This window comes from Xenopus laevis, chromosome 8L (genome assembly GCF_017654675.1).
Source record: "Xenopus laevis strain J_2021 chromosome 8L, Xenopus_laevis_v10.1, whole genome shotgun sequence".
NCBI classification, from domain to species: domain Eukaryota; kingdom Metazoa; phylum Chordata; class Amphibia; order Anura; family Pipidae; genus Xenopus; species Xenopus laevis.
The window spans coordinates 93,501,271-93,789,628 of NC_054385.1; the positions used below are offsets into that span (position 1 = coordinate 93,501,271).

A 288,358-nucleotide genomic window follows, 5' to 3' on the forward strand; every position below is an offset into this window, starting at 1 on the left:
TTGCGGGAAATTCGCGAATGTTTCCGCAGAACGCCCCAAATTCGCCCATCACTACCAGACTTGCCTTCTCCAGTTCAGACCAGGCAAAGTGCAATGGAGTGCATAGATCTTCCTCAATCTTCAGTTACTTACAACATATTTATTTATATACATAGTGGAAAAACTTCTAAGTTCACTGGCGTTTTTTTCTTTTTTCAGGGTGCAAAAGTCCTAAAAAAATATTTTGTGTAACCTGTTTCCCCCATACATTTTCTAACATATGGAACATTATTTTACAGTGGGCTCATGTGTAGGGCATTATAACAACTCTATTGACTTAATAAAGGTTCCCTGGACATACATATCAGTCTAAATATAATGTATTTGATCCAACTTGTTACATAAACTTTAATTCAACTTTAAATTTCCAGCTGTATGCAAATTAGCCTGAGCGCAAGACCTCTAATGAATTTGCGCTAAGCAGAATTGAACGCTAGCGCATCTTTGCTTTTGCGAAGTTACGCTAGCAAAAATTCACCAGCGTCCGTCAGCCAGGACGAAACTTTGCATGTTTGTAAATTAGCGTTGTCTCAGCAAATTTTGCGATGGGTGCGAAACGGTCGACGGAGACTTTTCGTTCTTCGAGTAAATATGTCCCTATACGTGCCCAGCATAAAAATAATTGCATGGTGTAATAACCTTCAAAATATCATTACTGGATAAAGATGTCTCTCTAAGGTTGGGAGCTAGATGCTATATTAGCCCACAGTTAACAACTTTCCTGTACATTTCTATATGTCTCCATTTTTTCTAACTCCTTTCCATGGAAGAAAGGATGTATTATTATAGTCAGAAACAATCAGAAAGCCATAGGAAATGTTCTTCTGTAAGGGATACGGTGCACATATTCAGTGTGCTATACATCTTAATGTTCTAACTCCAAATCTAACCTGCCCTTTGGCAATGCATTCCTTAGTCTCCCAGCTAAGAAAATCAATCAGATGCACAGACTAGTGAGGCCAATTCGGATTTCTCGAGCCAGGAAGTTTTTTGTATTATTGGTGTGACAGAGCAAACTAATTGATGAAAATGTAGAAATTACACTTTTTCATTGAAGTCTCAAGTAGGACATGTTGTTATAAATAACGAACACACACACATATTTTATTAAAAAGTCAAGGCAGTATAAAATAGGAACATTCAGTCTTACTGTAATAAATAAAAGGGTGTTTAATTTTTCCCCCCAAAGAAGCTGAGAATGGAAAAGTGTGTAATCAGAAGCTATGGGGAGTGCGGCCAAGCCTGCCAGCATATTGAGTTTCAAAAGATTTTGTTTTGGCAAATGTATTTGAGGTTTTGGAAAGAACAAATTTTGACTTTTGGACATACTAATGTAACCAGTTCCATGCCAGCAGAGCAGCGATATACAATGACCCGTCTTTGTTTTCATTTCTTAACTCAAAAACAAATGCAGTGCGGCTATGTAAAAAAATTCATTCCAGCGTTCCACTAGTATGAATCAATGTAGGAATGAAAGAGAAATAAAAACAAAGAAGAAATATTATAGGAAGATTTTTTTTCCTGAATGACAGGGGAGGTAATAAAATGTATTTGGTGAGGTCATCTATAATATGGAGACAGAAATACATTAGTGGACAATACATACCCATCTGCTTTCTGCATCTAGTGAATCATAGGTCTGTGTGAATGTCATTTTTGGAGCTATTTAAATTCATAGTATGGTTTCTTCATAAAGAAGTATTTAGAATTATTAGTACTTTTGGTACCACTTACCCTAGTAAACATACAGTTCAGAGACTGTGTGGGAAGAGGAAAGTATCTCAGTAGGAAGATAGTAGAGAAAAAAATATATATAATAACAATTAAATACATCCTCAAAATGAATCTGATCTGGTGGTTGACTGTAGCAACCATACAAAGAATGTCAGGATAAATTACATATTATTAAGCCATCACACCATTTTGGTATCCCAACAGTTACAGTGAATGAATAAAAAAACATAATAGGGCACAGTGCCTTGGCCAAGGAGATTTAACTTTCCTTATGGTCCCTGTGAACCTGAGGAATCCTGTATGCCTTTACATCCCGCTTATTACGACCTTGCTTAAATCGCAGATACTTTTTAATTTAGAAGCAATGTCCACCTTTAAAAAATTTTTCAGTTCCAAATTTTCTCTTCCCACCTATCTTGTGATCTTTACTGGATGGCTGCCCTTGTTGGCACCATTGCTGGACAGCTGCCTGGGAAGCTATTACAGTGTCTAGCTTTATAGAGCTGCCTGTTTAAAAGCCCAGATTATTGTGGCAGTGAATTGGCAGCAGTCATTTGTCAGGAAAGGAAGACTTTAAAGTGGAAAAAAGTCTCAGCAAACAGCTGAGTTTGCTCAAAGATTGATGGGTTTTAGCCAGTTCTGCCAAGCAACATTTATTTTTCTGTGTTCTCCTTACATTCAGTAAAAGGGTAGCTTAAAGAAGTAGTAGCATACATGGGGAGGGTTATTTACTAAAATCCAATTTTTTTCTGATTATTTAATAATAAAAGTCCAACCAAACTAGAAGCCATGATTTGACCTTATTTATTGTTGATTACGTTTTTTTCCCACATCGCTCAATTTCTTCTGACTCTTTCCCGAAAAGCCTGAATTTCTTGGATTTTTGCCTGAAAACCCCAAAAAGGTCAGATTTTTGGGCTAATGCCAGCGCAGACCACAGAAACGTCAAAATAGGATAGGGACCGCTGCCACTGACTTATACACAACCTCGGCAGGTCTGAGATGGCGGATTTTCAGATTCAGACTTTATGCTGCGTCGGGCTTTAATACATCTAGAGTTTTAAAAAAAAATTTAAGTTTGCCCCAAAAAGCTCAACCAGAGTTTAGTAAATACCCCCCTATATATAACTGATTTGGAAAATATAGAAGATAAACTCAGAAACTCTGATATTCTGCCTCATATTTTCAAAGCAGGCATTTTAGGAAGCCAGGTGTAGGGGATCACAAGTAATAAAATATTCCTTAATGGCCTGTTTGGCCCTCAGTGGAAAATGACAGAGAGTTATTTTTCAAGTACCACCAAGTCATGAAAGTCTCAGATTATATACAGGAAGGGAGCAGTTTGTAAAAAGTAAACAACTGTGGATTTTGGGGGCAAATACCAGAGGGGCTGCTGTAAGATGCCATAGACATTCACTATTAATTGGGCTGGTGGGCGGCTGTTTGGGTCTCTGTGTACTTGAAATGCCGGACCTGCACTTACCCATAGGCTAAAAAACACAGCCCTGTACATTTCCTTTTAAAAAGGCCTGTGATCAATGCAACAGCACTACCCACAAATAATCCACAGTTACCATTCATCTTTGTTATAAATGCCATGGAAAGGCATAATGTAGTACAGGTATGGGACCTGTTATTCAGAAAGCTTGGGACCTGGGTTTTTTTGGATAAAGGAATTTGGATACCTGTAATTTGAATACCTAAAGTCAACTAGGAAATCAATTAAACATTAAATAAACCCAAAAGGCTGGTGTTGCTTCCAGTAAGGATTAATTATATCTTAGTTTGGACCAAGTACAAGTTATTATTTTATTATTATAGAGGAAAAGGAAAGCATTTAAAAACATTTTTGGATCATTTGGATAAAATGGCATCTATGGGAGATGGGCTTCCCATAATTCAGATAATTCTGGATAACGGGTTTCTGGATACTTGTACTGCACATACAGCAACATCTTATCACTTTGATGGCGTTATATAAAAAAAATTGTTGGTGTGATGAAGGCTTATGGGGGAATGTAATAAAAGTCGCAAAGAGCAAACCAATTCGCACCAATAAGAATAAAAATCCACATCTCACAATGTAATATTGTTCCTTAAACTGTTATTACATTGCAAATTTTAATTGGGCATTGCGAATTTTAATTGCGCACTCATAAGAGGTGCTTGAAGGTGTCGTAATCATTTGGAGCAAACAACTTTTTCAGTAAGAAGTTTTATTACATTGACTGCGCATTGGCGCAAACTATAAAATTCGCAAACGGTCTTCCACTATCGGAAGTGGTCGCTAAACAGTTTCGGGGTTCACAAAAGTTATATTAAATTCGCGCAAAGGCATAACTTTTCGCATTGTGAATAGTTTTTCCGTTACCAACTTTTATTATATTCTCCTGTTTGTCCTTTATATACCCCACATTATTGCTGTAGCAATAGCTCAAGTGTAAGAAAGCCCTGTACTTAAAACTATTCTGACACGTTCCAGATTTTAACAGGAACATATCAGTATGGCTTGAAAACTAAGCAAGTATCAATTTCATCTTTCAAACCTGACAGCCTGGCTCCCCAAAGCCCCACCATTAGTTACCTCTATGGGACCTGAGAGTGCTTCCCTAGCTCTGTCTCTGGTTTGGGAGGTGAAGCAAAAACTGTAAATGTAAACCACAACCCAACCTCAGTCTTCAGATAAGGGGGAAATAGAGCTCAAAAACAGAAGAAACAGGTGCCAGGGACCACAATCAAAAAGTTTGCAATAAATTATGCATGCAAGCAAAGTTGTTTATGTGGGGGAGGGATATGCTCACAGTTCACCATAGTCCACAGGCAAATATACACGAAATTGCAACAACATTTATAAGTGCCTCACAACTATTGTTGCAATTTCGGAAATAGAGCTCAGTCAAACAATGTTCACTAATAGAGGAATGTAGTGGGGAGCAAAAGAGATAGATTTAGAAGATGCTGGGGTTGACAGATTTTTTAAGCCATACTGACATACCCACTATGGATCAGATTCAATTCAGTGAGAAAAGGTTATCTTATGGTTTATCATGTGAAAACTCAAGAGATTTGATTTTTCTTCTAGTTCATTTCCAGTTTTATTCCCATATACTTCAATAGAGTTTTCACATGATAAACAGTGAATTGAATTGCATCTCAAATTGAAATTTGTGCCACTTTTTTCACTTTGTAATCCTCCTCACAGTAAATGAGTAGGTCATTCCAAGCTTTACTCATTTTTGGGGAAGAGACAGATATGTAACTGTAACAGCTTGCCTTAATGAAAACACATGGTCTGTTTGCTATGGTGGGACAGCTGCCATTTGAACCCCATTTTACAATTGGGGTCCTATACATCTGCAGAACTTCGGGACTTTTGTATTTTACTAAAACTTTGGTGCAAAGAGCAAGACCTGTGTAGCCAGACTTCCAGGCTGTTCTGGCTAATGAACAAACTATGTAAGTTAAAGGACCAGTAACATCAAAGGGGTTGTTCACCTTCCAAACACCTTTTCTGTTCAGTTGTTTTCAGATTATTCCCCAGAAATAGACTTTTTTCAATTATTTTTTATTATTTATTTTTTACTGTTTTTCCAAAAGTTTAAAGTTGAATGTTCATGTCTCTGGCGTCTCAGTCTGGCAGATCAGTAATTCAGAAAAATGTTGTTAGGACAGCACCAGACTGGATGTCTTCTTATTTAAAAAGCCTTTATTTTAACTTAAGGGCATCACAGCAATGTTTCAGGCTGTGTGGCCTTTTATCAAGCTTCAGATCAGTAATTCAGATGCAGATTCTAAACCAGGGATCCCCAACCTTTTGAACCCGTGAGCAACAGTCAGAAGTAAAATTAGTTGGGGAGCAACACATGCATGAAAAATGTTCTTGGGGTGCCAAATAAGGACTGTGATTGGCCATTTTTAGCCCCTATGTGGATTGTCAACCTAAATGGAGGCTCTGTTTGGCAATGCACCTTGTTTTTATACAACAAAACTTGCCTCCAAGCCTGGAATTAAAAATAAGCTCCTGCTTTGAGGCCACTGGGAGCAACATCCAAGGGGTTGGAGAGCAACATGTTGCTCACGAGCTACTGGTTGGGGATCACTGTTCTAAACGGTTACAATTTTGCAAAATTTAGTTGATACATTTCTCATCAGCATCTCTGGAGTATTAGCAACTATTATATCAATTCCAACAGCTGACTATAATGAAACCCAGAAATTCTGCTCAGCAGGGACAGAGATAAGAAATGTATCAACTAAATGTATCCATTTAGAACAGAGTTGCTTTAGAAGGTGAAAAATTTAACTTTACACTTCAATATCAGGAAAACGGTGACACATAGAAAATAGAAAGTAATTGGAAAAAGTAATTATTTCTGGTGTTCTATCTGAAGACAACTACTTGCAGTTTTGGGGTGTTCCACTTTTAAATAGGAAGCCACTGTTTCATCTATGATATTATTTTATAAGTGCTTATAAAATAAGGTGATCTAATTCATTTTTGTATGTTTTTGTAGGATTAGTATCCAAATGGGTAAAAGTGTCTTTATCAGACAGTTGTCTGTCAGCCTCTTGTATGTAGTCTATTTTGTTCAATATAACTATTTGTCCTCCTTTATCCGCATTTATAATAACTATTTCGCTGTCCTTTTCTAGATATTTTAGGGCCTGTTTTTCTTTACAATTTAAGTTGTTTTGTGTGTGTTTTTTCCGTGAGATTCTAAATTATGTTTATATATATATTAAATATGTAATGTAATTAATTCAGTTTCTACACTTCTATTTACACTTTAATATTTAATGGTCATCTTTTTCCTTAGCCTTGGAGGGGGTGTCTAAAATAATCATTGGATTTGAAAGTGTCCCATTGGATTAACTCTTCCTTTTGATTTGCACATTTGGTAGCACCGCCTACTTGTCTCCCATTGGCTATTTCTCTTTTAAATACTCTGTATGTAATTTTCAATATTCAGCCTATGACTAAGTGTCCCTGGTAGACACAAAACGTGTCAGGCCTTGGTTCTTAATTATGGAGAATAGAATGTAAGCCTTTTAATCTTTTCCAATCTGACTCCGGCTTTACTACTTTATAGGCCCAGGCCTGTGCCAGGCTCTTTTGATGTTTCCTGGTGTTTGCTTCCTTTGCTGAAGGTCTGGGGTATGTTCACCCGGGCCCACCATGTACAGCGGTAAGCTCAATCAACGCATTCTAATACAGCACATACTGGTTACATATTTGTATAATCACTAAGGATAACAATGCAACTTGCAAATTTGAGGAAAAGGGGGGAAATGCAGGAGGGAGATGGGTATATACTTGCACACTTTTTACATGTAATTCACTTGGGGCAACAAGGACACAAAGAAATTCTCTACTTACTGACTGGTCAAAGCAGGTGTTAGATATAGGGCTCCTTTGTAGAAGAGAATGATGTACGTTGCCCCTCACAAACCAAAGTGAGTGTAAGCAAAAAACGTACAAATTATGGCTGATGATTGCAAGCAGGCCAATGCATATAGCTATTAAATAAGTGAATTTGATTTGTGGCCTTTCACTTTACATAAAGTTTGCAAAACTGTGGCCAGCGAATGAACTTATGTGTAGGAAGAGGTGAAATGTTATTCATAATTCTTTATTTGGGTCTAGTGCTGCCCTAGGCACTGGACCACCAACTGCCCCCCTCTTATCATGTGCTGGGAGAATTCTATATCTATATATATATATATATATATATATATATATATATATATATATATATATATATATATATATATATATATATATATATATATATATATAAGTTGCCATTTAATAGTTTAGGCTAACCTAATGCCTTGTGGGTCCTATCTGACAAATTTCACAATTGGTTTTAGCTAGCTCAGCAGAACAGGTTTAAATTGCCCTTCGGCATGTTCAGGAGCTGCCATTTCCTAAATGTGGTAATCTTATTGGCAACTTTTCACTTTTTAGGCATTCAGCTCTGCTGCAGTTTCCTTCATTATGATGTCTGAGCTCATATTGCAGCTGGTCACACTGCAGTTATTGGAAATACACTGCAAAAAAGAGATGGAAGCACATTGCCAAGAAATCCCTGCCTCCGTGTGTTTCATTAAATTAAATGAACCTAAAAAAAAACGGAAAAAATAACTTTATCCAATATTTTTTTTTTAAACAAAAGATTTGATTTGTCTTGTATCATTTCCAAGTTGTAACCATTTACATGTGATAGCAATATGTTAACATAAGCACAATTGCAGATGTTGCACACTTAAATATGTAATTATTAAAGGTAAATTATACCCTAGTTTTCAGAAAGATCTGCTTTCAAAATATTTTTCTATTTATAAACATGGAAAAAGGCAGCACTGGAGACAATAGGCATCACTGTATATTTACCCAATTATTTGCTAGCAACCTATTCCATCTAACAGCCAAAACAATGTTTTTTCATTACCTGTACACAATTAAAAGCTAATCTGGAAATAATACCTATGTATATAATATTTACATGTTATATTAATGTTTATTATTGATGACAATTATAAACCTTATGATTATGGTTGGAGGGTTAATGAAAGAGAAAAAAGAAAACATATTTTGCTGGCTAGTAAACACATATAAGGGTCCATTTTCCCCTTTTGCCCCAGAATCCATCCCCTTTGTGATGTCATTAGTATATCTTATTCACAGTTGGTATATGGACAATGTATATGTGTAGATGTCCCTGTTTTCTAAACACTCCCCAAGCATTTACCTGTGTTTTAAGGCTCTAACCCTGACCTTATTATTACAATCTCACCATGATTTATATTAATGGATGACACGATTGTTTTGTAGTTGACACACACCATACTTTTGTAGCTTTTTTTTTATTATTATTTCTCAGTGACATTTATGCATAAAAACCTCAGAATTCCCAGCCTTTCCAAACCACAAATCCTTTTGCTTTTTTTTTCAAGAGACTGGCAAAAGAACATCAAAATAATTAAAAGACAATGTCTAAAGTTCAGTGTGTACCAGCAGAGCATAGCATTCAATTAGTATAGTTTCTTAGAGAATATATTCTGTAAAAAATTATGACTCAAATTATGTTCCCATATTTCCATAAGAATGGCAATATATATATATATATATATATATATATATATATATATATATATATATATATATATATATATATATATATATATATATATATGGAAAAGATTATACTTTTAAAATACTAATAGTTGTATTTTTCTCTTCAGAATTTCTATACAATTTTCATCTCTAAATACTTATACTGTAGCTCATTATTATTGTCCTGTGTGCCTTAAGGTGGCCATACACGGGCCGTTAAAAGCTGCCGAAGACTAAGCGGCACCCATGGGCTTCCTCCAGCGACATCTTCTTCTTCGGGCGACTAATCTCCTCTAAATGCCTTCCCGCTGTCATAACTCACCCTGGTGGTCTAGTGGGAGGGGGTCTGCAGGGACGCCCGCCACACTGCCGCTCCTCTAAAAGCCCTGTTGCATGGGGCGCGCCCGGCGCGCAACTTCCCTGTTTGTTGGCGCGAAGTTTAAAAGTATTTAAAGCCACAGAATGTATTGGTGGTGCCTCTGTGCTATCTACGCTTCTGTATTTCTGCGATCTGATACTCTGTTGTGACCCCTGCCTGATACTGACGATCCTGACTTCTGAATCCTGACCCCTACCTGATAACTTACTCTGCTATATCTGTATCCCTTTATGATTGATCTCCTGGTTTGACCCTTGCCTGCCTGACTCCGTTTGTACTCTGTCTGCCCCACCTGGCCTAATCTGACTAAACTTTCTGTCTATGCCTTGTACCATGACCGTCTGCCCAAAAGACTTTGCTTTACCGTCGCGTCCCTTTGCTTGTTCAGAACCCCTCGCTTGGCACCTCTCTTAATAAGACCTGGTGGCATCCGATTAGCCGAGGGCTCCCGAGGTGAAAGGTGGCTGTTAAGCAAGAGCCGAGAACAGGGTGCTTAGCATTGGTTCTGAATTTAGTGTGCCGACCGTGACACCCGCCCACTAGAATGTAAATTGGCGGCGGGATGGCAGTCGGATCACTTTGGCTTTCCAAAGTTGTCCGAAGTTTCCTCTTCAGGCAACTTTAGGAAAACGAAGCGTTCCAAGTGCCATCCCGCCGTCAAATTACATTCTAGCCGGCTGGAAGGCATTTTGGAGAGACTAGGCACCCGAAGAAGAGACGATTTGTCATTCTAATCTCCCCCAGTTGCCTCGTCTGTCACCATCCTTAAAGTATAGGGCACACTTGTCTGTTAAGATAGTGTCAGACATTTTCTCTGCCAGCAAAGAAATGCCCCCAAACTGCCTGGCATTGGCAACCACATCTTATGATTTAGATGAAAATGGAAAGCGACAGTGTTGGGCATGAGATTTACATTTTTAAGCCTAGAAATCATCCTACTTTGTCATTACCCTCAACATAGAAATTCTAGCATGACTGTAGTAAAACCCAAGTTTATTCTTCTTTTCTCTTTATGCTCCTTAGAAAGCATGCTTGAATGTGTCTGATATTGATGCCATTTCAAATGAATTTATCCTGCTAGAGCAGTTGTCCCCAACCAGTAGCTCGTCAGCAACATGTTGCTCTTGAACCCCTTGGATATTGCTCCCAGTGGCCTCAAGGCAGGAGCTTATTTTGAATTCCAGGCAAGTTTTGGTTGCATAAAAACCAGGTGCATACCAAACAGAGCCTCAATGCAGGTTGACAATCCACACAGGGGCTACCAAATGGCCAATCACAGCACTTATTTGGCACCCCAAGAACATTTGTAATGCTAATGTTTCTCCCCAACTCCTTATACTTCTGAATGTTGTTCACTGGTTCAAAAGGTTGGGGATCCCTGTGTTAGAGGGTCCACATCCTACAGAGTTTCTACTGCTAAGGATTTAGATGGTCCCACCCCAAGTCAGTCTGAACACGGGGATACTGAGGAACGGAGGTATATTCAGTGTTAGCAAACAGTTGTATGCTGTACTATGATAATTAATTTAAACCTACTAAAGTTGTTGCCCAGAAAAGACGTTTTGTGCTATTTAAACACAAAACTGGAGATTACCTTGGCTGAGAGTTTGTTTTACTTAGTCCTGAACACAGAGGGGATTTAGCAAGGACTGAACTTCCCAGCCACGGCAATTATGTAACTATGCAGGATACGTGGGACAATTTCTTCAACACACCACTTTCGCAATCAACATTTAATCTTTCCTTTTCCCTCTCCAAACAGTCTGCTATTTGCCAGTTCTTTTTGCCTTTCTGTGTTTATGTAAACATCCCTCTGCATGGTGAATACTTTAACTGCATTTAAAATGTTTTTTAAGTGTCCCTCATAAACTGCAGACACAGACAAAAACTATCTAACTCTGCTTCCACAACATTATAAAGGTTGGTGTCACATACAAATATGGACATGGTACTTATTAATGAAGGTGCCAAAATTTAAAAAAATGTTAAAGGAAAACTTAACCCCCAAAATGAATACTGAAAACAGATAGTTTCACATTACGTGGCATACTAAATAATTGTACCAAACTGGAATATATATTTAAGTAGATATTGCCCTTTTACATCTCTTGCCTGGAGCCAGCATTTTATGATGGTCTGTGTGCTGCCTTGGAGATCACCTGACCAGAAATACTGCAACTCTCACGGTAACAGGAAGAAGTGTGGGAGTAAAAGACAAAACAGTCTAGTAATTTGCTCATGCGACCTAACATGTATGTGTGCCCTTGGCATGTTTGTGTGCACTGTGAATGGTAGGATCCCAGGGGGTGGCCCTTAGTTTTAATTTTCTATTTGAGATTACCCAATGGCACACACTACAAAAAAGTATATTATTATGAAAATGGTTTATTTACATGAAACAGGGTTGTACATATGAGCTGTTGTATGCAATATGTTTTTATAGAGATCTACATTGTTCAGAGGGTATAGTTTTCCTAAGAAGTCCTGGGACAAGTAGCAATTCCTGTAGTATTTCATTCTTAGCTTTGGCACAATGCTCAGAAAGACTTTTGTCAAAACTGTTTCCTATGGACTAGACTAGAAACTTTTATATCTGCAAGGTATGCACATGTCAGCTGCTGGCAACATTCACAAGTTGCTCGATGAGTGCAGAGTATTGAGCTACATTGCCTTTAATTGTGGCTATCCCATAATAAACCTTTTTGTTTTTTTCATATAAAGACCTGTTTGGTGCGGTTTTCTTTTTGATTATTACTATATATATACATATATATATATATATACATATATATATATATATACATATATATATATATATATATATATATATAATATACAAGAGCCATGAATATCTTGTAAATTATATCCTTATAAACTGTGCTTACTGATGTCATCAGTTAAAATTGGAGCTTAGTGATGTCATTTTTGTCGCTTGACTCACTGAAACTTGTGTATTATAATACCCCCTGTTACAAAATATGAGGATTTAGGTAATAGAACTCCTCAATAACTAATATTATGCTTATATTTTACAATAGGGGTACTTTATTCACTATACCGGTATATATATATAAATATATGGGCCATTGCTAACTGTGGCATAAGCATATTATAAGTTATTGAGGAATTCTATTACCTAAATATATATATATATAAAGTCAATTTGGTGAGCGCACTCTTACCGGATTTCTTAAGTAGTGGGTGCGTTGGTCAAGTTTTTGGATACACAATAGTAAATGGAGTAAAAGCACATTACTTTTCTTCACGAAAATATTGGAGTGCGGGTCCATTTACTATTTTATATATAAATATATATATATATATATATTATATATACACAAATACAGGGGCGTAACTATAGAGGAAGCAGACCCTGCGGTTGCAGGGGGGCCCAGGAGTGTAGGGGGCCCAGTGAGACCCTAATTAATTAGCAATTTTATGTATCTTGGTAAAATAGGCCAACTTATAAATATTTTGGGGCCCTAAATTGAATTTGCTATGGGGCCCAGTAACAACTAGTTACGCCACTGCACAAATATATATATTTCTAAACCATAAGTTCACCTATAGTTTTACCTATTGACTCTCAGCTCCCTATGTATCAAAAGATTTATAGATTAGTCTTTGGCTCATTCTAAAGTCGATCAGTTGTGTCATGTCCATGACTGCCATTACTCACTGAATAAAGGGACCCTTTGGAGTTTAGCAGAAGCCAGTCCTGGTTTGTTTTGACTCACATTCTTCCATTTGTTATGTTGTTTTTTTTTCTTTTTATTCTCTCTCTCTGTTTTTTTTCTACAAAGCTATTCAGGAAACAGGGTGACTGTACTGAAGTGGCAAATTTCTGTCTGAAGTGGAGGAAACAATGATGTCATTTCAAGCAGTTGAAGACAGAGTGATCAACGAGGCCATGAACAAAGCTTTGAAATTCCCTTGGACCCCTTTTAATTTATTGACATGACACGGAACAGAGATTTTGTCTTTTTTTTCTTGTTTCTTAACTTATTGAACAATTTTAGTTTGAAGAGAGTGTGATATTTAAACAAAACAACACAACATTTTAACTCTATAAGATCTTTCAAATTTGAATTTCTAAATATTTTAGAAAATCTTAAATGAAGGTGTTATGATAAGAGGCAAGAGTTCAGTAAGATATAAATAATAAAGTCCACGTGAATAAGCACTAGAAAGTAAGGTCCTCTACTGGAGTGAGGGATCTAGTCCATTCCCAATATTAATTGTGTGAGCAACCAAAAAATGTGTTTGGGAATATGAATGTCCCCACTCATGTATAAATACAAATATGAATAGCAAGGTCTTTTCCCACAGTTAACAATGGCCCATACCTTACATACTGCCAAATACATGATAATTATAATTTCTTCTAATAAACACGAAATTCTTTTAAGTGAACGGTCAATGCAAAATGTGATTATAGGAATTATAGTTTGCTTCCATCTTTTGTTCTTAAAAAGAAGACTGTCCCTGTCATGTTTATTATGTAGTTCATTTAAATCCCCTTATTCTATTATTAGAAAATAAAGGTAGATGCTAATTTCAATAATGAGCAGGCAAGAAAACATATTTGCTTTGTGTTTGTTCCTCAGCTGTAGTCATTAATAGAAGGTTAAAACCCCATCATTATCAGGGTATAAACTTCTGTAAACTGAGTACAGAATGCAGAAGCTGAAAACACGCAGATCCTTTGTTTAACCACTGGTGAAAGCAAACAGGTGCTCCACAGGTGGCTGATCGCCTGGAGAATTTCCATTTGAACTTTTATTTAAATCTCCCACCTGCAACAAATGTTGACAAAGTACTTACCCCACTGAAATCTTTCAAATACCTATAAACAGGCAGGTTTTCAAATAAATATTGACATAGAGAAGTTTACTACGGTAGAGACATTGAGTTCTAACAATTCTGTCACAACACTTAACGCAGTTGCTAGCATACAGGAATACTCAAATAAATAAATATGGAGTACACAAGTGTGAGATGGGGCTGCTGTATAAGGCTACACACAGAGCAACCCATATCAAAAAGGTTAGTACATACCCCTGAACCTTACAAAACATGTTGCCGCTCTGTTGTGCCAGAAGCCAAACCCATAATTAGTCTCAGGCCACTGTAGTTACATTCACAAGTGGAATTTATGCTTTCCATAGGCACAGCAAAGGGGAACACTTGGTAAAAGTGAGTTGTGATTGAGAGATTTGCCTTTCCAATCACAGATCTGCTTTATAAGTGTACCTCACAGTATTGCATAATATTGAAGGTGTAGTCTCTGTCACTCACTATACAGAATGCATATATCATCAGATATAAACTCCAAATCTACTGCCTTCCTCAGGGATTCCATGCAATCTGCTTATAGTTCATGCTCAGATAAGAGCCTGTTTCTTTCCTTTCAGTTGAGAGGCATGGTACGTGGACAGACAATGGAAAGATATATACTAACACCCCTACTTATATTGTTACAACAATGTTATCTACTGTATGTATACCACACCAATGATTTAAATGGGAGGATAAGGCACACAATTTAATGCATAAAGCAAATCATGTGCATTACATGTCAAATCCTGTACGTCTTCTGCAAAACGCTAGACACTGGCAAAATGCCTAATAAATGACACTATACTAACAGAAAGGTATTATTCAATTTATTTGCACTTTGCACTCTGCCTTCCTTGCATAAAGATATGCCATATGCAATGTTCCCTCTAAACTGTGCACTTTCAATTTTCAATTCATTTTTTCAGTTAAATTTTTGAAGCCATCGCACACAACAAATTGTGGGGCTTTATTCTGATCTGAGCACATAATTTTTAAAAATGTGCACACAAAAAAAAATGTGTGGGCGGGTGAGCACATGCGCACCAGCCCACATACCCCGTCCCCGCGAGTAGGCATGTACTCTCCCCAATGCTCCCCGGAAAGCTGCTGGGCGGCATGCCGCCCTAGGGGGGGCCATTGTGGCCTTGCCACAAATCTGGGCCTGGGCCTGTGCTCCATTTTTAAGTGCCTGTGCCCCTTTTGCAACTTATGTTGGATTGCACTCTTGCAAAGATGCAATAACCCATAGAAACCAGCATTGACCAAACATCTTATTGGTTGCTATGAGTTACTGCGTGGGGCAAAGTGAAGATGCAGCTGTCAAACTGAGGAAAAACAAACTTTTTAAAAGCATTATAGAGGTGTTTTCTTACTCCACATTGTGCTGGCAATTCTGAAGGTGATGGAGCAACAAAGGGGTAGACTGACCATATGAATATGATCACATAATAATATATGTTACAGGGCAAACTGTTTGAAATAAAAAAATAAAGTGGCATAAAGGTGATACCTTTATTGGCTAACTAAAATAATCATAGCAAGCTTTCAGAACATTTTAGTCCAGTTTAGTTAGTTTAGTTATCAGCTTGAAAAAGGAACTAAAATGTTTTGAAAGCTTGCTATAATTATCTTAGTTAGCCAATAAAGGTATCACCTTTATGCCACTTTATTTTTTATTTCAAAAGGGTTGCCCTGTAACATTTCTACTGGCTAACAACTTTTCCGGCAATAATAATATCTGTTATATATTATGAAATATTCTTATTTTTGTTTCTTTGTTAACATTGTTTACATTTATTATTTACACTGTGGCATTGATAACCAAATGATAATGTATCAGCCTGCTTGGAAGCAGATAAAAACAATTGGATTTGTATAAAATATTTGCTGCTTTCATTCCAACCACCACTGTGGCTGAAATGCCCTTTCCCATCTGCAGATGTCCTTCCATTCACATGAAAAGGAATACTCTGCCTATGACAAGTCTTGATGCTGTCAGCCATGGATCTCTTGGGATTGCTCTATTTCGCATTCTTGAGCGATCCCCTATAAGCAGTGGCTTTCCCACTGGAAAGCAGCTGCCAGCAGGGAATTCTCCCAGAGAGGACCGCAATGGTCACACAACATAACTTTCTTTATGAGAAAATGCTATGGTTTCATGGTAATTTATTCTAAAAGCAAAAAAAAACATTTGTTCACAAAAACAAAAAGTATGTGTGGGGGGGGTTGTATCTACTATGCTCAAATTCATGGACAAAATACTTATTTAGTTATTTTCTCTTATTTAGTAATTTTCTCTCTACAAAGAGCTGTTTGAACTCGCCTCCTTAACATGTAAGAAAACTCAGTTCATATTACAATATGTGCCTTTGTACCTGCATGTTATTTTAATGCTGCCTGGGGTATCAGAGTAACAAATACCTAGTGGCAAATAAAAAATGGTTTTTACTTCCTGAGCATTTCTCAGCGTTTGTGTGTTCTGCATGTACACTTGAAATCCGAGCAGCTGATAAACATGTCACAAGGTGAACTAAAAGTATTGTATTAGCACAGCGTGGGATTTTTTTTTTATGGCGAACACATCTGGAAATGTACTCAAAAAAAGAGGGTTTTTTTTAGTCTGTAAACAAAGCGTATGTTTGTGTCTGAGAACCAGCAAAAAAGTGTAAGTTATAATGTACCTTTCTATACTATTTTCTGCTATCTTTGTGAGATGTCTCTATTATAGGCCATTTTGCAAAGTGGAAACCGCTGTGTTGTTGTGGTTGTGAACTTGAAGTTTGGTGGAAATTTTTGATGCTGGTTTTGCTCACATTATCATCAGTAAGACATTTGTGTGTATAAATATATACATATTGTATATACAGCTTCCTTATGATCACGTGAGCAAAGCCAGCATCAAAAATGTCCTCCAAACTTCAGGATCAGGAAGTGGCACCACAGAACAGGAAGTGAAAGAAAAAGAACACATTCCACAGAAATAGCAACCCCACAGCTAGGGTTGCCATCTGGCTGGTATTTTACCAAATGATGGCTGACGCCAATGTTATTAATAGGGAAAAAAGATAAATATATAGGAAGGCCGGTATTTTTTTCAAGAAAAGGTGGCAACCCTACCCACAACACAAACAGAAACTGGCAAAATATAAATAAAGAGCTAACAGCAAGTGCCCAGAGCTGGGCCTGAAATACTGTGTGATTTTGTGCACTGATAAAGTCAGCAAAGTCCCAGACGTTTGCCTTTGGCTTAGCACATTCTCCAGATGATTTCACTGTAATCCTGAACATCATTTTACACATGTAATCTGTATTTTATTTATTGCCCTGCACCCCTTTTCTCGCTGCAGAGCTGACCTGCGTTTTTCATGTTATTGCTCTTCTTCGGTGATTACTCATGTTCCCTTTTTAAATTTTGTTTTATGGATCCTCTCTGTGGGGATTCGTCGTGTCATGAGGGCTTCTGCTGGCCTGCACATCTGATGTCTTCATGTGTTGATGCATTCCAGCAGCTGCTACTGGTATTTATCAACATGGCAGATTCACTGACATTTAAGCAAATAGTATCAAGAGCAGGCCCCAAGCCTCAAAAAGCATTATCTCCAGATGGGATAACCATTCTGTCTTATTGCATGAATAAGCCTTAAAGCTAGGCATGTCAAACTGTTCTCCATTCACATGTTGCTAAACATCATCTTCCAGGATCCACACCAGCATCAGCCAAGGATCAGGGATGTAGCGAACTGCCGATTTGGTGTTCGCGAACGCCGTTCGCGAACACCGGCAAAAAATGCGAACGTTCGCGGACAGTTCGCGAACTTCGAACACCCGCTAAAATCGTTCGATTCGAACGATCGAAGGATTTTAATCATTCGATCGAAGGATTTTCATTTGAATCGAACGATCGAAGCCATTCGATCGAATGCTTTTCATTCGATCGAATGCTTACAATCGTTCGAACGAATGGAAATCGTTCGATTTTTAGCGGTCGAAGGAATTCGAATGGTCGAACGATCGAACGCGAACTCAAAATGCGAACGTTCCCAAACGTTCGCGAACATTCGGCGGACGCGAACGGTCGAAGTTCGCGCGAACTAGTTCGCAGCAGAACAGTTCGCTACATCCCTACCAAGGATGATGAAAGTTGTAGTTCAGCAAACTGCTGATGGGCAGAGCATAGTTCTAATTCATGTAATCACATGTATGAGAAATTAAACAATTAGGATTGTCAGTATTTCATAGCAAATTACAGGTATTGGATAGGGACGCACCAATCAAGGATTCGGTTCAGGATTCGGCAGGATTCGGATTCTGCCGAATCCTTCTGACCAGCTGAACCGAATCGAGTCCTAATTTGCATATGCAAATTAGGGGCAGGGAGGGAAATTGCTTGACTTTTTGTCATGAAGCAAGGAAGTAAAATTAGTTTTCCCCTTCCCACCCCTAATGTGCATATGCAAATTAGGATTCAGATACGGTACGGTTTTTCGGCCAAATCTTTCGCAAAGGATTCGGGGCTTCCGCCAAATCCAAAATAGTGGATTTGGTGCATCCCTAGTATTGGACCTGTTATCCAGAATGCTACAGTCTTGGTGTTTTCTTCTGGATAATGTATGCTACAGGCTAGATTATTAAATGCTGATGCTATTTGCACTGGTTTCTGTGCTGCCATGTCATAATTATCCATATTATTACTAATCAGCCTTATATTGTGACATTTCTATTCTATGTGTACTGTATATTGTGAGTGGGTTCCTAAGCTCAGTAAGTGACAGCAACACAGAGCATGTGCAGTGAATCATCAGAAAAGAAGATGGGGAGCTACTGGGGCATCTTTGGAGACACAGATCTTTACTGCTAAATAGATATGGTTGCCTTGGACTGGTACAGAAGCCCAAAACATAATATACAACATTTCTGCCCTGCTTTTTAGGTAAGCTTTAATTCTCTTTTAAGAATAAAATAGTGCTGTTTTATGCCTTTCTTTCAGCAAATCCCGAATTTCCTGTCAACAATCCAAATTTCAGACAGCTCGCAGCTCTAGTGCAGTGCAATATGCAAAGCGCACAGAAATCAACATGGTTTTTTAACCACAATACAGCATATCCCACTACACTGTACATCGAACATACCGATTTCATGAATATTATGCAATTTAAAACCAACCCATATCATGCCACATACTTGTCTGTTGATTGATTTTAGTCTTATTTCCTACATCCTACAGCAGTGATCCCCAACCAGTAGCTCCTGAGCAACATGTTGCTCTCCAACCCCCTGGATGTTGCTCTCAGTGTCCTCAAAGCAGGAGCTTATTTTTGAATTTCTGTCATGGAGGCAAGTTTTGGCTGCATAAAAACCAGGTTCACTGCCAAACAGAACCTCAATGTAGGTTGACAATCTACATAGGGGCTACTAAATGGCCAATCACAGTGCTTATTTGGCACCCCAGGAACTTTTTTCATGCTGGTGTTGCTCCTCAACTCCTTTTACTTCTGAATGTTGCTCTCGGGTTCTAAAGGTTGGGGATCCCTGTCCTACAGCATCCTATAGCACAAAAGATTTGTTGAATTCAATTTCACTCCAAAATTGTGCCTCTTAATGTTGACCTGTTATACACACAAATGTTTCTTGGAATCTCAGAGGTCTACAAATATGATATGACTGTGGATTCAGAGAGGTCCCCACAGCTTTTACTTCAGCATATTATTATTATTCCATTTGAAATAATATTCTAAAACAGCTTGCAGGCTAGTTATGTATGGTGGAACATACCAAATGGAAAACAAAGCAGGATTTTAAACCAGGTAGCAGAAATGATTGCATTCATTCAACTGAACTTTCTTGGCAAGAAAATGCAAGATGTCAATTATGCAGCCTTGCAATTATATATTATTCATGGTAACCCAAGGCTGCCTTTAGTTCCATCAGAGTACATCATAGTGGCAAGTTAGAAGGAACCATGGTGTAACTGTAGACAAGAACTGTAACCCAATCCTCCAGAGGACATCATAAATATAAGACATCTTGTAGCATCCATACTCACTAGACTGGCCTTTTGAAATGACAGCAAATATTAGCAAAGAAAAATGACACAGCTGTTCCCATGTGATTTACAGAGCTGAACCGAGAAGGTTATTGTAAAATGTCTTCATTATATTACATTGTATAAAACCCACTAACTGCAATGAAAAAAAAGAAAAGAAAAAAAGCAATATATTATTCTACCTTATTTGTATTATGTGCTTTTCAAGGCTTTTCCTTTCCGCTTTCTCTGCTAATATTAACCCTGTTTCCCTTTACATACTCCCCATCTAACAAGGTCACCATGCCTGGCCAAGCTTAAAATATCATGTTTTCTTTATAGTTCAAACTCTTTGACAAAATTCACATAACACCATCTGCAAAACTCTACAAAGAATGGGGTCTCGTAGACTGGAGCCAGCTTTGGTCACGGTATATAACTTCACTAGAGGAGGACAGTCAAGGGGCAGCATGCAGCCAACCAGTAGAGATGAAAAAGAATGAACATACCTTTAAATAATTCCTTACACCCTGTCACTTAAGAGGGCCTCTATTGAAAGAGGCTTTTTTTTTTGCATGATGAAAAAAAAAATCTTGTTCTGAACAACTTTCCAATATATCTTTATAACAGATTTTTTAGATTTTTTTCAAAGGGGGTTGTTCACCTTTAAATTAACTTTAATTTGATGTAGAGAGTGATATTCTGAGACAATTTGCAATTGGTTTACATTTTGTATTATTTGTTGATTTTGAGTTACTTGACTTTTTATTCAGAAGCTCTCTAGTTTGCCATTGCAGTAATCTGGTTGCTATGTTCCAAATTACCCTAGTAACCATGCAGTGGTTTGAATAAGAGACTGGAATATATCTAGGGGAAAGACTACAGAACTATTAAAAATAATTAAATTAGTAACAATAAGGGGCAATAGAATAAAAAAACTTTGCATTTCGAATGTTTTTTGGCTACTTCGACCATCGAATTGACTACTTCGACTTCGAATCAAACGATTCGAACTAAAAATCGTTTGAATATTCGACCATTCGATAGTCGAAGTACTGTCGCTTTAAAAAAACTTTGACTCCCTACTTCGCCACCTAAAACCTACCGAGGTGCAATTTTTTGGTCGAAGAAAAATCGTTTGATCGACGGATTAAAATCCTTAGAATCAAACGATTTGCGGTAAATCCTTCGACTTTGATATTCGAAGCCGAAGGATTTACATTCTGCAGTCGAATATCAAGGGTTAAAAATAAATAAATAATGAAGACAATCTGAAAAGTTGCTTAGAATTGGCTATTCTATGGCATACTAAAATAGTTTTTAAAGGCGTATTTATCAAAGGGTGAACTTTTACTTTCACCCATTGATAAATGCACTTTTAAAAATCCCATAGAAATGAATGGAGAGTGGCGGAATTTCACTCTAGAGGACTGTGGTGATCTCTAACTTCACTCTTTGATAAATATACCCCATTGTCTCAACAGTTTTTATTTCCCTCTTTAATATTACCTTTTTCTTCTTCCTTCTAATAAAGAAATCTCACACTTAAAGGTGTGAATTCACAACAAACAAATAATGTAAAACAAATGGCTCATTTATTCTGTTTCATTGTTGTCCATAATACAATCATGAAATGAAGCGATTGCAATCATGGAAATCCTGCATTACAAAGAGTTAATCAATCAGCGCCTAAGGGGCAGATTTATCAAGGGTCGAAGTGAATTCGAGGGAATTTTCAAAGTAAAAAAATTAGAAATTCAAAGTAATTTTTTGGATACTTCGACCATCGAATAGGATACTAAGACATCGCATTTACTTCGACTTCAATTCGAAGTAAAAATAGTTCGAATATTCGACCATTCGATAATCGAAGTACTGTCTCTTTAAAAAAACGTCAACTTCAATACTTTGCCAAATTAAACCTGCCTATGGAGACCTTCTAGAGCAAGTCTTTTGAGGTCGAAGGAAAATCCTTTGTTTAATTTAATTTATTTGATTTAATCGTACGACCGAGCGATTTTCGTTCGATTGCCAAAGTCGGTAAAAAATCCTTTGACTTCTATATTCGAAGTCGAAGTACTTTAATTCGATGGTCGAATTTCGAAGTATTTTTTACTTCAAAATTCGACCCTTGATAAATCTGCCCCTAAGTGTTTACAAATTTCTGTAATAAGATTTAAATGTTTGGTCTCAGAAGTAATTACTTGCATAACATATACTGTATACAAAGCATGAAATATTGTATCATTTGTGTTTTCTTTTGCTGTTCTTTATTTGCTGACTTTCGTATCCCTTGAATTCTCCCTTCTCTATGAGAGATCATGGTGCCCTCCTTCATTAGTTATTCCCAACATGCCTTGTAAGTTAATATGTGGCACTTTAATGCTGAATGGGACAGCTCTGCAAATCAGAAATCAGTTTTGTAACCTAAGTAAGGTGGTATAAAAAGACCAGTGTCAGTAACTCCATTTAAGTAGCTATTATATTATTATCATTATTTTCCTCTATTTATATTGTGATTGAATTTAGCAGCTCTACATAGAGATACACCGTCTTGCCGCACTAGAGATTACAACCAAATTTTGCAACCGTCAGCAAACAAAAGTTGTGGACTATAGTCATTTTTCACAAATGATAATAATAATTAAAAATTTAAAGGACAAGAATTTAATGGCTTTGACCTCTTTATGGTTCTTTAAAAAAAACAATGTGATCAATTCTGAGCTGAAATATCTCTGGAATAAAAGCAGCTTTTGTTCTATAAGGTAGATAAATGTTTTCTTATTACCTTTCCCCTTCAAATGTTTAGAGATTTTTAATTAAACACATATTGAGTTTCACTTCAGGAAATAAATATATATAAAAAATAACTCAACACATGTTGGCTGACTTGTCGTATTAAGGTTCACACCGGAGAAATATAACAGAAACCCTACTGACTGCCAAGATGCTGCAAAACAAAATTATGGATTAAACTTGCAAAATGTATGTGTCAAACCTTTTTAAAAATAAATGATTTCATGTAAGTATGTAGTATGACAAAAATACTAATAGGTGCAATAAAGACTTCATAGCATTCAAGCAATGGCTGGGCACAGGTAAATTGGATGGTAGGGCCTTGAGCCTAACATGTATGTACTATTGATACCTACTGATACCTAAATACGTTTCATTCAAACATACAGCAAGAAATCTATATATGTTGGCAAAATGTAATGCCTATGTGGACATCCTTTAACTTAAATGCGGTGCACATATAAATAGTGTTGTATGGAATACCAAGAAAAGGTAAACCCAATATTGAGGTCCTGTTTACCTCTGGCCATATTTTTTACAGACTGCTAAAACACAGAAATGCACAAAAAGAAGGTTGAGTGAGCACTCCAAGGCTAAGTAAAGTATAATGGAAGTGCAACTGATTTGGCCAACGTGAATGTACATTAATCTATCCCCTCTCTTGTGTATGTAACATAGTAAGTTAGCTTGAAAAAAGACACATGTCCACTAAGGTGAACCTTTAAAGTCAATATAACCTGCATAACTTCTAGTTTATCCAGAAGAAGGCAAACAACCCTGTTTGAAGCCTCTCCAATTTGCCTCAACTTGTACTATAAGCTATCTTCCATAACCCTGTATTCTCTCACTTTCTAAAAAGCCATCCAACCCCTTCTTAAAGCTATCTAATGTATCAGCCAGCACAAATGTTTCGGGGAGAGAATTCCACATCTTCAGAGCTCTCACTGTAAAAAACCCCTTCCACATATTTAACCTCCTTTCTTCTAATTGGAATGGGTGCAGCTGGAAGGACCTTGCTGGTAAATAAAGCATTAGAGAGATTATTATATAATGCCCATATATATTTATACATAGTTATCATATCACCCCTTAAGTGCCTCTTCTCCAGCGTGAACATCCCCAATTTGGCCAGTCTTTCCTCATAGCTAAGATTTTCCATACCTTTTACCTGCTTAGTTGCCCTTCTATGTACCCTCTCTAATACAATAATGTCCTGTTTGAGCACTGGAGACCAAAACTGTACGGCATATTCTAGATGTGGCCTTACCAGTAGAAAAATAATCCCCTCCTTTTGTGAATCTATGCCCCTTTTAATACAGTATGCTTGTAGTTAATTTGGTTGCACTTCCATTGTACTTTACTTGGCCTTGGATTGCTCCTGCAACCCCCATTTTGTGTAGTTCAACACTGATCTTGTTCAGGCCCGGATCTGTGGAAAGGCATCAAAGGCCCAAGCATGGGGTGGCAGTATTTTAGTGGGGGGAGGCATGCTGCCTAACCCACATTGGTTTGGAAGCATTGGGGATTTGCAGATACAATAGTTTTTAACATTTCCTGGGCACCAATCCCCAGTTCTCTGGACCCAATGCTGAAAATTTGAGCATGAGCACAAAGGAAGGGGAGAGGAACAATTATTATTATTATTATTATTAACATGTATTTATATAGCGCCAACATATTGCTTAGCACTTTAAAGTAAATGTGATTATACAACTAAATCACATGAATTACATACATAGAACATATGGAGTTACATACATCACAATCAATACCCGTCAATAGGTCCTATGCAGAAAGAGCTTACACTCTAAAGGGAAGGGAGTGGGCAAGATCGAATTAAGTGGGTGAAAAATGTGGTGCTGTATGTGGTGTTGCGTTTGGTAGTTAAGCAGAGTGAGGGTAGGCTTCTCGAAAGAAGAGCATTTTAAGAGATTTCTTGAAAGCAGAAAGGTTGGGAGAAAGTCGGACAGACCGTGGGAGAGAGTTCCAGAGGAGGGGTGCAGCCCTTGCAAAGTCTTGAATGCGAGCATGTGAGGAGGTATTGAGAGAAGAGTTGAGTAGCAGGTCAGTAGAGGAGCGTAGTAATTGGTTGGGTGATTATATAGAGATGAGTTCAGAGATGTAGGGTGGGACAGATTTATGAAGTGCTTTGAATGTCAGGGTCATTAATTTGAATTTGATTCTGAAAGGTAACGGACGCCAGTGCAGGGATTGAGAATGGCGAGGCAGAGGAGGAGCGGCGCTCAAGTAGTTTAGAGATGAAAGGTAGCAGAGAGATAGGTCTCTCTCTCTTTATCAGGTCTCAAACAAAAATAAAAATTATAAAAGTTGCCCATAAAATGTCAATACATTTTCTTTCTGCACATGTCTCTCGTTTAAAAATAAAAGCAAACTCCAGAAATGCAACCTTGAACTTGTCTCCCAAACACACATTTGCTCACATTACATGTAGGGGCACATTTACTTTGCTCGAGTGAATGAATAAAATAAAAAAAAATTTGAATTTCAAATTTTTTTTTTGGCTACTTCGACCATCGAATTGGCTACTTCAACCTTCAACTATGACTTCGACTCGAACGATTCAAACTAAAAATCGTTCGAATATTCGACCATTCGATAGTTGAAGTACTGTCTCTTTAAAAAAAAACTTCGACCCCCTACTTCGCCACCTAAAACCTACCGAGGTGCAATGTTATGGGGAAGGTCCCCATAGGCTTTCTAAGGTTTTTTTGGTCTTAGAAAAATCGTTCGATCGATGGATTAAAATCCTTCGAATCCTCCTTCCTTTTTCGTTCGATCAAACTAATTGCGGTAAATCCTTCGACTTCGATATTCGAAGTTAAACGATTTACATTCGGCAGTCGAATATCGAGGGTTAATTAACCCTCAATATTCGACCATATGTAAATCTGCCCCGTAGTGTCCAAACAGTTTTGATTGATTATATCAGTGCCCGCACTACTAGGACGTACAGTGGTTTCATTGTATTTTATGACAGTTTGTAAATAAGCCTCTGTTCCACCAAATGTTACAAAAAAAGATCCCACTGAGATTCCCTTAGCAAGCAGAGGCTTACGGTTTGTTGATGCAAGAAGAAGCTGATTGCAGCGCAGCTCAGCTATATTATAAGCAAGAAATGATTTGAGTCATCTATTTTGTCCTGAAATGCTACCTGTAGTTACAGCAATGCATATAATGACTTTAGTAAATTCAGCATCAAAGAATAGTACAGAAAAGACAGCAGCAGAAGCATCATCTAGTATTTATATATGTTATCAACATAACAAGGAATAAAAAGGCGTAAATGGATATTAATGGGTACTGTGTCTAAAAATTACTAAAGTACCTATTTAGTGTATTGGATATTTTTCCAACGAGTGCTTACTGTATCTACAACAGCATAATAAGATATGTGACAGAGTACAATTCATTCCTATTGATTGGATAACTCGTTTATTTATTATGCGTAATGAAAGGAAATCTCTTTCTCCTGCAATGGAGATTTGCTTTTAATCCTCATTAATGTGTAGGAGTAAGATTTTCTTGCTTTGAATAAGAACGGTTCCAAAACCCTTTATAGACACCAATCTCAGCGTTGTTTTCTTAAACCCAGGTGTAGAAACTGCTCTGTGAATGCCGAGAATGGACGGTTCCGGAAATAAATTAAAACAAAAAAAAATGCAAAGCTGTCAATAATTGTGTTTTGGGTAAAAGGGGTTGATAAATTGGAAAAGCCGCGAACTGGGTATAAGGAAACCATGCTTAATTTCATGCAGTTACTCAACAACAGAAATGAACTTCACCCTTTATGTCCAGAAAAAAATGTAAATGTTTCCTCCTAAACATGTAAATGTTTTCTCCTAAAAGAGGAAAAAAATAGACAAAACTGACTTTGCAATAAAGTACCTAAAACGTAACTTTCCCTTCCCAAGCTCACATGAATAATGTATCCATCTTTTTCATCCTGTTACACAACAGTTTACATTTTTAAATCCCCTTTCCCTCAAATAAAGTGCACTGTCCATGGCAGACCATAGGAGATATGCAACAGCTAAAGCCCATTTATGAACTACTTGGAAAAAAAATATTCTGCTTTCTTGGGTCTTGCACATAAAGAAAATGTGAAATGGTCTTGATCATTTTAATTTACTATTATTAGTACAATGAACGGCAGCGGGCCTAGGGGCACCTGCTATGTAAATCCGCCCCTGATCTTTTTTGATAAATGTATTTGATAAATGTGTCAGTTAATTAAAGCCAAAACATAAAACCAATGAAAATATTTATGGCCCGTTTCCCTAGTGCTGAAAGATTGCACATTTTATCGTTTGCACCAATGTGCTGTTTATATAACATATATACTGAAAAAGTCCATCTATTTGTACCAATAAAGAATATTAAATATGTGCTATGTGCACTTACAATTTGCTATGTAATAATTGTCTAATACAAAATATAATATAGTTCATATGAATTGTTTGGTTTATATTCATGCAATTTTTTCTGTTTCTTGTATGACTTTTGCTGCATTTCCCAATAAGTGTCCCCAATCATTTGCACAAAAACGTAAAAAGTGTTGGGGTGCTAATTTGCCGTTTGTTAACTCCATACAGAGGTGCCATTCAGTGATGATCAAATCTGTCCCGTTTCGCTGAGAAAAAATGCATTAAAGTCAATGGGTGTTTTTTCTTATGGCGGCTTTTTTGTCTCTACGACTTTTTTCTTTCTGCAGAATTTTTTGCGGTGTATTTTTTCAAGATTCGTGAAAAAATGCACGTCAGGTCACAGCCAGGTACAGTAGAACCCCTATTTTACGTTTTTCAGGGGACCAAGAAATAATTATGTAAAATCAGGGAAATGTAAAATCAGGAAAAAGTAACTTTTTCATTAAGTATTTAAAGGATATAACCACAGTCTATTTTACTTTGAGATACAATATTTACTGTATGCAAGCATTGCAGTGTTAATGTTACACTATGGGGGCATGTGCAGGACTCTCTGTCAGTCACATACACAACCTAAAGCAATAAGTGATTGGCGCAGGACTCTATAAGGGACAGAATAATTGGAATTGACCATTTACAGGCAGAACCATGGCAAAATATACATCTGGTTAGTATTTTAAACCTCTCTATTTCACAAATAATATTCATAGAGGAAAAAAGGCAGTTTTTTGGTACAACGGGACAAAATTTTGACGTAAAATCTGGGAAAAAAATTCTTAAAATTAGGGAAATGCACCCATTAAAATGCATTATGGATTGGTGGGACCACAAATAAAAAATGTAAAATGTGGGAAAACTTAAAATCAGGGTACTTAAAATAAAGTTTTCACTTTATATATAATGCTGTGAGATACCCAAAAAATACTGATAGTTCTGTCCATGAGAACTGCCAGTCTGCAGCAGCCTCTGTCTTTCAGTATACTTACGTTTGAAGCCTCCAGGACTTGCTTCCAAGCCAGGAATTGAAAAATGAGCACCTGCTTTTAGGCCTTTGGACTAAACATCAAAGGGGATAGCAGGAGAAATATCTTTTACATGATAGTTGGAAATCAGCCCTAGTGTGTTATCAAGCTGTCTCTCCTGCTGTGTCATTATAATAGTAACTCCTACTATACCCAGCGAAGTATTTCACTCCAATGCTGCCCTAACCACTATCCAATTGCGCCCCTTTACTGATTAGCACATGTGCTGATGGCGTAAGAGAGGGTACCCCCTCATTTCCACTGTCTGGCGGCCAGCTGGGGGTAATCTTTTTCTATATGGACAAATGATGGCGAAACAGCAAGACAAAATACTTCCACAAAATGACATAACACTCTACCATTTCTTTGCTGTGCAATTATTTCTTTATTGAGCCAGACTTAATACAAAATTGCACAATGTTTTGGGGGGTCTCCCTTGTCAAGAGGTGTAGACCCCTTGAAACGTTCTGCATTTTTGTAGTTAATCTGGCTCAATAAAGGAATCATTGCACAGCAAATAAATGGTAGAGTGCTATGTACTTTTGTGGATGTTTTTGCTATATGATATTCAGCTTTATGCCTTCACAAAAATATGAGCACTTTTAATTCATCTGTTTTAGAAATGAACTATCGATATTGTACAGGAGGGCAATTATATCCTTTAGTATATCATAACACCTAGGGATAATAGGAATAACCCATTTTGCTCCAACTATATGTATTCTCATGTTGGTACCACAGTGAGCAGTGTTTTTTTTTTTTTTTTGCTAAATCAGCTGGTTCTCCTCAACTAGCACACAGTGGAAAAATGAGTGTAATATTAAGCAGGAAGTTTCCCTACAAGGCCTGGGTTATGTCAGGTTATGTCAGGTACTTAGTAATTGTTCATTCATAGAAAGCAGCCTAGAGGAAGCCTTAGGTGTCCCATCTAATCTGCAATGATGTAAATGATGTAAATAGTATGATATACTGCAGAAGAAGTCGAACCAAGCGTGTTATTAAACTCGTGGCTTATGAGCCTAACTACAAGCTAGATAATAGTAATCATTCCTTCAGTATGTGGGATATAAAATTAGTACAGCTGACAGCTTAAATGGTGAGCTTTATGCTCTAGGATTTAAGTATAACTTTACTCAAGATATGAAAACAAAATATGCATTGTACTGATACTGTCTTATATCTGTGTGTGCCCCAAGCTTCAGCCAACTGGAAGAATATCTACAGCCAGAGGTTTGTATTGAATTTGGGCAAGCAGAGTAGTTAAATGACCTGTGCATGTACTGGGGGTTCAGCAAGAATACATGCAATTGGTTTATTTGTACAACATGCCATTACAATTTTGCAAAAAGTATCTTTTTAATTTGTTACCCCAGTTTTTTTTATATAAATGAATGTAAACAGCTGTGTAACTTGTTGGTGGAACTTTCTGCTATTTATTTTATTATTTATATTATGTGGCTGTACCAATGTAGCATTCACCATAAGTTTAGATTTTGCCGTTTTTGCTAGATGAATGGCTAGTGAATATAACATGACAATGAAATCCAATAGGCACTGTTCCATTTTCTCTAGGGAAGACTGTGAAATAGATGCTCTTGTATTGGCCAACGCTCTTACTGAACATCTTTATAAAAATGCCATTTTGTGTGAAATAAATCACAAACATCACAACTAACAGAGAGTGCAGGTCCTGCTTTTTCATATATATATATATATATATATATATATATATGTATAGTCCAAATTCTGGTGCACACAAAACAAGCGCAGCTGCCTAGGTGCTGGTTATAATAAATCAATAATAGAGCAAAAAAAACGCACTCACAGGACTTTTTGAAGGTGCAAAATCAAAAATGATGTTTATTTCAACGTTTCGGCTATTCACTTAAGCTTCCTGATGACGGCTTAAGTGAATATCCGAAACGTTGAAATAAACATCATTTTTGATTTTGCACCTTCAAAAAGTCCTGTGAGTGCGGTTTTTTTGCTCTATTATAAATATATGTATATATATATATATATATATGTGTGTATATATAATGTCCAAGGGTTGCCAGCACTCTCGATAAAGTTACTTAAATTTGCCTGAGTGCAGTGCCAATAAATTATCCATAACTACTACAAGAAGGTCCGCACTCTCAGGACTTATAAAAATCATAATATTTATTCTAAATGACTAACGTTTCAGCTAGGTCCCTAGCTTTGAGAAAGGCTAGGGACCTAGCCGAAACGTTAGTCATTTATAATAAATATTATGATTTTTATAAGTCCTGAGAGTGCGGACCTTCTTGTAGTAGAGCGATATATATATTCTGATGTAAGTGAAACAGATGAAACAGATCACACGCAATACTATCATGACTTAAAATATTAAATCATCTAAACAATCAACAGAGAGATTACAGTGATATTCAAAATAGAGAACCAAGCACATGTATGTGAAATACAAGATAAAAGGCAATCTATATTTAATATGTTAAATATCTCTGAGTTATCGGATGACTGCACTTGACTTATATAAGCATTTAAAGGATGCAGATACAAGACTGACAGTACACAACAAGCCAAGCTCTGTCTGGTCATGTATCATATTTATATAGGTCAGTCATCAGACGTTCTGTTTAACAGCAGTGAGAAAGAGCACTGTTCATATTACCAAAAGTGGGCCGACCATAACAGGGTAAGGTAACAGCATGGCATATATTGGCATGGCCCTCAAAATACAATGGCGCTTTCACACTGAGGTCATAATGTATATTCTTGCTCATGTAAAATGTCACTGATATAGAAGCATTACATGTGAAGTGCTTCGTGCAATGCATTTGCCAGTATAGTTAATTAAATATTTTTTAATGTGCCAGTCCACATAGGGGTACCAAGTGGCCAATCACAGCACTTTGCACCACCCAGGAAAATGTTTCATTGGTCTCCAACTCTTTTTACATATGAATGTGGCTCAAGGTAAAAAAAAAGGTTGGCAACCCCTTCTTTAAAACCAATATCTGTTTAATTTGCCTTTTGGCACCTAAACAGTATGGTCTGACCTGGGGGAACTTTATGAATAGGGATGTAGCGAACGGCGGAAAAAATGTTTGCGAACATATTCGCGAACTTGCGTCAAAAATGCGAACGGTTCGCGAACGTCGCGAACCCCATAGACTTCAATGGGAAGGCGAATTTTAAAAGCTAGAAAAGACATTTCTGGCCAGAAAAATGATTTTAAAGTTGTTTAAAGGGTGCAACGACCTGGACAGTGGCATGCCAGAGGGGGATCAAGGGCAAAAATGTATCTGAAAAATACATTGTTGACACAGCGCTGCTTTTGTGCTGTAAAGGGCAGAAATCACACTACGTCACTCAGGTGATGTTTCTGGACACGGAATGTGAAAAAGCTCACACAGCTAGGTGGCACTTGGTTAAAGACTGGGCAAACAATGCCTGCAAGGGCAACGTATACAGTAGTGGGTACAGAATATATTATTGCTGCTGTAAAACCATCACTCAGGTGATGTTTACGGACACGGAATTATTATTGTTATTTAGACAGAATGTGAAAAAGCTCACACAGCTAGGTGGCACTTGCATACCTCCCAACTGTCCCTCTTTTGACCACTCAACCCCCTGTCCCTCTTTTGTACTGGAAAGTCCCTCTTTTCTCTGAACTGAACAGCCAGAAAAAAACCAGTTTCTAACTTAATTAGCTTTTGGCAGAGAGCTCAGAACAGCTAACAGGTGCAAAAGATACTTTGTAACAATTTTGACTCTGGTTGGTGCTGGTAGTGGTGAACTACTAGGAGGAGCAGCACACCAGTCCCACTCCCCAACACAGCTAGACTAATAGCACTGGGCTCTTATAGTAGCAAAGTAAAAAAACAAAAAAGAAAATAAAAGCAAGGACTATTGGGTTATTACAGCAGTCAGCAGATGAGATCAGAAGCAGTGCCCACAGCAGCTACATACAGAGCACTGCAGTAGAAGGTAGATTACTAGTCAGCAAAGCTAACTAACCTAAACTCACTGTCCCTCAAATCCCTGCAGAGTTCTGTCCCTACAATACAGAGCAGTATCAAGTAGATTACTAGCCAGCAAAGTTACTATCAACTGTCCCTCAAATCACTAAACAGCTCTCTCCCTACACTAGCTCTTCCAAGCACACACAGGCAGAATGAAAAAACGCTGCAGGGCTTCAGTTTATATATGGAAGGGGAGTGGTCCAGGGGGTGTGGGGGTGGTCCAGGAGGGAGAGCTTCCTGATTGGCTGCCATGTATCTGCTGCTCTGGGGTGAGAGGGCAAAAATAAGCGCCAGCTAAGGCGAACCCAAATTGGCGAACGTCGCGCGACGTTCGCGAACATTCGGCGGACGCGAACAGTCGATGTTCGCGCGAATTAGTTCGCGGGCGAACAGTCCGCGACATCCCTATTTATGAACTAAAATGTTGAAAGAATGAGAAATTTTAATATTTTGAGTTTAAATCCTATGGTCTTCATGCTCAGGCCCCCTCTAATCTCCAGTCGTTTAGGCATGACATCCTCTTTGGCAGAAAGGGGATCATTAATGATGCAGAGATGGACTTTTCTACTTGTGAAAACAAAAACAAACCCCTAAACTGATTTGAAACCTATATGAATGATTAAATGCTTTGACAAGGCAGTTCTGCTTGAACATGTGGCACAGACTAAGAGCCTTTGTGTCTGTGACTTCTGGGGTTAAAGTGACATAAGATATAAGTTATGTTTCTATCAGCAGCTTTGTTCAAAGCTCTTCCAACAACAACCAGCAAGTCCTTTGACCCAACTGGGGACTACATCATTGTCGACAACTGTTACTAAAGGATAATCCCAAATGGAAAGATGTGACCAGCGGAAACCTTATCAACTCCTATTGCTACATGCTGTGGTGTGCTCCCTTGAACTGCCTCTGCCACATCTGAGGAAACACAAAGAGAACTCAATTAAGCAAATCTATCTATTTTCTATACATCTTTGTATGTACAGCATCTCTCAATATATCTACTTCACTGGATGATGAAGGTTCCATCAAACCCAAGTTCAGAGAACAATTGCTGTTAAAGGGATTGTTCACCTTTAAATTAACTTTTAGTAATGAAGAGCAGGGGTGTCCAAAAGGTAGATCGAGATCTACCAGTAGACCTTTAGCTGGTGATCAATCAGCTTGTCTATATCAACCTCCTGTTTCATGCTTTTCAATCAGATATTCATTAAGTTAAGGTTACATAAAAAATAGTTGTTTATTAAATATAGCAATATATATTTTCTCATAAATCAATATTTAAGTAATATTTTCCATGGAAGAGAATGCTAACAATGCTTTTATGAATGTAGATCATAATGGGACAAGCTCACTAAAAGTAGACCTTATATTAGAAAAGTATGCGCAATTGTTTTTAATATTTTATTTGTGGTTTTTGCATTGTTTCGCTTTTTATTCAGCAGCTCTCAGTTTGCAGTTTCAGTTAATAGGGTCCAAATTACCCTAGCAACCATGCACCGATTTAACTAAGAGACTGGAATATGAATAGGAGAGGGCCTGAACAGAAAGATGATTAATAAAAAGTAGCAATACCAATAGATACTGCACTGCAAATTCTAGATGGGGCCTTACCAGCACTCTGTACAGTGGAAGAATAATTCCCACCTCCTGCGAATCTATGCCCTTTTACTATAGCTCAAGATCTTTTTGCCCTTGAAGCTGCTGACTGGCATTGTCTGCTACAACAAAGTTTTACATCCCAGGTGCATGACTTTACATTTATCAACATTGAATCTCATTTGCCACTTAGCTGCCCAGATTGCCAGTTTGTCAAGATCGTGTTGTAAGGATGCCACATCCTGGATGGAATTAATTGGACTGGATAGTTTTGTGTCATCAGCAAACACTGATACATTACTTACAATACCCTCCCCTAAGTCATTAATGAACAAGTTAAATAAAAGTGGACCCAATACTGAGCCCTGAGGGACCCCACTAAGAACCTTTCTCCAAGTAGAGAATGTCCCATTAACAACCACCCTCTGTTCCCGATCTAGGGTTGCCACCTGGCCGGTAAGACAGTAAGTCTACTAAAAATCATTTCAACATTAAATAAATCCAATAGGATTGTTTAGCCTCTAAAAAGGGTTGATTATATCTTAGTTTGGATCCAGTACAAGGTACTGTTTTATTATTACTGAGAACAATTTGAATTATTTGCTTATAATGGAGTCTATGGGGCTATATTCATCCAAGAGTGAAGTTAGAGATGGCTACAGTCCGTCAGAGTGAAATTCCGCCACTGTCCATTCATTTTTATTGGATTTTTTTAAAAAGTATTTATCAATGGATGAAAGCAAAAATTCACTCTTTCATAAATATGCCTTTCAAAATCCCATAGAAATTAATAGAGAGTGGCAGAATTTCACTGCAGGAGACTATGGCCATCTCTAACCTCACTCTTTGATACATATACCCCTCCCTATGAGAGTTGGCCTTCCCATAATTCTGAGCATTTTGGATAGCAGGTTTCCGATTAACGGATCCCAGACCTGTATTATATGTGCTGCTTATAAATCTGTGGGATTTGAAAATAAATGGAACATGCAATATTTGCTTTTAAGATAATAACTTCTAGTGCATCAGTTGAACAGAGGAAAAAGAATCAAGTTAAAAAATAATAAATATTCATAAATGCCATAAAATCATTATAATCTAAGCTCTCGACACAAGATTATTTCTGAATACAGCTATAAAAGCAGTTATATTAAAATAATTATACCAAATATTGCAAATCTGCAACAAAGAGACATTTATGACCAGCAAATAAGACTTTTATAACAGTCATTATAAAGCTAAACTTCCTCTTGATTGGTTCCATGTACCACCTCTGGGGGGCAGTCGCACTTCAGCCCTTGTAAAAATCCTGCCATCAGCACATACAAAAGCAGAGGTTTCCTGAGAAGAAAACAAAACCTTGATGGACATCGCATGCATATTTCTCAGACCATGAAATAAAACAAAATCCAGACTGCAAGAAATAAAGCAAAAGCCAGACTTGCTTACCTCTATTAATCACTACAGTGCTCTGGGCTTTAGAGTTCTAGTAGAAAGCTCACCGGGAGGCAAGGGGTTAAGCTAAAGAATGTAAGTCGCTTTGGGGATGGAGTCTGGTTCTGCTCTGCTTTGAGAATCATTATGAGCCAGCAGTATATATTGCAACATAGCTCTAATGAAGTTTAGGTGAAAATGACTGAACTAATATAATCCATCATTGTATTAATTACACTTTAGCACTCATGTGGTACACAGGGGGCTATTATCATATATCATAAGAGCCTGAGTCTTTACCTAACAATTCTCTGAATTAATAGTCACTCCTGTACTCAAGAGTGCCACATGGTTTGATGATTCTAAAACCAGAGGTGGGCCATAACATAACTTTCCTAATCAGTGATCAGAAGTTGATAGCTTGCTTTTTCTGTGCCAGAGAATTAGGATGTTTGAGGGTTATTCTGTCAATTTGTAGAATATACTGCTTTTGCTTCAGAAGGCCGTGCAATCTGATTATCATTTAACTTTCCCAACCAGCTAAAACAGAAGGCTGATGACTTAAAATTGGTAGTTTACCTTTAAATTAATTTTTATTTTGATGTAGACAAGGATATTCTGAGACAATCTGCAATTTGTCTTTATTGTTTGGGTTGCTTTTTCATTTTTTAAATTATCCTTTTGTTCAGCAGCTCTTCAGTTTGCTATTTTAGCAGCTGGATCTGGTTGCTAGGGGCCAATGTACCAGCCATGTACCACACATAAGCAAGCAGTCAGAAAACAAATTATGATCATTTGCAGACATAGCTTGCTTGGACACAGTTTATTCAGACAAAGCTATATGGGCATAGCTTGCTCAGTCAGACTTTGCTGTCATGGCTTCCACTCATTGGGAAATCCCTGGGAATCTTTAATGTAGGATTAAATAAATATCTTAATCCACAATCAGCCATTTTTTTTTTTGCATTCTACAAAATGCTTTCCTGTTCTGATGTATAGTTGCAGGTGTCTGCACTCTAAACATATGGGGTTACTCCCGTAAATGCTACCAGAGTTTGGCTGCACTTCATACAAGAAGGTGGATGAGGCAAGTATGGATTTTTAAAAATCTGGTATAAGAATCCACAGCAAAGTCTTTCCCTATGGCAGAAGTGCTGTGTGATTTATTACTAAGGAACTCTTGTTCTCCCCTCATGTCAATGTGGATCCCCCTTTTTATGAGTAAATAATGTTTGATCCATAATATATAGGCCTGCAGGAGGTCAATTTGCCAAACCATAGTTACTGACATGATTAGGAGATGTCATACTGCTCCTCATTGAAGTAACCACTTACATGTCACCTATAGACTCCACTGAACTATGGCTTCTAGTGGCCAAGAGTCGTAAGATATGGCAAAATGCTTACTTGGCTTACACTGCATTTCACAAACAAAGGAGAAGTTCCCATATTTAGAAACCAAAATTGGTATAAAGTCTATTTAGTAGAACACATTCACAGGCTGAGAAGTAACTTTGACTTTTGATAAAACACATCTCTAAGGAAAATGTTTGAGCTCTGATGTATATTAGGAACAAAAGATAAAGAAGAAGATGTGACAGTCTGAGAGTGGGCACAATATCTAATATGTTCATTGCGCAAGGGCAAAATATAGTGAAAGCAATGGTGCCATGGGGTTGTTGAGCAAACCAGGGCCAAAATGAATTCCTTGGTAGTCCACATTGCCTTAGGACATCAAATTTCTTGTCCAGCAAATAGTATCCCAGCAGCCACATGTATTTACTGCTGTATGTACTTTTTATGTTAGCTCTGCTATAAATTAAGGTTCGATGACAAGTAAAGTCATTAGCAGGTGTGAAGTGCCTGTGGGGTTTCAGGCACCAAATAAAATCCTAAAGAAACACCCAGAAATGTAGTAAACAGTTGGCTAACATATTGCTCTGTGCTGCAACACATTCATTGCAGACAAAAATGAAATCTTGTGTCACTCTGGGCTCTGCTGTTTTTATTGCTTTATCAGACACGTGCAGTTCTCTGTGCTGAACTGTGCATGTTGGATTATAAAGGCCTGCTAGAAATGAACTCGCTAAGTAATTAGCTGTTTTGTGCCCTTCAGACAGATTCTGCAGCTTATCTGCCCTCTGACAGGCCCACCCAACCGATATCTCACAGAATATGGGCCAGATGTTGATTGGGCAGGTTTGATTTTCTCTTAGGACCGAGCTTCACATCTGTTGATTTGGTCTTCTATCCAACCTCTGGCATAACAGCAATTATGGTCTGATTGTTGGCCCAAGCTCCAAACGATTGGATCGGTCTGATGTTTCCCAACTGAAGGTGGGTATATCTTTAAAAGATCCACTTGCCAAAAAGTAATGTAGGGATGTGAAAATTTAGACACCCTTACACATTACTGACAGGCACATCCTTAGTGATATGGACGCCTAAGTGGGTCCTTATGGGGACCTTGTGCTTATGTAACCCCTGTAGTTCTCACAGTGTACACCAGATGGCACTGTGTCAGAGTATAATGGTCTTGGGAACCATGAGGTCTGGGTTCATTACTTTAGCCCAACCAAGCAGGCTGGAAGGGAATGGGTATATGTCGACCCTAGGCGCATTGGCCCTAGTAATTAGATAGCATATTCTTTTATAGATCACTCTAGGAGTGATAGAGAGGTTATTTAGTTGAGCAGCTCAAGGCTCTGCCGAGGAGATTAGAGGGATTAAGATCCCAGAGTATTACTGACCCGGAGTAGGGACTAAAGTGTTGAGACTAGGGATGATAGGAGTTCCCCTAGACTGCCACTGGAAGATATTCTGAAAACTGGGCAATACCCCTCACACGCTGCCACACTCTCTGCTGTATATTCCCTGGCCTGCAGGGATTCAGCCTATACTGGTTCTGTGAGTATATGCTACCTTTATGCTGTCTGATTGTCCTATTCTGCATTGTGGATATCTGATATGTGCTATGTTGAATAAAGACAGTTCATGTTTAAAAGTTAAAGAACTACTGGCGCCCATCATTGTGCTATTGTACCTGGTTACAGTTACACTACACCCTGCCTCCACCCTGCTGCGAGGGCTTACCCCTGAGAGAGAGGGCCTCATTTGTGGTATAACCACACACTGATAGTAGCTACAACAAACTTATATAAAGTCAGTTTACTATAGCGCTACAGTAATATAAAAATATTATAATGTATGGGCAACTTTACACAGTCTGTAGCGCTGTTCAAACCAAGGGAAGCTGAAACTAAGACAATCAGATACGTATATTTCCCCTGATCTCTCTCAGCTCCCTTTCTGAGTTCTGTCAAGGTGGCCATACACAGGGAGATTGTATGTTGCCAAACAAGCAGCTCTCTCCCCAATATACCCACATTGAGATGGTCGAGCTGACCTGATAGTGGACCCTAGGGCCCAACAATTGGATCAGAATGGAGGCCATATGGGCAGTCGGAAGAACAGATGCAGCCAGGTCTGGACTTAGAATTAAAATAGGCCCTGGCATTTCAGGTACACAGAGGCCCAATCTGCCCACAAAGAGGCACACACAGCCCCCACCAGCCCACGAAATACTGACTTTCTATTGCACCTTATAGCAGCCCCTCTGGCATTGGATGCGGCCGCGATCTGACGGAAGTTTTTACTCTGCCCGATCGACATCTGGCCGATAAGCTGCCGACTCAGACTTTAGTCTGGTGTCCCTCCAGATCAGGGATCCTAAAAGGGGTTGGGGAGCAACACAAGAATGAAAAATGTTGTTGGAGTGCCAAATAAGTGCTGTGATTGGCTATTTTGTAGCCCCTTTGTGGATTGTCAACCTACATTGAGGCTCTATTTGGCAGTACATCTGTTTTTTATGCAACCAAAACTTGCCTCCAAACCTGGAATTCAAAAATAAGCGCCTGCTTTGAGGCCACTGGGAGCAACATCCAAGGGGTTAGAGAGCAACATGTTCCTCATGAGCTACTGGTTGGGGATCACTGCTCCAGATAAAGCGCCTACTTAATGAGACACACACATATGTGGTTTTACAGGGGGATCATTACAGCAAAGTGCCAAAATTTCACCAAATGCCTTGGAGTCGATGCCCTTTTTTTGTTGCATTTTTCTTTGGGAATTTTTCCTTGTATCAAATGCTCTGAAGTAATTTCTTGCTATTTTTGTCATGCACCATTGCACTGAAGGCAAAGGGAGCCCTTCCTCAAAATGTTCATGCATTTTTTTCTTTTTTTTCCCATGGCACAACAAAATGCATGGTAAAATTCTAGCACAGATTTGTGAAAATGTTCTCATTCATGTTAATTTTGTTACACAGCTGTATCAGGAGAAAATATGTGCTCATCCCTAGAAAAATTTTGCATACAAAAACAATTTGTTCCAGGCCAGTAAATAATTGTCAGGGTACTTTTTCCCATTGGGGAATAAGGATTCACAAGGATGTTAGCGCTCACCATGCTGTGTAAAAAGTGGAGTAAAGCATTACTGGTGATGTTGCCCAGAGCAGACAATCAGCAAATTAGATTTTAACAGTTAGAAAATAAAAGCAAAGATCTGATTGGTTGCTGTGATCAACATTACCGGTAATGTCCACTCCACGTTTCACACAGCATGATAAATAGACCCCTGAGTGTTGACACCCCATTAAACAGAATGTTTGACTGCTTAAGGTAAACAAACACAGGTTATCTTGTTTTTTATCAAACAAAAATCTGTTATGAAAACAATATGAAGATTGTAAGCAATGTACAGCTATTGCACTGCAGTGAATTAATGTCTTCACTTCTATGAGGTGGCAACTTAGTAGCTACTCTGCTTGTTTTCATTGGATTCATGACTAAAATGGTTATACTGGGACACTAAAGTGAGTAATATAGCAATGAGAAAATAGCTATATTACTTTGACAACCAGTAATTATAGTCTGTACAATCTTGATAGATCTCTAAAGTCTAGAATCACAGACATGCATAAGAAAGTGACTGTAGCTTGATCTTTGTTCTGCCCTGCATTTGTCTTCTGTAAGATCTTGTGTGTCATGTACAAATAACAATCACCATCACTACTGATTTAATAATTAATTTTGCTGTGCTTTATACTATTAGCAAGTTGTTTTAGCCTGTAGAGAAGTAGCTATTCTAATACTTGACATTATCAAGGCCCAATCTCACTGGTTGCTTTAGATGCCTAAAAATGCTGAGGTTATGTAAGAGCAAGCTAGTAGCTGTTGCAAGGTACTATAACACTTAGGGGCACATTTACTTAGCTCGAGTGAAGGAATAGAATAAAAAATACTTCAAATTTTGAAGTATTTTTTTGGCTACTTCGACCATCGAATTGGATACTTTGACTTCAAATCGAACTAAAAATCGTTTGACTATTCGACCATTCGATAGTCGAAGTACTGTCTCTTTAAAAAAAACTTTGACCTCCTACTTCGCCACCTAAAACCGAGCATCAATGTTAGCCTATGGGGAAGGTCCCCATAGACTTTCTAGCAAATTTCTGATCGAAGGAATTTCATTCGATCAATGGATTAAAATCCTTCGAATCGTTCGATTCGAAGGATTTAATCGTTCGATCGAACAATTATTCCTTCGATCGAACGAATAGCGCTAAATCCTTCGACTTCAATATTCGAAGTCGAAGGATTTAACTTCGAGGGTCGAATATCGAGGGTTTATTAACTCTCGATATTCGACCATTAGTAAATGTGCCCCTTAAAATCTAGTTGCAAATCCTTGAACTAGTGTTACATATATTTATTTTGAAATGGAAGGAATAAACAAGATCATAAAGTTCCACTTTCAGCCAATGCAATGCAAAGGAAATATAACAGAAACAGTAAATTGAGGTGTGTTCATTCTAAAGTCAAGATATGATAAATGATAGATAGATAGATAGATAGACATTGCTTGCTTGATTGAGGTCATATATTTTGAGTGTTAAATGGTGTTAGTATTTTTTGATACATCTGGAAATAACAACTTATCCCAGCACCATTCAAGACCTTTATTGACCAGTGAATATACAGTAAACACAGGTAGTGAGTACAGGATTTTCTTAGTGTTTACAAGCTCATTGGAACATTAAACATGGATGATTCAAAGAATTTTGTCCCATTAATGATTTACTAAAATTTAGATGTCCCTCCACCTTTTTTTACATAATCTATGGGTTGGCACCGTGGCTTAGTGGTTAGCATTGTTCTCCTGCAGAACTGGAGCCTTAAATTCAGTTCCAATCTGGACACTATATGCATGGTGACTGTATGTTCTTTCATGTCTGTGTGGATTTCCGTCTGGAACTTTTTGTTTGCTCATACATTCCAAAAGCATACAGGCAGGCTTGTGAAGAAACTGACCTATACGTATGAATATGAAGAGGACCTTCATAAGCTTCACTGACAAAAAAACCCAGTTGCCATGGGCCCTGCCAGCCCAGACCTGCTCCTGCCCGATCGATAAGTGAAAAGCACGTACACGCCTATGGGAGGGGTGGAGTTGCGGCTGGTGCAGGGGGTGGTGGAGGTGGCGAAGGGGGGTCGGACTCCCCATCCAATGCTGTCCACTGGGGGTGTTAACTGATTTGTATTGTGAATAATCTCTCTGCAGAGCAACCCTGACGGCCACATCCCCCATCCCCGCGGTTATGCGTAAACTGAGATGTGCGTGGACTGTTGTGTGTAAATGAGTGCCAACGGGCCTGCGTCAGCACGATTTGAAATCAGAGAGCGGCGCCCGACTAACCTTTTTCAGTGACAGACTAGGGGTAGGCTGCTTATGAGGTACGTGCCTGGCCAAAGCCGGATTTGCATCCGCGGCGCCCCGAGGCCTCTCCGTCCTATCGTCCGCTGTCTGCTAGCACACCCCGCACTGTATTCCTAATGTGGCTGGGAGACATGCCGCTCCTAAAATTTAGCCGCCCTAGAACCGGGCCTTTGTGACCTTGCCACAAATCTGGGCCTGTGCCTGGCACCCCTCAAGCTGTGCGCCCTAAGCTTGTGCCTCTTCTGCCTACCCCTAGTTCCAGTCCGTCTCTCTGTAAAGCTCTGCATCTGCATTACACCAATACATGATAGTAATAAATATATTCAGCAGGTATCATTTCCTTACCTGGACAAAATATTTACTCTGGACAAGTTCCCTGTTCCTGGAATAATGCTATAGCTGGCATTAAAATTTGCCTTAAGCTTGAGAAAATGATTCCTCTCTGCAAGTAACATTTGCAAAGAGAGAGAATTTCTCATGCATTCAAGCAGAATTGTGTGGGTTCAGATTGAATGACAAATCCCAGAGCCCCATCGTTCGTAATTTAAAGGTATTAATAGAAACTCCTTATGTGAGTGAGTAAATCTATTTAACTTTATCTTGCACAAAAATTTGTAAATATTAAGAAACTTCAAAAGGGCAGGTTCAATGACACAGTGCAAAGAAACCATGCTATTCTTTTATGCACAGTTAAGGTTTTCTCTCCCTTCTCAGTAAACCCTACTCTACCCTACTCTACTAAAAGCTTATCTCAGCAGGAGATGCAATTGCAGGCATGAAACGCAGGCTGCTAAAAAGAAAATTCAAAGCATCTGCCATTTGGGGTTGTTGATTTAAATAAATATAACATACATTCTCATAAATGAGTCCAATGTCTATATTTCTAGCAAGAACCCATAAAAGTGGCAGGCCTCAATAGGTCAGTAAATAAATGGCATTCTAGGGGTGACTTCACATATCCATCAAAACACTCATTGCTGCAAAAATGTGATGCTCCTGGGGTCTATTTTTTAACGCATGCATTCATTACAGTATTAAGAAAAAAAGCAACACTGAAAGACATATGCGGGCAATATTGTTGCAAAAACACAAATACTAATTCATCCTGTCAACAGCTCTATTTTTAGTGTAATGCTTTAATAAACTCAAGTCTCGCAGCAAAACATGTTTGTAGTCTTGTTCCTCAGCTGTGCAGATCAGTCAGCCATCTATGCAATCTACATTTTGACATTGGAGGAATTTTCAGCACAAACCTGGCACTACCATGGGTACCAAAACATCAAAAAAGCAATAGCATTAATCAAAAATGTTAATTACTGGGTGAAATATGATAGTACAATGGTTAGACAACAATTAAATACCAATTCTGGGAACACAATACTTGGAAAACCAAAGAAAAGAAGGAATTAACTTTGTTAAAACGGGCATATAACCTTTATTTAACATGAGTGCAATGGATAGGGCTTGTGCTGAACATACTTTTTGCCTACTGTTTTAATAACAAATCTATTGTTGCTGTTATTTCATGAACTAACCAATAAAACTGAAGCTACTCCATGTTTGTTCCTTGCTAGGTAGATAATTAGATTCCCAGAGCAGAAACAAGCAGACATTTATTATGCAGGGGGGTTTATATGTGCACTGGGAATCAACAACATTGTCATTATCTACTGTACCTCTCAAGGGCCAAACATGGAGTAACTTCAGTTTCCAGGTTTGACCTGGTAAGCTTGAGAAATAAACAAAAAAAAAAATAGACATTTTTATCATTGAAACTGCGCAATTTGTTAAAGAGAACAAAAGTGTTAATCACTGGGAGGTGCTAAATTGTCAGGTACCTGCCCCCATTGTTGTCCTTTAAGATAGAAAAAACTGTAGTGCAGGTATGGGATCCATTATCTGGAAAGCCGATATCCAAAAAGCTCCGAATTATGGGAAGACCATCTCCAATATATTCCACTTTAATCAAATAATTTACCTTAAAAAAGAATTTCCTTTTTCTCTGTAATAATTAAATAATACCTTGTACTTGATCCAAACTAAGATATAATGAATGCTTATAGGAGGCATAATAATTGAGTTAAATTAATATGTAATTTTAGTAGACAACGTTTTGAGATCCAATTTGCCGAAAGACCCCTTATCCAGAAATCCGCAGGTCCCTCGAATTCTGCATAACAGGTACCATACCTGTAGATGTTTAATAAATCTTTTGCAAATAATTTTATTTTAAAAATAACTATTATTTTTTCTTTCCATTTTTAGATATAGTATGAATGATAGTGTAATTCTGGGAGTCCCCAAACCATAATTTTCCCTTTGCTGCTGCTGCAAACAACTCACTCTGATTTACTAACACAGAGCCCAGCTGATAAACAGCATGACTGAGGTGTTGGATTTCGTAAAAAAATGAACTAGAGTGAGCACGCTAACAAACCATTTATACCTCAATAACTAGAAGAAAAACTAAACAAATATATCTGGGAAAAACCATTATTGAACATAGGCTACAGGTCAAGCTCAAATTTATAGCTATGCCATTTCAGTTTCTTAAAAAGGCATATTAAATGCTTTGTAAATCAGTTCAACACAAAGTGGAAAACCTCAGAGGAGAAAGGTAGAACACAATGTAGAACTTAAATTTAGCATTTGGTTTTAAACTTAGTCTGGTAAAATAATATGATGAGATGACAAGCACTATTTAAACATAAGGCTCATATTCTACATACAATGATGTCTGCACCGACAAGGGATAACTATATTTCTTACCCTAGGACAAAAGGAGATGGGCTTATTTCTCTGAAGTTAAACTCATCAGCTCTTTCTCTAGCTCAGACAGAGCACAACCACTACATTAAGCTGTCAGCTCTTCTCTAAGTCTATAATTCTAGGTTATTTCCCCTGTATGGTAATTTAAATTCACTATGTCGTCTTCCAAACATTTTTCTTTCCCCCAAGGAACCATAGACATCTAACATTCATTTAAGGGGACGTTGCCAGTGGAGAGTGTTGACCTGATGGAAAGGTTGCCCCCATGAAAGTTTTAGCCTTTATACAGGCTCGTATACACTGCATCATAAAACCCATCTTCAAAGGCACTGAATGAACCTAGACCTGGCTTCCTCTTAGGAATACTGCTCACCTCTAACGCGGACTACTGTTTTCATGCAGACGACTTATATCCCAGCCCCATTCAATAGACAGACTGTAGCCTACAATTCCATACATTCTACAGAACACTTGTAACTCAATATTGAAAGGATCTCACTACAAAGGGAAAGTTTCTTGAGTTTTTTAGAAACCCCAAGAGCCCTTTTAAGAGCATACTTAGGGTTGCAGGTGGGACAAATGGTTTATGGACATTTAAATGCTTTCTTTCAAATTCCTAGATAGAACTCATAAGGGTTTTTTTTCTTTCTTTCCTGCCCCACGGAAAAAAACAGAAGAGAGATATAAAATTGAAAATGATTTATAACGTGATTTCTGATGGCTTAAAATGCATCGATGTGTAAGGTTCAACATGCAATTAACTTTTTAAAGCTCTGTATTTTAGGCAATAACGGGGGAGATTTAGAACACAAGATCTCTGTCCAATTCCCTTCAGGGCTATTAAGTCTGCCATACTTTTGTAGTTTTGCTGAGGCAAAAAAGTGTTAAAGAATAAACATTTTCCCTATAGCCATACACTGGAAAATGTGCTCTCACACCTACAGTTAAAAATACAAGGTTCTGTTTCAAGAAGCTTGGCAAAGAGCGAACGTGCCTGCCTAATGAGGTGCTTCAGATAGTTGTAAATGAAAGAACGATTTAAAGGAAATCTTTAGAGATCAAGGCATTTTGTGTATCCTAAACATTTTGTTTTTATAGCTGGTGCTTCCCAATAAGCTCTTGAGGATAAGACTTGACATATGCATGCATCCAATGATCTATAATCAATTAGCTTTGGGAAAAATTGCCAAGTGTGGCACCTCTGCACAATTCTTGTCTCAAAAGAACAACAAGGGGCAGATTTATTACAGTTCAAATGGTACAGTAAATTCAAATTTTCGAGTTGGATTTTCGGTCAAAACTCACAAACTCAAATTTATCATACCTCGACCCTAGGAACAACTCGAATTCGATAGTACTTCACCTAAAACAAGCCGAGTTCATGTAAAAGTCAATGGCAGAGGTCTGTTGACCCATTTGAAGATGTTAATTGCCTTCCAGACATTCGAGTTTCTTCCTGAGAAAAAACTTGATTCGAGTTCCGTCAATTCGATTAGAATTCGTTTAGACTTTTCAGGTAGGTAATATTAGTTGGAATTTTTTCTTAAATAAGATACTTTTCGAGTTTCAAGGTCATTTGCATTCATACGAGGTAAAAAAATATTCTATCACTCGACCTTTGATAAATATGCCCCCAAATGTAATGCCAAAATGCTGGAGATTATATAATAAAGCTTTCAGCATATCAATAATAGTTGCTTAAGGAAAGAGAGCAGCTGCTTAGTGCAGTGCAGTAGCCTTTAGCAAACGGTCACTTTTAATATTTTAAAGGCATGAAACCAGGGCAAACTATTGCACAGTAGTGCAATGGTTAGCTCTGCTGCTTTGCGGTACTGTGATCCTAAGTTCAATTCTAGCGAGGACACGATCTGCAAGGAATTGTACGTTCTCCCTGAGTCTATAAAAGGAAGGTTAATTGGCTGCTAATAAAACTGGCCCTACTGTGTGTGAATGTGATAGGGACCTTAGATTGTAAGCTCCAATGAGTCAGGGACTTATGTGAATAATGTACAGTGAAAGTTCAATTTTACATCCCCCGATTTTAAGTTTTCCCTCATTTTATATTGTTTCTTCGTGGTCCCCCTATGCATAGTATATATCTCTGATTTTACATTGTTTTTTTTTTATGGTCCCCTGAAAAATGTAAAATAGATAAATGAAAAATAATAGGTATTGCACCAGAAAAATGTATCACAATTTTCCTTTAAAAATCAGCAAGATTAATAGGCAGATTTATAAATACATATATTTTTTTTTAAAGGAAAACTTTACACCTAAAATGAATACACCGTCATCGTTTATATCCTATTAAGAGGCCTATTAAAGAATCTTACCCAACTGGAATATAGATATCGGTAAATATTGCCCTTTTACATCTTTTACCTTGAGCCACCATTTTGTGACAATCTCTGTGCTGCCTCAGAAATCACCTGACCAGAAATACTGCAGCTCTAACTGTAACAGGAAGAAGTGTGGAAGCAAAAGACAGACCTTTGTCCATTACTTGGCTCATGTGACCTAACATGTATGGTTTGTTTGTGTGCACTGTGAATTGTAGGCTCCCAGGGGGTGGCCCTTAGTTCTTAGGAATACCCAATGGCACATACTGCTAAAAAAGTATATTATTATGAAAATTGTTTATTTACATGAAGCAGGTTTTTACATATGAGCTGTTTTATGCAATATCTTTTTTAGACGCCTACATTGTTCTGGTGTATAGTTTTCCTTTAACAATTTCTTGTGTTTCTTGAAATTTCCATATTCTTCCCTTAAATGACTTGATTAACCAAACTCGGGAATTCTCCATTAAAAATGAAATGCTGGAGTGCCCCACTGAATAGAATGGTTGTCAGCCCCCCAGTTAAGTAAGTGAAAAAAAAAATGGAAGAAAATTGCTAAGGTTCAGAGAAATCAGGCACTAGGCACCAGATCCCCGCCTCCAAAGTGTATGGGCAGGGCCAACTATGCCAGTAGCGTTATATAGGGTATCCTCCGCCTGAGCTCTGTTGCCAACCACTGAATGTCTGAATGGATGGGATTTTTTTTCAAGCTAATTTTTATTTCTATATAAGCACACATCCTAAAAGGTACAGTTTTAGATAGTAAGCTCTTGGGAGCAGGACCCTCTGATTCTATTTTATTTTGTAACTCTTAAATTATTGTAAAACCCCTGTTTGTTATTAATCAATGTAAATCTCTGCGTAACTTGCTGTCGCTATATAAATAAATGATGATGATGAGTTTTGCAGAACTTTTCCATTTTTTTTCAAGTCGACTCAAAAAAATAAACTTTGAGTAGACTTTTTTTTTGTACGGTTACTGAGGGTAATTGATTTCACATAAAAGAGCATGTTGTTTCACTCAATAATAGATCTGAAAAGGTTCCACACCTTCTTAGACAACAGCAAAATTGCAACAGAAAAAGCCCCCCCTCAGTTTCAAGTAGGAAATTAAACTCCATATCTAATTTACAGATAAAATACAAGCTGCCACTGTATGAATACATAGCTAGTACCTTTCATACCTTGTTATATACATTCTCATTGGCCCATGTGTGGATTCCCATAGCAAGACTTCTTGCACCACAAAGGATAAGCTAAAAGGAAAACTGGCCCCCTCAATGGCCTAATCTAGCACACAAGGCATAATTAGAAACTTGGAACTGCCTGGGCCCTCACTGCCTGTATATATTAGCACACTGTTTTTATTCCAGCTGGGCTGCAAAACTGCCATTATGAAGCAGACTGTTTTGATTTCTCATAACCCATCTCATGTTGCTAGCATGCCAAAAGTAAGTAAAACCTCAGCTAGCTAAAAATGTTGAAAAAGTGCAGCGCCTATCGCAGTGATCCCCAACCAGTAGCTCGTGAGCAACATGTTGCTCTCCATCCCCTTGGATGTTGCTCCCAGTGGCCTCAAAGCAGGTGCTTATTTTTGAATTCCTGGCTTGGAGGCAAGTTTTGGTTTAAAAAAACCAGGTGAACTGCCAAAAGAGCCTCAATTTAGGTTGACAATCCACATAGGGGCTACCAAATGGCCAATCACAGCACTTATTTGGCACCCCAAGAATATTTTTCATGTTAGTGTTGCTCCCCAACTCTTTTACTTCTGAATGTTGCTCACAGGTTCAAAAGGTTGGGGATCCCTGGATTAGGGTATATCACTTAATATATACTGTACTACAGGTTACCATACCTAAATGTCCAGAGAAGGTCCTCCTAAAGCGCAACATATTTTAATAACACTTATTTTCACTACTACCAAAAAAGTAATTGTGAAGGCTTGGCTCACACCGCATTTCACTTTTTCTGGATTACTATAATTGTAGCTTGACAAACTAAGTAAAGTTAAAATTGTAATTTAGCTTGCACTTTGCTGCAAATCAGATGAAGTTGAGTTAAAATGGCCTGCAGTCCACTGTAGGAACCCTGATGCTACCACCTGGTTACGAGGTTGCAGTAGCTCCAGGGTTCCCCTACATCACTAGGCACAATAGCAATTAATTCAGAACAGGAGTTTGACAGCGGCACCAATTTTTGAGCCGAAATTCGCTTTGTGTGTCTGCACCCAGGCTGACATAGTGACTTAGTGTAGGCTAAGAAATAGCAGATCATATCCAAAAAATAAATCATGAGCTCTTTATATAAAAAGACTCCATTTTCCAAGATGCAGTCCATCTCAGGTTTACAGTTAGGCATTCATTTTTTTAATTGGTGTATCTATGATCACCTACCTTCTCATCCTCCTAAAATTGCGCTAAAGAAACAGGAAATAAAAGTACTTTCAATTTTACTGCACGACCTTAAGAAATGCTTAGATATCGCTTAATAAAAACAACAGGCAAAAATGATATTCAGCCATTCAAGCCCTATTCATTGATCTCGCCTTGAACAAGGGAGTATATTGCTACTAGTTCTCAAAGCTATCTGAAAATATAATTTAAAAAAAATCTGATGTTATGTCCTTGGACTTTTTTCCAAAGAAATGTGTGCTAAATTGCTGTATCAGTGTTACTTTTTTTTTATAGTTTAAAAAATGAGCAAGAGTGAAAAATAAGTCTTATAAAGTCTTCCTGAAGCCGACATATAGCAAATTGGTTAGAAAAATATCTTTTCAGACAGCACTATGCATCATACTGCTGATTTGATTATTCATAAGCCTGAGCTAAACGCTGGAGTCTTCAGATAGTGAAGAATAATATTTGTGTTGGACTTCAGACAAGCTATGTAACCAAGATATACTCCCAAATTAATTCTTGATGATAGAACGTTGTCGGTTATGCTCTTGGAAGCTTTAGGTATTGCTTCATGGTCTCAGTACGGACAAATTGTTTTACTTTTTCTCTGGATAAGAAATCTCTTAACGACGACTGCTCCAGAGTTTATCATCTCAAATACAAAGCAGTAAGGAGTTAATTAACATTTCAGTAAACTCTGTAGACCTTCCAAGCCTGTAGCCATTTAGCTATACATTAAAATTGCCAAACCACAATTCTGTACTCTGATTATGTGGGAGTGTAACCCAGTATTTCATCACACTGGATCTCAGTAGATGATCTGAGAAGACTTGTGAAGCTCCCCTGTGATTGGCTCTAAGTCTCTGTTAATTAGAAACAGTAACACAAATAAGCCTTTCCTGTAAGTGTGCAGCCTATCACAGGTATTTACTATACACACATATTGTTTATGATGCCAGGTTGAGTTAGGTTTAATCTATCCTAATTTAGCGCACCAGTACCTATGCATATACACTGTAACTACATGTTCCCTAATTAGTGTAGCTTGCTATCAGTAAAAATAACTATATCCAAGTTTCACCATCATTCTGCTGAATTTTGATTAATTTTACACAGCAGAATATCTTGGTGAATGACCCATGCCTAGTAGACTATGCAGACTACACTGTGGGAGCTCTGCAGTCTGCAAATAACTCCCATGGTCTCTTTGTAATACCATTGGTCCCCCCCCCAATTTGAAGGCCATAGTCATTTACCTGTTTTGTCTATGCTTTGGTTGCCATCATTTATTGTAGGACTTTAATCTGGAGAATCTAAAATGAGAAATGTAATAGACCTGGTTTGTTCATTTGACCCTTTTTTTCTTCTGTTCATGGCCACTGGGCATTGTCTGCTTTGGATCCAGGCCATGTGGACAATCCCATGTATTGCCCACTGAAAGAACTTGGGTGGTCTATATACTTTCTGTAATCAGCCCTATAATGGGTGATACAGGACATGAAGGAACCCTCTCTACATATGATCTGGCTCTGATTCTTCAGACAGACCCACCTTTTTTCCTATGATGGTTCATAACTGGTTATGCTGTAGAATAGGGCTAGCTATGAACACATAGGTATACATATCATGTATGCAGGGTCAGCCGTTACAGAGGAGCTCTAGCTAGTTTTTTGTAAAGAAGAGGGGGGCACATGCAGTATGCTTTATATGCCAACAGTGTGAGCAGACTGTTATGGTAACTCTCTAGGCCCGTTAGGTTACACAATCCTACTCAACAATTCCTATACATACATGAACGTAAAGAATATTTTGGGTTAGTCAGCATTTAAGGATATTATTTACAGAGTACTCAAGAGTGATAATCATAGAAGATATTAAACATCTGCAGGAATAAAAATATGTACATACACAAATGAGCCACTGCTGCGATTAATCAATGTCTGCTCTCATATTCGCTAAAATATACTGGTAACCTAGAGAATTCACCTTCACTGTTATGCTGTGGTTGAAAATCAGGGGGAAAGGGAAGACAAAGAAGGAAAGAATTAAGTGATATTTATACAGAGAGTGAATCATACACAAACAAGGTTTAAATGGAACCAGATGCACACCCTGTCTGATATCTTATAAACACAGAATAAGCCACTAATCTGCTCAAAAGCGGCAAGGCAGAAATATTAAGTTTTGAGCATATAATGTTATAATGACAAAGACACAGAGCACACAAACAAGATTTCTTCTTCATCCTGCATGAACATTACAACTTTTTCATTTTGGCTATAAAATGGCTAGCAAAAAAAACCTTAAAGATTATTTTCTGTATTTTCAGAGGGATTTACGGTTTAGTAAATGATAATTAAAGAAAAATATAAAACTTTTTGTATGTCGTGCCAACCATATACACTCACTTGTTGCATAATGATACATAAATAAAGGTTAATTAATTTCAAACAAGAAATCTCCCCATGTCCTAACTAATCCAACTGGGCAAGAGGCCCCAAACAGCTGCTTTGGACATTAATGTTACTGCACCACAAAATAAGAACTGGATGGTCATGGACAACGGCCAACCAGAAATAAGACAGGCTTTGTATACACATGTAGTAATACAGTTGTTTAGCCCATAGGCTGATTTGTAAGATCAGTGCAATTTCACTTTCCAAGGGTTTGGCCAAAATGCAGAGTATCTGAACATTGTGCCTGTGGGCGGTTAGTGTCATATCCAGAAAAACAGCCAACTGGTCACGTGCAGAAAGACAATTGAAGGCAAATATCTGAATTGTTCCTAAGATAACGAATGAGAAATAATAAACTGTGGCACAAACTTAAACAGGCATTTAGAACTATTTTTTTTTTTTCACAAAAAAACAGATCTGTTGTTTTTAAATTTATTCATAATTTGAAAATAAAATACACTGTAGTTTGATATAGATTTTAAATGCTCCACAATTCTGAGGGTCTAGCAGTGCTAGATGTGACACAAAACACACAAACAAATTTGATATCACTGGAATATTGACTGATGAAATAATAAAAAGACAAAAGCATAATTAAAGTAAATTAAATAAACTAGCACCATGATTTTATTTCCAACGTTAGCACGACTCTCGCTGCTGTCTGGGCTCAAAGACTTTGGTTCCATTGAAATCAGAATGCTCCACTTATTACTTTTTGCCGTCTTACATATAAAGGCAACAACACAAAGTTATTTATCAAAATCCGAATTTTCCCGATTTTTTTAAAATAAAAAAAGTCTGAATCAAACTTGACCTTATTTAATATTAAAAAAAAGCTTGATTTTATCGGATCGGGGGGAAACTCGATAAAATCAAGCGAAAACCAGAAAAAAAAGGTTAAATGCTTGCATGTCGAAAATGCCCAAAATCTCGTAGTGTTCCAGTGCCCTAAGACTACAAATGCTTATATAAATTATAGGGATGCACCGAATCCACTATTTTGGATTCGGCCGAACCCCCAAATCCTTTATGAAAGATTCGCCGAATACCAAACCCTAATTTGCATATGGTGGGAAGGGGAAATTTTTTTTACTTCCTTGTTTTGGTTCAAAAAGTCACACGATTTCCCTCCCAACCCCTAATTTGCATATGCAAATTCAGATTCGGTTCAACCGGGAAGAAGGATTCGGCCGAATCCTGCTGAAAAAGGCCGAATCCCAAACCAAATCCTGGATTCGGTGCATCCCTAATAAATTACTGTGACCAGTATTAAGCAAGCAGCCACAGATATTAGACATAGGAAAGTGAGTAAACACTGGCCATACCTAACGTAATATTAAAAACAAGTTAAAAATACCAAGAGCATGAAATCAGGGACAATTATATAAACGGCAATTAAAGGAACTGGTAATTTAAAGACTATCCCCCAAAAATGGATGCATAAAGCAGCCCATATGTAAAAACCTGTTTCATCTAAATTAACCATTTCCATAAAAATATGCTTTTATAGCAGTTTGTGCTATTGTGTAATACTAAATAGAATCATATGATTCCCAGTGCACAAAAACAAACCAAGTACATACACGCTAGGTTATATCAGCCATTGGGCCAGATTCAAAGTGGTGAGAAAAAGATATCACTTGGTTTATAACGTGAAAAGTCATGGACGAGATTCTATTCTTTTCATGTGATAAACCTTTTTCTCACTGACTTGAATCTGGCCCAATGAATGGACAGAATTTACTCGTTTACTCCCACACTTCTTCCTGTTGCAGTTAAGGTGGCTATAGACGCAAAGATTCTATCATACGAATGGACGATTCATGCGATTTTCGGACCGTGTGTGGAGAGTCCCGTCATTTTTCGTCTGGCAGGGATCGGTTGTTTGGTTTTGATTTTGTCCCGACCAATCCTGCCGGAGCTTACAGTCTCCACAAAACAGTCCATACACAGTTCCTTTTTATATATATATATATATATATATATATATATATATATATATATATATATATATATATATATATATATATATACTGTAGGTTTTACAGTATATTCCAATATTCTTCTGCTAAAGGGGAAGTTCACCTTTCAATTACATTTTAATATGTTATAGAGAAACTTATTCTAAACAACTTTTCAGTTAGACCCTATTATTTATTCTATATATATATTTTAAATGATTAAATGTTCCTATTCTCCCTATTTCCAGTATGCAAGTAAGTAAACTATTTGATTATCAGGGACACTGACCCTGGCAACCTAAAACCACATGGACAAAGATGGTTGAGTTTTATGGTTATTCTGATTTTTATTGCTTATCTTTGTTTTCAGACCCTCTCCTACTGATCTTCCATCCTAACTTCCAAACTGCTGCCTAGTTGGTAGGGTAATAAAGTCCTAGCAACATCATAGCAGTTGCAATTCGAAGCCTTGAAGTTTGTAAAACAAAAAAAATTTAAACATTTAATAACATAAAAACAAAATTCCCTTACACTGAGGTCTATGTCCTTTTTAGTGAACCCAACGTTATAAAACAGGGGTTTACATGAAGATCATAAAAAATCAATTTTAGATGCTCTTTGAATAGAAGCTGAAGAACAAGATTTACAAACTATTCTCAGTTCAACAACAAATACTGATGGTCAGTAACAAATGCATACACATACGGTGTTCTTAAAATTACAACATGATTAGAAAAGAAGAATACGTTTCGGTGTTTATGAAAGTGTTAGTCTATATAAAAATATCAGTGGTTTCATTGTGCTTTATAAAGTGTATTTTCAACAGATCCACAGCGAGATTCATTACAGGTACTGCCATTTCAAGTACACAGAGACCCAAACAGCCCCAATAAAAAGTGACTGTCCATGGCATCTTACAGCAGCCCCTTTGGCATTTGCCACAATCTAAAGACAATCTGGAGAGATTTCTATCTTGATTTTGCTTTCATATTGCAACCAAGACGCTTATAAACAGACACAGAGCTGCTCTAACAGAAGTTGGTGCTGTATTTGTTGGGGGTTCCCTTATTGTCATATATATTATTGACAAATAATAAGAAAATGTTGTATTTAAGACTGGTAAATAGGCAGTGCTGAATAATCCTCAGCAGGAAGAATATATAAGAGCTAAACTTTAGCCTCTCATATAAGCTTATCTTTACAGATCTGGTGTTATTTAAGTTACATGGGGGGGGTGCAAATGACCTTGCCCGCCCCTAGCACTTTTGGCTAAATTCCTGAGCTGATTTTTGTTTTTGAAGGCGACCATCAGTAGCAGCACATTAATAAGGCACAAAGTGCATACCTATGCTTTGCCTTCTATGTACAGCATTTGATGCTGAAATGGCTGAATAACAAAATTATTTTGCTTAGCTTTTGAATTTTTTTGTTTTTGGCATCACTTTGTATTTCTTTAGCAAGAATGTAGGTTAAATCCATGCTATACAAGTAGGTAAAAATAGAGCAATTCCTTTAAGGCACTTGGTAAGAATAAAAAGTCCATTACTAAACTCAGATCAAGAAAAATACCCCCCTCCACAATTGTCTTTTCATTTTGTTTGCGATACACAATAAATTGTTTCGTATATATACATATACATATATATATATACACAATGGGTGAAATAGAATCCCTTTGGTCATTTGACATATTTGGCTTCATGGACCTTTGATCTGCTTGGATCGGATCACTACAATCCTTGGCTGATTTACACCTAATGTGCAATTAATGTAGCATGTCCAGCTTTGTAAACAACAGGTTTCCCCTCGTGTAATTTAGCGGCTGACGTTTTTACTTTCTTGAAGGCCCACTGGCAGTCAGAGTGGCGTGCTCCGAAGACAAGTCTATTTCTGAACCAATTTCTCCGGTAACTGGATACCCTTAGCTGTAAATCCTTGCACATTCTGTTAAAATGTAAAATGCAGCAGGATTCTCTTCTATTCATTGGAAGCCCAATTCATGGTAATTAGTGTTAAACTGCAGGCACCAATACAAATACCGAGAAAAAGCAAGCCACAGGCCTGGGAAATAGAGAGAAAACAAACAGAAATTAGTACTTGTGGAAGGAATCAATTTACACTTGGTGAGAACATCCATTCACTCGGGCAGCAGTTCAAAAGATCTTCTGATTGCCAGCTCTGAAAAGCAGGTACATAAACAGTTTTCTTAAGAGCAACGGCTCATTTCAAAAGTCTCTCTGCGTTCAACTGCATATTAAAGACTATACTGAAAAAAACAATATTGCATGAAGCAGCTACAAACCAACAAGAATATGTCATTAAATAAAAGATATCAGCTATGGGGCACAGTGCACTACACAGAGGAATCAAAGCAAGGCAAGATTTCTTGTTCCGCAGATATAATCCATTTGTGTTTAACAAAACTTGGCTGCTCTTGAAACAGATTAGAATATGACATTCATTTGTCTGACATGTAAAAGTAGTTACTGCTAAATATACATGGCTGCCATGGCTTTAACTATAAATGTATTTATCTACACAGGATGCATGCTTTAGGTTAATGGGAGTTTTCGCCATGCTTCAATGAATGAATTATAAACGGCTGAACATTTCCTGTTCCGATCCCTATAATCAGCCATCTAAAATTGCTGGGCGGATCCACGGAGTTCAGGCAGAGGAGATTATTTATGAAGGTGGTATTGCCCAGAATGGGGGTTTTCAGTTTTAACAGTGAGACACTGCAGCTGGACAATTCAAGGACAGACTGAGGCCAAGGTGAGTCATATATATGGTGGCTGAGAGGGACTATTAAAACACTGGAGTAACAGTCTACTTTTTTTAAAATCAGCAATAATATTTATTTGACATTATTTTACAGCACTGGTGTTAATTACACTTTCATTAAGTGCATAAACAATACTCCGTTTCCTTTAAAATATTTCAATAACAAATTTTGTTTTAGATTTTAAAGTCTCTTGCTGTGGAAGCCGGGCACAAGGAAAGCCATTTTGTTTTCGTGATCCAGCTAAAAAGTAAATGTTCCACAGAAGCCGGCATGGTGTAACGAACACAGCAAATGCATTTTTACTAATGCCATGTCGTCAATATCGCCATTTTCTATATAAAAGTAACCAACTATATAAATGCTAAACAATATAAAAGAAAAGCGGTCCGACTGGATTTTTAATGAACTCGAGATGTCCATGAGCTCCATGACTTATTCAAACCATTTTGGCTGGCAAAAATTTGGCACACAGGATTTTGGACAAAAAAAAAATATTGGACTCTGATAAAGTAAATATCACTTACCCCAAACTTTTGTGGCGATAAACAATCTTCCCTGCTAAGCTTGACATAAAATAGTCCCGGGAACACAAACAACAGACATGTAGATGTGGTAGATCCTTAAAAAAAAACAAAAAAACATGGCGAACATGAGAATATACACAGACATATAATTAACCAAAAACATTAACATAGTACTAGGTAAACTGATCTACTTCAGTCTCATGGAATCTACACACTTTCCTTGTGGATGTCTTAAAGGGGATGTAAAGGCAAAATAATAAAATCTCATTTTTACTTTCTTTAATGAAAAAGAAACCTATCTCCAATATACTTTAATTAAAAATGTCTACTGTTTTTATAAGAAACCTGACTGTATGCAGTGAAATTCCACCTTCATTTTACTTGCTCTCACAGGTGCATACGGTCCCTAACTGCTCTGCAGGGAAACAATCATACCTTCAAACGGCAGGGAGCAACCCCCCTCCCACCTTACTTCCCTGACCTCGAGTAGCTTTGTTTGTTTCCCTGTAGAAACAGCCCACGACTGTGTAGAGATTTGTATCCGCAGACCCAGTGCAGTCTGCATATCCTGATTATAAATCAGTCTTGCTGTATAGGCTTCTATGGCATATATTATTTGACTTGTGCTTTTAAATAATTTATGATGATCCCTAAGCTTAACTTCCCAACTGAAGCCCAGACCACACTGAGCATGTGCGTAGTCTTAGTCTTGCAAAGATGTTTAACAAAGTTACAAGATGATGACCTCCTGCAGATAACTTTGAAAGCATAAATCATTTGTTTAATTAGGCTTCTGGTTCAGTGAGTTCATGTTTATGCTAAGAATACAAAATACAGCATGTAAGCATTATTCTATTTTAGACTTTAGTTCTGCTTTAAAGTTAGATTTTGACAAGAGAGCATTCTGCTGGAAAGCATAAAGACTTCTAATCCCAGAAGCAATCATTTCACATTGGGACAAGGGTACAGAGCCTAAGGAGGTCATGAAGAAGGCATCTGCAGCAATGGCATACTGTTGTCAATATTTTCCCTTTACAGGACGAAGCTGGGCAATAGCTATGCTAAGAGGGCTGAGAAGTCAAGCATAGGCAGAAAATAATGAATATTTAGGGAGGCTTAGATTAACTAGCTATATATATAGGCATATATTATAAGGTCTTCAATGGAAAGCCTCCTACTGGTACCCCCTCAAACAAAGACTTCTCTAAATCAAACAGGCCTACTTCAGCACCATCTGACCACGTTCCCTCAAATTAATGTCAATAAATGTTATTCTGCTTTCCTATGGGCTGGAACTTACCCTAGTGGCTGATCATCATGTCATATAAATAGCAGGAAGGTTTCAAAAGCACTAACTGCGTTGCATGGTCCTGTGTGGGTTCCACTAGGATCTCAGAATTCAGGCTAGGGTCCAAAAATCTACTGGTAGGCTGAATACATTTTCATGGAACTAATTCACAGGGGCTGAATGAACTAAGTCAGCACTACATAAAAGATACATTTGTAACGTAAGAACTAAATCTTAGAAATACACTTACCCACAACACCAAATACGTTCCTTATGTCAGGCACATATATAGCAAGCAGCACAATAATTATGTTTAGCAGCAACGTCACGAAAATGTGACGTATGTATGAAAAAGGGTATTGAGAGAAGAACATCATCATAACAGCTTTTCTTGCCTAGAATCAGAAAAAAAACAGAAAAACCTCAAAACATGTCAATTGCTAAAATATTTCCTGTCTGGCTAAATGGAAACGTGACAGAATAGCGGTCAACGGATGAAATATCAGGTTACTTACTGGAAAATGGATAAGCGGTACTGTTAATAGAACAGCAAGTAATATGAATAACCGCACAGTAATGATAAGAACATCATTGGGCAGATATTTGCTGTATCCCTGAAGTAACTCAGAATCAACATTACCTACAAGAAAATGAAAAAGTTTATAATGAATTTGCTTTTTTGAGTTGATTTGATCAGATTAAGGATATATATAGCACAGTGACAGTAATAAAGAAGAATAAATATCCCCACACCAATGCTATTAAAGGGATCTGCAAATCAGAAAAATAGATTAGATTTTTTCAGCATTTTGTTATAGAGCCCACTCCTTTCTTTATAACATTTAGTATATGTATGGGGGCCTCATTGTTAGCATTAGGTAAATGTTTCCATACATTGGTAGAAGTCACATGATTTTAAGGTTTGCGTTCAGCCAGGCACTTGGACAGAATCGTGCAGAAAAAGGCAGAATTCTGGATTTGGTGCATAATAGAAGAACTCACAGGTACACTGTGTTCAGTATTACATGTATGGTGTAAAAACAAGAGGAGCTTGACACCTTTATCGCTCCATCTGGCTCAACCCAGAGAAGTCAGCTATTTTATTATTTAGTGCAGTCCCGCTGCCCATGCCAACCAGTATCCTTCCTCCTCTGAAACATGCAGCCATTATCCTTTGGTCAGAATCCAGCTTCCATTATGCATTACCCAGCTCCCTTCATGCATGGAATTGAAGGATTTACATGTATTCCTTTCCTTTAAATGGGCATGTTTATTAACACTGGAGATGTTGCCCATGGCAACAAATCAGAAATTGGATTTAAACAACTACTTATTAGTTAGAAAACAAAAGCAAAGATCTGATTGGTTCATCTGCAATGTTAGTAAAAATGCCCCTGCTGTTTTCAGCCACCTCGCTTCTACCTCGTTATGCAGTAAAATCATTGGTATAGACTAAGGTACAATATTAATAAAACATTCATAATGCACTGTACAATGACAGGGTGTGTACATCAAACATACCAATTAAATACAAATACTGGGTATTCTGCATCGTTTCTTAAAGGGGTATGAGTAATTCTTGTAAACTGGTGATAATCAGATAAACATTATAATACGTACCATAAAATGTGAGGTAGCCAAACAAGGCAGAAATATAATAAATGAGAAAGCTTAGACCTATCCCTACGTTGGCAACATTTTGCATCTTGCTCTTGGACGGACTAGAACAATGAAAAAAACAGGGTTAGGATTTAGGAATGCTTTTTTATCAAAATAGCCACAAAATATATGCCGTGTCCTTTTTTTCAGCAGGGAGGGTCTTATTCTGATGCTCGAGGTATCTTATTATAAGTAAATATAGATATACTATACATATATATATATATTTTTTTCTCTTTTTTTTTTTTATAACGGAGAGGTAATTTATTTCATGTCAATCTTTCACATACCTTTTAAGTTCACAGTAAATAGGCAAAACCGAAGTGTGGCACAGAAAGGAGAATGCCATAGTTGGTAAAGCAAAAGCACTCTAGAAAGGAAAAATGACATAATTTAAAACAAAAGTAACAGATTGCGCTATTGTGTAGAGTTATAGACTTTATAGTTTGGTTACAAATGTTATTAGTATATGGTTGGCCATTCCAACACTGGCCTAGAGATAACAACTATGTGGTTGTTACACATATGCAATAATCAAGATCCTTATAATCTGCTTGTAGAAGCAACGCAATGACTCCTGCATGCAAAGAATGCATGTGCAAGAAAGCATACTTTTTAGCTTTTAGTGAAGTTGTATCAATAAAGACTGCTCATTTGTAAAGTTGAAAAGTTATCAAACAGTATTGCAGGAAGTATAACAACACAATTATCATAACAATACAAGAATGCTGCTGCTCCCGCTTTGTATGCAATAAGCTACGATGGGAGCCAGGTCCCAGTCTGTCCATTGATACCCAGTTACACCCTGCCATGTACCTTTAACTAAGATCTCTCTAAAACTAAGACATCTGAGAGGTATGGGTAAGTTAGGCAATGTTCCTATATTACAGGGGCTGCAGCAAGACATGCACAAGATCATAGATGAAGCATTGCAGTCATTTAATAACAAACTGCCCAGATCATCTTGCAGAAATAATGGTGAGGGAGATATATCTGCTAACTAAAGGAAAAATACTATAATGCTCAGCTGCCTGCACCGGCTACTGTAGGCTACTATGGCTAGGTTCTCACTGCCCCAATGTCACCAAGTTGCTATGGACAGGTAGTTGTATCCCAAAGAACTACTTCTCTCTGTTGTGTTTGTAACCTTATCCTGTTTGGTTAAATCGAGCTTGACAAGAACAAGCATACTTGGATTACATTCTTGAATGTCCCCTACATTTTAAATCCTACCACAGGTCGAACTTCGTGAACTCCAAGTCTCCCTTGGGGCCCATTATCCCCAGGATACTGGCAGCTTTTGAAGTACATAAGATCAGAGGGTCTCCCTGCTCTATGATTTCATATCAATATATCATCAGTGTAATGTCAAGGAGCTCCAAATATGATAGAGCAGAGATTCACTAGCTTTCATCAGATAATATAACAATGCCATCACATGACACATACACAGTACAATAATATAATTGATGTCGTTTTACTTTAAGCCAATGATCAACCTGGTTAAACTAATTTTAACTTAAAGTAAACTCAATGTTTTAGGGGCAGATTTATCACAAAAAAAAAATCACCCACTTTCTATTAATTTCTAAGGGATTTTAAGAAGTGTATTTATCAAACGGTCAACTAACTTTAACCCACTGATAAATACAGCTCTACAAATCCCATAGGAATGAATAGAAAGTGGGTGAGTTTTTCTGTGGTGAGCTCTAAATTTCATATTTTGATAAATCTGACCCTAAGGGGCAGATTTATTAAGGGTTGAATTTAAAATTCTAACTCAAATTTTCAAACATTTTTTATGGTCAAAACTTTCAAATTCGAATTGTGAATAATCCAAACTTGATTTGAATTTTATGTTCAAACCTTGTCCCTTTTTAAATTCCAATTTGACTATTCGCCACCTAAAAACTGCTGAGGTCATGTACAAATCAATGAAGATGTTACTAGCCTTCCTGACATTCAAGTTTTTTTCCTGGAGAAAAAAAAACTCGATTCGAGTTTAGCCAAATTCAATTCTAATTCGATTTGAGTTTTCGGGTCAATAATATTCATTAGGGTTTTATATATTCCATTTTTTTATTAAATAAACCCCCAATGGAATTTCGAGTTTATTCGACTTTTGATAAATATGCCTCTAAGTAGGGATGCACCGAATATAGGATTTGGTTCGGGATTTGGCCTTTTTCAGCAGGATTCGGCCAAATCCTTCTGCCCAGCCGAACAGAATCATAATTTGCATATGCAAATTAGGGGCGGGGAGGGAAATCGCGTGACTTTTTGTCACAAAACATGGAAGTAAAAAATGTTTTCCCCTTCCCATCCCTGATTTGCATATGCAATTTTGGATTTGGTTCGGTATATGGCCGAATCATTTACAAAGGATTCGGGGGTTCGGCCGAATCCAAAATAGTGGATTCGGTGCAACCCTACCTTTAAGTGTCAAACTTCTTTTTTTATTGTTCTTGAATGATTTGCCTTTTTCATCTTCCTCTTTCCAGTTTACAAATGTGAATAACGGACTCTTACAGCCAAATAACTATTGCTCTGTGAGGCCACAAGTTTTTATTCAGGCCTCCTATGTATATATTTCATTCTCTCGTTCAAGCCACTGCCTGCCTGCTAGGGCGAATTTGACCTCCTTAGAAAAAAAAAAAAAAAAAAAAAGAGATATCCAAACTGGGGAGCTGCTTAACAAAAAGCTAAAAACTGTAAATTAAATGTTAAAAAAAACAGAAAAAAATGAAGAGCAATTGCAATCAGACTCAGAATATCGTGGACAAGACTAAAGCTGCTAGAGGGATGGTGGTACATGCAATTGTACATTTGCAGGCTTACGGCTTGTCCATTCCTTGTTAATACTAATGTTTACTGATGAAGATTCAGCCTTTTATATTTTTAAGCCAGCCATGCTTCTCCAGTTCTGGCTGATTTACCAGTGCCAGAATCCCTAAGCAGCCTGTACTTAGAAGTCATATGGTAGCTACAGCTGGAATGCCACAGGCTCTGCATCTTTTTTCTTCTGCCATATAAGGATAGTAGAGTAAATCTTCACCAGGACCTGATATCATGGGTATGGTGCATTTACTTATCAAATGCCCTATTTTTACTGTACAATAACCCAAATCCATTGCCCTAGAGCACAATCATGCAATAGGATGCCATACAAGGGATTTAAAATGCATCAGAACAGATATAAATTGATGTGAGAATGTGAATCATGAGTGAGGTTACAGTGTCTGCTTAGTATTGCATTAGCAATGCCCTTTCATTTCAATCTTAGTGAGTTTTGTTAATTACTAAATCTAAATCACTCACACATCCCATTATACGAGAACAAAACCGGTACAATAGTCAGGGTAGTGCTGATCTGATCCCATCTGCAGGCCAGTTTCATCATTATTGGTGCTCACTAAATGGGTTGTTCACCTTTAAATTAACTTTTAGTATGATGGAGAGAGTGATATTCTGAGTCAATTTGCAATTAGGTTTTATTTTTTATTATTTAAGGTTTTTGGGTTATTTAGCTTTTTTTCAGCAGCTCTCCAGTATGCAATTATAGCAATCTGGTTGCTATGGTCCAAATTACCCTAGTAACTATGAGTTGAATAAGAGACTGGAATATGAATAGGAGAGGGCCTGAATAGAAAGATAATAAAAAGTAGCAATAACAATACATGTGTAGCCTTACAGAGCATCTGGTTTTTATATGGGGTCAGTGACCACCATTTGAAAGCTGGCCAGAAGAAGGCAAATCATTCAAAAACTATAAAAAACAGAAAATGAAGGTAAATTGAAAAGTCGCTTAGAATTAGCCATTCTTTAACATACTAAAAGTTAACTTAAATCTGAACCACCGCTTTAAAGAAACAGGGGCTTTGAAGCCAAGTAGGTGGTTCCACAGCAGCACATTGTGGGGCTAAAACTTCTCAGGCCAGGTTATGGCAGTGACCTTTTGCCATTTCAGATAGCTGGCTAACCTCATGTATATATGATATATAACTATGATGTTGTAAATATGCACTTCTTTTATTTTGCATGCAAATCAGCCATGAGAATATTAGAATTAACAAAGTGCCCTAATTAAATTTTGTGTAAATTAGCCAACTTGCATTGGAGCACTCTGCTGGGACTCTGGGAACCAAAAGTGCTCCTTAAAGGTACCATATTTTTAACAACAACGGATTAATAAAATAATCCAGTTGTATATGAATTTTACTGGAACAAAATGTTATTGTTCAAGTTCAATTTTCTCCCCAGGGCATTTTGCAGGGTGCATCACCGATAGGACAGAGTAAGTGTATTGCCAAATGTGCAAAGAACACATTAAATATGTAATATAAGGCAGTAAGTTTGCCCAGGAGCAGTAACCCATGGCAACCAATAAGATGCTTGCATTTACACAGATGACTAATAAATTCTAGCAGCTGATTGGTTGCTATGGGTTACTACTCCTGGGTAAACTTAGTGCCTTTTATTACATAACCCCATAAATGTCCTACCTTTTTGTAAAAGCAGTTACGCTTTGTGTACCTTGGAGGAAACTAAAAGGATTGCTTGTTTTAAAAAAAATCCTCTTTCGCCCAGACATTTCTTTTCTCTAGGGAGAACACTGGTTCAAGTTTATTGGCTTTTGAGCACATAGGAAATCTTTTGCGGTAACATTCACAAAAACAAGGATGTAGAACAATTAAGTATATTCACATATTTATAGGATATACCAAGAGCTTAGTATTGTTAGCATTGGAAAAGCCAAGCTAGCCAAGATAAAATTCTATATTTTTTATAATTTAGTATTCATGCTACCTTTTCCGGTTAAGTAGTGTGACAGCTCCACCACATAAAAGTAAATGCACATATGAAGAAAAATAATGATGTTAAAGAACAGTTTACACCCATGTATTCTCTTGAACATGCATAGCAAAATAAAAAGAGTAATAAATATGCAGCATGGCAGTTAGCACCACTGTCTCTCAGCGCTGGGGTTATGACTTTGATCCCAACCACAACAGTAGCTGCAATAATTTTGTATAGTTCCCCTGTATATTGTGTGTGTGTGAGAACTGTATTAGCACTGCTGGACAGGGACTGGTGTGACTGATAAGCAATCTCTGTAAAGTGATGCGTAACATAGTGGTACTTAATAAATACCGCTCAATAAAATCATAATTACTTCTAATAAATATGTTAATAATACAGGTATGGGACCCGTTATCTGGAAACCCCTTATCCAGAAAGCTCTGTATTACAGAAAGGTCTTCTCCCATAGACTCAATTTTATCCAAATAATGAACATTTTTAAAAATGATTTTCTTTTTCTCTGTAATAATAAAACAGTCGCTTGTACTTGATCCAAACTAAGAAATAATTAATCCTTATTGGAAGCAAAACAGCCTATTGGGTTTATTTATTGTTTACATGATTTTCTAATAGACAAGGTAGATCCAAATTACGGAAAGACTCATTATCCGGAAAACCCTGTTAGGATAACAGGTCCTATACCTGTATTGGATGTTTATTTATGACTATAGTAAATTACAGTTCTATACAGAACTAAGAGCCATAGCGCACTTAAAAGATGGTTAGACACTATCAGGAATACATCTATTCTTTTCAGAAATCTGAAAATAAATGTAACATATGGTTATGATACAATCAAACAAAACAGAATTTGTAATGTGCACTCTGGTGATCGGTAGTAAAACCAAGAGTGATTTCTTAAAATGTGACTTTAAATTATTATAGCAGGAAATACTCACCTCCTTGGACAAATCAAATAACTTTGGTTTACACTCAGAGATGTTGGGTGCCTAAAGAGAGGGAACGGTGCATTGAAATGAAATTTGGCCAAAACAAACATGTAATAAACACAATAAAGTGTCTATACTTCTAATAAAATGATCGGCTGTGGGGCCCAAGGAATAAAACTTCAGCAAAGTAATGTTTAATTCAGGGAGAGACGAGTCAGCGAAAGGTCAGACTGAGAGGCTGGAGTTCCAAAGGAACCTGACAGATTTATGGGCCCTCTCTCAGCAGAGAAGCTCAAGGTTAGTGTTGGAAGGGACAGATACCTTGCTTGGGGCTAGAAAGCATGGGAAGGAATTCCAGAGATGTAATGTTAAATTGATGGTAAAATATCCATTATAAATTGCTCAGATTTGTGTTTGTCATGGAGTATATGGAAACACAAATAAACGGTTACCTGGAAGAAGGTCACAGTATGATTTAGTGGAGGAAGAGGACAAGGAATGTTCCATTTTTTAATTACAACCTAAAAAGAAATAATACTTGATTACACCAAGAAAGAACTGGAGGATACAGAAAATGCTATAAGCTTTAGTTCCCACTAGTGGTCGGTGACTAACCAGACATTGGCAGAGATTTTCCAAATAAAAATGTTTGAGTTCACGTTACATGAAACGCTATAACTACCTTCTCTGAAAATTGTTGTTTTGTTGACCCCACGTGAGTCTGTGGAAAAGCAACCCTTTGGAATGCATGTAATAAAAGCAACTACATTTTCCCCAAGTCTATTAACGGACAGCAACTGACCCGAAAGTATTATTTACTGGCCATTTATTTAAAAGGCAAAGGTTTTTTCCCTTCCAACTAAATAGAAGGGAGACATATACATCCCACTGTTACCTCCGTGTCCCCCAAATGAAACAGCACCAAAAGTAGTGAAATATATTTTGACTCATAACGTCAATAATCTCAAGTGTGGAAGCAACCACACAGAAAAGATAGTGCAAGAGACCTGGTTTTTAGAACAAGTTTTGGCTTGTCTGAAAAGAAGGTAGCAGTGCCAACTTTACAACAAGCAGTGACTGTATTACTGTTTAAAGCGTATATATATATATATATATATATATATATATATATATATATATATATATATATATATATATATATGTTCAAGCTTTTCCATTAAATTCTCCTCAGAGATTTCCCAAAGTCATTTTTTTGGATGTCATACTTTCTCATGTTTCTGCCACTATAACAGAGAGAAGGATGCAGACATAGAGGGGAAATGCATTTAGCAAGGAAACACACATTCTGGACTACATGGAGTCATTAAAAAAAATACAAAAAAAAAAAGCAATAAGTATTTTTGGCTATTTAAGCCAAAGAGTAATTTTAAGAACTTACCACAACAGCAAAGTACACCATAAAGAAAAATGACAAACTACTTGTGTAGCCAAGAAAGCCTGTAAAATAACAGTAAAATAAAAAGCAATTTATATGGAACCTGATCTTAATGCAGAGTTAAGGGTTTACATTTCTGGTATGTTTTATTTTACAGTGCGTGGTATCTGGAGTTTAAGGTTTGGAATAACAGCGTTCCCAGTGCCTGTCACAGATCATTTATGTTGTTTTGTAGGGCAGAATTAGAACTGGCTTACCACTAATGGCATGCTATAAGTAAAAGCTGCCCTTTAATGTTCTGCTGTAAAGATTTTATTTAAGTGTAACAGACAACATACTACTGCAACCCAAGTAATAACTTAACAAGCCAGGCCCCTGGCTGAAAATTAAAATAACCCAAATTAAATATCTCCCTCCTTTCTCTTGGGCCCCTATACACACCCAAACATCCAATTATGGAGAGTCATTGCTTCAGTTGCTTACCTATTTTGGGTAAAAGAGCCAATGGAAGCACAATGCAGACAGAAGTAATTATCAGCAGTATTCTGCCATCTAGGTACCAAGGCCTGAGATAAATAAAAAGTAAACATGTTAAAGCAGAGCAAAACAAGTTTAACAGACAGTTGATAGCTGGTGGCTTCCTTAGTGTTGCTCAAACATACAAACTTCATATACCAGCTGGAATCCATATTATTTCATTGGCCCATAAATAACATCACAATAAATGAACCAATTGCTCAGGTTGATTCCAGGTATAGGATAAGTTATCTAGAAACCGATTATCCAGAAAGCTCAGAATGATGGGAAGGCCATCTCCCATAATTAGCCAAATAATTCACATTTTTAAAAATGATATCCTTTTTCTCTGTAATAGTAAAACAGTAAAACTTGATCCCAACTATGATATAATGTATCCTCATTGAAGACAACATAGTCCTATTGTGTTTAATGTTTAAATGATTATTCAGTAGACTTGAGGTATGAAAATCCCCTTTTTCCGGAAAAGCCCAGGTCCCAAGCACTCTGGATAACTGGTCTCATATCTATATTTGCTTTATTATTGACCATTTATTGAGAGTTCATAACACAGGTATAGGACCTGTTACTTACAATGTTTCGGGATCTGGGATTTCCCCATAAGGGGTCTTTCCATAATTTTAATCTCCATACCATAAGTCTACTAAAAAATATATTTAAAAAAACCCAGCAGGATGGTTTTGCCTCCAATAATTAGATTAATTTATATCTTGATTAGGATCAAGTACACAGTGATGTTATTATTACAAATAAAAGGTAAATCATACTAAAACATTTAATTATTTCTTTAAAATGGAGTCTATGGGAGATGGTCTTCCCATAATTCAGAGCTTTCTGCATACTGGGTTTACAGATAATCGATCCTATACCTGTAATGGTTTAGCGTTGACTTTTGCAACAAGACTTAACTAAATTACCACCATAAAATCGCAATTCACCAGAACTGATGGCAACATTAGCTCTTGCATGAGACAAATTGGGTACATTTCACTGCAGGGGCCAAAATATCTGTGTATGTACCCTTTTTACAGTCAATATAATAAGCGTCCTTCTTATTAGAGAATAACTAGTATATTAGAGATGCTACAAACAGTCAATTATGTGATTTGCCCTGCAATTCTGAATCAATTTTCTCCAACTAAAGCACTGCTCCATAAAGACTTACAAAAGAATTGCAGAAAACAAACACTCTGCACATAAAAAAGCATATACTTACTCTCCATGGTCACCAGACATAAAACTTGCAATAGCAGCCGGCAGCTCTGACTTAACGATGAACAAATAGGATGCCATTGCTACAAAACAGCAAATAGAATCAACAATTACAAACAAAATATGTACGACTTTGAGGTTTGGGATTGGCTAAACATATCAAACGTTCCATTTAAACAAACAAGCAAAACATGACATGGTTTGGCTTGCAACAAAATGGCACAGTCCGACAGTTCCTGACATCAGGATGCACAGTCACAGAATGTTTAACCAGTTTTTGAAATGTGTTTATTAGTTGTAAATAAAATTAAATAAAATACACACTCTAATTATGGTACATTTAGCACTGATGTACTAGTAGAACCTATACATTATCTGTTATATTCTAATTCTTTTGTGAATGCCAACGACCTTCAGAAACAGAATCGAACATTCATCCAAACAATCTACAATCAATAACACATATGGAAAACTGAATAAAGGACTCCATAGGTCTTATTTGGAAATTGCAAATCTGAAGAATGGGGAGAATGGTCAAACTAAACACTGCATATTATTTTAAGTTTTTCTGGCCCATGTAACTAATTTCCAGCTGTAACTTAGTTCCTAGTTAAGGCTTCCATTAACAAAGAGCACATCTTTGTTTAGACTGTGACGAATGCAGAGTGTGTTTTTGCAAAAGAAATGAAAATGGTATTTTCATGCAAGAAGATTAATTGGAGAAAACAGAAGAGAATGTTATTTTACTGGAAATGAGAAATTACAAAAATGGCAAGTCATACAACTACACCACAATGGCCACAAAATCATAAAGTCAGAACTATTCCATGCCTTGCTTAGAACATCTCAACCTAGAAGAATCCCACAGATGTTAGTGGCCTCCTGAACAAAGCCGTTGCCTGGAGTTCGGCAAGACAAATTTACCAGTGTCCTCAACTTCCTAATTTCAGAGCCAACAGCAGGTCTGGTAAGAAAATAAGATCAAATTACCTGAAACCATAAATGTATTTAACCACTTAAACACCAGTACATGACAGGGGCTCTAGTGGTAAAAAGTAATTAAGTGGATTTTGTTCTCCAATAAGGGTAAACAGCAAAAAAAGAAAAAAACAGTAAAACAATGTCATATTTTCTCTTCAAACTGAAAATGTAACCAGAACAGAATAATAACAGCAGGTTTTTATAAAAGTTATTTTTTGACTATTGTACTGTGCTGCTAACACTAAACTAAAGCCTATTTATTTATGCCCCTGCCCACTGTTTTGTTTTTGCTCCACAGGCGATTCTCCCATGGGAGTTTCCTAAATCTCAAGATAAATAGGGAGTCTGTCATCACATAGTCTCTTTGATCCTTATGGTCCTTCCACTAGGCATACCAAAGTCTGATACACAATGTTCACAAAACATGGAGGACTGACCTTGAGAGAACATCGTGATAGCCAGAGCTTAACAAATACAGGTAGTAGTATTTGTGATTTGAAAAGTTTGTAGGACAAGAGCATGTTCCCAGTCTTCTGAAATGTAATATGACACACTGAATGAAGTTATTATGCTAACAGATCGGCTGATGAGGCTTTAAACACAATCACTCAAAATGGAGGTAAATATATTGTTTGCAATATATGTCTCTTTCTCTCTCCCTAAAGAGTTTGTGTGCTCTCCCTCTTTGACTTGCATGGAAATTGTTTGCAAGCTTTTGTTTGACAAAAGTTGCCTGGAAAGGAAACAATCTGAATTTTCAAGCAACACAAGTGTCCAAGCATTGCAGACAATAACCATACAAGTCAATGGGACTATTTAGGATGCTGCATTTTTGGGCCAAAGTGACCCAAACCTGTGTGCCACTATCCTCAGAGTTTGTTTGGAGTTTGCCACTAGCCTACCTCTCTCAGGCTGAAGCGGAGAACAATTTGACTAATTGTGTTACACCAAAAGGTACAATAACTTTAAAACCATTTGTTCTTCTCTAGTGAGTCCATGTTCAACCAAACACAGGATGACACAAGGTCAAGACAATACTGAAGCATGAGGTCATCGGATACAATGTTATTTTACTGCTGCCTGTGACAATACACTACTACAGTATAGTATGCTTTTTTTTTTCACCATGGAAAAACTGAAAAAAGCCAGAGGGTGGGACTTGTATGTGAAAGCGTGGACCCCCAGTGTTTCTTTTCAGGTTCTGTCTATTTTCTTTAACTGTTAACAAATGGAGGTCATATTTTAAAAAAAATGATGCAAAGAAAGTTATTACAGTTGTTCTTTTTGTCCATTGCTGTACAAGGCAGCACAAAGGGTTGCAGCAATTCCTATTAATTTGTACATTGAAACAGGTAGCCTCCACTGTATATTAGCCCCACTCAAAAAAAAATATTTATATTGGAGACTGAATTTGGTCACATGGAGTGTAGAAATTTGTAACTAGAGGAGTCCTAAGAGGCATGAGTGTAGATTTATATTGAAGAGAAGAATCAATCTCAAAACAAAATAAAAAATATGTATTTGGGGGTCAAATACACAAATAAAGTTTAAAAGCTTTTAAATCCAGTGTCTCTACAGCTAAGAGGTCCTGGTGACTGGAAATGGAAACCTTACTGCTGCCCCCTATAGACATAAGACAACTTCAGTGCTTCAGAAGCAATCACTACTGAGACACACTTATTTGTAGGAACCAGTGAGATAGCCATGCAAATCTTTTAGTGAGAAATAAGAGTACATTTTACACTGGGGAGAAATGCAGTGTAGTTCCAATCTCATAGGAAGTCCAGACTTGTTGGATGTCCAGACCAGTGTATTTACACTAAATTAAAAAGACAATCAGACTTTCAGCACTTGGTGGAGGATCATCAACTACTTATAGGATTAATTAGCCGTACCTAAACAAACAGATGCACTATGGGAGGAAGCAGTGTGTTTATCTACTGGCTTAAAGATGTTTCCCTTTATATAATATATGTTTGCAGCACATGGGTAATGATGAAAGATATGGCAGATTCTTTCACTGCATACAGCATAATCAACCTCTTATGTGCAACAGAATTTATATGCAGATAATTTCAACAAGAAAGAAAGAGTCCATAAACAAAATGTAATCTTAAATAAAGAAAATAAAACACAACTAATTAAAAATTAGGTTTCCAAAAACCTTTAAAAGATTGGGTTTACTTCTCAAACAAATGAGATTAATCGGCAAACATAAGCAGTTTCATCTAAACTGAAGGTTAACAATGGAAGCATTACACAGAGAAATCTTTTAATCTGAAATGCATACACCTCACTATGGAAAATTTCTCCCAGATGCCTGTATACTTTACTAGCATTGTTTTGTTGTTAAGGTCTGAATGTCACAATAGTATAAGTAGATGTGTGAGCAAAGGTGTAACACAAGATATGACAATCATTACAACTACAGGTACTGGGAAAATAATAAGAAAAAAATGCAAAGTTATATAATGGGATAGTTTTTACTCCACCCAATAACTTTTTCTCTTCTTTAACGCTAGCGTGAATGCCAACATCTACTCATTTTAAAATTTCCAGGCTCACCTGCTATCAATATATTTTATTTTTTTGGTATTAGCGCCAACATAGGCATTAGTTTGTTATTACTTGCCCACACAGATGGGAGAAAACCCTCAAATGCTTTACAGGGGCTATATAAAAGAAGTTATGGCTTCCCATAATAATCAATCAATGGGAATAACCGGTGGAAAACTGCAGATGGTTGCAAATGTCACCAAGAACCCAGGTGGGAGCATTTCCATACGACAACAGTGTGCGATTGGTACATACACATGGGTGATTACCACTGATTATAATGGGAAGTGATCAATGACTAATCTCCAAGCCTTTCCTGAGAAAACTTGTGAAGGTAAATAGACAGAAGGCAGCATAGAACATAATTGCTATAAAATGTCACACAGGTATTGGAGTCATTATCTGGAAACCAATTCTGGAAAACAGAATGCTCAAAATTACGGAAAGGCAGTAACCCATAGACTCCATCTTATCGGAATAAGATTTTTAAAAATAATTTTCTTTTACTCAAATAATAAAACAGAATCTTGTTCTTGATCCAAACAAAAATATAATTAATCCTTATTGGAAGCAAAACCAAAATGTTTACATGATTTTCTAGTAGACTAAACTGGCCATAGACGCAAAGATCCGATCGTCCGAATCCTCAATTCGTACGATTTTCGGACCGCGTGTGTAGAGTCTCGACATTTTTCGTCCCACGGAGATCAGTCAGGTTAAAAGATTTCTGTCGGCTGGCGATAATTTTTCTGCATGTATTGCCGATCGTATGATTTTCAGTGGGAGACTGTCACCAACTTTGTCGGACATAACTTTCGTACGATTGCTGTCAGGGGCAGAACATTGGTTGATCTTTTATTTAACTACTTTATTTGATCTGAATGGTTAGTGGCAGGTCGGGAGATGGGGAAGTCCGATCGTTCGAGGATTTGCATCTATGGCCAGCTTTAGTGTATGAAGATTCAGATTACAGAATGAATCATTATCCTGAAAACCCCAGGTCACAAGCATTCTGGATAACAGGCTCCATACATGTAAACCCACATTTGAATTTAAATCTAAGAGGGAATCTAACAATTTGCCTCTTTCAATACCTGTTACTATTTCACTCTGTGCAAAGAAAAAAAACTTTTTAAAATAATTTGAAATGTTAATTTTTCTTATTGACAACAGATGATTAAAGGGATGACTAAGAAGAACAAAGGTTTTTTTTTTGTTTTTTTTTTTACAGTAAACCGCCCTAGCAGTTTTGCTAGGTTTCTTCCATACACCTTATTTTGTCATTCAATAATGCTGGATGCCAGAATGAGATTTTAAATTGTGTCACATAGAACAGGGTAAATCCATATGTTAAAATGAATGTAAAAAAAAAAAAAAAACCTGAAAAAACAAAACCTGGATGTAACAAGATTACTCCTAAGCAGTGAACTGAACTGATTTGTATGTTGATGATAGGGAGTCAAAAAGTTTTAATTTGGGTGAATTTAAGCAGCCTTGCTAAAGAGAAGTAACAATAAAAAGAAGGAGGTGAGATATAAATATAATATTTAAATAACCACTGAACTGGTTTGACTTTCATTCTGAGAAACTGAAGGACAGTTCTTAGGATTTTCCGACAAATATTGAAATCAGTTTATTCAAAATGTTTAAAATGTATAATAATTGGCAATATCAAATTGAAGAGAACCAACAAAACCAAATGAAACTGCTGTAAACACTTTATAGTGTTATGCTGCTGCACCTCTCCTATGGATGCTATGAAACAATGGCTTCTAACATCCTACAGTGTATCCGGTCAATCATTGTGTGGATAACAACATTATTCTGTTCCATTCTTTGGGCTGACAGCTGGGACTCCTCTTGACTCCCTCATTTGCCAGTGCACCTGCTGACAAGGTAAATCAGCATGAACTTTTGGGTTTGGACAGATGAACTGCAACATGATGCTCAGTCAAAGCCAACCCTCCTATGGTCTGGCTGTATTGCTCTAAATCGGCCAAACTGCCTGACCATCTCTGGATACAAAAGGCCAGTTTTAGAGGAGAGAAAATTGTTAAGAATTTAGGAGAGCTCTTTTATTTGTGTTAACACTTTATCAAGACAAGTTTTCAAAATATAGACTTTAGCTCAAATTAAGCATTATTTCCTTTATACCCCACACAATTTTACAAATACCCAGATAGTTTAATAGGAAGTCAGGTAAGGATGTTATCTATATGATCTATCTGTGCAAGCCAGGATTTATTTACAAAAAGCATGTGAGCTGATCTCCAGCATGGGATGTACTTATGGTAGGAGTGCCTGCTGCACAGCTTAAATGGCCAGCAGATGGTGGTGTGGCTGCACAGTTCAATGGACATACCTTCCCCCAAAAGGAAACAGATTGCATCAGCTCAATGACATTAAACCCCACCAGTCTTTCAGCAGAGACTCAAGTGCATTTACAAGGAAAGCATCAAGTTTCTCTGCCTGTGTCTAGTTATCTGAAACCGAGACAAAGTGGCTGTCCTCAATGCATGGAAAAAAATAGAAACAGGCCAATAAGTGCAGTGGAACTGTAAATACCTGAATTCTTGAATTAGCCAATCTGACTCTTGAGTTAGCTTTAACTTTTTTTTATTAACACTGTACTGACAGAGTAAGACTGAGGTGGACACACAGATACCTAAGAGGACTGGCCTGCACAGCCACAGTAAAACCTGTGGTAAATAGTAAATTGTATTCACCCTGTAATGCCATCTTCCCTATTAGCCCAACACAGAGCTTGATGTGCACAGCCACAAAAAAAAAGAGGGAGCAATGGGTTAAATCAGTCATTAATAAGAAATAAAACACATGCAATCCTGAAACTTAGAATTTGTACAGAGCCCCCTCATGAGAACTTACTCCTTAAACTCCATATAAAACAAATTTTATGTATAAAAGCCACAAATAGCCTGTAAGCCATGTGCTTTTTAACTACACTTAAGTACAGTTATAACCAAATTCACTTCTGTAAAAATATAACCATATCAGAAGCAACCTCAAAATTTCATGACTTGTATAAAAATGACTTGGAAGTATTGTGCCTTTACATGGTCACTGGGACTTTTAAATATACATTATTCTTTACACTATTGAGTATTCTATTTTCTGCATGATGATCCTGTATAATGGAGTTTCCTCCCACACTCTAAAAACATGCAGGTTGACCCCCTGATAAAATGTGGCCCTAGGGACCTTAGATTATAAACTTGACTGGGGCCAGGACAATGTGAATGATGTTTAATATCTGTAAAGTGCAGCACTATATGTTGGAGCTATATAAATAAAGGATAAAAATAAGAATAGAGAGTCAATCAGAAATGTTTGACTCAAGCCACTGATGTTGAATCCATGTTGTTGCCAAATTAAATATTTAACAGGCTTAAGGCAGTCTTTACAAAAAATTGTAAACATAAATAAATTGTATTTTTTGAACTTTTGTAGCAAATGGCCAAGTTAATAAAGTTGGTATTAGACAGCAATGCTGTTAAGAGTTAATGCGGTTAAGAGTGTAAACACACAAAGTGCCAATATAATCTTAGCAGTATCCAGTAAAGATAGAGCTAACGCAGCAGTTTATGTCCACACGGTCACACCACAGGGATAACTTCTGGGCTGAAATAAAGTCTATTTTAAAACTTGGCATCCTTGATTCTAGCAGCATGCAAGCCATATATCAGTCATTAAGAAGTAGCTATCAAAACAAACGGTCAGTAACTTGTAATCCTCCCTTGCTGAAATTTCCCTTTCCCCTATCAGCCCAAAGTTTGTAATTCAGAGCAGATGAGTTTATGGGGAAGTGAAGTCTGCTGGTGCAGGAATACACTCGCCCCCAACTGGTTTTCTACTGCATGGTTCACTGGGTATTCATGGGTTCAGTTTGGAAACCAACCACTGATTTAGTCTAGTTTTTATCCTTGTCTTGGTTAGTTTCAGTTATAAAAAAATAGTGTTACTTCATAGCTAGTTTAATGGAGTATATTGGAGTATTCTTGTAGGTGTACCACATGCAAGAACACAGCTCCAAATTAACGGCACATTCTTTAAAAAAAATATTGTCTTCCAAGAATTTTATGCACATGGATTTATGTTACCATCAAACATTAAGTACTTTACAGGAAAAAAGGGAAACTAATCAAAAATAACACTGTTTCCTTATACATAAAAGCATTACCATATTTCAGAACTTTGGGTTTATGGATCCCTTTGCACTACATTACAAAAAAAAAGATAAAACTCATAACACACAAAATAATCTGACAGGTGGCAACCTTATCTAGAAGCCATCCTGGAAGTCAGAGATCACCGAGCATCCTGCTGACCTCCATGTATTTGCAGGATCTCACCCTCAGGCTACTATTTTCCACCTCAGATGGAGACCATGTGTTGATAGAAAGGTGGTAGCATCAACATGGGGGTGGGGAATGAAAATAAAAAAGGCTTTAGACTAAAAACCATGCACGTATATAATCGAATGCCTCAAACGAAGTTAGCAATGCCTGTGTGTCTCATGTGTTGTTTGCACATTTTATGGTCTGTTTGAATGAAACCTTAAAATTAAATTTTACCCTGCCTAAAAGGGAGAGGTGTTTTCGGTTTATTCTTTTATAATATGGAAAGAATTATTTGACTGGAACAATATTAGTAAGAAAGATACTGATGGATCTTTAAGCCAAGATTTGCCTCCAACTTCCCCAATACCAAAGAAAGACTAGATAGACTCTGACCCTGGAAGAAATACCTTTAGATCTCACCACTTGAACAAATCTTTTTTTAAACACCTTATTTTTTAGCACATTATAGAAAAGAAAGTAGACAGATATACAGTATGTACAATAACTGGTAAAAGAGCCAAGGTCTGGGGGAAGCACAGGCAGAAACAACCCTATGAAAAGCAGGGATACCTTAAAGCAGTGATCCCCAACCAGTAGCTTGTGAGCAACAAGTTGCTCTCAAACCCCTTGGATGTTGCTCCCAGTTGCCTCAAAGCAGGTGCTTATTTTTGAATTCCAGGCTTGTAGGCAAGTTTTGGTTTCATAAAAACCAGGTGTACTGCCTAAAGGAAGCCTTAATGTAGGTTGACAATCCACATAGGGGCTACGAAATAGCCAATCACGGCACTTATTTGGCACCCCAACAACATTTTCCATGCCAGTGTTGCTCCCCAACTCCTTTTACTTCTGAATGTTGCTCATGGGTTCAAAAGGTTGGGGATCCCTGCCTTAAAGGAACGGTAACACCAAAAAAGTGTTTTAAAGTATTGAAAATATCATGTACAGTTTTCCTGCACTGGCAAAACTTATCTGTTTGTTTCAGAAACATTACTAAAGTTCATATACACAAGATGCTGTGTGGCAATGGCAGAAATTGAAAAAAGGCTATATGGTACAGGTGAAATAGTGGATAACAGATCACACCATTATGTTCTACAAAGCTTATCTGCTATCTGCTGTGTAACCTGAGCCTTTTTTCCTTTGAATGGCTGCCCCCATTGCTAAACAGCAGCTTATTTATATAAACAATCGTACTGTTTCTGAAGTAAACATATCAGTTTTACCAGTGCAGGGCAACACTGCATTATATTTTTTATTACTTTAAAACACTAATTGTTTTATGTTACTGTTCCTTTAATCACAAAAAAGTAGCATTTGCAAAGGGCCCAACAAAACGGGGAGACATACACCATCAATCATTTCATCTACAAATAACTTTTGAATGCTCAAACGTGGCACAGAATGGGCCAATCCAGTGAAACAATTTGTTTAGTTCACTCCTTTATTAAGAATTTGCTTGTCTATTCAATACAAATATATACTTGAACAGCGGGTGGGGGTCCATTAATAAGAAAAAGCAGTACAGGTATGGGATGTCTTTTTTGGAAACCCCTTATCCAGAAAGCTCTACATGTAAAGGCCATCTCCCTTTGACTTCATTTTAAGCAAATGATTCTAATCTTTTAGTATGGTTTCCATTTTATCTGTAATAATAAAACTGTACCTTGTGTTTGATGGTAACTAAGATGCACAAATCCATATTGTAGGCCAAATAAAACCTACTGAGTTAATCTAATGTATAAATGACTTAATGCATGGGGATTAAAATTAAAGGAGTTGTTCACCTTTAAATCAACTTTTAGTATAAGGCATGTCCAAAGTGCAGCCCGGGGGCCAATTGTGGCCCTTTTTTCAAATTTACACCGACCCTCAGCCTCCATGATGAAATTAATAATAATGAGGCCCCCCAACACAGTGCGATCAGGAATCCCATAGTAGTAATATTTGGGCACATTAGTGAAATGATCTGCCACTTGATCTATACTGCTGCCTGTGTACTGAAGGTGGTAGCAATAGACACGTACTGGCACATAGAGACGCGCTGTTTTCGCATACTTCTTTAGGGCTGACATGCCAGTGCTGTAAACGAAAGAAGTATGGCGTCACTATGTGCCAGTACATGTCTATTGCTAACACCTTCAGCACACAGGCAGCAGTATAGACCAAGTGGCAGTTAATTTCACTAATGTGCCCAAATATTACTGCTACGATTACTCGATTCCTGTAATTTAATGTTAATGGTTCAAAGAATGTCGGGCTGAATGGTCGGCCCCCACACATTTTCACCTCACCAAATCTGGCCCTCGTTGCAAAAAGTTTGGGCACCCCTGATGTAGAGAGTGATATTCTGATACAATTTGCAATTGGTTTTTATTATTTGTGGCTTTTGAGTTATTGAGCTTTTTATTATGCAGCTCTCCAGTTTGCAATTTCAGCAATCTGGTTAATAGGATCTAAATAATCCTAGCAATCTTGCATTGATTTAAATGAGAGACTGGAATATGAATAGGAGAGGACCTGAATAGAAAGAGAAGTGATAAAAAGTAGCAAAATTTATATATGTGTAGCCTTTCAGAGCATTTGTTGTATAAATGGGGTTAGGCAATTAATTAAAAAACTATAACAAATAAATAAATGAAGACCATCTGGAAAGTTGCTTGGAATTGGTCATTCTATAACATATTAAAAGTTAACTTGAAGGTGAATCACCCTCATAAAGAAAACCTCAGATTTCAAGCATTCAGGATAACAAATCCTATACAGGTATAGGACCTGTTCTACGGAAACTCGTTATCCAGAAAGCTCTTAATTACTAAAAGGGCATATCAAATAGACTCCATTAAAATGAAATAATTCACATTTTTAAAAAGTTTCTACAAAAATGGGCTCTACAAAACTATTCCTAACTTCTTTGATTTTCTCTGTGTCCACTGGCAGCTGAGGCTCTATGGCGCAGTTTTCTAGGTCACGTTTAAAAAAAAAAAAGGTATATCCTGTTTCTGAGATCTTACAGCAGTGCCAGGAACTTCCCAGGTAGCCACAGCACTATGAGGCTGCTGCAGGCTGTTCCCATGAATGATAACCATATTGTGCTGGTTCCTTTAAAGGTTTTTGTATTTTAATGGAACTGAAGATCATCTATTTTGGGACATATCAGGTTGATATTATGGACCTTAGAACAGAAATGTTAGTTTACTACTTTATTACCAGGCCAGGAAAAAGATTTTATGGATGATAAGAAGCGAAGACAGCAAGAACAGCAGAGTAGTTTCTTCTCAGATTATAGTACAGTAATTACTCTTAACTGGGGAACTGTCATAACGCAGTAAATCTGGCATTTTTGTTAGCAAAGCAGCATCAAAGAGGTAGTTTATTAATTAAGCATTATATGTTGTACTTGATACTACATACAGATGCTGAAAATAATATAAGTTGTCTTTCTTTAAAGAATGAATTAAGCAATACACTCCTATGAATGACAGAAAATGTTCAAACCATTCTGGTTAAAGATAATCTGTCTGTCGTAGGCATTATTTCACTTTACTTCAGCAGATGAAGTAATATAACAGCCCAAACATAAAAATAAATATGATTCATAATTCATTCACATAACTTTGCTTAACATTTAGAGAATAAAGAACTGAAGTACAAGTAAGCAGGGTATAATTTCTTCTAATCATAAATGCTCAATCTACAGTATCTGACCATTATTCTACATTGTGCTTACCTCCAACATTCTGAATGAGGATTGTGCATGCTACAAGGACCTGAATCAAACAGAAAAAAAATCAGTTGTTTGGCAGATACAAATACACTCTTCACCAAAAACCCAATAAATATACACCCCATGCAAGGAGAGGTATGGACTTCTCTCTCTTTATCTGTTCTATCTGTTTCTCAGACAGTATAGGTGAGGCTGTGTTTATTATTAACAGGGGTAACGAGTATCCCCTAACTCCTCAACTATATGATGTTTTGTAAAATAAAACCATATTCTGATGTGTTTGTGGTATATGTCGCATTACCGACCTCATGTATGGGATCAGTTATTTGAAAACCCATTATGCAGAAAGCTCCATATTACGGGAAAGTCATCTTTCACAGACCCCATCAAATAATTCAAAATTTTAAAAAGCGTTTCTGTTTCCACTGCAATTATAAAACAGTACTTTGTACTTGATCCAAACTACGATATAATTAATTCTTATTGGAGGCAAAACAATCTTATTGGGTTTATTTAATATTTAAATATTTTTTTAGCAGCCTTAAAGTATGGAGATCCAAATTACAGAAATATTCCTAGAAACCCCAGATCCTCAATCATTCCAGATAATATATACTATACTTCCTAGATCCTATATTTTTATGATATAATATTGAATAAACATTACATTACAACACAGGAAAAACTTCAAGATGGTAAAAAGAGAGTAAAAAGCCCCTTTGAGATCTACAAAGTCTATAGTAAACGATACCAGCCAGCCTAATGTTTAACTGATAACACAGGATGATAAAAGTACAAGCCATACCTTTCCAGATGGACCGAATGCATACAGCCCAAGATCCTCATAAGATGTAACTGCTGTGGAAAGAATAAAATGTTAACTTATTGTTCCCTTGCCCATAAAAAGATTGGACCTCTATCTCAAAGGCCAAGTGGGACTAGAATTGGCCACTGGCATTGCTGTAGCTCCAATGGAAGTGGGGAAATATATAAATCAGGGAATTTGACAGTAGAATCTACACAACGGCAGGATAAACATCTCTTGTGTATATGCTGAAATATCGAATGGCTGTTAAGCAATATTATATTTTTTATACTTTTATCTAGGGATCCACCCAAAATGTTGCTTCTAATGCTGGAGGCCCATATCAAATGTTCATGCTTCCGTTATGAGAAACTATGCCCTGGTTATCCTCACCAATGTAAAGGCTTATTGTTGTATAAAATAATAAAAATGTATTTGTGAGTCATTCAAATCTTGTATATATCTAGTAAAAGCCATTAAAGGAGAAACAAGCCCTTGTTTCAATTTTCTGCTTTAAGGCAACTGCGCATGTGCCGAAACTCACGGAAATTGCAGAAGTGCCGGTCTCATTCCGAAGATTACCGAAGCGGCTGAAGATGGCGCCCATGAGTTTCGGCGCATGCGCAGTTGTCGCAAAGAAGTTGTTTTATGCTTTCCACAACTGGCCATAGACGCAAAGATTTGATCTATGAATCTCCGTATTTCGGGCCTTGTGTGGACTGTCCCGACATTTTTCGTGCCAGGTGATCTGACAGGTTAGAATATTTCTGTCGGCTGCCGATAATATCTCTGCATGCATTGCTTATCTGACAATCTTCAGTGGGAGACTGTCACCAGTTTTTGTCAGACATAACTTTCGTACGATTGCTGTCAGGGGCAGAACATCGTCTGATCTGTTCTTTTACTACTTTATTTGATCTGAATGGTTAGTGGCAGGTCAGGAGATATGAAGGTAAATCTTCATGTCTATGGCCAGCATTAATTTCATCATTGCCACATGTAATAACTTGGAGAGACTCCTTTAGGGCAATGACATGTGGTATTTTGTCTGTGGTGGTTTGTTGCAGTGACAAAACACCATAAATGCCCTTGCTTTAGTGGGTGCTATGAAGTAAAATATATTTATGCAATTATGCCATTTAGTGTTTTCCCTGAAGCAATTAGCACCCACTTTGCCATGGAATTACAATGGCAAAAATCTGTGCCAAATACATTTTTGTTTAAAGGGGTTGTTTACCTTTGAGTTAACTTTTAGTAGGATGTAGAGTGATATTCTGAGACAATCTGCAATTGATTTTAATTTTGTATAATTTCTGGCTTTGCGTGTTTTAGCTTTTTATTCAGCAGCTGTCCAGTTTGCAATTTCTGCTATCTGGTTGCTAGTATGGATGAACTGAATCCACTATTTTACAAATCGACCGAATCCCGAATGCTTTGTGAAAGATTCAGCTGAATCCTGAACCAAATCCACACCCTAATTTGCATGTGTAAATAAGGAAAACGAGAGGGAAAGAAAACTGCGCACACACAAAATTTTTTTGACTTCCTTGTTTGTGTGACAAAAAGTCACGTGATTTTTTGGATTCAGGTTCAGTTAGGCCAGGCGCTTGGATTTTGCCAAATCCAAATGTTGCTGAGTCCCAAACCAAATCCTGGATTCGGTGCATCCCAAGTTGCTAGGCCCAAATAATGCTAGCAACCATGCATTGATTTCAATGAGAGACTGGAATATGAATAGGAGAGGGCCTGAATAGAAAGATGAGTAACAAAAAGTAGCAGTAACAATAAATTTGTAGCCTTTCAGAGCATTTGGGATCGTACTATTTACTGTGCACACAAACATACCAACAAACCATACTTGTTATGTCACATGAGCCAATTAACAGACAGAGTTCTGTCTTTTGCTTCAACACCTCTTCCTGTCACAGTTAGAGTTGTAGTATTTCTGGTCAGGTGATCTCTGAGACAGCACACAGACCATCACGAAATGGTGGTTCAAGGCAAGAGATGTAAAAGGGCAAGATTTAGTTAAATATATAGACCAGTTTGGTAAGATTCTTTAATATGATGTAAACTTTTTGTGCTTAAGTGTTCATTTTGGGGGGTATAGTTTTCCTTTAAGTAGATTCTAGCCTATTGTTATTTGTGATTACTAGTTAAGATAATGTTAGGGATATTTGTGTTTACACTATATATATATATATATATATATATATATATATATATATATATATATATATATATATATATATATATACTCTGCATACACGAATAAGATCCGCACTCACAGGACTTATGAAAATTATAGAAAATTTATTGCGAAAGTCTAACGTTTCGGCCTCCTCCGAGGCCTTTTTCAAAGTAACAAATACATACACACAAATGCTTTAAATACCCAGATTGGCGGGAAAAAGATTTTTTGGCCAATTAAAGATGACGTATCCACCTCATCATTAAAGCACGACAAATATACATATCCCAGATAACAAAATAATTATCACAAATCACTACACAAACATAAATTATAATATAACAAAAACCCATTTTCTAATACAATGTTAAAAACGTTTAAAACCAAATATTAAGTAACATTATATCACTACCCCATTTGTTGTTAAAGTTGTTACCATAGTTATGACTTGTTACAAAAATATCAAAGTTTGAATAAGGGTGGAAGGTCTGCTCAGGGGCTCACTCTACACACATATATAGATATATATTCGTATAACTATTCTAATATCTGAAACTAGATAACATCACAGTGATTCCATATAAAGTGTTCAGGTAACAGCCGTATTAACCCTCTCTCTACCGTTTAGTATCATAATATCCCAATGTTTCTCTCCCCATCACTAATTTATTGCTAGGACCTGGTAAGTGTGCTTCTCATCGATATACCCATTATTAATGTACCCTTTATTGATATACCCATTACTGTTCGCTGGGGGGTCCGCGACAAACAAGAGGGCATGCATTCACTCTAACCCGATGATCTATATCAATATGACCTGATATTCAGGCGTGTATTCACTGTGCTTGTGCATCCCATTGCTTCAGTGTATAGCACCAACACTCCTCCGTGTATAACCCTACAAAAGTTAAAATATATATATGTCAATGTAAAGATAAATTTTCATTTTTATTCATTTGTATTTTATGTCCACAGGTATATAACTTTAATAGATTGAGGTGTATTATAGTATATGATTTGGGGTACTCACATTTAAAATTTCTTTATCTTTACATTGACATATATATATTTTAACTTTTGTAGGGTTATACACGGAGGAGTGTTGGTGCTATACACTGAAGCAATGGGATGCACAAGCACAGTGAATACACGCCTGAATATCAGGTCATATTGATATAGATCATCGGGTTAGAGTGAATGCATGCCCTCTTGTTTGTCGCGGACCCCCCAGCGAACAGTAATGGGTATATCAATAAAGGGTACATTAATAATGGGTATATCGATGAGAAGCACACTTACCAGGTCCTAGCAATAAATTAGTGATGGGGAGAGAAACATTGGGATATTATGATACTAAACGGTAGAGAGAGGGTTAATACGGCTGTTACCTGAACACTTTATATGGAATCACTGTGATGTTATCTAGTTTCAGATATTAGAATAGTTATACGAATATATATCTATATATGTGTGTAGAGTGAGCCCCTGAGCAGACCTTCCACCCTTATTCAAACTTTGATATTTTTGTAACAAGTCATAACTATGGTAACAACTTTAACAACAAATGGGGTAGTGATATAATGTTACTTAATATTTGGTTTTAAACGTTTTTAACATTGTATTAGAAAATGGGTTTTTGTTATATTATAATTTATGTTTGTGTAGTGATTTGTGATAATTATTTTGTTATCTGGGATATGTATATTTGTCGTGCTTTAATGATGAGGTGGATACGTCATCTTTAATTGGCCAAAAAATCTTTTTCCCGCCAATCTGGGTATTTAAAGCATTTGTGTGTATGTATTTGTTACTTTGAAAAAGGCCTCGGAGGAGGCCGAAACGTTAGACTTTCGCAATAAATTTTCTATAATTTTCATAAGTCCTGTGAGTGCGGATCTTATTCGTGTATGCAGAGATTGTAATTGTTGATACTGCACCCAGGCGTTTGAAACTATTTTATCGAGAGTGCTGGCTTCATGGAGGACTATATATATATATATATATATATATATATATATATATATATATATATATATATATATATATATATATATATATATATATACAGGGCCGCCATTAGAAATCACGGGGCCCCGTACAACAAAATTTTTGGGGCCCCCTGGGCCCCGCCCACACTGACGACCAAGCTCCGCCCCATATCCCGCCCACATCGCAGTTAAAAGACCACACAGACATCAGCGCTAAAAAAGTAACCCCCCCCCCACACAAGTTGTAAAAAGCTATTGATGGTCAGGGCCCCCTTATAAAAAAAATTGGGGCCCCAAAAAAAAAAAATTAAAATTTTTTTTTTTAAAAAACATTGGTGGCAGGGGCCCCCTGTTAAAAAAAACTTGGGGCCCCAACAAAAAAAAATGTAAAAAAAACTAAAAAATAAACAAACATTGGTGGCAGGGGCCCCCTTCTAAGTTAAAAACAAATTGGGGCCCCAAAAAAACAATTTGAAAAAAAATTAATTTTTTTTTGAAAAAAAAAAAAAACATTGGCGGCAGGGGCCCCCTTATAAGTTAAAAACAAATTGGGGCCCCAAAAAAAAATTTGGAGAAAAAAAATTTTTTTTGAAAAAAAAAAAAAAATGGTGGCAGGGGCCCCCTTACAAGTTAAAAACAAATTGGGGCCCCAAAAAAAATTTAAAAAAAAAATAATTTTTTTTTGAAAAAAAAAAAAAACTGGTGGCAGGGGCCCCCTTACAAGTTAAAAAAATTTGGGGCCACCAAAAAGAAAATTAATTTTTTTTTTAAAAAAAAACCCAAAAAAAAAACAATGGTGGCAAGGGGCCCCTTACGAGTTAAAAAAAAAATTGGGGCCCCAAAAACAAAAGTTTTAAAAAAAAGATTGGTGGCAGGGGCCTATAGAATATTAAAATAATACATTGGTGGCCAGGGGATTAAAAAAAAAAAAAACACAAACTGGTGTTCAGTAGAATTGAACTCATGGCTTCAGTACTTCAACTTCGCCTCCTTTCGTGACTTCGGGTCTTTTCACCGCTTCAGGACTTCGGCTTCGGCTGTTTTCGTGACTTCGGGTCTTTGCGCTGCTTCAGGACTTCGGCTTCGGCTGTTTTCGTGACTTCGGGTCTTTTCGTCGCATCGGCTTCGGCTTTTCGGCACTTCCGCATTCGGCACTGAAGAGGCAAGACGTACGGCTCGGGCGCTCGTAAGGGGGGCCCGGATCTTCAAAAAAATGCAGCGCTGCCGGGCCCCCCTTCATGCCCGGGCCCGGTACGCTTGTCCCCCCTGTCCCCCCCTGATGGCGGCCCTGTATATATATATATATATATATATATATATATATATATATATATATTTAGACATCAAAAAAAGGGAGGACGGCACTCCGATCCTTGTATGAATCTGGAATAAAAAGCATATTCCACGTATCGGAGTGCCGTCCTCCCTTTTTTTGATGTCTAAGTGAATCCTAGCAGTGGGGATGCTGCGGACTGAGCACCCGACTGGAGCAGCGAATAGGGAGTGTGAACTTGGAGCGGTCCCCCTCTTGTGATTTCTTATGAATGTTTCCATGGGTCAGGTGACAAAAGGGACATCATTAAGCACCACTTATAAGAATAGATCTCCTGTGCGCTATATATATATATATATATATATATATATATATATATATATATATATATATATATATATATATATATATATATAATTGTCCTGTTAGTACCCGCACTCTTCCTCCAAGGATTAATGGTGGGTGCTGTGGTCAAAATGTACTATACAGCCTTTAAAATGGACCCGCACGCCATAGGTTCTTGTGATCAAACGATTTTATTGAAACATCACTTGTGTATCCAAAGTTTCGTCCCACATTGCGGCCTTTATCAAGGCTATATAGATGTATATATATCTATATATTTATCTACGCTAGTAGATAAATAAACCAGTGACTACCAGTAAAAACTATATTATATGTTGCTATTGGAAGTTACATATTAGTTATATGTGTATCCCTCTTACATTTGGATTTTACTGAACCCATGTGCTAGAAGAAACTGTAATTCAAACCACCTTTTCATTATCCATTCACTGGCTGTTCCTTTCTATTGCCTGCCCTGGTGATTTTGACATTTTAAAAAATGGAGCACAAGTCAGTTGATCTGAGAAGAATCATGAGAGGCTGACTTCATCTACAATACTTAAAAAAAAAAAAAAAAGCAGTACAGATAGGGATAAAGGGGTTGTTCACCTCTGAGTTAAATTTTAGTATGATGTAGAGAGTAATATTTTGAGACAATTTGTAGTTGGTTTTGATTTTATATTATTTGTGGCTTTTTAGTTATTTAGCTTTTTATTCAGCAGCTCTCCAGTTTCAGCAATATCAGCAATCTGGTCCATATTACCCTAGCAACCATTCATTGATTTGAATAAGAGACTGGAATATGAATAGGAGAGGGTCTGAATAGAAAGATGAATAATAAAAAGTAGCAATCACAATAAAGGTGTAGCCTTATAGAGCATTTGTTTTTAGATGGGGTCAGTGACCCCCATTTGAAAGTTAGAAATAGTTAGAAGCAGAAGGCAAATAATTCATAAACTATAAAACAGGGGTGTCCAACCTGCCGCCCGAGGGTCGCATGCGGCCCAGGATGGATATGAATGAGGCCCAGCTTGAAACGCTCAGTTCCCGAGGAAATGTCATAATAATATAATAGTATATAGTCTATTTAATATCCAGGTGTCCCATATTCCAGTGTATAGCTCCATCTGGTTATCCAACTGGTATTGTAGTTCTTTTCTGTGTATTTTCTTTACTTTTACAAATCAAAAATGTTTGTGTATTTCATGTGTGGCCCCAGACAATTTTTCTTTTTCCAATGTGGCCCAGGGAAACCAAAAAGTTGGTCACCCCTGCTACCAAAGATAAATAATGAAAAGTTGCTTAGAATTGGCCATTCTGTAACATACTAAAAGTTAACAAAGTTAACCACTCCTTTAAAACTGCTAATTATTTGAATTTAATAAATAAGCAATAAAGTTGTTTTGAATTACATTTTCTTTCATTAGGCAAGATTTTATTTTGGGGCTTTACGTGCCCTTTAAGAGTATTAATTAAAGTAGAATGAGATCTATGACGTCAACCTACCAGTCAGGAGACACATTCGAAGCAAAAGATGAATGGAATAAGCAGCCAGAAGAGCAACGATCAGCAGCAGGATGCTAAGGAAGTAACAGGAGTGTGATTTTATTGCCTCATAGAGATATGAGAATTGAGTCACTGCCCTGCACCCTCTTTTCAGCACTGCACCCAAACCACATCATACTGCTGAAAATGGAGGAGGGGAACTTCTGTTATCAGTATCTTTACAGCTTTGTGTGAGAACTTGTGAGCAAACACAAAATGCTGACGTGATGATCTCCAAGGACAGTTCCTCTATGGAAACCACAAATTGAGAAAGGAAAAAAATCCTTAGCAAAATGCTTTACAAATAAAAAAGTGTGTGTGTTTATATATATATATATATATATATATATATATATATATATATATATATATATATATATATATATATATATATAATTGTCCTGTTAGTACCCGCACTCTTCCTCCAAGGATTAATGGTGGGTGCTGTGGTCAAAATGTACTATACAGCCTTTAAAATGGACCCGCACGCCACAGGTTCTTGTGATCAAACGATTTTATTGAAACATCACTTGTGTATCCAAAGTTTCGTCCCACATTGCGGCCTTTATCAAGGCTATATAGATGTATATATATCTATATATTTATCTACGCTAGTAGATAAATAAACCAGTGACTACCAGTAAAAACTATATTATATGTTGTGAGATCAGTATTCAAACCCAAATGTGCAAAGTGACGACTCTCCATGGAAAGCCTAAAAAAACCATTAAAACACCAGCTTGGATCTATTTTTAAGCTGGTGTTTTAATGGTTTTTTTAGGCTTTCCATGGAGAGTCGTCACTTTGCACATTTGGGTTTGAATACTGATCTCACAATGTAACGGAGTGCTATTTAGATGACAGCCGCTCTGATACTGATGCGATTTTTATGTTACTGATTGTCTTGATGGTTGCTACATTGTTCACCTGATTGGTGAAGTAGTTTATGCTACAAAGTTTACTTTGATCATCTTTGAAGTATATTATATGCATTTTATCTATCTTACGACATGTGTGTTCTCTATTAGTGTAATTACACGTTTGCATGTTAGAAAGGGGAGGGTCTGTATCATTTTCCCGCCATAGCTGGGGTATTTAAGGGTAAAATTTGAAATGTTTGTTACTTTGACAAAGGCTGGTGTGGCAGCCGAAACGTTAGTGTGTCCAAATAAATTTAACACTTTATTATAAGTCCTGTGTTGTGCGGCTTCTTCTGGAGAGGATTATATATATATATATATATATATATATAAATATATAAATGTTCATAAATGTTCTTGAATCTATCTATATATATATATATATATATATATATATATATATATATATATATATATATATATATATATATATATATATATATTTATGATATATATAAATATTAACATATTAACATATTACCCCCCACCCTCAATAATGGTTAATGGGGCTTTGAGCTTAAGACCTAAATGGTTGCAACTTTGCCCTTGATCATTGATAACAAAAAATGTCGGACACTATATTTGTCAGACACATCTTGCCATATTAATAATGGATAGGTATTCTTACGTTTTTTGCCTTCCAGTACTACTGGGAAGCTATGTAGGGTTCTACTGGCTGCACAAATAGTTTTTCCTAGACTCCAGTATATTACCTTCATTTTTAATTATTCCATACACAACTAGAAATGACTCACCTGAATCCTAGGATCCCTGTGTTGGCCATTGCATAAGATAAACCAAGGATCCCACTCCCCATGATAGCATTCATTAAATTGAACACTGAAAAGCCAAAGGAAGTCCCTCCAGATGACCTCCTCTGTGGGCTCTAGTCAAGCACAATACATAAGAGAAATGAGACACTTATATGATAGTATACACTATTATAGTGACTAATATGAGCCTAGAAATATACAGAGATTGCCACTAGTGTAAAACAGGCTCATGCTGAGACTGCTACAGGTATCACATCCTTTAACTTATGTTATACTTCATCATTATTAACATCGATCATTTCTAAAGCTCCATTCGATTGTGCATATGTGCCCCAAATATACTCCAACACGGACAGTTGCCTGACATGGCGTGTATGATCATCAGATTTAATCGCTAGCTAGCAGGTGTCACAACCAGAAGTGCAGCGAATGTAACCAACCTGACAAATTCTGCTGTCAATATTAAGTGAATATACAAATAAGTTTGTAAACCATTGACAATCTTTAATGAATGTATAGTTGAATGTCTTTTAGAATTAAATTTTTCTGTCATTGGGTGGAGGACACCTTTAAAGGGGTTGTTCACGTTTGAGTATGTTGTAGATCAGGGGTGCCCAAACTTTTTGCAACGAGGGCCAGATTTGGTGAGGTGAAAATGTGTGTGGGCCAACCATTCAGCCCGACTTTTTTGAACCATTAACATTAAATTACAGGAATCGAGTAATTGTAGCAGTAATATTTGGGCACATTAGTGAAATGATCTGCCACTTGGTCTTTACTACTGTCTGTGTGCTGAAGGTGTTAGTAATAGACACGTACTGGAACGTAGTGACGCCATACTTCTTTAGTTTACTGTACTGGCACATCAGTACGTCTATTGACACCTTCAGCCCTAAAGAAGTATTCGAAAACAGTGCGTCTCTACGTGGCAGATCATTTCACTAATGCGCCTTAATACTACTGGGATTCCTGATTGCACTGTGCTGGGGGGGCTCATTATTAACTTCATGATGGAGGGCCGGTGTAAATTTGAAAACGGGCCGCAATTGGCCCCCGGGCCGCACTTTGGATATGTCTGTTGTAGACAGACAGTGATATCTAAAACATTATTCAGTGGCTCTCTAGTTTGCAATGTAAGCAATCTGGTTGCTAGGGTCCAAATTACCTTAGAAACCGTGCACTGATTTGAATGAGAGGCTATGAATAAGAGAGGGCTTAACTATAAACATGAGTAATAAAAAATAGAAATTGCAATAAATTTGTAGCCTTAAAGAGCAATTGTTTTTAGCATTTGTGACACCCATTTGAAAGCGGAGTCAGAAGAAATTCAAAAACTATAAAATAAATAATAAGGAAAGACCAAATGAAATAAGTTGACTTTAAGGTGAACAATCCATTTAACCCTATAGTCTACACAGAATCATATTATCGATATTCTGGGTGTGTGAGTAAAGTTCCCAGTACACAGCAGTTACAGTTATCATAAAGGGAACAACACAACTAAAAACAACACGGAAAAGCAGACTTACATTCCCAAGTAAGGGAGTAGATTCGTCCTGTCCAGCTGATACATGTTGCCCATAGAGCGTATTGATACTGCTGTCACTGCTCTGCATTCTGAAGGAAGGTTCGCTTGGGAGCAGGAGCCGCTTCCGGACAAATATCCACCACAGTCTGACATCAGGTGACTATGGACACAACTACTCACAGCTTATTCATAATAACATTGTAAACAAGCAAATTCCCTATTCCCTGCCCTCTTTTTGCACGTGACGCCCTTAGTCTCTGACTGCCTTCCCTGCCCGTAGTCGCGGGTTAATGACGTCACCGCATAGCCATGGAGGAGCAATAGCAGCATGAGGTGAGGGTCAGTGATATTAAAACTGATGTCACCATGAACCGAGAAACTTTCTCCGTGTCACATTTAAGTGTGTTTTGCTATTACTGCTCATTCAGACGGGGAAAAGCCATCTCCTATTTACAGAGTGTTTCCAGACGCGTCCAGCACACGTGTTTAACAGGAAATCGATGAAAATTGCGCTGCTTTTGTCCTCGAAAAATAAAACTGCTTTACGGTAATGAAAATTACTGCTGCCTTGCACTGATAAAAAAAAGACTAGTTTGGTTCAGAAACACTTATATCGTTTTATATAGTAATAAGCCGATGTGAAGCCATTGGGGCAGCTATGCAATATGGACAAAAAGAGTAAAGGGACAGGATACATACAAGATAAGCTATGTAAAATACAATGGGTTTATGTATCCTATGTAAGAATTGACCCCAGGTCTGGACTGAGAATTAAAATAGGCCTTGGCATTTTAGGTACACAGAGGCCCAAACAGCCCCCACCAGCCCACTTGACTTTCTATGGCACCCTAAACCTATAGCAGCCCCTGTGGCATTTGCCAGAACCTACAGATTGCCAGTCTGGGCCTGATTAACCCCATTGTATTCTACAGAGCTTTTCTGTTAACCTGTGCCATTTACCCTCTTTCAGCTCAAATGGCTTCCCTCATCACTACACAGCTGTTAATATAGTAGTGTTTCTGAAGTTAACACACCAGTTTTACCAGTGCAGGGCATCAGTACATTATATTTTACTTTAAAACACTTTAACTTGTTGATATAACTATTCCTCTAACTTACTTGTTTTTGCATGTGGTATAAATAAGGACATAGTCTCCCAAGCTTATGTTAATATAGTATATAAGGAAGGTAATTGACGCAAACATCCAAGTTATTCAGGTGTATTTGCTTTATATAGATCAGATCTCCCTTGAAGGTCAATTATTTCTTATTATATAGCAAGTATGAATGTCCTTACTGTGTACTCGTGTTTAAACATAGTATGCTGTGTTATATATTGTGTTACATATTACTGTTAACCGGGCAGTAAACCCTGGGTAATCTTATAATGGTAACTCAACTACTGCACAGTCAACTACAGTCAATCACATATACCTGCAACGGGCACAGATACCTGAAGCTGACTATGGCAGTTTTCTTGTTAATTTTGAAAGTCTACCCCCAACATTCAACGTCCCAGGCAGAGAACAGTACCGGAACACCCAGCATGTCAGTCCATGGGTATGAAAGCCAGTTACCAAAGTATTTTCCCTTAAAGGGGAAGGAAACCTAGTCAGCGCAAACCCCCCCACCCCCCTCCCATTTGTTGCCCACCCTCCCTCCTCCCCCCTGGCCTACCCGTCCCGCTGGGCAAATGCCCCTAACTTGTTACTTACCCTTCTGCGCAGGTCCAGTCCAGGGAGTTCACCGACGACATCTTCTTCCACGCAATCATCTTCCTGCTGTGAACGGCGTTTTGGCGCATGCGCAGTAGGATCATTTCGCCGGTACGGATCTACTGCGCAGATCATACCGACGAAATGATCCTACTGCGCATGCGCCTTTCAAAGCAGGAAGAAGATCGCGTGGAAGAAGATGTCGTCAGTGAACTCCCTGGACTGGACCTGCGCAGAAGGGTAAGTAACAAGTTAGGGGCATTTGCCCAGCGGGACGGGTAGGCCAGGGGGGGTGGGGGGTTTGCGCCGACTAGGTTTCCTTCCCCTTTAAAGGAAAAGTAAAGGCATCCTGCACTTGGGGGTGCCAAATGTTAGGCACCCCCAAGTGATTGTATTGACTTAGCTCAAACCCCGGGCCAGTGCTCCTATCAGCAGAAAACTGCACTGGCCCGGGGTTATTCCAGCGAGTACTACGGAGCGATCCACTTTGAGCTTCTTCTTGCTTCAGATTTCCCAGGGCAAACACATCAAGTCAAGAGTGAGTTTATTGTCATTTCATCCATATACGTTTGTACAGTACACAGTGAAACGAAACAACGTTCCTCTAGGACCATGGTGCTACACACAACATAGATGTACCAGACAACAGACAAAAAGTGCAAAAATATGCAACTTCTGCAAGACAGGACAGTGCAGGGACAGGACAAGACAGTGCACACTCAGCAGATGTAATATGTTGAGTAAATAATGCTAAACATCAGACATGATGGGTGTATTATTGAGATATGATAGTAAGAACATGATAAAGTGCAGATGTGCTCATAGAGAACAATTGTATCCAATTGCGTACAGTGGCTGTGTAACGTTGTGGTATATAGTAAGGTCAGATGGAGTGCGTGTGTGAGAGAGAGATCTGTCCAGTCCCTGAGTATTCAGGAGCCTTATGGCTTGAGGGAAGAAACTGTTACACAGTCTGGTAGTGAGGGCCCTAATGCTTCAGTACCTTTTTCCAGATGGCAGGAGTGTGAACAGTGAATGTGAGGACACCGGTGTGTTGGATCAGCCACAATGCTGGTGGCTTTACGGATGCAGCGAGTGGTGTAAATGTCCGTGATGGAAGGAAGACCTATGATCTTCTCTATCCTCTGTAGAGTCTTGCGCTCCATGACAGTGCAGTTCCCAGCCCAGACAGTGATACAGCTGCTCAGGATGCTCTCGATAGTCCCTCTGTAGAAGGTTTTGAGTATGGATGGTGGGAGATGAGACATGCGCAGTTGAATAAAATTGCTGACTTATTAGTTAAAGTTCGGCTTATCGTTTTACTGCACATGCACAGCTGCGTGAAGAAAGCGGAAGACGGAAGAGAAGCGTTCCGTGGTGCTTACTGGTATAATCTCGGGCCGGTGCAGTTTTCTGCTGATAGGAGCACCGGCCCGGGGTTTCAGGTAAGTAAATACAATCACTTGGGGGTGCCTAACATTTGGCACCCCAAGTGGTAAACAACTTTCCTTCTCCTTTAAAAGCATTAAAGGGGGGGAATTAAATTTTTTGCAAGGTCTTACCAAAGTGGTTACCAAAGACTTTTCCTAGTGTAACCTAACGTTTGTTCATACTCATGCTGTGGATTTGACTTTCACCTCTGCAGAATGGCTGACCCCTCCTTCTATTAAGGTGCAGAAGATCGGCAGTGGGGAGAAATAAACTCAGTCCATAAAGCTGCATTGCTTCTGTGCATGCACAGTTCTTTGTAATTAATTTGCATACAATTAAGCATATTGACGACAATAGGATTAAGGTTATTCAAATGAATGTGCACTGTGGGTGCATGTGCAGTAGATTTAGCAGTGAAACATGTCAATAGCTGTTTTACTTTTTTTTTTTTTTTTTTTTTACTGTTGCTTGTATATCCTCTCTTTCAGGATTCTGAGCCTATTGCATTTTTCTGGGAACCTACCAAACACCCCCATTGCCGGTGTTCTGAGTACGCTAGGTCTTAGCTTCTGGTGTCCACCCCTACTTTCACCAAACATATCATCTACAAGAAGCTGCTTCTGTACCATGGCAGAAATGCAAGATAGTCACAATGAAATGGGGCTGTACACCCCAAATCCTGAAGTACGTGGGATGACTTGTCTAAATCGGGATGCTTTCAATAAAACCATACACGTTCCGGTAATTAAAGTAAAAAAAGAAATAATCAATAGACTCATGAAGTCTCTTAAACACAGACTTATCCAAAGGCCTAGCCTAAAGAGAGTCATTGAGGATCCGAAAGATGAAGTCAACAAACTGGTCTTATTGGACCCTTATAAAGTGAAATCCATAGACTCGTTTGCTGAAAGTGATCATGCACTTTTCAAACAGTTCGACGTTAGCCCTCAGGTTTCTCAGTATGAACTGCAGCTCACTTATGAAAACTTTAAATGTGAAGAAATCTTAAGGGCAGTTCTACCTAAAGGCCAAGATGTTACCTCCGGATTCAGCAGGGTTGGACACATTGCTCATATGAATCTCCGAGACCATCAGCTTCCATACAAAAATGTAATTGGTACGTACCAAATCTCCCCTTTGATTCAAGTATTTGACTCTGTACTGCTGATGCTGTAGTTGCAATAATACCAGTTATATATTTGGATTTGTATTAGATATATATTATTAATCTGTGAATTTGTTTATTAAAGGAGTGGTTCACCTTTAAGTTAAATTGGTGACTTTCCATTGGTTCTTCATTATTTATTTTTTATAGCTTTTAAATTATTTCTTTTTCTTCTGATCTTTCCATCTTTCAAAAGTGTGTCACTGACTCTAGCATCAAAAACTATTGCTCTGTGAGGCTACAATTTTATTGTTATTGCTAGTTTTTATTACTTCTCTTTCTATTCAGCCCCTTGCCTATTCATTTTCCTATTCGTACCTGTACCTGGTACAGGTATGGGATCCGTTATGCGGAAACCCATTCTCCAAAAAGCTCACAATTATGGAAAGGCCCTCTTCCATAGACTCCATTTTATCCAAATAATTAAATTTCTTTTTTTAAATGATTTCCTTTTTCTCTGTAATAATAAAACAGTGCTATGTACTTGATCCAAACTAAGATATAATTGATCTTTATTGGAAGCAAGCCCAGCCTATTGGGTTTATTTACATGATTTTCTAGTAGACGGAAAGATCCATTATATGGAAAATTCCTAACTAACATGTCGAGCCTCCATGTCAGATTCCAAACTTAAATATAAAAAAAAACCTGTTTGCGCTTTTGAAAAATGGATTTCAGTGCAAAATTCTGCGGTAGCAGTGCTATTAAATGATATGTTCAGAAAAAAAACATGTTTTCCTGTGACAGAATCAATTTAATTTTAGATGGATATCCCCTTTAAAGGAGTAAGGCATAAAAAGAATCTAGGAATGCTATATTTTATATGTTAAACTTAGTGTACAAGCCCAGAGGTTCACCTGACATATAACCTAATGACCCATGCTTTCATGGCTGCTGTTGAGAAGCTAAGCTTAGGGGTCAGTGGAAATCATAAAATCAGTAGCAAAAAGAAAAAACACTGCTTTTCTCTTGGTAGAAATAGATCTGCACTGCTGCAAGGGCATTGGGTTGGTACAGTAGCCCAAAACATATGGTGCAGGATTTCTAGCCTAATGTGTTGTTACTGCAGTTGTAGCATAAACAATTCCTTCTTTTTCACAGGTCAAGTTATATTAGACAAGAATCCAGGTATTACATCTGTCGTAAATAAAACCAACACAATTGATTCAGCATACAGGAATTTCCAGATGGAAGTGTTGGCAGGTGAAGAAAACATGATAACAAAGGTTAGTCTAAGTTCTATATGTTTGTGTATGTATATAATGTATCAGAATATCCCTGTAGTTGTGTATGATGTGTATTATCCTGTGGGCTTTATCCACAGACATTTCAATACAGTTAATTAACCAAAAATGTTATGTATTAAGGCTGGAGGGACTGTAACATAAGCAGAATACTACTGCTTCATAGCTCTCTTGGTTTCCACTGATTGGTTACCAGGCAGTAACCAATCGGAGACTTGGGGGGGGGGGGGCCTCATGGGTCATATCTGTTGCTTTTGAATCTGAGCTGAATGCTGAGGACCAATTGCAAACTCTCTGAACAGTTATGTCCCATGTGGTCCCCTGAAAGTTGCTGACTAACTCAAGAGTTAGAGAGCTGTAAAGCAGGAAGTTCTGGCTATTATGTTAGACAGTCACTCCAGCCTCTATACATTGCATTTTTGGCTAACTAACTATATTAGAAACATTTTTATTTTACACAGCCTATCTATTTACACTAAATTGTTCCTTTAAGTAAAACTAAACACCCTAAAACAAATTCATGTAAAATTGATCAGAGTGCACTACTGAGCAATTTTTATAAATTACACTGCTTATATTATGAATTTACACAGCACCACCCTATGCTGTGGTTAGCTTCAAGCTGAGCAAAGAAGTGTCATCCAATGTTTCTCCGTTTGAACGCAGTTACTGAACAGAATGTAATGTAACTTTCTGATGGCTGGCCGGTCGAACAATACAGAGGCACTGCTGTTTCAAAGTCACTAATAGTGATGGTTGAAATGGACCAACCTGTTTCACTTTACCAATCACTGTTCATTATATTATCTTTAAAAGTGGCAAAGAAATTGCTCCGAAAAACATATTGCACAATTTTACATGAATTTTTTTGGGGTTATTTCATTCCCTGTTTATGCTTGATTTTTTTTAAAAAAAAAAAAATATTTTGTTTCCTGTTCTGAAGATCTTTCTCATTTTAGGTTAAGGAAAACTACGTCACTTATGAATTTGACTTCTCCAAAGTCTATTGGAATCCACGCCTTGCCACAGAGCACGATCGCATCATTGGATTATTAAAAGCCCGAGATGTGCTGTTTGATGTGTTTGCTGGTGTGGGACCTTTCGCTATTCCCGCTGCCAAAAAAAACTGCACGGTGTATGCCAATGACCTGAATCCAGAATCCTATAAATGGTTACTACATAACTGCAAACTTAATAAAGTAGAAAGAAGGGTCCAGACATTTAATGCTGATGGAAGAGACTTTATAAAGACAACTATAAAGAAAGAGTTACTTAAGTATGCGAATGTGCCTTCTGCAGAGGAGAAACCCAGTCTTCATATTGCTATGAATTTGCCGGCACTAGCTGTGGAATTTCTTGATGCCTTCAAAAACCTGCTGGAAGAAGAGCCATGTAGCAGTTTCATTGTTCCAACTATACATTGCTATAGCTTCTCAAAAGATGATGACCCCCTGCAGGATGTGAAAGCAAGAGCAGAGTCCTTTTTGGGAACGACTTTAGAAGATTGTTCTCTGCACCTTGTGAGGAATGTGGCACCAAACAAAGAGATGGTGTGCATCAGTTTCCAGCTACCCACTTCTGTGCTTTTCCAGTCAGACACTGGTAAGTGATGCCAATCATCAGCACCCAATTCATCTGATCTATCTTGTAGGAGAATTCGGATATCCCTCAGTGTGGCCTGTTGATGAGCATTGCCTTTGAGACCTAACAGCACCTCTTGCTTTTCTCTGCATGCTTCATTGAGTGGCTAAATGCAAAATCAACACAATTTTCTAGAAACACTATGGGGCAGATCTATTGAAAATTCAAGCTTTAGAATTTTTTTTATGGCCAAAACTGTCAAATTCAACTAGAGAGTTATTCAAATGCCATTCTAGTTTTTAAAAAAATTCAAATTAAATTTTCGAGATTTATCATACTCTGGTCTTTTAAAAACTCAACGTTGACTTTTCGCCACTTTCGCTCTTTTTTAGTCAGTGGGATAGATCCAGGGATCAATTTGGAGCTGTTTGCAGCCTTCCTGACATTGACTTTGTTAAATTCAAATCGATTGAATTTTTCGTGTCGATTCAATTCATCCGAGTTTTAAAAATTTAATTTTGATTGGTCGAATTCATGGGCGTTTAGGGGAGTTTTTAAAAACTGAAATGAATTCAAAATTCGACCTTTGATAAATGTGCCTCCCTATGTCTATTTATACCTTTGTTTTTTTCTGGTAGTTTTCAGTTGGCTATTCATTATGTATTATCAAAAGATTGCCATTTATGGGCTGATTCAGCATGGCATCCTACCTATTGATTTGCCCGCAAGCCAAATGGATAGTTTTGTACTTGGGAACATACACCTTTCTACCCTGTTGTTTTATTTGTTAGGGATCATAGCCTAAACGAATTGAACAGCAAGAAGTGAAGGTCTGGGACCCGTTATCCAGAATGCTCAGGACCTGGGGGTTTTCGTAATTTGGATCTTCATACCTTAAAGGGGTGGTTCACCTTTATGGTACATTTTAGTATGGTATAGAACGGCTAATTCTAAGCAACTTTTCAATTGGTTTCCATTATATATTTTTTTATAGTTATTTTCCTCTCTTTGCAGCTTTTAAATGGGCGTCGCTGACTCCTTCTAAAAAACAAACGCTCTGTAAGGCTACAAATGTATTGTTGTTACTTTTTATTACTGATCCTTTTATTCAGACTCTCCTATTCATATTCCAGTCTCTTATTCAAATCAATGCATGGTTGCTAGGGTAATTTGGACCCTAGTTACCAGATTGCTCAACATGCAAATTGAAGAGCTGCTGAATAAAAAGCTCAATAACTCAAAAACCTCCAATAATAAAAAATGAAATCAAATTGCAAATTGTCTCGGAATATTACTCTACATCAGTGGTCCCCAACCAGTAGCTCGTGAGCAACATGTTGCTCTCCAGCCCCTTGGATGTTGCTCCCAGTGGCCTCAAAGCAGGTACTAATTTTTGAATTCCAGGCTTGGAGGCAAGTTTTGGTTGTATAAAAACCAGATGTACTGCCAAACAGAACCTCAATGTAGGGTGACAATCCACATAGGGGCTACTAAATGGCCAATCAGAGCCCTTATTTGGTACCCCAAGAACATTTTTCATGCTAGTGTTGCTCCCCAACTCCTTTTACTTCTGAATGTTGCTCACAGGTTCAAAAGGTTGGGGATCCCTGCTCTACATCATACTGAACGTTTTCAAAGGTGAACAACCCCTTTAAAGGGGATGTTCACCTTCCAAACACTTTTTTTAATTCAGTTTTTAGATTGTTCCCCGGAAATAAAGACTTTTTCCAATTACTTTCCATCTTTTATTTCTTTACTGTTTTTCCAAAATCTAAGTTTAAAGTTGAATGTTCGTGTCGCTGGTGTTTTAGTCTGGCAACTCAGTAATTCGGGTGCAGACTCTGAACCGTTACAATTTTGCAACATTGAGTTGATACATTTCTCAGCCGCATCTCTGGAGTATTCGCAACTATTGTATCAATTCAAACAGCTGCCTGTAATGAAGCCCAGAGATTCTGCTCAGCAGGGACAAAGATAAGAAATGTATCCACTAAATGTATCAATTTAGAAGTTTACAGGGTCGGCGACCCCCCCTCCCAGGGGCTGCTTCAGAAGGTGAAAGACACTTGACACTTCAATATTAGAAAAAAACGGTGACACATAGAAAGTCATTGGAAAAAGTCATTATTTCTGGTGATCTATCTGAAAACTAGTTGTTTGAAGGTGAACCACCCCTTTAAGTCTACTAGATAGAAAATCACGTAAACATTGAAGCAACCCAATAGGCTGGTTATGTTTCCAATAAGGATGAATCATATCTTAGTTTGGATCAAGTACAAGGTTCTGTTTTATTATTACATTTATTATTAAAAATTTGGATTATTTGGATAAAATGGAGTCTGTGGGAGAGACTTTCCGTAATTCAAAACTTTCTGAATAACTGGTTTCTGGATTACAGATCTCATACCTGTAAAAACTGTTGTATAAAATATTGCACAAAATATTGCACAGTAGCAAATGATATAGTGTAAACTGGGGTCCACTGATACTTTGGGTACTTTTTTTTTTTTTTTTAGAGAATATGGTTTGCAGACTGAAATGAGTTGACAAATTGCAAACAAACCAGTAATGTCATTCAATATTGTCATTTTATTTTCAGGTGAACCAGAGTCAAAACGGCCTCGAACAGCCAAAGAAAGTAAATTGGATTAGAAAAGAAAAAGGCATTGGAGCTGCCATCATGCAAATAGCATTCCTTTTGTTTTACATTTTTGTTTTGTATTAGCCAAACACACATCTAGTAAAGTGATTTTAATCTAAAGTATAACTGTCTTTTTTTATTTCTTCTTGAAATTAAGCCACCTTTATAAGAGAAATGTACTTTAAAGGAACAGTACCATCAAAACCTGAAAGTGTCAAAGTAATGAAAATATCATGTAGTGTTGCCCTGCTCTGGTACAACTGGTGTGTTGGCTTCATAAACTCTACTATAGTTTATATAAAAAAGCTGCTGTGTAGCCATGGGGGCAGCCATTCAAACTGGAAAAAAGCACAGATTACACAGCAGATAAAGAAAAAACACCATTGTATTGGACAGGGCTTATCAGTTATGTGCTATGTATCCTGTGCCTTTTTTCCATCTTGAATAGCTGCCCCCATGGGTACACAGCAGCTTTTTTTTATATAAACTATAGTAGTCTTTCTGAAGCAAACACACAACATTTACCAGTGCATGCTAACAGTATAGTATATGTTTTAATTACTTTTAAAAGCTCATTTTTTGGTGTTACTGTTCCCTTAAATTGTGTTATATTTCCTCATTTACTCTACAGAAAAGTATATGAACATAGCTTAGTATGTAACCAGAGCAGTCCTTTTCGGAATATCTACATTTGTAAATCTCATGAAGCACAGTGTTCCACTGATTGCCCTCTGGATTAAAGACGGTGACTCACAGTTTCAGATGGATTATATGTACTTAACCCCTGGGTGTGACCAGCAGAGAGTATAATCTGTGAATTACTTTCTCACATGGGATATATATATATATATAGATATAAATATATAGATATATATATAGATATATATATATATACGTATATATATTGTCGCAAGCGAGGTGCACGATCAATTGGAATGATACAATCGATGCAGGGATCAGCACACTCTAGTAAAGGTGAATTAGAGTGTTGTTTCGGTCCCACCTGGTAAAAGGTTGGACAATGCTGTGTTACAAATAAAAACACTTTAATTCACCTTTACTAGAGTGTGCTGATCCCTGCATCGATTTTAGATAGATAGATAGATACACACTGTTTTTTTTTGGCAATTATAGATGCAGTTTTCTAGGTCAGAAGCTCCTGCTGTCTTAAAGATTTACAGGTCACGATGTAGTCTTCTCCAGATTTTTCCGTAATTTGGATCTCCATACCTTAAAGGGATACTGTCATGGGAAAAAAAAATTTTTTAAAAATGAATCAGTTAATAGTGCTGCTTCAGCAGAATTCTGCACTGAAATCCATTTCTCAAAAGAGCAAACAGATTTTTTTTATATTCAATTTTGAAATCTAACATGGGGGATAGAGTGACATATTTCAATTTTGAAATCTGACATGGGGCTAGACATTTTGTCAATTTCCCAGCTGCCCCAAGTCATGTGACTTGTGTTCTGATAAACTTCAATCACTCTTTACTGTTGTACTGCAAGTTAGAGTGATATCACCCCCCTCCCTTTTCCCCCCCAGCAGCCAAACAAAAGAACAATGGGAAGGTAACCAGATAGCAGCTCCCTAACACAAGATAACAGCTGCCTGGTAGATCTAAGAACAACACTCAATAGTAAAAACCCATGTCCCACTGAGACACATTCAGTTACATTGAGAAGGAAAAACAGCAGCCTGCCAGAAAGAATTTCTCTCCTAAAGTGCAGGCACAAGTCACATGACTGGGACAGCTGGGAAATTGACAAAATGTCTAGCCCCATGTCAGATTTCAAAATTGAATATAAAAAAATTGTTTACTCTTTTGAGAAATGGATTTCAGTGCAGAATTCTGCTAGAGTAGCACTATTAACAGATTCATTTTGAAAAACATGTTTTCTGATGACAGGATCCCTTTAAGTCTCCTAAATAATTGATTAAATATTATATAAGCCCAATAGGATTGTTGTGCCTTAATGATTAATGGGGTTATTCACCTTTAAATTAACTTTTTATTCAGCAGCTCTCCAGTTTGCAATTGCAGCAATTCAGCTGCTAGGGTCCAAATTACCCTAGAAACCATGCATTGATTTGAGTGGAGACTGAACTATGAATATATTAATAGTACAAAGATGCAGGTTGAGAGTGTTGCTCCTATAAATAATGGTACCAGTATGGTTGTAACAGATACAGAAAAGGCAAATGTGCTAAATCAGTTCTTTTCTTTAGTGTAAACAATAGAGGAGTCTGAGTTCCCAGGCTCACTTCATAGCTGCACTGATGGCTCAGCTCAATCTAATCAGTGGCTGATTCAGGATAAGATTCATAAAGCTTTAATAAAAATGAATGTAAACAAGGCTCCAGGGCCTGATGGCATACACCATCTGGTATGGTACCTATGGATTGGAGAAAAGCTGATGTCATTCCAATATTTAAAAGGGATTATGATCTCAGCCTGGCAATTATAGGCCAGTAATTTTGACATCTGTGGTAGGCAAATTATTTGAAGGCTTGTTAAGGGATCACATTCAAAATGTTGTCCTAGTGAATGGTATTATGAGCAGCAATCAGCATGGCTTTATGAAGGAAAGGTCATGTCAGACAAATTTGATTGCTTTTTATGATGACGTAAGTAAGATGCAGTAGATGTGATCTACTTGGATTTTGCAAAAGTGTTTGATACCGTGCCCCACAAACGACTGCTTTCGAAGGTCTGTTGGGCTTAATAAAGTAATTTGCACATGGATAGGAAACTGACTACAGGATCGGTACAGAGGGTGGTTGTTAATGGGACATTCTCTACTTGGAGTAAGGTTCTTAGTGGGGTCCCTCAGGGCTCGTTATTGGGCCCAGTTTTATTTAACTTGTTCATTAATGACTTAGGGGAGGGCATTGTAAGCAATGTATCAGTGTTTGCAGATGAAACAAAACTATCCAGCTCAATTAATTCCATCCAGGATGTGGCATCCTTGCAGCAGGATCTTGACAAACTGACAATCTGGGCAGCTAAGTGGCAAATGAGATTCAATGTTGATAAAAGTAATGTAATGCACCTGGGATGTAAAAATATCCAAGCCACTTATACCCTTAATGGGACTGCACTAGGCAAATCAAGTATGGAAAGGACCTTGGAGTCCTTGTAGATAATAAACTTGGATGTAGCAAGCAATGCCAGTCAGCAGCATCAAGGGCAAATAAGGTCTTGAGCTGTATTATAAGGGGCATTAATTCAGGGCAGAAAGGGGTCATTCTTCCACTGTATAAAGCACTGGTAAGGCCCCATCTAGAATATGCCATACAGTTTTGGCCTCCAGAGCTCAAAAAGGACATTATTGTATTAGAGAGGGTACAGAGAAGGGCAATTAAGCTGGTAAAAGGTATGGAAAATCTTAGCTATGAGGAAAGACTGGCCAAATTGGGGATGTTCACACTGGAGAAGAGGCGCTTAAGGGGGGATATGATAACTATGTATAAATATATAAGGTGGATCATATAATAATCTCTTGGGTCTCCTCCTGCCTGTCAACTATTTCTACTTGGATGTCACAACGCTACCTTAAATTAAACCTCTCTAAAACGGAAATGGTTCTCATTCCTCCAATTAACACCCGTAACATGCCAGAAGTATCTATAGTAGATAATCACCCTGTCTCCCCAGGCCTTAGGGTTATCCTAGACTCCGCCCTGTCCTTCACTCCTCATATCCAGTCCATTATTAAATCATGTCACTTCCACCTAAGGAACATATCCAAAATACGATCATTAATCACACAAGATTCTTATTCACTCTCTCATCATATCACGTCTAGACTACTGTAACGCTCTATTAAATAGCCTTCCCAGTCAGAGACTGTCACTTCTCCAGTCCATAATGAACACTGCTGCGAGGCTCATACACCTCAGCAACCGCTCCTCCTCTGCCTTGCCATTCTGTCAATCCCTGCACTGGCCTCCACTACCTTTCAGAATCAAATTCAAATTAATGAACAGGACATTCAAAGCACTTCATAACTCTGCCCCTCCCTACATCTCTGAACTCATCTCTATATACTCACCCAAACCTCTTACTACGCTCCTCTACTGACCTGCTACTCAACTCTTCTCTCATTACCTCCTCACATGCTTTCATTCAAGACTTTGTAAGGGCTGCACCCCTCCTCTGGAATTCTCTCCCACGGTCTGTCCGACTTTCTCCCAACCTTTCTGCTTTCAAAAGCTCTCTTAAAACACACTTATTTAGAGAAGCCTACCCTCACTCTTTAGCTACCAAATCTCTCACCTGCTTATTTCTGATCTTGCCCACACCTTGTGTCTCATTCCCTTCACCTTTAGATTGTAAACTTTTGCACAGGGCCTTCCTAAACTTCTGTACCGGTACTGGTCATTATGTATAACTCTGTTATATGTATGTAATTCATGTGATTTCTTTGAATAAACACATTTATTTTACAGGGCTGCACAATATGTTGGCACTCTAAAAATACATAATAATTTACAATAAAAAAATAAAACAGAATGTATTCGAAACATTTATTCTTGTACAAAGGAGAAAATCCACAAATGAATAAAAGTTGCTTTTATTTAAAAATAAACAAAATGTTACAACTACAGTAATTGCCAGTGAGTTAAATGGCATCAGACATGGCTTGTTGTTTCAGTTGTGCTTTAGGAGCAAAAATGTATTTTTTTAGCTTTCCAAAATGCATTCTCACTCCAGCATTTCTGGTGCTTAAACACAGCTCCCATTATAAAAGTGCACAGCAGCTGGTGCAGATGGCAGTCGTTTTACCAGATCTGCTCATGTTAAATCCTGATTCCACGCCAACGTCTCCATTTCTTCCAGCCTGGGATACATGGGCTAATGTGTCTGCCAGAATAGTCCGCTAAAGGCGTCCTGTAGTGCCCTGTGGCAGGCAAGAGAGGAAACGTAGCCTCCGGCTAAATCCTGCGGGGCGGCAGCTCGTACATGGTTCAGATACCTGGAAAGGGGAAGACAGTTTTTATGTAGAGAAACATTCAACCCATTGCCAGTTTGTTTACTATAAACCCTAGACACACTCACTGCTGTTAGTATAATGTATTGATATAGCCCAGCATGTTGCACAGAGATTACACATCATTCCTATCAATCCCTGCCCCAGTGGAGCTTCTGATCTAAGGCCCCTATCCCATTCACATATGAAGCACCAATGTGCCAATAGTCCTGCCTGCATGTGTTTGCAGAGTAGAAGGAACATGGGGTACCCTGGCAAAACCAAAGCACACACAGAGGGTGAACAAATCCTTGCACAGTGCCTGGCTGGAACAGTTTCAACTGGAGGGTCTGAGGCCCACCAGGGCTTCTGCCACCGCCCCCACTGCCTCCTTGCCCCCCAGCCACAACTGCTCCCCCCATCCGGGCCCCCTGTGCATATTTGTTCTCTAATTGTGGCCGGGATCAGGCCAGGGGTGAGATCAGGGTGCATCGCAGGCAGTAGACTGGTACAGGTCTGGGTCGGCAGGACCCACAAGGCTTTAACCTGGAGCTCCATTGGCTCAGTCCGACCCTGGGCTGGAATCAAACCTAGGACCAATTAAATTCAATATAACAAGTAGCTTTTTTTCTTTATAATGAATGTTTATGTTCCTTACTGGTATAGTAGGGATGCTTTATTAATACATGATAGCACAAATGCCTGCAGAACGTTGCTGTTCTTGGTAAGTTGGACTCCAGTTAAGCCTTGCTTCCTTACATCTTGGCTTAAGGCATCTAAGGGAAACCTGAACCAATAAAATCATTTCACAAAACCAAAAAAGCTCAAACTGAAAACAGATGCATATCTGGCAGCAGGAAAAAATGAAAGGCCTCCAATAAAACACCTCGAGCGTTTCATTCTCTGTTGATGCTGGAACACTTGAAAAGTTCCATCCAAACAAGGCACTGACATTATTAAGTGTTAACGCCCCGGCGGTTTAATTACTTCACATGTGCTTCGGGTTTTATTTTCTGTACTGAAATGAAACCTTAATTGTGCGCCTAATGTAGCCTCACGCCTACCTCACTCAGCAACCAAAATGAAGGACCCACTATAGAAATCAAGCGTTTTTTATAGGGCAGACCTGCAATCAGCACCATAGCCTGTAATTCCAAGGAACACAACTATTTCAGAATAGAAGTACTGGGGAGCATTAACGGGAAACCAATACTTTTATTTTTTGCTTATTACAAAATTAGAAAAATAATCCATGTATATATATTTTAATTCAACCCATACATATGACATTATAATTATGTCATAAGAGGACACTGCATTCTGCCTGCAGGTTGAGCATGCAATAATAGGAAATAGCATCAAATAACCCCATCAGCCAATGAGCCAAATGTCTATGCCCATGGTCTGTCTGTTGCAATTAATATAACTACAGATAACGGATATGGGGCTGCAGCAAATATTGTCCCTGAAACATAAATTGAAAGAGTAAATCTGGGACAGATAAAGTTCAACTGAAGCAGAATGAACACAACCAAAGTACTTTTAAACTCCTAAAAGCTGTGTAGCAAAAGGGGGGGGGGTAATTTGTTTAGCCTGAATCCTGTATGTAACAAAAATAACAGAAACATTTTAAAACTGTAAAATGTATTATAGTGATATTTAATGGGGTACAAAGTCATGATACAATGATACAAAGTAGCTAATGCTAGCGACAATTCGTCAGTGTCGCCACCCGAAGGGACATCGCCAATTCACTAACAGGCACAGGTGCCAATTTGCTAGAGTTCATTCGCACTCTATCGCCAGGTGACTTTTCGCTCTGGCGAAAGGTCGTTACTCCGCAAATTCACTAAAGCGCGGATTTCACTGAACGTTACCTCTTTCGCCAGAGTTGACTTTGCCACCTCAGAACAGGCGAAGTGCTAAAAAGAAGCGAGATCTTCCTCAGTCTTCTGTCACTTACATCATATCCTGTCTGCCGAAAATGCATTAAAGTTCCAAAAACGCTGGCGACTTTTCCTTTTTTGAAGCGGGATTGTCTGCAAAAGTCCTAACAAACTTTTCTTGGGTAACCGGTTTTCTGCAGACATTTCCTAACATATGGAACATTCATTTTACAGTGGGCTCATGTGTAGGGCATTATATTTACTCTCTTGTCCCTGCACATTTGTAATAAAAAGTGGTAACTTCAAGCATTTGCACCAACGTTTATAATAAAGTCCTCCATACAACTTTACATTACCCGCCGTATGCAAATTGACCTAAGCATAAGATCACTAGCGAATTTTTGCAAGGCACAAACGAACGCTAGCGCATCATCGCTAAGAAATTGTCACTCTGCCGAAGCAAAGCTAGCGAAAAGTCGCTGGCGTTCATCGCCTAGTGAATTGGTGTAGTCGTAGCGCATTTGCGCTAGGCGAACTGTTGTGAGCTGTTCGGAGCGTACACTGGCGAAAATTCGCCCATTAGTGAATCTACCCCAATATCTTTAAAGAGCCACTAAAGTCTAATCCCCACCTGCATAACCCCAAACTGTGCCCATAGCACCTTCAATATAAAAGCACTGCACTGTGGTTAGCTGCTGAAAAACGGGCAAAATACAGCGCACTCACCCCAAAAATAAGCCTCTAAGGCCTACTTAAGTGGCTGTTCTTTCAGGCAGAAACGTGTGCTAAGTATAATAAAGAAAACTGACAATAATATGTGGCCGGAGTAAAAAAAAACTCCCCTTCATAAGCATCAGATCAGCCAGTTAGTCAGAGCTATTTAGAATCTGCAAATGGAGACCACATAAAACTATCCTTTTTATTGTCCTAAACCTCATCTCAGAAACAACAGTTTGTGTAAGTCCCAGTTTGAAATTGCCTGTGTCCTGAGCTGACTTTCCCTTGATAGCTCTGCATGGATCACTTACTTGCGCTGTAATTATCACTGCAGTCTACTTATATGTAATATGAAAAATCACTTAGTAATAAAGGTTTAATTCAGTGGTTCCCAAACAGCAGGTCTCCCCCCCACCCAACCAATGCAGTTCATGTGTGGGCCCAGCTTGAAGGCAATGAAAATAATAAATTAGGGTCAAATTAGAAGTTGAATGTTTATTTGCTGTCTTGGATATTTCCTTAATTTTAGCTGGGTAACTATTAGGCCCATGTGCTCATGTATCTGTAACCTTCTTATGAACTATAGGAGGCTTGCTCACATTTGAGACCTCATATAACTATGAGCCAGATATACATTTTATTCCCTTGCTTCCTTGTGTACTTCAAAAGTCGTAAGAATCTATCTCTACTTATTATCAGACAATTATTCATAACATTTCTAAGGGGCTGATTTATCAAAGGTCGAAAGTTAAAGGTTTTTTTTTTTTTTACCTCGAATGAACCCGAAACTCGAATAGTATCTAATTTAAGAAAAAACTTGATAAAACTCGAATTTGAGTTTGGATTATTCCCAACTCGAATTTGGGCGTTTTGACCAAAAATCCAACTCGAAAATTCAAATTCGGTACAGTTCGAACCACAAAGGGACACTGTCATGGGAAAAAAATTTTTTCTAAATGAATCAGTTAATAGTGTTGCTCCAGCAGAATTCTGCACTGAAATCCATTTCTCAAAAGAGCAAACAGATTTTTTTATATTCAATTTTGAAATCTGACATGGGGCTAGACATATTGACAATTTCCCAGCTGCCCCAAGTCATGAGACTTGTGCTCTGATAAACTTTAATCACTCTTTACTGTTGTACTGCAAGTTAGAGTGATATCACCCCCCTCCCTTTTCCCCCCCAGCAGCCAAACAAAAGAACAATGGGAAGGTAACCAGATAACAGCTCCCTAACACAAGATAACAGCTGCCTGGTAGATCTAAGAACAACACACTGAGACACATTCAGTTACATTGAGAAGGAAAAACAGCAGCATGCCAGAAAGCATTTCTCTCCTAAAGTGCAGGCACAAGTCACATGACTGGGGCAGTTGGGAAATTGACAAAATATCTAGCCCCATGTCAGATTTCAAAATTGAATATTAAAAAAATCTGTTTGCTCTTTTGAGAAATGGATTTCAGTGCAGAATTCTGCTGGAGTAGCACTATTAACTGATGTGTTTTGAAAAAAACATTTTCCGATGACAGGATCCCTTTTCTGCTCTTTTGAGAAATGGATTTCAGTGCAGAATTCTGCTGGAGCAGCAATATTAACTGATTCATTTTGAAAAAAAATTTTTTTCCCATGACAGTATCCCTTTAAGTTCCAGTTTGGGATATACTGTATTCCAATCACATTTTCAGACTTACTTAGAACACAAACATTAGGGGCTGCTTTGCCATGCATCTATTTTGCGTCATCTCTAAAAAAAAAAAAAAAAAAGGCCAAACCATCTACATTCTGGGTTGGACTGAGCCAGCAGGGACTTGGGCAGGAGGTTCACAGCCCCTTTGGTGGAAGCTCTATTGGGTCTCAGGCCCTCCAGTCTGATGTTGTCTACATTCCCCCAAAACACACAAACTACCACCCCATGGGCAAAAGGACACATTAGGTGGTGTGCTGGCAGCCTACATAGCAAATAAATCACACACCAAAGGCAGTACACCAGAGAAACTGACTGGCCATAAAGTGAGTCCAACAAGTCACACTTGCAACTTGACTACTTTTTGGTCAGTCGGTTTCCTTGGTGTAATTACTTTAGTTTTTGATCTAGAACAAAACGGACTAGGCATGTGGAATGTGATGCAGTGAATCTACAGACATATAGATTACTGCCCTTTTCATGTTTATGTGTATCATTTTAATTGATGATGGAAAACATGTGCTTCTTTAGCCGCTTCCTTCCTGGTTACTCCTGCAATCACGTAGGGATAAATTAGAATCAGATTAAGATCACATGCACCATTAAGTCGTTTATACAATGGCCCTGCTGCTGCTTTCAATCCAGCTGACAAATGCATGGGATTTTAGGAAAAACTGTCTCCCTTAGCCTCTCCTATTCACTAACAAGATAGTTCCCAAAACTATAGAAAGGTGATTTAAATAGATTTGTAACCATATCATAAGCTAAAGAAGGACATCCCTAATGTCCCATCAAAAAATAGAGCTTGAGCTTGTGGATATATATGCAAAGCCCACCTATTTTCCAGGACAAAATGACTAGTGTGACTTGTGCACTTTGCACACTATTAAAGGAGTGCCTCTGTCACATAGAAACTACAGATAGGATTCAGTGAATATGCTAACCAATGACATTCTTACTATCTGGTTTTCTTTGTATGCCCTATTATTTTTAACAATCTGATTAGGCTTTGGTTCTTGTGCAATAGTCACCTTGCAGAGTTTTCGGATGATAACCACATGTTCAGGACGATCTGTTCAAGTAGCTCCCCCATCTGCCATTGCCTTAGTAAAAATGGGGTCTGTTCATAGGCTGTGGAAACTGTAACTTATCTGGGAAGTCACATTTGATGAAGGTGGAAGTTCCATCAACAAGATGCTCCTTCCCTGATCACTCATAGATATCAATAATTTACAAGTTTTAAAAACATTCCCTCGGGCAAGAGGGACAGTCTGTTGTTTTGTGATTATAGGAGATCTGATGCCTCTACCATTTCTTGGTGGTTGACCTGTGATTTATCCTACTTGTGGTAGGAGAAGCAATGCATGGGTTGTTATAGAAGTGATGTTGTACAGCAATTACAGTATATTAGATGTTTAGTTTCCTAGATCTCTCGTCACTGTTTTCCAAGAGCAGCGAGTGGACACAATGGAGAGGAGATTGGACAGGTTTGTACTTTGACTGTGAGCTGCCATCTTTGTGTTGATGCTATGGTGTGTTTTCTGGAGTGAGTGGTTGAGTCTATGGCTATGTATGCAGAGACTGTATATGTGTTGTACTGTATACATACTAATTTGGAGGAGGATAGTGTCCATAGCCAAAATCCAGGCATTGAAGTCATATTATTAATATTGGCAGCACTGCCGCCTTGCCACCACTAATGTCCAGAACCAATAGGGCACTATCCACATAGAATCTGAATTTTGTACCCATCAGCATTAACTGGCTTCTGATGAAATTGCTCATAGTGTGTGTGATTTATAGGTGAACTTAAATGAAATTGTACCGAGTGCAGGTGCACATGGAAGTCATGGATGTTAGCGCTATACAAAGTATAATAAGATACATAGAACATATACTGTTCCCAATATGAGTCACTTGTTAAAACCCTATTCTTTATAAGGATGATGTGTCCCTTCATATTAAGTTACAAACTGAATTCACCTAGAAAGGATAGCATATGCCTATGGCCAACTGAACATTTGGACTAATATACTCACAAAATGTACAAATACTGGATGTCACCGAGCTACATGATTAAAATCGTTGGTAATTTAAAGTAGACACTATTGCTTATAATACGCAAGTTTCAGTGAGTCATGACGTGGTGCTGTTTAAAAGCATATACTTACATAGGGGTCCTATATATTGTTATTATAGGGGGTACTTTCTTTCTGCCTAAAACCCCTTGAGCTCATAACCAACTGGACCACCACTTAAACACTGAGTTTTGAAGTAAATTATTTAGCTTAAATGTACTGTATATAACTCAGATACCAAATTGATTCCAGCTTATGAATTAAAAACTGCAGACATTATGCAACTGTCATTGAAATTAAATTTTTAGTGATTTGCTGAGTCTTGTTAAAGTTTAAGACAATCACTGCCCCGGGGGCTAACGTTGCCCTTATTTGATTACAGTTCCACATTACAACTGCTTTAAATCAGTGCCTTTTAGAAAACATGTTTTTGCTGATTAGTATTGAGAGTGTGAAGTTCTGAATCTTGCCTTTAATTCCGCTGCCTACGCCAACAAGCTGAATTCATTACCTGACCAAAGGCCTCAGTTGCCTGGGGCAAGTGGTTAACCATGTTCTGTTATCTTACAAATGTTCAAAGAGGTTCCTTTTACGAAATTGAAATTACAGAAAGCAAGTAATGGTTTATGTTTGCAGCAAATGCTAACTTTATGTAAACATCTTGTTTTGTACAGAAAAACCACAACTTCTGACCACACCAATGTCTGGGTCCACAATCTATTTACATAACATAAAAAATAAAAACAATAATTACTAAAAGCCTTGCAAGAATCTTAACTATACAAATTAGGTACTGGTCAGATATCCACATTAAAAAAACAGAAATACACAGAATGGCAGTCTTTCTTCTCTTACACTGCAAGTAATTCACTCTACCATGGAAAATGTAATTCCTAACCCAATAAGTATAATTTTTTTAGTTGTAATATTGGTGTGTAGGCAGCCATCTCAGGTAATGTTTCATGGTCATATGCTTTCAGAAAGAGCCAGCACTTTAGAATAGAACTGCTTTCTGGCAGGCTGTTGTTTCTCCTACTCAATGTTACTGAATGTGTCGCAGTGGGACCTGGATTTTACTATTGAGTGCTGTTCTTAGATCTACCAGGATGCGGTTATCTGGTTACCTTCCCATTGTTCTGCTGATTGGTTGCTCGAGGAAAGGGAAGGGTGTGATATCACTCCAAGTTGCAGTGCGGCAGAAAAGTAAGACTGACGTTTATCAGAGCACAAGTCACGTGACTGGGGGCACCTGGGAAACTGACAATATGTCTAGCCCCATGTCAGATTTCAAAATTAAATATAAAAAAATCTATTTGCTCTTTTGAAAAATGGATTTCAGTGCAGAAGTCTGCTAGAGCAGCACTATTAACTGAAAAAAAAACATTTTCCCATGACAGTGTCCCTTTAAAAAGAAGTACAGCTTTACAAACACTATGACTAGATATGATGTATTTTATATAATGAACTTACTATACTAGCCCAGAAGATCAGTATATAACCGAGAGGACAATTGTACACAGGGAAATCTTTCACTAGCGGTAAAATCCAGCACTCCATGAAGAGGGCATCACCATCAAGGGGGGCAAATTCTGTTACATGAGCACTGGGGGTGCCCTCCAGTGTTGTAAATGAGCTCTATTATGTTTTGGCCTGCTGCAGCCCAGATATACAATCAGAAGAGTTGTGGTGTATATATTTATTAATTTATTATATGGCTTACTCAGACATGGCATTTTTACCAGGACTTTACTTATAATTATAGATGCGTGCCAGTGTACAATAAATCTAGGGCCTAAATAAGTGTCTGGGATATGCAGGAGTAGAAATTTTGTGGTGCTAGGATTCCAAAAATATTCCATAGAGCAAAATGATAAAACTAGAAATAATATAGTAAGTAGCTTTCTCCTGCTGTTGTGCAGAAAAACTCTCACATCAAAAGCACCTTCTACAATCATTTTGCATCAGCTGCAATCAGGGACGTTTCTGCCATGAGACAAGGTGAGAACTGTGGCTGCAATTATGCCACGAGGATCAATGATAATATCTGTTGCTGCTGCTACATATAACAAAATCCACCAGCAAGTTCAACAGCTTGAAACAGGCAGTGTATAAAATACTTCCTCTGGCTCTAAAATGCTGGTTCCCAACAGGTAAAAGAGGCAGACAGTGACATAACTACAGAGGAAGCAGACCCTATGGTTGCAGGGGGCCCAGGAGTGTAGGGGTACATTGAGGCTAATTAATGAGCGATTTCAATATATCTTGGTACAATAGGCCAACTTATCAATTTTTGGGGCCCTAAACTGAATTTGCTGTGGGGCCCTGTAACATTTAGTTACTTCACTGGAGGCAGAAGATGCAATTTATTAAGTTATTTCAGCTAGACGGAGAATCATTTAAAGGGCTTTTTTCTCTTTGCCAAATGATTCCGGAATTCATTAGCTTTCCATTTAAGTAACGAAAGGTTAATGATTATTTCTAGAAACTGTGATATCATTTGCAGGAAGCATTCCTTTAGCAGTGAAATCCTTCCGTTAGTAAGGCGTCTGGAGTGTTTAAAGGCATTCCCTAACAATCAGGACACCTGGCCCCCAATTTGTCATATCTCCCCCTTCTCTCCAACATGCAGCTGTCACGGCTCTCAACACTCTAACCCACAGAACACTAAGCACATTCTACTGGGCCATTCCTGCCCCCCCATCTTATACCTTTAGATGCAATGAATCAATAATCTTTAGCTGAATCTTTTGGGGCAACTGCAAGTAAGCATTTTCCCTTCCCATGGGTGCTATCTATGTGCACCACAAGGACACTGCAGTCTCTGCTGCTAAAGTGCTTTCTCTGCAGGACTAGTGTGGATTACAAGGAGAGCACTGCAGAGCTGTAGCTACATTTAGTTCATGACTAAATCAAGCGTCACGTGTACTTGACCCCAAGATAGATCACTCACTGGGGGCTGTTTTTGCTCAGTTTGGAAATGGTCTTTCAGCAAGCTGCAAATTACTGTTAGGTCAAAATTACATAGAATGTCAACAAGCCAGAGTGACGTAGGCAATAAAATAAAAACAAGTGATTATCACATACTGTACATTTGTTCTTAGACTTAGGCTGGTTCAGAGTAAAATACCCCAAGGGTGTGTAGAGGGTCAAAGAAAATATATTTATATTTCAAATAAAGAAGTTTAGCGTTCTGGCTAAGTGCCTTTCCTGCAATTAGATCAAATGCAGCAATGACCTGCCAGCATAACCAGGATGAAATACTAGCATTAAACAGTGTATTATTATCCTCAATGCCAACATTCATTTTTATAAGAGTCATCTATTTTCAGGGCATTAGAATGCAATCTAAATGGGAACAGGGATTTATAAAGCATCCTTTGCTTACAGTCTATATACAGTCAACAAAATAAGTAATGTTCCTCCTTTCTGCAGCTGAGCATGTGGCATAAGTTACTATAAAGACTACAGGGGTCATTTACAGCACAGAACACAGTGGGCAAAGCACAAACAAAGCCATAATCTGCCACTTTTTTGCACTTTACAACTACTTCTGCCTTACCTGTATAGCCACAGGTTTTTGTGCTGCAGAGACCTCCCACTAACCCCTAAAATACAGCGCCGGCTGTGTCAGTCCTGTACCAGTGAGGGACAATCTAGCACTGGAATAATCAAAATGACTCTTTACAGCCGACCGGACATTCTTATAATGACTTAAATTAATCATTGGGTCAGGTCTCCATATAAATAATCTTTTCAGATGTAACAACTGATGGGGTTGGTTATAGCTGACTGGCCTACACTAAAACATTTTTAAGTCCACAATATCAAGTGCATCCACCATGCATTCTTTTCTTATAAACACATACATAGGACAAATTTACACATACATTAAAGGAGAAGGAAAGTCTTCTTCCACTTGGGGGTGCCAAATGTTAGGCACCCCCAAGTGATTGTATTTACTTACCTGAAACCCCAGGCCGGTGCTCCTATCAGCAGAAACCTGCACCAGCCCGGGGTTCTTTCAGCGAGCACCACGGATCGGTCCTCTTCCGGCTTCTTCTTGCGCATGTGCAGTAGAACGAAATAGCCGACTGTTTAAAGTTCGGCTTTTCGTTGTACTGCGCAGCTGCGAGAAGAAAGATGACGCCGGAAGAGGTTAGCTTTGTGGTGCTCGCTGGAAGAACCCGAAACGTTGCATCCGCAATAAACGAGCAAGGTTAAACCTGCTAGTATTACCAATGTTGTGCTGGTGTGTTCTGTGGCTCGCTGGAAGAACCCCAGGCCAATGTAGTTTTCTGCTGATAGGAGCAAGAGAGGGAGAGGGAGAGGGAGAGGGAGAGAGAGAGAGAGAGAGAATATATAGTGGATTTCATTTTGTCATGTTAAAACTGCATCCACTGAAAAAATATAGCAAGACCAAATTTTCTCCAGTGCTGGAGTCCACTCCTGTGGGTACAGACAGACAGGGCAAAATTATATCAACTAACACTTGCATAGCCCAGTGTACAATGTATAAAACTGCATGGAAAAATAAATCATAATCATCTGTTCCTACCTACCCTTTCAGGATGTTGGTCGACACCAATAATATTTATAAAAATGGTTTTGTGCAGACACTATCTGTATCAGATATGAATCTTCCCACCTAGGTATTAGGATATCAGTAATGACCGATAAGATGTCATCAAGTTCTATAAAAGACACAAGAGCCCTCCTCATGTATTAACACTCATGTTTACTACACTTGCCAGTTGTACAGTCCCTCCCCTGGTAATTTTCCTGCTCTATGATGTGCTTGGTGCCTTTTAGTTTCATGTCAGGCCAGCAAAGAACGGGTTATAGGCCTTCCTGCAGCTAGGGAGATGGTAAACTGAGCCTTCTCAGTTCTTCTACAGACTTGTCAGATAGTGATATTGATCTAGCAGATATGTCTGGCTGTCAGATAGTGATACTGATCTAGCAGATATGTCTGGCTGAGTGTTAAAGGGGACATATAGCATACAATGTCACAGTTCATCAAACCATGTAAAATAATGTAAAATAGAAGAATAGGTTTTATTTTAATACCTTTTTGGTCAAAAACGTCTATAAGCTTGGAAACTGTGCTCAGCCCTCCAGAGCCAGGCCAGGCGCCCTAGGCAACCTGGCCGGCCCCAGCGCCAACTTGGTGCAAGCATGCACGAACAGACGCACACGTGCGTCAACAGACGTTGGCGTGCATGTGCGAACAAAAACTGTTGTGCATGCGCGATCAGACGCTGGCACGCATGTGCAAATGAATGCTGGAGGGCATGCGCAAATGGATGCGCAAGCCGACAGTCTAGAGAGGAGAGAGGGGAAAAGACTTGGGGTAGGCAGGCGGCAGAGAAGGTACGTGCCTGGCTTCCCCCCTACTAGGAGTCCTACACTGAGTCCTTCCCTGCAGACATCCGTTAACCCTTAATGCTTGTTTTCCCTTCCCTGAACTGCTCCTTTCTCTCCATCTCTGTCCTGTTCCTTTCCCCCCTTCCTCCCCTGTACTGTTCCTTTCTCTGCCTCTCTTTCCTGTTCCTTCCCCCTCCTTCCCTGCACTGTTCCTTTTGCTCCCTCTCTGTCCTGTTCCTTTCCCCCCCTCCCTTCCCTGCACTGTTCCTTTTCCCCCTCCCTTCCCTGCACCATTCCTTCCCCGCCCTGTTCCTTCCCCCTCCCTTCCCTGCCCTGTTCCTTTCTCTCCCTCTCTGCCCTGTTCATTTAACCCCTCTCTGCCCTGTCCATTTAACCCCCTCTCTGCCCTGTTCATTTAACCCCCCTCTCTGTCCTGTTTGTTTTCTTCCCTCCTCCCCCCTCACTTCACTGCTTGTTCCTTCCCTTGCCCTGCAATAATTGGGGACAAATAGAAAAGCAAACTTCTGTATAAATAAAACAATCTGCTACTAAAAGTATTTTATTATTTTGTGGGGGCAATGTGTGTCAGGAGTTAGTATAAATACCATATTCATTTTCTACACAATATTATGTTGTATATAAAACAGAATCAACATCTTTTCGGGTTTCCTTTGTAACTCCCTGCATCTGTTATGTGTTATACAATTCCAGAACATCAGCTGCATTTATTTCCTTGCAACTCCCTGCACCTACACATAAATCGTTCCATAACAGCTGCATTTTTACCTTGCAACGCCGTGCACCTGATCATAAATTGTTCCAGAACAGCTGCATTTCCTTTGCAACTCCCTGCACCTGATCATTCATTTTTCCAGAACAGCTGCATGTGTTCCCTTGTAACTCCCTGTGCCTGACCATAAACTGTTCCACAACAGCTGCATTTTTCCCTTGCAACTCCCTGCAATTAAACATAAATTATCCCAGAACTGCTGCATTTATTCCCTTGTAACTCCCTGCACCTGATCATATATTAATATGCAGGAAAACTAACCTACAGCTGATGTTATGGAATATCATAACAGTAAATACTAATGTACACTGTTTGTATAACTATTATAATTTAATAGAGGCAGGGAGTTGCATATTGTATAACAATGAACTATATGAATTATGAACTATATGTCCAGCTGGGCAGGTACATTTGTAACTGATGCCTATTTGCTGTGGAACACTTTAAATAAAAGAAAATATTACTATTACATTATTTACAGTTTGTAGTAACCTTCACATCTATTGCTTTATGTTGAGCATGTAAGATATATAGTGAATAAAGTACCCCCTATTGTAAATTATAAGGATATTATAAGTTACCGAGGAGTTTCATGACCATATAAAAACACGAGGCCGAAGGCCTCGTGTTTTTATACAGGTCATGGAACTCCGAGGTAACTTATAATATCCTCATATTTTGCAACTGGGGGTACTTTATTTATTATAATACACAAATTTCATTGAGTCATGTGACAGAAATTACATCAGAACTCACTGTTTATAACTGATGACATCAGAACTCACCGTTTATAAGGATATAATTTACAAGATATTCATGGCTTTTGTGTATTATATAGTTATAAGTAAATGATCAGGCAGCAACATAAGACAATTATGTGCAGGCTGGGATATACAGGACAGAGGTTGGAAGGGGTGGGGTTTGGCTGCTACAGCTACAGATTTCATCCTGTCAGTCAGTGCTGTGACCACTTCCTGTGAGAGAATGAACAGACACTCCCACTCTTCATTTCAGCCTAGCTTCTGACCTGTAAAGATCTCTCTGCAGCTCTGATCTAATTACAGTTTTAGGAGGTAAAATGCTTTCAAAACGTTTTCCTTTCTGCATCATTACATGTTTTGAGGAATATATCTGAATATGAAGGTTATGTAAAATGTCTCCTTTAATAAAAAGTGAGGGGGGGGGGTCCAATATAAATAGAAGGTAAATAACAACAAAAATAAGAGATATTGTAGAAAGCATATGGAAAGAAAGTTTCTTTGACTAGTAGACCTGATACTTCACATGTGGCTTCACTAAAAAGTGAATCTGGCTTCTGTTTTTATGGTCACTCTTCTCAAAATTCCTTTGTTGCATATTGCTGATTTGCCGGCTTTATCACACCCAGCTGGCAATAGGCACACGTAAGCAGAGGGCTATGAAAATAGATGTTTGCAGGAATGCAGCTTTGAATAGTCCAATAAATCATTACTGTAAGCTCCTGAAGCAGCAAGACCACCGATGCAAAGGGCAAGAATGAGCTGACCAAGTACTGCGCTATTTACGGACAGCTAATGAGACATATGGGACATTATATACATATATTAAAGATGACGTCAATGTCTGGATAAAAAAATAACGCCTATTCATTTTTTTTATTTTAAAGGAGGAGGCGTTTGTCTAGCTAGGTAGGTTGTTTTTCCTTCATCTAATCACTATTTTATGTTTGTTATTTAGAGATATTTGCAGGACTTAAATACAGACAGAAAACAGAGTGACAGGCCCAGCAGGGGTCTGACTGATGCAACATTTTAATATACAGATATGGGATCTGGAAAACCATTATCTGGAAAGCTCTGACTTACAAGAAGGCCATCACCTATAGATTTCCTTTTGCTCTGTAATAATAACACAGTACCTTCTACTTGATCCCAACTAAGCTGCATGAATCCATTTTGGTGGTAATTGCTATTGGGTTTATTTAATGTTTATATGGTTTTGGCATAGTTAAGGTATAGAGATCCAAATTCAAAGATCCCTTATCATTGAAAACCCCAGGTCCCAAGCACGGATAACAGATCCTATACCTCCATTGCCTTAAACCTAATCCTTCCCAAGCATATAGTACCATGCAGAATATGGAAGGGTCAGTATGAACAGCAGAGATGGTAATTCTGCTTAATATAGAAAGTTTGCAATCCAATAAATGAAATCTTTCTGCTCCACAGTCAGGAACAACTCATAGTTGCCAAAAAATGTGATGGCCCCCAATTACAATTTAAAAAAACTGCACATAAATGTCTTAAGTTTTGTTTAGTTTGCAAGAACAAGGTCATAAGGAGGGGTTCGCTCTAGTGTGTCTGCTAAAAAATTAAAAACAAAAAACCTAAAATCCTGTAGATTGGTGCAGTCCCCTGTGTGGGCAGCATACACTTCAGTTTTCTGTTAGAGGTCTGTCTTGTCAGTACAGCAAATATTAATGTTTGATAGTAAACTGGCTAAACATATTAACACAAATCTTTACTAAGCCCTTAGTAATAATTTGTATATTAAAACTGATCAGTCAAAAGAATTTTATATAATCTTAAATATTTATGAAAAGGAAAACGAAATATACCACTAAAAATAGTAAAAAAAGAAAACCCAAAAACTGTGTATGAGTGTAATGCACTTGTATCAAAATGTAGGTGCATAGCATTTAAGTTTGGGTGTTTTGAGTGTTGGATCCTATAGCAGAGATCAAAGCAAGTTGATTCTCACTAGAATTAATTGTCATTGATGACAATAGGAAAGACACTTTGACACATAGCAGATATGTCAGTAGCCACTATAGTGACCAAAATATCATGTGTACTACTGCCTACAGTCTATGTCTAGGAAGTATGGTATGTATAAACAAAGTGAAGATCACAGCAGGCAATAAAAAAATATGCTCTTGTCCCCAAAGAAATATATTTTGGCAAAAAACTGAGAATTATGAAGACCATATGTAGTATACAATCAACCATACTTGTACTAAAATGTCTGGAATTTAGCTACATTCCGAAACCAAGTAACATTGCCTGGTGGCCCCTCTTAATTTTGCTTTGCACATTGATCTTGCATGCCAGCATGGTGGACCGTGGCAGAAAATAATAAACAGAACCTGAATAAATACAAAACCATAGATTATATTAAAAGAGTAACATACACAGCTAAACACTTCCCTAAATTCCAGACCAACTATTTCTACTCTGTTTAAATATAGGTGGGCTCATTTACTCAGGGGACAAGGGGCAGAAATTGCCATAAATGCCATGGATATTGCTCACAATACAACTCGCCAGTGCTTTTTGCACTCCCTTGATATTAAGGGCAGTATGAAAGAGGCTCATGGGCATTCATTTCCAAGTATCTTACTTTTGTATCAGTAATTAGGCACAAGAACAAGTACCTAAAAAAATGAGGATCAAGTATTTGCACTTATCAACTTGCTCCGTACGTGCAACAAGAAAGTGCACCTTTATACTTCTACAGAGTAAGCCATAAGTACTTAGTGAATGGCAGCCCAAGGGATGCCCAATTATGCCACTTTGCCAGCATGTGCATATGTCTTTGTAAATATAGAACTACAAATAGTATATAAATATATTTTATATGCAAACCAATAGGATGCACTGGTTAAAAGGTTCTGGCTAGATCAGTTATTCTGCTAAAGTTCAGTACACAACAATTAAGAACTGGAGTGTTCCCAGTTGAATAAAGTTATATTGTCTCAGACTAGAGCATGAGGTGGATGGCAAAGTTTCCACTATATAATGGGCTGAGGTAATCTCAAACTGTTGCAATCCTTCACATGATCTGAGCCAATAAAATTATGGGAGATGGCCTTTCCATAATTCAGAGCTTCCTGGATAACGGATCCCATACCTGTACGCTATATATTTAGATTAACCACGAGAAACCTTTTATCTCCAAATCCTGAAGGGAGCTGAAAGGTGTGGGGGTGGCAAGTTAAAGGTGTTGATCATGAGTGAGAAGTTGTTTTGCATAATAATATCAGGGAATTTGCTTTTTTTTAAAAAATCACTTTTCAAACTTGCTTTATGATATAGACAGTGGTATTCTGAGACAATTAGCTACTGATTTATTAATTCATTCTCCCATTTTAGACGTACGTTTTATTGGATGCTGTGAACTGCAGCTCCAAGGAAATACCATCAGTAAAGTCTGGAGCGATTTGTGGAACTACCAGGGTGTGGGGGGCCCACTAGAATTTCAAATTCCCAAAATAGCCCTTTTAAGCATTTCAATTCACCTGCCAAGAGTGATCCATGCAGCCTGAATATGCCAGGACTTGAACACATTAGAGATTGTTACACGTTTCCTTTGTATTACATGGAATACGACACATTATATTTAAATACTATAATTTTGAATCAACCACATTGCCCCTTGGATATAAGCTCCCTTTGTTAGCTAGCCAAGCACACCGGCCTTGTCATTCCTATGTATGGGAAACTGCCTCACCTTAAAATCACCATTACAAAAGTGCTTATTAAAAAATTAATTACACTATATTATGGTTTGTTACACTGCCAAAAGTGCTTACTACATCATAGTTTTTCTACCAACAGAAATTTATGATGAAAGACGGAGTCTGAGTGTTTGCAATTTATAAAAAGGGTTATATTATTTAATTAACTCTCAGTAAAGTTGATCCAAGGACTGCTCCAATTGCCTTCATGGATCCAGGATATTTTCTCCATCCTCTGGATCAGTAGCAAATAGGTAGGTTTCACTTTGATAAAAAGTTTTTACTTAGTGGCCATGTCTTTTTTTCAACCTCATCTACTATGTTTCTAGGTATTATGTAGAATAATAGTAATTATTTGACAGTAACTTAACAAGGCTTCGTCAATTCTAGATAAAGACACACATTTTTTAAGATTTTTAAAAGTGCTGAATAATACAGTACTGCATGTTCTTACACATCTCTACTGCATATAGAAAGTATAGTATATATTGTCTTTGCATTCAGGATGGTATTGCTTAAGAGGTTGTTGCTTTTATGTGAAATGCCATTTGGTGATCATTAAAAGCCCCACAGGGGGTAGTTTACAGACCAGTGGCAGAGGCTAGTCCCCAAGAGCTTTTCACTTACTGGAGATAAAATATTTCATATAACAGAAACTTGACACAGGTATATTTTTTATTCATTAATTAATGCTCCCACCATATATAATGCCCAACAGTATGGTCTCTGTATAATAATCATTTCTCAAGTCTGTGCCCATTATTAATTTTATTATACGGATTATACACAGGTATAGGATCTGTTAGAAATGGTCGCAACCTTGAGTTTTCCAACTAAAGTGTCTTTCTGTACTATGGAGCACCATGCCTTTAGGCTACTAGAAAATGTTAAATCACTGCAAGTATTGTAGTGCACAACCTGGAAATACTTGGTGCTTACTAGTTGACCCAAACTGCCTTGGGTCACATACTGTACATACTGAGTATGAAAGATAAAAAAAAAATAAGGATTGTCTTGAACATAAATTTGTGTTTGTTTACTAATTGTGCAATGTTATGAAGACATTGGCTTTTTGTTTATGGCAGTGTTTCTTTATCTTGGGATCCATGTTTTTGGGAATCAATCTGGAAACCTACAAATTAAAGAAAGAACTCTGTCTGTTAATTGGCTCGTGTGACCTAACATGTATGGTTTGTTTCTGTGCACCGTGAATTCTAGGATCCCAGGGGGCGGCCCATATTTTTTTTAAAATGACAATTTTCTATTTATAATTATCCAATGGCACATACTACTAAAAAAGTATATTATTATGAAAATGGTTTATTTACACGAATGCAGGGTTTTTACATATGAGCTGTTTTGTGCAATATATTTTTAGAGAGACCTACATTGTTTGGGGGTATAGTTTTCCTTTAAGATTAATAAAATTAAGAAAATGATACAAATCTGTTATTTGCCTTATTTGAAATACTACCATCACTCTTGTGGAGACTAACCCTTAACAACACAGAGACCCATAGTTTAACAATCCCAGGTTTATGGGTGCACTCTCTACAACAGTTGCATACATTTTATTATTATTATGTATTTATAAAATGACAACATATTCTGCAGTGTTCTACAATAAATGGGTGTATACATTAAAAAAAACAATAACCAATAGCTAAAGAGGACCCTGCACAAACTTACAATCCAAATTCTTATTGAATCCGTATTTAGTTTGTGTACATACAGCAAGACTCATTACATAGCTTCTACCCTCTACCCACCCTCTACTCTACCTTCTACTGACAAATGTGAACAGAGATGGTGGAGAGCAATGCAGTTGTTCAAGGCCCCATTCCCCAGAGCCTACAAAGATGTGTTTTTGTCTACATATTAAAATACCATGTACAAAGCGAATATCCTTTCTACCCCTAAATGGGAAAAAATACTATTTATTGAAAGGTTGCCTCTAATATTGCCCCACTCAGAAAATAAATACAGACATAGCACTCAGTCGACGATATCATAGACAAGCAAACAAGTCCAGTATTTTAACTAAGCATATCATGCTCCACATAGAAAGTTTAAAGGGCCAGAGATCAAGAGACAAAAGTGCGTCGGCACAAACAGGCATTACTTCTGCTGCTGTTAACTGTGACAATTTTAACTAAATGCCCTGATACTGCCTATCTATTCAAACACAAATTATATGAGGGGCTTTATTTTACAGGGTTTACGGGATTTTGCAAGATTCTGCCGTATTCGGCCAAATCCTTCTGCCCGGGAAATTGCGTGACTTTTTGTCACAAAACAAGGAAGTAAAAAATGTCTTCCCCATCCCACCCCTAATTTGCATATGCAAATCAGGATTTGGTTTAGTATTCGCCAAATCTTTCATAAAATATCCAAAATAGTGGATTCGGTGCATCCGTAATGAATAGGCCCCTAAGTCTTTCTCTGAAAGAGAGACTATGGCCTCTTGCTCACTCTTTTTAACAATGCTTCAGATGTATCATTTTATCTGACATGAGTCATGTTTGGCCCATATATTAAATATATTTAACTACCATTATGCTTGCTTTATTTGAGATATTCTTCATAGTCAACGCTAGCAATGTTTATATTAGGAGCGCTGAGTCCCTGCTTTCAAAACTTTCCATTGAACTACATAAGAAGGCAGCTACTGTTTTAAGTTCAGTCTTCTTCTCAGTCACCATCTTGTCTTCCTCTGGATGATGGGTTTGCAACTACTGAGCAATCTAAATGGACATAGTATACATATACATGAAATGTAAATGTATTAGTTTAGGGTCACAATTCCTACTTCCCCTGTTATGGAAAGCAAATATTCCTTGCATCCTAATGAAGGCCTCTTGATATGTGGACTGAAATAGCCCTAAAAGTACTTAGCTGTGTGTGGGAAGTCAGTAGCTCCAGCGCAGGTTTCCTCCAAATTTGCAGATTACAATCTTTTACAGGTTTGGGATCCATTATCCAAAAAATAGCTATCCGGAAAGCTCCAAATTACAGAAAGGCCGTTTCCCACAGACTCCATTTTATCCAAAAAATGTAATTTTTTTTTAACAAAAAATGTTAAAAAAATTATTCTAAATATTTTCCATGTCACAAAATTCTTTTTAGGAAATATGCCATTTAGTTAGTATGAATAACTTAAGGCTTAGTGTGTTTTCACATACCCAACTGAAAAGTGAAACCGTTTTAAACTACACAATGAGATTCCCTGGTGAGGCTGGAAGTGTGAAGGTGCATTATTCCTTACCCTTAGATCAACTTGCTTAGAAACATATACTACCGGAAACTGTAGAAAATAAAAACCCATTACCCCTTTTTTTTATTAAAGGCTTTATAATATACGTATACATAACTTTAAATTTGTGGCAAGTAAAAATATGTTTGAATTCTATTCGGATGAAAGACCCAATTTTATGGTAGGACTAAAATGAAGACTTTTTTTCCATGTAATAATTTATGGTTGGCTGTTCATTCATATGCCATAAGAAGAAAAATGCACAATGGTATTCATCTGAGGTGAAAAAATAGCATGTCGCTTTCTAAACCAAGTTGTAGTTTTTGTTACACAGGCATACGGGAGCAGTCTTTTGGTTACATTCCATGAATGTCAACCCAAAAAAATTATTTTTTGCCGAATAAAAGAAAACATTCTAATTAACTTTGCAATAACCATTACACATTTTCTATGTTTTTTAAGTTATTTGTACATGTTTCGCTATCGAAATCAGGACCCCCCCTCCCCGAAAAAAAAAGAACCAATCAGAATGCACTGCAGTTGTGATTATGCAGCGTACTGGCTCCTGTTTTTTTGGGGGGTGGGTCCTAGTTTGGTACACTCCCTCTTTGAAAGGTATAAGTCGTTTTGTGTTGTGTTACCAGGCAGGCTTCACAAAGAGCAAGATGCAGCCCGAAACATTGCCTGTAACTTTGACCACCAGTGACATTCATTCTTATGAAGTAAAAGTGATATATGTGCTTATTTAGCAACAATTTCATCATGATTAAAAAATGTAGCCGACTCTGTTCCAAATCCCAATCAGTGGTCATTAATCACTGGGCAATAACCCATAGCAACCAATCAGTAATTCGGTTTGTTTTTTAACCAGCTGCAAGGTCAACAGTGCAAACATTGAATTAGTTGCCATGAGTTACAAGGTAATAACTTGCCCAGTGTGAATAAATGAACCCCCAATGTTATTCACCATTATAAGTGGAATTCGGACATGGACCATGTCTTGTCCCTCATTGTACCTGAAATAAAAAGATTTTTTTTTAGTGGAATTTGGTCAAATAAGAAATTAATGCGGTCAGAGTCTGAAAGACAGAAGGTTTGCTGTGATTCAGGGCTATGTCACAATACCAAGAATTAATTTACAAAAAAATAAAAATCACTTTAAAATGGACTACACATTGTATGAAACCTTGAGAAACTATTACGTGACATCATGGAGTCTTTATGGGAAAACTCTAGAATGCACAGTATGCTGAAAGTATCCATTCCCCCCAGTTCAGTCTTGGCAGCAACTTTTCTGGGCCCTGGCTACCTTAATGAAATCCATGCCTATGCTACAGCTTAAGTGATCTACAATACAGGTACATGAAATCACTCTGCTGATTAAATATAGTTTTGCTGCAGCTCATTTGTTTTTTAACTTAAGCCTGTGCGCAATATTATTCATTTTCATAAGGATAAACATTGGGATTTACAATTTTAAAGCCCACCCTACAAAAAAGGCTATTCCGTATAATTACATTTCCTACAGTGACTCTAATCTCCTGGGTATTCCTTCCAGACTAAACAGCTCCATTCAGCTGCCTTGCGTCTGATTGTCGATGAAAGAAACTTGTTTGACAACTGCTCCGAGCAGAAACATATTTTTCCATGATTGCATACAAAAAGTAGAAAAACACTGCCAGACCAGCATTCCAAGCACAGAGGCTCACGTTAGATCGATGAGTTAATATTGAAGTAAATTGCCAACAAAAACAATTACTATGGACATTTTGCCGTCATGGCCAGCTTTTGAGGTTAATTTAGTGGTGTGCTATAGCAGCCGCCAAGTTTTAATATAAGTAACTACACCATGCAAGCAGACTTCCTCTTTGTTGCTTTCAACATTTTCCATATTCTCTGCATTTATGGGGCTCTTGGGACTCCTTGCTGTTACAGAGCCCACGCTATGCCCCCAGGTGGGTGGAGAGTAAGCTAGCTCTTCGCTTTTTAAGCCATATACCTTTAATTTGCATGCTGTCTAATGAAAGTGAGGCGTTCAGCTTGTCGTAAGGGGTGCGGTTTTAAACTCTGCAATAATTCATGTATGAATGATGATTAAAGTGTTTGCTTTAACTTTTTGGCTTTTTTTTAAAAATTTTCAGTAGCTCTGTTCTTTGGAAACAAAACAGTTGAAATTGAGTTTTACAGTGCATCTGTAAAAATATGCAAAATATCCATAAATCGGCATTTGATCTTATAAGGGGTTGTACAGGGGCATTTAATAAATGGCCAAAAGGGACATTTGCCCTGGGCCCACCATCAGACCCTTCATTTTAATTAACTGCTTACTTCCTTTCCAGAAACAAGCACAAAATGAGGATATCTCTGGGTTGCTTTAATATTGACTGCCTTATTACCTGCTCCAGCATAGTACTGCCACAAATTTCTTAAGGAAGGTGTGAGGGGCCATCAATAAGATATTTGTCCTGGGCTCATTGGCATCCTAGGCAGAAAGACTTCCTTTTAACAACAAGAATTGCAGACATTTTATTTCAACTGAATGTGAAAATGAATTGATATTAATGGCCATAATTGCTAAAACCCCAAGAGTTCCCAGCTCTGAAAATCCCAGTAGTAATACCAGACTAAGACAAGCCAAGGCAGGAGGCAAGAAGATCTTGCTAAATTTAATGGATGAACACATTTAAATGCAAACTTTATGAAAGCAACTACTAGCACTGGAATGATTGTTTAGACTGGTACAGAATTCAAAGGGGAAAATTCCATATGGTGCTTTCTGTTTAAGTTTCAGTTGTAATGCCCCTTGAATGGATACCACTAGGGTATTTATTAAACAATGTAACAGTCTTCTTTTAAAGACATATGCAACTTCAGACATGGATCTAATGATTTTGCACGAGTATGTCATGTCAGTTTGCCAGTTAAAGGGGTGGTTCAGCTTTAAGTTAACTTTTAGTATGTTATAGAATGCATAAGCAACTTTTAAATTGGTCTTCATTATTTATTTGTTATGTTTTTTTAAATATTTGCCTTCTTCTACTGACTCCCCATCTAAAAACAAATGCTCTGTAAGGCTACCAATGTACTGTTAGTGTTACTTTTTATTACTCATCCTTTTATTCAGACCCTCTCCTATTCATATCCAAGCCTCTTATTCATGTCAATGCAAGGTTGCTAGGGTAATTAGGACCCTAGCAACCAGACTGCTGAAGTTGCAAACTGGAGAGCTGCTGGATAAAAAACGAAATAACTCAAAAACCACAAATAAAAATGAAAGCCATTTGCAAATTGTCTCAGAATATCACTCTCTACATCATATTAAAAGTTTACTCAAAGGTGAACAACAACAAGGTGGGTCAGTCTTTTTTATTATAGAAAAGCCTGTTATCTGCTTATAACATTGAGAATAAGAAGGTAGGAAAAACACCTTTAACTGTCTGCAGAATTGCATTTCAGAGAACCTTACTTGGATTGACAACTGTCACAGCGCCAGACAACAGGATAAGGATGGTGGACAACCAATTTGAATTCATCTAGTAAATATAGTCTTTTAACTATGCATGCCTTGATAATCAGTTTGTATATATACTACATGCTTCATATGTACAGCCTTCTATTGTACAGCTCTGTAGCATATGATGGTGCTTTATAAATACAATAAAAATAATGTTGACCATGTTCTTCTTTGAATTGGCTAAAGAGCAGAAGTCATTGTTCCTGAAAAAGCCATACACAGAGGAAAAGGGCAGGACTCAGACCTGAAACATCTGTCTCCAGACTGAGTTCTTCTATTAACCATCTTCAGTTGAAAACTAGCACAAGTTCTGTGTGATTGCCATATATTCTTTCTAAAACATTTTAACTTAGTTGACCCTTACAGTAAGTTAGACCATTTTGTCTTTTTTGCAATCAATTAAATGTCAGTGTTAACATTTCTCATATTTCACTCCCAACCACTCCAGTAACATCATTGTGCCTTTTTAATAAGATTCAGAACGGTCTTTTCATGTCTGGTGACCCAACATCAATGAAGCATCAACAATATGATTGGACTAGATGACCCTTAGAATTTGGGTGCAAACTTGGGGTCAAAATCTGACAGGCTCTACAAATATAATTAGTGTCCTTGAATTATAAATCTCAAGGGGGTCAGGGGTAGGTGTTTAGCATACTTTGTCTCTCTGCCTCAGGAAGACACTGGGGGGTGGTATATTAGATGTGCTGAGGATTAGCAGCACAGTTAGTCTTATTATGATCACTGTGTGATTTTTTAAGAAGACAGTGCCAACACTGCCAAATCAGAAAACCATGCAACAATCAGACACAGGGTCCCCCAAAATATATGACCCCAGCATTTTATGGAACCCCTCCCAGACAGTGGCCCCAGAAATTGTATTCAGTGTGCTAGAATTTCAGAACACAAAGGGCCATGTATGCAATTTATACTGCAGGGATCTTTTCATTTCATGACATCTAAGCTGTTTACGGTCCCAAAAATTTATAATAGGTGACCCAGCATTTGTGGTCATTTACTCCAGACTGTGGGAAGATGTGCAGAGCAGTAAGGGGTACAGGAGCCAAATTTGTCCTTATGGTCTGTGTACTCTGCTACTCCATTAGCATGTCTGAATGACAGGAAGGGGGATGCCTACATGCCTCCCGCCCCTAATAAATACAATACTACCAAATAAACAGTACTATAATCTGTGGGGCAACTACAGCTCTCTTTGCTCTGATATGAAGTGTGGAGACCAACGGCAACTCTTTAATGGGGAAAGGGAGTGTGTGAATCCCCCCCCCTTCAGCTTCATAACCCCAGCAGTTAAAGGGGAAGGAAACCTAGTCGGCGCAAACCCCCCACCCCCCTCCAGTTTGTCGCCCACCTCCCTCCTCCCCCCTGGCCTACCCGTCCCGCTGGGCAAATGCCCCTAACTTGTTACTTACCATTCTGCGCAGGTCCAGTCTAGGGAGTTCACAGACGACATCTTCTTCCACGCGATCTTCTTCCTGCTGTGAACGGCGTTTTGGAGCATGCGCAGTAGGAGCATTTCGCCGGTACGGATCTACTGCGCATGCGCCAAAAGTCACGCACATGCGCAGTAGATCGTACCGGCGAAATGATCCTACTGCGCATGCGCCGTTCAAAGCAGGAAGAAGATCGCGTGGAAGAAGATGTCGTCGGTGAACTCCCTGGACTGGACCTGCGCAGAAGGGTAAGTAACAAGTTAGGGGCATTTGCCCAGCGGGACGGGTAGGCCAGGGGGGAGGAGGGAGGGTGGGCAAGAAACGGGAGGGGGGGTGGGGGTTTCCTTCCCCTTTAAGGTGGTCATACACAGAGTAATCTGCTCGTTCGGCAAAGTTGACAAACAAGCGGATCTCTCCCCGATATGCCTACCTTGAGGTGGGTGATATCGGACTGATCTGAACGTGGGCCCTAGGGCCCAATGATCGCATCATAATGCAGCAGTACGGGAGGTAGGATATCGGGACTGCATCAACGAACAGATTCGATCCAACTGGATTTTTAGCAGATTTTCAGCCAGATAGTGATCGGGGAAGCCCGTTGGAGGGCCCCACATGGACCATAAACTGCCGATTGAGTCGGCCCGTGTATGGCCACCTTTACACTTTCAAGCAGTGTTTCCAGAGCCTGCTGCCTGCTCTCATGATGTGCATGCCCTCTCTGTCACTGGTTAGTTCCATGATTATTAAAAGGAAGCTCCTGTGCGCAACCCATCTAAGAGATTCCAGGAGGACAAATTCAATTTTTCTGGAAAAGTCATATAGCATCCCACCACACTTTCAGCACTGCTTGGATGCAATGAGAGCAACACTTGATTATAAATAAAAAACAATACTGAAATAAGCAACACTGCTTCAATTTTTTATTTGAAACAGCAACCTGATCTCCAGAATCATATGACTCTGTACTCAACCTTTAGCCTTCTGCTAAAGACATCGAAAACACAGTTCTACAAGATTTTACATTTGCAAGATATTATGAACTAAAAGCCAAATCTAAAACGTTATATCTGCGACATTGCTACAAGTATTCTATCCAAACAACATCCTTCATGTACAGACATAACTATTTCAAAAATTCTACTTCAAAATGAAGGTAATTTATTTTACAGTGGTTTTTTTTTCCTATACAGATGGCCTTACCATTAGTTTATACAGACTGTCTCCTTGTGAATCACAGGTTTGAAATTTGCATTTTAATTAGAAAATTACAGAGTCAGTGTTTGTGTTGAGTGGGTCTGTATTTCATTATGAAAACATAAAAAACAAATGTAGTGTATTGTTTGAGCCAGAAAGCAGAATACCATCAATTTCCAAGAAAAGTTAGGGGCAAGGAGAACATTTAGGCAGGCAATGAAAGACTCATCTTTCATTGCCCTAAATGTTTTCTCTGTACCACTAACTTTTCTGGGAAATGGATAGAATTTTTCTTTCTGGCCATCTGTGTTAAAAAAGAACAAAAGCTCCAATCCAAGGGGGTGGCAAATGTTAGGACACACACCAAGGATTGTAATAACTTACCTGATACCCCTGGCCAGTGCTCCTGTTAACAGAAAACTGCACTGGCCCGGGGCACTTGCAAGCAAGCAACCAATCCTCTTCCTTCCTTCTTTGTGTGGCATGCATGTGCAGTAGAGGTAAAAGCTGGACTTTAACAAATAAATTCAGCTTTTTCACACTACTGCGCATTAGTGATATGTGGTTCCTGCATGAAATCTTCAGGTCACAGGTGGGTCCTGGTTGAGCTCTTATCCTGCTCTCCCCTCCCGCGACCTACCGGCTTCTGGACCCCTAAATTATAGACTTGCACCCGTCCCTTTCATGACATCACTGCAGGGCAGGTGTGAGCCTATAAATTGAGTGGTAACGGAGGGCCGGGTGCAGGTTAGGGTCGGGTGCAGGTTGAGAACCTGCACACCACTTCTGCGCATGCGTTGTCCACTGGATTTTGAAGAAAGAAGAAGGGGGGAAGAGGATTGCTCGCTCACAAGTCCCCCAGGGAGCAATGGCTCGGGGTCAGGTATGTTGTTACAATCCTTTGGGGGGGTGCCCTAACATTTGGCACTCCCATAGGATTAGAGCTTTTCTCCTTTAAATTGTGGGCATCAAAATGTCTGAAATGCCGTGCTGCATTTAGGGTGAGGTGTAGCACTAGAAGCACAAAAAACTGTGCCTTAGGGCACAAAAAGCAGGGCCACATGGAAAGTACAACAATTTAAGGACTTTGCATTGAAGTACTACATAACCCATCATCTCCTCTGCACACCTTCAAACTGATATTTGGTACATACTTTAAGTAAACAAATGAAAATAGAGCATGTGTGTATCAAAACAGAAAAGGGAATTTAAAGTCGATAATTCACCAGGACACCTGGTGATATAAAGGCCCCAGAAGCAAAACATGGACAGGGATCCCAAATCGGGTATAGATGAAATATCAATTAGAGGAAAGTAGTACAAAAGGATTTCACAGGTAGTGGAAGACACAGACCAAGTATTCCTAAATGTTCGCCAGTAAATAAGCTTGAAAGGAGCCATATTATCCAAAGTATGCACAGGCTTGAAATATTAACTTTTATAGTTCCTTGACTAATAATGCTTGATAATTACTCAAGTAACCATGTGCAGCAGGGGAATATATTACTACTGATCTCCATGGATCTTCCAAAGAAAGGAAGCATGAGCGCCAGGGCTACGGGCAGAGGCCCATTTCAAGTCTGATGGGCAGTAAGAATCCTCTGACTAAAGCAAAGGGTACATAGTAGCTATTTTAAGTGGCTGCCAGAATAACTGTGCTCAGTACAGAGGAGCCTTCTTTGCATTTAGTTGCTGTCTTGATGAGGGCTACTAATAAATGAGTTGGAAAGATTTATTTGACGCCAACCATAAAGCATTTTTTTCTTCACAAGCAGTCTGCATTCATTGAAGATAGTCAGCTTTGCTAATGTGCGTTTGTATTCGTGTTTGCGGAGGGACATTTTTTATACACAAACGGGAACTTGCCATGTTGCATATCTGGTTTCAGTTGACTGCTCCTTTGTGGATTAGTCTGAGGAAAGACTAATAGGGCTATGAGGACCTTTGGTCAGGTGCATTTATCATTATACAATGGAGAGCGTATACTAAAGTTCTTGGCAGCCAGTTCATAGCATGTGATTTTTTTACTTTCTTAAGTAAAAGATACTTCCTCTGGTGGTTAGCAAGGCCAGATAATTTAATTACACTTTCCGTATGTACTTACCAGAATCCGCAATTAACCATTTGCACCTCACTGACAAAACATCTGGTGGATTGCTTTGTCTACAATATGGCCACTGAGCGTGTAGGCACAAGAGGTTAGATGTCCACTCTGGGACTAAACAGGTACAAATGGGTCAAAGATCGCACACCAGCTGGATACACACCTGGCTGTAATTTGCCTTCTTTTCAGATAGGAAATAAGAACCAGTTAGAGCACAGAAATTGGAAAGAAAGCTACATCCTTTAAAGGTCAAGTCAACCCCAAAATAAAAATTTGCCTAATAAAAGAAAACATGATTCTAAGCAACTTTCCACTATTCATTTATTAAAAACTTTCAGTGCTTTAATTTTAATTTGTAAAAACAATTGCAAAAAGTATTAGACAAGTCTTAGTCTTGTTTTACATTGTTTCAATAGTCTGAGCCACCAGGGCAGACTATAAATTTTCCCCATGCACGGCCCAATTTTTTTTCCACCAAGGAGAACACTGCACATATCCAGAGAAACAGAAAAATTCCACAAATGTATTTAAGTGACACATTTTTTTTTTTTAAATTATGGCTGCCAAGTGGGGAATATTTAAGGGAAACTGGTATTCATCAGGAAAATGTGCCATGCATTTGAATTATATTTAAAGCGCTGGTCCTGCTGAATAGTTTGGATTTTTGTATTTTTTTTGCTGAAAACATGCACAGTAAAAATCAACTTGAGGGTAGACATTATGATTGTAGTCAGACATGGCAAAAGACATAGAGGAAAAGACAGGTTAAATATGAAATTAAGAACTTCTATCCCATACCTAGAACTTCTTGCCAGGTCATAAAATCCCTGATCCCCTAACCATGCAGGTACTCCACAGGTAACCCACTTGAGTACCCAGCTAAGGTGCGGGATATGGCCCTCCCTCCCTGCCCAGTGTTTTAGGCAATTTTTTTATCCTTTTACACTCGGCGCCGGAGTGATGTCACATCCAGTCTACAGTAACATCACTTCCCTGGTCAGATTTCACTGTATAGGGTCCAGGTCGGGTAGCGGCTCTGTGTAGGGGGATTTTTTTAGGTGGCAGGTGCAGGTAGAGTTAGGGGTCAGTGGGTCCAGGTCAGGCAAGGGTGCTTCTTGTTGGGTTGAAAAAAAAAAAAAAGACAGTCGTATATATATATATATATTTCAGGGAACATGGTCTTATCCGAGATGAGATCAGATTGATTTGTTGAAAAAAATACATGGCTCATCTATCTGATCAATGTCACTCCCTAGTAAATGAGAACAACTAATAGTGCATTGTTGCAAAGTACAAAATATGTACCTAGGTGTTTTGAAAGTGCTGAGATGCAATCTGTGATTTATAAACCTCCAAATCATAGGCCTGTCTATCTGACCAATCACACGGTTTCATACAATAGTTTCAGAAAATGAATCAGCAGCTCATTATTATTGCCAAATATAAAAACATTTTTCAAAAGGTGCTGAACTTTTCTGCCATCCATTTACCCCAAGATTAAAGGACTGCTCACTGGATAAATGCGAATATGCCCTTCCACTAGAGAAGTGCTTAGCAATGCATATATCCTTAAACCATTATGCAAATGGCCTTCCCTTCTAGGACATTCATGTAGGTACATCAACTAAATAGCACAGTACAAACTGTAGCAAAAGTTAATAATCAATTTTTTACCCTTATTATATTAAAGCAAAATAGAATTTGCACATATATCCTTTAATATAGTGAATAAAGTACCCCCTCTTGTAAATTATAAGGATATTATAAGTTACCGAGGAGTTTCATGACCATATAAATACAGGTCATGGAACTCTGAGGTAACTTCTAATATCCTCATATTTTGCACCTGGGGGTAATTTATTTATTATAATACACAAGAAGATTCAGTGAGTCATGTGACAGAAATTACATCAGAACTCACCGTTTATATCTAATGACATCAGAACTCACCGTTTATAAGGATATCATTTACAAGATATTCATAGCTTTTGTGTATATATATATATATATATATATATATATATATATATATATATATATATATATATATATATATATATATATATATATATATATATATATATATATATATATATACACATATATACATATATACATATACACACACACGGCTTGATGGATGCCCCTACCATAAGCAGCATGGAGATGAGATAAAAACTCTCAGGCCAGTGAATATTTTTCTGAAGATAAAGCACACTGACACAGGTTCAAAATCAGCTAGAATCGATAGCAGGTGCCAGATAATTGAAAACCCCCTTTTCTTATCCTTTAATAAAACATATTAATATTTGACTAAAGTTGGGTGCATATAAGCAAATTGGCCCAATGTCTACAAATTGGTGTCCTATTAAGCTGTTCAGTCAATAATGTCATACATACATTCATAAATCTACCAAATACTACATGTGTACTAAAATGGGCAAATGGACACACCCACTTCATTTAATCCTATGGTATTACAGGATCAGTTGAAAAGAAAATACTGAGCAGGTAGTTTTATAAAACAAATGGATTCAGTTATAGGAAAATCTGAATACTGAGCAGGAAAATACTTTAATAAATAAGTTTACAGGTATCGGACCTGTTATCCAGAATGCTGAAGACCTGGGGTTTTTCAGATAACAGATCTTTCCATAATTTGGATACGTTAAGTCTAGAAAATCATGCAAGCATTAAATAAACCCAATAGGCTGGTTTTGCTTCCAATAAGGATCAAATATATCTATTTTGGATCAAGTATAAGTTACAAAAGGATTATTGTTTTATTACAAAAGGAAAAGGGAAATTTGGATTATTTCAATAAAATAGAGTCTATGGAAGCCTTTCTGTAATTCAGAGCTTTCTGGATAAGGGGTTTCCAGATAATGGATCCCATACCTGTCCTAGTTATCCATAATTTGATTAAAGGACAGCTAAAACCCTGCTTAAACCTTGCTTTTCTTTAATAGTCAACGGACCTAGGGCCACTAAGTGCCTCTTCCTAAGCCATATGAACTAAAATTCCAAACACAAACCTTTTAGGAAGATCATGCACAGCTTTCATGCACAAATCTATACACCTGTGTACTATTCCAGGCTGACACATGGACAGAACAGTGAAAAGGACAGTTTGTTGCTTAAAGTTCACAGTTTCACATTACTGTCCAGGCACAACCGCCAAGAAAAGGAAGAAAAGAAGATCATGATATTCAGAAATACCCTGGACCAGTGCAGTATTCTGCTAACAGGAGCACCGGCCCCAGATTTCGGGTGATCTATTATTATATCACTGGTGTGTGCCTAACTTTTATATAGTGAAAAGTTGCTTATAATAGCAATTGTTTCCAATAGGCAAAATGTTATTGTTGGGGTTGCATGCCCTTTAAGCAATTAAGGTCTTTAGTTGTCTATTAAATCCAATTACAAGTGCTAATGATTGTGAATTGCTATTAAATAGATAGTTATATGTTAGTACTGTGTGTTTGTCTCCAGTAATTTGATGTTTACCTAAATGATCACAAAACATCTGGCTACGTTGAAAGACTGATAATGACAGTATTGTTGTTTAACCCTTTAAGAACCAGCAGAATTTTGCACTAAATGCCAGATATTTTGTGAACATTTTGTGCTCCCTCACTATAGGGGCATTTCCTGTGAGGGGGGGGGGATTTTTAGTTTACACAGGAAAACTATACATAATTTTTTTCCTTGTGGTCCTGTTTTTTTGCGGCCAACCCGGAGCTTTCTGAATCTGCCGTTTTTGTGTTTTGACTTTTAGGACAAAATTTATAGCTTTAAATACCAAAAGCAAAATGGAAATTTGTTATTGTTCATGATATAGGGATTTATGATATTTGATTTTATGTTCGAAAACTCAACTCATTTGAAAAGTCTCATGTCTCTCAGATGTGCTAATATGTATAGTTTTATGGATATTTATGATTTCAATAGATCAAAATCTTCCAGCAGTAAATTACAGCAGCTTGAAGAGCAGCTCCCATGGCTACACATCAGCTTCTTTATATAAACCATTGTAGTCTTCTGACGCAAACACATCATTTTTACTAGTGCAGAGCAACAGTACATTATATTTTAATTACTTGGATATCCTTTCATGTTTTGGCGTTACTGCTCCTTTAAAAACAGAGCAGTTGGAGTCGGAGGTATCATAAACTGAGGAGTCGGAATTATGTACCAACTCCACAACCCTGTGAAAATCGGCTTAAAGCTTCCACTTTCAAGCATCTTATCTCCAACATATTATTAGGTGCCAAGAAAAATTTGCGTCCCATTATACAAAGAATTGTCAAAGTATTTGATATTTAGAGACAACAAAATTAAGTTTGTGCATACATATTTCATAGCATATATTTCTAATACAAAAAGAAATACTGCCTGATTGATGTGTGGTGAAAGTGACAAATAAGTGAGTCGACCCCTGAAAACCTTTTATTTTCAGAAAACACACATTCTGTTGAATCTAAAATGGGTAAATGGTTCTTTGCATGGCTAAGCAGCAAACAGCAAAGTTACACAAAATCTTTTTATATAATTTATGATATTGTTACAAATCTTGCATTATCCTCCAGTATATGTCCCACATTTCGTAATGCACCAGCATAAAACATGCTAAATATTAATGCCAGGGGTCCACTGAACAGTTTGATGGCCAATATGCATAGATTTATTAAACTATGTGGGGTACAGAAGAACCCAAATAAAAATAGCGCATATGAATTTTCATGGCTGACTCTCTGGCTGCTGCAATTTATGCACCCGTTGTGTGTATTATGTGCCATAAGACTCCTTTAAAGGTATGGAGACCATAGAAAAACATATATTTTCCAAAAGTACACATTCTGCCAAAATGGGTAAATGTACCTTTCTACGGCAAACTACCAAACTTCAAAGCCATGCTAAACATAATGGCTTTTATGAAGAAAATCGTCACAAAGCTTGCATTTTACTCCATTATATAACGCATGTTTATAACATAAAAGAATCAAAGTTTCTAATTATGAACGCCAGGGGTCTACGAAGCAGTTTGACTCCTGTTATGCATAGACTTACCAAACTATGTGGCATGCAGAGGCACCTCTGGGAAATCAAGCCCCAGGGGTCACTCATCCCCCTGCTCTGCATGTTGCCTAGGGGCTGGGGAAGGAGCAGCTTTAAAAGTAGAAAGTAGACTCTACAATCTATGGCACTTAATGGGTTAATAAACTCATGTTTTTTTTACAGCATGTTCATTAGGCACAGATGCATCCTATACATAAAGAGAAAAGACTTACCCTTGCCTTCCCAGCATTTCTATGTGTGGAACTTGTGGGCCGTAAGTTTCAATGTGAATAGGCTGGTACTGATATAAAGCCTCTTCAATCTTCGTAACTGGCACAGAAGCAATGTGGTGACCCTATAAAAACACAGAATATGCTTATTAAGCTGTAATTCTTTGAAAGACATTTCAAGAGACATTTGGTTTTGCTACTGTAATTGCAATCTGTTTGCATCATTTCAGTAAATTACATAGAAATGATGAATGACTGCTAATGGGGTAGTTCACATTTAAGTTAACTTAAGTTAGTTTATTATAGTATTGTCTATCCTTAGCAATTTCGTTGGTCTTCATTTTATAATTTTGTATAGTTACGGAATCATTTACCTTCTTTTTCTGCCTCTTCTCAGCTTTAAAGTTAAACTGACATCTGATTGTTGCAGGTCAACGACCCCATCGACCAAAAAACTATTGCTCTGTGAAACTACTGCTCATCTTCCAGTAGGAAAAACTAATGCCTGGTTTCTAGGGTAAATTGGGACCTAGCAGCCAGATTGCTGCTGAAATTCACAAAAAATATGCATAATGTTTGAAGAATAGCACAGTGTCTCAGAATATCACTTTTAAAATGTTCTCCCTCTCCCACAGCACAACAAAATGCTCGGACAACAATTCTAGAAAGAGATGCAATCATCCTGCAATAAACCATCTTAAAAGCTCCTGTTAGTCACACACATTTTTTTATTTACATATTTTAACCCCTCCAACTAAAATGGTTGGGTTACTTTAACTTAATTCAATAGCTATACTATTTAACAGTCTAAGGTGTTCAAAATTGTGCTGTGATATAAAAAGAACATCTGTTCTTTTAACTGAGATGAAAGTTCGTTGGATTGGCGTTATGATTAGACACAAGGCCTAGGGGTTATATTTATCAAAAAGTGAAGTTAGAGATGGCCACAGTCCTCTAGAGTGAAATTCCGCCACTCTCCATTCATTTCTATGGGATTTTTAAGTATTTATCAATGGGTGAAAGCGAAAGTTCCTCCTTTGATAAATATGCATTTCAAAATCCCATAGAAATGAATGGAGAGTGGCGGAATTTCACTCTAAAGCTGACCAAAGACGCAAAGATCTCATCGTACGAATCGAGGATTCGTACGATTTTCGGACTGTGTGTGGAGAGTCCCGACATTTTTCGGCCGGCGGAGATCGGTCATTTGGTCGATCTGAGAGGTTACAATATTTCTGTCGGCTGCCGATAATATCTCTGCATGTATTGTCGATCATACGATTTTCAATGGGAGACTGTCACTAGCTTTGTCTATCGTACGATTGCTGTCAGAGGCAGAACATCGGCTGATCTATTCTTTTACTACTTTATTTGGTCAGAATGGTAAGACTTTGATCTGAATGGTTAGTGGCAGGTCGGGAGATGGGAAAGTCCAATCGTACATTGATTCGTACAATCGGATCTTTGCGTCTGTGGCCAGCTAAAAGGACTGTGGAGATCTCTAACTTCATTTTTTGATAAACCCCTAGAGAGCAGATTTATCAAAATGTGAGGTTAGAGTTTAAAAAATCAAAACTCACCATATTCTGTTCATTCATATGGGTTTTTTAGAACCATATTTATCAAATAGTGAGTTCTCGCTTTCACCCATTGATAAATACAATTCTAAAAATCCCACAGGAATTAACAGAACGCGGATGAGTTTTTATTTAATACAATCTAACCTCACATTTTCATAAATCTGCCCCTTAGATAATATTTTACTTGTTCAGTGTACAGAATAAGTAATGTAGTAACTGACAACAGCAATAATTAGTTGCCAATCTGGTTTACTGAGCTGCTACCAGAAAACTTGAAAGGGGAGAAAGAATCTGTTTTTAAAACAAACATTTTTGATTTGCTAGAGGGTTGAGCAACATTTCAGTGATTTAGGAACACACTGATGGTCCCCCAGTTAAGTCTCTACATTTTGTTTGTTGCCATTGCCCCGCCTTATGCCCACAACATGCTCCCTTTGCTCACAGTTGCAGTTAGTAATAACGTCATGGCAAAAATTCCACAGTGCCACTTTTTGTCACCGGTCACATCACAACCAAGATCCCAATTCAGCCATTGCTGTGTGTTTTATGAAATCAGATGAGTTAAAATGGAACTAATCAGCACATGGCTGAGGGTCTTGGGTCCTTACGGCTGGACTCCTTAAGGTGGATCTGAAGTGATCTACACTTAATCTAATTGCTTCTCTGAGCACTCTTCCACTTTATATTAATTTTTATTTTGAGCAGCAGCTTAGAGATATTTGAATTTTTAGGCTGTTAATAGCAGGCTTTTGGCAGAGAGCCAGCAACCCTAGGGTTAACTAAATACAGGAAGTAAATAGAGACAGAGAGGGTCGCTGACACGCTAACCTTTGAAGAGAGCTGTAAAGCCTGTTATTAGCAGTCAAATATCCAATAACCACAAAAAAATAGAAAATAAATGTAAATTGCAAAAGGTACTCACTCTGAAGACAACAGTTTGTTAATTGGCTGTTAGATGTTCTTAAACATAATTAACATGTTACTGCCACAAAGTGTACATAGTTTTAAAAAGAGCTTTATTTCTCCTCTCTACTGTTCTGTTCTAAGGCCAGGGCCAGACAATGGCGGATCTCCGTCTGCCTTTCCCCGCAGCGGATTCTTGCTGCCCTGCTGGATCATTTGATCCAAGCCTAACTCTCCATTTACATCATGGAGGAAAGTGGGAAGATAAGGAACCATAAAAAAAGCAATCAGACCTCAGAAAACAACATTTACAAAGACTAGTAAATTGTCTCCCATGCAGGTAATTCTCAGAGAAACCCATATCAACTGCTATTTATCGTCCTCTTTATTCTAAAGAAAAGTCTACTAGTTATATGGTGCTGTAAACTGATCTCTACTGCGCAGAGGCTACATCCCACGTTCTTGGCTCATGGGAAGATGGAATGATTTGGCCAAGACCACAAGGAGCTGAGACAAGAGCAGCTACCAGGAATTCAAACCCTAGGCCAGAGTCCATTCATTCCTATTCCAATAAATTGGAATTGATAGACTGAAGTTTGATGCCTGTGTATTAATTTCAATCATTAACAGGAGTCCTTAGTGAGTATATTAATGCTGGGTACATTTTTAAGCTTTAATTTGATAATGAATAGAGTAATAATAAAAGCAAATTTTGTACATTCCTAGAGGCAAAGTAGAAAGAGACCAATAAATCTCTGTTTGATGTTCAGTGTAAACCTAAATAACCTGAAATCTTCATGCAGCAAAGGAAATGAGTTACAGAGAAAAATCCATCCAGATTCATTTATGCCAGGGCGACCAGGTCTAGAACAGAGGTTCAGATTGTCTGAAAGCATTTTCCACATTAGCAAGGGGAAGTGAACCATTTTACACTCATTTGTGGCATGGTTTTTTCCCTCCTCTGTATTTCATGCATTTACTGTACATTTTCATCTAGTACACGCTGCAGTTTATACAAATGACAAAGCTCCTAGAAAGTACTAACCAGCAATCCATGCCTGTACCAGTGATGGGTAACTGTGATCCCCTGCAGTAATTAAGTGGGATATAATATATTACAGCTAATTATGATAGAAGTGGATAAGGCAAGACTGCAACTTCCTACCTCTTGTTCTCTTACTAATAGTGCATAAAGTCATTTACTGTGCAGTGGAGAACCAATTACCTTTTAAATAAATCATTTGTCTCATATGGTTATTTTTCCTATGGTAAGAGAATAGATTATTTTCCATGGCTTTGTCAATGTAGTTAAGTATCACACATTTGATTTGCACTGAATGAGCCTTAATTCTTAAAGTGGCCATACACGTATACACGTAGAGATCTGCTCGTTTGGCGATTTTGCCAAACAAACGGATTTCTACCCCATGTGCCCACATTGATGTGGGCGATATCGGGCTGATCCAATCGTGGGCCCTTGGGCCCAATGATCGGATCATAATGCTGCCAATATGGCGGTCATATTGAGAACAGATGCAGCCGTGATCCGACGGGACTTTTAACCCTGTACGATCGACATCTGTCTGACTTTCGGGCAGATATCAATCGGGGAAGCCCGTCGGAGGGCCACACGCACGGGCCGATAAATTGCCAACTCTGTCTGTCAGCAGCTTTTATCGGCACGTGTAAGGCCAGCTTAAGGCTATGCAATTATTTCCAATAAAATGTATCATATTTTTTTTTTTTGCAAAATAAGGACAACGTATATTTGGCAACATGCATGTCTATGTTAAAAGAGGAGTAACCCCAGTAAAATTAAGTATCAGAGCCAAACTATGCAGAGACATTATCAAATGCCATATATGTGTGACTCTCTGATTTCACAGTGTGGTACTAATTCATTTAACTGCAGGTTGATAATACAAGAGTCTGAAAGCCCTGCAGGGGGCACTCAGTAACCAGTGTCGTATTTAGCCTTCCTTAAATGACATCACATGTTTATTTTTGTAATTGTGCAAATGATCAACAAAAGGACACCAGTTAGAAAGTTTATATATCAAACTTTCACTCCTCCAGAACAGAAACAAGAAGCAAAAGCAGACGACACTAGAAAATGAGAAAGCTGCCTTTGTTGGCCAACATGCCTATTTATAATAACAGAGTTGACACTTTCTGCTTAGCAGAGGTTAGTCATGGTCATTGTAGCTTATGGACTAGTCATTGTTTTTTTTTTGTTTTTTGTTTTTTCCAAATATTATGTGAATAACGACTGCAAATACTATTGATCTCTTTGGAATTTGCACACACTGTCCTTAATGATTGTAAAAAAATTAAAAAAAATCTATTTTAAAGCCAGATGTTCATTTTCTATATCGTGCCTAGGAAGTACAGCATTATTGATGAAAATAGTATTATAGATCCCTATATTTTTATGTATGAATAAAATAGTAATTTCATACTAGCAATGTATTAAATTCCGAGTACTGAATGGTGTCCAAGACCTTTATTATAAAGTACTTTGGCTTACTTCTCCCCAGACACCGGTAATTAAAAATTTTGAAAAACTGAATCAGATAAATGTAAAACTGCAACTACCTCCTCTGATGAAGCGCCCAATGGAGCAAAAAGCATCAGGAGGGAGTGTGTGTCATGAGGTATGCTGACAAAGGGAGGACACTGCCTTGCGATATGTTTTTATACAATCTGATATAATGGTGTTTATGGGGTTTGCTGTGATTATTTTGTACTAATTAACGCTTGAATTGAGCCACCTTGCATATTATTTATTTTTTGTATTGGAACCTATGTCAATTGACAGTAAATTCTCAATTTTTTGCTTGTTCAATTGAATAATGCAGCTAATCCCTAAAGTAATGTTATCTTGTATTCTGCTAGTTTTATAACTATCTTTTTTTTTTTTAGATTTCTTTTTACTCACTCACTTACACTACTCCCACTTACCCTCCAGGTTCCACTGGCACATCACATCTGTTTAACAAGAATAAGAATCAGAGGCCTATGCCATAAAAGGGATTGAACTGGCTTTTATTTACAGCAGGCTGTAGTTGCCATTTAACAGACTTTGAATTTGTCTCTGAAAGCAATGTGTTTGCCCTAAAAAAATTAATTGTGTGTGTATATATATATATATATATATCAAAATACTCAAATACTTAGTCCCTTTGTAAAATGTATAATGAAGCAATAGAATTCTTAATGAATCAGATGAAAATTGAGCGTAGGACTGGCCAGATATGGGATGACTTTGACGTAGTTGGCCAGCTTAAATATATTGCAATATATGGACAAACAATCCCTGTTTTGTTTAAAGGGTAAGGCATTTTTCAGTAGCAGTATGCACAAAATGTCTCTGTCTTAAATATATTGATAATGGGTTGAGTGCAGAGGACTCTTGTATTTGTCTATACATATTTTGTGGTCACACCCTCATTGCACCCCCGCCTAATGGTTTTAAAAATAGGTGGTGAGCACAACTTTCCCTTGTTTGTTATATTATATATATATATATATATATATATATATATATATATATATATACACGTATGTATATATATATATATATATATATATATATATACACGTATATATATATATATATATATATATATATACACGTATATATATATATATATATATATACACACATATATATATATATATACATACATATACACACACACACATATATATATATATATATATATATATATATATACATATATACACACACACACACACAAGGTGGGGGGTCCAGGGGGCCACATTATTAGGGCGTAGACTGCAATTGCTGTTGCACTAGAAAATTAGAATTTCCAGTTTGAAAACCAGAAATTTGGCTCTTAAAAAGGTACCAGGAGAGGCTTTTTGCCTACACTGAAAAAGTAAATCCACTGTGTATATAAAAGTCACCTGTGTGTGTGTATTGTTTAGATCCAGCAGAAGCATAGCAGGACTGCAATACTTATATTTACAGTCATGATGCACATGTATTAGCAAGTTAAGATTATATGGCTGGATGGGCAATTAGGTATCAAACATGTAAGCACAATCAACATAAATAGAATGAAAGCTTGGGATTGATCCCCTGAACAGCTTGCTAGGAGACAGGCCTCTCCTTACTTTATTTCAGGCCGCGGAGTCAAGATCCTATCGCAGCACGTTGAATAAGAGCCAGGGAATGAGTATGGGTGAAAGCCCAGGATTCTTTCCGCTCAGTTTCTCCTAGCTTCGTTCTTCCTGTTATTCTCCTCACTAGCAGAAATTCAGAAAATACCGTTTCCATGAACCACATCCAGACACCTCCAAGTATAAGCCCTTGGAGAGTGCTAAAGAGTCTGTGGTTGGAATCTTGTACCAAAGCCATAGAACAGATTACACTGAACCACTGTTACTTGAAAAAATGTCCCTTACATTCACGTTTTTAAAGGAGAAGGAAAGTCTATTTGCACTTGGGGGTGCCAAATATTAGGCACCCCCAAGTGATGTATTGACTTACCTGAAACCCCCGGGCCGCTGCTCCTATCGGCAGAAAACTGCACTGGCCTGGGGTTTTTCTAGTGAACACCACAGAGCGATCCTCTTCCCGGCTTCTTCTTTCTTCAAATTTCCCCTGGCAAACACATGCGCAGTAGAACGAAATAGCTGACTCTTTAGTTACAGTTCGGCTTTTCGTTCTACTGTGCATGCGCAACCGATCAAAGAGAGAGGAAGCAGGAAGAAGATCTCTCCGTGATGCTCACTAGTATAACCCCAGGGTGGTTCAGTTTTCTGCCGATAGGAGCACCGGCCCGGGGTTTCAGGTAAGTCAATACAATCAATTGGGGGGTGCCTAACATTTGGCAACCCCAAGTGCAAACAGACTTTCCTTCTCCTTTAAAAAGCAACAGCAAAATTACGGGTAGAAAAAGATGGTTAACACCTCTGTAGTTGGAAGGCCTGTGATTCTAATGTGCAAAGCAAACTCTTAACAGAAGGTAAACTACTGTATGCCTTTATAAATTCAAATTAAGGTTTAGTATGATGCAGTAATATTCCGTTAATTAGCAACTGATCTTCATGTTATATGGTTTTTAAATGATACAGCTTTTTGTTCTGCAGCTGTCCAGTCTGGAATTTCAGCAGCCATCTGGTTGCTGGAGTCCGTTTTACCCTAGCAACTAGGCAACGGTTTGAATGAGAGACAGCATAGGGTCTGAACAAGGGGAAAAGTAATTCAAAAATGATAATAATACAACTGTAGCTTCACAGAGCAATATTGTTTTAGTTCCCAGGGTGAACTATATAGTTTACCTCCAACGTGAGAGTTGAAAGGAAGTAGAAAAGAAAACAAATAACTAAAAACTACATGAAGACAAATTGAATAGTGGCTAAAAAACAGGACATTCTACAAGATACTAAAAGTAAGTTCTACTCCTTTAGGAGTAACTACTCCTAAAAGCAGATATGGCAAAGAAAAAAAATGTAAGGACACCAACTACGTATTATAGAGCAGGGTGAGGTTAAAATCCAAATGGAATTAGAGCACATGGAAAAACTGAATCTTTAAAATGAATAGAACAGGCTCAGTATGAGACAAGGATTTTATTTGCATAGATAGGATGGGGGAGCTTAGGTGCACTGTCAGAATATACATGCATCCTGCTAGAGCCCATCATTTGTTAGGCAAATGCCTCGTACACATGCACAGACAAAATATGTCACTTGCTCTGTTTAAGATCTGCACAGAAAAATATACCAGGTGCTTAGCAGGCAGGCAGCAAGATAGGTTGGGCTTTCTCTTGGCCAGCGAAACTGCTTTGCTCAGCAGTGAATGGAGATGCAACGACTTCCTTCTCATCTGGCATTTAAATAAAATGAGAGCTACAGCCAAGAAATCTGAGCACAATTTATTTCAAAATTAAATGAGCCTTATCAAGGGAAAGTCAGTACAGCGTATGGAGATTTGTATTGTAATTAGGTTTACCTTTTTTGTTTTTAGGCTCCGTCCTAATAGCTAGCAGCCGTTTGGCAACTGGTAATGTGTTCTTTACAACACATTATTTTTAATATATCCAGTACTCCTTACAGCAACACAATCTATTGCTATTGATGGTGTTTAATCATTATGGGAGTCATATAATTGAGTGCTAAAAATGAAAATAAAGACATTCAATTTTGAATGACTACAGTGCTGATTATCCCTTAAAAATTGGTCTATATAGTAGAAAAGTTTATACTCAGCACAGTTATCTGTGCTGATCTCCCCTTGAAAGATGAGTCTATAGAGTGGATTAGTTTATATTCAGCATAGTTAAAAAAAAACGAGCCAATCTTTTGCCATGGTGACCAAAGTTCGCTTAAAAGAATCTTTGGTTTTTAACGAAGGAACAATTTGTAGCACATTGTTGCTAGTATTTTTGTTTTTATGGAGGTTTTTTTTAAGATTTCTTTTTTCTTCGCCACACTTCGCCAGGGCGCCGCTAATTCACTAAAATCTGAAGTTGCCAAGTTAAAGTACAATGGACATATATGTAGCAGCAAATACATTACACTACACAAGCCTGGGAAAGATTCATAAAATAAAATAGAGTTGTTATTTAGCCCTATACATGTGCCCACTGTATAGTTTAGGTGCCATATGTTTGGAAATGTAGGGGGGAAGGAGGGTACCCCAAAAAAAATTACGATCTTTTTCAGCCTATCACCCTTAAAACAAGGAAAAAACTCCAGTGTTTTTTGGGACTTAGAAAACATTTCAACTTTTTTTGAAACAATCCCTATCTACTCTATTGCACTTCGCCTGGTCTGAGGTGGCGAAGGCAAGTCTGGCGCAGAAGGTAACGTTCAGTAAAATGCGCAAGTTAGTGAATTAGCGTAGTTACGTCCCTTCGCCATATTGCAACTTCGCCTGGTGTAAGGGTGCAAAGTAGCGCTAGAGTAGGTCCACTTCTCTAGCGAATTTACACCAGCACCCATTAGTAAATCGGCGAAGTAACAAAATGACGCCACGCTGGCGAATTTGGGCTAGCGCTTTAGTGAATTTCCCCCTTTTCTCTCCATTATTATGGGGAGAAAAAGTAGTGCTGGACTAGGGCTCAATCCCAACAAATTAGGTGGAGATTGTATACAGGTTATACAGGTATGTAACCTGTTAACCAGAATGCTCAGGACCTGGGAGTTTCTGGATAAGGTATTTTTCTGTAATTTGGATTAAATAAACCCAATAGGCTCGTTTTGCTTACAATAAGGATTCATTATGGGGCCCATTTACTTAGCTCGAGTGAAGGAATAGAATAAAAAAAACATAAAATTACGAATGTTTTATTGGCTACTTCGACCATCGGCTACTTCGACCTTCGACTACGAATCGAACAATTCGAACTAAAAATCGTTCGACTATTCGACCATTCGATAGAAAAACTTCTACCCCCTAGTTCGCCACCTAAAACCTACCGAGGTGCCATGTTAGCCTATGGGGAAGGTCCCCATAGGCTTTGTCACAATTTTCTGATCGAAGAAAAATCATTTGAGCGAAGGATTTAATCGTTCGATCTAACGATTTTTCGTTCGATCAAACTATTTGCGGTAAATCCTTCGACTTCGATATTCGAAGGATTTACATTCGGCAGTCGAATATTCGACCCTATATAAATCTGCCCCTATATCTTAGTTTGGATCCAGTACAAGGTACCATTTTATTATTACAGAGAAATAAGAAATCAGTTTTAAAAATCTGAATTCTTTAATTAAAATGGATTCTTTGGGAGATGGCCGTCCTGTAATTCGGAGCTTTCTGGATAAAAGCTTTCCGGATAACAGTGGAAATGAGAAAGGGCTAATGGCCATAGTTTACATAAAATTTAAACTGACATAGGAAACGTAACATATAAGCTAAACTGTTTTAACTAAATCACATTAATAATATTATGCAAATGTAAATTTGTGCAAATCTGCAGGGAACAGTAGTTTTGATTTTTAGTATCAAACCATGTGCATGTTGTATTAATGGACAGTTGCTATTTATTAAGTGCTTTGGGAAGGCATTCTGTTTATAATAATCATTCAAAGAACAACCTAAACACTGACCTAGCTTTAGCTGCTCACTGAAAAAGAGAGAATGCTGAAGGTCTTGTTGCACCATAGTGGTACAGCCAAGCAACGGCACAAAGTATGGTAATAAGATTGTCTCAGGTCACAAACTAACCCAAAATACACAAACTGTACTTCCCTGTACTATCACTATTTGACCAAATCAGTCAGATGAATGTTCCACATTAGTGGCAGAAGATAGATTTTATAAATTTTAAGAATGATAAGTAACAGGTAGGGTAAAAACATATAAAGTGAGATATAGTACATAGTAAAACCAAAGTGAACCGGGTCTCTGTAAAATTTTGCTAGCCAGAACATGCAAGATATGAGGTGTGAGAAAAACAATATTTACAAAAGGAGACATTTTTTATTTAATTTTAAAACTGCAATATGTAATTCATCTTGTGCTAATCAAGTACAGTAGCCCAGGGCATTCTATGTATTTTAGCCTAATGAAATTAGAGTGGTCATGCAACACATCGTAATCATCTTCCTGGCCTTCAGCAAAGGAGGTAAAGTTACAACAGATGAACTGAGCATATTTGTTAGCACGGCTTACACTAATTTAATACTATCAATGCAAGCTGACATTCTGGCAGTGGAATGTGCCCTGAGTTGAAAGGAGACAGGCATAAATTCGGAACTACATTGGAAACAAGACCCAAGGAACGTGTAGCTAATTCAGGTGTTTCCCCTCTATTGAATATGCAGGGTTAAATGGAGCTAAATGTCCCCATTGGTCTCAATTTGAAAGGTCATTAAAATGCCAGGACAAGTAATTTTGACACAATTCTCATCTGAACTCTCTCATAGTGACATAATTTAGATATTTTAGGTCATTCTGATGCCATGTTTTCAGCGGGGATATCATATGCTATATTCACAATGGCACACTGCTAGATTACATCAGTTATTTTGTGCAAAGAACACTGTAAACCCTGTTGTAATTGATAAGAATATAAGAAAATTATTATATCAGCGACAATATACAGGAATAGGACTTGTTATGTAGCGTGAGGTTTTCCGGATAAGGGGTTTTTCCGTAATTTGTATCTATATACTTTAAGTCTATTATCAATTAAACATTGAATAAACCCAACAGAATTATTTTTCCTCCAATAAGGATTGATTAAATCTCTGTAAGGAAAAGGTATTGTTTTATTGTTACAGAGAAAAAGGAAATGACAAAAATGTTGAATTATTTCCTTAAAATTGGTATGTCGGAGCATTCTGGATAATGGGTTTCCGATTAAGGTATCCCATGCCTATATATACATATGCTTAAAAACAAGTGCACAATATAATGTGTATATATATATATATATATATATATATATATATATATATATATATATATATATATATATATATATATATATATATATATATATATATATATATATATATATATATATAGCATCACTATGCTAAAAACAATGCTCAAAATTATCAAAGGAAATCCATTTCCAATAATGGGAAGTGACTGCCACCACAATGCAACTCTTGCTAAGAGAACCACCACAAATATCTTATTAATAGAAATTTATAAGTATTCAGAGGCAAAATAAAAACGGTATAGTGTGCATTTATTGTGCTGTTTCACACAATGTTGTTCTATTCAACATGTGAAAGCTGAATGCTTACCATAAATTAACATCTATATTTAAATTTTAAATAATGTCCTGATGTTATGAAGCAAAGCCATCCTTGCAGGCAGGTGATTAGTTCCAACTCAGCAAAGAATTACACAGAACTGAACTCTTAAGCCCTTTTGGAAGTAACCGAGCAGATCCCTTCCAACAGTTGTTCTAACATGTGTGTTTGCCAATCATACACATTTGCTGCAGTACATTCCAGGGTTTTCTAATTAATCCCCAAATTCATTTTGGCACATGGGTTACAGCAGCTTTTCCCTAGTTTTCTATATATTTCAATGAGACTAATTTTCCTGTGTGAGTTGAAGATCTATTTGCTTGAAGGGAAAATATATCCCCCCTTCAGCTGTAATGTGGGACGAAACGTTAGATGCACAAATTTGGAGCGTGGGTCCTCTTGAACATATATATATATATATATATATATATATATATATATATATATATATATATATATATATATATATATATATATATATATATATATATATATATACACATATATATTTCACAAATAATTCTTCATTTCATTTTCAGAATAATAAAAATCTATGCTGACTGCAAAACAATCTTGTTGGATTTTTAACATTTAATTGTTCTTAAAGAACAAGGAAAGCCTCAGCACGAGTCATACCCATTCTAGGGCGTGCTAAATTGAGTGCATATGTACTTACCAAGTGTCCCATATATGAATCCCTTCCCCAACAGCACAACAATGATCATGCATTTTTTAAAAACATGGCTTACATCACATCTAATTACGAGCTGCTCTCGGAGTCAGACCAAGACCAAGCACTTGTGCAATTCATTCATCTAAAATCCTGCCCAGGTGCTCCTATGATACAGTGCTTCTGAATATACAGTGACAAGGTTATCATGTGTTATCCGTTTCCTAGGTTTGTCCCAGTTTTTGTTTTGGAGGTTGCCTTTTAATATGTTTAAAGGGATTCTGTCATTGCGTACACGGTATACATTGCAAATAATTAATTCTACCATTTAAAATGTCACTGAGCCAGATGCTGCGCTTTTAGAAAGAGCCAGCACTTCACAATGGAACTGCTTTCAGATAAGTTATTGTTTCTCCTACAAAATGTAACTGAAAGAGTTGTGGTCTGAAATTGGGTGTTTTACTATTGAGTGCTATTTTCATATTTACTACCAAACCAGGAGCATTTTCAGAGCACAAGTCACATGTCTGAGGGCACCTGGGAAAAAAAGAACATGTCTAGCTCCATGGCAGATTTCAAAATTAAATGCTGGAGATTCATTTTATAAAAAAAAACATGGTTTTCCCTAAGGAGGGTTCCCTTAAATCCCACTCAAATGTAAAATGAGTTGGGGAGCATGAAAGAGAGTCCCTGGGGGTGCTAAATAAGGGATGTGATTGGCTACTTGGTACCCCCTATATGTAATGTTCTCCCCAGTGGTGCGCACAAAGAATTGTGTGAAAAAACAACATTTTGAATTAATCTGACCTGCACACACAGTTTTTAAAAATGCGCACACAAAATTATTTGCAAAGATAGATGAGATGGAATTAGAGGAAATTTTGCCTATATGGACTGGCAATCTACAGAAGGCTCTATTTGACAGTACATTTGGTTTCTATGCAACCAAAAGTTGCCTCTAAAGCTGGCCATAGCCATGTAGATTTTATCTTAAGTCCGTCGATCGATCATGCGTTGCAACCTCCTGACCTGCAACTAACCATTCAGATTAAATAAAGTAGTAAAAAGAGCAAATCAGAAGATGATCTGGCCATGAATTGATAGACAGCAATCATACGAAAGTTAAGTCCAACAAATAGTAGTGACAGCCACCCATTCAGATAGGCAATACATGCAGGGATATTATAGTTAGCCGACAGAAATCTTCTAACCTGTCCAATCAACTAAACAACCGGTCAACATGCTCGGAAAAATCCACACATGGCCCGAAAATGGTACAAACCTTTGTTTCGTATTGTCTAATATTTGCATCTATGGCCAGCTGTCGGTAATAATCCACACATACAAAGAAATCAAAACAAATAAATCCATAAATTAAGTTATGTGTAATAAAGTGGAATGACACAAGGAATAAGTCTTGAACACGCGTACTGAAATTTATTTAATACTTAGTAAAAAAGCCTTTGAATCGTAATGACAGCTTCAAGACACCTCCTGTATGGAGAAACTAGTTGCATGCATTGCTCGGGTGTGATTTTGGCCCATTCTTCCACACAACCCGTCTTCAAATCTTGAACGTTCCATGGGGCCTCTTGTATGAACTCTGATCTTCAGTTCTTTCCATTGATTTTCATTTGGATTCAAGTCGGGCGATGGACTGGGCCTTTCTAGCAGCTTTATTTTCTTTATCTGAAAAAAAACAGAGTTTCCTTGGCTGTGTGTTTGGGATCATTGTCTTGCTGAAATGTCCACCATTGTTTCATCTTCAGAATCCTGGTAGAGGGCAGTAGATTCTTATCAAGAATGTCCCGGTACATTTCTTCATTCATCCTTCCTTCAGTTATATAAATGTCTGTCAGTACCATATGCTGAAAAACAGCCCCACACCATGATGTTCCCACCTCTGAACTTCACTTTTGGTATGGTGTTTTTGGGGTGATGTGCAGTGCCATCTCTCCTCCAAACATGATGTGTGCAATGATATTCAAAGAGTTAATTTTTGGTTTCATCTGACCAGTCTATATTCTCCCAGAATTTCATTGGCTTGTTCAAATGTTGTGCAGAAAACTTTAAAGAGGCTTCAACATGCTTTTTCTACAGCAGTGGAGGCTTTTGTGGTGAGCGCGCATAGAGGCCATGTCGGTTGAGTGCAAAACGTATAGTTTTCTTTGAAAAAACTGTTCCTGATAATTCAAGGTCTTTCTGAAGTGAACACACAGTTTTTACCAGTGCAGAGCAACAGTATATTATATTTATTTACTTTGATACACTTTCTGTTTTTGGTGTTACTGTTCCTTTAAAAACAGAGGAGTCGGAGGAACCATAAAGTGAGGAGTCTGAGTTGAAGGATTTATGTACCGACTCTACAGCCCTGATCTCTACAGTAGTAATGATCAAGGCCTTCAAATTCGTCCCAAGAGTTCTCATCTTGAATTTTGTTAGAAGTGTCTGTGACACGCACATGCTCAGTGTGCTTTGAGCAGATGTTGAGTTTAGGGGTTGTCACAAATTATCAAGCAGAAAATGAGGTTTGCCTGTCATATAAACTCATGCTACAGGGCTGATTATTACATTTTGAGCTGCCATGTACTAATAATCTGAATTACAGAATTATATACATAATTACTATAGTGTTTGCAAGATAAAGATACAACTAATGTTAAAATGTTTCTATGAACTTATTGGGCTGATCTTAAAGGAATTGTTCAGTATAAATATAAAAACTGGGTAAATAGGTTGTGTATTATAAAAAATATTTTCTATATAGTTAGTTAGTCAAAAATGTAATGTATAAAGGCTGGAGTGACTGGATGTCTAACATAATAGCCAGAAAACTACTTCCTGCTTTGCAGCTCTCTTGGTTTCCACTGATTGGTTACAAGACAGTAACCAATCAGTGACTTGAGAGGGGCACATGGGTCATAACTGTTGCTTTTGAATCTGAGCTGCATGCTAAGGATCAATTGTCCCATGTGGCCCCCCCTTAAAGTCGCAGGAAGTAGTGTTCTGGCTATTATGCTAGGCATCCAGTCAATCCAGCCTTTATACATTACATTTTTTGGCTAACCAACTATATCAGAAACATTTTTTATTTTGCACAGCCTATTTATCCATTTTTATTTTTACACTGAACTGTTCCGTTACAGTCATTTGGAAGGGATGCAGGAATTGCTAATCTATGAGCACATAATAAGAGAAAGCACATCTAAATGAGGCATAACTTGTAGATTTGTGCTGAAACACAATCATCAGGGTCTAGGTATTAGGAAGATGGATATCAAGTTTATTATCAGCTTAAGTAACAAGCTACAGACCTACAATGTAAAACCTACAATGAAAAAAACATCATTGAATTAAATACAATGTAATGTTTTATTATTAGAGAGAAAAAATAAATCATTTTAAAAATTAGAATTATTTGATCATTATTAAAATATATTCTATGGGAGATGGCCTTGCCATAATTAGGTGCTTTTGGAAAACGGGTTTCCAGATAGGGGATCCTATACCATCATTGCCTTTTCCAAGCATTAGCTAGTAAACATAAGCTTTTTTTTTTTTTTTTAAACAATAACTTTTTTCTTAGTAATAAAAAAACAGTACCTTGTACTTGATTCTAACGAAGATATAATTTATCTTATTGGGGACAGACAATGCTATTGGGTTTAATAAATGTTTCAATTACGACGGTATGGTGAACCAAATTACAGAATAACCCTTTATCTGGACAACCCCAGGTCCCGAGCATTCTGGATTACAAGTACATAGCTGTACTGCTATACAGGAAAAAAAAGCATACAGAAAAATGTATTACTCTCGAAATCAATATTTATTCAATATACTAACGATTTAAGAAAGCAACATTTAAGGCCCTTCTAAACCTTCTTTTGGGCACATTCACTTTCCTGTGCTAAAAGTCCAGCTCAGTTTGAGGATATTAAGTTCCATTCTATAGCTAGGGTTGCCACTTAGCCGGTATTTTACCCGCCTGGCCGGTAAAAATGATGGTTGATCCCAATGTTATTTATAGGGAAAAAAGATAAATATATAGGACGGACGGTATTTTTTTCCATAAAATAGTGGCAACCCTATCTATAGCTAAAGTTCATAATCACTGTAATTAATTATTCCCCTATGTACACAGGAGTAAAGCAAAAGCAAGTTTGCATTATCTATTAAGTACTATAAAGGCAATTACTCCATTTTCAGAAATCTGAAAACATTATGCAAAATAAGGTTTAATTAATAGGCACACTGTCCGTTAAAATCGGGACTTTTTTTTTTTCTTGTTTCTTTTACACTTTCTCTTACATTGCATGAGTGCGATAGAGAACAAATTGAGATCTCACAGGGTGGCAGACGTGCTGCATGTAACCCCTCTGTGAGCTGAGAGCCTGTAACATACTACATTTACAGACTCTCCCAATATGTCTCTCTGCTTGTGCTGCAATCACCCCAGTAGTACACACTAGCTCTCTGCCCTCTGCTATGACCTCTGCCAGAGCAGCTGTGCAGTTTACCATGGTGTAAATCCTCCCAGACAAGTTGAACCTGTTCTTTTCGGCACACAGCCATACTAGCTGAATAGACAGTGGAGATTTATTGTGAAAGGGGAATGGAGGGACTTCTGTTGCACAACCAAGCCATGTCAAGCATGTGGCTAAATATAATCTTTCAAAATATTCAAAAAGCTTTTAAATAAACAGATTTTATCCCTATTACTTCATGGTTCTATTCTACTGGATGAATAATGGAGGTACTTGAAATCATTACATGAAGTGCCTTATTATTGCATAATGTTTGGTTTTCCATAGCTTGACCTGAAATGTATTTTCTGTTGTAAAGCAGCGTCTTAGAAGCAAACATGATAATCAGAGGCGGCTAAGGCAACTAAGAGTCTTTGTGCTTTAAACACAACAGGGAAAAAAGTGACTCACAGTTTTATCACCTGTCTTTTTTTGGCTTTTAATTCCATTCTGTGTATATCTAAAGGAAGGAATCGACCTTAAATTAAAGTGAATCAGCACTGCTTAAAAGCAAAACATAGCTAAGCACAGTCACAAGGTATACAGATAATAATCTAGAGATTTGAAGTCATAGCAAGTAATCAACATCCTAAAGGGATACTGTCATGGGAAAAATAAATGAATGAAATTTTTTTCAAAATTAATCAGTTAATAGTGCTACTCCAGCAGAATTCTGCACTGAAATCCATTTCTCAAAAGAGCAAACAGATTTTTTTATATTGAACTTTGAAATCTGACATGGGGCTAGACATATTGTCAATTTCCCAGCTGCCCCAAGTCATGTGACTTGTGCTCTGATAAACTTCAATCACTCTTTACTGCAAGTTAGAGTGATATCACCCCCCTCCCTTTTTCCCCCCAGCAGCCAAACAAAAGAACAATGGGAAGGTAACCAGATAACAGCTCCCTAACACAAGATAACAGCTGCCTGGTAGGTCTAAGATTAGAACAACACAAAAAAACCCATGTCCCACTGAGACTCCTTCAGTTACATTGAGAAGGAAAAACAGCAGCCTGCCAGAAAGCATTTCTCTCCTAGTGCAGGCACAAGTCACATGACCAGGGGCAGCTGGGAAATTGACAAAATGTCTAGCCCCATGTCAGATTTCAAAATTGAATATAAAAAAATCTGTTTGCTCTTTTGAGAAATAGATTTCCGTGCAGAATTCTGCTGGAGTCGCACTATTAACTGAAGCGTTTTGATAAAAACATGTTTCCAATGAAAGGATCCCTTTAACCAGCATTCGTCTCCCTGGACGCAACTTTGCATTATTGTAAATTAGCGTTGTCTGAGTGAATTTCCGCCTGGCAAAATGTTGCGATGGCTGCGAAGCCATCGCTGGCGAATTTTTGCCACTTAGTAAATTAACCCCTTTAAATCCCAGATATCACTATGGCAACAAATGCCCAGCAGTGGACAACCTATAAAATGCTGGCATTTATATCGGTCTGTCCGGCATATGTAAATAAAATATTGCTTGGCAGCTAATCCTGTTTTGTATCCTATACCTTGCATACTTCTGTCACAACCGTTTTTAAAGGTCTGTTAATCACAAAATTTGCACAGCATTGAGGGAAATGTTGTTATGGCTGAAGAAGACATGACTACTACTACAACACTATTTCACTGATAAATGTAGTTAAAACCGAAAGTGCATATAAATACCAAATTCAATACCTATTACATTTAAAAATAACTTGAAATTAAAATTTAAATGATTGAAACATTGTTATTAATGTGTATAGTTGTGGGATCCATTATCCAGAAAGCTTCCCATTGCAGGAAGATCAGCTCCCATGCCAGGGTGCTCCTGCCATGAGGCGTGTTGAGAAACTCCCCTCAGGAGGCAGCAGCCCGCAAGTTACCAGGGGCGGCAAAAAGCTGCTCTGGTAACTTTTAGAGCAGAAATTCTGATTTTTAAATCACATCTGCACTAGTGTTGTGCCCCTCTTTGACCCGCTCCAATGATCAGAAAGGTAATAACTGGGTGTGAGGCAGGGAGTAGCCTCTTAAAGGCCGCCTCAGAGCACCAAGGACCCCAGAAACACCCCTGCTCCCATAGATTCCATTTTAATCAAGTAATTTTTAAACATTATTTCCTTTTTCTATGTAATAATAGTAAAACAGTTCCTTGTACTTGATGGTAACTAAGCTGCGTACATGCATATTGGTGGCAAAATAATCCTATTGGATTTATTTAATGTTTGAAATTATTTTTAGCAGACAAACTACGGTGATCCAAATTATGGAAAGACCACTTATCTGGAAGCTCCCAGGTCCCGAGCAATCTAGATAACAGCTCCCATACCTGTATTGGAAAGTTGCTTACAATTACATTTGATTACTTTTGCAAAATATAATTATATAAAATATATATTTCCCTATGTACCCCTTAATTCATAATAAAAGTATGGGACTTATTATCCAGGATGCTTTGGACCTTGGGTTTTGCAGATAAGATATGGTATTCCAAAATGGGAAAAAAATTCCTTAAGTTGGGTTAAAAAAAATGTAAATATTAAATAAACCCAATGGGATTGTTTTGTCATCAATATGAATTAAGTACAATGTACAGTTTTATTATTAGAGAGAAAAAAGAAATCATTTTAAAAATTAGAATTATTTGATCATTATTAAAATAGATTCTATGGGAGATGGCCTTGCCATAATTAGGAGCTTTTGGATAACGGGTTTCCAGATAGGGGATCCTATACCTCTGTTGCCGTCTATGTTGCCATTAAATTACATCTACAGTAATTGAACCGGTTTGTCTACTGCCCAATCTACCAAGTTAAAATAATAAACTGAGCAGGAATATCCTCCCTACACTCTCTTACTACTGCTCATGCTTCTTTTCTCAGTTCTGCAACTATTTTTCCCTGTAATTAAATTAAGTGCTTGGTATCCAGTGACCCCATATAAATAAACGTAAACAAAGACACACTATAGTCATACTGAAACCTAAAATCCGATTTACCCATATTCAGAGGAATGCATTAGACAGCTAAAAGGCTGCATGCTCTCACTAACTAGAACCTCCTGGATTTTTCTACCATTCCATATATGAATGCATTAAACCACAACTGTAACATTCTGTGAATTCTGTTAATTATGGTACATTCTAATAAACATTTAGATATAGTAGCTTAACTTTTGCAGTATTTCAGTCACAAGTGGTGTATAGGTTGACTACCTAGTTTCAGTCTTGAATAGGTTTCTCTGTATGAAAAAATGTAACTTTGTAATGTAAAATTTTAAATTACCATTGTATAAAAAAGAATTAATAATAGACAGATCAGGGGGCCTATTCTCGGAACCTCGGTATAGTGTCTATACATAGAGAGGGCTCCCCTTTACCTACTCTAATTGTTGTTTAACTTAATTAAACCAAGGCTATCACCTTCAGCTCAGAAGGCTTTAACCAGGTCCTACAAGACTTCAACACCATAGCTCAATTCCATGGTGAGGTTCTAGTTTTTCAACCTGCTATATATATATATATATATATATATATATATATATATATATATATATATATATATATATATATATATATATATATATATATATATATATAGATATATATATATATAGATATATATCTTTTCTGAAATGGACTAGGAAAACATTTGCATATCTGAAATGGACTAGGAAAACATATGCATATCAAAGAAAAAGGCCCACTAAAAAAAGGTAAATGAACATAAAGTAAACAAAACAAAAAAAGAGAGTAAAGGTGTCCATACATGCACACTTTATATCATTATACAAAGCGATGTTCGTGTATGGCGGAAGATGAGCCGACTGATCTCGGCAAAAGATTTGGATATCGGTCGGCTCGTCGATTGGCCAAGTGGGAAAATTTTGATCTTTGAAGGCACCAGAATATCAACCAGTGCTGAATCACCAGATACAGGGAAAAAGAAAAATAATAAATACACGAGTAGACAGGTATAGAAAAAAGGAGGAAAACAAAGAAAAAAAACAATGGGGAGAACACAATTAATAAGAGAAAGTGGAGACTTTGGAATAATGAGAAAGAGGAGAAGAAAATGGATGCGGTAAAGCGCATGACAGAAAGTACGAAGAAAACAACTTTTTAATAATATAAAGAGAAAGTGTGAATGTTCACTTCCCCAAGCAACAAAGCAGGGATGTACTGTCTAGTAGTGTTTGTTCTTCCATGCATTTTAGCAGCATATGGCCTTCTCTGTAACCAGTTTCTCAATACTTTCAAACTATTTAAAGGGGTTGTTGAAACACTTCTTTTCAGTTCAGTTGTTTTTAATATTTCACTCTAATTTCAATTTGTGGTCATTTTTCTAATATTGAAGTGTAACATTGCATTTTTCACCCACTTATGTCTTTCTGAAGCAGCTCTGGGAGGGGATCTCAAAACTCTGTAAACTGTTCTATATTGAAACATTTAGCTGATACATTTCTTATATTTAGTCCTGCTGAGCAGAATCAGAGTTTAAAGGCTGCTGAGAAATATATCAACTAATGCAATAAATTGTAACAGTTCAGAATCAGCTCCAGGATTATTGTGCTGCCAGGCTAAACCAGAGACAGGAACATCAAAGAATTGGAAGAATGGTAAAAAAAATAAATAAATAAAAGATGGAAAGTATTTCACCATTTCTGGTGAAAACAACTGAACTAATCATGCTCTGCGTCTCTGTTCTCAACAAGAAAGTTAGTGACCATCACAAGGCAAATTAAATATAATCAATTTATTGATTGCTACTATACTTTAACGAGTTAAACGCCTCATTTCATTTCAGGTTGTGTCATTTTTTCAAACAGAAAATCACTGGGTGACTGTAATGATGGCCATAAACTCAAAGATCTGCTCGTTTGGCGACATCGACAAACGAGCGGATCTTTCCCCGATATGCCAATAACGGCATGGCTATATCGGGGGTAATTCGACGGTTCGGCCGTATGGCCGAACGATCAAATTACGATACGCCAAGGGGCTCCGACGAGTCGGTCGGTTAAAAAACGAACCTTCCCGATTGATATCGTGGCCAGAAGTGCTGGATATAAACAAGCACCCTAGCCCAGCCACAATTTTTCTCTACACTTTTGCAGGAAATTAATACAAGCGGAGACATTACCTCCACCAAATTCATAGGACTACAGCTCCCTTATAAGTTTCTAAAAGGAACCTCTATTAATCGGAAAGGGCAGGAGTATGAAACACGATGGTCTCAATCATGCAAATAACATCCATCAGCAAGATTTCATTTCTACATTTAAATATCACATTTGGGTTTACATTTGTGCTTTATTTGCTGCTAGATCTTATCGTTTATGACTTTCACATTCATTATGTCAATGTATCCAGAAGGACCAAGTGTTTCACAAACATTTTAATTAGTTAGAAAATTACGGTAATAAATCAGGCTGGTCAGTCATAAGTCAGTGGTCTGGCAAGCGCCACAAGAAATCTGATGACAGACTGATTTTAAATCTGTTTTATCTGGCTCATACTTCAAACACTCAACTCAGTCAAGATGAAGCATATGTCTACTTGAACAGCTACTTTGAGAAAATAAGGTTAGGTTTCTCCTCTGCAACTACTACTGTATTTCTCAATTGACAAGAATATTCAAAAGCACCAGGAGAAAACACAGTATTTTCTGTAAAATAATTCTACAGTTTAAAGTTAACATGCCTTCAGTTTTACTTCTAGTTTTGTTATTTATCTACATATCAATTAAGATTTATTTCCCCCTTGCTTTGTTTTTACTAGTTTCTGTGAATACATTACTGACTCAGCTGTCAGTTCCAACCGTGTATAAGCTTGATATTTTTTAGGGGACATAACATGATGTCCAGGGGGCCCATGACATAGTGTCACTGGTAGCATGCACAGATGGAAAGAACTGAAAATATTATACCGGCAAAGAGTCTGCAGGAAGAATAGCCTGTACAGAGATACCATAGAACAGTATTTGCATTTGTATCCCCATATTCATAGCACAATGTTTTGTTTAAATTGGGGTAATATACCACTATATTTAATAATAACAACCCAGCAAATAAGGATTTCATATAAAACTAAAAAGTTAATGTTTTGGGTGGAGGTAAACAACTTAATAAGGAGCAAGCAGGGTATATAGATATACATCTATCTATTGTACATATAAGCTGCCTTTATATATGTATAATAATAAGGATATTGATAAATAACATTTGAATAAACACCTACAGTGAAACCTAACTTTTACATCCCCTGATTTGAAGTTTTCCCTCATTGTTACAAAGATTATGCATTTGTGGTCCAACCTATATATTATGCATAATATATTTCCATGATTTTCCATGATTTTATTCTGGTCCCTTGAAAAACGTAAAAATGGGGGTTCTAATGTAATTATTTTAGCATCAAACAGCACAGCCATTGAGAATGGAGCAACTATTCATTTGGTGTCAGATTGGACTCACCTTAACTAACTCATTTTCTATTCCAACTCTTTTTCCAGAGTGAAGTAGAAAGCATGTAGTATTTTAAAAAATGCTCACCAGATTACCCTAACCAAAAACTTAAATTATGCAATGAGGTATACTCATAGACGGCATTTTTTTTAAACTTTTCACACAAGTTAAAAATCTGCACTTTCAAATTTGTACTTCAAAGTGCAAGTTTCACAGCATATGTTTAATGAGGTACTGTATGTATATGCGATTTCAGCAGTTCATCATTAGAACAGCTGCTTGTATCGATTAACCATTCTTCTGTTCCCTTGTCCAGATGGTCTGTGCCTGCCACTAGCTCTACCAAACAGGAGGTAGCATTGTGGTGTCCATCGGAGGAGCACAGACTGACACCCTTGCCTTGGGTGCCAATAGATATCAAACAGGAATGTCCAGCTAGCATACACTTGCAGAAAATCGAATGAAACACTGTGTTGTACAATGTTTTCAGTATGTGTATGGACAACTGTCTGATTAAGTCTCATCCATGCACGTGCAGCAAAAGCTCACCAAAAGCTGGCAGTATTTTGCACCCACATTTCTTTTAACCTCCACAACTGAAAAGCATAGAAAGCTCATTTACAATCAAGTGTCTATCAAATTGTTTTTTTTTTCTCTCCAAGTAAATATCCACACCACAGAAACAAATGTTCCTTCATTTTATTTATACTTATATATACATTGGTGTTAATGCACAAAATTAACACTAAATTAACACTAAAGAGATACTGTTTTTTTGGGGTTTTTTTTGGATGACAATTTTATTACTGCTTGAAAAAAAAATTTTTCTGTGGTATTGGTAAACTTCCGAGTCAGCAAGGTTGTGGAAACTGGGTTGCTGCCTATTTTCCATTAGCATGCACCAACACTTTATGCACCCCAGGTTGAGCTTCTCACATACATTCCTAGTGTTGGACTGGGCCTTAACTCACAACTTTTATAATGAGTGGTATTCTGACTCAATTTGCAATTGGTTTTCATTTTTTTATTATTTGTGGTTTCAGTTATTTGCTTTTTATTTAGCAGATCTTTGGTTTGCAATTTTAGCCATCTAGTTGCTAGGGTCCAAATTACCCTAGCAACCATGCATTGATTTGAATAAGTGGCTGGAATATGAATAGGAGAGGGCCTGAATAGAAAGATGAGTAATAAAAAGTAGCAATAACAATACATTTGTAGCCTTACAAAGCATTTGTTTTTAGATGGGGGTCAGTGACCCCCCCCCCATTTGAAAGCTGGAAAGAATCAGAATAAAAAGACTAATTCAAAAACAATAACAAATAAATAATGCAGACCAATTGAAAGGTTTTTTAGAATTGGCAATTCTATAACATATTAAAAGTGTGTGTGTAGAATGCAGCATGTGAATACCTGAATACTTATATGTCTTAACAAGGCTTTCACTGCTGGTCAGGGCTGGGTCAGACCAGTGGGGAATTGAACTGAAAATGTCCAACAACCACTGCTATAAGGAATATGGCCTTTTAATTCTCACCAATAGCTACTCTCAGCTCTTCCTACTGAAGCCAGTGGGTAGTCACAATCAATGAATGTAACTTGTTTGATTTCTGCTACTGAAAATACTGAATTGTTTACCGTAAAATAACAGTGGAAAATCTTGCATTCACATGGCGTAAAATAAAACACACCTTGATAAGTTTCCCATTAATTTTGCACCGCTTTTTTACACCATTTTTTGGCAAATTTAGTTTTACACAGCATTTACATGTTTAGTTGCATTAATGCTCATATATTTAATATAAATATGTTTGTTTTTTTTTTATTTCCTGTAGTGGGTCATGAAGTTCAAGTAATCTTTTAAGAAACAATACTCCCAGAAGCAGTTACAGGTCCTTCTGTGTGCAGAATTAATCATTAACAGTCTTCAGGCATTTAATCATTAATCTCTCTGTAACTGAAGATAATATATATATACTTTCTAAAGAAATGACGAATACTGCCATACAAGCTGCACATGTTTCAAAAGGATCTATTATAGCATTCACAAAAGCTTTAAACAAATACTATAAGGATACACCTACATCAGTGGCATATGCCTGGGTCTTTAAAACAATGTTATAAAAAAGGTAAAACTGGTACTTAAAAGGCACATATCTAAAAGAAACCTTCCTTGACTAATGTTTTCATTTTTAGTTGTGAAAATTCATGTGCACTGCTAGAGTTCATATTCAGCAAGTAGTGGATAGCAGAGACTCATTAGCATTTCTCACTTCTTACTGGTAGGGCAGTGCTTCTGAAATCACTAGTCTTTTGATCCGGTTAATTAACTACAGCGGAGGCCCAGGTTTACTTTCTCAAGTAACCCTTTGAAATCGCAGGTTAGCAACAAATTCTTTTGCATTCCAGGTAACCCACTTTGTTTCTTTAGTTGCAGGTGACCAGTGATTTTCGGAGAGAGCCTGGACCCTCAAAGTTACACCATTATTTGTGCAACTTCATAAAAATGTCTGGACCAATTACTCGAATGCAAAATGGCAGCAGTTAATTAAAGTATACGTCTTGGACCACAAATAGAAATGTATTCTACATGTGGCCTGTTATTGTCACAGATACATGTATCAGCCCAGTTCTATTTGGGAGAGATCTGTGTTGAAAACTTACCTAATGTCCAAAATATTCTTAAAGCAATGGCTAAATAAATGATTAACCAATATTTCCTATTTCTGTAGCCTTGTTATGAGCTCAAGAGGGCCCTGGTATAAAATAGCACCTCCAGTGGGGAATTGAACTGAAAATGTCCAACAACCACTGCTATAAGGATTATGGCCTTTTAATCTGCACCAATAGCTACGCTTGGCTCTTCCTACTGAAGACAGTGGGTAGTCACAATCAATGACTGTAAATTATTTGATTTCTGCTACTGAAAATACTCAATCGTTTCCTGGAATGAGTTTAGAATAACTTTTTATAACTGTGCACACAGTTGTCTAAATTATGCAATAAAGGAAACATTTATGCTGGTGCATTGTCACTCCTACATCAATGTTAAGTCTACTAGTGATTTTAAAAGTGTATACAAAGTGTTGCTCAAGGACAGTGAAGAAAATTTAACCAATCATCCTCTTGCACTTGAAAAATGGACTGCTGACTGCTGTATGTTGAAAGAGCCAGGCACTCCATACAAACATTGGAGTTAAGCATCATTTTTACCAGCAAGGCCCATTAAAATAATGGCCAGGACACAACCCTGGGCACACTGTACTTTGAATATGGGTACCAAGTCCTTTATGTGTACAGCAACAAAAAATAACATATATTCTATATAATTCACAATCATAAAATGTGAGTCAATATGAATGAATAAATAAATCGGACATGGACGGCAAAATGCAATGTACAAGTACATAAACAAGTACAAGTAGAGGGCATGCTGGAGCACAGCTGGTTTACTAGCATTAAAGTGGTTGCTCACCTTCTAAACACTTCAGTTGTTTTCAGATTGTTCACCAGAAATACTTTTTTCAATAGCTTTCCAATTGTTAATTGTTACAGTTTTTCCAAAATCTAAATTCAAAGTGTAATGTTCCTGTGACTGGTGTTTTAGTCTGGCAGCTCAGTAATTCAGGTGCAGAATCTAAACTGTTAAAATTTTGCAACATTTAGTGGATACATACTGGAGTATTAGCAACTATTGTATCCATTCTAACAGCTGCCTTTAGGAAAACCCAGGGATTCTGCTCAGCAGAGACAAAGATATGAAGTGTATCAACTAATTGTATCAATTTAGAACAGTTACAGAGTTGGTGACCAAGAGCCCCCCTCCTAGAGTTATAGACTCTTCCAATATCTATCAAAAAATTTAAGAAATCATACATACTTTCTTGATGCCAGTGGAAAATGTATCGGTCTTAAAGGATCTTGGCTTTTCCACCTGCATTTCAGCTTGCACTGACTTGCCCTTGTGTTGTGCCAGGAGGATAGAGGCAGGAAGGTGAGAGGTTTCCTGAAATGAAAAAAAGAAGCAAAATATTATATATATGTAAATAGATATAATCAAGTGAACAGTATAAAAAATAAAAAAAAATAAAACTAGGACTTTAACAGTGAAATGTCTGCTCTCACATACAGAGCACAAAAATAAATGACTTTCGTCTGGTCTTTCAAAGACTTGTTTAGAATAGTTTAACTCTAATATAATATTTTACAGTCCTGCAACATTTTAAGCATCTCCTCTAAAAATAAACCAGATGTAATTCCCTCTTGATCCCTCATGACTGGGAAGATTGAGCTCTTAAAAGGACAAGCAAACACCAACAAATGAAAAGGCCTAATGTAAATGTAATGTCCCATTTACACACACTATGTTTGTAAATTTCACTGGTATCCATCATTTACAGCCTAGGTGCAAATTAGCTGGGTGCTGATGAAGAAGCCCCACGTAAGGTGGTTATAGGCTCATTTATCAACACTTGGCAATTTTGCACCTGGTTCACAGCTCCACTTCAGTTCAGGTGGTTTGCTGAAACAATTGGGACAATAAAAATACAGCTATACAATGTATGATCACATATACACAAATGGGCCCATGTATGGCTGTACAGCTCACTTTGCATTGTAGAAAAATAGGAGACCAGATGTTATACACAAATACAGGATGAAAATCAGGGTTATACAAAACTCCAATATAGAAATATTACTTGCCCCCTTAAGTTACATTTCTCACTGTAACACATCCAACTGCTACGAGGCTGCAAAATAGGACCATAGCTATATTTTTACTCACATGGTTGCTGGCTGCCCCTCTTCAAGATGATGCCTTCAGGCAGTCCGGGCATCATTATCAATTCTCAATTATATTAAAGGAGTTGTTCACCTTCCAACACTTTTTTCAGTTCAGTTGGTTTCAGTTACTTTCTATCTTCTATTTGTTACTCTATGGGGCAAATTTACTAAAGGGCGTAGTGACTAACGTTAACATTCGCCAGTCTGACGTCATTTCAATACTTCACTGTTAACTAACGGGTGCTGGAGTAACTTCGCTAGAGAAGGAGATAGATTCTAGATAGAGATAGATTTCCACTCTTAGGCCAGGCGAAGTTTCGCTCTGGCGAAAGAGTGTTACTTCGCAAATTCACTAAGATGCACATTTTACTGAACGTTACCTCTTGTACCAGACTTGCCTTTGCCAGCTCAGACCAGACGAAGTGCATTGGAATGTATAGGGCTTCTTCCCAAAAAACCCTGGCGTCTTTTACTTTTTTCAGGGTGATAGGCTGCAAATGTCCATAGAATTTTTTTTTTCCCTCCTACATTTCCTAACATATGGCACATAAACTATACACTGGGCTAATGTGTAGGGCAATATAACAACATTATTTAATTTTATTAAGGTTCATTTGAGTTTCATTAAATGCAGTTGTAATTGATACAATAGTTTTTATTAACATGTATTTATATAGCGCCAACATATTTCACAGCACTGAAATCCCATAGATGCGAAGAAATGTATCAACTAATGTAGCAAATTGTAACAGTTTAGAATCTGCCCCGAATCACTGAGCTGCCAGACTGAAGCATCAAAAATGGGAACATTGAACTCAATTTTTGAAAAAATAAAAGATGGGATGCAATTGAAAAAAAGTCCGTATTTCTGGTGAAAAGTCTGAAAACAACTGAACAGAAAAAATATTTGGTAGATAAACAACCCAGTTAATACAAAATCCCACCCTGTAACTATAGAATGTTCCATATTTAAGCTTATTTCTAGTGAAGAATCAGTAGTGAAGTATCACAGCACTCTTGTCTTCACTGTTATATTTAAGTATGTAAAGTGAATAAAGTACTAGAAAACCATTAACTATATGTACATACTATAAAAGAAATATAAAATATTTAAGAAAACCTCAACCACTCCCTAGGTGTAAGCTTGTTCACACTGGCAACTTTATGGCTAGTACTGAAATTTAATGTTCAATTGTGACTAACCATTTTACTTAATCAACACTAACATACTTATGTGTGAATGTGATCATATTAGAGAGACTGTTCTGAGGATGCTGCATATTAGATACCAACACTGTCATATTTTAATTGCCTATAAAACATTATAAATGGGAACAGTGTTTTAGTGCATCACAGTAATGACCAGCTGCTTGGTCTTATTCTTCTGATGACATTCAAGATTTCTTGTTCCCTTCCTTCATCCAGGAGCCCACAGGACACTCCAAGTGGGCATTCCCATGGCATCACTGATGATGTTAATATAGTCTCATGCTTGCAGCATGATGTGCTGAGCTGATAATTCCAGAAAAATCTGTGTTGTCTGTGTTATCAGAAATGTCACATTATAGATTTATTCTTACCTAGTGAAAACGAGCAGATAAAAATGTACAGCCCTTATTTATATAAAGGGATTCTACCACTTATTAAAAGGTGAAAACCTTATTTTTAAGTTAACTTTTAGTATATTATAGATTAGCTAATTCTAAGAACTTTTCAATTGGCCTTCATTTTTTCTTTTTTTATATAGTTTTTTTTAATTATTTGCCTTCTTTTTCTGATTCTTACCAGCTTCCAAATAGGGGTCACTGACTTCATCTAAAAATCAACTGATCTGTAAGGCTACAAATGTATTGTTATTACTACTTTTTATAAATCATCTTTCTGTTCAGACCCTCCCATCTCAAATTGTAGACTTTCTCCAGCACATTCTTATTATTGGTTACTTGATCAGCTCACCTCTAAATGGTCACACCACAAAGACCACATCATACCCCTTATGCTTTGTAACAACCCTCATGCTCTGTATTATTTTAGCATAATTGTATAAAAAGTAATCTGATAAGACAGTAGTTCTATTAGACAACCAATTGTGATGAGACACAAGTTTTCATACTTAACATGTTTCTTTGATTAAAAGGACAGGTAGACCTTAAAATGGGTAGTAACGCCACTCAAATGTATATAATTTAATTCAATTCAGAATGGAGAATGTTTTCTTGTAGCACTTTACTAGAGACCCTATATGAAGGACATTGGCTACTATTGAGGTCTAGGTCAGTGCTGTACAATTTTTGAGGTACCGAGGGCCGGATAGAGGAGGGCCGATAATGGAAGCCAGAGTTAACCACTCCCTCTTTTTAAACCACACCCACTTCAAACCACACCCATGTTACCACAAGACCATGACCATATTAATTATGGTAGCACAACAAAAAACCAAATGGTTGGTGCCCACTGCAGGGATATCACTTATCACTCATGTGAAAAAAAAGTCATATTAAGACATACCCTTAAATCCACAAGCCTCCATCTCCCCTGTGATTTACACAGCATCCCTCCAGCACATGATTAAACACCTTAGGGGCCATAAGTACGGATACCTTTTAAAGCTTACACGTGGTAAGCAGGCACAGCAGCCAGACTTTCATATAAGGGGCCACAAAAGGGGAGGTCCGCAGACTGCCAGTTGGACAGCACTGGTCTAGATGAAATTGGACTCTTATAATGCATTCTGTGATTTGATTTAGCTAATAATTTGATTGAACATTTGGTGGGAGGAGGAGCATTGTGTGGGAGAAAGGGTCTATGTGATCCGAAAGAGGTTGTAGAATAAAAAGTGGCAGCACAGTTCTGCAGTTCGTGTGGCTCCCTTCATCCTCTCCTACTCATATTTCAGGCTCTTATTCAAATCGATGCATGGTTGCTAGGATAATTTGGATCCCCAGATTGCTAAAACTGCAAATTGGACAGCTACTAAATAAAAAGCTAAACAACTTAAAAAACACAAATCATAATAAATGAAAACCAGCAGCAAACTGTCTCAGAATATCACTCGCTACATCATACTAATGTCAATTTAAAGTTGAAGAACCCTATTAACAAAATTGAAACTTGCCAGTGATTTAATTAGGGACTTTTGATTTTAGGAGGTTGTGCCCATGTATGGATTGGGCTACAGGGGGGCCGAAATAAGTTGGCTGATTTTAGCCCTACCGTGGTCATTAGCCTTTTTTTTCTACATTCAAAAGTGTTGAATCTGCTTGGTGCAAACAGACTCAATGGATTTTGGCGAAGCAACGCAAGTCACTGCATTTTGAGCCGAAATCTACTGAAGTCTGTTTGCACCAAACTGATTAAGTGAGAAAAAGAGAAGAGGCTACTGCCCACGGTAGGGCTGAAATCAGTCAGCGTATTTTAGCTATCTGATTTTGGCCCCATGTGGCCCTAGCCTATTATGCCTAGATACTTTTGGTAATTAAGTATATTTCAAAGAGAATGCTAAAGTGCTGGGAGCAATTTTAAAAGTAAAATGAAACGGTTACATAAGGTCACCTCCTGTTCTCTATTAAGTTTTTACAGTTTTTTGTATTCTTATTTGAAATAAAAACTAGATTTAAAAAAAGTGAAAGCAAATAACTCTTGGCACACAAGACACAGACCACAAAACAGCACCAGACAATGAATGGTAACAGCTGGAACTTGGCACAAAAATGCTCTCTTGAGGTCTGCTTCATGTGCACCAGACAGGGCACTCCTCATTGATTAAACAACACAAGCGTTGACAGGTAGGCATTGTTTTTTTATTTTGTTTATTTTTTTGAGGGGAGCAGTGTTCAAACCCCCCCATGTGCCACAGGGATTAGAGATGGCCACTGTATCCATGAAATGTGCTAAACACTGCAAAAAAAAGGCTTATTAACTTTTAAGCACATAACAAAGGTGACCATTAACGGGTCAATAAAAACGATCACCTTTGCCCCTCCACACTGAAAATTGTGTGATGTGGCCCTCATTTGCTGGATCTCCATGGCCACACTATTCTCTTCGTGCAACAAAGATAAATTTAAAGAATCCTGAATGCATGCATGTATGGTACTGTCCAAAGAATTATTTTGAACAATAAGCACATTGGGCAGTTTTCTGGCAGTTTTTGGCTAGACAAATTGTCTGGAATCAGCAGCCTTGTGACTTCATATTATGTTCTATAGGCTCATACACAAATGTTGAGGCCAGCGCACACCAATTGTGGTATGCACAAAGAATTTTGTATTAATTATAACCTGACCACACCGTTTTTGAAAACTGTTTAAATAAGTTTAAAATGTGAGCACACAGCTGAGAAAGTATTAGAAGAAACATTGCTCCACAACCATAAGGTTTAGGGGATAAAATAATTTGCATATGAATATATGAAAACATTTTAATAACATGTTAAATTAGATATTATGCAAAATAGAATATACCATCTATGCCATGGAAAATTGAAAAGGAACAAGAAAAAAAAATAAGAATGTCAGCACTTTCTCACTAACCACGGATCAACAGATTTAATAAAGGATGGGGTGGTAAGCACAGCTAAGCCTTCCAAAATGAGCAGCGCATCCATTACAATTTTAATAGTAATTCTATCCAAAACAATTAAGAAAGGATTTTGAACTAAAAAAATATAAACAATGGCTATATTAAAGAGCCACTACAACTGGCTTTTTGATTTGTGCTTAGTATTAGGTAGGTCAATGTACAGATTAGAGAGAGAGAGAGAGAGAGAGAGAGAGAGAGAGAGAGAGATATATATATATATATATATATACACACTTTCCAAGTGTGCACCTATAAATATAATTTTACTTTGCCTTCACTTTTTTTACATTTTTTTAAAAAATGGGCATTGGTTTGGGCAATCACTCTCTCTTAAAAGCCGCAAGCTAGTGGTTGGGGAGGATCTAAGCCTTCCGACTGAAACGAAGGTTCAGCAGACATTTACTTCAAATAATGCTATTATGCAGAGAGGCACAAGATCCTTTATACTATGACCAGAGGTAAACAAGTTAGGGACCACCGTGTGGGGTTAACCTTGACGTGGTATGATGGCTTATCAACTTTATGATCATAACTTTGTAACTAAAAACCTCTGTCTTTGTGAACACATGCACTTGCATATATACTGAATCTTAAGCTGGCCATAGACGCAAAGATCTGGTCGTACGAATCGAGGATTCGTACGGTTTTCGGAACATGTGTGGAGAGTCCCGACATTTTTCGTCCGGCGGAGATCAGTCGTTTGGTCGATCGGACAGGTTAGAAAATTTCTGTCGGCTGCCAAAAATATCTCTGCGTGTATTGCCGATCGTACGATTTTCAGTGGGAGACTGTCACTAGCTTTGGTTGGACATAGATATCGTACGATTGCTGTCAGGGGCAGAACATTGCTGATCTGTTCTTTAACTAATCTGACTGGTAAGACTTTGATCTGAATGGTTAGTGGTGGGTCGGGAGATGGGAAAGTCCGATCGTACGATGATTCGTACGATCGGATCTTTGCATCTATGGCCAGCTTTAGACAGGGACCCAGGGAATGTGCACTTATTAACTTTAATATATTTTTACTTAGCCTTAGGAGTGCCCTTTTTGTGTTAGAAATCAACACAGGCCTCTCTTGGCTAGGCTACAGTAGTGTATGCAAAAAGACACCCCTAGTAATTTAAAGAGACAAAATACAGTTTTTCTTAACTAGAAATACAGCTCTTCTATTGAAGACAACGTGCTTTCTGCACTAGAGATGTGGCCACCGTCACCTAGTTTGGAGCACAGAAAAGGCAAGCATGTGGTGGAGGTGGCATCGGGTCAGCTGCCTCAGAAAGCATGGAGCACATAAATGCCCCAGGACCACTTTTCTCTATGTGATATCTTACAATATGTTACATGAATAACACAATTACAAAGTCCCCTAGCATTTCAGAACCAGTCACACTCACCTTCTAAGTACCGTTGGTTGGTCCTTAACTGTATTTCAAGAAAATTATTTTCAGTTCAGTATATGTATTTATAATAAGTATGTTTATTGAATGTGGGTGTATCATCAACACCAGGAGGTAGCTTAGAACAGCCTCTCTTCGGGTCAAGACACATAACGATGTAGCCCAAAGTGGACCCTAATGGCACTTTTAGGGTTAAGAAGGATTCGGCCGAATCTATATATCTATCTATCTATCTATCTATCTATCTATCTATCTATCTATCTATCTATCTATCTATCTATCTATCTATCTATCTATATATATATATATATATATATATAGTGGTGTGAAAAACTATTTGCCCCCTTCCTGATTTCTTATTCTTTTGCATGTTTGTCACACAAAATGTTTCTGATCATCAAACACATTTAACTATTAGTCAAAGATAACACAAGTAAACACAAAATGCAGTTTTTAAATGAGGGTTTTTATTATTTAGGGAGAAAAGAAATCCAAACCTGTGTGAAAAAGTAATTGCCCCCTGAACCTAATAACTGGTTGGGCCACCCTTAGCAGCAATAACTGCAATCAAGCGTTTGCGATAACTTGCAACGAGTCTTTTACAGCGCTCTGGAGGAATTTTGGCCCACTCATCTTTGCAGAATTGTTGTAATTCAGCTTTATTTGAGGGTTTTCTAGCATGAACCGCCTTTTTAAGGTCATGCCACAACATCTCAATAGGATTCAGGTCAGGACTTTGACTAGGCCTCTCCAAAGTCTTCATTTTGTTTTTCTTCAGCCATTCAGAGGTGGATTTGCTGGTGTGTTTTGGGTCATTGTCCTGCTGCAGCACCCAAGATCGCTTCAGCTTGAGTTGACGAACAGATGGCCGGACATTCTCCTTCAGGATTTTTTGGTAGACAGTAGAATTCATGGTTCCATCTATCACAGCAAGTCTTCCAGGTCCTGAAGCAGCAAAACAACCCCAGACCATCACACTACCACCACCATATTTTACTGTTGGTATGATGTTCTTTTTCTGAAATGCTGTGTTACTTTTACGCCAGATGTAACGGGACGCGCACCTTCCAAAAAGTTCAACTTTTGTCTCGTCGGTCCACAAGGTATTTTCCCAAAAGTCTTGGCAATCATTGAGATGTTTTTTAGCAAAATTGAGACGAGCCTTAATGTTCTTTTTGCTTAAAAGTGGTTTGCGCCTTGGAAATCTGCCACGCAGGCCGTTTTTGCCCAGTCTCTTTCTTATGGTGGAGTCGTGAACACTGACCTTAATTGAGGCAAGTGAGGCCTGCAGTTCTTTAGATGTTGTCCTGGGGTCTTTTGTGGCCTCTCGGATGAGTTGTCTCAGCGCTCTTGGGGTAATTTTGGTCGGCCGGCCACTCCTGGGAAGGTTCACCACTGTTCCATGTTTTTGCCATTTGTGGATAATGGCTCTCACTGTGGTTCGCTGGAGTCCCAAAGCTTTAGAAATGGCTTTATAACCTTTGAAATTGAACTCAGGTGTGATAAACCACAGTTAAGTTATTTTTTAACAAGGGGGGCAGTCACTTTTTCACACAGGCCCATGTAGATTTGGAGTTTTTTTTCTCCCTTAATAACGTAAACCTTCATTTAAAAACTGCATTTTGTGTTCAATTATGTTATCTTTGACTAATAGTTAACGGTTTTTGATGAGCAGAAACATTTAAGTGTGACAAACATGCAAAAGTGCAAAAGAATAAGAAATCAGGAAGGGGGCAAATAGTTTTTCACACCACTGTATGTATGTATGTATGTATGTATGTATGTGTATGTATGTATATATATATATATATATATATATATATATATATATATATATATATATATATATATATATATATATATATATATATATATATATAACCCCTTTTAATAAGTACACAGTTTCTAGTGGTTCATTTTATTTCCCTAATGCTGCATTTTAACATTAAACGATCTAAGCAGGGTAAATACATCAAATTCATGTCATTTTATGCACGGGGCTATAAGGGATATATAAAAGCATCCCTATCAGGTATAAGTGTAGGTTTCAAGACCACCAGCGAAGGAATCAAGTTCACAGGACCCTCTTTGTTTAAATTCAGTAATGCGCAAAGGCCTTTTATACGCAACAGTGGAGCCTGTTGGACTGAGAAATTGTGGAATGAATGGAGAGCACATTACAACAAAATTAAATTATCGGTTAATTATAGTCTTCTCAAAAGCAAGTGCACACTATAAATCAGTTGTTACTTAATTTCAGGAGCAGGTTATTAACCACTTATAACCATGGAAGAGCACAGTAAATTATTAGCTTTATTATGATCACCTGTATTATGATAGGGGTGGTTTATCAGTCACTCAGTCTGAGGATTCGATCACCATGTTACGCTCTGGAACTAGGGATATTCAAGCAGATTGAAGGACACCACATCTGACTGCTTCACAACAGGGCAGATTTATCAAAGGTCGAAGTGAAGGTTCGAAGTTAAAAACTTTGAATTTCGAAGTAATTTTTGGGTACTTCGACCATCGAATAGTCCAACTTCTATTCGAAGTTGAAAAAAACGTTGAAATTCGAATATCGAAATTTATCATGTACTGTCTCTTTAAAACTTCGACTTCGAACATTCGTCGCCTAAAAGCTGCCAAAGTGCTGTTTTAGCCTATGGGGGAGCTCCTAGAACCTGCATGGAAGTAATTGGGGGAGTTTGGAAGATGGAAGGTCGGAGTTAAAAAAAACTTCGAATCGAAGTAGATCGAAGGCGCAATTCCTTCGATCGTATGATTGGAAGTAGGTCGAATACTGACCACTTCGACCCCAATTCGGTTGGTCTTTTTGAATACGAGTTTCGAAGTTTTTTCAATTCGAAACTCGACCCTTGATAAATATGCCCCCTAATGTGATAGGGGTTCTGTGCATGTCACCGCTGATGCACTGCATTTTAAATGGGGGCTAATAGTACATTTATTGTATATGTTCAATCCAGGAGCTAGGATGCCGATAATTCTGCTGCTAAGCTATGGTATGAGCTAGTTGAAACATGTATGTATGTACGTACATTTTTATTTATATAGAGCTTATACATTAAATTAACAAACTGAGGTCAACACAAAAATAAATACAGAGTACAGATTCAAGATTAAAGGGGTAGTCCACCTTTAAAGGAGAATTCAACCTGTGGGGGAAAAAACCCATACCCCCCACCCCAGGTAGACCCTTCTCCCTCCTCCCCTCAGGCTAACTACCCTCCGGGGAAATGCCCCATACCCATACTTACCCTTGGAGCAGTTTGCCGGTATGCAACATTTCCCGGGGGGTAGTTAGCCTGGGGGGAGGAGGGACAGGGGTCTACCTGGGGTGGGTCGTATGGGTTTTTTTCCCCACAGGTTGAATTTGCCTTTGAATTAACTTTTTATATGATGTAGACATTGATATTCTATGACCATCTGTATTTGGTATTTATACTATTGTATGTGTTTTTTTTTATTTACTTTTTGTTCAACAGCTCTCTTTGGAATTTTATCAGATATCAAGTTGCTAGGGTCCCATTTAACCTAGTAGCCAGGCAGCAGTGTAAATGAATAGAAGACATCTTGAAGAGAGAGAAGAGTAATAAAAAGTAACAATAAAAATGTAGCCCCAGAGAGCAAACGGTTTTTTTTTTGCCTGCCAAGTCAGTAACCAATATTTTATTGCCGAAATATGCCGAAGGAAAGGCAAATAATTTAAAAACTATTTTTAAAAAAATCGAAAAGTTGCTCTAAGAATTAAGAATGTAACATTTTAAAACTCAAATTAAACTACTTCTTAAAGAGGCATATTTATCAAGGTTTGATTAGTAAATTTGAATTAGAATTTTCGAGTTTCCAAATTCACACATTCAAATTTTAACCCCCCTATTCGAATGTGAGATTTATCACACCTCGACTATGGAAACGGTCCAAATTCGAATATTCGCCACCTAAATCCTGCCGAGTTCATGTACAACTCAATGGCAGAGGTCCGTTAAGCCACTTGGTGTTGTTAATAGCCTTCCTGACATCCAAGTTGTTGTTTTTTTCCAGGAGAAAAACTTGATTCGTACGAATGGAATACGAATCGCATACCATTTGATCAAATATCAGACATTCAAATTTTTTCTTAAATAATCTTCATGAATTCTAAAAATGAATTCTAAATTCGACCTTTGATAAATGGGCCTCCCAGTGTTACATATTAAAGAGACAAGAGGAAGTGTGTCTCTGCTCTGTAGAGCATACAAACTGGGTGGATAATGCACATACAAAAATAGCTAGATATTAAGTGCTACAGTTTACATTGGTGTTCACACAGAGAGAGTTGATCAAACAGAAACAATTTTAGAATATATATCACGGGAATAAACTGCTGAGGAGGAAAGCATTTTGCAGAAGATAGCTACATACATAATGTTGGAAAAAGGAAAAATGAAAGATAATATTAGGAAACACTTCTTTTTAGGACGGGGATAAATAATTGAGCATGCCAATAGATGTATTTGGGCTACTAATTAAAGGAATTTCAACACATGATATAATGCAATTTGAAAGCCTAAAAATAAAATATATTTGCATTATGTGATGGGCAGCGAAAGGGGCTTTTTCTTTCATCAAATTCTAAAATTTTAGATTTAAATAGAAATTTCTATATTATTCTATCCAGCTCCAAAGATCTGCTTGCAACTCATAGCAATACATACATACAAGTTCCTACAGTTTAAAAAAAGTGATTTCAGACATGTACTGCAAAGGTAAGAAAGTTCACAAAATTCTAATTTGTTAATGTTACAAAATAACATGAGATATGAGCAAAAGTTTTCCTTTTAACAATTGAAAATAAGTACTATATTTCTTCCTATGCACAAATTCTGGGACAGCAATGTCACATAGGTTAATTGGTGTGGTATTTATCACGATGATTAATTAAAATAGACACATAAAGGAAAATGGTACTTTCCTGTCATCCAAAACTAGCTTAGGCACTCGGTGCTGTTCAGCATTCTGATGCTCTATCAGTTACATCTTAAATTCTGAACATTCTCTCCTCGCATACCTACACTACATGGGATCTTTAAGCTGTAGAGATCTTGCAGCTGTCTTCTACGTGTTTGTCATTAGAGTCTTTTAATCAGTATTCATAATCTCATTTTGCAAGTACCTCCCTATTACTAGCACTCTTCTCACAATATAAAAACTTTTATTTAGGTAAATGCGCAATTTGAGGGGGGAGATTTACAATCACAAAGACAGCAGCAGAAGCACAGCCTGAACTAGGGGTGCCTAGTCAGCAAAGCTGGGGGGTCGCCAGGCACGGCTTCTCTGCCGCCTACCCCTAGTTCAGTCCCCTCTCTCTACGTCCATTAGCACATGTGCGCAAGTGGTAGTTCGGGCATGTATGCATGGACAATTTGCACGTATGCACGTTTCCAGCCGGCGCCGCGACCGACCAGGTTGTCAAGGGCACCTGGCCAGCCTGGCCCAGCTCTGAGCACAAGTACCCAAATCAACCAACAAAAATTAGTTTAATTTAGTCCAAGACTGACTCATCACTGATTGGTTGCTACGGGTAACTGCACTGCTGTAAACATGAGCTTTTGTTATTGATTAGTATTGGTATCCTGATTATTTTCATATGCCCAGCAACTTTTAAACAGCTCTGCCCAATGACCTCAAATAACAACAAGGGCAAAATGAGGGCATGTCCAATAAACATGGAGTAGCAATTGGTGCCACGCTGTAGTTTCCTACGTGTGTGGCACCAATTGCTGCTCCCTGAACCCTACCATATCTCCAAACAGCAGATCCTTCTGAGAAGTCCAGACCTTTGCCTTGGAATATGATGTGCTTTTGATGCTGAACTGTTTGTGAGTAGGCAGTTGGCATTCTGTGATTGTTTTTAAAATATTTATTATACTATTATTTTTTCTTTTATCTCCACTTCATGTAATGAGTAATGAATGAACTGCGGAACACAAAGCAAATATGACATACAAGCTGAGCATTGACTGTTTGTAAGTACATGCTTAAAAGGGAAGCCTGATTTGTGTGTGCATCATGGGTGGATCAAAATAACCTTTTTTTCTGAACACCTTTTAACCCTTTTGTGGCTGGATTGCCCTTATCAGACAACATAAAACAATATTACCCTATGTGCGCTTCGTTCTCTTTTAGATATATTGCAGCACTGACCAACTTTGTGTGAGAGTTGGAATTAAGGAAGCAGCGGAGATACTAAGTGAAGTGGCGCGGTATTGATAAAAGCCACTCCCAGTGCTTTTAATTGCCTACATTTCTCTAAAGTTCATAAATCATTTTACAAGCACTGGCAATGTGACTACAACTAACCGCGTATATTGTAACAAATAAGAAATATGTTGGTGCCTTGCCAATTTAATTTTCTCCACTCCATAAACATATATCATCCTATTGGCGTGCATAACAACTGTCCAAATATCTTCAGTTGAGCAAATTGGGCAAAACAAGCCTACACAGCCAACTGGACAGCAATAAAAATGAAACCGTTATGCCAGAGAAATTTCGCATAAAAGACTTCTGTTAGGAACTACAACTTCCAGCATGCTAAACCAGCAAACAAGTTCAGAAAGGTCTTCAGAAAAACTGGAGTTCGCCAGTTTCACATTCCTGACCTTTCCAAAGCACTAATATTTCTTTAAAAAAAAAAAGGATCTGGCTATGATCCAACGAACTGGTCACAGAGTATATTTCTTGAGGTATAATTTTACCATCTGAAACAGAGACGTATTCATTCAAAGACATACCAGCTGGTCCAGGAGTTCTTGCTTATTCTTTCTTTTCATCATTTGCTGGAATTGCTCTTCTTTCTGAAGATGAAGCCTCCTCTGCTCATTTTCATGTTTCTCCATTTCCAAAGCTTCCTCCAGTTCTTCTTGCTCCCTTGTCTATATAAAAGCAAAAGTACAGGGGTACTCACATTTACGGTCACTAGACAAAGCCAAGCCTTAGTTTCAGAAAACAGTAAACTGTGAAGAAGGCAGGTGCCAATGCGATATGTGACGAATTGCTTCTTTGCTTTGTATAGTGTTTTTTTGTGAGCTCTTTTATAGGGGTTATTCACTTTTTGTGGAGTCATACCAATGTGGTGGGACTTAGCAAAATAAGTACTTTCCCAAATACATTATTGTATCAAAAATTAGTAGGGATTGGGTATGCACAGTAGCTATTTAATCTGCATTTGCACAGGCTAGGGAGGGGGGACAGTGATGACATTCCCTACTGGACTTAGTCCTGGTAAAAATAAAATTATTATCATTATAAACAATCCATTTTTGACATAATGCATTTGAGAAAGTACTTCTTTTGCAGTACTACCATTTTGGTAGGATTGGGAGCCTGAAGTAATGCTGACAAGCAGAGAGAGAATTCAAGTCCAAGAATTCATTGCTTCACAGTGGAATAAGAGAGGTTGGTTGACTTTTAATTTGTAAATTAATGCATCTTAATGCATCTTCCTTTAGTACATAAGGCCAAATGAATTAAATCATGTGAAAAAGGAGGGTATATTTCCCTTTATTTAAGAGTGGGAGTTAGGGGAGGTAAGGATTGATAGTAATATTCCACAGTGAATTTGCTGCCAAGCAATTTTTGAACATTGTTTGCATTTCCTAGGAAAACTCTCTTTTTGTGGTTTCTAAAGCTAAATTCTTTTTTGCCCAAATCCATTTCTATAATAAGACAAATGAGTCTAAATACCAGAAAAATTACCTATTTTTTATAGTGTAGAGAAACAGAATATTTTATGTGCAGAAATACAACTTATTTACAACTGATGCTTCATGTCTCCATGATGCTGAATGTCTCTTAAGTGTACATATGCAAATTAGGGTTTGGATTTGGTTTGGAAATTTGGCAAAATCCGAAAATAGTGGATTTGGTGCATCCCTAATAAATATGTATAGTTTTATGGATATTACTTGCTTGTATATAACAAAACCCAAAAAAGCATTATGCTATCAAATTATCAAAGCAATGCACTAGAACCCAGCATACTTGTAGGGTGAAAATCCACGAACAGTAAGTTAACTTGTGAAAATGAATTCTAGAAGTTTTTAGACATTGCTGTCACATTTCTCGCCTCAAAGCTAGCCTCTAGAATTAATTTTCACAAGTTTGCTTGAACAGAAAGATTAGAGATTATATAGCTTTCAGGTTGCTGGGCATCAGTGATCTTAGCAACCAGAAACCATTTTACATTTCAGCTTGTAGAGAAGGAGAACAGATATGAAAATATTCTAGAAAAAAAAAAATAGAAAAAGAGCAACAACTGTAAATTAAAAAAAAAAAACACATCAAATTTACTGTACATTTGAATGCAAATAGTCCTCTACAACCTAACCTTGTTATCACTCTGACCCTGAAAGCATAATTGTGTTATTGTTCAAAAAAGTGGCAGTAAGCATTTTCAAGTATAATGTGGATACACTGACAGGGTCAGAGTAATTAGGTTAGACTACGAAGGGGTATTAGTGGGTATTTTCTCACAGGCCTCATGTGCCATAGCCCTTTTGCTCACTAAACATTTTGTCTCCAAAACAATCTCACAAGGCAACTGCGGTTAACTACACGCTGCATGTATTTTACCACATTAATGCCTGTGTGAAGAGAACCTGTGACATTTTGTCACTGTTAAGGAGATTACTTGTGGGTCACAAAATGTGCCATATCCCTGTGCCCTAAAGTCATTCCATAAAACAAACTTCCTGTTAAAGCAGATAACCAGACTTTGCAGATGTACTGGGATTTCTTATACAGCAATTGTCTATAAAAAGTCATACAATTGCTTTGATAATAATCAGTTTATTGACAAGCTGCTCAGTACTCCCAACTCTGTAAAAATATTTCTTTAGTATTCGATGATGCATTGGAATTAGGCATTCAGAAATAATGTGAGCGTTCAGGCTGGAAATGTATATATAACTGACAACACATTTCTGTGGCTACTCTGCAAATTGACACAGTAACTTTCACTGACAGGTTGCATCCTTAACAAATAAATAATGCAACATATGCTGACATTCATAATTTGTTTCACAGACAAATGCACACACCCAAGACTTTGATAAATCCAACACAAAGCATGATGTCACTAGATAAACACCACCGAAACACAAACAAACACACACAAAAATTAGAGCTGTAAGTGATAACAAAGAAGGTATTATACAAACCATTTTTATCTTGTTTCTTTGGATTGTGTCTTTGTTTTCCTTTTGATACATATCTATTTTTCTTCTGGTATTGTCAAGATCTACATTGTTGGTCAAATTTAACACTGCAGAGTAGAAATACAAATAAAGCCATTAGCTGATAATAGTTAAGTGCATCGGTGTTAGAACAGAGAAACAATAGTTAGGTATAAGGACTTTAGGGCAGACAGAGTGTATGCTCCGCTGTTTCTCAATCTGCATATTTTTTGCAGACTGAGAAAAGTGGATTTGCCCTGTGCCCCATCTCTACTGATTTTTTTTTAAGATCCGCTTGTATGCAATCACATGAGGTGGAGGTCAGCCAGAAATGTCTCTGTCTGCCTTTGCCCTAAGGGTACATGTTAAATTAAAAAATTCCTTTACAAACATGCTGGCTGAAAAAGAACAAGTGTGTGGGTGTTTAGAGGTCTCAAAAATATATATATATATATATATATATATATATATATATATATATATATATATATATATATATATATATATATATATATATATATATATATATATATATATATATATATATATATATATATATATATATATATATATATATATATATATATATATATATATATATATATATATATATATATATATATATATATATATATATACACATGCAAGCAAGACAATCCATTGTGGCGGTCCAGCTCCACAGAGGCTGTACTGTGGAAAGATATTTAATTGTAGTGGAAATCTTAGGAAGGACGCAGCAGCAACGCTACCCGTCTGTGTAAAGAATTCCTAGGGGGGTTGCCTGCCGCAACAGGAGCAAGGGAGCCTTTGACCAAAGGACTGAGAGAATCTGAGTCACAGAGGAACTGACAAAAGCTAGGATCCCTCAAAGGTGTATAAGTACACGTGTCCCCCCCAACAAGGGTTGCCACCTGGCCGGTATTTTACCGGCCTGGCCAGTAAATTATGGTTGATACCAATGTTATTAATAGGGAAAAAAGATAAATATATAGGAAGGCCAGTATTTTTTTTCCACAAAAGGTGGCAACCCTACATATGTATTTGTAGTTTGCATATTTATACAAAAAAGCCCCTATCTCTTCTGCTGATTCAAGGATTTGTGGAATGGGAACTCTCCACCAGCAGCAGAAGATATACAGCAGGCCATTTATAATAAGGACCCCCTGCTCTCTGGCATTGACAGAAACAGTAAGCACTAAGACGGCACACAGAATTTGGTGCCCCCGCTCCTGTCCAGCACGGACAGGAAAGCAGCTGTGCACACTCTTGCACTGGAGGTTTGTACTGCACAGCTTTTTTGAACACAGGTGCAATGGTCGGGGAAGTCTGTCTGTACAAATAATATGATAGGAGGTTGTCACTATGATGCAGCTAGATGGGTGGTGTTGCCAGCTATAGGATTGCCAGGGGGACCAAGTTATGAGCCAGGGGTTGATTTTCTACAAAGATGGAGACTCTGAAACAAGGTTGGTCCCCGTGGAACGGGGACAGGCGGTAACCTTAGTGAACCTACTGCTGCAGCATCACAGACTCTGCCAAACTGTAACAGAAATGCACTATATAAAAATGACAAAGCCCTACACAGAAAAGCTGGCAGCTCCCGTTATTTGTATTTATTAGGCAGAGAAATGGTCAACCTTTCTCATTTTAGAAGAAGACTGGGATGTGATGCCTGAAACATAAGGCACACATTAATAAACTGGGTTAGTAACTCATTTGCACCTGCTTTTTCCAGTGTTGCTCTGAGTAAAGGTGGCATTAAACATATTGTTATAACAAAGGTGGCACATACACGCCGCAACTGCCATGGAAAAAGCACAAAAACTATCTATAGGTTACTCTTTCTTGTATTCACAATGCAATTTGCCAGATACTTGCAACTTCAGAAAACTGGGGCACAACTCTTCCCTGCAAGTGAAAAGCCTGAAAGCAGGAGCAACCACCAAATTGGTGCATGGCACTAGTACCATTGAAGGCTTCTGCATGGAGTTTTAATGGGTTTACTTTTGTGCTTATTTTAGCGCCTGGTGTTCTAGCATGGCAAATGAATTCCTTGGAGTCATTCTTTTCCCCCAAACCAGAACTATCAAACAGGCAGCTATCAGGAAAAACCTCCTTGACAAGCAGGTTTGAGACAAACAAAGCTGAGCTTGTCAATGCAGATTATGTGAGTGTAGGCAAATGTAACATACGTTATGTCTTTACTCTCAAACTTACTTTCAAACACTGCAGAAAGTTTTTTTTTTTTACTATCATCCTACTTATAGCAAATATAATAGAGCAAATATTACTTTAATGAGATTGCTCTTGATTTACACATGGGTCAGCTTCGTCATGAGCCAATAAAACTGCCTGAATATTTTTGGAGTGAATGAAGAAACCAGAGTACTCTGACAAAAAACACAAAGATAGGGGCAGAACATACAAACTATTCACAGAATCTAGCTTGGAATTCAGCTCAGGATCTCAACACTGAAAGCAGTGGTGCTTGTCACTGAGAATTAGATTCATTTCTAAGCTCATTGCATCATGGAGCTGAACACAGCAGCATCTGATAAAAGTTTATCCTTTGGTTCTCTCAAGCTAAGAGAAAATTATATAGGACTACTATAGGGTTAAGTATGAATGCTTCAGGTTGGATCTGCTAACTGACACTAGTATATTATTTATACAATCCATCCAGTACAATGTAAATGTAGCTTCCAAATTGTGGATTGTTCTTGGATATCACTGAAACTGCAGTGCAACATTTTTAACCATGTTTTATTTATAAACGAAGATAGGCCTAACCAAATTCAGGCCTTTGAGGATAAATAAAAAACACTTGCACAAAATTATTTTCAATTTATATCAGCAGCCAATCAAAATAAGTCATTTAGGATGATTAAGCAGCATCTCCTAGGCATATATTTCTGTCAAAAATGATCATTCAGCAAGCCTGAAAGAGAGGAAGTTGCTCAAAACTTGCTCTTTCAGGCCTCCAGTGAGAAAGACTTAAAGGAAATGTATTTTATCTTGAAAGAAATACATACTAAGCCAAGTTACTCTTTTTCAGTAAAATCTAATATATAAAAGAATGAAACAGTGCTTTATGCCAAAACCTCAGAAAAAAAAAAAAAAACATGTGAATAGGACACATGATCCAATATTTCCACAAACTGCTGCATACCTATTTCTTCAATTTCTTCTAAAAAATCATTGTATTCTCTTAGAGATGGAAAGTCTTCTTCACGTTTATTGTATCTACCAACAGAGATTAAAAGTAATGAATCAGAAGCATGGAAAAAAAGAAGAGAGGGTAGACTCAGATGTTTAAAGTAAATACAACATTAATAAAGAATAATTTTTAAAAAATAATGTGCATCCAGGTTTTTTAGAAACAAGCTGTAAACCACGGTTGAGATTTGGGGCATGGACACACATGCGGATCTTCTCAGTTTTTGGTGTGGTTCGCTCTGCGGTTTTTAAAAAAAGCCGACCGCCGCATAGATAGGCTTATCGGTTTAAGCATAGGCAATGGCAACTTAAGCTAGTGTATTTACGTAGTGGTCAGCTTATTTAAAAACCGCTCCAAAACGTGGTGAAGATCCATATGTGAGTCCGTGCCCTAGTAGCAGCAGCATTTGGATGAATCAGTATTATTCATTGGATGAAAATCATTAATATATCTGCCACTATGGGGCTGAATTACTAACAATTGAATTTAGATTTCTTTCCATGAATCTCTGAAATTTCATGCTTTTCCTTTTTTTTTTTTAAATTTGAGATTTATTAAGTGCAAAAACCATGAAAACCTCTAATACGAAACTCTGCCAGATAAAAGTTGTCAAAGTCCTATAGAATTTATTGGGAGCTGCGCTGATCCTATTAGACCATTTTAAATCAATTTGGATTTTTAGAGGTTTTTGGATTTTTTTCCACTGGGAATCGTTCAAAAATTTAAATTTTAGAGGTATTCGTATTTTTTCCGGATCTTTCAGTGTTATTTTCCATTCATACTGTGGGAATTTTTAAATAAGTATCGAGACTTTTGTGGTTTTAGAGAAAGTGAGTTTATTTGTGGTTTCAAAAACCTCAAAAACCACTAAAATTCGACCTCCAATAAATAGGCCTCCATGTCTTATTTTATTCAGATCCACAAATATCAATATTCACTATTTATTAAATTGTGCTCAGGAACTTACAGCTTATGAGGTGTTTTAACCAGGGATGCACCGAATCCACTATTTTGGATTTGGCCGAATCCTTCGCGAAAGATTCGGCTGAATACCGAACCGAATCATAATTTGCATATGGGAAGGGGAAACATTTTTTACTTCTTTGTTTTGTGACAGAAAGTCACGTGATTTCCCTCCCCGCCCCTAATTTGCATATGCAAATTAGGATTCGATTCGCCCAGGCAGAAGGATTGGGCCGAATCCTGCTGAAAAAGGCCGAATCCTGAACAGAATCCTGGATTCGGTGCATCCCTAGTTTTAATTTCTTATACCTAGACAGGTGTGACAGAATAACAGCATATGAGATCATATACATTTACTTCTCAAACTTATTCCAGAGTGAAAAATATGCAGTTTTAATAAATAGTAGATGAAAAGTGAAGCTCACATTTTCAGAATTTTCTTCCGTATTTCCACTTCTTTGTCTATGGTTGGATCTTCGAAGAGCTGGACTTTAAAGTTGCTTTTTCTAAGTGGAGTATCGCATTCCTGGCATGAACCCGACCCTCTTACAAACAACAACTCTACACAACTTTCACATCTGGAAAGGATAGAAGCATACAGTTAATGCCAGTGCCAAATAACTGAATTCATAGAAAGCACCCGTTTGATTACTGAGAACTAGTATAGAAAAGCTGCTTCCAATAGTATTAAGAAGTAACAAATATGTACATACATTTCATACAGTGAATATTTTATGTTGGTAAAAGCACAATTTTGCTCTTCTAGTGATGCAGACGTACAGTTTGATTCTGAGTGGCAACAAACAAAGTCACAGACCATTTTTTTATATGAAACAACTGTGCCTTTTGTGGACAAAAGTGATTGCTTGATTTAAGTTCACAGAAATCTACTTAACTCCACTGTAAAAAAAACAAGGCACAAAATTCAAAGCACTGTCAAAATATTGAAATTATGATGCCTGAAAAACTAATGGTATAAAGTTGATTTTTCTTCTCAAGACTTCTGTTTTTTCATACCTGTGGTTATTTATATAAGCAGGAGCTTTATACTGTAGCCCATTAATAAAATGCAAGATGATCGCACTGAAACAAAAAAGAAGCCACTCACTGAAAGCTGGAACTACATAATGAGGGTCGGAAAAAAGGGCACCATTGGTAAATACATTTGGAGTGAATCATAATTGAAAAACACACTGTAAGGATTGTCTGTTTGTGTAAATTTGGTCATACACTGAAAAATCCTCCCGTTTTGCAAGATCATCAAATGCCGATGGGCGATATCGGGCCAATCCCATCTAATAGCCCTAGGGCCAACAATCGAATCACAATGATGGGGAAACAACACACCTACAACCCAGAAATGTAATTCTTGAAAGATATGTATACAAAGAAGAGAAAAATTAAATAAAATTATGCCCGTCTCTAAGTTTCTTAACTGCCTAGATAATTAATGGCTTATAGGCTTTTGGGCTTATTCTACCTTAGCAAAATTATTTTGTGGGAATTTTGTGTGGCATTTTGTGGGAAAGTACTGAATGGAAGCCAATACATGATTATTAAATTGAATATCTGTATGACTGTGTATGATCCCAATCGCTCATTAACGCTGAAACAAGTATTGTCCCACCAATGAAATGTTCTTTTAAAATTACCCATGTGACCCACTAGCTGTTTTTATTCATATAAAAAAAGGAACACACATTGTACACTTTTCCTCTTGCTTAAAAGAACAAGTGCATACTCAAATCTGGAAAATACCTCAAATGTTAGTTCCTAGATGCTTCATATTATCACGACAATTAAATAGACTTGTAAATACATTTCTCATTTACCTCCATCATAAGCAGCAAATCAAACTTAGGGCCGCTTCTGCCATAAGGCAAGGCGAGACTCTTGCCTAAGGTGTCAGCAAAAAGCAGCCTCCTGTAACTTTGAGAGCCAAATTTCTGGTTTTAAACTGGAAATTCGGGTCTTCTAGTGCAGTGAGCACAATAATGCTCTCTGCATTAGAGATGCAGCCCCTGTTTGTCCCGCTCCGATGCTCAAGTGGCAGTAGCCCTGAAACGGCTCTGATCAAATATATAAATGTTTTCCATGCATTGTTTAGGGCAGAGACAAAACGTGGAGATTCGGGGAGATTGGTCGTCTGGCGCAAATCGCCTCTTCTTCGGGCGACTAATCTCCCCAAACTGCCTTCCCGCCCGCTAGAATCAAAATCGGCAGCGGGAAGGCACTCTGAGCGCTTCATTTTCGAGTCGCCTCACAAGGAGGCTTCAGGTGACTTTCGATTTAGATTCTAGTCGGCGGGAAGGCAGTTCGGGGAGAGGATTCGCCCAAAGAAAAGGCGATATGTTGCTGGGCGACTAAATCTTCCCGAATCTCCACGTGTGTCTCTGCCCTTAAAAAAACAGTAAATGGGAATATTGTTTTTTTTTAAAAAAATAATACGATTTAGACAACTTTGCTCTACCCCAGGGAATTTCTCTTTACTGAATCAGCTTTGACTATAGGCAGTGAAATTTACTCAAAGCTTGCTGTCATTATCATCTTAGTCAGCCAATAAAGGAATACGCTTTACACCACTTTTGTTATGCATCATAATTACCTTATAACTTATTTGTGATTGGCTAACAAGGTACAAAAGAACCCTGAAACCTCCTGACCTATTCAAAACATCCCCCCAATCAGGCCAAAAATTTAAATTTTACAACAAAATCAACCATCCAGAAAAAGTAATTAGAATGTAGAACTATTATTACAGATTAGAACATAATTTTACTCAACAGTTGCATACATATTAGAAGAACACATCTTTAGATAAGCACAGACAGACCAGTCAACTTTCCAATGCAATTATAAAAATTAGCTTAACCATCCGTGTAAGTCTTTCTTAATGCACGGTCACCAAGATGTCATTTCAAAGGATTTTAGATAATTCCACTTACTACAATTTTCGGCATTTAAAAAGTTCACTAACTGATCCTGTCTAAATAATCATTAGTGGCCAGGGCAGTCCCCTTATATGGTTGTTTACAAAAGTTTAAAATGACTCACAATATTCCCAAAAGTAGCTCTACAAAAATGACAAATAGCCTGGAAATAAAGTATAACTAGAGCTGGCCTTCAAATGCCATTATGAAGTAAAATGCATGTTTAGAAAATATGTTATTATAAAACGGTGGCTCACACAGCTGTATAAACTAAAGCGTAATAATAATGAAAAAAAGTCTACAAAAATGGTAAAAAGCATGGCAATTAAGAGCTGGCCTTCAAATGCCACTACAAAGCAAAATGCATGACTAGTACATATTTTTATTATAAAACAGTGGCTCACACAATATTTGCTGTATACACAAACAAAATAATAAAACTACAATTTTCATTTTATAAAATGAAATGCCTAATTAATACCAGGAATATGGGATATAGAGATAATACAATTGATTAAAAAAGTTCTATCTTTTTGTATATAATTATATGTGAAAAACAGTTGTTACCAATAACATTTTTCAGTACAATTTACAGAAAAGTATCTGTTTTCTGTATAACAGCTTTAAATGATGTACCCTTTTATTGTATTAATGGATTTCTTCACTAGCTATTGTACACCAGGTCCTATTCACTTGGTCAGTGTGATGGAAATTCCTTAGGACAAGATCAGCTTTGATAAATAAGAAATGTGCAAGGTCAGGAAGGCATCACTAATCCTTTTCTGATGATTGCAAAGATGAATTTTGGACTCACCAACTCTGTAACTCTTTTAAATTGATGCATTAGTTGATACATTTCTTATTGATGGCCCTGCTGAGCAGAATCCCAGGGTTTTAGTAAAAGTGGCTCTTAGAATTGATACAATAGTTGCTAATACTCCACAGACGCTGCTGAGAAAGGTAGCAACTAATGTAGCAAATTGTAACAGTTCAGAATGAGTCACCGAGCTGCCAGACTGAAACACCAGAGACAGGAACATTAAACTTACATTTTGGAAAAACAATAAAAAATGATGGAAAGCAATTGAAAGAAAGTCGGTTTCTGGTGAACAATCTGAAAACAACTGAACTGAAAAAAGTGTTTGGAAGGTGAACAACCCTTTCATTTTGTGGGAGTCACACCCCCTTACAAGAACTGATTTGTCTGATAATCTCACGTTGTAATCATAGGAAACAAAAACATTGAGTACGTGTGACCAAACATACACAACTGGACAAAGCAAATTTAAATGGTCAGTAAAGCAGAAAAACTTTCATGGGAGAAGCTTATAAGAGGTGTAAATATAGTAAAACCATAAGACCAATCACAAGCAAGTGTTCATCAGTATTTAAAACTAATTGCGGACTCGTTGCCATGGGTTAGCACTTACGAGAAAAATTACACCAGTAAAATGATTTCCCACTTTGTCTATCTCATCCAACAACCGTTTCAAAATAGACATATATAAATGTCATGTGATAAAGGCTAGAACTATTTATATCGGTACCACATACCTAACTACACTGCAAACCTTTATTTATACTTCCTTTAGTTTAATAATTAGACCAAGCGCCACTTCAGACTTTTACAGTACCACTTAAAAAACATAGTCCATTACTTAATTAAATATTTTTCATACTCCAACTGACAATTATAAACAAAGATACATTTACTTTAAGGAGTAACTAAAGAAGTAGGGTAGAAATTTTGTACATGTTTTAGGCTTCTGTACCAGCCCAAGGCAACCACAGCCCTTTAGCAGTAAAGATCTGTGTCTCCAAAGATGCCCCAGTAGCTCCCAATCTTCTTTTCTGCTGATTCACTGCAAATGCTCCATGCTGCGGTCACTAAAGGTGGCCATAGACGTAGAGATCCACTCGTTTGGCGCCAAACGCGCCGATCTCTCCCTGATATGCCCACATTGAAGTGGGCGATATTGGGCTGATCCAATAATGGGCCTTAGGGCCCAACGATTGGATCATAATGTATCCAATAAGGAGCGATCGCGATCCAACTGGATTTTTTTACCTGCCGGATCGAGATCTGGCGACATTCGGCCAGATATCGATCGGGGAAGCCCGTTGGATGGTCCCACACCCGTGTATGGGGGCCTTTACTGAGATTAGGGACCAGTACACATGGGGGAAAATTCACTAAGATCCAGAGTTGCGACAGCTTCGCCGCATTTCGCCAGGCTTAGTTTCGCAGTGCTAAGCAAATTCACTAAGTTGCAAAGTTGGGCTCAGGGAGGCGAACGATAGCGAAGTTGCACTAGCGTTAATTCGTCAAGCAAAGTTACGCTAGCGATGCCTAATTTGCATACGGCGCCAAGTTAAAGTACAATAGACATATATGTAGCAGCAAATACATTACACATAACAAGCCTGGGAAAGCTTCATAAAATAAGAGAGGTTATTTTGCCCTATATATGTGCCCACTGTATAGTTTAGGTGCCATATGTTAGGAAATGTAGGGGGGAGGATTGTACCCCCCAAAAAAATTTACGATCTTTTTCAGCCTATCACCCTTAAAAAGGGAAAAGACACCAGCGTTTTTTGGGACAGAAAAAATTTCAACTTTTTTTGAAGCAATCCCTGTCTACTGGCACAAGAGGTAACATTCAATCAAATGCGCAAGTTAGTGAATTAGCGTAGTTACGTCCCTTTGCCATAGCGCAACTTCGCCTGGTGTAAGGGTACGAAGAAGCGCTAGAGTAGGTCCACTTCGCTAGCGAATTTACGCCAGTGCCCGTTATTAAATTGGCGAAGTAACAAAATGACGTCACGCTGGCGAATTTGCACTAGCGTTAGTGAATTTGCCCCATAGAATATAAAATGTCATAGTATAACGCTGATTAGTAATTAATAAAGGTAACTACTACATAGCAGCACAGAAACCAGTGCAACTAGCATCAGAATTTAATAGCCAGCCCAGTAGCATCAGCTTATATTACAGGAAAACCTAATTTTTTGCTTGATAATTTGCAACAACCCCTAAATTTAGCTTCTCAACAGCTGCTCAGAGCCCACTGAGCATGTGAGTGTCACAGACTGGCAATTTGTGGGTTATAGCAAATGCCAGAGGGGCTGCTATAAGGTCCCATAGACAGTCACTATTTAGTGGGCTGGTGGGAGGCTTTGGAGCCTCTGTATACTTGGAATGCCAGGGCCTATTTTGACTCCCAGTCCAGACCTGATTGTTGCTATTGAGAAGCTGAAACTTTAGGCTGGTACAATAAGTTTAGTAGATATGGTATTTTTAGCCATATTCATTTAGGGTTTACTTCTCCTTTATACAAAAAAAAGGGTGGCCTAATATTTTGTTCTATATGATTAAAATGTGTCCCAGTAAGACTGAACTGTAATACAGACTGGCATTTCAAAAAATGACAGATATTTAATTTATCTTATAAATAAAACCGACCAAATGATATTTACAATGATAATATTTAGACATGGGTTTCCTTATTTTATTTCTTTCTACAATGTTACAACTCAAAAATACAATTATGCGTCAAAACCAAGTGCTAAAGAAAACAAGATTTAGCACAAATGCTTCCACGCTGCTAAAATAATCTCACAAATCAGATTTGGAATCTTAAAGCAATACAGGCTATCTTTCGAACGCCTTTCTTCTGTGCCCCTGAATAGTCTGCTGTTTCAGCTGTTATGCTTTGAAGAGTCCAGTGACTCAAGGGCACAGCAGCTGAACCTACAGACTACTGAGAAAGCACAGACAGAGGAACGCCAGAGATGCTGAATCTCCTGGTACAGTAGCACAACTTTTGGCTCCAAGGTGCATGTGACTTAGTCAGTAGGGAATCCACACAGGTGGCTCAATGATCCAATATAAATATAATGGATACTTTAAAAATAATGCAATAGTCAGTTATGAAGGGCATACCACAAAGAGAAAAAAAGAAAATCCTAAATAACAGGACACTCAAAGACAAAGAATTTCAAGTTAAAGGGAACAGACAACAAATGTAACCCCCTTTGTTTATGGCACCTTGTTTTCTTCCAATTTATACACAGCATGATAAATAGGCCCCTAAATTTCCTCTGAACTGGCCTAAAATATCACTGGCTGGACAAAACAACTTCACCCTGAATAAATAAATATCTAATGGAGGGAAGCATTTGCCTAGCTGAGGTCTATGATACCACAGCTGTGCATTAAATACTTTAATGCATAACTAAAGAAGTAGCTAGAAATGTTGTGCATTATGTTTTGGGCTTCTGTACCAGCCCAATGCAACCCCAGCCCTTTAGCAGTAAAATCTGTATCTCCAAAGATGTCCAAGTAGCTCCCCGACCCCATCTTCTTTTCTGCTGATTCACTGCACATGCTCTGTGCTGTAACTTACTGAGCTTAGGGACCAACTCACAATATACAGTACGCATATAATATAAATGTCACAATATAGGGATGATTAGTAATTAATACAGATAATTACTACATGGCAGCAGAGAAACCAATGCAATTAGCATCAGAATTTAATAATCAGCCCTGTAGCATCAACTTTACAGACAACCTCATTTTCTGCTGGATAGTTTGTGATGACCCCTAAGCTTAGTTTCTCAACAGCTGCTTAGAGACCACTGAGCATGGGAGTGCAGCAGACACTTTCCAAGATGGTGACCCACTGTGACAAGTTTGAAGTCCTGGACCATTTCTGCTATTAAGAAGCTGAAACTTTAGGCTGGTGCAATAACTTCAGTATACAAAATATGGTATTTTAAACCATATTAATTGTTAGTGTTTATTTCTCCTTTAAGAAGCACCAATCAAAATGCTGAGGATAGCAGCATATCACTTTGCATTGCAGAGAATAGGACATGCCATAATTAACTTCAGACATGCCATTGTCACCCAAAAACAGATAAAAAACCCTTAAGAGGGGAAAAAAGTATATTCACTCACCAGGTATTAAAACTGGAGGGCTAAACTATTTATTTTACTCTAGTAGTACAAGGGTGAAGTCCTTACCACAATGTTTCAAGACGGTATTCTATCCTTCCATTATAAGGATAAACACTTTTCTATTACCCGATGAATGAATTTTCCTTTTTTCTATTGTTATCATTTATTATTATACTGGCATGAACATTTGTTATGTGCTGTATAATGCATTTTGAAATACAACCTCAAGTCCCAAGCTATTTGGGATGCTGTTCATGCTTAAATAAATAAAGGAAGAAATCCTCAGGTTAATGTTAGGACTAGACAATTGTGGATCTCGGCCTGCGTCTCGCTCTGCTGTTCTTCCTCTCCTGCTCTGCCTGCACCCAGAAGCATTGTTTTTGCTTGGGTGCAGGCAGTGGATTTCTGCGACCAAACGTGACATTTTGCATTTCGCAACGAAATCTGCCGGCAGTTCAGAAGCCAAGGGGAGAAGCAGAGTAGTGGATTCTCCTCCTGCTATCACAAGTATCTGAGAATCTACTATCACAAGTATCATCTGGCCTTAGCCTAATGATTGCTACCTAAAGAAGCAACTAAAATGCCATGTGCCTACTGTGTCATAATCATAACAGTATAAAAGGGGCACAACAGAATATGCCATTTCTCAACAATGAAGGTTGTCATTATTCCAGTAGGAGTACAGAAAGCCAACAGCAAAAGAGCTTTGAGGAAGAAATATTTGGAATTTTGGGCTGCTGTAGCATAAAAGCATTTAAAAAAAGTTTAGTGCCATGTATAAAAAAAATGGATACTAGAGATGGAAATGCTTCCTTGAATGCAGAAAGGTTCTGTTTGATTATAGTGATGACTCCTTCATTTCAAAATTGTCAGATATCAACTTCAGCACAGAATAAATGTAGATTAGCAATTAATATATATATATTTTTTTTTTTTAAACAGCTAATAGTACAGATAACTTGGTACATATATTCGTATCACAGTCACGTGTCTCAGTTGCACAATTTTATATAATGAGTCACTGAGAAGGCATTGTACCTACTGACAACATATGCCACAGTTTATCTGTTTTATCAAACAGATAGAAAGGTAGAATAGGTTGGGGAAAAAGAGATAGAAGTTAGGGTGAAAGTTTAGACACAGGTTCTATTCTGAATTCTTAAAGAAATATGCTTTTTATATTGGGCATCCTAAGGTGAGTTAAGACGGCCATAGATGTAAAGATTTTGAAAAGATCTTTTCGTTACCGTAAGACCACGATTATCTCGAAACGTTTAAATATACGATTTGTCCATCAACTAAAAAGACAATTTCAAGCGATATTGCCAGGGTAGCTGCCTGCTTGGCCCTGCAAATATAGATAGATTGCACTAGGACCAATAAAAAATCTTTAACCTGGCCAATCAATTTTCTGATAGACGAAAAATTGTAAAATCTTTGCGTCTATGGGGACCTTTATCAGCTCCAGACTGCATGTTTTCCAGATGATGGGTCCACGGAAGCCACTCCAGCTCTCCCTCATAACTCCTTTCTAGGAGATGGTCTCAGATTGTTTCCATTGCTCTGATCCAGTTCACTTTTGTCATTAGTGTCTGTAGTCCTGGTATTTGTGTTTTTTCCAATGTTCTGCTAATAATGCTCTTGCTGCTGTGAGAATGTGAGTGGCTAGATTACAGGACTGCTTTAATAGTATGGCTCTTATTTTAATTCCTAATAAAAATGTGTGAGGAGTTGCTTGTATGGTGCAGTGTAGGACTTCAGAGAGCAGGGTTGCTATTGTCTTTCAGAATTTCTGGGCTACTGTGCAAGTCCACCATGTGTGCATGAAAGATCCTCTTTCCCGCAGATCCTAAAGCAGGATGAGAGATTTGGATTGCCACTAAGTTTGCTGATGTGAGAGGGGGTATAGTACCATTGAAAAATCATTTTCTAGGCTTGTTCGCAAGAGACTGCACATGTAGACGTCTTCCTTGCCGTGTCCCATATGTTTGTCCAGGTCTTTTCTGATACGTTAATCTTAAGATCCTCTTCCCATTTGGACATGTAGCTTGCCATAGATGTAAAGATTTTTAAAAGATCCGATCGTCATCGTGAGACCACGATTTTTTCGGAACGATCGTACGAATTAACCATCAACTAAAAAAAACAATTTGCCAGGAAAACAAAGGGGAGCTGCCTGCTTGGCCCTGCAAACATAGATAGCTTGCTCTGGGACCGACAAAGATTTTTTGACCTGGCAGATCAATTTCCTGACAGATGTCGGCCGAAAAATAGTAAGATGTTCGAATCCCACTAACCTCACGATAATTTCGAAGGATTGGTCGGACTTCGCTAAAATCGGTCGTTCGTCAAGAAGAATTGTCGCGTCTATGGGGACCTTAAGGCTGTTGAGTGGCTGTGGTGTTGATCGCTAGGTGAGAATATAGTAGTGAGATTAGGTGGTTAGGATAAGATTGTTTGTAACATATAGTTTTAAAGTATGTAGGGGATTGATTTGAATGAGTAGTGGTTGTGGATTCCACATAATTTGTAAGTAGCATAAGAATTGTTCTTGGGTTGGTGAGCACATGTTGCTCACAAGCTACTGGTTGGGGATCACTGGTCTAGTGCATGTCTTGATGTGGGTAAAATGTCTGGAAGGGTGTTTCTGGCTCTCTTGGTATCCAGAATAGGTGAGCTAGTTGTAAGGGGGCCACAAAGTGGTCTTCAATCACCTTCCATGGTTCTCCCCCTATTGTGAATGTGTGCTGACGACTGCTTCCAGTCTGCTTGGTAGGTAGTACCGATACACATGAGGTACCCCTAAACCTTCTAGTGATTTCAGTTTGGTCATAATTGCTGCTTTAATACATGGCCGCTTGCCTCCCCATATAAAGTTGGATACAGCCTTCTGTAGAGATGAGGCCAATTTTTCAGGGAAATGTATAGGAAGTGTTCTAAATAGGTATAGGAGGCACAGTAATAGCTGCTATTCTACCAAACCATGAGAATTGGTGTGTATTCCAAGTGGCTAAGTATTTTTTGAGCTTATCTATTAGTTTTGGGTAATTTGCCGTGTATAAGCCTTCGTATGTAGAGGTGAGATGGACTCCCAAATATGCTGTGGAGCTTGTTTGATATATAATAATTTTAATTCTAAATCAGGCATTTTCAGGGGGAGGGAGTGTGATTTTGTTGGATTAATCTTGTAGCCTATGTGTTGAAAGCCTTCTAGTTATTGTAGTAGATTTGGTAATGTCGATTGGGGTGATGTTAGTGTCAACAAGATATCATCTGCGAAGAGGCTGATCTTGTATTCCTTCTCTCCTAGTTGAAAGCCTTTGAAGTTGGGATTGTGTGAGCTAAATGTTCTAGCGATAAGGTGAATATTAAGGGGGACATGGGGTACCCTGGAGCGTTCCCCCTTTAATTTTGATGTCTGATTGGAGGCCCACAGTGCATACTCGAGCTGAAGGTGCTGCGCAAAGTTGTTTAATTCCCTGAAGGTATGGTTCAGGGATTTTTACCTTTTCTAAGACATCAAACAGAATGGAATGCACAACCATTAGTATGCAGAAACCTGGGTGCTAGTCTGAGAAGTATGTAGACAAAATGCAGGGATTGACAGCACTCCAAGCAAATGCATCAAGTCAATAGTATTTCCCTGCATTTTATGTATTTTTATATATATATATATATATATATATATATATATATATATATATATATATATATATATATATATATATATACACATACACACACACACACACACACACACACACACACACACAGTTTATTAACAGTTTTACACTGCCAATATCAACATTTTCAACAGTGGTTGTGTGTTTCTGTGCTGGCAGAACTTCCGGTTGCTCCTCTGCGCCATTCTTCCCTCTTCCTCAAGAAGAGGGAAGCAGATGGTCCACTTTACTCCGAAAGCAGTTTTTTTAAAAGACAATTTCAAGCGATATTGCCAGGGTAGCTGGTAAGCAGATCCATTCTCATCTGCATATCCCCATAGTTCTATTGACAGGCCCAGCATTGACCTGTATTGAGCTGCACAGAGTGGATGCACAAGAATGCATAAATTCACATTTCCATGCTGATATCCGTCCCACATAGCTCCACACCGGCCAGCACTAAACCTGTCATAAGGGGTATGTGGAGGTGGGGGTGCAGCTTTCTCTGCTGTCTAGAGATGCTGTCCACATTAGTCATTTAATACTCTGCTGGCCAGCATGCTGGATCAAGCAATACTATATGTAGTTATCCATCACCTTGCAGACCATTTCTGCTTCCAATAAAATACCTAAACATGACCACAAACTATTCCCGTGTAACAGTCAACTAATAAAAATTAATGAAACTGCTGCATTTCACTAAGACTTCATCGTGGATTCGTATTCTTAACTTCTGTTTTGGGCAAGGAACAGTTCAGTGTAAAAATAAAAACTGGCTAAATAGATAGGCTGTGCAAAATAAAAAATGTTTCTAATATAGTTAGTTAGCTAAAAATGTAATGTATAAAGGCTGGAGTGACGGAATGTCTAACATAATAGCCAGAATCCAACTTCCTGCTTTTCAGCTCTCTGTTAGTCAGCAAATTGAAGGGGGGCCACATGGGACATAACTCTTCCATGAGTTTGCAACTGATCCTCAGCATGCTGGTTAGATTCAAAAGCAAACAGTTATGACCCATGTGTCCCCCCTCAAGTGACTGATTGGTTACTGTCTGGTAACCAATCAGTGGAAACCAAGAGAGCTGCAAAGCAAGTAGTGTTCTGGCTATTATGTTACATGTCCAGTCACTCCAGCCTTTATACATTACATTTTTGGCTAACTTTTAGAAACATTTTTATTTTGCACAGCCTACATATTTACCCAGTTTTTATTTTTATACTGAACAATTCATTTAAGAGCCATGGAAAACTAGACTTTTCCTTTATGTTTATCAAGAACATGAAGAAAGTAGTCCACCCAAGCTTCACCAGGATTCCAAGAGCAGTTCAAAAGTGAGGACTTCAAAGTTTAATATCGCTTTTTACTAATCACTAATCTGGAACAAGTGCAGTTAAAAAACGGCCCAGTTATTGTGGGTAAGACTTTAAGTAACTTCTACAGCACCATCACCAAGTGCAGGTAACAATCCTGCTATCTGAAATTTATTAATTCTTGAATAAAGTATACACCACTAATGATAAAATATCAGGGGGGAAAAAAATATCATAAACAACTTAAAACACAATTTTTTTTGTACCATGAAAAGATTATGCTTTTTATTTAACGCTCTTCTACTGTTCAAGAAGGGGGCAGGACAAAGAAATTAGTGTATTGCCTTATCCAATACTAGCTTGCATAGCTGCATTACATTTTCACATTTCAAGATGTAGAAAACCTTTAATCACTGAAGCTCTATAGCATAAACACTTCTAATCATCTACATATGCAAACAAGAGACTCTATGGCGATGCACTAGAAATCATTACAGGGTCAAGAAAACCACACACAAAGGCAATGAAAATATTAGGTGAACGTGCCTGCCAAGATTCCCTTACACCCACAATGCAGATTTCCTTCCAAATCTTATCTTAACATCACTGCACATGAAAATATAAAATGAACTTCAATGTTCTTGGCCTTGTTACCAAGTTAAAAACATTTACATAAACCGCAGCACTCATTCAACTTATCCAAGTTAACACAATACAACAGTATAACTACTGGCATATGTTGAAAACATCTCAGCAGTAGTTGGTCTAGCGATATACAGAACACAAAAATATGTAGATCCAATTAGATTAATGGCATATAAACGGTTATAACTCCCTAAAAGTGACAGTAATGAAACTTCCCACTCTTGCCAAAGGGAATCTCAGCTAGTATCTTACAGGGCCTGTAGCCCACAGTGACAGAGGATTTCTACTAAAGGGATCACAAAGACTGAGTGACAGGCAATCACCTATGAGGGCAGCTTTTTCAGAATTTTCACTTCCTACCAAATGGGAACAGACAAGCACTGGCGAGGTTTCATCCACCAACATATCCTACTGCCATGAAACTCAGTGCTGCTGGGTAAGGAAGCACAGTGAAAATGCAAAGTAAGGAACACCAATGTGAGTCGCACTCATAGGAGATTTAACTGTCAGCATGTGACAAGTGTATTCCAAGAAATGGGAAAGAAAATGGAATACAGCATTAAAAGTGCTTGGCCCCATGGCAACATTAGGTTGCTACAGAACAGGGTTGCTTTCCTTAGCCTAATTAAGCCCTCTCCTTACAGCATTCCTAACCTTAGATGCCTAGATGTTGCCTTAGTCATGGGTCAATCCATGCTGGATTGTGTAGTTCCACAACATCTGGGGACCAAAAGAAAATGGAGACCAACATGATTTTCAACCGGCCCAATATGGAGTATCTGGCCAATACCCAGCCAGATAGCCGTCATGGTGGGTCCCATTTTGACACCCATACAAGGGCTGTTAAGGTACTTACTTGGTCAGAAGTGGCAGATAATATCCAACTTTGTATGGCTAACTTTTCCCACTAATCCAGCATTATTTTCCCAGAATTCCATTGTTGTTGTTGTGGACAACAGGGGGAGTAGTGTCTGATGCACATGCATTCAATGCCTCAAAATTAGCAGAACTGCACTCACACGTCAAGGCGAGCCCCAATTGCACAGACTCTAGTTGACATAATTTATAGCGTGCAAAAGATGTGTGCGCCCAATTCTTTTGGCACATTGGTGCTGAACTTAATAAGACAGGGAACACTGGAGCTACCGTATGGTTGAGTTGGCAGTAGTCTTAGACTGAATCTAAGTCAACAGTGTAGCAGCACCTGATTTGAAACAGGAGGCAGTGCCTGGCAAATACAAGGAAGTGCAAGAAGCGCATATTGACACAGGTACCTTATTGAACTTTACATGTCCATAATAAAAATAAATAAATAAATAAATATATATATATATATATATATATATATATATATATATATATATATATATATTTTTTTTTTTTTTTTTTTTCATATAGTCACACACAGAAATAAATAACTTAATTTTATAATTTGCCATATGGGGTAAAATATAATATATGTTAATATGATTTCTTCACAAAAACAGATCCCCTTTGATCAACAACCTGTATAAATAGCAAAAGAAGAAGGTGCCATTCATCTTAAAAGATATGATTTTATGCAAGTTTACAAAGAGACTTCACCAGACAGCAATCAAGGTTGGTTCTATCAAGAAGGTAATATAAGACTCATGTGGCATAAGCTTCCAGGAGCAGTGCAGTGCCCTGGTGATTCTGTCAGCCAGTACAAAAGTCTGCACTTAAGGTGAAATTTCTTTTCAGTGGGTTATACTCAAGAAAGGGTTTATTATAACATAGTAGAAAGTGTTCACTCCCCTTCCTCTAGGGCAGTATGAATACAGGTATGAGATCCCTGTATAAATTCTTACTGTGTGGTGGGGTTTAGAAAGATATTGTATAATGAGAAAATACTGACAGTATAAAACTATCCATACCCACCCCCACGAAACTAGTGACCCACAGAGGAAGTAATCCTACAGGATTCAGACCCAGAGGAACAGCATGGAATCATGCCTCCCCCTCCCTTGTTTTTATACTTTGTTCCCAATATGCCTGGCCATAGGTTTACACCAGCATTTTAACATCAGAAATGTTATGTTTCACGGATTTTCTGTCCTCAAGTTTACAGTGATAAAACGGAATCAAAAGTGCAACAAATCACAAGTATGAGTAAGAATGGTGACAGTATCTAAATGGAACAGAAAATACAAAAAGTAAGAAAAAGGGACAATAAAATAAGTATAGTCTGTGCAACAGCGACAAATCCACAAAGAACACATTAAGAGTGTACCAATGGTAAGTAGTCAGCTTAAGGGTCAGAACAATTAGTGCTGTAACTAATGCAGTATATGTTAAAGGGGCATAAAGGTTTATAAATGGTGAGACATGCTGGCATGAATCAAATATTACAGTATGACTCATGAATGCAATGCAGGAAGTGGGGTGAAGCATGTTCTACAACCTATACCATACCACCTCAGCTAAAGGGTTTATTCCAAAAGTGTGGTCTTTGCACTCTCCTGTAAGAAACATCAGGGCTTCCAGGGTGGTCAATTAGCCCAAACAATGGATGTAAACCCCAATATATATTTTTTACCAAATGAAAGAAAATGTAATTCTAAACAATATATTCATTAAAAGTGCCTTTAAAGTTGCTTGTTTAGTTATAAAAGCAATGTTTTCTCTTTGTGCACTGCTGGTTCTGTGTCTTGAAGCAATGTAGCAGACGTGACACTTGCATGCTTCAACATGGCTCCTGGCTTTCTGTTTCTGAGATCACAACTACCATTAAAAAAACATTGTAAATGTGCAAATGACAAACTGGAAAGTAGCTTAGAACTCAATTGTAATTATTTGCGTTTACATGATTTTCCTTAAAAGCCACACGTGTACACACACACGCAGCTCACTTTCCATCTTGTATGCTCGCAAATATGAAAGCAAATTCCACTGTGCTATCTTCTGCTAGCCATTATTTAATATAGAAATCGTCCTACGTGCTTGGATGGCGCAGCAACAGCTGGAAAGACACATTACGGTGCCTCTAAAAAATGTTCCTCCATATCCACGAGAGCAAATACTAATCAATCAGGCTGGCGTGATACTGAGAACCGGAAGATACTTACAGTGTATGTCCGCACACATTCACCATCAGTTTCAGAGACGGGTTCCTGTACTTGGTGGTTTTACATCTCGGGCAGCCTTGGTCATCCATTCTGCACACCTGCACACAACAAATTCATCCAAACCTCCAACTACTAGTGTCCGCCTGTGTTATTATCCCGGGTAGGAACCTTATACGCGTCAACATAGTTCCGCTTTCCTCCACGTTTATTATCAGCGCATGTGCTCTTCGAGGTCCACAATAACGATGCTTGCAAGAAAAACAAAATATAGTTAATAGTTTTTCTGACGATATCTGATTTGCGTACTTGCAGCTTTCCTCATTCTCACGGAGATGTTGATACGTTTATACGTGGTGCGATGTTTTTATTTGATTATCGCTGTATAAAATAAGCTAAGCTCTGGAGTGTGTGTGTGTAAAGTTAAAACTTAAATAATATTTGACTCAAGAGCCGAATTAAATGCTGGACATGCAGTGTCGGACTGGGATGCCAGGGGCCCACCAAAACATCTTAGGCTGAGGGCCCACTTTCCAACCTATTACCTCCTCTCCTCAGTGCTCACTCAACCTCTTTATTCTCCTACTCTTTTCTCTACATACTATTCTCTATTCTTCCATTATTAAGCATCTTTGTTGACATAAAGAAATAGGGAATAACCATGAAATTGGCCAAATGGTTTGAAGCAAGAGGCCCACTGACAGCTGGGCCCACCTGGAGTTTTCCTGGGCCCGGTGGGCCGATGTGCCCTGCTGTGCCACGCGTGTTTGCACTGTGTTTTACAGGCCTTGTGCCCTTCTTCGGGCCAGTTGCAGCAGGAAGAGGAAGCACAGAGTGGCGGCCCAGTCCGACCGTGGTTACGTGCAGATGCAGCATACGCCACAAGAGCCAGCCAGCTGTCATATCCGGATGACCGGGTCCCCTCCACTTTTGCAGGACTGCCACTTGCCAGGCTATGTGAGTGCAGAGTGTAGGGTGGATGGGCTGGCTGTCAAGCATGCGGATGGGCAGGGAGCCAATGGGCCCATTGGTACTCATGCAGCGGCTGGCTCTGGCACAGGATGCACTGTGCCACCAATGTAATTAGAGGGCCTAGAGCCCACCAATGCCAGGACCCACCGGATTTTTACCTGGTGCCCTAGCAGGCCAGTCCAACCCTGCGGGTGTATGTAACTCGAGGACTCCCTGTACTTTTCAGTGGCCACTCAGTTTGCAACATAGGAACCACACACACAGCTTGTAGCAGATGGTTTTATAGCAAATGGTTTTATTTGGCCAATAATTACAATTTAATTTTTCAGTTTGCATATCTATTTATTGAGAACAGATCTGACATGGCAATCTGGAAAGGGTCCCCTGTAAACTTCCATACTCCAGAGCATTGAATTGGCCTTTGTGAAATTGAAATGTCAATCTCAGACTTTATTGAAAGATAAAAAGACTAAATTGGGGCCCAAGTTAGAATGATTTGGCATACTCTCCCAGTGTCTTTTTGCATTGGGTATGAAGTATAGCATCCAGAGGCCAAAAAAATGCATAAGCTTTACATATTGTTGTGACTGGGTCTCCTGCCTGGACCATCTAGCAGTGGTCCCCCCTCCGGAAGCGGACATTGCAAGCCCCGTAGATCCGCCACTGAGTTCAAATCAACTAGACTGCACAGTGCTCAGTAATGTTCAATACGCCCTCCAAATGCCAAGGCTTATTGATCTATAGGCTGGTAACAGCTAGAATTCTTGCACCTGACTGACATTGTTATGCCAGGACTGTCTTTGCCTTGCAAGGTTACAATTAAGTACCATGATCTAAGAAGCAATTACTATATAATTCCATGTTATAAATTGAAAATAACATATAATCCAATATACACGTTTGCACACAAATTGTTATTATTATTAACATGTATTTATATAGCGCCAATATATTGCGTAGTGCTGTAAAGTAAATGTGATTAAACAACTAAATCACATGAATTACATACATAGAATAAATGGAGTTACATTCACTATCAATACGGTACAAAAGGTGAGGAAGGCCCTATGCAGAAAGAGTTTACACTCTAAAGGGAAGGTAGTAATACACAAGATGTGGGAGTGGGCAAGATCGAATTAAGTGGGTGAGAAATGTGGTACTGTATGCAGTGTTGCGTTTGGTAGTTAAGCAGAGTGAGGGTATGCTTCTCGAAAGAAGTGCGTTTTAAGAGATTTCTTGAAAGCAGAAAGGTTGGGAGAAAGTCAGACAGACCGTCGAGAGCTCCAGAGGAGCGGTGCAGCCCTTGCAAAGTCGTTAATGCGAGCGAGGAGGTAATGAGAGAAGAGTTGAGTAGCAGGTCAGTAGTGGAGCCTAGTAAGCGGTTGGGTGAGTATATAGAGATGTAGGATGGGGCAGAGTTATAAAGTGCTATGAATGTCAGGGTCATTAATTTGAATTTAATTCTGAGAAATAGTGGAAGCCAGTGGTTGCTGAGGTGTATGGGCCTCGCAGCAGTGTTCATTATGTACTGGAGAGGTCTCTGTAGGGGAAGGCCAATTAAAAGAGAGTTACAGTAGTCTAGACGTGATATGACAAGAGAGTGAATAACAATTTTGGCAGCATCTTGGGTGTAAAATGATTGTATTTTGGATATGTTACTTAGGTGGAAGTGACATGATTTAATAAGTGACTGGATATGAGGAGTGACAAGGCAGAATCTAGGATCACCCCAAGGCACCGGGCCTGGGGAGAGGGGGTGATAGTGGAATTGTTAGCTATGATGGATAATTCCAGGATGTTACTGGTGTTAGTTGGAGGAAAGAGAACCATTTCAGTTTTAGAGAGGTTTAATTTAAGGTAGCATTGCGACATCCAGGTAGAGATAGCGGACAGGTAGGAGGAGATGTGAGTTAGGAGTTCTGGGTTGAGATCAGGAAATGAGAGATAGATCTGAGTATCGTCAGCATAGAGGTGGTAGTGGAAACCATACAAGTTGATTAATTTGCCGAGGGAGGATAATAAGGGTCCCAGGACAGATCCTTGAGGAACCCCAACAGAAAGAGGTAGGGGAGAAGATGCTACTCCATTGTAGGAGACACTGAAGGAATGATTGGTGATGTAAGAAGAGAACCAGGACAGGCTTTGATTAGACAAGGATTGGTATTGCGGAGAAGTTTTGAGGGAATTGGATCAAGCGGGCAGGTGGTAAGGTGAGAAGAAACCAAAAGCTTGGAGACTTCCTCATCAGTGACAGGGGTGAAGGAGCACAGGAGAGACTGGAAAGTGTGGAGGGAGGGTGGTGGGAGTCTAGGGGGGTTGAGTAGTGTTGAGTAATGTCCCTTCTGATAGTGTAAATTTTGTTTTTGAAGTGCTCAGCAATATCTTGAGCAGAGACAGATGTTCACGGAGGGGGTGGAGAAGGGGAAAGGAAAGTGTTAAAGGTGGAGAAAAGTTGTGCTGGTTTTTTAGAAAGGGAATTAATGAGTGAAGTAAAGTATGTTTGTTTGGCTTGGAAGAGGCTGGTGTTATAGGAGCGCCGGGCAGATTTGTAGCTCCAAAAGTCTGATTCTGAGCAGGATTTGCGCCAGCGACGCTCAAGTGCACGTGAGTGTCTTTGGAGCTCTTTTGTATGAGCAGTATGCCAAGGTTGAAGTGGTTTGGGTCTAGCACGTTTAGTTTTTGTAGGAGCAAGCTCATTAAGGGCAGTGGTGAGAGCACTATAGTAGACAGAGGTAGCCACATTAGGACAAGAGATGGCTGAGATATTAGAGTGAAGAGAGTCAAAGGAAGAAGAGAGATGTGACACGTCTACAGCTTGCAAGTCACGGTAAGTATGTGTTTGGGGGATAGCAGGGGGTGAAGAGGGAGTTAGGCTACACTAACTAACAGAAGTTTATAGAGCCAGTGAACAGGCTGGGGCTTTTATAGTGTTTTACTATAATCTTTTATTACAAATGGAAGTGTTAACAGTGACCATTTTTCAGACTGACTTATTATCCAGTCGTACATCATCATGCATTAATGGCTTATGCTGTTGTATTCTTTTAGTTATTTCTCTCTCCTCTTTCCTGTCCCAAGATATTTGATTTGCTGTTTTAATAAAAAAAAAACAGCAAATAAGATTTTTAAAGCATGTTTTTGCTTTCACTGTATATTAAAAAATAAACACAAACAAGTATTAACCCAGTAATTATAATTTTGAAGTAAACAAATAAAAAGTGTGACTAATAAAAGGTTATGTCATTTTGGACCTCCAGAATTTAAAAAAATATATTTTTAAATTTAAAAGAAGGGGAAAAAGGATAAATAAATGTGGCTCCTAAAAATGTAAGCAAACCATTCCCATTTGTTAAAGTAATACTGATTCTTCCCAATCTGAATAGGAACATATCACTTACCCCTATCTTTTCTTTGTAAAATTGCCTCTAAGCCTCCCCAGCCTATTGGTACCTTCACCTTCCTACACTTCAATTAGGCTACTTGGCTGAGCATGGAAAGCTGGTTCTGTCACTTTTGCTTGCCTAGGGGTGGTGTGATCCTTCATTAGTACTGTTTACAGAAAAGTAAAAAGGAAGACTGCAATTCTTCTTTTTTAAAAATACTGACAGGTTCATATATACAGTATTATAGGAATGTTAGTATCAATTTAAAGACTACACCCTTTTGAACATCATGAAGACTCAAAGAAGCTCAACATACAAATCTTAAAATAAATTCCTTCTTTGTTGTCTATAAATAGTTCTTCAGAAAATGCAGGACATTTTAGCATCTTGATAGTAAATATTGGTATATCACGATGCTAAGTTGCAAAGGGGGATGACAGCGGAAAAACTGGGATGTATGGAAGCTCTGTGCTATTGTTTAGTCCGTTACCTGTGAGTCAGGTTGTGGGTTTTACTACTTTAAACCCTTGTTTTACTCCTTTAAACCCTTTTTTCTCACCCCCAATACTGATGATGACACTTCTGGTTTGCAGCAACCGCACATCTGGTTTAATGCAGATCTGTAAGTAGTGGGTCCAAGCCGATGAAAGTGCAGGTTGCAGGTCAAATTGGACCCATGCAGGACTGGTGCAGGAGGGGTTTGCCTTGCAGTCAGGGCTACTTTAATTATTTAGTTGCCAACTATGTAGAATCTATTTTGTTACAAAGAAACAGTGGCATGGACTAAGTTTGGTATTCTGTTCAAATGTTTCAAGAGTAGCTTTGGCAAATGACTCTGGAAGCATTGCAGTGTTTTAAAGGGGTAATGTCATTAAAGTTAACTTGCTCAGAGTGTTGGCTGAGGACCTTTTTCATTAACATTACTTATTCAATGAAAATTATGATAAATTACTAGGAATAAACATAAGAGGAAAACTCTAGAAAAGAATGTAAGCATAAAGTAAGAAGGAAAAAAAGATACAGAAAATGAGAATCAAGTAAATGAAAGAGAATTAGAGAAATGAAGGTCAGAGATGTAGAAGAGTACAGTAGCTGTGTGAAGTAGTCATTTATTAAAACCTGCTTCAAACATGAAACTATAATTGTAGAAATGTAAATACAGGCCCCCTTATTTATGTATGGGAAATATGCATGCTCATGTGGCCCTCCAACATCTTGTCATTAAAATATATGTAGGGTGTAGCAATACAGTTCTAAAAATTTGTGTTACTATTTATCTAAAACTGGACTCCTGTTTTACTTCCCAGTTCCTGAACTGTAGCTGAAAAAGTGTTTGTTTAGACTGCTGTTCAAACAGGAATACGAAGTGATGCGTGTGCCATGACGCAGGCGATTTTTCATTTCAGCCGGCGCAAGACAGAAGTAAGGCAATTGGGGAGATTGGTCACCACAAAGACGAGGCGATTAGTCAACAGGCGACTAAATCTCCCCAAATCGCCCAGTGTGACCTTACCCTAACACAACAGACCGGGTGAGGCTTTGTTTAGACAACAGATAAAAGATGGATAAACACAGCCGAGCAAACAAAATTCAATGAAACCAGAACTTCTACATTAGGGGTAGTTTACCTACAAGGTAACTTTTAGTATGTTATAGAAAGACTAATTCTTTGCAACTTTCCAGCTGGTCTTAATTTTTTTATTCTTGAATTATTTTCCTTCTTTTTCTGACTCTTTCAAGCTTTCAAATGGGGATCACTGACCCCAGTAACCAAAATACTATTGATCTGTGAGGCTGCAATTGTATTGGCATCATTACTTTTTATTACTTATCTTTATATTCTGTTTCTCTCTTATTCATCCTTCAGACTTTTAGTTGCTAGGATAAATAAGACCTTAGCAATCAGATAGCGGCTGAAATTCCAAACTGGAGAGCTGCTGAACAAAAAGCTAAATAATCAAAAAAACATAAATTATAAATAAAGACCAATTGTAAATTGTCTCAATATCAGTCACTATATTATAATAAAAGCTGATTTAGGGTGGTGGCACACCTGAAGATTCGGGGAGATTTGTCGCCCAGCGGGCGACTAATCTCCCCGAAATGCCTCCCCGCCGGCAAGAATGTGAATCCCCAGAAGTTTCCTCGTGAGGCAACTTTGGGGACTTCGATCTGAAGGCCATCCCGCTGGCGATACACATTCTGGCTGGCGGGAAGGCATTTCGGGGAGATTAGTTGCCCAAAGAAGTGGAGATTTGTCGCTGGTTGACTAATCTCCCCCTAATCTTCAGGTGTGCCACAGCCCTCAAGATAAAGAACCCCTTTAAGGCCTATGTGGCATACAGATTGTATTCTTAGCTGTTATTTTTCAGCTGGCAGAGAAGTGCCAAATGGGAAAACTTTAAATCCAGAGTAAAAAATAAACTGTCATTAAAGGGGCTGTTCACCTTTAAATGAACTTTTTCACTCATAGAGAGTGATATTCTGAGATATTTGCAATTGGTTTTAATTTTTTATTATTCGTGGTTTTTGAGATATTTAGGGCAGGACTACACGGCCGATTTCGCAGCGATCCGACGCGCTGCGTAAAAGCACAGGCGTCACGTTGGATGCGACGGAAATAAGGTAAGTAATTCAATTGTCGCATCGTGTCACATTGTTGATGCGACGCGACAAAGACTGTCGGATGCAGACGCTGCACGCTGCGTCTGCATCCGACAGTCGTGTTGCGTCGCATCAACAATGCGACACGATCCGACACTGCCATTACTTACCTTGTTTCCGTCACATCCAACGTGATGCCTACGATTTTGCGCAGCGCGTCGGATCGCTGCGAAAACGGCTGTGTAGTCCTGCCCTTAGATTTTTATTCAGCAGCTCTCCAGTTTGCAATTTCAGCAATCTGGTTGCTAAGGCCCAAATTACCCTAGCAATCATACATTAATTGGAATAAGACCAATTGAAAAGTTGCATACTAAACATACTAAAGTTTAACTTAAAGGTAAATGTCCTCTTTATAGAGACATGGTGCTGAAGTCTAGGAGTTTTGCAAAGCTTTTCATTTAGCTGGTACTAAATTCAGCCTCCCACTTCTATTGATAGTTTACTATTAAGCAATGATCACAGCTTTGCCACGTCTAGACAATAAAAGAACTAACCATTAGGAATTACTTTTCTAGTCCCTGTCTTTGTGACTAGTTGATTTATAGTAGATTTATAAATAAACAAACCCTTAAAATAAGTTTTCTATAAATAAACAACAGAGGGCTTTGAAGGAAATATTGCCTCTAAAAAAGTATAAAGTGCCCCTTTAGGCCTCCCTATTATGAGTGTCACATCAGACACTGATGCATTTGGTGTGGAAGTACAGTTTGAAAGTGAGCAGTTGGGATTGGGAACCTAACTCTTTGATGGAGTAACATGTTTTCCTCATAACATCTGCAGGAGTGATCAATGAACCACAGTAATTTTCCTATAAAACTAGAAAAGAAAGCTTATTTTAAAGAAACACAAATTTATTTGATCAAAAAACAAATTTCTTTTATCTATCTACAGACATAAAAACATATCCACTAATATTTTAAACTTTATTAGTGAATGTATTCCTACACTATCAGAGCATTGCAAGAAATATTGTATTGGCTACTTTCCAATTTGCTCCAATATCCACTAATACAGTATGTTCATATTTATTATTACATTTTACTATCACTGTCAGACCAGAAAATGAAATTTTGTACTAGCTGCTTTGACCCAACATCCTCTAATATTTTAGTAAATGTACAATCACCCTCTCGGAACATAAGTTGCAATATGAAATATTGTATTGGCTGCTCTTCGGTATGTTCCAAATTCTTCTAATATGTTCATATGTATTACTAAAGTTACAATTACCATATCAGAACATGACATGAAATATTGTACTGGCTACTTTTCAGTACTGCAACCACTTCCGCCGCCTTTAATGGTCAGTGCTCCTGCTAAAAAATAACTGTGTGGGAAGTTTGAATTGAAACACCATTGCACCACCAGACCTTGCTTACCCAGTTCCCAATCAGACTTAGGCTAAGATTTAGCTTTGCACAGTAGCATGAAGTGAAATCCTGCAATTTTTCTCTTCATGCAAATCTAATCTAACAGAAGGGAAAGAAAGGTAAGATGGTGCTGCGATCCTGAGGTCGGTGCAGTTTTTTTTTTTTACTATTGGGCAGATTTACATAGGGTCGAATATCGAGGGTTAATTAACCCTCGATATTTGACTGCCGAATGTAAATCCTTTGACTTCGAATATCGAAGTCGAAGGATTTACCGCCAATAGTTCGAACTATTTTTTTCAATCAAAAAATTGCCAGGAAGCCTATGGGGACCTTCCCCATAGGCTAACATAGCACCTCGGTAGGTTTTAGGTGGCGAAGTAGGGGGTCGAAGTTTTTTTTAAAGAGGCAGTACTTCGATTATCGAATGGTCGAATATTCGAACGATTTTTAGTTCAAATCGTTCGATTCGAAGTCGTAGTCAAAGTAGCCAATTCGATGGTCGAAGTAGCCAAAAAAAACATTCGAAATTCAAAGTTTTTTTTATTCTATTCCTTTACTCGAGCTAAGTAAATGGGCCCCTAAGAGTAGCACCAGCCTGGAAAACAAACCAGGTGCCTAACACTTTTGGCAACCACCATTAATAGGGCTTTCCTTGTCCTTTAATGTATTTACTGCATATGGTCATTTACTACTGTTTAATAAGCAAAGGTTTGACAGTATAGATAACCCCCTTCAAACTGGCTACTTGGCATTACACTAACACACCAGAAAGAAATAAGAGGATATTAGAAGTAACCTCAGATTTACATGACCTGTATTAAAGGAATTGTTCAGTGTAAAAATAAAAACTGGCTAAATAAATAGGCTGTGCAATATAAAAAATGTTTCTAATATAGTTAGTTAGCAAAAAATGTAATGTATAAAGACTGGAGTGATTTCATGTATAACAAGTCAGTCAGAGCACTACTTCCTGCTTTTCAGCTCTCTTGGTTTACACTGACTGGTTGCCCTGGCTACCAGACAGTAACCAATCAGAGACTTGAGGGGGGGCCACATGGGTCATTTCTGTTGCTTTTGAATCTGAGCTGAATGCTGAGGATCAATTGCAAACTCACTGAACAGAAATGTACCATGTGGCCCCACTTCAAGTCGATGACTAACTCAGAGTTATAGAGCTGAAAAGCAGGAAGTTGGATTCTGGCTGTTTTATTAGACATCCAGTCACTCCAGCCTTTATATATTACATTTTTGGCTAACTAACTATATTAGAAACATTTTTTATTTTCCACAGCTTATCTATTTACCCAGTTTTTATTTTCACACTGAACTATTCCTTTAAAGCATTTAGGCCTTGGGCCTCATGTTTTCATATAATCATAGGACCCCATAGTGACTTACAATATGCTTATATTTTACAACACTAGTTATTGTATAATACACAAATGCTATATGAATATACTGTAAATATGCTTATAAACAGTGTTTAGTGATACCATCTGTTATAATCAGTGCTCATTGATGTAACAGGACTCTGTTGTAAAATATGAGGACATAAGAAGTCACCTTGGAATTCCAGCGGCCCAGACCCGCTCCCTGTCACTACTGCTCCGAAATACCCCCACCTGCCCTCCCGGTCGCACTTTGTTAAGGTATGCATGAACACACTGGGCAGGTACGAGCGTGCATGGGGGGGGGGGTATCTGTAGGCGTGTGGTGTTATGTCTGCTCCAAGGGCCCAGATGGGGCTTTGTAGTATGGGCGGGGGTCATAGGGGCGCCCTTGAGATAGCAGCCCCTGTGGCCCCCAGGCTGACCCTACAATAAAACTGTAAGACATGTCCCTAAAATCCCCAGAAATGTGTTCAGACTTTCTATAACCTGCCAAATCTTGTAAAATGGACATGGTATTTAGGGGTGTGTCCACAAAATGGACATGGTCAAAAAATAAACTATTACCATAAAAGTGACTAAACTCACCCTTGCCAGAGCCAGTGGTTCATAGGGTTGCCACTTGGCCTATATTTTATCGGCCCGGCCAGTAAAAATTACACTTGATGCCAATGTTATAAATAGGGAAGAAAGGTAAATAAATATAAAGGCTGGTATTTCTTCCAGAAAAGGTAGTAACCTAGCGGTGCATCGTACCAGTGCAACATGGCTAACCAGAATACCTTTAAATTATGTAGAGCAGTGATCCCCAACCAGTGGCTCACGAGTAACATGTTGCTCACCAACCCCTTGGATGTTGCTCCCAGTGGCCTTAAAGCAGGTGAATAAGAAAAACAAGAAATGGACCGCTCCAGCTCACCGATCTTCCCTTCAACCAGGTGCTTAACCCTTTAAATGCCACAGAACGTAGAATCTACGTTCTGTAGCAAAGTAACTTGAAATGCCACAGAACGTAGATTCTACGTTCTGCAGCATTTGCAGATTTGGGAACGGAGGAGCGGTTTGTAAAGCCGCTCGCTCCGTTCCTGCTTGTTCCCCAGCCCCTAGGCAACGAGCCTAGGCGGGGAACAAGTGGCCCCTGGGTCGCGATCGCCCAGGGGCCCCAAGGCAGCAGCAGGCACGTGCAGCATATGTGCCCTGCTGCTGCCTGCACTTTCAGAACGGAGGAGCGGCTTTACAAGCCGCTCGCTCCGTTCTTAGTGTCCCTGCCAGCTTCCCCTTCCCCAAGGCAACGAGCCTACGTAGGGAAAATGGGCCCCTGGGTCGCGATCGCCCAGGGGCCCCAATGCAGCAGCAGGCACGCAAAATATACGTGCTCTGCTGCTGTTTGTCTGCTGCCTGCTTTTTTTGAACGGAGGAGCGGCTAAAAAAGCCGCTCGCTCCGTTCATACTCGTCCCCCAGCCCCTAGGCAACGAGCAGAAGCGGGGAACGAGTGGCCCCTGAGGCGCGATCGCCCAGGGGCCCCAAGGCAGCAGCAGGCACAATGAAATCTAGGTGCCCTGCTGCTGCCTGTGCTTCCTAGCCCTACAGCACCGCCCACTCACCAGATCCAGCAATGAAGACGATTCCAGCTCATCATGCAGCCCTCCTGGACAACCTACAGCCTGCCACCCCAGGTTAGTGCCCCCCCCACACACACATACACACAAACACACACCCACACACACCTATTGTACTAATACACTTACATTCCCACTTATATTCACACTTACACACACATACATTCAATTTTGGGGGATCAGGGGGGGTCACATATATTCACAGCCCTTACACATGCTTGCACACACTTGCACATGCAAACAACATGCATACAACACACAATTTGCCTGTTGTACACACACATACGCTATTTTGTGTGTTTTTATTTTCTTTTATCGCATCGTCTGTATTTGTGCCTGTAAAAACTGTTTTATTGCCATTGCGAATAGCGTATTTGCTAATTGCACCGCGCAATACCTTTTGTATGTTATTTCGGTGATTATATTGCAATTTCAGTGATATTTGTACATTTTTAGCCATTTTATTGCATGTTTAGCCATTTTATTTCATTTTCAGCTTTGCGTAGGTGTTGTTCGCTTATTTCTATCTGTAAAACCTATTTAGCTATGCTAAAATAATCAAACTTTGATTCTGACCGTTAATTACATTAGGCTAAAAAAAAAAAAGCCATTGATTTTTGTGGTTTTGTTGGATTTTACTGATTTTATACCATTTGGCTCAGTTCTATGTTACTTCGTTTTGCCCATGGAAATTTTGTCTGCTATGGATTCATTTGGGGTTCTCTGTGCGCCACATAGTTTGGTATATCTATACATATTGGGCATCAAAGTATTCAGTAGACCCCTGGCGTTCATATTTAGGATGTTTTATGCTGATACGTTACGAAATGTGGGGCATATAATGGGGTAAAATTCAAGCTTTCTGACGATTTTCAGAAATTTGATAAAAACCGTTATGTTCAGCATTGCTTTGCAGTTTGGCAGTATGCAGTAGAAACACATATTTACCCATATTGGATTTGTCAGAATGTGTACTTTCTAAAAATATATGGTTTTCTGGGGTCTCTGTACTGTTAGGGGGGTCTAATGTCACATAATACACACACCAGGTGCTTATATTGCAGCAGCCAGCGCGTCAGCTGTGAAAATGTATATACAGTATTGTCATTTGGGGGTCTCTGTGCGCCACATAGTTTGGTATATCTATGCATATTGGGCATCAAAGTGTTCAGTAGACCCCTGGCGTTCATATTTAGGATGTTTTATGCTGATAAGTTACGAAATGTGGGGCATATAATGGGGTAAAATTCAAGCTTTGTGACGATTTTCAGAAATTTGATAAAAACCGTTATGTTCAGCATTGCTTTGCAGTTTGGCAGTTTGCAGTAGAAACACTTATTTACCCATATTGGATTCGTCAGAATGTGTACTTTCTGAAAATATATGGTTTTCTGGGGTCTCTGTACTGTTAGGGGGGTCTAATGTCGCATAATACACACACCAGGTGCTTATATTGCAGCAGCCAGCGCGTCAGCTGTGAAAATGTATATACAGTATTGTCATTTGGGGGTCTCTGTGCGCCACATAGTTTGGTATATCTATGCATATTGGGCATCAAAGTGTTCAGTAGACCCCTGGCGTTCATATTTAGGATGTTTTATGCTGATACGTTACGAAATGTGGGGCATATAATGGGGTAAAATTCAAGCTTTGTGACGATTTTCAGAAATTTGATAAAAACCGTTATGTTCAGCATTGCTTTGCAGTTTGGCAGTTTGCAGTAGAAACACTTATTTACCCATATTGGATTCGTCAGAATGTGTACTTTCTGAAAATATATGGTTTTCTGGGGTCTCTGTACTGTTAGGGGGGTCTAATGTCGCATAATACACACACCAGGTGCTTATATTGCAGCAGCCAGCGCGTCAGCTGTGAAAATGTATATACAGTATTGTCATTTGGGGGTCTCTGTGCGCCACATAGTTTGGTATATCTATGCATATTGGGCATCAACGTGTTTAGTAGACCCCGGGCGTTCATATTTAGGATGTTTTATGCTGATAAGTTACGAAATGTGGGGCATATAATGGGGTAGAATTCAAGCTTTATGACGATTTTCAGAAATTTGATAAAAAACGTTATGTTCAGCATTGCTTTGCAGTTTGGCAGTTTGCAGTAGAAACACTTATTTACCCATATTGGATTCGTCAGAATGTGTACTTTATGAAAATATATGGTTTTCTGGGGTCTCTGTACTGTTGGGGGGGTCTAATGTCGCATAATACACACACCAGGTGCTTATATTGCAGCAGCCAGTGCGTCAGCCGTGAAAATGTATATACACTATTGTCATTTGGGGGTCTCTGTGCGCCACATAGTTTGGTATATCTATGCATATTGGGCATCAACGTGTTTAGTAGACCCCGGGCGTTCATATTTAGGATGTTTTATGCTGATAAGTTACGAAATGTGGGGCATATAATGGGGTAAAATTCAAGCTTTGTGACGCTTTTCAGAAATTTGATAAAAAACGTTATGTTCAGCATTGCTTTGCAGTTTGGCAGTTTGCAGTAGAAACACTTATTTACCCATATTGGATTCGTCAGAATGTGTACTTTCTGAAAATATATGGTTTTCTGGGGTCTCTGTACTGTTAGGTGGTCTAATGTCGCATAATACACACCGGGTGGTTATGTCGCAGCAGCCAGCGCGTCAGCCGTGAAAATGTCTATACATATTGTCATTTGGGGGTCTCTGTGCGCCACATAGTTTGGTATATCTATGCATATTGGGCATCAAACTGTTTCGTAGACCCCTATGTTTATATTTAGGATGCTTTATGCTGGTAATGATACATGGACAATAGGATGCTGGAAAGTTGAAGCTTTGAGGCAATTTTCAGATATTTCACCAAAACCGCCAAATTTGGCAAAGCCTTGCGACTCAGTAGTTTGGAGCAGAAAGGCATGGGTACCCATTTTAGATTCTGTAGAATGTGTACTTTCCAAATATGTATGGGTTTGGGGGGTAAACATATATTTCTGTGTTTTTACCGCACAAAAATGCAGTCAATGTGTTGATTTTTCATTAGCTGAAGTTACCCACAGGATAATTTGTATGTGCTAACTTCATTTTGGGGCCTCTAAATGCCATATACTTTGGTAAACCTATGCACAGTGGGCACCAAACTGTTTGGAGGACCCCTGGCAATCACAATTTGGGTGCTTTTTTGTGATACGTAATGATACATGGGCGATATGGTGCTGGAAAGTTGAAGCATTGAGGCAATTTACAGATATTTCACAAAAAACGTCAATTTTGGGAAAGCGTTGCGACTCAGTAGTTTGGAGCAATAAGGCATGGGTACCCATTTTAGATTCTGTAGAATGTGTACTTTCCAAAAATGTATGGGTTTGGGAGGTAAACATATATTTCTGTGTTTTTTGACCCCACAAAAATACAGTCGATGTGTTGATCTTTCATTAGATGATGTTAGCCACAGGACTATTTGTATGCGCTAACTTCATTTTGAGGCCTCTAAATGGCAGATACTTTGGTAAACCTATGAACAATGGCCACCAAACTGTTTGGAGGAACCCTGGCAATCATATTTAGGGTGCTTTTTCTTGGTGCGTAACGATACATGGGTGATATGGTGCTGAGAAGTTGAAGCTTTGAGGCAATTTTCAGATATTTCACCAAAACCGACAATTGTGGGAAAGCCTTGCGACTCAGTAGTTTGGAGCAGAAAGGCATGGGTACCCATTTTAGATTCGGTAGAATGTGTACTTTCCAAAAATATATGGGTTTTGGGGGGTAAACATATATTTCTGTGTTTTTACCCCACAAAAATGCAGTCAATGTGTTGATTTCACATTAGATGAAGTTACCCACAGGACTATTTGTATGCGCTAACTTCATTTTGTGGCCTCTAAATGCCAGATACTTTTGTAAACCTATGAACAATGGCCACCAAACTGTTCGGAGGAACCATGGCAATCATATTTAGGGTGCTTTTTCTTGTTGCGTAAGGATACATGGGTGATATGGTGCTGGGAAGTTGAAGGTTTGAGGCAATTTTCAGATATTTCACCAAAACCGACAATTTTGGGAAAGCCTTGCGACTCAGTAGTTTGGAGCAGAAAGGCATGGGTACCCATTTTAGATTCTGTAGAATGTGTACTTTCCAAAAATATATGGGTTTGGGGGGTAAACATATATTTCTGTGTTTTTACCCCACAAAAAATGCAGTCAATGTGTTGATTTCTCAGTAGCTGAAGTAAAGTCCTGAACAATTTGGATGTGCTAACTTCATATTGGTGTCTCTAAATGCCAGATACTTTGGTAAACCTATGCATAATGGGTATCAAACTGTTCAGTGGACCCCTGGCAATCATATTTCAGGTGCTTTTCTTGGTACCTAATATAGTTTTGGATATGCGGAGCAGCAAAATAAAACCTTTGAAATGATTTTTCAGAATTTTGAATTTTTTGTTGAAAAACCGCTATGTTCAGACAAGCTTTTATGTTTGGTAGTTGGGAGTAGAGAGACATAGTTACCCATTTTGTAATCGGCAGAATGTGTACTTTTCAAAAATGTATGGTTTTCTGGGGTAAACCTACGGTTTCAGGATTTTTTGCCTTGGAATCTAAAGCATGCCGTTTTCAGCCTTAGTGCTTTCAAAATTCAGTAATATACTGCCGGGAGTTTTTGAGGTACAGAAGTCCTAAATCTCCCTAAAACTATACATATCTGGTATTGGCACGTTCGAGAGACATAAGGCTTTCCAAATCAGTTGGATTTTCATCCGTAAAATGAAATATTTTTCTGGTATAAATTGATATACGATGAAAAATCATAATTTTTCATTTTTTTTTGGTATTTAGCACTATAAATTTTTTTGCACAGGTGGAAATACATGAAAACTCAGGCAGATTTAGAAAGCTCAGTTTCTACCGAAAAAAACAATGTATAGTTTTCCTAGGTTAACTATAGGTTTCCCCTCAGAAAATGCCCCTAAAGTGAGAGAGCACAAAATGTTTCAAAAACGGCTGGCATTTCGCGTAACCAAAATGTGAAACTCTGCTGGCACTTAAAGGGTTAATCAACAGTGTCCCCACTGTAAGTACATCAAAAACTCCACAGGCTGACGGCACTTCTGGATACGTTTATTGGAAAAAGCTGCTGTAAACCGCCTTAAAGCAGGTGCTTATTTTTGAATTCCAGGATTGGAGGAAAGTTTTAATTGCATAAAAACCAGATATACTGCCAAACAGAGCCTCCTGTAGGCTGCCAGTTCACATAGAGGCTACCACACAGCCCTTATTTGGCACCCCAAGGAATTTTTCATGGTAGTGTTGCTCCTCAACTCTTTTCTACATTTGAAAGTGGCTCACCAGTAAAAAAAAGGTCGGGGAACCTTGATGTAGAAATTGATACTTTGAGACAATTTGCAATTTTTTTTATTTGTGTTTTTTTTTAGTCAACTATTTATTCAGCAGCTCTCCAATTTGCAATTTGCCTGGGCCAAGTCAGCTCGGCGCCAAGGTAACCCGGCAGGCCGCTTAGCCCCCTTGCGAATGTGCATGTGTGCCCGAAATTTAAATTCATGGAGGGGGAAGAGAGCAGGCACAGAAGCACGCTGGAGAGTGCCGGTGGGAGAGAAAGGGTGTGGACCAGGGGCAGGCTAAAAGAAGAGGTATGTGCTTGATGCCCCCACTTTGTTGTGCCCTAGCAGGGTCGGATTGCGCAAAATTAATTTTACCGTGACCCGACAAAGCGGGGTCGCGCCGCACCACTAAGAAGAGGATCTCAGCAGGCGGGGCCCACAAGAGCCCGGGGCCCCCCGGGTTTTTTACCGGTTTCCCGCCAGCCCAGTCCGACACTGTGCCCTAGGCACGTGCCTCTTCGACCTACCTCTAGTTCCGGCCCTAAATTTCACCCATCTGGTAGCTGGGGTGCAAGTTTCCCTAGCAACCATGCATTGATTTGAATAAGAGACTGGAACATAAATAGGCCCTAAATAGAAAAAAGAGTAAAACATAGTAACAATAACAACACATTTGTAGCCTTACAGAGCATTTGCCGGAAAGAGTCCAAAGAAAAAGACAAATACTTTTTAAAAACTATGAAAAATAAATAATGAAGACCAATTGAAAAGTTATTTACAATGGCCATTCTACAAGATTTTAATGTCCACAGTGCTGTACAGTAGAAACTCGTGTATATGGAACATACAGATTATAATTACAGTAAGTAAATTGCGGTTGACACGGCAGGATAATCTACTAAATACAGCGTTATATTCAGGCTCTGTAGCAACTAAACGAACTAACTGACGTAACAAAAGCAATCAGCACTGTGTGGCCCTAAATCATTGTGTGTGGGGAGGAATAGTCTGCTTCCGATCTATTCTTGTTGGAACGTTATTGTATTGGTTGGGCTATGGCTGCAGCATGTCACTGTGAGAGCCAGGTAGTCCAGCGTTTGTAACACTGTCCAGGTGTAACTGCTCTAATGTCCGTTCTCTGCAGGAGGGGGAAATGATTGACGGTCTCCACGGTGACCGTTGCAAAGACTCCGCCCCTGTCCCTGCACCGGCCAATGGTGCTAGCAGCTGCGGGCCAGGACGTTCCTGCCGGAGTTTGCATTTGTGTAGTAGTCACGTTGGGAACCGAGGCTATCCGTTTACAGTTTGAGGGGGGGTTAGGAAACAAAAAAAAAAAAAAACAACAACACGCACAACAGCCCCCCTGTATCTACTATGATTTGTGCGCGGCCGCTGGAAACCTGATCGGCTCCATAGAGAAGGGGAGGACTTTAATTTTTAAAAAAAGGGGGAGCAAAAAAATGTCTTCCCCTACTTCCAACGGGATAGGGAATGCAATAGAGATCAAGCAGGAAAATGCCCTGGAAAGCGGCGGCGGCGGCGAGAGTGAGGTTGCGGCGGAGCTGAGCGCGCTGGAGTCTGCGCCCTTCTCTATGGAGCATGTTGGTCAAGTGGAGATCGAGTCCGGGATCAAGAGCGAACTTTTACCCGGCGGCGGGGGCGCCCCGTATACCCTGGCATTCTCCCCGGAGCACGTCGCGTGCGTGTGTGAGGCTCTGCAGCAAGGTGGGGACCTGGACAGGCTGGCTCGCTTCCTCTGCTCTCTCCCCCACAGCGAACTGCTACGTGGCAACGAGAGTATCCTGAAAGCCCGGGCGCTCGTAGCTTTCCACCAGGGCAGCTACTCCGAGCTCTTCCTGCTGCTGGAAAGCCACAACTTCCACCCGTCCAACCACGCCGCGCTGCAGGAGCTCTGGTACAAGGCGCGCTATATCGAAGCCGAGAAGGCCCGGGGGAGACCGCTGGGGGCGGTGGACAAATACCGGCTGAGAAGGAAGTTTCCCTTGCCCCGCACTATCTGGGACGGCGAGGAGACCGTCTACTGCTTTAAGGAGAAGTCCCGCAACGCGCTCAAAGAGCTCTACAAGCACAACCGCTACCCGTCCCCTGCCGCCAAGAGGAACCTGGCCAAGGTCACCGGCCTGTCCCTCACCCAGGTCAGCAACTGGTTCAAGAACAGACGCCAGCGCGACCGCAACCCTTCCGAAGCGCAGTCTAAAAGGTGAGCGCAAAGAAATATGTGTGAGAGCCGGGAGCAGCAATATGGCGCATACAGCTTGTCTCTCTCTCTCAGGGAAACTTTCCCCGGCATCTACAGCCACTAGTGTACGGGACACACAGTATTTGTTTTGAAGGAAAGAATGTACCAATGTCACTGAAAAGCAGGGAAGCACAGTCTGAGTTGTAGTTGAACACAAGCTGCACATGTCTGAATTACTCCCCCCCCCCAAGCTTTCTCTTTGGCCCTGCTAGAGGCACAGGCCTTTGTAGTTTAAAAAAAAAAAATGAGCCGCCACATTTTATTTCTTAGTGATATCTTAGCTGGCAACATCTGAAATTGATTTTCAGGAACACTTAGCTGCAGGGCCTGGGCACTACATGATTCATTTGCTTGATATAGTGCTATGGGGGAATGCAGGAGACGCAGACTAATAACAGCACGGAAATAGTGGAACATAGAGCCTTGAAAAGTGCCCACTATGTAACATTTCTACATTTCCTTTCTCCCTCGTGTAAATGATGTACTCACAGTGTTCCATACCCCAAGGATTTCTGTCTCGCAGCCCCCTACTATAGAACTATAACCCTCAGAAGTCCCCAAGGTTGCTAGGGCAATGGTGGTTGAACACCAGCTGAAGGGCCACAGCCTGGATTTATTTACACATGAGATGTGCAAAATGCCTTATGACATTAAAGTATGAATTGTTTACAAGAACTATAGCATATATGATATGTTCTTGCAGCAATACATTGTTTTGCATTTGGCCAGTGTAAAATACATCTCTTAAAAAACAATATATAGTGAATAAAGTACCCCCTCTTGTAAAAAATAAGGATATTATAAGTTACCGAGGAGTTTCATGACCATATAAAAACACGAGGCCGAAGGACGAGTGTTTTTATACAGGTCATGGAACTCCGAGGTAACTTCTAATATCCTCATATTTTGCAACTGGGGGTACTTTATTTATTATAATACACAAATTTCAGTGAGTCGCGTGACAGAAATGACATCAGAACTCACCGTTTATGAGGATATAATTTACAAGATATTCATAGCTTTTGTGTATTATATATATATTATATATATATATCTATCCTTGTGGCAGGGGAAAATATATCGACGAGACACTTTGGAACTGATATTCTAAAATACATTCGCTTTAGTTTATTTCATAATTTTGACAGAGTAAATGATTGACCAGTTTTCTGCACCAGAGGAGCATGGCACATGGGAAGCAAGTGTTTTGAAATCTGATTCTGAATTCGTTCGGGTCAGATTTCATTGAGATCCTAGATAGAAGATGACTCCCATGTACCAGTGCTTTCTGATCGCCTTGCTCATTTGCATGACCCATTCCTCAGCTCAGTGCCGTGCAGCTTCATTATTGAGGTTGCAGGGCGCCTTTGCTTTTCATTATTTTTTTTTAATCGTTGACTCTATCAATATTGGAGATTTATAATTATATGTTTATGATGCTCCATGATCCTCCATTAGTGATCCAACAGTGAAACTAGGAATTCTTGTAAAAGGTGAGGAGAGGTGGGCTTAATTTGGAGAGGTGCGCCAAGCAGCCCCATTTCTAGCGAGAGCCGAGAGGGGAGGGGATGATTGCAGTTTCTCTCGATCTTTCTGAGTGCAAGAACAGATGTGACTTTGTTAGTCTGAGCTGCCAGTCTTCCTGGGACAGTTTATTTTTCTTCACAAAAAATGCCCAGTTTCAAACTGCCCCACTAACTCTTTAGAGATGGATTCTCCCCCCCCCCCCCCGTCTATATTTCTTAAGCTTGCTGCGTTTAGTTGCAGGCAGTTTTCCCCTACAATTTACTCTGTGCTGGAATGTGCTACAACTTGCAGGGCAAGAAAATTCTACATTTGGTTTTGAAGCATGAAGGGCTGTTAATAACTTTTGTATGATAAAGGTAAATCACATTGAAATGGTACAGTTAGTGTTTTTCTAATGGATACCTTTTCTGCCCAAGTACACACGCCGCCTTTATTTAGGGCTCTGTGAGGGTTAGGGTCACAATACTTGGTTCAGTTTTACATAGTATTTTCTGTTGTTTGCTAAAGAGCTAGAGCTTGTTATCTTTTCACGTGTTTAGTCCCTGGACAGTTTGACTTGCCAGATGGAGGTGACCTCTTTGAGCTTAGGCCCAACCCTTTCCTAATTTCATTCTGCTTGTTTCCCTCTCATTGCAGCATTTATTAAGGGAGCTAGCCCTCAGGCATTTTTTTCTTGAAAGGCGCGATTCTGCTGAACCGGTATTTTCTGAGCAAATGTACAGGCCCAACATCTGAAAAAATAAGGCTAGGATGTTTGCTTTGTCCTAGTAATGTGTTTGCATAGATTAGTTTGATCTCAAACAACAAAAGCTCACAATTTGGTCTCTTTTAGGGAGTTGTCAGAATATAACGAACATATTCTGTTAAAATGCATGTATTTTATGAATTAAAATGCAACTTGCACTAATTATTTAAATATTACCAAATTGTTAAAAATTGCTTTATAATTATTGGGCCTAAAATAGTGGCAGTCAGTTATTCACAATATTAAATGACGTGCAAAATTGATAATATTTTACAGCCATTTGAATGCTTTGTGAGCTTCGGCCCAGTCATACTTTTTCTTGGGTACTTGTGGATTTAGCACATGCACTCGTATATAAAGGTGATGATGTGCTTGTGTCTGGAAAGGATTGAGCAATATTTCCTTTTGAAATATTCATGGATATTAAATGCGGTGTGAGTGAGCCTTCTGAGAAATTATTCCAGCAAAAGAAAATGTATGTGAAGAATAGTCCTATCATAATGTTAGTCTCTGGTTAAAATATTGCTTTATGCAACAGTCTAAGCTTTTCACATACATCTGAATGTGGCTTAATGGGAAGATTGTGATCTGTGTTTTGATGTTTACTGTTTTCAAGACTACTGGAGTGGGGGTGGGTGGCTTGATGAATGGGCAGAATGACAGGTAAAATTCTTCAGTTTGTCTTGCAACTTATTCCCAGTCTCTGCACACCATCCCCCTACTGCTGCATAGACTGCCCCCCCCCCTTCACATTCACACCTTGGGGACATTCCACCCTTTTCCAAATCTCCCTGTGAATTGTAAGCTTGTCAGTTCAGGAAGTTTCAAATTAAACCAGAATTTGCTAAATAGTTAAATTTGCAGCAGTTACACAAAAAGCCTTTGTCCTTGCAAAAAAAGAAAAACAAAATACAAGCTTCAGGGATGAGTGGCTATAATGATGGTTTAATGTTTAGGAGAGTGCTTAGTGTTCTTCATTCCTACTTTTACCCCTTACTTCTATTTATTATTCGATTGTCTTATAAATCCCACGTCCATTTTTGTACTGAAGGTTGTTTATTTCGACATACTGCATGCACTATGACTCTGGGAAATACAAGTTTGGGACCCGCACTCCAATGTTTCGTGAAAAAAAGGTTTTTATTTCAACTTGTGCATCCCTAAGAATGGTGCCGATGACATTAGATTAATATAATTACATTTGCTGGGATGCACAAGTTGAAATAAAAACCTTTTTTTCACGAAACATTGGAGTGCGGGTCCCTATCCAATTACTATATATATATATATATATATAAAAAAATTTTTTATTGCATACTATACCACCATTATAATTTTGAAAGATGTTGTAAGTGTATGTATACAGTATATAATATATATATGTTTCTTTTGACTTTGAAAACATGTTTTCTTGCATGGATTATGCACTTTATTTCTAATTTGTTTAATATCCCTTTTTAACTCTAGTGAATCAGATGGAAACCACAGCACTGAAGACGAATCGAGCAAAGGCCAAGATGACATGTCACCTCATCTTCTCTCCAACTCTTCAGATGGTGTTTCCAACATAAATCCTTTAGGTCCTGCTGATGCATTATACATGCAGCACATTGGAAATAAAATATCCTTAAGTCCTTCTGGTCTATTGTTAAATGGTAGCTTGGTACCTACAAATACTTCACCTGTCTTCTTAAATGGCAGCTCATTTATCCAGGGACCTAATGGAGTACTTCTTAACGGTTTAAATGTAGCAAATTCACAGACTTTGACCTTGAATCCACCGAAATTGGCCTCAACAGTTGTAAGCAATGGGTCATCAAATGTTGATGTCTTGGTTTCTTCCACAGAAGAAGTTAAAGACTTCAAAGTTCCTCAGACTAGCCTGACTCATTCCAACACAACTTACAGTGCAAATTTACCACCCTCCTTCCCTGGATTAATACCTGCCACAGAAGTCAAAACTGAAACTTTTCAGCCTGTAAGTTCTCAAGATGGAGGAACTGTAGTTACTTTTACAACCCCCATCCAAATAAACCCATATGGCATTGTACAGATCCCAAATTCAGGAACAAATGGTCAACTTATCAATGGAAGCATTGGGTTTTCCACACTCCAGCTGCCTTCTGTTGCTGTTTCACAAGGTAACCACTTGAAACTAATAACTTTGCTCAGTGTAGTTTGCAGTTTATTTTTTAGTGCTTTTCCTGAATGGTCTGTAAATCTTGTGGGTTGTAGCAAGCTCTTGAGGCATATACTTTAGCATGTGTTCAGTTTTATGGGCAGGGGCATAATAGAAATTTATAATATACTTTCTTTAATATAAGATATAACATTTAATTTTCTGCCCTAGTAGCCAGATACTGAAAGGACAATGAATTGCAATTGAAATTGCAAGATATGCTTTTAAATGCAGGCTACTGCAACGCTAAAACCAACATTCAATTTTTCAGCAGTTACATATGCATGTAGTTTATTCATAAGGTACATTCATAACATATTTTGCAAACTTCCTTTTTATAGTGTATAGCTATTATGCCCAGTACTATTAATAGCGTTGGATACATGTATAATTAAAAAGCATCTGTCTAGCATTTTGTTTAATGCTGTTACCAACATAGTGAATATACAGAATTAAAGGCAAGTTAGCATATATTTTGCGATGTAGTAGAAATGTGGTGGAAAAAACAAAACAAAACCACCTCTGTAAATGCACTTTAACAGCAACCATATGTACCTCATCTCCTCCATTTGCAAAAAACCCAGCAACAGGAGATTGTAGGCTCAAACATAAAAGTAGTGAAGCATTAAGAATAGGTAAGTGTGTAGAAAAAAAAAAAAGGTTTTGATCCATGTCATATAAAGTGATGAGTTGCAGCAACTCCAAAATGTTCCTACAGAAACATTACCCAGCTATATGTGAGGTTGTTTGTGCTAATTGTTTTTTATTTTTCCTCTCTGTTAATGCATTTTGAAAAAGAGCTTGAAAATACATAGTATGTGGTTATTTAGAGGGGTTTTCATAAAAGCCTATATTTTCTATAGTTCTTGTAGCTGATTTCATGGGCCTTCAATAATATTTTTTTTTCTATGAATCTGTGTTTTATCTGCAACCGAAACCTGTCTTTGGTGCGGTTATAATGCAGTATTGTAGCCAACATTGCAACTGTATGCATTTGATGGGTTAAGGCAACTAGTGCTACACTGTCCCTAGTGGGCAGACACCCTGCTACTTGTGTAGTTCATATTTTCATAGAGGAGCAGTGCCAGACAGCACAGGACTGGAAAGGATGAGGGCTGATGGGGCCAGGGCTATATGTTTCAGAGGAGAGGGAGTTTTAAAGCAAGCAGAAAAGATAAAAAGGTATGGAATGCAACAAATAATCACTTCTGTGTGCATAATAATGTGGCACACCACAATTTAAAAATGCTCAAATACCTACAATAAGATGTAGGTAAATGTGACTGTAAAATAAGTTGACATTTAGGGAGCAATACCTTATGCATCAGTATATAAGTTGCTTTTAGCAGATATCACTTGTGGGCCCAGTCTAACACAAGTGGTAAGAGTAAATGCAATATTGCTGTACTGCATTTTGTAGGAAAACATTAAACTGACACTAACTTTCTTGTCTAGAGATTGAAACAATGAAATCTTTTGAAACATGCGCCATACTCTTAACTATGTGTCAGAGCAGCTTAGTGCAAGGGTACCATAGTGCAAGGGTACCAAATCCAAATGAGCGAAGCCTTTCTATAATATTTTATTGATAATATATTGATAAAATGGTCAGTGAATGATCGCTTTAACAGGTAGCAGCACCAGTTTTGAACTGTTTCCGAATCTGAATATATTTGAGATAAGAAAAATATTTATTTGGCATTTGTGTGTGGGGGTAAGTTCAGAAAGATTTGAAATGTATGTGTGCAAAAAAAAATTTGCATTTGCTTATCTCGTAGTTAAAATTTTAATTTTTATTCATGAACCTCTTCTCTAAAATTTAACTTTAAATTATTTGTGATCCCGACTTATTATTATTATTTGAAACATGCAGAGGGGAGGGAAGTTCAACACTGAATTTTAGTAAATTACAAGTATGGTATCTGTTATCCAGAAAGCTCCAAATTACAGAATGGCCATCTCTTATAGACTCCATTATATCCAAGTAATCCAAGTTATTTATTTTTTAATAATGATTTCCTTTTTCTCTATAATAATAAAACCGTACCTTGTACTTGATCCAGACTATATAAAGATATAACTAATTCTTATTGGATAAAAAAAAAAACCAGCCTATTAGTTTTATTTAATGTTTAAATGATTTTTAAAGAAACTTAAGGTATGAAGATCCAAATTACAGATCTGTTATCTGCAAACCATTCTGGATATCCGGTCCAATACATGTAGGTGTCAAAGGGGAGATTTATCCCAAAAAAATTAAAAAATGAATATCTTCTTTTCCTATAGTAACTCTATTCTTTGATTTTTATTTATTTGCTTACATTTTTGGGTAAAGCATCTTGAGATTTTTCGAATGATCGGAGTGATAGAATTCCATTCAAACAATGATTTGCCATTTGGTTTAAATGGAGCCGGAAGCTTTGAGCTCCCAAATTTTTTAGTTGAAAAATACCTGCGAGAAGGCGCAAGAGAAAGAGAAGGGGCAGTTCACCACCTTGTTTAAATGAGATAAATGAAAAGGACCTGTGTTGGACTTATATTTTATTTCTGCTGTTTCTCCAATGCAAAAAAATATATATATGCTATGTGCCAACAGATGATGCTCCTTTTCTGATGACCACTAAGGATGCCTTAGCCAATGCATGCAGTGTGGCATACCCAGGCTGTATCTACTGTACTGACAGCCCTGGGCCAGTGCCAAGAAAGGCAGCTTTAATGAGGCGGCCCTCGAATGCCTGTATGGAAATAATTAAATCCAGCAGCAGAGCTGAGGAGGAGGCCATTTTTGCATGCGCCAACTGTGAGAGAAAGAAGCAGGCTGAGGTCTGGTACAGCTCTGAATCTTACACAGCAATGCAAATATGCAAAAAAAACAACAAATGCTTGTTGACCTAAAAGCTAAGCTTTACTATCTACCGGTAGTTAGAGAAAAATAATATGGTCAGTTATACCCTAGCCGCTGACTTTTGCCCTGCTCAAAACCCATGTTGGTAGAAACACAGGCTGAGCATGGCATAGATCAAAAGGACACATCAAATGGAGAATCTTTGGGGTTGGCACAACAGACATTTAAGCAGACACCTTAGAATGTCCATTGACTGGCATTTCGAGAGTAAAGTCACGTTTACCAAATTTCATTTCTTTGTATTTGGAGAAATTAATAAGCCTATGTTTATATTAAGCAGAAGAACATTCTGTTATGATGTAGATATTCTGACTGTTTGCAGTTGACCATATATTTTTATTTTTGTGTTTACTTATCCTAGCAACTGGAGTGAACACACTCAGCGGATTTCTGCGAAGAAATGTGAGACTTTGCATTTCGAGGCAAAATCCACCGAGTGTGTTTGCAACGGAGCCAACACATGGCTTCCGAACGAAAACAGAGAAGAAGATTCTGCTAGCAGTGAGGGGCTGAAATAGACCTGCAGATTTCAGCAGGCTGATTTCTGCCCTGTCTGGCCCAAGCCTAAATGTCAGAATAGAAGACAAATAATAAGAGGGACTGAGTAAACCTACAAGCAATAAATAACAAGTTAGAGTAATATTGACTTATCAGTGACACCATCAACCAGATAGCTTTTTCACTTACAGGTTTGGAATTTAAAAAATGATCATTTAAAAAAATAAAAAAAAACCCACTATCAAATATTTACAAAGACAGCTGATTGAAAAAATTTCTTAGAATGGGTTTGCACATATATAACATAGATGGGCAGTACCCACTGCCAGAAGCTCATAGATTACATTAGATAGATACATAGATTACGTAGATACATTAGTAAGAAACTAAATTATAATCTCTTTAAAATAGAAAATATATTTTAACATCTGTGGATGCATGCTCTGCATATTGAATATATTTATTCTGGGCTACTGCAAGAGAAGTAAGAAGTCTTCTGAACTTACTTGAAGTTCTACAGTGTGTTCAAGAACATGGCAATACAGCAGAAACAAGAATGCATAGATATTCCTCAATTGTCTCTTGCATGTTTCAGGATAGTGTTCTGCATGTCTCAGGTAAGAGGCCATAATTTCTAAAAATTTTATTGATATTTTTTAATTTTGGTTTTGAAACCTCAAACAATTTGTTTTTAAGGTCAGGCCCAGATGGGGTCATTCAGATCTCTTCTTGCTGCTCCTTTGCAGTAGCTCAGTGTTCAGGAGCCTGGGAGGCAGAAGCTATTTGTAAGTATTTCAGTTAAAAAAAAACTATACTTTAAAACTTTTTTTTAGTCTGATTATTTTCCATTTTTTTTTCCTAAGGAAAAGAAAATTTTTCAAAGAAACATGAGCAGTTCCCTAAAACCATTTTAACCTCCAATCAACATTCACCAAGAGCCAGTTGTTTTGAGGAAGGCATATCTCAGAAGGACACTACACATTACGTTGCCCTTGGAAGAGGTTCTTGTTCAGGAAGAAGTATTGCAAACACAACTAACATGGAGAGTGCAGCATCCATCTCCATTGGACAGACACCTAGTGGTATAAGTCCTAAGTCTAATTTAGACCTTGCCCTGAATAGAAAGGAATTTACATTAAATCAAGCCACTGGGCATGGGAGTAGTACATTTCCACAGAGCTCTGATAAACATCATGACATTAATTTGTGTGTGGCAGAAGAATCCATGTTCTCCTCAACTACAAAGTCCTCATTCCTTGATGTAAGTTACCACTCTGACAGTGAAGAAGCAACTCCATTGCCAAGAAAGAAATTGCGATTAAAGAAAAAATATAGGAGACGTTTTTCAAGGCACTCCTATCTTATGAATCACAGGAGAGAGGATCGAAGTCATCTGACTCCTGCTGAGATCAGGCAAAAAGAGAATCCGTCTTCAAACCCATTTTCTTGTGTTGATGGTCAATTGAGAGATCTTTGTGAACTTCAGAGTGCAATGGCTTCTGACTTGCGTGGTCTGCGGAGTGAAATGGCCAAAATCGGTTTGATACTTGGGAAGATGTTAGAGATTTTTGAGAAGTCTGTTGGCAACAAAATACATACTACAGTCACTGAAAATACTTCTCACGATAATATGTAATCCTAGCAAAAATGTATTTTCTTACTTTTGTGTAACTCTTAATCAATAAACAAGCTGCTGTTTTAGTCTCCTATTTTGTTCTGTCTTACATAAAACAATCTATGCTCACAAACTAATTTAGGGGTTATATGTTGAAGGAACAGTTCAGTATAAAAATAAAAAATGGGGAAATAGATCAGCTGTGCAAAATAAAAAAAATGTTTCTAATATAGTTAGCCAAAAATGTAGTGTATAAAGGCTGGAGTGAGTGGATGTCCAACATAATAGCTGGAACACTACTTTCTGGTTTGCAGCTCTTTAACTCTGAGTCAGTCAGCGACTTTAAGGGGGTCGCAAATGGAACATAACAGTTCAGTGAGTTTGCAACTGATCCTTCAAATGCAGATCAGATTCAAAATCAAAACTTTATGACTCATGTGGTCCCCCCTCATGTCACTGATTGGTTACTGCCTGGTAACCAATTAGTGGAAGCAAGAGAGCTGTAAAGCAGGAGGTCATCCACATGTCATCCAAGTAACCCAGATTTCCAAAAAACTTTGGAAACCAAAGCTTTGGATGGAAGGACCCAGCTTATAGAACAGTTATTCTGAAATTGGGGTTGAATGCCTTTTGGTCTCTCAAGTAGTCTCTAGAACCCTTTACCCTATGCATAAATCAATAAGTTCTTTTATGAGGTAAAGGGTCTGACCAAATGACATACCACAAATGCAGCTTTAAAAGTCTACTCTAGAATTGGCAAGGCATATCTATATACCAGTAAGAAAGGGACTTAATGATTTAGCTTGGATTCCAAAAAAATCATGAAATATATTTGAGGAAATAATACTCTTAGGACCTACCCCCAAAAAAGACGGTACCTGAGAAATAAGCAGTTGGCCGTGGCCACAGTGAGTTGAGACGGCATTTTTGTGCATAATTCAAGGATTTAGGACATCGAAGCCAAAGATCTATAGTAGTTGAGTGCGTTCAATAAGTATTGATCGAATTCTATTTCCTGGGTGATTGGTAAAAATGGATCCACAACAAATTGATTCAATTCTCTGTGGATTCATCGCTGTGTTGATACATTTTCAGTGATCTATTATAACCGTAAGTAAATCTGCCCTACACCGCTGACTGTAAATATGTTTTTCTTCTTTTGGAGAGATTCTTCAGCAAACAAGTTAGCATTTTACTTATGATTAGGCTATTAGGGCTACTGTTTTATTAGATTGAAAGTTAGATATTTTACATATGTGTAAACTGTGGGGTAGTTCCCAACCAAAATAACTATTAAGTTATTCTGATATATTAAATTACAGACACTACAAAGAAATATGTGTAAAGAATGCCGTCTGCAGTGTATTTTGCTTTTGAATCGTTTATATGCACAAATAACTTGTTCCCACTATAGTCACTATACTAAAGGAAGGGAATTATTTAGAACCACTTGATTTCTGTTGTATACATAACAATTTGCTATGACCTGAAGAATAATCAGTAAAGGGGAGATGTTGTTGCTTATTAGACAGACTTCATTATCACGGTTTTCTCTTTAAGAGAGACTAAATCATCCCTTCTCCTTTGAAAGTGACTATTTGGCAACAGAATGCAGAAGATTTCTTTGACTCGTACTTTATATATGATAACTGTATAGTTGGGGCCAGTTGTATTGAATTGCATGTAGTAAATACTAATACTAAAATGGAAGAACTTGATAAGTCTGTAAAACTGTGCACCTGTATGCTGGAATTTGTAGCGTTACTGGAGCTGAAGAACTACAGATTGTCTTCCTGCTGTCATTGGTGAAAGGCAAATAAACAGTCGCGTAGGATGTCCAGAAAATGTTTTCTGAGAGTTTACAGAAGAAGGCACTAAAACAAGAAGTAACCATTAAACCCCCAAGTGATTGTATTGACTTACCTGAAACCCATGGCCGGTGTTCCTATCCGCAGAAAACTGCACCGGCCCGGGTTATACCAGTGAGCACCACGGAGCGATCTTCCATCTTCCTCCTTCTCCGCACCGATGCGCATGTGCAGTCAAGCAAAAAGCCGAACTTTAACTAAAAAGTAGGCTATTTTGTTCAACTGCGCATGTGTTTGCCGCGGGAAATTTGAAGAAAGGAGAAGACGGAAGTTGATCGCTTCATGGTGCTCACTGGTATAAACCCGGGCCAGTGCAGTTTTCTGCTGATAGGAGATCCGGCCCTGTGTTTCAGGTAAGTAAATACAATCACTTGGGGGTGCCTAACATTTGGCACCCCCAAGTGCGCCAAGCCTTTCCTTCTTCTTTAAAATAGTGCTTTGTGATGTTATTAGTTATAGAAAGCACTTATTTATGTTATGGGTCACATAATCCACTGAAATTTTTTAATAAAAAGAACCGCACTTCAAAATATGAATGATATTCCTATGGATACCCCCATGCATGTCTGCTCCCTCTAGCTTTTATATGGATCTGGAGCATATGTTTTACAATAGTGGGTGCATGAGTAATACAGATAAGAAAACATCGTAAATATTGAAAGGTCAATAACAAGAAGTATAGCAATAGAAGGGGAAACAAAATTGTACTGTTTCATGCAATGTGCAAATTCCTTTGGGCTAATTGTGTCCACTGTCACTAGGTCAGCGATTCTACTCCATTTCATAGAGTAGACATGTAGACATTATTTATCTGTATAGCCGAGCTTCATATTTAAGGCTGGTTCAGAACAATAGTGAAAGGTAAAAGCAGAAAATGGTGATCTTTTCTAAGAAACTAGCAGGCGCAGCCACTCGGATAGGGGTAAAAAAGTCATTTTCCAGAGCTGCCTGTTTGAAAACTAAATAAAGTCTATTTACTATAGCTCAATCTGCATATTTTCCCTAAAAATCTCTTACTGTATTGACAAGACATCACTTAGATGCATATTCATAGTCTTAAGAACAATGGTATTGTATAACTTATATCATTACTTATTTCACATCGGTAATTAATTTATTTATATACTTAAGGGTGTTATTTTGTAGAGCAGGGGTCCCCAACCTTTTTTTACCCATGAGCCCCACTTAAGTATAAAATAATGTTGGGAGAGCAACACAAACATGCAAAAAGTTCACAGGGATTCCAAATAAGGGCTGTGGTTGGGTATTGGTAGCACCTATGTGAACTAGCAGCCGACAGGAGGCTCTGTTTGGCAATATACATGTTTTTATTTAACTAAAGCTTGCCTTTAAGCCAGGAATTCAAAAATAATCACCAGCTTGAAGGCCATTGGGAGCAACATCCAAGGTGTCAAAGAACAACATGTTGCTCACGAGCTACTGGTTGGGGATCACTGTTGTAGAGTATGGCTTATGTGAGAACAGAAATACAGCTATGTCTGTACTTTCCATATACAGTACCGGCTAAGCTAAATTAAGTGAACTGAGCTTAAAAATAGCAATCATTAGGGAGAATGTAATTAAAAATCACAAGCATTTTTTAAAATGGCATTTTTGAGAATGATTAACACTGCTCACAATGTAGAATTCACTGGTAAATATTACATCGCTAAGCAAAGGTTAGTGTTAACCCCTGCTCTGAATTTTGTTAAATATTTTGTTGCAAAATATGATTGCTAAATTAAAGCAAACATTGCAAATGATCGCAAAAGCCATTTGGTCCCAAACTTTGCAAGGAAGTTGTTGAGGTCTGTAATCAATCAATCAATCAATCAATCAAAAAGGGCACAAACATGGTCACTAACATTCTCACTAGTCTTTGTGAACATTTTTTGTGCTACTAAAACATATTACATTCCCCCAATTTCCTTTCATTCTTTTTGAAATAGTTTGTTAATGCAGTATAAGGGTCAGTGTGGGTCAGACTGGGCAAATTTGCACCTGGGCAGTAACCCATGGAAACCAATTGGTGATTGCTTTCAGTGGCTGAAAAAAGCTAATCATTTGTTTGGTTGCATGGGTTACTGCCCAGTTGCAAATTTGCCCAGTGTTTATAAAAGACCCGCAGTGTATTTAAGCCGGATATTCAAGCCTGATTCAGAGCAATTCTGGTGACGGTTTAGACAAAATATTGTGATCCTCTTTAAGAAAACTGACCATTTGCATAGGGTGGAAATGAAATTTTCCCCCTTAGTTATTTCATTTGAACCTTTTTGAGTATCTGAGAATATAACAGTGTTGTTGTTGCTTAATTCCTTGAAATATCTGTATAATTTTCTCTGTGTCCATTAACTTTTATAAATGTATCTTTTTTTTGGTTTACCTTCAGGTAATCTTTCTGTCACTCCTGGTACATCTGATGGGGGAACATTTACAAACGATACCACTTCAAGTGGAGACCAAGGGAAAGTATTTCTCAGCTCACTTCCACACAGCACAGTCGTGTACACAGTTCCGCATTCTATAAAACAGGATGGACTGGAAAGAAGCCTTGTTTTTTCTCCGTTAATGCCTGTCAATCAAAGCACAGCACAAGTCAACATTAGTATGCCTTCAGATGATACTCTGCAGTCTGTTGCAGCATCATTAGTAAATGGAACTCACGCACATAATTTTTCACTTCCTCCTTCTACCTTGATAACTGCTTCTGCACATCTTGCCTCTGTTGCAGGCAATCAGTCTATAGCTATAGCGCCTGCAACTACAACTAGTGTTGCTACCACTAGTAACACTAACTTTACACCTCTGCAGAATTGTCACTACATTGCCACCCAAGACCTCTTGTCTGTCTCTTCTGCACAACCAACCCTTGGGGAGCCAGTTCTTTCAATCAGCAGTAATACCAGCCACCCTGCTTCACAAGTCCATCAGGGTTTTGGTAGCCAGCACAACCTGGTTCTGCAACCTCTGAATGACACAAAAGAGAATTACTTGCCCATATCTCAGAACAGTATAATAAGTGGGAGTGTCATGTTGTTAGATACAAAATCAAAGTATGTGGTCAGCAATATGGTCAATAATGGCTGTGAAGAACTTGACACAGACAAAAAGGACCTAGCCAAGCTTCAGAATGTTCAAATGGATGAAGACATGCAAGATTTATAATCAGATAAATTCCATTAATTTTTGATATATGATATAATAGCAAACTGCCTTTGTTCATCCACTTAGGTATGCTCAGAATGTTGGGTTTTGGAAACACAGCACTGCTTTTTTGTTTTCAGTTTAACTTTTACCCTTTTCTGAATTATGGGTATTAAAGGGAACACAACTTAATGAACCTCTGTTTGTTGTATGAACTATCAGGGCATGTGGAAATATAGGTACTGACTTTTTTTTTTTTTAAAGAACGGGATAAAATGCTGGAATTTGTATATTCAGTCCTCATATATTAGGAAGGAATGGTATATATAATTTTGTTTTGGGAGTGCCTTTTTCGGGTCACTTTTTTTTTTATGGACTAAAAAATTAAGTTACATTTCAGCATTGATTTCCCACTTTCTCCTTACTAAGCATTTTGTTGGCTAGAGACTGTTTTAATTATTGTTAGCTTTAATGTAAAAAAATTCAATTATGGAATGTCAAAATATTTACCTAAGGTATTGTATGCAAGCCTTTTAATCGTACCAGTTGTGTACAATGTATGTACAAGACACTAATTTCTCTACCCTCCCCCCCCCCTTAAAGTTGCAAACCTAAAGAAATACAGTTTCAGCACTACCATACATTACAGGCATTAAAAACACTATTGTAAACCTACAAAGGTAAAGGATGAATGCAATTCAGCCCCTAAAAGTTATTTAATGACCTTTCCTTATCAGGTCTTCTACCTTTCCATTTATTATTATGAATAAGGAATTATAGTTTATGCTACGCAGTTCCTTGGTGCCTTTTGGCCTATTGGCCATTTATTTGTAGAAAGCACATTGTAAAATAAAATAGAGCTGTTCGTTTATAGATCTCTTCATGTTTTGAAACCTTTGTAGTATAATTTCTATTCCCGGTAATCCTGCCGGTGTGGATCCTAATGTAGTAATATAAAGATAATGTTTTGTTTTTTATATCTTAGGCACACAATAGTGAATTGGTCTACTACCAGAGAAGGACAATCATGCATTCTATGTAGACTACATTCTGAATTCCCATGTCTGTTAATTCTTTTTCCCTTCAAACACTACTTTCATCAGAATTGTTTTGCACTATTTTACCATGTGAAAAAGTTATTGCCATTTCACTATTGCATGAAACCTGCCTTAATCTATATAATTAGATGCAAAAATGCTATTTATATTCGAGGCCTTTGCTTATTAGAGGGGGGAACTCAGTCAGGGTTCTTTTTCTTAAGATACTTCTGTTTTGAAGATATCTATATAGTTACCATCCTTTTTGGGTCTGTGTGTCTCTATAGCTCATGCATTTTGTAGGGTTGTGTTCAGAATTTTTTTTTTAATCTTACAACTAGAAATGGTAAAACGCTCTTTACCTGAAAATGTCTACTTGGTGGTGATTAACTTTTTTTTTTAGTTAAAAAGAAAATACAATGCATGTCTAATATTGGAACTATTATTTTAATTTGAAAGAGAAATCTTTTGCATGTTCTATTTATTTTAATTTTCTTTTTATTTTGCTTTTGTGCCTTAATGAAATAATGTAAATCATAAAAAGTAGATAATGTTGTTTAAAACCATTTTGCGATAAAGGTACCAACCTCATGTCATAAAGCATTTCTTTGCAGTTACCTAACCAAAGAGGTATCGTGTTTGTTTTCATTGTACTGTAATAGGGATTTATGCCTGGACAAGTTTTATTGTATTCTGAAATGATGTGAACTTATTTTTCTAAACACTATACTGAATAAACTTTTATATTTATAATTTGTGTCCAAGCCTTTTGGGTTTGTTTACACTTCAGTAAGCTGTAAATTGCAATTTATGAGAAGCATGTAATGAAAAACAATGCTTGCTGCTGAAAAAGACTCCGGCTGATTTCCCAACATAATTGCTAAATTGTGCAAGAGTTGATGCCCATAGCAACCAATCGGCAATACGATTTTGAGCAGTCTGCAATAAGTTGGAAACGAAAGCTATGACTTGATTGGTTGCTGCAGGCAACTGTATAACAGTTTAGAACTTATGTTTGTAAATCAGGCCCCTATATCTTCTAAATAACTGTGCTTTTTAATAAGACTTGCCTAAGAATGTACACCTTTAGTCAAAGGTTTTGAATTGGTTTTTAAATTGGATAAAATCTAGGCGTGCACTGGAGAATGTACAAGGATTCTCTCAGCAGTTCAATCTTTATTTAAGAACACATATTGGGAAAGTGTTAAAGAATTTACACATTAACCAATGCAGATACATCTGTCCAATTGACATTCTGTCAGTGTTGCAGGCTGGGGTGTGCAGGCCCACTGAGGCTGTTGTTCCCTCAGCCCCCACCCCAGTTGTGAAACTGAACAAGAAAAAAACTGTGCATGGGTCATTACATTATTCAAAATCAAATCACCTTAAGCAGTTATATGCCAAAGGTATCAAATTTGCAGCCCTCAAGCTGCTTGGTCTACTCCCAGCATCCCTAGGTAGTTGAAAGCTACCTGCTTGAGAACAAAAAGTGTGCAACATTTTAATGTTAAAGGAACAGTAACATCAAAAAATGAAAGTAATACAAATATAATGCAGTGTTGCCCTGCACTGGTAAAACTGCTGTTTGCTTCAGAAACACTACTATTGTTTAGTAATGTAACTATCGGGCGCAGAGCGTGCAGACAATTCCACCCCTCTACAGAAATTATTATTGTGGTGGTTTTGCACAGGCGAAATCTGCGGGTGGGCTCCAAGGGGGTGCTTGCCCGGGTGTAATGGCTATTGTTTATATAAATAAGATACTGTTTAGCAATGGGGTTAGCCATTCAAAGGAGAAAAGACACAGATTACACAGCAGATAAGCTCTGTAAAACATTTTGGTGTTATCTGTTATCCACTATTTAACCTGTGCCATATAGCCTTTTTTCAATTTTCACCATTTCCACACAGCAGCTTGTTTGTATGAACTTGAGTGGTATTTCTGAAGCGAATAGAGCAGTTTTACCAGTGCAGGGAAACAGTACATGATTTTTTCTTTAGTTTAAGACACTTTTATGTTTTGCTGTTCCTTTAAGTACTGCTGGTGCTCTTTGTGCACAGTTCTACTGTTGTTTGTATGTAGATCACATATAACAGATACCTGAAGGCTATAGGGCATGCTTTTTTGTGTGTGTCCCATAGTGGCAACGAACTGACTCAACTCACAATTTAAACATCACCTGTAGCCAAGCAATTGCAGGTCCTAACATGACCATTGCTTTAATGTGTGTTCAATGGGATGCATACCTTGCATTATTGCTTTCCTGCCTGCCCTAACTAGAACTGCAAGAAAGACCTAATAATCTGCTCTTGTATGCAGCATTCCCTATTGACTGGGGGGGCATTAACAAAAGTATTGTTAAAAATAGTTTGGAGTTAAATTGGAGTAAAATGTTTGTTTATGGCAGAAAAACATAAAAGAATGCCTCTGTATTCAAAATGTGTTTTTGTTAAAGGAAAACTATACCCCCCGAACAATGTAGGTCTCTATAAAAAGATATTGAGTAAAATAGGTCATATTTAAAACCATACTTCATGTAAATAAACCATTTTCATAATATACTTTTTTAGAAGTATGTGCCATTGGGTAATCATAAATAGAAAACTGCCATTTTAAACAATAATAAGGGTCGCCCCCTGGGATCGTAGGATTCAGGGTGCACACAAACAAACCACATGTTAGGTCACATGAGCCAATTAACAGATAGAGTTCTGTCTTTTGCTTCCACACTTCTTCCTGTTAGTTAGTTGCAGTATTTCTGGTCAGCTGATCTCCGAGAGAGCACACAGACCATCATGAAATGGGAGTTCAAGGCAAAAGATGTAAAAGGGTAATATTTACTTAAAGGGATACTGTCATGGGAAAAATGTTTTTTTCAAAACGCAGTTTAATGCAGAATAGTGCTTCTCCAGCAGAATTCTGTATTGAAATCCATTTTTTAAAAGAGCAAACAGATTTTTTTATATTCAATTTTGAAATCTGACATGGGGGCTAGAAATATTGTTTCCCAGCTGCCCCCAGTCATGTGACGTGTGCTCTTATAAACTTCAGTCAGTCTTTACTGCTGTACTGCAAGTTGGAGTGATATCACCCCCCCTTTCCCCCCAGCAGCCTAAGAAAAGAACAATGGGAAGGTAATCAGATAGCAGCTCCCTAACACAAGATAACAGCTCCCTGGTAGATCTGAGAACAACACTCATTAGTAAAAGATAAGTACCACTGAAACTAATTCATTTAAATTAAGTAGGAGAAATAACAGCCTGCCAGAAAGTATTTCCATCCTAAAGTGCAAGCACAAGTCACATTACTGGGGCAGCTGGGAAATTGACAATATGTCTAGCCCCATGTCAGATTTCAAAATTGAATATAAAAAAATCTGTTTGCTCTTTTGAGAAATGGATTTCAGTGCTGAGGTCTGCTGGAGCAGCACTATTAATTGATGTGTTTTGAAAAAAACATGTTTTCCCATGACATTATCCCTTTAAATATATATTCCAGTTTGGTAAGATTCTTTAATATGTCACTTCATTTGATATAAACTATCTGTTGCTTAATTATTCATTTTGGAGGTATTGTTTCCTTTATTAATTTGGAGCAAAGCATTATAGTTTAACTCAATCAGTCTGTATCTGATATTATTAACGTCAGAAAAATGGTGTTATAGGGAAACTATCACTCTGGATATTTTAGGTCTCTGTTAAAATATATTGCATAAAACAAGCCTCGTGTAAAACCCTGCTTTAGCCATTAAACTATTTTCATAAAAGTATACTTTTCTAGCATGTGCCATTGGGTAGTTCTAAATAGAAAGCTGCCATTTTAAGTACTAATGGCCACCCCCTGGCTTGTACAGTTTACTCTGCTCACACATAAACCTAGGGCATACATACATGCTAGCTTACATCAGCCATTAAATGGGCAGAACTGTTTTTTACTTTTTTACTCCCACACTTCCTTCCTGTAACAGTTAGAGCTGCAGTGTTTCCTGTCAGGTGATCTCTGAGGAAACACAAAGACTATTACAAAATGGTAGCTCAAGGGAAAAGCTGTAAACTGGCAATATTTACTGATTTGTATATCTCAATATGGTAATATATTTTACTTGTAATATTATGATACTTATGATATAACTTATGTGTTGGTTATGTATTCTGAATTTCTTTCCGTACCAGGGAAGAGAGGCATGGCAGTTTGTTTTGGAGTATAGCCAAGATAATAATGGCATTGTTTTGAACTGTTGACGATAGACAAAATGCAAGGGTTCAGACCTGAGCAGTTTTTTTTATTTTATGCATATAAAATATAACAAATATCAATTAACATTATTGACATAATTATAGTCCTTACATAAGCACCACATAATAACTACATAAAAAAAAGAAAAGGGGGAAAATAAAGTAAATAAAATTTAATAATATCGGTACTATCTCGAAAGCATTGGAAATAGTTCCATCCAGGGGTGCCACAGCTCATAAAATTACATCACATTCATATTATCGTTTCATACTGAATTTTGTGACACTGATACTACTACTTTTTTTTGACATGTTGGTTTCCATTTTTGGGGCTATAGCAGCTCTAGCTGCTGTCAATAGATGTATGACTGGGCAATGAGCTTTACTTGGCAACATATCTAAATTCGAGTTTAAAAATGCTAATGATGGATCAAGCAATATCAACTGGCCAGATAGCTTTGAAATTAAGTGGAATATTTTGATCCAGAATTGCATTATAACAGGACCATCATATATGTAAAAAAAATATCCTATTTTATTGCAGCCTCACCAACACATAGAGGATGATGATAAATAAAATGTATGCAATGTTTTTGGTACTAAATACCACCTATACAAAAGCTTTCTGGAGCTTTCCAAGTAGTTTATACATTTTGAACATTTCTCTGTTGCACACACACAGATTTTTGCCACTGTACAGTTGAATACGTTACCCCTAGGTCTCTCTCCCATTTTAACATTTGTCTACTTTTCTAAAATTGTCTAGAATTGGTAAGCAAATAATACAATTTAGACAACATTTTTGGAACCCCTCGTGTAGCAAAACATACCACATCATGCTTACACACCATTGGGCTCTTACAGTATCCACATGACATCTGTTATTAAAAAATACATAATTCATACGTATTTATATTGTTCATGCTTATAGAGATTAAATTCCCTTTGTAATTGAGAGAAGGCCTTCAGTAGCCCCTCATAAAACACTTGGTGCCAAGTCGATAAATCAATATTGGGTATGTTTAGTTCTTGGCCTAAAGAATGTGACAAAATGCTCTTTTGTAATCGCACTATGGGCCAATTAAGTAGCCTCTACCGAAAGCAAAGATATTGCTTACAGGGTTCAGGAGCTTCTATTGTTGTAAAGAATATGAGGACAGAATCCACTTTTTCAATGATACCCATTTGGATGTTAGAGATGTTATACCACACTGTCGACTGAGCCATTAAATTAGCAAAATAATAATTCTGAATATTAGGCACTCCTAAACCTGCCAGACTTATGCTGTTGTATAAGACGCAATGACACCCTTGTTCTTTTCTATTTGTGCCTTTAATTTATTTACCTCATCAAGGCCCTATACCTCTTCAAAGGGGTATTCAGTCCCCTAAGATTAATAGATAAAACTTTAATCACCATCTCCTATTTAAATAGCAATGGCCCTGGAATGCTATAATTTTACCACCACATTCTATTAATTGGTGAAGCAAATCTTCACCACTAATAAATGTGTACCCATATGCTGGATCAAATGCTGGATCAAACTGGAAAGTTGATAAAAAAATCCAATAAAAAAAAGCCCCAAAAATAAACAAGTTCTCTTCCGAAAAAAAATAAAAAATTCAGAAAAATATAAAACTTAAGAAGATATCTCTGGACAAAGCCATACATACTTATCCTAGTAACCTAATAGCAACAATAGCTGGAAATCCTTAACTATATAACCCAATGTCATTGCGGCTATTACAGCTGACTTCTAGATAAGGCAATGTTCCCCTGTTTTCTTTTGGGGGAAATTTGATCCAGACTATTGCTTAATTAAACAGGTGCTGATACTCTCGATGTAAATAAATAACTTTTACCGGTCATTATTGATGGGCGAATTTGGAACGTTTAGCTTTGCCGGAAAATTAACGAATTTCCCGCGAAATTAGCGAAACGGCGAATATTTCGCGTAACGATGCCGGCCTCTCGTTTTTGACGCTGGTGTCCGTTTTTGACACCGGCATCTGTTTTTTTTGGATGCAGGCGTTCGTTTTTGGAAAAATTGCGCCGGCGTTGGCGAATTTTCGCAGCAGTTTTGCGAATTTATTTGCCAGTGGCGAATCCTGCGAACCGTGAATTCACGCTTGCCGAATAAATTTGCCCATCACTACCGGTCATCTTATGGATCTCCCAGGTTTTTCCAACTTTACAGAAGTCCGAGATACATATTCCCAATCCGCAGTCACATAATTCTCTCCTGGCGCTGAGTACTGTTGTCATGCTTGTTGCGGAGCCAAGCTCCAGTTGTGCAGTACCAGTATTGTATCCTTTGAATCTGTAAACACATATGTCACTCCATTTTTTGTAATTATTAACTTTGCGACCCCCCAGTTTTTATCTCATTTGTTTTATATCTGTTTGGATATAAGGAAATAACCTGTATTTGTGTTAGTATCTCTGCTATCACTCAATGGGAGGTAAGTGTGACGAAATTCTGTTAAAGGTAGAATTTTTTTCATGAAAACAAAGGAAGAGAAAGGAAAGTGAGGAGAACTGTAAAACTATACCTGCTCAATAGAGTAAAAACATTCCATTCCTAACAAAAGGACCTATTCAGTGCTTGTTGTAAACTTTCACTCTGTTATTTAGGCCTGAAAAGTCTAATTTTTGCTGGAAAATACAACACAAGATTTTACCTTCAGGCCTATACTAAAGCTGATCAGAAAAATGTATACGGCTTTGCAGGATTTAAAGGTCTACAGACAGAAGAATTCCTGTCTGGTAGCTTGCAATGAATGGTGTTTTGTGAAACAATGACATAGGAGCCAGAAAATCTCTGCACGTATTTAAATGAAAACTATTATGCATTTGCATATTGCCTTTTTGACGAGACAGAGAGTATAGAAATATGTAGAAGTATAAACTTTTTTTTATCCCCTTAGACAAAAGTGTAAACTATGTATAATTGAGTCCAAACCACTGCTGGTATCCAAACCACTGACCATTTGCCTTACTTAAAGGGGAGATGTCACCTACACATTTGTATAATAAATGCCTTTGCAAATGAAAGTTTTTGTTTTATTAAAACATCCATAGATACCTGTTATAAATGTATTTAAAAATTTGAGCTGTCAGTTATAAACCTGCCTGCCCCACCTCTATGCCTCAGGCAGTCAATTACTTTCCATTCAGTACTTCTTAAATGTTGCTGCACTCTTCACATTCCCCCTTCTTCCTCACCACACTAGCCCCCCCATTTTGGAGTATACACAAGATTTTGGGGTGATACAAAACTTGCCAAAACTTTTGCAGTGTTTGCAAAATGGCGCCTTCCTGCTTGCTGTGATTGTGATTTACCAGATTGCAGGAATCATGATTTAAACAATTTATATAGTTTAAATAAAGTTTATTTTGCTCAATTAACATGATAGAAAAGGATTTGAAATTACTTCTTAGAGTGACAGGTCCTCTTTAAGGTGTTTTTATTTTGTTCAAGAATGTATTTGCAGCACCGTTATGTGAATTGTGGGCAAAAACAAAACTTTATGAATCTGTTAAGTACAGTTCATAGTACAGTCAATTTGGTAACATTTAAACTTGGTTTCCAGTAGGTTATTTCCCAGGGCTATCCATGCGTGTTCTGAATTATTAGAAATTATTATAGAATATATTACTCCACATAAGTATAGTAAGTATGGTCATTTTAATATGGCTGCTACCTTTCCTAGAATAAAATAGTGGCCTTCCTATATTATTGTCTTTTTACCCTATTCATAACATTGGCATCAAGCATCATTTTTATCAGCCAGCCTCTGTGGGCTTGTGATATCACTCTATATAAAAGCATCATAACTTGGGATGTAGAATGCTTTCAGCTAATATACTTAATAAATGTTACACTTAGATGTTTTCCTAGTGAATGACAGGCATTTGTCCCTGGCCTCACTTTCAGGCTAATCCCCAATTCAGAGACCCAGAAATGCAGTTTTTCAGGAAATCCCCTCTCTAAGCCCATAAACCAGTAGAGGGGCATCCTGGCAGTTCCAGCTGTGCTCATTTCATAATGTCTTCCAAACATACACTGATGGTGTTCCTGCTGGACTGTTTGTTTACATATTCACAAAGCTGTTTCAAATCTAAAAAACCTGACTTTTCCACCTTGTTTCCTGTCCTGAAACAAAAAAAAAACTCCTGCATGAGTGCAGGCATAATTTAAAACAGAAAGGTAACATATAAAGGCAATTACAAAAGGATTTCCTCTTCAGTGATCTGCTTGGAATTTGCAACAATGTGGCCCTCTGTAGCAGTGAATCTCAGGCTGCAACAGAAAACCCAAAAATGTAGACTACAGCACTTTGCAGTTACTTGACCACCAGTGAGGAAAATTCTACGATCCATGGCAGTCAAAATGGTTAAATCTAAATATAATGATGTGATCATGTTTTTGAATAAGTATGATAATTCTCTCAAGATTCTGACCGACACACCACACTATACTCACCAAAACAGATTGTAAAACACACATAGGGCCAGATTTAATTCAGTGAAAAAAAGGTCACATGAAAACAGAATTCAATTTGAGATACACCATCCTTTTATAAAAAAAAAAGCTCCATTTGAGGGGAGTCTGATAATACCAATATTATTCTTTCTGCTTACCTGGACTGAAGGTGGAGCCCAGAGGGCCTCGGGCAGGCTGCTTGCAGCTCAAGATGTATATCTTGAGTTCACAATTTGTGTTTTAGTTCATTATCAGAACTAAACTGTTCTTTATTTTCATGTTTGATCCTTCTTTGCATTGTTTGTAGCAATTTATTGGACTGGTACTTTAGAACATCCTGTGCATCACAACTTTGCATGTTCTTTATTATCTATTTTCTCTCTCTCTCTCTCTCTCTCTCTCTCTCTCTCTCTCTCTCTCTCTCTCTCTCTCTCTCTCTCTCCCTCCCTCCCTCCCTCCCTCCCTCCCTCCCTCCCTCCCTCAAGCGCATTTCACTAATGTGGCCAAATATTATGGCTACGTGATTCCTGATCGCACTGTGCTGGCGGGCCACATTATTATTTATTTAATGATGGAGGCTGAGGGCCAGTGTAAATTTGAAAATGGGCCGCCCTTGGGCCTGACTTTGGACATGCCTGGCCTAGGCTGTCTGAGTCTGTCTGCTCCCTCACCCCCTCAGGTGCGTATGCGCACAAGCACACACTGAGGACTGCTCACAGGTAAGTAAAGTTTGTATTGTGCGTAGTATTGCATTATGTGGCTGGGCAGCCTGCCCCTGGAATCGCGCCGCCCTAAGTCCAGGCCTTTGTATATTCAAAATCAGCAAAAAAAATAATTATTATGATGTCAGTATAAATGCTTCATGAAAGCAGGTGCTTTACAGAGATGATTCATATCAGTTTGTGTACACCAGTGGTGTAACTAGCCTTTGCTGGGCCCTGGCCCCCCATCCATGCATGAGAACGCAAATGCCCAGTGTGGCATGAATTTTTTACCATAAGAACGTGGACTGGGAGCACCTGATCCTAGGATCAGTGGCGTAACTAGATGCTACTGGGCGCCACAGCCAATTCAATTTAGAGCCCCAAAATATTCTTATGTTGATATGTTCTACCAAGATATATTGAATTTGCTCATTAATTAGGCCCTCACTGGGCCCTCTACACTCATTGGCCCCCTGCAAACTCTATCGTTACGCCCCTCTCTAGGATCATTTCATAAGGATCCAGTTAACCTGCCTGTATGTTTCTGGAGTGTGGGAAGAAACCAATACAATCCTTACAGATAGTGTCTATGCCAAGACTAAAGACATGAACATGGTTCTAACCACTATTTTACTATTCCTTTAAAAACACTCTACTGCAGAATATAAAAGTATGGAAACTGGAACTGCAATCACTGTGAGAAATAAACCCTGACTGAGCTGAAGCCTGCTATACCTATTTATCTTTGACCTAACAGTACCTGCAGGTCTAGTGGAGTTTATTTACAGATCATTCACAACAGTTCATTTACCAGTAGAGCTTGTAATCTAATTAAGATACTGGTTAATACTGGTTGATACACTGTTTGAGGAAATTAGAGCATTCAGATGAAACCCACGTACACATGTTTGGCATCCCCCAGTGATTATAACTGCTAACCTTAAACTCTGTGCCAGAGATCCTCTTCACTGAAAAATGCACAAGCTCAGGGTGATTCTGTTGAAAGCCATGCCTCCATCTTTTCATTTGTCTAGGGTTTTCTTGCAGCTTCCTGAGCGGTGCAAATCCTCAGTAAAGTAAAAGATAACTTACAGTTTACTGTATAAGTTCTAATTCTCTACTGTGCATGTGCACTGCCAAGGGCAGCTGCAAGGGATCCATGGAACAAGAGACAAGATGGCAGTGCAGTACTCAATAGAATAATACTCCGGTGTCTAAGGTTAGTGATTATAATCCCCTTGGTGTGTGGGCTTCACTGGTTGCCATTAAAGCTGGTTAACCATATATCAGCAACGTCCTGAGAGAAGCTTATTGCAGACCCTTAAAAACAAAACACATTGGTAATCTTACCTAATGCCAATCTTTGTTTTTCCCCCCAGTGGTCCTACCACATCATTACCTGCTCAACCAGACTCAAACTGACTTACAAATTAAGGGCAATAAAATGACTTTCAATTAATTACATTAACATTTTTCTGTCGTTATTTCCATCCCCCCTTTACCAAAATTGTTGCACCCAATGTAAATGCCTCTCATTCCTACCCCTAGTTTTTGCCCTGCTGACCACAACCTTGCCATAATAAAGCACTGTTCAGTCTGATGTCCAACTATATTAACATATGTTGATAAGACAGAGACAGGCCATGATCTGCCTATAAACATAAGGCACAATGTGAATTATCAAAACATGCAGTCAGTTGGGTGATACATTCCATTCATAATGACAGGACACTGTGGGAAACATGGACCTACTGCCATCTCTGAACCAGGGGTGGCTCCAGGGTTCCCACAGAGGCCTACATTAATTACTGGAGCTAGATTTGTCGAAAGAATTGCACTCATCATTATGTTGCAGTTCCCATGGGAGCTCTAGAGTTAAAAGCAGGCAATATCTTAAACCCGGAGTAATAAAGGTACACCAATGAATAATTCCTTATTCTTACTATATCATTGCACATCTCCCCCTATTTACAAGACTTCACTACATCAGCATGTTTACTGCTGCAGTGGTGTCTGGAAAATCACTTATTCCTTTGCAAGGCATATTGCACCTTCCATACTTACATAGGCAAGTCCCTGCCCCAGTGGAGCTTACTGTTTAAGGTCCCTATCCCATTCACACATGCTATTGCTGATTTTAACATAATCCAGTGAACTTGCCTGTATGCTTTTGGAGTGTGAGAGGAAACTGAAGTACCTGGAGGAAACTCACACAACCATGGAGAGAACATACAAAAGTCTGGAATCAGACCAAATTGTTTGGCGGAATAAAGTAAAAAATGTTTAATTGCAACAGGCAATTCAGCATAAAGACCTTGGGACCCTATATCTAGTTCTTCAGGTCTTAGTTAACAACCCTCTCCTTGGGAGACTAAGCAGAGATGATGTGCAAATACCGGTATGTTGTTTTACATTGTATTGTACTATTTATGTAGCACCACAAGTGTACAGAGTGATTTAAAGGCCTAGACACAACAAGGGGTAGGATTTTTAATAAACAGTTGGAATGAAGCCTCTTTTGTAAAGAGTTTACAATCTACAAGGAGATGGGGAAATGAAGATTCTCTAAGAGTCTTAAAGGACCAGTATTGTCAAAAAATAAAAGGGTTTTAAAGTAATGAAAATATAATGCAGTGTTGCCCTGCACTGGTAAAACTGCTGTGTTTGCTTAAGAAACATTACTATTGTTTATATAAATAAGCTGCTGTGTAGCAATGGGGGCAGCCATTCAAAGGAGAAAAGGCTCAGGTTACACAGCAGGTAGCAGATAAGCTCTGTCTGTCTAATTGTGTTATCTATAATCCATTAGTTAACCTGTGCCATATAGCCGTTTTTCAATTTCCGCCATTGCTCCACAGCAGCTTGTTTATATGGAGTATAGTTGTGTTTCTGAAGCAAATAGATCAGTTTTATCAGTGCAGGGCAACACTACATGATATTTTCATTACTTTAAAACACTTTAATTTTTTGGTGTTACTGTTCCTTTAAGAAAACTGGATTCTCGTCAATTTCAGGAAATATAACCCAGAGCATTAAAATGTATGCCCAAGCAAAGAGAGGCTGATCTATCTATCCAGCCTAAGTTTCAGAATCTCTGTAATAGTTGTGATTCAGGCCTTCAAAGTTGTGCACGGTAGCTCACCATCTTGAATTTTGTTGACAGTGTCAATGACATTTTAGTTCTCCTTTAGAGGCAGCAGGCAGTCTATAGCAGTTTTCTAAACACAGAGCTGGACTTGGGGACATTGCTCCTTCTCTCCAGAGGCCAGGGAGGAGGGTAAATCTTTTGTTTGAGAAAACATCCAATAGAAGGCTTTCCTTTAGAGAAGTATAATTATATCTGAACATATAGCAATAGATCTCTTGTTTGAAGTTACCCCAAATCATGTATCTGTTCCAGTGCACATCACAATCACAAATGCAAGTATATCACAAATGTGCTCAGGGGTGCACTTTCTTCATATTTATTTATTTATTTTTTTTACTATACTTTAATAGACCTTTAGGTATATACTGCTATGTTACCTGTTATCCAGTATGCCCGGGACATGGTTTTTTTCTGATAAGAGATCTTTCCATAATTTGGATCTCCATACTTCTTCTAAAATCCATAATCTTCTAAAAATAATGGAAACATTAAATAAACACAATAGGATTGTTTTGCCTTCAATAAGGAATATAAAACTACCAGAACTATATATTAAACCAAACAAGTGTTTAATACCACATGAAGCCATGGACTTCTTGCATCACTTTTCACTGTAGTTAGTACTGGTTTTCTACTGGTGTTATCATCACTGCTACAATCCATGTGCCATAGTTTTTAAATATATAATGTTAGGATTAGTACAAGTAGCTCATTCATATAAAGCAACTCGTATCTTAGATATTTTTCTTTTATCTGCCCTGGAGATACTGATTCGCTATCTATCAGTTTGGAATTAGCCACCCATGAGATGCTAATTAGAAGCAATTAAGAGTGAGTATATCCGTGTCATGTTGCCAATTAGAGAGGCATGAATGAACCATAAGGCAAAACAGCATACTGCAGAGAAATAAAGTTCTTCACCGGTGCTGCTGCTTTTGAATGTAAATACACTCAAAAGGGGAAACTATCAGTACATCTTTATTGGAGTCGATGAAGGGCAGCTATGAATAAATTTGGACCAGAGAGAGTGGGACACCCACATGGGCAATACTGGAGTTTGCAAGAGATCATTGAAAGCCTTCAGACTGGAGCTTATTAAAGACGACCTTTGACTTCTCTAAAATTTCAAAGCTAATGTTAAAAGTGCTGAACAGACTGTGTGTGCCATATGTAACATGACCTCAGCTCTTGCTTGCTGAAGCATTGATGGCATTACTAATGAGAAGAAAAAGGCCTTATTCTTCTCCTGGGCTACACAGCCTGCCATTTGGACAGCATGGAAGAGTGGTGTTTTTTTTAAAAGGATTTTTTTTAATTGAAATTTTCTCATAAAAGCATCTAGGCCATCACAAACAGTGCTTTGATCCCACTGTGTACTGTATTAAAAATCATACATTCATCATTTCAGTTCTGTTTTACATTTAAGGATAAAAATACTACATAGTGTTTTCCTTAATGTTATTTAATATTAGTAAAGTAATAGACTAATTCCTATTAATAGGGATGGTTAAGTAATTTTATACCTGTTCATTCTCACCACAGACTTTTTGTATGGATTTTTTAAACAAAGCAAGGGTCTAGTTTTGCTGGCAGACAAAATCTTATGGCCTTTGCTTAATTTTTATGTCTACAGTAGTTTTTTTTTTAATGAACTATTTTGTTGTCCTTTTAATCTAAAACCTATAAAATCTGACCAGTCAACTTGTTTATGTAAATGAAACTCAAAAGGCAAAACTATTCAGAAAATCAAATAATATAATTACTGTAAACTTTTTCCTATCTGATTTGATTCCACAGCACTTTACAGAGATTCCATATTATTCACATCAGTCCCTGCCCTTGGAAGCTTATAGTCTAAGGCCCACATGCATTATGGGTAGTTTTTTAATCAGGATGTGTGTATGTTTTTAGGGTGTGGATAATGCACAGATCACTGAATAAATCCAAAAGAATTGGCGAGGGATGCACTGAATCCACTATTTTGGATTCGGCTGAACCCCCGAATCCTTTGTAAAAGACTTGGCCAAATACCAAACCGAACCCTAATTTTCATATGCAAATTTTTTACTTCCTTGTTTTGTGACGAAAAGTCACATGATTTTAAGGATTTGGATTCGGTTCGGCCAGGCACAAGGATTCAGCTGAATCCTGCTGAAAATGGCCGAATCCTGGTCGAATACCGAACTGAATCCTGGATTCGGGGCATCCCTAGAATTGGCCCACAAGTGATCAAGGACTGAAGTTTTTCTGTCTCAGAATTTTTATGGCATAAATGTGCCCTGTTTTATGTTGTTAGAAAAATAGCAAATAACTATCTTTTTTTCCACTTCTGGTGTACAGTACCGGTATACCAAAAAATCTAATGTATAATGGTAAATTGATGGTTAATGGTTAGCACAGGTTATATTCATTGAAATCTAAGAAATATATAATACGCCACAAATTAATTCACAAAGAAGTGTAAGCAGTGTCAGACTGGGATGCCAGGGGCCCATCAGAAAACCTTAGCCCGTGGGCCCACTTTCCAAACTATTATTCCTCTCGTCATTTAACCTCTTTATCCTCCTAGTTTTTCTCCTTACTATACTCTAGTCTTTCAACATTAAGTGAACTTGAAACTTGGGGTTACTGCTGTAGAACCTTACGCGTTTTGGGAATGAATCCCTTAATCATAGGTTTTAATTATGATTAAGGGATTCATTCCCGAAACGCGTAAGGTTCTACAGCAGTAACCCCAATAAATCCTATTCCAGAAGTGCCGTCTTCTTGTTTCGAGTTCACTGGATGTATGCAGTTGGGACACTGTTTGACAGAGCACCTGGCTAGGATCAGCGGTGAGCAGTTGCGGTCTCTTTCTTTGCTTTCTATCTCCAGTTTCAACATTAAGCCTATTTTTTCCCATGAAGAAATAGGGAATGACCATGAAATGGACTAAATGGTTAGAAGCAAGAGGCCCACTGACACCTGGGCCCACCGGGAGTTTTCCTGGTATCCTGGTGGGCCAGTTCGACACTTGGTGTAAGTCATGTCGCTAAATAAAAATGCAATTTGTTTTTGTTTGTAATATATATTAAAGAAAATATCAAATTAATTCACTCATTCATTTATATATTGCTGTCAGCATGTCTACATAAACACATGCATGTCTAACTTGTTTGTTTAAATTAAATAAGCTTGGGTTATGTCATTGTGTGCTTAATATGCGGAAGTGTTCATCATCTAGCATTGAATTACTGCTGCAACATTCATATGTTATGGTCTATGGCAGGGATCCCCAACCTTTTGAACCTGTGAGCAACATTCAGAAGAAAAAGGAGTTGAGGAGCAACACTAGCATGAAAAATGTACACATTTAATTGTGTAGCCAGGGCATGGGGATGGACATCGGGTCCCCCAATCTGGTGCACAAACAAGATTCTGAGATGATGCAAGGCTTGTCTTAATAATAGTGTCCACAAAATGGCTCCTGCCTGTTTGTTATAATTTTGAATTCCCAGAATGAAGAAATCAAAATACAAATTTATTTAGTGCAATTAAAGTTCATTTTACTTGACTAATGTGATAAAATAGGTCCCCTTTAAGAAGAGAGCAATGTATACTATTATTAAATACTGTCAGGTTTGTCTTCTCAAATAAACATATTGTAGTTGTAGTTCTGAAAACTTCTTGACACCCCCATTGCTTGTTGTTACACTCAATCTGATAGTACAGATACTAAAACCATATGTCTAGCAACCCTTCCTGAGGAAAAGGCGAGTCACAGTGCAAATACATAGTGAATAATTTACCCCCTATTGTAAAATATAAGGATATTATAAGTCGCCGAGGTGTTCAACGGCTTTTATACAGGTTAAACAAATGACACCATATCGCTCAGTGATTCCCAATAACTGTAATTGTAAGTGATTAAGCCAATTACCAATGCACAGTTGCCATAAACTCAGTGATTCTCAATAACTCTAAAGGGAAAAAGTGCCTATGAAATGTCCCAAGTGCCATTCAATAAAATTCTGCTTAATGTATGGACATTGGCAAGTTATATTAATCTTTTTAATATTATTGCCACCTGCTTGTCATCTAGTCTATCAGGAAAAAATATATTACCCTGTTTAAAAAATAAATTTAGAAATGTCATCTTATGCTTCTCGAGTAGTCAGTATTAAAAAAAGCAATTTCACAACACCTTTCTTTGTTCAGTAATCTTTTTTCCTGATAGTCAGATAAAATGACCAGCAGGTGGCACTGGGCAAGTGTTGGATTACAATTAACAATTATGGTATCTTGTTTCCGGGGACCCACGTTGCTCAGTTTTTTGTGTAAATGACCATAGTTTTTTCCCTGAATTCTTTAATTCGACATTCCTGGGCTGACCACCAGTTTATCTGAGAAATTCATTCTTAGCTTAGGGGTATGGTTTCAGTTGTAAGGTTGGTTGTTAAATTGGAGAAGAAGTGCTTAACTGGATATGATCACTATGGAAAAATATATAATAAATGATCCTTTCTCTCTATTCAGCAGTAGATCCTTCCAGAAGACCTAAGGGCATCCATTGAGATTAGAAGAAAGGAGGTGCCATCTTAAAGTACAAAAATAGTTTTTGTTAAAAGGGTGGTCTCTGAACAGCCTAAGCCAGAGAAGAGGATAGCTGAAAGTGACAGCTGCAATGTGAAAGCTTCTTCAGTCCTTGTTTTACAACATAGCTTCCAACATTCCTCCTTTAAAGAAGTCAACTAGATTTTCAACACTTTGCCCATTTATTGTTCACCCCCCGCCCCTACAAAATTACTGTATTTTGAACTCTCTTTTTTATCTTGTTACAGTAACAGAGGCATATTTAAAATTTGTCTTGAGACAAGCTTGAAGCCACCATTTTGGAATTTAGTCCCAGTACTCCCCATGTCACATATTCGTCACAACTCTAGCATGCCATCCCCTGACCTGCTTATCTTTGCTGCATACACAGTTCTGCCCTATGGCATGGAGCACTGGCAATAGAATAGGGGTACTAAACTAGGGAGTGATGTCAGTAGTGGAATACCATTGATTTGATGGAGCACTCTGAAGGGTGCTGTCAGACCTCATGAATAGGAATCTGTAGAATCTGGAAAATGCCAGAGGGGCTGCTGTAAGATACCACAGACAGTCACTATTTTTGGGGTCTGTTGGGGCTGTTTAGACCTATGTGTCAGGATTTCTTTTGAGTTTCTGCCAGAACCTGGCTACTGTGCGTTAAAGCTGGCAAAAGTTGGTGCTTTATGCCTAATCACTTCTAGTATATCATGTTCCTTTTTTTTTTTTTTAAAGGTTTTATTTGTGTATTTTCAAAAAGAAAAATGTTTCAACCGTTACAGAAAAGGAAAGAAATTAAAAAGAATAAAACATTAATAATACAGGTTCTAAGGTTCAAGTACAAGACAAGTAGAGCATAATGATAAGGTCACATTGTCAATCATTGCAAGATAGCTCGTACACATCGACACAGATGAATCACAGAAAAAAAAACATCTTAGATCACTTTACAAATTAGATTATCCAGTCTTATACTGCTCATTACAGGGGATTCCATTAGGGAGCAGCCGTGGGGAGCAGATCAATCCAGCGACCCCAGATCGCGTGGAATTTGTCAGGGCAGCCTCTTGCTAGGTAAACTGCTTTGTGCAGTGGCAGTGTTTCATTAATAACTTTTTTCCAGCGGGCTAGTGTGGGAGGGCTGGTGTCCTTCCAAGTTAAAAGGATGGCTTTTTTTGCTTAATACAACAGCTGTAAATAAAAAAGCCTCTGATATGATTTTAGCACTAGGGGACCCGTGGAACCTAGCAGACATAACTCCGGGGATCTTATATTTGGAAGGGAGAAATTTGTTGCTATGAACTGAAGGATTTGCTCCCAATACCTTTGAATAAGAGGACATGACCAGAACACATGCATGAGGGTCCCCACCTCTGTCCCGCATCTGTAGCAGGTGTCTGGGGTGCCTGGATAGATCTTTGCCAACCTTTGTGGAGTCAAGTAGGTTCTATGGAGAAATTTCAACTGAATCCATCTATCTCTGTTGGAGATAGTGAGATCAGGGACCTGGTCTAAAACCTCTTCCCAAGCTTCTTCTTCCGTTTCAGAGATATCTGCTGCCCACTTTAGTCGGAGCCCATTTAGGTGAGACTTATAGGAACTGCCCAGAATTGTGTATATCATAGTGATTGGCTTCGCTAAGGTTGGCCTCCTGAGGTGGAGCTCCAGCTGGCTCTGTGAGATATCTAGTGGCATGGAAGGGAACTGTGCAGTGAGGGCGTGCCTGAGCTGAATGTATGGGAATAGCATTTGAGAAGGAAGGTGATTTGTTTCTTGTAGTTCCTGAAAGGATTTGAGCTGGCCCCCCTCTATTATTTGGGTCAAGTATTTGATTCCTCTCAAAGCCCAAATTTCAGCCTGGCGGAAGTTGCATAAATGTGAAAGGTTTCTGTTTCCCCACAGAGGGGTACCTGGGGACCAGTTGTCAGGTCAGGGGTAAAAACGTTTCAGATAGATCCCAAAAATCCTTATGACTGAAACCATTGAGGGAGTAGAAGGAAACATAGATCGCTCACCCCTATACAGGTGATTGGCTAGGGCCTCTAGTGAGGTGGCACTGGCTGCTTCTACCAAGAGAGCTGGGTTATTTAGGTCTTGGGTCAGCCACCATGAGCATAAACCAGTTGTGAGGCATGAAAGTAAAGCAAAAAATTGGGTAACACTAGGCCCCCTTTTGTTGTCGGGAGTTGGAGGGTTGCAAGGCTGATACGGGGTTCAACCCTGCCCATAGAAAAGCAGTGGTGATTTTGTCAAGTTGTTTAAACCACGACCGTGGGATATATATGGGAGAGTTATGCAACTTATATAAAGATTTGGGTAAGTAGATAATTTTTATTAGGTTAACTCTACCCACCAGAGACAGTGGGAGTGTCGTCCAGATGTTTGTTTTCCTTCGATAGTCTTGCATCACTGGGGCAAGGTTATCTGCAATGTATTCTCGTAGCTCAGTTCGGATTTCAATACCCAAATACTTAAAAGAGTGGACTCTTTGTAGCGGAAGAGGGACTTGGGTAGGGCGGGGAGGAACGTTGTCTATTGGGAGGATGACAGACTTATTCCAGTTTACTTTCAGGCCAGAATACCCCCCCAAATGTATCCACCAGCTGAAGCAGTTTATGCAATGATTCCTCTGGGTCCGCTAAATATATCAGCATGTCATCCGCATATAACGACACCTTTTCCTCTAACTGCCCTAGTTTGAGGCCTCTAATGGTTAGATTGTTACGTATCTGTATGGCCAAAGGCTCAATTGCCAAGGCAAAAAGGAGAGGGGACAGGGGGCATCCCTGTCTGGTATCTCTGTGTAGCTGAAAGGTATCTGAGAGGAAGGAATTGACCTTAACTGCTGCCGTCGGGGATCTATACAGTGATTGGATCCAATCTATGAACTTCTCTCCTATCCCAAAGCGTCTCAGGACCTCCCATAGATATGGCCATTCTACCATATCAAAAGCCTTGGCGGTGTCTAACGAGACAACCACTCTAGACCCAGTGTTCTCATGTTGGGTTTGGAGATTTGTAAATATATCATGTTACTTTTAAAGGAACAGTTCAATGTAAAATGTAAAAATGTTCAATGTAAAAATAAAAACTGGGTAAATAGATAGGCTGTGAAAAAATGTTTCTGATATAGTTAGTTAGCCAAAAAGGTAATGTATAAAGGCTGGTGTGACTGGATGTCTAACATAACATAACAGAACAGAACTTCCTGCTTTTCAGCTCTCTAACTCTTAGTTAGTGAGCAGCTTTAAGGGGGACCACATGTGACATAACTGTTCAGTTCGTTTGCAATTGATTCTTATGATGCAGCTCAGATTCAAATGCAAATAGTTATGACCCATGTGCCTCCCCCCTCAAGTCTTTGATTAGTTACTGGCAGGGCCAGCATTGAGGGGGGTACAGGGGCAGAGGCAGCCAAGCTGAATGGGCGCCATAGGCAACCTGGCCGGCCACCTCACCTCCCCCTTGTGTGCGTGCGCATGAACGTGGGGGGTGGCAAGCGCGTGGGCAATATAAAAAGGTTTGTTTTGTATACCCTACTCAAATTTAAATTCACTTTCTAGAGAGAGAGAGAGAGAGGTATGATTACCTAATTATACACTTACTGAGAACAAAAAGGAGTAAAACCCCTCTCTATCTAGTCCCTCACCAATTATTAATAACACATTGATTGACGATATCTGTATTATTCAACTGTTCAGCAAAAATGCTGCTAGTTGATTAATGTTAATAAAAAAGCCCCCAAAACAATGATAAATTATAATTGGTTTACACACCTCAGCCAAAACTGATGGGTGTTTGAAAGTGAATAAGTTAAAAATTATTAATATTAATTGTCCAATTCGAGACCAGCATTGAAAGATAAGAATGAAAATCAAAATGATAGAGATGGAGAAGTCCCAAGATCTAACTGCCTAAAATTTTTCTAAATTCAGGTTAGAGTAGGTACCTGCTTAAAATAAATGACGTGAAGGCAAGTTTAATAAGCCTTTGGCCAAAAGTGTTTTTACTGTTTTAGCACTCATGTCTGTTTGGCCTTGTTACTGTGGGGGTGGTTGGGGTCTGGGGCAGAGCCTGGCATACCTCCCAACTGTCCCGTTTTTAGAGGGACAGTCCATCTTTTGACAGCTCAACCTGCAGTACCTCATTTGTACTGAAAAGTTCAGTTTTTCACTGCACTGAACAGCCAGAAAAAGAAACAATGTGTCTTGGCAAAGAGCCCAGAACAGCCACAGCAGCTTATAAGATACTTTTGTAACAATTTCAAGATAAGGAAATAAGTAATTGTAACAATATAGGATAACAGGTCCCTTGGGCAATGTTAGACTCACAGCTTAAAGGGCAATTCACCTTCATTAGCAAAACTGTAATAACTGAAAAAAAACATAGAAGTAAGTTCAAACTTTCATTACCTGACAATTTTTTTAAACTGAACATGTGTGGCTACGCGCACCAAATTTTTGGTTCCTCTTTTTATTTCCAAAATGTTGGGAGGTATGGAGCTTGGGGCTAGCCTGAGGTGGGTGGAGCCCAGGGGGCCCAGAAAATATTGTTGTATGGGGCCCCGTGATTTATGATGGCGCCATTGGCTACTGCCTGGTAACCAATCAGTGCAAACCAAGAGAGCTATGTTCTGTTCTGTAAGGCATCCACTCATACCATCCTTTATAGATTACATTTTTGGCTAATTAACACTTAAAGGCATATTCCTTCTATTTTTCAAGGTGTATAATGCAATGGCAAATTTTTGACACTGTATTTCCCCTTTAATTTATAAGATTTTAGTGGCAACACTAAATCCATTAGTCAAAATCCACTGGCTGATATCAGCCCTACCGCGGGCAGTAGCCTCCTCTCTTTTCCACAATCGAACAAAACTTCGGCAGAAAAAATGCAGAGATTTACAGTCCTTTGCGAAAATCTGCAGAGTCTGTTTGCGCCAAAGACGATTCAGCACTTATGAATGCGGAAAAGAGAGGCTACTGCCAGCGGTAGAGCTGAAATCAGCCAGTGAATTTTGACCTCTTGCCTTAAAAACAAGGTTTAAAGCAAAGCTAAAAAGAAGTACTTAACCAGTGCTGGCTCTTCATTACACATATTTCCTTCCACACCCCCAAAAAAACAGGTTAATTAACACCTTATACAACTGACCATAGTGGATGTGAATATTATAGGGGCCTTAGATTGTAAGCTCCATTGGGACAAGTACTGATGTGATTGATGTATAATCTCTGTAAAACACTGGGGAATATGTGGGTACTTTATAGATAGAATAACCACTGCAAACACATTTTTCAGCTTGGGCACTTAAAATTAAAGATGCCAAATCCATCATTCTTAGATTTAGCAAAGTACAGAATCTTCCAAAATAATAACGGCTGAATATCAACCCATATCCTAACACTAATTCAAATTTGAGAAAAAAAATGTAAAAAAAACTACCATTGTACATCAAATTTAAGTTACCCAAAAAGTAAAAAAAGAGCAGTTTCTAACATATTTTGTATAAACACATAGTGCTCATGCTGCTGATACAGTATGTAAAACTAGACCTTTTATATAAAGTGTAACAGTATGAGCCTGCCACAACAGCTATTATGAATAGCAAGCATTACTCTAAATATGGAACATGATGTCACACTGGTAAGAGTAGAAGCCCAGATGTGATGTCTGAAAGCAAGTGCCAAGGCTTGTGGCAAGTAAGGAAACAGTGGGGGTTGATAGGAAAAAAATAATTTTTTTGTTTGTATTTCAAAGCAAGCAGGGAAAATGATGATGACTTTTAGGTGCTAAAGATTTTGTTGTGTGTGTGAGGTTCTTTTGCTTTAAGGCAAAAAACAAATCATTGTGGGAGCTCCATAGGCTGGGAAGGAGTGCCCTCTGTTAGTAACAAGAGGTAATAACATCATATTCTTGTCTATAGTCATTCTGTGTGGCTTAGCCTTAAACCCAAGTCTGATTACTTTTCTGTAATGAACATTTTCCCTGCCTGGATTCATAATAGATTGAGTGTAGAGCTCTTTAGGAGTATTTATAGACCTCATTAAATAATACAGTCCTAGAATGAAATGCGTCACCCTCTTAGCCTAAGCCTTAAAAATAGTCATGGTAACTAAACTCTAATGAGCAAGGCCTTCTTGTATATGTCAGTATTTAATATCTATGTATTATGTACATAACCTTTTATTGTGCAGCACTGCTGAATATTTTTGCTCTTTCTAAATGCATGATGATACTAATAACAGCTAATGCACAAATTTGCCAGCACTTTATAAGGAATAATATTGTAATTGCCATATAACCAAAGGAATAATTCTGGTGACTTTCACATGACCATACTGTAGAACCCCCATTTTACATTTTTTCAGGGGAACAGAATAAAATCCAGGTGGTGTAAAATCCAGGAGAATGTAAAATCAGGGATATGTATTATGCATAATATATAGGTGGGACCACAAAACAACAATGTAAAATTAGGAAAAACTTAAAATCAGGGGATGTAAAATTGAGGTTTGATTTTATAACTTCATTTTTATCATGGAACCCCACATATTTGAGCACTACTTTTCCTGGTATTTTCATGCTCAGTGAAATTTTTATTCCATTACTGCACAACATATTTATAAATATTCAGCAATACTAAGGTTTACCAATGAGTGGGTGTTATAAAGAGCCCTGTGGAGTTAGACATAAGATGAGACAAAAGTTCCATCCACAACCCCCAAAGCATGGAAAAGTTATACACATATTTTTTTTTTTTAAAAAAGAAAGTTAAAAAAATATTTTTCATGTCTTGCGTACCCTTGTGATGATGACTCACTGTAAAAAGAAACAGTTTACAAAATCCACATTTCTTTAAAAAAACATAAGAAATCCACAAGCTAACTCCTTGTTGTTTACAGAACAGTTCTAGCACGATATTTAATACATTATTACTGAGTAGGCCGTTCCTTAAATGCAGAGGGGAAGGTGGGCGGATATAATTCCTAGTTTCTGAAGCGGTTTAACTTTATAATTGTTTACTTAGCCTTATAGTATGTACAGTGATGCTGCAACTGAATTTTATGTTCCCCCAGTAATCAGGGAAATCTCCTTCACCTAATAAATGCCCACTTTCTGCACAGTCACAGTGGAGTGCTATGTAAATCGCTATGTAAATTGAACTGTGCTTTAAAGGATCTGGTTCTCAGGTTATGGCAAAGATAAAGCATCTTTCATCTTGTTACCTGAAAACTAGCTTTTAGAAGATGTAGAAGACAAATGTATTCTGGGAAATGTTTTTGTTAATCTTCATTTTCTTATTGTTTTTTGTGTGTTTTTTTTTAATATTTATATTTTTGCTCAAAACTCTTGTCTTAGAATTGCAACTGCTATCTGGTTGATAGGGTTTAATGGCCCTAGCACCCAGGTAGCAGTTTGGAACCCAGGATGTTAGATCAATAGAAGAGGACCAGAAAAGAAAAACCATAAACAAATGACCATAAAGAAAAATAATCAGTTGTTAATATAAGGATAACAGTAAAACCCTTGCAGCCAATCTGGTTTTTATTTGGCAGGGCCAGAAACCCAACACTCAGGTATCATTATCACCTGCAGGACAGAATAGAGACGAATAAATCAAAAACTAAACAAAATAAATCGGTACATCTATAACATACATCTATAAAATACTGTTAATGTAAAGGTGAACATCCATGCTAACTGGACTTCACTGCTCAATTTGGGTACATATCAGAAGTCCTCATTACCAAACCAGTCCCGGTCTTAGCATTTTCTTGACTTATCAGTTTTCTGTCCAAAGAGGAATAAGGTTTGAAGAATATTAATACAGGTATGGGATTGGTTACCTGGAAACTCATTATCCAGAAAGCTCCTAATCTGGCCATCTCCATTTAATTAAAAAAAAAAATAATAAATAGACTGTACCTGGAACTTGATCCCAACTAAAATATAATTATTGCTTACTGGAAGCAAAATAATCATATTGTCTTTATTTCATTTTCAAATTATTTTTCAGTAGACAAAGTGTGATGATCCAATTTATGGAAAGTATGATGATCCTTATCTGGAAAACCCCAGATTGTGAGTATTCTAGATAACAAGTTCCATACCTTTACTGGAGTATTTGCTTACTGATAACCTGAAGTAGGATGATATAATGATGTAACTTCAGTCACTCCTTTTTACAAAAAAGCCAGCAAATCAGGGTATCATTTACTTCTATGCTAGATATTTCAAGTTATACCCAACAACCATTTTGCACATAGCAAACTCTATTAAAGATGCAGATCTGCAACATAGAAATCATAGAGCATGAACTTGGCAAATGCAATAAACAGATTACATTGGCAATGGACAAGGGCAATCAATCAGGATTAAAAGCTCTAGTACACATGGAAATAGTTTTGCATGCAGGTTGTATATATTTCTCCTCTTCCTTAATGGCTGTCTATGTATTATCTGTGAGTGAGATGCAGTACCAAACTAAGGGCCAGGAAAAAATGTAAATACCTTAAATGCCTTTAAACAGGGATGTTAATATAGAGGTAGCATGTGTACTTATACAGGTACTGCTTGGGGACCTGAAAGAGCAGTGTGGGTCCATGGTTGATGTACAACACAGATAATCTTCCCCAATATTGGGGTGCTCTTGAAAGGAATTAGCTGTGAAGCTCTGCCACTGTCTTTATACATATTGTTCACATGACCTTCTGATTTCTAAGTACATGTCATTCTTATTTTATTTTCTTAAAAAATACATTTGTTTTCACTGTGTAGTTTTTTCCTGGCCCAAGTTGTGATGGTTTATGAGTTAAAGTTCCAAACCATCTCAGTGTTTCTGTATTAAGCAAATTAAATCTGCCTACAAGCTAAAAAAAACCACATTGATGAGGACAGAAATAACCCAAAACCCATTTAAAATAGTCATTTCTTGAAGTCAATTGATTAAAAATCTTGGTAATCACCTAAAAAAAAAAAGACTACATTTTAAGAATTAGGAAATGTTTTTAAATATATTGTTTGAGAAATACACAAACATATTTCACTCCCTTTGGATATTCCTAAAACAAATGCCACTGGTGTCTTTTCTGCACATTAATGTAGGCTTAACCCCTCCATTCCAATGATCATGTAGAATAGCTGGAGTCTCTCCTTACCAAATAATTCAAAGCCATAACATCTGCCAATCAAAAGCATCCATGTTGTTTTTCGTCACCAGATAGGTGCCAGGCTACAGTAAAATAACACTGATGCCAATTCATGCTGTCCTGTGCAACTTTCTACATTTCAGTGTGCTGACTCTCTAATTACTAACCATGCACATCCAATGAGAAAAACAATTCTAAATGCTGAGTTTTGAGGAGTGCTGGCTAACCTGGCTTTACTTATTTGCTTCATTTTGGTCAAGTGCTGCCTGTCATTGTAGGAGAACTGCACTGCCTGCCCATTGCACAATGTATCCCCTCGATGTATACATTTGTATGGTGACTGAAATCAAATAGCATGTAGCAACATTATTTATTATAGGACTATAAGAAGCAACTAATGTATCTGTATGTGAAACTGCTGGAGCAAAGGGTCATGAATAAATAAAAAAATAAGTAAAGCTGGTGGCTGACCAAATTAAACAGGGGCCAAACCTGAAATACATCTGAGCCCTGGAAATACAAACATGCATCTGGACAACTTCAACAAAGACAACAACAACAATAATAATAATAATAACAACAACAGCAAAAACAACACCAATAATAATAATAATAATAATAATAATAATAATAATAATATTAAAATATATAAATGGTTGTTGGTGCCCTCTTTATATGGTGGGTGGATCTAAAAACAGATTCCCCATTAAAAATATATTTATAGTAGCCCTTGACTGTCAGTACTGTTATGTGCAGCCCTTTCTATCCTTATCCCCATACAAATAATATTATTGTCAGGAGTGAAGGCTGGATGCTAATATCCTATTTCCGAGCGATTTGTGCTGTTTAGTGAGACTGGGGCCCGGGATATACCGGTGCTGCTGCTGCTGCTGCTCATTACAAACACAACACGGGACTCAGGCTGGAGATCCCTCAAAACAGTCAGCAAAAGTGTCAGTTCCACAGCTTAGTGCCAGTTTGCGTTTCCGAAGTCTGAAGAGTGCCTAGATCAGATAATATTTAGTACCCTGAAAATATTTCCATTTGTGAAGCGTCATATATATATATATATATGTATATATATATATATATATATATATATATATATATATATATATATATATATATATATATATATATATATATATATATATATTGTGTGTGTATAATATGTATAATATGTCTAATATGTATAATATGTATAATATGTGTGTGTGTTTAGATTTATTTGCAGATGCAGAAATGACAAGAGCCCACTGTGTTTCTCTATTTTAACACTGAATGTGTTAATGGCAACAATAAAACAGAAAATACAGAAATAGAAAGACAGGCTCGTGTATTGCAAGGCTTTTTCACCTTTTTATGAGCTGAAATGAAATATAAATAGGTTAATAATGAACTTGTGTGCTTCTACTGCTTTGTGATTTCTTTCATTCCAGCCTGTCCTTCTTTGCAAGAGTTTTTCATTCCAGGTCAGCCGACATCTTGAAGTAATCAGAAGCTGAAGAGAGCTCGTCCCCTTGGCATCTCAGGTTAAATAAGGAGCCCTAGGAAAATATGGTAGGGCCATTACAGGAAACCTGAGCCGCCTTCATCACAGCGCCAATTGCCATCGCATTAGGATTGATTAGAGCCCAGCAGTACCGTAATGACCCGGGGAGAGGGGCAGCCTGGGACTGCTAATGGCAACATCTCCCCAGCATTGAGAGTTTTAGGTTACCAGCAGAATTCATCTATTTATCTCAGCAAATCACATATCTGGGGATAATGGAAACGGGAAAAGAAGTCTGAGACAATTTGGAAAAAAAATAATAAAATGCCCCCAAGCCCCCCCCCCCGCCAATCATTTGCATGAGATTCATAAAAGAGCAGCAAAAGGTGCTAGAATGTAGTGACATGGGATTTAACCAGTTCGCTGCAAGACACGATCCCAATAATATTCCTGAGCTAATTCCCAATAGTGGGGATAATATCCAGCTCGCTCTCCCTTTCTTTCCTGCTCCACAGAGAAAGCCTTGTGGCCTGGGACGTGTCATTTTAGAGCAGAAAGCAGAGAATAAAATCTCCTCCTGCTGCTGGCTGCACTGACACAGGGTGGGACCACTGAACATTATGTGAGGGGTCTGCTGGAGGGCAAGTCAGACCTGAATATTCCTTCTGTAGCTCTGCTCGCAATGTGCTTCTAATGGGGCTAAGGCTGATGCTCCCAGGCAGTGTTTGGTGCCCTGTGAATCTAAGGGGCCACTTTATCACCACTGTGCACCCCTGGGAAAACCTTGCCCCCCCCCACACACACACACAAACACACACTCCACCCTATGGCAAGTGGATGCCCTAATGCTGTGAGTCACGACATCTCCACCTCACAGAGAGGCATTCACTGCAGTTCATGGGATAATTAACTCCATCTTTCCAAACCAACCCCAGTGTTTATTTAGTGTCACAGAATATTACCATCAGAAGTGATCATTCCAGACTTCCCCCAGCAGTCAGGGCAAATTCTTCCTTCCTCTTGGAACAGGATGGGGCCCGACGAGTCAGGGCCACATAAGGGTTAACTTAACCCCCCCCCCCAGGCAAATTGCACAGGAAGATATTCAATATACTTTTATTTATTTTTTTGCACGGGATTATTTTAAAGATAGAAAACCATGAAAAAAATATTATTTACTCGTCTCCAACTCATTTTGTTTAGAATAGACCAGTGGCCTGCTAACTGTACATAAAGATAGAAAATAATAAATATTCGGTAGGTCAGATTAAAATATAGGTGGAAAGATAGATTAAAGGATAAAGAGATGATAAATAGATAATACATCGATGGACAGAAAGATAGATGACAGGCATCATAATGATGGATAGATGAATAGAAAGAAAGAAAGAAAGAAAGAAAGAAAGAAAGAAAGAAAGAAAGAAAGAAAGAAAGAAAGAAAGAAAGAAAGAAAGAAAGAAAGAAAGAAAGAAAGAAAGCTCAAGTATACTACAGATGGATAGCTAATGGATAAAAAGACGAGAAGACAAAATAAGTTATAGATAGATGGATAAATAAAGAAAGCAAGCCCAAGTATATTACAGATGGAGAGAAAGAAATAGAGAAGAGAGAAAGAAAGAAAGCAAACTGAAGTATACTACAGATAGAGAGAAAAAAAGAGAGAAAAAAGAAAGAAAAAGAAAGAAAATGGATAGCTAATATATACAAAAACGAGAACAGAAAATAAGTTATAGATGGATGGATAAATAAAGAAAGAAAGAAAGACAGCTCAAGTATACTACAGATGGAGAGAAAGAAATAGAGAAAGAAAGCAAGCTGAAGTATACTACAGATGGAGAAAAGGAAAGAAAGAAAGAAAGAAAGAAAGAAAGAAAGAAAGAAAGAAAGAAAGAAAGAAAGAAAGAAAGAAAGAAAGAAAAGTTGAAGTATACTACAGATGGATAGCTAATGGATAAAAAGAGGAGGAGAGAAAATAAGTTATAGATAGATGAATGGATAAATAATAATAATAATTGTACTGTAATTCTCAGGGTCTTAGTGTGAGACTAAACACTAACAGTGAAGGATTTGAAATAAAATATTGGTTTCTTTGCCTGTTTTCCCTCTCTTCCCATCTTATATAAAGGAATCCTCTGTATAAAAGGTGGTATATGCTTCTGTAAGTCTGACCATTGATAATGCATACTGTATACCCCATATAGCCCTACAGTGTGAGTGACTGTACTTCTATATACATGTATGGCATGCAGTGGCCTTGGGAAATAAGGCCCATCCAGGACAAAGGGCCAGGCATGTGAGAGTCACTGCAGGACACAGGGAGAAAAGTCTCCTGGCTCAGCCTCTCCTGCTCTCACCCCCTAGGATTTGTTTTTACAGGTGCCTAGACAGCAATTACTCCTCCTCATTAAAGTGCCCTCTTTAGATTAGTTTTTTTTTTTTTTTTCTTAAGGCCATGGATAGTACCTAAATCCCAGCAGCCTGCAGATACACAGTAGGGTTCAGTGGGTTGTTTAGAAAGAAAATACAAATGCTTATTGTTTAGTTAGAGCTGCCTATCTGGCAGGCAGAGGTGGGCACTGCTCCCCCTGCAGGAGGAGGGAGGATCCGGTGTCACATTGCAGATTCCCACTACAGATAACGAAATGTGATCTAGTTTGCAGAACAGCAAGTGGTTGGGAAAAAAACCTTTCGAACACAAAACTCATTTACTAATGGATTGGTGTAGTGTTACCCATCCCAATGTACGGGAATGGCAGGAGCTGAATAATCTCCCCTATGTTGTGCTCAGCTCATTAGCCCTGCCTGCCTGTCCCCTGCCTGGTGCTTATGTGGGAAGAAGGGAGGGGATGTATTATTGCCCCCATCTCCCTGGCATCACATTGATCCTACAGGAGAAATATGAGGCAGCAGACAGGATCTTTCCTCAATTTCTAGCACAAAGAAGCAGATGTTAGGTGCTACAGATCCCATGTACCAGGCTCTAGAGAAGCAAGATGTTTATAGGAAAAATTAATTATAACTTCTTATATTGCTCTCAACATGGTCTTGGATTTCCATAACAACGTTCAGCCTGGCTTTGTTTCCACGCATTCTCAGGTTGGGTGTCTTATAGGCACAATGTTAAAGCCCAGGGAGCAGGCCTCATGCATGTGGCACAGCACAGGGCCCTGAAGGGCAGGATAAAGGCCATCACATGGCCAAGCACAAGCCCCTATTTCCATAGGAATATTGTTGCATTTGGGGATCAGAATATGTCACAAGCACACATATACAGTCACATGCACACATACACTAACATGCACACAAACACACACATACACTAACATGCACACATACACTAACATGCACACACATACAGTAACATGCACACAAACACACACATACAGTAACATGCACACAAGCACACACATACAGTAACATGCACACAAACACACACATACACTAACATGCACACAAGCACACACGTACAGTAACATGCACACATAGACTAACATGCACACAAACACACACATGTGCACATTACACAGCTGCCATTCGCTCAGTGCCCACTCGTGCCCCTGCTGTGACAATATTTTAGGCCCCACATATTTGCTTCCAGGGGCTGAGGGGCCGCGGGTGCCACAAGGAATGTGCCCTTTGGAGCAGCAAGTTATTGACAAGGCAGCTGTGGGGTCGGAACGAGCCTGAAAGCTGCTCCCAATTCAGCTCATACCCTGAAGTCTGGAGCACAAGGAGACCTGTCAGTTTCCAGGCCGAGCGCCCAAAATAGGGACTGGCTACAGAGCGGGGGTGCAGCAGCACTGTCTTTAGGCTTGCCTACTGCTGGGAATGGCACAACTGGAGGTACACTGTGTGCCCTCCAACCTATAGTGACTCTCTGTTTTGGGGCATCTGGGAAATTAGCATTTATGTTCCTGCTGCTGCAGAACTTCATGTTACACTAATTCGATTAGGAATTCGATTTTATTATATTGCAGTCAGCACTAAGTATTTTACGACTTTTGAAATGTTCTTATTTTGTGTTGTTTTTGAATTATCTACATTTTTTTCTGCAAATCTTAGGTTTGGAATTTCAACTGCTATTCGATGGCTATAGCGACTATCCTAGCAACCAGGCAGAAGTCTGATATGTGTATATATATATATATATATATATATATATATATATATATATATATATATATATATATATATATATATATATATATATAGCATAAAATAAGAAAGACCAATTTAAAAGTTGCTTATACAACTTCCATTTTTATTCTTGGTTCACAGGGTTTTTAAAATAGGTTTTCCTATTTAGCGCTTAATGCACTGTGATGCCTGGATGTATATCCCTGCTTATTAGCACATAAAACAAGGCAGCTTTATGTGTCTGCAGTTCTACCATTATGCTTACTATAATACAAGTGTGCGATGCATTTACGCATGTATAAATTGTTATATAAAAACATACAGTTCAATTGGGCCTATGTTATCTGTTATTATTTTGGCCTGTATGATCCAGTGCCAAATGTACCATTTCATATGTGTCTGTGACAGTGGTTGGTACAACTGAAATCCTTACCACTACACCTACTTATAATAAATGATAGGAGGATCTTGCCCCTGCTTCCCATTGGCTGTGGGCACACTCCAGGTCAACTGTGCCTAATTAATGAGAATATCCTTGATTAGGTCATGTGATCATTCATAGCTAGAGTGTATGAAATGGCTAGTCAGTGCCTGAGGTTTGCTTTCCCATCTCTCTGTTCCTCTTATCTCAACCCATTGTCCTTATCTCCAAGCCTCCAGTGCTACCAACAATACATTATCTGTGTTTACAAAGCCTAATTGTTTGGGAAATCTTTTTAATAATTGCTTTCAAACAAGGTGTGCAAATGAGGATCAACTTAATTAGAGTGGAACTTCTCTAGGCAATTTTCCTAAATACCCTCTTCAAATAAACGAAATATCACGCCTCAGAGTGTTTTCTTTCAGCCTGGCCATTCTCTCTTCAATTAGCCAAATATTTCCCCACACCCACGGGCCATTATTTCCTCTGGATTCCTGCAACAACAAAAAAAATAAGGCAAATTATACGGGAGCTTAAAAAAACCCAAATATAATATTTCGATTTCACCAAGTAGTCACATACATATGTTATATGTAAATGTGTGTAGTCAATTGGGAATTAATAATTTCAGTCATATGCGTCTGTATATGTTTGTGTGTACTATATATATATATGTGTGAGTATATAATATATATATATATATATATATATATATATATATATATATATATATATATATATATATATATATATATATATATATATATATATATATACGTATATATTTGTGTGTTACCTTCCACAAATGCAGAGAAAGGCTTGTTGTGTGGGTGGGATGGAGATATTCGAAGGATTACGATTTGGGATTCAGACCTATAAATTAAAGCTCCATCTTGCAGTTAATTATTCATCCCTGTGCAGGAGCCATTCATTGAGATATGATTTATTCATCCCCAACATTAAGGTAATTAAATAGCAGCTCACCTGAAATGGACAATGGCATTTTTTGATTTTTCTCTCTCTCTCACACACACACACACAAAGGCCCTGCTGGAATAATTGATTTGTGCAGAGATGAGCCCTGTTCCCCTTAGGTGATACTTGAGACGGGGCTCATGTTGCAGGGCCCTGACGTGTCTCCCCCCTGAGGGCATCAGCATCACCCCTGTGCCCTCCCCACCCTCCAGCCTGTACAGCTCAGTGCATATCCAGCCCCCGCAGGCGCAGCCAATCAGTGCGCGCAGCCAATGAGAGCTTTAAGGAGGCTGCTAACAGCAGAGAAACAAAGTTGTTGGAGCTCCGGCCAGCAGCATCCCCCAGACAAGCCAGCACTTTCCCTGCACACAGTGCCGTGGATATAGAGAGTGCGCGTGCTCCCCGTGTATGTGTTTGCGTGTGCGCTGTGGGCCCCCGGCTGTGCCACACTGAGCCATGTCTATGCTGCCTTCCTTTGGCTTCACTCAGGAGCAAGTGGCCTGTGTGTGCGAGGTGCTGCAGCAGGGAGGCAACTTGGAGAGACTGGGCAGATTCCTATGGTCCTTGCCAGCCTGCGATCACCTCCACAAGAATGAGAGCGTCCTAAAGGCAAAGGCCGTGGTGGCATTTCACAGGGGCAACTTCAGAGAACTGTACAAGATCCTGGAGAGCCACCAGTTCTCCCCGCACAACCACCCCAAACTGCAGCAACTCTGGCTCAAGGCTCATTATGTGGAGGCAGAGAAACTGAGGGGGAGACCACTGGGGGCAGTGGGCAAGTACAGGGTCAGGAGGAAATTCCCGCTGCCCAGGACCATCTGGGATGGAGAAGAGACCAGTTACTGCTTTAAGGAGAAGTCCCGAGGGGTGCTGAGAGAATGGTATGCCCATAACCCCTACCCGTCTCCCAGGGAGAAGCGGGAGTTGGCTGAGGCCACTGGACTAACCACCACCCAGGTCAGCAATTGGTTCAAGAACAGGAGGCAAAGGGACAGAGCGGCGGAGGCGAAAGAGAGGTAAGGAGCGCAGGGAGATTGCACTATAGCAGGAGCTAAAACTGTAGCGCTGCGCCCGAGGCCCAAGCTCTCAGCTTAGTACTAGTCCATGATCCCTGGGCAACTAGAGCTTTTGTGAACTTCTCATCCTAGTACTACCCCACCACCCCCAACTCACACACACACTCTTAGTGGGAGAAAAGACCACCCACCCCCTGGCTCCATTCCTACTGTGGTGGTGTGTGTGCCATGTTTTGGAATCCCACGTGGGGTTTGCATGAAACACATTGCCAGCCAGCCTGGCACTGATAGGGTTACACCCCCACCCTCCACCCAGACCTCATGCCAGTATTAGGCTCAGGAAAGCTGATCTAACATACTAACATACAAGCTGGGGCTCATACTTGCTGAGATGGTGACCCTCTCCCCTAATGGATACACCGCCAAATTAGGTAGAAGCTGGGAGTACACGTTCCCTGTGACACCAGAATAAACAAACCCAGGGCAGCGGCGGTACAGCACATGCTCTGCTCCAGCACTGGATGTACCGTCCCATTATTCCACACTCGCTGGCGCTATAGGGGGGCTTTGTCACAGCTCGTGATTTTATTTGGGCCTACACTTATTTCAGCAGCAAATGTCACACGTACTGACACCCCGCTTGTTAAGCAATACCCATTTAATGGGGGATCCCATGGATGCAGATTCATCTTTTAACAAATTCATTCCTTGTCTGCGCTTAAATAAATTAAATCTCAGAACTCAATGTTAATAAAAAAGTAAGGTCTTTCGTGTATCCTTGTGTCGCTCTGTCTGTGTACATCTTTCCATCCATCCGTCTGTCTGATCATTATTCGTGACACTGTCTTATTATACACAGTGAGTAGCTGAAGTTGAAATAATACACCCGCCTGCTGAGTTCCAACTTGCTCCAATAATTCTTACCTAATTTGTAGAAAGCCTGAAATGATCTGTTGTTGTCTCAAGTTTGCCTGGGAATATGAAAATAAATCTAGAGATCTATCCACCAGTCTCTTTGTCTGTTGTCTGCCTGAATCCATCTGCCCTGCAACTTTCAGTTTATCTGTCCATCTACCTATCAGCTATTTGTCTGTCTATCCGTCTGACATGTAACAGTCTATGTATCCAGTACCCATGTAGCTAGCTATTAGTTTATATTAGCTTTCTTGTGCTACTCCATTTGTTACACTGTAACAGGGAAAGTAAAAGAAAGGGGGCTACAATTAATACATATTATATATAATATATGTCATTGTTTTAGAATCCACATTCAAGCCCTGGAGCCCCGCAGGCCAGGAGTGTGACCTACTCATCGACAAAGCACTGTCCCTGCACACACTAAATAGACTACACTGATCGCTTTAATTAAGGGACCAGCCCCTTAAAACTAACAGATACACCAACAAAACAATTTTTTTTAAAGCATACGAGTGCCTCCATTTGGCCTGTCAGAAAACTGTTTCAAAGGAAAGGGGTTTTATTCTGCACATTCTCTGAGTCCAAAACATTAAAAAGATAGAGATAGATAGATTAGATAGATAGATAGATAGATAGATAGATAGATAGATAGATAGATAGATAGATAGATAGATAGATAGATAGATTAGATGATAGATAGATAGATAGATAGATAGATAGATAGATAGATGATAGATAAATAGATAGATGGACAGATAGATAAATAGATAGATAGATAGATAGATAGATAGATAGATAGATAGATAGATAGATTGTACGTTTAGAATTCAAATATTTATATAGGAAATAGGAATTCGAAGATTTAGCTTTATAGCTGTCCATATCTATCCTAGTATATTTAGATAATTGGATCATTACATAGACACCTTAAATTGAGTGCAAAGATTTAGCTATACACGTACATACCTGAAAGAGTTAGACATGCAATTGAAAGACAGAGATATTGGATACCAAGATGAACAGAGTGGGTAGAACTGACTCAGTACTGGAACAGCGCTGGGTATGTTCAGCCGTGCTATATAACTAAGCAGCTACATGAATTGGTTAATTATATATATATATATATTTTCAAAATGGACCAGCACTTCAAGTATTTTCAAATGATTAATTTATTGTAACATCACTCTTGCATCCATCCATATATGTATATATATATAAATATAGCAGTATCCGTACAAAATACGTCTCATATTGTGTGTACTTGTGTATTGTGTGCAAATACATATATTAAAGTGGCGATCAATCAACGCAGTGATGACCTTGTCTCTTACTAATCGTATTTCTCCTTCCTTTCAGGGAAAATACAGAAAACAATAACACATCTACCAACAAACAGAATCAACTGTCACCCCTAGACGGAGGGAAGTCGCTAATGTCCAGTTCAGAAGAGGAATTCTCGCCCCCACAAAGCCCTGATCAGAACTCGGTGCTCCTGTTGCAGGGCAGCCTCACCCACCCCGGGGCCACCTCTTACTCCCTGAGCGCACTTAGCGCATCGCAGGGCAGTCACGGCTTACAGGGGCACCAGCACCAGCTGCAGGACTCTCTGCTCGGGCCCCTCACCTCCAGCCTGGTGGATCTGGGATCGTAAGAGCGACCGGAACCAGCCATGGACTGCACTCTTATTGTACATAGCAAGGCACTCATCTCATCATGGTACTTAATGTGGAAACAAACTGGGACTTTTTATACTTTTCTTCGGTACAATCAATCCCACAAAGCAGCCCCCCCTGCACCGCTAAATGCTCTTACGTTACGGCCTCCTGTGGCACACACACACCCTCTCCCTCAAAATGCTCTAACAAAATACTGTATAGGAGATACCACAAGGATATAACTGTGTCTTATTTATGAACACCCCCTCCCCCCAAACAATGTGGTTAAATCTGGAGAGAATTGCTGTTTGCTCCCACTGTGACACCTAGAATAATTGCCCAGCTCGTTGGAGGCGCTAAGTTTACATTGCTCCCCCCCCCCCCCACATTTAGTGTTGAAAGAAGATTGCAAAGTAGTTTATAATAAAATACAGTATTAGAAAGCACAAACCAACTAAGCCTATTGTCTTTTCTTGCCCCCCACCCGGGCAAAAAATCAAGGATCTACTATATATCTACTTATAACGCAAATCAATACACTTTCCAAGAGATATCGGAGAAAAGTTAAGGATAAGACCTGCAGTAATGCAGATTAGGTCATATGGTGTTTGCTACATTCATGTACTCTAAAATAAGTGGAAGTTACATTTTAATTAGCCCCGAGCCATCGGGAATAGCGCTAAACTGACGCAGAGGTGAAGGTCTGCATATCGAATAAAATCGGAGGCCATGCAAGATTCCGTACGTAGTCCTGGAATTAGCGATACGTTTGTGGCACATTCCTATTTGTTTAATAGAATCTGAACGTGCAGTAAGAATTGCGCGCCTAGATGCGCCATCCTGTGTATCGTTTTGCGCTCCGCCGCGGTCTTGTCTGCTGCTCAAGAATACAAATATGCACCGCACATTGTAGCCTTTTATTTTCATTTCCCTCGACAATTAACTTTGCCCCTCAAAATCAACTTTCTACCTTGTATTCCATTAACGAATTTTTAGTTGAAATCGTTGCCCTCTCCAGAAGCCCATGTCCACTGACTGTGTGAATCTAGACATATACAGACACATACTTGGGAGCATTATTAATTATAGATGCAGCTTGCCAGTGAATCAGGGGTACGAATACAATCAGACTAAAGAATTCATTAATTAAAAAAATAAAAACTATAACTTAGTTCATCACAACAAACATATGTAAGGGTTTTCGGTCTTTATTTATAATTTTAGTAAAGTCAAGTGCTGGTTTCCCTTCACTGTTTTCTTCTTACAAACACACAGCTAAACATTACATATCTATTTAGGTATACAATATCTCGCTTGTTTTTTTCATATTCCTCTGTGTGTGTACACACACACACACACACATAGACACAGGTATATATTGCACCACGATATTGTATATAGGTATACATAGGGCTTGTATATAGATAATCACACATAGATACACATGAGCACAACTGTTGAACGCAGACATTTAGTACTGTGCTCAGACGAGGATATTGACTGCCACTTTATATTTGCTTGAACATTTGGGCTGTATGTTTCCTTTGCGTTCAGCTAATGATCCTTTTGTTGCTGTTGTGGGTCATTAAGTGTGTGTTTATCTAAGTCCCAGTAGTGTTTGCTCTCCTGATGTGGGACCTGGGTGGAATGCCACATCCTCTACAGGAGGGAATCTCACCAACAGGCAAACAGGGAAAATCCCCGCACTGATTGCGCAGAAAAAGCAGAAATCAAGCAGTTAAATTAAAACGCATCGACTTTTGCTGCTTCACAGTGACAGGGGACAGAGTGTACTTTATATTGGGGATTCCCCTCTGCCCTGGGCTTCTGATACTCTCTCAATCATTCAGCTCCTGCTTATGCTCCATGGGTCCTACATGCACAAGGGACAATTGAGTGCAGATTGCAAGCTCTTATGACCGACGCCTCGCCACTTTTCTGTAGATCAGAATTTTCTTATTTGTGTTTGTCACAATTCCTCTAATTAACTGCACTGAAAAGTCCATTAGTAATATTGTGTGTGTGTACACTGCGTTTATACGAGTGTTTGTATTAACTCACATATGCCGATTGTAACCCATTAGTTTAGCACCCAATGGTCAGTGTAATTGTCTCCCATTCCCCAGCTAACACCCAATGAATTGATTACGAATATTGGCTACCTAAGACAATGAGGTTTTCGATTAAACTGATGTAAATTGAGGCAAAAAAAAGTATACCAACCAAAAGAGAAATATTATGATAATTTATTTTTTTCTTTAAAAACGCTTCAAGGAACAGACAAAATATGGTCATATATGGGCATATTTAAACCCTAAATATCCAAATAAATGGATGAGATTTCAGCTCAAGCATTCACTACATGGCTTGATATTTATGCCCATAAGTCTAAATATCGCTCTCTCCCTCCACCATAAATGTGCCATATCTATATAAATAAATAGATCACTTGTATTTAATTATTTAGTACCCCTAGCACCTTATATCGATATTCTCCAACGAAATGCCATCTAATTCTGCACATGTATCTTTTGCTTTTGCTGAGATTCGTTAAAAGAAATCACTTTAATTCTTAATGTTAGACAGTAAGATCGCGGTGCCATTGGATGCATGGAAGCCTTTTATATGGATTATTCTGTTTTACTGCGTAGTTTCACTTCATCTCTCAAAATATATGCACTTAGGTTTGTATTGTTTATGTCATCCTCGCGCATTCGTTTAAAATATTTTTCTGTATCCCAGTTGGCAGCAGGAAACGACACAAAAACCTTTCATAATTAAATGTGCCTATAAATTAACAAATAATAATCTGACGGACCCCAATGTTTCCACAGAAATGGATTCTCACCTGTACAGAGTACAATAAGGGTCCTGGCACTGTTAGCCATTAGGGGGTCCTTTGCACCTGCATTATTCGTTATCTCACCACTAAAGCGTTTTCTTTATGAGTAGAATTGTATTACAATTTAATTTTAACAACCAAATATATTTAAATAAATGCGTCTTTAAATATAAAGCAAGGAGGTACATTTACCCAAGGTACCAGCAGTTACATGTGTATTCTCTACACTATTCTCTGTTTGCTCTTCCCCTGAGCTGGCTAGTTATTACATTAATCACGAATAGAAAAGCCCATTCACATTACATGGCAATAACCATAATGAAACATAATCGTCATATCTTTTTCTAAACTCCTTGATTGGGGCAATTAATATTAAACCAAATAAAAACAATTTGCAACCGGCTTTCCCAAAAGTAACACATGATCTCAGCTTACTGGGTGTTTTTGTGGGTCAGAACAGAAGTCCTAGCAATAAAGCGCTGGCAGATTTGGCACAGATCGTGGGGCTCAATGCTCTGTACAGAATAGAACTAAACAGGCAGTTCTGCTCATTTGGCCCAATTACGCGCACAAATCTATTCACTGCGTATTTGCCAAGGTATAAAGCAACAAAAAGTCAGTCCTTGTCCCCGCTCTATGGGATCTGGTATATAGAAGCCCTTCTGTGATAAAGAAAGTGTTACGTGCAACCCACCTGAATATTCTGGGCAATTACCATCGCTTTTTTTTTTGTTATTGGGAAAAGGAAATCGTTTTTATAATATCCATGACTGACTGTAAAACGTATTGTGTTACCCGGATTGTGTGGGAAAATAGAGGCCTGTATGAAGAGCTGGGAACTGCGAGAGGAGAAGAAAACAGTACAACAGTGTTACATTTGTAAGCAAACTAGTAGCAGATAGGATTCCTTGCCTAAAAAGCTTACATTCCGCCGGCATGTCCACTCCAAAGAGACTTGGGGACGCATGGGAGGATAGCAGTTAATTTAAGGCATAGATAATTTAGTTTGGCCTATGTTTTTTTTGGTACCCACAATTATTTTAGGGTGATTAACAGCTCCTGTACTTTCTATTTGTGGCGCATCTGTGGTTAATACAATTCAACCCATTCTACATTGTACCAGGATATACTGCACAATAAGCTTTGATCTGTTCTGATTCCTATTCAACACATTTGGGGCAGTTGGTTAGTTACCAACCCTTCATCTTTGTTGAGCAAGAGACAGTAGTGTGGCAGTTGGCACTGGCAGCTAATAGTAACTTAGCACTGCATAGGGAGCCCCGGCTGTAGAATAAACAATTCTCTCCAAACTGAACGCCCTGGCCCCAACTAATTGTGGCTGCACACAGACACCTCTGCGCAAACACACACAAAACTCATTTCTACATACATTTGGGGAAATGTCATACCCTTTAAGAAATTAGAGAGAGTGTCGGTGCAGAGTGGCTACTTGGTTACAGTTTTATTTGCGCAGAATTTCCATTCCAGCAGGTGTTGCGTCTAGAAAGGAGTGATTTGGCCTCCCCATAAATAAAAGGGGAATCAAGGGGAGTTCTAGAATTGCCTACTGTTATCTACTGTATGTTTCATCTCCCTCTAGTTATCTTGTATGTACTTGCTTGCAATCCCGACCCATCTCTGCCTGAAATATCTCAATATCTGCGCGCATGGCGCGTCTGTGGTTTAGTTAAAACTAGAAGGAATAATGCCAGTCGCCGGATTATTATTAGATTACATGAGATTTGGGACGCTGGTGCCAAAGGAAACCATGGGGCCAGGATGCTGCAGATAATCTGTGCCCGGGGGAGTCAAGAGCAGGGAGTAAGCAGGGGACAGCAGTGCTGGGGGCATATAGGAGCGGAGCAGGAAGGTAAAGGGCTTTGTACTGTCAAAAATCCCTAAAAGGGCTGAGAAAATGTAGACTTGTCAGTAACACCTGCGCCTGCTTGCCAACTCAATGCGTTGAAGGCCCTGCAGGCAGCTCAGTAGGGCAGCTCCTTCCCACACCTCACTTTCCCAGCCTCACATCACCTTCTGCCTACTCTGCTTCCAGGGGCCACTGTGTATATCCCCTGCCCGCAGCTCTTCCCTGACATACCACCTGACTGGTTTAACAGTCTGCCTGCCAGAGGCAATGGAAACACACTGGGTGCTGCTGGGTTTCAGCTATGGGAAGATGTGTTCATCTGTGCCTGAGAACAAACAGGACTAGAATGTACAGTAACACAGTGTCACTTTGCAAAAATCTGATTTTTTTAAAAAAAGTAATACTATTGCATGGCAAAGTATATTTCCTTTTACAGGTGTACTGTTTCTGGTTCCTTTGGAATTACAAGACAGGAGGTCAGAACCAGTTATATTTTTCTGTATTTCCCAGTGAAGAACTTGTGCACTCCTCAGGCCTTCCAACACTTTAGTATGAAAAATAAATAATATGCAAGGTGGCTCAATTTTATTAGTGCAAAATAATCACAGCAAACAACATAAAAAAAATTGTATCAGATTATAATAAAACATACCATAAGGCAATGTGCTCCCACTGTCTGCAAACCTCACGTGAGCCACTCCCTCCTGACACGTTCCTCCTATGTTAAAAAGCACCATCTATAGTTTATATATTATTAGCTTACAAACACAGGCACAATTAATAAATCCACAAACAGCTAATATCTGGGTGCTCAAATCCCATTGGTTAATGTAGAAGGAGACGGTAGAATAATATTATGCATGCATTTTTCTTGTGTACTGCATGTCTTTCTTGTGTACCACACACCTTTTCTGTCACACATGAAACCGACCGCTTGACCAATTTTTGACTCCATTTCACTAAACATTTGCAGGTGGACAAACTCTGCAAAACCATACATAGCAAAAAAAAACTGTTCACACACCTAGATACACCAAGACCCACCCAAAAACCCTGTACTTTGAGACAAGCCCTGGTCCCTTTTGGAGTCCGCAAACTGGGAGAACTGGGAGGTGCGCCCTAATCAGGTCGTCAATCTGTGGCAAGTTATAATTCAGCAATTAACAATTCAGAGATAGTAAAGTTGTAATTGGGGTATTTAAGATTTAAGATTTAGTTTAGGACACACTTTTGTTGTTTTGCCACAGTCACAACGAAATATGACCCCAATCGGCCCAAAACCCTGCCCAATTTCAGGTAAGCCTTGCTGCCCTTTCTGGGGTCCATGATTAAACAGCATATTTCAGGGCACATTCCTTCTATTTTTAAAGGCATATCATGCTTTAGCAAATATCTGTTCTTGACACTATGGGCCTAATGTACAAATCCCATGGACGCTAGTAAGGACAAATCCATGGATCATAGGCACCCGACCCATGAGATTCATGAGACTGACCTGAATTCATCTAAATGATGTACAAGCCAGGGGGAATCCAAAGGTGAGCATGCAGTGCTGTGTTCATAGTGGAGAATACTGGGATTAATGGATAGCACACCCAATTTGAAAAAATAATAGAATTTTTGTATTACTTTTGTAATTTTTCTTTTCTTTTTTGTAATAAATTTTCTATTATTTTTTTCAAATATGGTGTGCTATCCATTACTCTCAGTATTCTTAACATTATTTGGAGGCCCTTATGGGGAGTCCCCTATGGATTAGAACCCCTCATTTTACTTTAAGGGTGTTCGGAGTATTCTTAACATTATTTGGAGGCCCTTATGGGGAGTCCCCTATGGATTAGAACCCCTCATTTTACTTTAAGGGTGTTCGCCTCCTCTCTGCATTGTGTACATAGTGGAGGCATAGGTCTTTCCACTCCATTCTGGTGCGCAAATACCTGCTCCATGGGACCTAAATTCTGGGCAGGCTGCGAAGTGCAACGTACTTCACTTTTTAGATTATATCGTGCCCTGACTTTTATAAATTAGCCCCTTTATATCAAGAGTGAGTTTATTGTAATTTCATCCATATACGTTTGTACAGTACATAGTGATATGAAACAACGTTCCTCTTCTAGGACCATGGTGCTACACACAACATAGATGTACCGGACAACAGACAAAAAGTGCAAGTGCAAGAATATGCAAGACAGGACAGCATAGTGCAGGGACAGGACAATACAGTGCACAAACCTACTGTAGCCACAGCTGTTATTGTGATGTCACTATATTTCTACTTGTTGAATAGGTTATGCAGTCAAGAAAATGCTCAAAGCAACCAGGGAGTTACCCCCCCCCCCCAAAATGCATCTTTTGTGTCACACTTTTTGTCTTCTCCATTAAAAATAGGGCTGTCTGCTTCAAAGCAATCTCAGATCAATGGCTTAGGGGCAGATTAGATTGAATCACCTGGACAGCTCACTGCTTCTCTACGTAGGTGCATCTATGCATACTGGTCTCTTGCCAAGTGTCTTGTTTAAATGGATTGAAATTATGGTATTCACTCATCCAAATATCATAAGTAACAGCACTAGGAAGGTGAACTTTGACCCTAGTAGGGGGGGGTGAGAAGGATTTCTTTTTAGAACTGCTTTAGGCCCAAGATGCTCTCAGGGGTAGATTTATCAAAGGTTGGAGGGGGGAATTCCTTTCTTTCCATTTTATTATGAAAAAAATCAATTGTCAGGATTGTTATATATATGGTATATATATATGTTCCCATATTTATTATACTTCCCTAGTATTATTTCTAGATGAGAAATTACTGAATTGCAGGAATTTAGCAGAGGTAATGCTTATTAAAAGGGAAGTTGTTTTTCCTGGTAAAATGTAGCATTTTTCATGCTGGCTGCAGTTTTTTTTTTTACATTTATAAAACCTTTCCTAATATAAATAATAAAATATTTCACAATATCTCTCCAGAAAACACTTTTACTAATCTCGCTCCTTTTATCAAATTATCAAACAATTTCCCTAATTTTCTTCTCCAGAATGTAAGCAGTTGGCTAAAAGACTTCAGTGTCTGCTCCCAATTCTGCCAGTCAACTAAGGTTTTACATTTTGGGAAATTTATGACAATGTAAGCCTTTGGCAAAGCCATGAAACAGACTTTTCTGTAGATATGTCTAACTTACACTGATTATCCCCCTAAGGAAATGACACATGGGGCTTTTGTGGAAGTATTTTAAAGAGGTGGTTTACCTTCTAAGCAACTTTTCAACTGGTCTTTATTTTTTATTTTTCATCATTTTTAAATTATTTGTCTTCTTCTTCTAACTCTTTCCAGCTTTCAAGTGGGGGTCACTGACCCAATCTAAAAACAAATGTCTGTAAGGCTACACTTTTGTTGTTATTCCTACTTTTTATTACTCAACTTTCTATTAAGGCCCTCTCCAATTTAATTTCCAGTCTATAATTAAAAGCAATGTATGGTTGCTAGGGTCATTTGGACCCTAAACACCAGATTGCTGAAACTGCAAACTGGAGAGCTGCTGAATTAAAAACGAAATAACTGAAAAATTACAGAAATTACAAATAATAAAAAATAAAAGCCAAATGCAAATTATATCAGAGTATCACTCTCTGCATCATGTTAAACGTTAATTTAAAGGTGAACAACCCCTTTGAGTAGCTCAAAAATGCAGTTTTCTCTGGCAACTGTTGTCTATCAAGTACTGGCACAAGATTTAGAAAAGGTACTTTTGGGATGAAGCACAGCTAAATTTCTTAATATGGATGTGTATCCATATAATAGTACAGAGACATACTCAGGGACTTCAGAATAAAGTGAAAAAACACTTATTGTTAATGTTTTGGTCCCACTCAGAGGTGACTCTATACCTGGAGCTACCTGAGGCTTGCCCCCCAACGTTTAGCTTTCCTGTGCTGGAGGAGGCCGCATCGTTACTGCAGAGAGTGCAATAGTTTAAGAAAATGGAAATTCTGCTTTTTTAAAAGGACCGTTATTTTGCCATCCATGGTAACCTGTTCGGAGCTGCACCCTGAGATGATTTGCGCAACTCACCACATTAACGCAGCACCCCTGGTTCCACTGAGGGACCTTTCTCAAGAAAGTGAGTCTTAAGAAAGGTCCCCCAGTGGAACCACAATGTTGACAAATATTAGATTTTTCTCACTTTAGTATGAAGTCCCTGAGTGCATCACTGTACTATTATATGCATTAATTTTCTTACCTGACTACACCACAACATTCATTTGAGTTCTCCACCTCTTGGACTATAAATATGGTTTTATGTATGTCTGAATGTCCTGAGTCCATTCATAGAAAATGGTGTAAAATTTAAAGGACAAGGTTGTGTTGTTACAGACCATTATACTGGATACGGCTCATTTAGGAAGGGTAGGCACAGGAAAAATTGTACCTTTTAGAAAACCGTAAATGAAAAACCGAGCCTGCCTCTTATGCAGGGCAAAGTGCACTCCACTCCTTTAAGTTAAGGCACATCAAGAGCAAAGCACAAGTTTAACACTCGGGGGGGGGATCCCTATACTTGATGCATGCCTCAAGCAGTAAGCTTCTGATGGACCTTGTGGTGAAAGGTACTCATTCTTGTAGCTCAGTAATGATATGTAATGTTAGCAATAAAAACCAATAGACCTTCCACATGCCACACTGTACATGGTGGGCACAAGTTGCACCTGCCAGTGAGCCATTCATTCAGATGCCCCTGAATCTGCTTGGGGGCTCAGGAGGTATAAGGGACCCAGTGATGCATTGACAGATAAGTATTTTAAATGTATATTTATGAAAAATAGCTTATCAACAAAGTTTGGGTGCCCTAGAATGAATATGCTGTGAGGTTCAGTCTCACTAGTTATGCCACAGATCAAGTGCAAATATTTTCTCCTAATATTGGAGGACAGCAATAGGTGCTAAAAATCAGGGGCAATGTGCAGTGTGGGCAAATAATATAGTGCTTAGTGTTAGCAAAGTGTCTATCCATTTGTAAAGATCAGTGCATTGCTATGAATCAGCTTGTGGCACACTATTGAGTAATTCACTTTGATGCCTTGGATTTGTGTTCCTAAAATAACATCCAGTGCTGCAATGTTTTCCTTAGCTCACAAAAAACTGCAGAAAGGCACTTAGCAAGTCTGAGTGAGACCAGATCATGGATCAATGAGACTAATCTACACTCTTCTCAGCTCCACAAAGGCTGCTGGGTCATTGAGTTTCAAGAACCATTCACAGTAGTGCATCTGTATATCAGGCATGTTTAAAATAAGCCAATTAACCCAGTGCACGACTGCTGTAGCACCCAAAGCCTCCCATATACTTAAGGGAACATTTACAATATTTGCCACTTAAGGATAATCTTGTTGTGTTTTTAGGCCCAGTTCATCCATATTTGGAGCATGTGCACCAGTTAGTATTCACCAGTATAGCCTGAGTTTTCTGTGTTGTGACATATCTGTATCAACAACTTTTCTACTTTGCCACCAAAAATGTTTTGTTGTTGTTGTATAACCCTCCCTACTGCTCTCATCAAAGCTTTAAAAACCCACCCCAAAATCCAACATTTAGTGATAAACTTCTATATAGCCAAAAATGATGATCTGCTGAAATTAAGTTGTCCAGGAAAACTTAAATCACAGTATGTATGCTATATGTATGCTATAAGTTTCCTTTTCCCCATATTTCATAATTTTGAGCAAGAAGGGGAGTCATGTCTGATGCATTTGCATCCAATGCATCAAAACATGTGCAAAAGTCTGTGTGCTCTCTGACGTATCAAAAGGAAGCATCCTCGGGCTGACTTCTGCTGCATTTGCGTGCACACAGGTAGAAGCTGCTCAGATGATGAAGTAGGCGCACAGAGTTAACTTTTAGTATGATGTAGAGAGTGACTTTCTCAGAAAACCCCAGGTCCCGAGCATTCTGGATAACAGGTCCCATACCTGTAATTGCATAATGACTAATAATCCCATATGCTCATTTAGCTTGGAACTGTAGATTGTGCAGCATATAAGAATGGGGCGGCACTGTCTTCTGTTCTCGCCCCATTATATATCTGACAGGAGGAAAAGATGACAAAAAGGGAAGAATTTCTATTCCAAGAGACTTTTTATTTGAAGGAAGCTGGATTAGATGAACTCTCCCTGTGCCGCGAGAGGAGACATAATTGCCTTTGCTATTGCAAAACTGTCATCACATATCTCTTTATCACCTTTTGTTGTCTCCCCTTCAGCAGGAAAGAGTTAATTAGACTTTTTTTTCTCTGACAGGTTTCACACTGAGGTTGGGTCAGCCAAAAAAAAAAGAGAGAGAGAGGAAAAACACAAGAGCTAAATGATTCATTCTACCTGCTTTTCCCATGAGTGATCACCTGCTCCAGGGGTCATGAATAGCAGGTAGCTCACTCAATCTCCATCTCTGAGAGGCTCATTTGTTTTGGTGACAGCTGAGTGACAAGAACTGAAACCCGAGCTCGCAGCTTTGCCTGATGTGCGGATAAAACCCTGGATGTTCCCTCAAACATTTCAGGAAATGAAAGTTGTAATGCGATCCTTTTGCGCCAACATCTCCCCCAGTAAGCACAAAGGCTCAAAGGAACCAACTCGGATTAAATTCAGGCCAGAGATGATGGAGGGAAAATAGAGAACAGGCTGAAAACGCCGAAGTTGGCAGGCTTTCCCTTAACACTTATTGGAAATGTCTGTCTAAGCAGGGATTTAAAAAAGGTCAACATTTTTC

General features: G+C 38.2%; 5 protein-coding genes across 8 annotated transcripts; 3 read left to right on the top strand and 2 right to left on the bottom strand.

Annotated features, from left to right (window-relative positions):
* Window positions 1-55,926: 55,926 nt before the first annotated feature.
* slc38a6.L (solute carrier family 38 member 6 L homeolog) lies at window positions 55,927-92,409 on the bottom strand. The gene is made up of 16 exons (XM_041573103.1): window positions 92,274-92,409; window positions 90,727-90,857; window positions 89,013-89,086; window positions 81,710-81,762; window positions 80,908-80,947; window positions 69,290-69,368; window positions 68,020-68,102; window positions 67,540-67,598; window positions 66,593-66,661; window positions 66,150-66,200; window positions 60,681-60,760; window positions 60,352-60,452; window positions 59,247-59,371; window positions 58,982-59,126; window positions 57,444-57,538; window positions 55,927-56,195 (listed from the first exon to the last, which is right to left on the bottom strand). Exons 1-16 carry the CDS (start codon window positions 92,358-92,360, stop codon window positions 56,112-56,114), a joined length of 1,356 nt encoding a protein of 451 aa, XP_041429037.1. The 5' UTR covers window positions 92,361-92,409; the 3' UTR covers window positions 55,927-56,111.
* Window positions 92,305-102,169, top strand: trmt5.L (tRNA methyltransferase 5 L homeolog). Of its 3 annotated transcripts, none has more exons than XM_018229228.2 (5): window positions 92,305-92,428; window positions 95,907-96,535; window positions 97,685-97,809; window positions 98,787-99,429; window positions 102,008-102,169. In XM_018229228.2, exons 1-5 carry the CDS (start codon window positions 92,316-92,318, stop codon window positions 102,058-102,060), a joined length of 1,563 nt encoding a protein of 520 aa, XP_018084717.1. In that variant the 5' UTR covers window positions 92,305-92,315; the 3' UTR covers window positions 102,061-102,169. The 3 variants fall into 3 exon arrangements, with proteins under 3 accessions (XP_018084717.1, XP_018084719.1, XP_018084718.1); XM_018229230.2 differs by lacking the exon at window positions 92,305-92,428 and adding an exon at window positions 92,470-92,605; XM_018229229.2 differs by lacking the exon at window positions 92,305-92,428 and adding an exon at window positions 92,621-92,819.
* A 4,442-nt stretch (window positions 102,170-106,611) lies between these two features.
* mnat1.L (MNAT1, CDK activating kinase assembly factor L homeolog) lies at window positions 106,612-205,592 on the bottom strand. The gene is given in 8 exon segments (NM_001086892.2): window positions 106,612-107,026; window positions 140,843-140,964; window positions 168,585-168,710; window positions 182,265-182,405; window positions 184,692-184,795; window positions 187,876-187,949; window positions 189,312-189,464; window positions 205,484-205,592. Coding segments are annotated over 8 exon segments (930 nt in total). The 5' UTR covers window positions 205,573-205,592; the 3' UTR covers window positions 106,612-106,905.
* Window positions 205,593-222,987: 17,395 nt separating this feature from the next.
* Window positions 222,988-240,741, top strand: six4.L (SIX homeobox 4 L homeolog). Of its 2 annotated transcripts, none has more exons than XM_018230664.2 (3): window positions 222,988-224,431; window positions 228,210-228,883; window positions 238,197-240,741. In XM_018230664.2, exons 1-3 carry the CDS (start codon window positions 223,425-223,427, stop codon window positions 238,970-238,972), a joined length of 2,457 nt encoding a protein of 818 aa, XP_018086153.2. In that variant the 5' UTR covers window positions 222,988-223,424; the 3' UTR covers window positions 238,973-240,741. The 2 variants fall into 2 exon arrangements, with proteins under 2 accessions (XP_018086153.2, XP_018086152.2); XM_018230663.2 differs by lacking the exon at window positions 238,197-240,741 and adding an exon at window positions 233,188-234,030.
* A 32,918-nt stretch (window positions 240,742-273,659) lies between these two features.
* six1.L (SIX homeobox 1 L homeolog) lies at window positions 273,660-277,345 on the top strand. Its single transcript, NM_001088558.1, is given in 2 exon segments — window positions 273,660-274,322; window positions 276,597-277,345. Coding segments are annotated over 2 exon segments (855 nt in total). The 5' UTR covers window positions 273,660-273,762; the 3' UTR covers window positions 276,892-277,345.
* Window positions 277,346-288,358: the final 11,013 nt, after the last annotated feature.

What these genes read in the sequence shown, in the direction of transcription:
- trmt5.L (XM_018229228.2), top strand. Translation starts at nt 92,316, where the DNA reads ATGTTGCCCATAGAGCGTATTGATACTGCTGTCACTGCTCTGCATTCT. An exon ending in CCACCACAGTCTGACATCAG is followed by an intron (nt 92,429 to 95,906) that starts GTGACTATGGAC and finishes CCTCTCTTTCAG; the next exon opens with GATTCTGAGCCTATTGCATT. An exon ending in GCTTTTCCAGTCAGACACTG is followed by an intron (nt 99,430 to 102,007) that starts GTAAGTGATGCC and finishes TTTTATTTTCAG; the next exon opens with GTGAACCAGAGTCAAAACGG.
- slc38a6.L (XM_041573103.1), bottom strand. Translation starts at nt 92,360, where the DNA reads ATGCAGAGCAGTGACAGCAGTATCAATACGCTCTATGGGCAACATGTA. An exon ending in CATTCGGTCCATCTGGAAAG is followed by an intron (nt 80,948 to 81,709) that starts GTATGGCTTGTA and finishes TGTTTGATTCAG; the next exon opens with GTCCTTGTAGCATGCACAAT. An exon ending in TGGTGTACTTTGCTGTTGTG is followed by an intron (nt 66,662 to 67,539) that starts GTAAGTTCTTAA and finishes ATTTCTTTTTAG; the next exon opens with GTTGTAATTAAAAAATGGAA.
- six4.L (XM_018230664.2), top strand. Translation starts at nt 223,425, where the DNA reads ATGGTGCTAGCAGCTGCGGGCCAGGACGTTCCTGCCGGAGTTTGCATT. An exon ending in TCCGAAGCGCAGTCTAAAAG is followed by an intron (nt 224,432 to 228,209) that starts GTGAGCGCAAAG and finishes TTTTAACTCTAG; the next exon opens with TGAATCAGATGGAAACCACA. An exon ending in TTCTGTTGCTGTTTCACAAG is followed by an intron (nt 228,884 to 238,196) that starts GTAACCACTTGA and finishes GTTTACCTTCAG; the next exon opens with GTAATCTTTCTGTCACTCCT.